The sequence below is a fragment of the Mus caroli genome, unplaced genomic scaffold (assembly GCF_978045245.1).
Source record: "Mus caroli unplaced genomic scaffold, Mus_caroli_1 scaffold_16, whole genome shotgun sequence".
In the NCBI taxonomy this organism is placed as follows: Eukaryota; Metazoa; Chordata; class Mammalia; order Rodentia; family Muridae; genus Mus; species Mus caroli.
This window is the reverse complement of record NW_028227271.1, coordinates 94,778,774-95,049,001: the sequence shown is the minus strand read 5'-3', so window position 1 is coordinate 95,049,001 and position 270,228 is coordinate 94,778,774. Positions and strand designations below refer to the sequence as shown.

At 38.7% G+C, this 270,228-nt stretch overlaps 1 protein-coding gene and 1 pseudogene across 3 annotated transcripts; one reads left to right on the top strand and one right to left on the bottom strand.

The window, feature by feature from the left end:
• Window positions 1–36,875: 36,875 nt before the first annotated feature.
• Window positions 36,876–204,178, bottom strand: Spef2 (sperm flagellar and cilia associated 2). Of its 3 annotated transcripts, XM_021183947.3 has the most exons (37): window positions 204,040–204,178; window positions 195,666–195,768; window positions 185,725–185,977; window positions 183,482–183,652; window positions 181,296–181,436; window positions 179,746–179,810; window positions 173,612–173,798; window positions 172,528–172,716; window positions 169,332–169,519; window positions 158,804–158,972; window positions 142,506–142,725; window positions 139,600–139,751; window positions 138,008–138,065; window positions 136,593–136,645; window positions 134,812–134,915; window positions 131,843–132,099; window positions 124,581–124,692; window positions 122,925–123,082; window positions 120,850–121,002; window positions 117,042–117,092; window positions 110,642–110,790; window positions 106,236–106,363; window positions 106,017–106,155; window positions 98,450–98,587; window positions 94,448–94,599; window positions 89,936–90,116; window positions 79,080–79,233; window positions 77,338–77,466; window positions 74,343–74,481; window positions 72,012–72,241; window positions 62,579–62,685; window positions 61,788–61,970; window positions 51,238–51,330; window positions 48,035–48,214; window positions 42,678–42,917; window positions 42,407–42,529; window positions 36,876–36,972 (listed from the first exon to the last, which is right to left on the bottom strand). In XM_021183947.3, the coding sequence occupies exons 1-37, from the start codon at window positions 204,095–204,097 to the stop codon at window positions 36,883–36,885; spliced, it is 5,397 nt and encodes a 1,798-aa protein (XP_021039606.1). In that variant the 5' UTR covers window positions 204,098–204,178; the 3' UTR covers window positions 36,876–36,882. The 3 variants fall into 3 exon arrangements, with proteins under 3 accessions (XP_021039606.1, XP_085687553.1, XP_021039605.1); XM_085831427.1 differs by lacking the exon at window positions 48,035–48,214; XM_021183946.3 differs by lacking the exons at window positions 36,876–36,972; window positions 42,407–42,529; window positions 42,678–42,917; ... (14 more) ...; window positions 117,042–117,092; window positions 183,482–183,652 and having other exon boundaries at window positions 119,327–121,002.
• A 13,112-nt stretch (window positions 204,179–217,290) lies between these two features.
• On the top strand, window positions 217,291–218,433 carry LOC110310736 (DNA-directed RNA polymerase II subunit GRINL1A pseudogene; annotated as a pseudogene).
• The last annotated feature ends 51,795 nt before the right edge of the window (window positions 218,434–270,228 follow it).

Below are 270,228 nucleotides of genomic sequence, written 5' to 3'. Positions count from 1 at the left end.
TTTTTTTTTTGCCTGCATCTTAGTATTCCCTGAAGCTCCTGAACTTAACTGCTTACTTTTGAGCAAGGTGGTAGACTTCAAGTGATGCTTCAGATGATCTCAGGATCCAATGTAACAGGATCACAAGGCCAAAATCCAAACTTACGATGCTCTTCAGTTGGTTGTTTGGGGATGCTCTTGTTTTAGGATAATGATGCTAGGATAGAGTTGTCCCACTTAGGGCTGAACCCTCAATGGTCATGCCCAGTTCTCTGCTCTCTGAGAGAGAAGTGAGAAAAGAGCTTCTCTAATGAGAGGCAAGGCTGCACTATTCTATGGGTATAAGGACAAATGTCTATAGAGAAGACAGTTTGATAATATGTCTTTTAAACAAACAATAGTAGTGTGTTTCCCCCTATGCTCTAAGACCTCCCTGGCATGGGTTCGTGGTCAGATTTATAGTACCAGCCATGAAACACTCCCCTCAAGAACTCAGCGAACACCATGGAGGAGAGAAGGAAAGATCAGAAGAGCCAGGGGCCAAAGAGAAATACAGTGAAATTATCTATTATAAAAATAATAGGATCTTTGTGTTCAGAATTTCACAGAAGCTGTGGTTGTGACACAAGACTGGCATGAGATCACACAAATTAACATTCCAATATGGACAGAGCACGTGTTGAAGAGGCCCCATCCCTAGCTGAGGCACTCCTGGCAGGTTGAAAAATACCAGGTGATTAAGAGTTAGTTTCTTTAAAAGTGTGTCCCATGGTAGGTTGCTCAAGCTCTAGTGGGCAGTTATACACTCATGAGCACAAGAGCTGAACTAAGTGGGTTCTGTGAATCATTTTCTTAAATCATTTTAAGAATTGATTAAGTTATTTATTTATCCTAAATCCTGACTGCAGCCCCCCCCCCAACCTTTGCTCCCAATCCCTCTTTCTCCCTTCCCTCCACCCTTCTCTAACATTCTTCCATTTCTCCACAGAAAAGGGGAGGCCTCCCTTGGATATCAACCAGCCTTGACATATCAAGCTGCAGTAAGACTAGGCACATCTTCTTTTCTCGAGACTAGACAAGGCAGCCCTGTTAGTGGAAAGGCTTCCAAAGGCAGGCAATGTAATCAGAGACAGCCCTGGCTTTGGTTTTAGGAGTCCCACATGAAGGCCCAGCTGCACAACTGTTACATATGTGCAGAGGGTCAAGGTTTGTCTTGTGCATGCTTTCTGGTTGAAAGTTTAGTATCTATGAAAACCTATGTGCCCAGGTTAGTTGATTCTGTAAGATTTCTCAATGTGACCATGACCCCTCTGGGCATCTTCAATCCTTCCTCACTCTCTTCCATAGGATTCCCCAAGTTCCACTTAATGTTTGGCTGTGGGGTCGCTGCATTTGTTTCCATCAATGCTAGGTGAAACCTCTCAGATGATAGCTATGCGAGGCTCCTGTCTGCATGTATAGCAGAATATCATGAATAGTGTCAGAGTGGGCTCCCTCTCAAGGCATGGGTGTCAAGCTGGGCCAGTCATTGGTTTGCCCTTCTCTCTAATTTTGTTTCATCTTTTATGCCTACACATCTTGTAGGTAGGACAAACTATGGGTTAAAGATTTTGTGAGTGGGTTGGTGTCCCAGTTCCTCCATTGGAAGTCTTTTCTGGTTACAGGAGATGGGCATCTCTGGGACTAGCTAGAAACCTAGGACAATGAAAACTCCCAGGAGTCTATGAGGGTGACCCTAGCTAAGACTCCTAGCAATGGGGATATGGAGTCTGGATAATTAAAGAAATAGAGGACAAGAAACTGAGAAGGAAAGTAGGTGTTGGAATGGGGTAGGTAGGGAAGACAGGAGGGTGGTTATTGTTTCAATATACTCAATACATATATACAACTTCTAAAAACAAATAAATGTACAAAATAAAGATTTCATCTTTCATAAGCTATTAAAAATTCATTTAAAATATTTTTTACACTCAATCTTTCAGTGTACAAATGTAGCCATTTTTCTCCTTTGAGTTCTATATATCTCTAGTATACGCCTGTACTTAACTATTCAGTACAGGCATGGAGAAATTATTAAATGCAAGTGTTGGCAAATTATGACTCAGGAATGGAATTTGATTCTTTACCTTCTTTCATAAGTAATTCGTTGTTGGAGTTCAATGTTACCCATTTGTTGTGTACTATTTGCAGCTGTTCTCATACATATAGTAGAGATGAGTGGGCAAAGAGATGATATATAAATAAATAGACTTACACCATCTGACTTTAGAAAACCTCTGATCTCTAAACAGCTACATAAGTACAATCTCAGAATATTTAAAATAGAGTTTCATCATACTGGTTATCAACTTTTCTGGAACAAAGGCTTCGCATAAACTTTATTGACTCCAAGGCATGTAGGACAGGTGTTGGAGGCAGTCATTATTCAGACTGTGGCTAAACTTGTATGTCAGTCCACTTTGTTTTTAACATGGTCTCAAGGTGAAATGGTGCTTTTTGTTAAGAATGGCTGAGATTTTGATAAAGTTGGATTATTTTCTTTAAGTTCATTATCAGGGTCCTGTCATAACTAGATAGATGGGTGGCCCCTTTTCAGTTTTCAAAGGAATCAAGAAATCTGGATTCAGACCATAGAGTGCAGTTTTTTTTTAATTTTGATTCATAATCACTCTGTTTGTAAAGAAGCAGTAAGAATGATTATAATAGAAGGAGTTCAAAACATCTGAGTGGATAGGATTTTATGAACTTCTGCTATAGCTATATTTCTGGAAGAATCAGTTACTTGGGTCTATAAAATGACTAAGTTAACAGAGATGATCAATGCGACCCAGAGTTTGAATAGCATTAGTACCTGAGAGTTCCAGAGTTTGACTACAACTTGACTTAACTTCCCTCAACATGTCTTATTGAGATGATCTAATAAGAAAAGAAAGGAGATGTATTATTTGTGCTGTTCTCTGAAAATGTCTCCTCAGGTTGAGGGGATCTTAGAAGTGTCATGTGATTTTCATCTGTTATAATATCATGTTCTTGACTACAATCCATAAAGAAATGTTAGAGAAAGAATTCAGTTGGAGGTAGTATATTCTATCTCTGCTATGCATTTTGGGCCTCTTTTGGAGAATTTCAAATTTTCTCCCAACCAACAAAAGAGATGATTTGGGGAATCAGGTAATCATTTACACTCTGGCTTGTAATCTTGCTTTGAAAGCTTCATCAGAAAAACATGCCACAAAATCAGCCTGATTTGCAGCCTGTGCTTTCTAGAAATCTACAATGATAAATTCTCAAAGCTATGTGAAAATGTTTAAGGAGAAATACATATGTATGTATATCTACTAACCCCAACCTCATCAGCTTTTCATGGGCTATCACTCCATGGTGAACAATTGGATCATGTCTCTTTAAATTCTCTTGTTTATCATTTAAGTGGACTATCATTTTGATTGTATCTCTTTCCTTTAGTTGTGAAGATGTAAAAGAACAAAGTCAAGACATAATATTTTTGTACAGCATGTGCTAGTTTGCTCAGGGGATTTCCACTGGTGTGCTTACCCCTTTTGGGTGGGGCAGGAGATGCTGAAAGGACATCAGAGAGAAATCTAAATAGAGTGCGGGAAGCTTAAAGAAAAATGAGAAACATCACTAATACTTCTAGAGATTGTGGGTGAGCAATGGTAACTCTGTTTCTTAACATAGGATCCTTTGAAGCCAAAAGCAGGCAATGAACTTCCCTTTTCTTATCTGTCCTCCCTGACCTCCACATGACAGACATGGATGGCACTGCTTTGTCAGAGTTGTTTGAAAGGAAGATGAAGAAAGAGTCTTTGGGCACCTGAGAAGCCAGGACCCAAGGGTATGGTCCTTGGGTTTATTCCTTGGTTTTGATCCTTAGCAATTTGCTCTGATTGTCAAACTCCTCTCTTCAGTCATCTCTTCCCTTTCTTATTCTTCTTCTATAGTTGTTTTCTCATGAGTTCTTCAAATGTGAATCCCCAGAAAGGATCACATATCTTGTATGGGAGCAGAATTGGAACATTTCATAGATCTTCCAGTACCCCCTGTGCAAGTGTCTGGAATTGTCTTTGCTTTTGTAATCATTTAGGGTGTCTATGAAACAGACAAGACATATAGAAAAGGTTCTTATTTTTGTGTTGTAAACTGTTCTCATATATGAACCTTCCATTGTGGTCCTTGAGAACTGAGCTTTTACTGAGATCCCAGGATGCTAAAACTGGATGAAGAGCTGTGGAAATTCTTTAAGTGAGTACTCCTTGTTTACTGATTCAGAGTGTACCCAGGAAGGCATATATTACTGAGATTCTCCCAGTTAGGAATGTTAACACATCTTCTGGAAAACTCTCAGACTGAGTATCTTTTAAAAATGAGTTCCAATTGTGTTTAGTCATTATATAAATGACTGGGTGTCATGATGACATTTTCATGTGTATTACTTTATGTTGGTGGTACTTACCCTAGTTAATTTCTTGGGCCTCTTATTACCATGTCTATTTACTTTTCACAGTACTCCCCCTTCTTCATGTCATCCATTCATGTGTATCTGTAGGAATTATATATATTCAGATGAGAAAAAACAGGAGACATTGTTTTTCATTTTAAATCATAATTGTACCTTTTTCTTCCTCCTCCTCCTATTCCTTCCCTTCCTTCTGCCCTCGTCGTCTTTCCTCTATTTACAAAACTTAACCACCCCCCTCACACTTAATTTCCCACAAATGTGAGACATTGTGATTTTTTTTTTTTTGAGTCAGGTTTATTTCCGTTTGTCCTGTCTGAAGCTTCATCCATCTTCCTCCAAATAACAAAATTTCATTTTTTCATATTTTATTGCTTATTTTATTTATTTGCATTTCAAATGTTATCCCCCTTCCCTGTCTCCCCTCCACTAACTCCCTACCCCTTCCCCTACCCCCTGCCTCTATGAGGGTGCTCTCCCATCCATTATAGACAGATAAGAGTCCACGTATTCCTTATCCATCCATCTGTTGTCAGTGAAAAAGTACTTGTCTGAATGTTTTTACTTGAAGGCTGTAAACTATTTCTTACACATTTAGTAAGAGTCCCCAAATAAGGACAATTGAGAAGTCACTTACCTTGCTCTTGGGTGTTGATGTGAAAAAACAACCAGATAAGAGGCAGGGAATGCTAATCCTGGGTCCAAATCTCATGTTCCAGGAATACTTAAAATGTAGTCAAATACATTCCATCGGGTCTGTACTAAGTGCACCCCTTCTACCTTCCTTAGTCAGTAGATTCTATAGTTATTTATGAAGGAGGCTTGGGCACCTGCTTTCTTCTGGGGAAGATAATTACATCTGCTTAGCAGAGCAAGTGGTGAGTGAGCTGAAAACTCTCATGGGGATCAGGTAGGCGAGGGTGGTTAAAGGAACTCATGTGCTTCAACTCCAGCTGAACAGAATTGTTTTAGCACTTTATCAGTGGTGCTGACTCAGTCCAAGGGCTCTGAGGGGGAGTCCCAGCATTTTGAAGTTTCATTTCTAGGAGCACAACCTTTTCCTTTTGTGGCCCTTCTTACATTTCTCTTTTCTCCTTACCATACATCTTCAGTTGTGTGTCTTGTTCTTTCTGCTTCTTTTTCTTTCTTTTCTTTCTAGGTATAATATGAAATTCTATTATGCATCCAAAGCCTCCATAAGATTTCTGACTGTATCTTTGGGCATGCCAGACAGAGTCTGTGACTTCTGGTGGTTTACTCCTTGTTAAAGACATTTCTATAAGCAAGTGAGTATTTCAACTTCAGGTTCAATTCAAATTTTGATTAAACTGCTAACAAGAGGGAGAGTTCTTAGAGAAAGCAAGAGGCGTTCTGGAAAGGAAGCTCATAATGCCCTGGTAGGAATCAGAAGCAGGCACGAACATCCCTTCCACTACAGTGGTGATGCCCTAGTCAGGAAAAGCACCCAGAGTAGCTTGAGAAAGAGGCCAGCTAAGAGACTGGTTCTGTCTGTGTTCTGACACAGGCCTGATGAGTCTGTGTTCTGCCTCCATCCCTCCCCATAGTCCTACAAGGCACTTTCTGAGGGACTTCAGCTATTTGCCACCACTCTCCCAGGGATATTGTAACCCAGATGTTCTCTGGAGATTAATTTTTTTCTTGAAACATAGTGGTCAGAAAAAATAGTTGTCATAGTTACTTTAGTTTCAAAAGAAGAAGAGAAATTTGTACCCAACTAAAGCTAGAGATGTATTAGCAAAAGGAAGAACACGAGAAAAGATGAAGGGCACGTTGATGGGGAAGCAAGCACCCTTTGCATGTGTTACACATGTAGCAAAGAACTATACATGTAGTAGTGATGTGAGTATATAGGTCATGAAGCACATAGGTAGTCATCGCTGTTTATACCTGGATGGGGAAAGGGACATTTGACCTAGAAAATAAAGAGTAAAGCAGTAGCTTCATAGTTGGTTGGGCCAAGACTTAGATAAAGTAGATTTTTTTTTCATTTGTCCACCAAGAATATGAAGTTTTAAATTAACTAACAACCATATTCTCTGATACCAGGAAATGTTGAATACAATCAAACTTCTATAGATGGTGTTCCAAATTTGGGTGCTCAGTGAATTTCTTGAACTTCTGAGTAATATGCATCAGCAAAGATTGCATTCTTTTGCTAGAATTTCAAGAGCATCTGTGACCTAGAAGTTTTACTCTCAGTGCACTTAGGAGTTCACTGTACAACAGTCATTTAACAATCACCATAAGACCACTGGCTAAAAGAAAGCCATGTCATTTTGTCTAAGACTAGATTTGAGTTTATGAGTCTTGGGATGGTACACAGTGCTGGGCAGTTTACTCACCTTCATCTTGACAACTGGGTAGAGTCATATGCAATGGCATACTTCTGGCCTTTGCATATGTGCTGCTATCTCTCCTACTAAGAAGCAGATGGAAGAAGACTGCCCACATATAATCTACTCCCAGGCTGGGAAGAAGTTCTGCCTTTCCTATGCAGGTTTCCCAACACTACCTACTTTTCGAGCACTGCTGATCTGTGTTCTAAAGCAATATTCTTCCTCATGGACAAACAGCATGGTGCATCTGCTTCCTTTTCTAACTGTTCTGTCTGTTGCTGGAAACCATGATCAATGGGTACAAATTTATCAGATTTAATTATGATCTGATGAAAAAGCAGGGAGCTTTGGACTTTAAACTAGTGCTAAGTTTGTGCCCATTTTGTCTTGTTCTATTTTTTTTTCTATTGAAAGGATTCACCCTTTCCGATTTATTCATAGGGTTGAATATCAACTGTCTATTTCATTGTTTTACCTCACCAAAAGCAAAATCGTATTTTAAGTACAGCTTCAGGAGAAATTGTACAGTATAATATGATTGCATTCTCAGATAGTCTTAGTCAGTGTTATCTTTCTGTGAAGAGACACCATGACATTGATGCTTATAAGAGAGTGTTTAACTGGGGCTTACTAACATCTTTAGAATTTCAGTTGATTAACACCATGGCAGTAAGCATTGTGGCATGCAGGCAGATGATGGAGCAGTAGCTGAGAACTATTTCCTGATCAGTAGGGAGAGAGAGAGTGAGAAAGAGAGAGGGAGGGAGGGAGGGAGGGAGGGAGGGAGAGAGAGAGAGAGAGAGAGAGAGAGAGAGAGAGAGAGAGAGAGAGAGAGAGAGAGAGAGAGAGAGAGAGAGAGAAAGTTTGGCATTGGCTTTTCAAAGCTTAAAGCCCTGAATGTAGGAAGCACCATTTTATCGGCTGAATTCTCATATTGAATAAATGAATAAAGTGAGATAAGCAAAGAGCAACAACAACTCAAAATACTTCCCCAGTGACAACATCCAATGAGACCAAACCTCTTAATCCTTCTAATCCTTTCAAATAGTGCTGCCCCTTGGTGACTAAGCACTGAAATACATGGGTCTAGGGAGGCCATTATTAATTAAACTACCACAGAGAATGTTTTCTGAAAAGACCATTATTGTAGAGTTATTAATCTCAACCTGCAGCTTCTATCCCACCTTTGACTATTTAGTTCCCAGATAAAACACACACACAACCTCTATATTTATAACAAGCCTTAATTAGTCCTTGTGTTGGGCAGATATCTACCATCTATACTTGTACTGGCTAGTTTTGTGTCAACTTGTCACAGCTGGAGTTATCACAGAGAAAGGAGCTTCAGTTGAGGAAATGCCTCCATGAGATCCAACTGTAAAGCGTTTTCTCAATTAGTGATAGAGGGGGAAAGGCCCCTTGTGGGTGGAACCATCTCTGGGCTGGTAGTCTTTGTTCTATAAGAGAGCATGCTGAGCAAGCCAGGGGAAGCAAGTCAGTAAAGAACATCCCTCCATGGCCTCTGCATCAGCTCCTGCTTTCTGACCTGCTTGAGTTCCAGTCCTGACTTCCTTTGGTGATGAACAGCAGTGTGGAAATGTAAGCTGAATAAACCCTTTCCTCCCCAACTTGCTTCTTGGTCATGTTGTCTGTGCAGGAATAGAAACCCTGACTAAGACAAATTGGTACCAGCATAGTGGGGTATTCCTGTGTCAACCTGACCATGTTTTGGGGAGGACTGTGGAAGGACTTTGGAACTTTGGGCTTGAAGATCCATTCGTTGTTAAGAGCTCTGTCAGATGTTGTGTAGGAGCTTGGAAGATAATGTTGAGAACAGTGCAGAAGATGGAGGTCTGGCTTGTGAAATTTCAGAGGGAAAATTAAAGACTCTTTTCAGGGCCATTGCTATTTGGGAGTTTGATTATTCTGTGATTCTGGTTAGCTGGGGCTGAAGAATCATCTGTGACTAACAAGATACCAGAACTACTAAAGCAAAAACTTTGCATTACTGGGACTATTGATGCTGGTTAGCTGAAGCTAAGAAATTAGCGGTGATTAAGAAGAGACCAGCATCGTTGAGATAACATCTTCTGGGAAGTGTTTTCTGAAAGTGCAAAGAGGCTGTGTTCCAGAGATAGCCAAGGTTGTACTTCTGCTGCAGTGGGGGACTTGGTAATGTGTAAGGATAACCCAGGTGGTACTGGTTTTGAAGGCATGAAGGGGTCACGCAGAGCAGCTGAGGCTCGGCACTGTGAGAGGCCATGGAAGGCCATTGGTGAAGGAGCAGTCTCAGTTGCAATTTTGACGGCCCAGGACTGAAGGGGTCATGCAGTGTTTTGGAGATGCCAGTACCATGAGATGACCAACAAGAGCAGCAGCAGCAGTGGAGTACAGGCATCTGGAGCCTAGCGGAAGATGTGTGTGCTACAAAGGGCATGGCTGGAGAAGTGACCCAAGCCCTTGGATGAACCCAGAAGATCGTGAGTTGGATCCCAGACATTGGACGGTTGGAAATTGATTTTTGCTTTTGATTGTGACTGTTCCCTGATGTTTTCCCTCTTGAAGGAAGAAACTTTTTTAGTGAAGCCCACAGTTAAGAAACTTTTAATTGTAAAGACTTTGGATTTTAAAAGAGATGGATATTTTAAAAAGATTGAAAATTTAAGAATATGTAAAGACTGTGGGATGTTTAAAGTTATTTAGACCTTGGGGATGAATAAGAATGTAAGGGTTGAGGCTTACTAGTGATATGTTTGTGTGTCAAGTTGACAAGGGGTCAATTGTACTGGCTAGTTTTGTGTCAACTTGACACAGCTGGATTTATCACAGAGAAAGGATCTTCAGTTGAGAAAATGCCAACATCCAATGAGACCAAACCTCTTAATCCTTCTAATCCTTTCAAATAGTGCTGCCTCTTGGTGACTAAGCACTGAAATACATGGTCCTAGGGAGGCCATTATTAATTAAACTACTACAGAGAATGTTTTCTGAAAAGGCCATTATTGTAGAATTATTCATCTCAACCTGGAGCTTCTTTCCCACCTTTGATTATTTAGTTCCCAGATAAAACACACACACACACAACCTCTATATTTATAACAAGCCTTAATTAGCCCTTGTGTGTGGCAGATATCTACCCTCTATACTTGTACTGGCTAGTTTTGTGTCAACTTGCTTCTTAGTCATAATGTTTGTGTAGGAATAGAAACCCTGACTAAGACAATACTGTTAAAATCTATTGATAACACTGAATTATTACTTACTATGTTTCCTTTGGGCTGCTCTTAAATCCAATTGACCAGCCCTCAGGGCCATGCTTTCTTGACTCCTAACCCATGATGTCTTTCTTTTCTCCCCAGTTCTCTCTTACTCCTCATGTGTTATCACTTACACACATTTCTATGTTCTGTGTGTTCTTAACTCCAATTGGCCAGCCCACACTGCCATGTTTTTTTATGGTTCAGCTACTCCATTGCTGCTTTCCTTCTCCCTCATGCACATTCTTCCTCTTCCATGGTGACTTCTCTCTGGGGCAACCAGTCCTTGGGGGCCTGCACTTAGCATTATAATACATAGCAACAGACCAAACCTCAACAGGCCATAGGTCACCAAAAGATGTATAGAGAAGAGAAAGAAAGTTGAGTTCATGACCTATGAGCCAAGTTTCAATGCTAGTTTGGAGAAACAAATCACTCCTCCATGTCTTGTTTTAACCATAGGTTTTACTTTCTTTTTTGTTCTTCTCATTATTTTGTATTTATATTTAGTGTCAAACACCTTGAACTTCCATGAAATAGTTAGCTGCCACTTTTAAAATAAACAATGTCTTCTTGGGTTTTATAGGTAGAAAGCCTGATTCTCTAAGCCAGGAAAAGGTAGGATGAAGAGATTAACAAATGAAAGAATCCCTTTGCTCTTAAAATGTCAGTTCTTCCAACCTACAAACACAAGCTTACAGTGGTTCTCAACCTTCCTAATGCTGTGACCCTTTATTACAGTTCTTCATGTTGTAGTGACCCCCAACCATAAAATTTTTTGCTGAGACTTTATAACTGTAATTTTGCTTCTGGTATGAATCATAAAGTAACTATCAAAAAATGCAGGATATCCAGTATATGATTTCAAAGGGGTCTCAAACCACAGGTTGAGAGCTCCTTCAATAGAAGAAGTAATAAGAAAAAGATGGGTACATCCAGGCTAAAGGGTAGTGGAGGATTCAAAGAGAAAGTCCTGAAGTTCAGAACTCTAACCATACACCAATATGTTGGCATTCTTGGAAGTTAGTCTGATCTCTCCTCTTCATTCTAAATATTAATATCACCAGGGTCCCATGGTTCCAAGCAAAGATTTCCCTTCAATAGACTCACCTATTTCCCATTTGGATTCAAAGGAGGAAACATTATTTCAATATTGTTCCTCCCTTTTCATGGCCCAACCATGCCTTTAAAGGGAAATGACTCAGAGCCATGATAACGAAAATCTTGGTTTCATATTGTAAAATATGAAAAAATATGGTAAAATAGGTTTCATATTGTAGTTCTCTATGCAGGATTTTGTTTTAAAATTGATTTCTACTACTTGAAATTCAAAAAGCACTGCAATGAACTACCAGAGATGAGGCATGGACTTGGAATTGTGGCAAGAGTTCAAAACTTCCTTGGGCAGAATCTTTCATATGTACTTTCCCAATTTGCAAAATAGGGGATGGTTCATTCCATGGCCATTCTGCTATCAAAGTATATTATTCAGTGCTGTCACATGTTACTTAGTACAAGAAGTTTTCTTCTCTACCCTCGTTAATCATGAAGATAACAAACACAGCAAACTACACTATAGAACATAAAGCCATATGTCTCTTTTTTCACTCATTTTTACTCCATTGCAGGTCTTTATTGCACCTAGGGAAAGTTGTCATGGCAGCAAAGGCATCCTTTAAATTTCACTTTACACTTACTTCTAAAGCCACGTTCTAGAAGACAGGGAAGAGATCAGCTATCAGGAAAAGCACACTTCCCCTTCCTACACTATTTTAAACTAATTTACTACACACACACACACACACACACACGCAGAGAGAGAGAGAGAGAAAGAGAGAGAGAGAGAGAGAGAGTAAGAGACACAGAGAGAGGCAAAGACACATAGATACAAACAGAAACAGAGAGAGATAGAAACATACAGAAAGACATAGAGATGGAGAGTCAGAGAGACAAACAGAGAGACAAAAAGACTAAGAAAGAGCGACAGAAACAGAGATAGAGAAACTGAGAGAGACGGGAACAGAGAGACACACAGAGAGAGACACAGACAGAGACACAGAGAGAGTGTATATTAACTTCTGAGATGGAAAAGGTGGGTGAATTAAGTCAGACTGGAAGCAAGGTAAACACTGGCAGACCTGCAGCTTGATAGTTCCCTGTGCTGAGAAAACCCCATAGGCTCAGGAGTTGGAAGAAAAGAAGCAAGTTGGCTTCCCTTCTAAACAGTGGGCTGGGTGGTGTCTCTAATCGGGTCCACTGCTTTACTACAGAATTTTCTGAAACCATCAAGGTCACAGAGAGCAGAGGACAGGTTAATTTCTCAGGGTCCCCCTCAAGAAGACTTTAGCTGCTTTCCTCAGTCCCCATGCACTCCACATGCCTCAGAAAGAGTGACCATTTTTATTCATTCCTAAAAACTGAAGACTATGTAATGAAGAAGTTTTAAGATGGAGGAGTTAAGGGAATACAGCCCACATGCACGGAGGGTTTGAAGACAATGTTAAATTGATACCCTGGCAAATACCATGAACAGGAGCACAAAGAATGGAAGAGGTATCCAAATGAAATGCCAATCACACCCAGGAAGAGTGAGGCAAAAAGAAAAAAAAATCCAACTTACTAAAGTCAACAAAAATAGGAATTCCATCCTGAATGAACAGAGCCAAACTTTTCATCGAGGCCAGAATGAAAGACGGAGGTAAAACTGAGTTCTTCACATGTAGAACATGTCATACAGCTTACATACCACAGTGCTCTCCTTACCTAAAAAACTAGTGCACTTTCTAGATGAATCTAGAGAAACAAAAGTCCCAGGAGAAAGTCTGGACCTACAGTGCATGACAGACCTCTGAAGATCTTTTTTTTTTTTTTTTTTTCTCACCCAACCAAACCCACTCTAGGCAGCTTTGTAAGTGACTTGCTTGCTGCAGTTACAGGAACTCCATCAGCAGAGCCGTGGCTTTGTAGGCTCATTCTGTGAATTGTTCTTTTAGTGGCTCTATGTCTCACTGCATGCATTTCTCTGTAGCAAAAAGTCATCCAGGTAATTATGAGGCCCGAGGCCATTTTAAGCAAAGAGTAAGAAGCCAGGTCCACTGCTCCACCATTTACCTTTTTTTATACAATGCAGATTTCTTAGGGAGTATAAAAATACTTTGTCTTAACATTTATTAAACAATGATATATCCAGATACTTTTCCCCCCAACAAGTAAAGAATCCTACACTTGTTTTGAAAACACCGTTGGGCTCCATGCTCACCTGTGACCTTAGCCTCAGTCACTGAAAGCCTCTCAGTGTTGATTGATGCTGGAAATACATTCCTTTAAAATGTGGGTAAACGAAAGGTTCTCTGAGTTTTCCACTGACAAAGAGATAAATGCAAAGATGGGAAGAAGCCAGCCAAACCTGTGAGTTTGTGAGGTGTTTCTGCACAAAGCTGGCAGGACTCTGATTGGCAGTGGGGACAAGACTGGCATGTTTAATTATGCTCTGGTGTTGATCCCACAGACAGAATAAGATTCAGATGAGGAACCATTAACAAAATTGCAATATGTAAAACTTTGCTGTCTACTTTTATAGGAAGGAGATCTATAGTTTCCCCCAAGTTTCCAAGTATCTATAATCTCAAATATGTTAACAAATATTGTCTGCCTATCGTGAAATGGGTGATAGACAGAGAGACACAAAGAACTCTGAACACTTACTGTCTCAGGTCCCATATCTGGTCCCCACATCCCTATTCTGTCATTTTCATTTCTATTGGTTTTCACCCTCACTGAGTCTCTGACTCATTATACAGTATGAAAAGCTTGTCCAGCTTTGTCCTTAACCTGCAGCCTCAGTATGTGTTAGCATGGGCTTTAGGAAGAGGAATGTCTCCTGGATATTTTGCACGTAGGCTACTGGAGAAACTGCTTATTTCTTTCTGCTACTGTGTTGTAGGGTCCTAGAGGCCCTTGCCTATCCACACCTGCTACTGAAAACTCCCTTCCCTTGATTCAGTTTATTTGAACTTTTCCAAACAAGTTTTACATTGAGAATAAAAAGAAATGAGATTAATATATAAATCAAGCACCCTCTGGAGCTCAGATTTCTCTTCCCTATCTGAACACTGAACTGTTGCTACTCATCTTGGATCCCTTTCCTTGTCAACCTTAGACCCAACTGGCAATCTGCTCTTCCCACATCCCAAGCCCACCTTCTATGGTCAAGATTCCTATCTGTTTTCGCAACCTATGTTTGTACTAAAATGTTCTCCTCACTCTGCCATGCATCCATCTGTAGAATGAGTGTTCTTCCTTACTACCTAGAGGACCTGCCCTCCTAGACTGCCTTATGACTCTAGAAAGAAGCCTGTCATAGTCCTATCCCTATCCTGACTGCTATCATGTCCTCCATCCGATGTCACATACACCATCTTGTCACATGTGCTTTATGCCACTCACAGAGTCATTCTTGCCAGCACTGTGTCACAGAACTGTCTGAGACTGGTTCAGTACAGTGGTGAGCAGTACAGTAGCTTCTCCTCTAAGATCTATTTTCAATACCAGGTACAATTTTCTTCCATATTTTTTGGTGATATTATATTTCTTCTCTTTTTTTCTGTTTTTAATTTTATTTATTCTTTAATCCTTTTTTACTGTACAGGCTTTATTCCCCTCCAGGTCCACCGCTGACTGTTCCACATTCCACCACATCCCCTGTCTCCAAGAGGATTCCCCCACACCAACCCCCCCACTAGTCCTCCCCACTTCCTGGGGCTCCAAGTCTCTGGATGATTAGGTGCATCTTCTCTGACTTGGACCAAACCTGGCAATCCTCTATTGTATGTGTGTTGGGGGCCTCATATAAGCTGTTGTGTGCAGCCTGTGTCTGCACAATCAGTGTCTGAGCAATCTCATGGGTCCAGGTTAGTTGAGACTGCTGGTCTTCCTATGGGGTTGCCCTCTTCCTTAAGTTCTTCCAGCTTTTCAACCACAGGAGTCAGTAGCTTCTGTCCATTGGTTAAATGTAAATATCTGCATCTGACTTTTTCAGCTGCTTGTTGGGTCTCTTGGAGGGCAGCCACACTAGCCTCCTGTCTGTAAGCACACCATAGCATCAGTATTAGTGTCAGGTCTTGGGGCCTCCCCCTTAGCTGGATCCTAATTTGGACATGTTATTGGAACTCCTTTTCCTCAGGCTCTTCTCCATTTTTGTCCCTGCAGTTCTTTCAGACAGAAACAATTCTGGGTCAGAATTTTTGATTGTGGCATGGCAACCACATCCTTCCACTTGATGCCCTGTCTTTCTACTGGAGGTGGACTCTATAAATTTCCTCTCCCCATTGTAGGGCATTTTACCTAAGGTCCCTCCCTTTGAGACCTGAGAGTCTCTCATCTCCCAAGTCTCTGGTACATTCCAGAGGGTCCCCCCAATCTCCTACCTCCTGAGGCTGCCAATTTCTATTCTTCTTGCTGGCCCTCGGGGCTTCATTCCTGTTCTCCCCCAATACCTGATCCTGTTTCCCTCTTCCACTCCCTATCCTCTTTCCCAACCAGGTCTGCAAAGCTACTGGTTACTGTTGAGGTGTGTATGCCACTGTTGTACCTTTTTGGATATTGTGCTGTGTTGATTATTGTTGTAGTTCACAAGCATCATAGCTGTATAAGACTATTAGTTGCTTCTCTTCTTCAGAAGCTTGCATCTGGTACCATGGAAACTAGCCCTCAGGGAGAAGGCTTTCAGGTCGGCTAACTCTGTCTGAAGTGTGTGGTATCTCCAGCAATAGGGATTTATGTTCAACCTCTGGAAAGAAATCTTCAAGGGCAGTAGAAAGAGTCTATAATGTTTTGAGATTCTCTTGGACAACCCTGTCTAACAACTATTGACAAAGATATCATACTTTATCATCATGTTGTGAATGACTAAAATCACAGCATTGACCATAGGAAGAGATGAATCAGAGAACAGAGGACGTGATTTAAGAATTACACATGACTCATGACTCATGAGATTCCCATAAAGTTGACCAAGATCTCATATGTCACATGGTGATATGATCATATATGTACATATGAGTCAGAGATAGTTCATCTTTAAAACTGTCCTGCATTTCACAGTGCTATAAAGTGTGATGGTGAGCTTGTCTGACCAAGAGCACACTGCACTAACAGTTTCTTTTTGGGCATTAGAACTTGGGCAGGATTACCATGTGGCTGAGTGAATATTGGTTAGCTCTGTCATACACAGTGTTAAGTGGGTGAATATATGGAGAAAATTCAGGCATGTGTTTAGAGATCTTAAGGGGGGGGGACATAGGGACCAAAGGAGGAAGGATAATGCCATGACCTGAGAGCAAATTGAGTCTTGGGGTACCTTACTATGTGTTTTCATAAATGATAGATAGCTCTGATACCTATTGTAAAGAAACTTGCAGTAAAATCAGCATGATACACATACACATGTATATATATATATATATAATGTATAATATATATACACACACATATATGTATACACACACACACACATATATATATATACATATATATATATATATATATATATTAGAGGGAGGGAGAGAGAGAGAGAGAGAGAGAGAGAGAGAGAGAGAGAGAGAGAGAGTCTGTTTCAACATGATTAGTCTTAAACCAGTTGTATGGCACAAATAAACTACAGAAAGTATGTTCTGGTTTTCATAGAGTTTCAGACTTCTAGAAAATGTCCTTAGAGACACCAAGAATAGGTAGAATTACACTAACTCTGCCTCCTTTACAGTTAGTTTGGGCACCTTGTTGATTTATTTAATTGACTAATCCCTATTCATAAAGACTAGTTATATTTTTGTTAGTTCTCCACCCTGTCACTGTGTAAATTTCAATGTGTTGATACAATCTTGCTTTCCCCTCAGGTCTCTAAAATATAACCCTTGTTATCTGGGTTTTTTTTTTCTTTTTTTTACATTTTACAATTCTTTTCACAATTTTACTTTGAAAATTTCACTCTAAAGAGCCTTTGTCAGAAAATGAAGAGCTCATGTAGTTTCTGCTATAATTTTCAGAGTTATAGAATAAACAGAACTCTGCAAGAATTTGACTCCCTAAGGCATTGTATTCTAACGAGTGGCATTGTTCATTTACCTAAGGCAAATTATGTTCACTCTACAGACTGTTCCGTGGCAGGTGTAATTGTGTTGCAACTAGACATGTTAAATATTATATGAGCGAATGAACTTTCAAAGCAGAACAAAAATAATCATTCAATAAGCCATGTTTGAATTGGTTAATATACTGCATGTAAACGCCATAATGCATATGTGTGACATATGGTTAGTAAAGCTTGCTTCACAAAGCAGCAGGCACATATAATGTGTCATCACTGACTTTCATAGGAATCGTTAGTTAATTATTCCACATCAAAGAAAGAAACAAGAATTTATCACATGAGACTTTTTGACTGTTCTGGGAAAAATATAGCAAACTTTCTGTATTCAGCAAAACTCAGTATTTTTAAGTCAAAAAATTAGAAATGAATATACTTCAAATATAAATATTTAGGTTTTGATTTTTCTTTAATAAATCTGATTATTAATTTTAGTTAACTGATAATCCCTGCTCCTCATAGATTAGGAATTTCAGAGGCAATCAATTTATTGCCATTAATTTGTGCAGGGATTTGTTATTTTATTGATGTATTATCAAAATAATTTTAATAGAATGCATGATTCCCATTTTATAAGTTAAATGTCTAAAAGTAAGTTATGGACTGAAAGTTATATAATTAGAATGCCATAATAAAAAAACAAACAATAAAGAGAATAAAACCCAAAATTCTCTACTACACAAATTTTTAAAAATGTAATCTTCATTCATTAAAAATAAACAAAAGAACAACTAAGGGTAGAAGAATAGCGGATGACTTCTTAAATAAATATGTCTGAAAGCAACATGATTGGATGAAACAATTAAACCAAGTAACCATAGTCCAATATGGAAAACTACTGTGACTATTGGAGGACCATAGATCTAATCAGAGGGCAGTTACCGGGTGGTATCATGAATGTAGCTATGTAAACCATTCCTCTGTTCTCCTCCTCCTCCTCCTCTTCCCCTTCTTCCTCCTTTTTTTGTAAACTATTGTTTTTAAAATTTTTTTCTGTAAATGAAATTACTATTAATGCATATAACCCCATTGTAAAGACAAGTTTTGGTAAGCACAGTTAGTAGGACCTGCTGTATAACTTGCAGGTGTTCTACAAATGGTGACTACTCGTGCTGGCTCAGCTACTCAGCTAGCAGATTTGATGGCTTTGTGTGTACCTGAACTGAAGGTTGGTTCTGCTACTCAGTCCCTTTGGTTTTATGAAAATGTGGGCTTTTAAAATTAAGGCCCATGAATCAATGAAATCAAACTACACCTATGAGATTGGTAATTTTTGGAGATCAAACACCCTGAGTGTTTCTTCTTATACCTTCCTGAGCTGACCCTAGGTCAATACATGAACAACACCTCCCAAGTCAGCATGGGCCTAGGAGGCTGGCAGAGATGGCAGCCAGGGGCCATGAGCAGAGCTATCTGGAGTAATATGAAAACTCATCTAGCTGATCGATGGCAAAGTGAATTCTCCGTATCTGCATTTATGTCTGTGCTTTGTAGGGGGGTAAGATGAATATTTCTTACATATATCTTTTCTTTTTATATCAGTTTTTATTTGTCTCTCTTTCAGCAAAATGAGAGTTTTAAATGTTTTTATTGCCAATTTCCTGGAACTTTAGTATTGTTTTTATTTTTCCCCTTGAGTTCTTATTGATTTTGTTTCACTGTTGCTCAGAATCTTATTCTCCTTTTTGGTCATCAACATATTATTTCACTCCTGTTTGTCACATTTGCAAATGAGCTGAAATATGCAGTCCAAGTGCATTTTCCATCATGTTTAAAGTGACAGTTATTGGGAATTAAAATTTCATCATTTGGAAAAGTGAATTTCTAGAAGTGAGTTGAAGCAACTGAAAAGAAATTTGGAATCCATATTTAATGCTAGCCACAGGCACCCCATCAGCTTGAAGAGTCTCTCTCACTTCTTCAAGCGTGCAGTCCCAAAGCACCACCTTCAGTTCTTCTCTGATTCACATTGAAAACAGAAACCAATTCCCCTTTCCCCTCAACTTTCTAGGTAGATACTTTTGTGATCACAAGAAATGTTTGTTTATGAAGCCACTGGAGAAGTGACTACAATACAAGTTACTCATGCATGCCAACAGTAGCCAGCACCACCATTGCTGCAATCAGGAGCAATTTCTGTAAAGGAAAAAATGTGGAAGCGTTGCATGTAGAGTAAAAGAATCCTAATCAGAAGGGAATGGAGCAGCTCCTGGTGGGTAAGCACACACAGGTCAGAAGGCAGTGCAGTCCCTGTATTGCTTCCCTGTGAGGAGTGTAAGTTCTGGTAGTCCTGAAGTGGTCAGTCCTGAATGAGCTGTGTGAGAAGACACATACGTAGCTGCTGACTTGTAGCTGTTCTTGCTACAGTTCCACCATAGCTAAAGCATTGTCATGACTCACATCCATGACTTTTCAGGTGAGTGCCACTTTCATGGGGAACATTGTGAACTTATAAACACCCTTCCCTTTCCAAGAAGAGCCTCACCACATGAATTCTGGCTACTGCTTCATCCCTCAGCTCTGCCCTTCCTTTCTGATGGGTTCCCAAGCTTTTCTACAGGTCTGCAGATCTGGAGACCACACAGCCAGATTTGCAATGCAATGGTGGTGCATCCTTTTGCAGCCCTGACACCTTCGAGCACACCACCACATTCTCTGCAATCGAAAAATGAACTCTTGTACCTTCCGTGACAGCCAAGGCATGTGTGGGGGCAATTTCAGTGAAACAAACAATGCAAAGCAATATGTTCAGGAATGAACTGTTTTAATACTTAAAAATTTTAAATCTGAAAGTAGGTTACTTCAAGTTTAATGAGTAACAGGTCAATTTTGAGTTAAAAAAAAAAGATTGTGTGTTAATTACCTTTGCCTTACATTATTTTTTTCAGGTTTTTGTTGTTGTTTTGTTGTTGTTGTTTTATTTTTTTAAGACAGGGGTTCTCTGTGTAGCCCTGGGTGTCCTGGAACTCACTTTGTAGACCAGGCTGACCTTGAACTCAGAAATCTGCCTGCCTCTGCCTCCCAAGTGCTGGGATGTATTTACATCCCAAATGCTGCCCAGCATTCATGTCTTTCCTACCAGGGTTCCTCTCTCCACCCCCCGTCCCTTTCACCTGTGAGAGGGTGCTCCTCCACCTAGCATCCTCCAACCCTGGTGCATCTAGTTTCCATAGGATTAGGCACATCCTCTCCCACTTAAGTCAGACAAGGTAGCACTCTGCTATAAATGTGCCTGGGACTCTTGGACCAGCCTGCTTATGCTCTTTGCTTGGTAGCTCAGACTCTGGGAGCCCCCAGGGGTCCAGGTGAGTTGGCAACGTTGGTCTTCCTGTGGGATTGCCATCACCTTCAGAGCCTTCAGTCTTTCCCCTAACTCTTCCATAGGAGTCCCCACCCCTCTGCCCAGTGTTCGGCTGTGGGTCTCTGCAACTCTTGCCTCACATTCTTATTTTAATCCAAGTAAAACTAGTGAAATGAAATGATTTTTTTGTGTATATTTTCTCCTTGTCTCTCTTTAGTGCAGACCACATGTAACTCATGCAGTTCTGTTGCCTACAACCATCTACTCTTTGGCTTTCTTGCAGTGACTATGTCAAAGGATCAGTGTTTTAACTGACTCCCATGGCCCTCAGCCATTCCTCAGTAATGTGCCAACTTGGTTGCTGAGCACCACGACAAGGTGTGCAGGTAGGAAACTCACAGAAGTGGGGTTTTCCTGTTTACACAGTTTAGACAACAGTTCTGTCTTCATGCTCAGCTTGGTTCCTCTCATGTACCAGAAACTTCTTAGCCACTTTGAGGTAATGTCACGGTGCACAACTGAGGTTTCAAATGAGTAGGGTTGAGACTTGCTTCTCAGGCATTAAAAATGCAGACAAATCTTCAGCATTTTTTCTTTTAGCTGAAAGGGAAAACGTTCCTCTTGTCCTTCTGGTTGGTTTGCAAAGTCTACTTTGCTCTTGGCCCATTCTTCTTATGTGGCCTCGTTCCCTTCTGAGCTGTGAGCTAGCACGTAGTCTAAGTCAGCACTTTGCTGTAGATCTTGGTAGGTTTCAGTTTTTGCTTACAGATACAAATTGTTCATCAACAAATGTGGGAACCAAGAACTTTGTGTATTCTGACACCACTCCACTTGTGGTTTCTAGGTGTTAAAAATGTTTTCCCAATAAGACAAACTCAAAATACATGTAATCAGTGCTTTGGTAATTATGTAATTTAAAATATTGGTGGGTATGGGTCGGGAGATAATTTTTCAAACCTTTAAACATGTAGTTCTTCACAAAGTTTCATCTTGTCTCATCTCAAGATGTATAATAAATAGAGAATACTTCAAGTGTAGTGGTATTCAGATTCAAAGATATATAGATGGATTACCTGAGACTTCCAATAGGATAGTGACTATTGACCATGTCTCACAAATAAGTTTTGAGTTCAGAGAATTAAAACAGCTCATTCAAATATGAATCACCATCGATTAGGAGATAGGAGTTAATGAAAGAGGAACTTTAGCTGCCAGTTTAACTTTTCTTCTGCTTTCCTTAGACAGGGTCTTGCTGCATGACCCAGGATTGCCCCAGCTCAGGACAATCCTGCTTCAGCCTTCTGAGTACTGAGATTGTGGATATGATCATACCTATTTCAAGGCTGACATTTTGGTTCTTAAAAATAATACATCATTAGACACACTCAAGGAGAAAAGTAGAAGATAATGGAAAATGATGTCTTTGTCTACAGAGCAGAGAATATGACTTATAACAGGACTTTTCTGTCATTTTATTTCTATCGGATTGAAGAAGCAAGTCCATAATGATTTTAATTTATGTTCCATCTCAACAAGTACTTGGCAGGAGTTTTTTTTAGAACTTGGAGTACGTCACTACAGCCAGAATGGTGAATGATTTGCAGTTGTGCAAAACGTTCCCATGAAAGTCGGTCAAGGCAATGTCCTGCTAAGGACAGCTGTGCTTGTTCAGGACGAAGCCCAGCTCTATCACGGAAGATTTATACAGCATTTGACAGCAAGCAGGAAAGAAATTGGGCTGTACATTCTGCCCTTCAGAATGCTGAACTATGTGTCTCAATGCATTAAAATAGAATTGGGAACTACATTATAGCTAGACAGACTCTCAGCTTGGATAGAAACAGTGTTACTAGTAAAAACAGTCTTTAGAACAAAATGCCTGTCACTGTGATATTAAATATTTCAAGATTTCAGTAAATAAAGTAAACACAAAGGAGGCTTATTTGTGGTATAGTAATAAAAGAAATATTTCCCAGATTAAGATGTAGCTTAAAAATCAAAGGGTCCAAGAAACCAAACTCACATAAGGCAGGATTAAGAGAGCAGCTTACTTTAAAAGCCTTTTAATTACTTGAGCATGAATAGCATTGATTTGTGAATTTGATACTGTTCTTACTAAAATTCCAGAAAATTTGATAACTTTTTATCAATTCCAATTTCAAGGATGTTTATTTGTGAAAAAAATGGAAAAGATATCTATAGAGAAATCTGTTGAGAAGGCAGCTCTTTGTCATGCTAGTCTTGCAAATGTATCTTTGATGCTTAGAAATAATAAAGGTATAGAGTCTTATATTTTCACCAATTTAGAGTAGATGCCCTCTCAAATCATTAAAATCATACTTACTATTGTGTTATGAGCAAGAATCACTTATGTTGCTCAGCACCTTACTTGTGTGTGACACATTTTTGTCTTCTCATGAAATGGTTTTCCAGTGTATAGCTCTCCCTACATCCTCTTCTAATACTATTTGTGTGTATTTTCAGTAATTAGCAAGTATCAAACTTAGAATTTTTAGGTGACATTAGTATTCTGGTGATGCTAAGGAGAAAGAAAGCAGAGTGAAGCTGTATTACCTTGGTGACTTCTCAGCCAAGTTCACGTCTCCTAGGGATGAGTGGGTATCGAGCAACATCTAGCTGTAGGTTAGGATTTGTCTGGAAGAAAAGGGGGCAAATCAGAGGTTGATTATTCTTAGTCGATGGCCCTTACCATTTCAACCAAGTAGGCTTTAGATCTTGTTTGCTTGATCTGTGAAATATGTTTTCCCTAGACAATGGGAATACACACACACACAAATACACACACACAGACACACAGGCATACATGCAAACATAGAGACACACAAATATACAGACAGACACACACACAAACATACACACATTAATTCAAACAATTATATTTGACAAAGGAGATTAAATTCTTTAAACAAGTAAAGACTCCCTTTAACAAATTATCAGTAGTTGTATATCTATAATATTATAACAAGAAAATTAGGAACAAGATTATCTTTGTCTTAATTAGTGCTCAGAACATTTTTTTTTTGCAAAAATAATACTAAGAGCAACAACAATAACTGTAATAACAATAACAACAACAACAAAACAAAAAAATATCAGGAAAGAAGGAGACACATAACAGATGTTTTGATGTCTGGATCCCATTGCACTTCCAAATTGCCCAAAGAAGTAAACCTTTGAGTGAAAGAACATATTTATTTAGACCAAATAGTTTACACTGAAACCCAGCTAAAGTCTGTGCCTAATGCAGCACAGAGAAAGCTCAAGAAAATTGTATTTAGTTATATTCCTGGAGTGGTTAAAAACTTTCCCTGGACTGTGAGACTAGGACTGAGGTTTTGGAAATGATCTTTGATATTATCAGAAAATCTTCAAAGCAAAATGCAAGTGTGGCCATATTTTTTTTCCTTAGTTGATCTGCTATATGTGTATTTTAGGTGATCTCTGAATGTGTTCAGATGTGGGTAAGTAGTGAGGAGGAACAAGTAATACTTCTTAACTTTGAGGATTGGAACAGAAGCCCTTTCAACCTGTGCATGTAGCAGTGAGGAGGAAGAGATAATACTTCTTCACTCTGAGGGCTGAAGATAAAACTTTCAAATGATGTATGCATCTCACGTACTTTGGAAATCTGTCCCACCTTCTGCCCCACAGTGTGGGGCAGATGTGTAGTGCTAGGGACGTGTGTTTCTTCAGAAATGGGTGGGGAAGGAAAGGTGAGAAGAGGCACTGAAGAAGGTTCTACCAACAGATGGTAGGTTTATGAACTACCGGATATAGAATCAGGTAAGGTGCCAAGGAAATTTAATCACTAAAATTGACTGATTTGAAGGGGGTGGGCTCATATCACCTTGGTCATTATTAAGGTGTCAGTCTTCACTGCCATTGCATTGTTTGGAGGAACAATTGATCTGAGATCTCTCTACGTGATAATCAGCTTAGCAAGGCTCTTAAAACAGTAATAATAATGCTATTTTAATAACTTAAAGACAGACCATGTTTTGTTGTCATGGAGCACTATGATTTTTATCATAAAATATATACATATTTTGTTCTCTTAAAATTTTATTATTTGGGAATTTAATACAGGAATATAATGTGTTTGGATCACACCTACCCTTCTATTCCTTCTCCTTAAATGCCTCCCTTCCCCTTCCCCCCATCACATTTTCTATCCAACTTAATGTATTCCATTTTTCTGTATTGAATTCACTTGCTGTTGACAGCTTGCTCATGGCTATAAGGTTATATACTGTACCATGGACAGCCTATTGGAACTACATTCAATGAAAACAGATTGTCTTTCCTCAGCAGTTATCAGTTGACAATAATGGTAGGGATGGGGGCGTTGAGAGTTCCTCCCCTACCCATATTGGAATGTCGCTGGGTCGATCTTAAGAAGCTCTTGAGCAGATTTTGTTCTTGATGTCAATGAGTGTTTTTTTTTTTCAGTGCCAGTATGTGTAAACAGGCTTGTGTACCCATGTATAATTTTATATCAATATAATAGTAAATTCTATTTTTGAATAATTTTTTCTATTTTGTGTTTGCCCTTGTACTCTCAATTTGTTCCTTAAATTTGGGATAATTACTTAGAGTGTATAATACACAGTTACACAGATTTGTTGTGTGTGTGTGCATGTGAGTGTATGTATGTATCTGTGTTCAGTTATGTATACATGAGTGTGGGTATCCAAGGAGGCCAGAGCCCTTGTACCAGGAGTGAGCTGCCTAGCATGCATGCTGAGAACTGAGCTCCAGTACTCTGTAAGAGCACATTCTTTAAAAAAATTATTTATTTATTTACATTCCAAATGTTGCCCCCCTCCCCATTGAACCATCACGGCAGATCTCCTCTATATTTTTATATAGAAACATAGAATAATATGCAGATTCTGTATACATAAACAAATCTATGTATGTAGTGCTAAACTAAGGCCAGTAATTGATGCTTCCCTAATCCTGAGCTTCGTACATACTCAGCAGTGTTATGTGTAAATTTCTCTAAGTAGGCTATTAGTTCTGTAGTTCTATAGCCCTTTTCTGTTTTATTAAAACACTAAACTGCCATGTGTTACAAATATACTACAACTAATTCAATTTTTTTGTAATTTAGCTTTTATTTTCTAGTTACATAATTATATATATAATATATATATACATATACAATTATATATATACAATTATATATATATACAATTATAAATATATACATACACACACACACACATATATATATATATATATATATATATATATATATATATATTTAGTTGGCCTTGGCCTTGGAATTTTCTGGCTTCTGCTTCTCAAGTGCTTGGGATAAGTTGTGAGCCATCACACACACCTTACTATATGTACACACCAAAAGGATCACAATTTAAATATGTAAAACATCAATGCTTATATCTATGTTTTTAAGTCTTCCCCTACATAGCAATACTAAATACAATTTCTGAGTAGATTTTAAGTATTTAATTTTAATAAATTTGTCATTTTGTTATTTTCTTGGTGTTGACTCTCATTTCAATCCTCTATAGGAGCAAATAAAAATATTCTAAATAGCATCCTAAGTGTAGTTTATGGACCAGACAGGCAGACAAGCAGGTTGAAGACAGACTTCTCTGAAACTGGAAACAGAGGTTATGATCCCCGGTGACTCAGATGCACTTAACCCACTGAAAATCTTGTTTTCAATCACTTGCCATCGATTAAACTGGAGGTATCGTCATCTACCATCCATCTCTAGAAGAATAGTTGCGGAACACAGCAGCAGGGGTTGGTACTGTGGTGGAAAGTACCAGTGCTGGCAGACAAGCCTAGGATCAAAACAGCTTTTACATGGAACCCATGCACACATTTTTCTCCTTCAAGAAGAGCTCTGAGGCTGTATATGTAGCAGAAGATGACCTAGTCAGCCATCATTTCGAAGAAAGGCCCCTTGGTCTTGCAAACTTTATATGCCCCAGTACAGGGGAATGCCAGGGCCAAGAAGTGGGAGTGGGGGGTAGGGGAGCAGGGTGGTGGGGTGGGGAGGGTATAGGGAACTTACGGGATAGCATTTGAAATGTAAATAAAGAAAATATCTAATAAAGTAAAATTTAGAAAAGAAGAAGAAGAAGAGCTCTGAAAATAGTTAAGTTTTCCTCTCAAGATTTCCTGGGAACGTGGTCCTCTCACACATTACTACCAATGCCATTACACCATTGTGCACCAATCTAAGAGATGTGGTGCAAGTGGAACCATTTCCCAGCTCTGAATCTTAGTTTTGGGGGCTATGAGAATGCAATGACATCAATGAGGTTTTATTTGACAGGGCAGACTTGGTAAGGCAGACAGTGAGTCAGTGCCATTGGAAACTTTCAAACCCTTCTACGCAGTCCCATGGTTTGAATTATGACCATGAACCCACTGTTAAATGTGCAGTAGTGGGCCTTCTGGAAAAGTAAAAGCTACTAAATTGACTTAGGTGAAGGGAGCTGACCAGTTGATTTGAGACGCCTTGAAGATAGGATATAAAATTAAATTTGTTGAGAGGGTGAGGTTTGATGACGTGAATAAACATCTCTGACATTTTGGTTAGCTTTGGAGCCACTCACCATAATGCTCTTAGGTTGAGAATCCCTTACAGGAACTGAAAATGTGACTCAGAAGCTAGGGATCAGCTCTCCAGTCCAACCTCAGGTCTCAGAAGTGCCTTCAACTACAGTTTCAATGGATCCAACACCCACTTTTCACCTCTGTAGCAACATGCACACATGTTTGGAGGATTCACACACACACACACACACACACACACACACACACACACATACACACACACACGTACACACACACTTAAATCTTAAAATGCTCCTCTGCATCAGGAATGCAGTGTTGACTTCTTCTTTGTTGGCTTTTCATGAAGCCTAGGTTAAAAACATACAGAAATTTAATTGGACTCATATGGTTCAATTCCACAAGTCTTTTAAACCTGGTTGTTCCAAGTGCCACCACTTTAAAACTGTGAATGGTCTTACTTTTAAAAGGAGATTTTCACATCCACCCACTTGCTCATGGGCAATGACCACCTAAAAGTATTACCCAAGTATTTGAGAGTAATAAGATTGTCTTCATCATTTCAAAGCAAGCCCTGCTGTCATGAGAGTACCTACCATTCCTTACTTTTCTTCCAATTTGCTCCTTTCTTCTGGTCACCCTCATTCTTGCTGGTAAAATCTGTCTCTGCTTTCTTCTAGCGGGTCCCTGTCTCTGGTGTGGCTAGAATGTGCAGAGGCATGGTTAGAAAGTAGGTAGTCTTCTTCATGGTAAGGGGGGGAAGGATTCAGTCTCTCTTCCTTATCTGCCCCTCTTTTGTAGAAGTACCAAGCATCAGATGTTAGCGAAATAGCATTTATCATATACTTAAATTTTCTGTTTTTATGATTTTTTTTGAGATTATAACACAATTATGTCAATTTCCTTTCCCTTTCCAAACTCCCCCATATACTCCTCCTAGCTCTCTTTAAATCCATGGACTCTTTGTTACTGATTGTTGTTACATGCACATAAACACAACCTACTCAGTCTGTATAATATTCCATACACACACACACACACACGAATGCACGCACACACACGTGTGTGTTTCAGGGTTGACCATTTGGTACTGGATGATAAACTGCTCTTTTTCCTATGGAAGTCTCTCTCTTCCCCATATCTGCATTTCTTAGTTGCCTGTAGTTCTTTGTGTCAGATTTCTCTTTCCTGAGGTTATGAGCACAAGAAGGTTGTGGCAGAAGACAAACCCAAGTCGAAGAACACAGTGGCTGTAACTCTGCCAACGAACCTGACTGCTGGGTTCTGTCTGCTTTGTCCTGTGCTCAGGATCCATTTTCTATAGGATGTTTGAGTCCCGTTTATGACTTCTGAGCTCCAGAGTAGTGCTAAGGTTATGTTCCATCTACGGCGAAAAATTCAGGTTAGTGACAAACAACAGCTTGTTGTCTAGACAACACTGAACCATGGAACATCTGTGGGCTTCATGACTAAATGTCATCTGCTCATTTCTTAAGGACAATCTAGGAACAGAAAGCTGGGAAGAAAACCCTCCTTGGCTTTGCTTAGGCCACTTCCTCCTGTTGTCTGGGGAGTTGAAAATAGAACTCAGGGCCATCTTGAGTGAAAGGAAGCAACAGTTACATGTCGCAGGCAGATGGAGGAAGAACCATCTTCATTTTCAGTTTCAGTAATCACCATGTGAAACTCAACTCTAAGAGTCTTTGCTGAGGGATGCTGGAGGCTGGGTTGGGAACCAGGTAGAGAACAAGCAGACAGAAGGAGAACAAAGGGAAGTCTATGCACCTGCATTCCACAAAGCACAGTAATGAAGGTTTTCAGAGAATGCATTTTAATTTTGCAAGTCTGATTTTACTTTGCAAAGAACAAAAGGCCATACTGGTGCCTGAAAACAAGGTGATTGCTGGGTATGGGAGTGGAGGTAGGTCACACTTTTGGACCATGCTTTCTAGACTCTAAGAATTTCTTCAAGAGAAAGAGAAGTCTTTATGCTGTGGGGCTGCAGCCTATTTGGAAATGTCTTCCAGCTGTGGTTCCCAGATCAACAGTCTGCTCAGAATTAATATCTAAATACCTATTTATTGTCATTTCAACTCCCTTATGCTATCTGTCATCATAGAAAGGGGACTGACTGCAAAAATCTGAGCTGACTTTTCCATTTCAATTTATTCTTGTGGTTAAAATTGATGGGTAGGTAAAAGTGCATTGCTGAACATCCTCCTTTTGCTACCCACCTTGCAGGCAATTGTGTGATGCATCAAGAGATTGTGAAGTTTGTTTATGTGCTTATTCTCGTAGCCTGTCCTACTTTACCACGTCCAGGTTTCTTCAAGGCTCAACCTCGTCCCACGCAAGAGGTTCAATGTCTTTCTTCTACCATTCTGTGTCTAGCATGTGCAGGCGATTAGGAAGCTAACTATAAGAAGAGTTTTAGATTTATCATTGATCTCGCTGTACATCCTTAGACTTCCTGGGTTCAAATGCCTGGCAGTTGCAGACTAGTTAGTCATCATCTGGAGAAGACAGAAGCCAATTATGTTATTTCTTTATACATGTTGTATATGTGTGCATTACGTATAATATTCCTGCATATATGCAACCAGCCAAAAGGAAAATAGGAGCTGGAGTGTACTAGTTAATCTGCTGAGTTCTGCCTCTGCCAGAGTGCTGCAGTGCACTGATGAAAGAGACAATCTTTTAAATTCAGACTACCAGAGAATGACATGTAAGGGGGCACAGGGCACTAGAGGGGTTAACAGTGATGGGTATTGAGATTCTCAACGTGGAGACCAGTGGTTTGTAACTTACTTAAAATGATGTCCTCTGGGAAGTCTGACCATAGGAAAGTGACAAACTATAAGTTATGTAAAAGTCTCGTACACTATATTTATTTATTTTATACAACATTGGACCACATAGTATTATAAGACATTTGAATGAATTGTTAACACTTAAAACCCAAGGGACTTTGCAAAATGTTCTGAATTTATTTTCAGCTAACATTTGGTAGTTGCCAGTTTATGTGTGGTCTGCCCCTTGACATGCCAATAGCTAGCCTTGTGCTATGGCCCTTTGCCAAGCTCTGTGACCTCCCTAGCTAACCTTGAGCATGAAGCCAATTGCTATTTATCATAAGGCTTGCTCTCCATTTTCAATTAAAGAACTTAAGGAGAGAGTGAACTGTATCCTGTACTCCTTAAAAAAATTGAAACATTAGAAAAATAAAAAGACTAGGAAATCACTTTAAAAATATTTTGGGGGGAGTTATAATTACAATATTTCTCCCTTTTCTTTCTCCCTCCAAACTCTCTTATATATTCCTTCTGCTCTCCTTCAAATCCATGGCCTCCTTTTTTATTGTTATTCCATGTACATATGTAGATAAATATGTTAAATAATGTTACTTGTGTTTTCAGGGCTGACCATTTGGCCATTGGTGTTCTCATTCTTGGGTAAGAACAACTCTCCTGCTCCCGTCCTTCTTTAGTTGCCTATAATTCTCTGTGAAGAGTTAGGCTTTTACATATCCATTCTGTCATGTCCTTGTTCAGCTCACCTTTAGGAGATCATATTGGTAAGACTTTATGGGTATAAGAAATCAATTTCTACATTTCTGGTCTGTTGCATATTTTGAAGAAGACTACCCAGAAATCTGTATTTTCAACCCATGCTCCAAATAGCCTCATAATCACATAATAGAAGAAATCAGAGAAATTTTGCATACTGAATGTGCTTTCATTTGACCATTAGATCAAACTTAGATGTATAAAAGAAACCTTTATTATTATGGCTCCTATGTCGCAGTGGCTTTGCTTGAGAAGTAGAGTCTCAGAACTCAGCTCTTCAGAGGTTTATTGTCTAAAATGTTTCTCAGTCAAAGGAATTAGACTCCATGCGAGTTTCTTCCTGGATAAAAATCCCAGATTCTTGCTAAATATTCATGCCTTGCCTCCTTTTGTTATATCACGAGCATAGTAAAATACACCTTATATAAGTGCTTATAGGCCAACAGTAAGTGAGTGTATCTGTATCAAAAATATATTTTAAAAAAAAACCATTACGTGATAGCTACTTCTACTTCTTTAAGAAAATGTCATCTATTACAACTATGGTCATCAGCTTGAAGGAAGTTGCCTGCTTAAAATATGACAGTGGTCTAGTCTTACATGCCATTTTAAAGGAAGTTTCTAGTCTGTGATCCTGGCAGAATGAATCAAACTCTCAAAGGCAGAAATTCAGAAGAAACATGTAAGGGGTTCTTGTAGCATCTGGAAGCTAAGTGGTGCCTTCCAACCCATGGAGGTAGCATGCCAGCAAGGACTTTAATTTGCAGGGACTTTGGTATGAAATGGACTCAGGCAGTGAAAGTGGAGGGGAAGAAGACGAAGCTCTCCGCCTCCAGAGTACATGGTGAAGCCTGTCATATACTAGAAGGATGTTGTGGTTTCTGCCTGGTTTGAGGGGGCATAGCAAGGTGAGGATGTTTAAGAAATGGTGAACAGAGTAGCTGTCTCCCTGTGGTTAGCCTGAAGTTAGCAAAAGATATAGCAAGTGTTTGAGCTGAAATGCTCAAGGCACATCTTTGAGCCCCCTGGTCCCCTTTGGGGCTTTGAACTGCAGCCACAAGTCTGGGCCAGCATCTCTTTCCAGATTTGTTTTGAAGCAAGCTTGAAAACAAAATTTTCTTTGTACTTATGCCTCGAATCTTAGAGTAAATCTGCTTGTGACTTTGCTTATGTCGGGCTCAACAGGATGCCCAGAGATGCCTCTGTGTATCAAGGCTTTTTTGTGGAACTGACATGAAAACTTTTGGAAGTAGATGGAGTTGCACCTGTAGGCGACATGATGTGTTTTATTAGGCCAAATCTAGTGAAATGTGAAAAGAGGTAGAATGAATTACAAAGGGTGTCAGGAAAGAGTCATGGCAGCTTTGTTTAGAAAGGAGACAAGCAAGAGAAAGTAAGGTTGATGGTGGCTTCATAGCTGGCCTGATTAGGGTAACACCAGGGTCAAGGTCCTAAAAAGAGATAACTGGAATAAACTATGGATCTCACTAGCTTTCATAAATCCTTACTTTCTAGTAATGTATACTCTAATGTGGTTCTATGTATAGATTTAGTATAAACAGAGTGTGAGGTTAGGAGGAAATCTCCTCCCTACCAAGTTAGTTTACATTTCTAGAATTGTGTTGATGGGAGATGTCTTTTGTTCATTAAGTTATTTCATGTTTATTAACAGTAGAAGCCAGAAGCTACCTTCAGTGAAGCTGCTTAGGTGTGGAGTATAAGAAAACCATGACTAAGTTTGAAGTCAGATTCTGAATAATATTCCTGGAGATTTGGAAATGAAACTGGACAGTTAGGCAAAAGCTCTCTAAACAAAGATGTGGCATGATCAGGAAAATGGTGCTGTTTGTACTCAGAGGATAGACTTGGGGAGAATAACAGATCCATGAGAAGATGATCAATAGAACACGATCAACTTAGGGAGGGACATTTCCAGAGTCTAGATGAGAGATTCTGAGTGCCATTGAGACAGGAGTGACCATTGTGAGGGTTATCTATATCTAACCGAGATTTGGGTGTGAGGGAAGAGGCAGAGTTAGCATTGAAAGTTTGAATATGGGAGACTAGGAGAATCTGGGACATTTCCATAACTACAGGACAGGTCAGGAGAACTTTAGAGATGCATGGGGCCACAGTCATCCAAGCAAGTGCTTACCACCTGCACCCACTTTACTTCACTGTAATCTTCCAATAAAAACATCAGGATTGGGTAGAGAAAAAACTTCATGGTGTTATTTTAGTTCTCTGGAAAGGATTTTTCAAGCAAAGAGTACTAAAGAACTGATCCATCCCAAGACTGGCCCATTAGGTGGAGAGTAGCTGAGAAGAGAGTTGAGACAATGGCTCACTAGAGATGGAATGTTAGAAGAGTCAAGGCTGCGAAGTACTAGATGTCTGTCCTCACACACATCCCTGATAGCTGCTACCCTGCCCAATCAGAGCACATATGTTCATCTGGCAAGAGGGGCCTTTATCACTCACCACATCACCAAGAGTGGTTTATCCTTAGGGAAGACAGAAAAGCTACTTCATCTGAACAGCTTGTGTGGTTTATACTTTTATTTCTTGTCAGCACTTGGTAATCACAGCATGACCCAGATATCCTCTGTCTCATCAAATCTTATTGCTGCTTGATTATTGTTTACATTCTTTCTAAACCCAAACGTTCTCTTCTCAAAGCCAAGGACTTCTGGGTTTCCTTACAGATATACTGTGATTCTTTTTGAATAGATAACATGTAAGTATAATGATATATAGTTATTATATAGTGTGTATATTTAAGACCACATGATATAAAGTATGCAAATATACAAAATGCATACATGCACATGACTTATATAGCTAATAAACTATAATTCTATGTAACATATTCTATTTATCTGTGTTTATAGCACAAGATGTAGAACTGTGTGTCCTTGAACTGTGTGGAAAGTTGCTGTTGAGATCTTGCTACAGCAGATCACAGAAAAACTAGTTTATCCCTTATTTTAGCTGTTACATTACCATTAGTATCCCAAGGATATCAACATCCTAAGGATAACATAACACATTATGTTAGGTTAGATTTAGTTTGAATAAAGAACAGCTTTTGGTTTAAGGCACCACTAAGCTATACTTTCTCCACCTTGTGCTTTTGCAGTTGGTGTTTTATACACAAACAAAAACCGAGGTAAGTATGTGGCTTTGGGGTTGAAAAACTGGCTTCTAGTTTCTGTCTATATTTATAGCTCTGTAACTTTGAGCAGTTGCATAAGCCTCCTCTGCATTATTTGTCAGTGGTAATCTTATGAATTAGTGAGATTAAATGAGATAAAGAACTCTGTTTTTATTTGTTGGAATGTTCTTAAGACAGAGTTTCTAGCTGACTGTCCTAAAACTCACTCTGTAGGCCAGGCTGGCCTTGAACTCAGAGATATGCCTGCTTCTGCCTTCTGAATGCTGGAATTAAAGACATAGAAATAAAGAACTATTAACATATTCTTAGCTCACTGAAACATTATAGTATTATCTAATATTGGCTGTTGTGTGTTATTGATATCTCTATCTTGTTAGGTGTAACTCATTTCTTTTTCAGGGAACCACTTGGTCTTTTTTTTTTTTTTTTCATCATTTACTTCAAACATAGTGGCAAGCACAATTATAATTAACATGAACCTGATGTCTATCTGAATGTCTCCATTGATGCTGGATCATAGCAGTGGGTAAGACATATAACTTAAGGGCCACAAGATATGGTAACTAATGCTTAACTCATGAGATGAACATCACATATTTGCTAAATTTACTATAGTATTTGCAAATTCATTTCCCATTGTCTTATATCTGTACTTGTTTATGGATACTCAATATATCCTTTGGAATGAGGTATCATGAATAATTTTGCAAAATGCCTCACTGATGTCCAAATATTCCATATCTAAGGAAGAGATGGGCAGTAACACAGCTTCAGGTCTGGAGATTTATATAGTTAAGGAATGCTGGGTCCTTAAAGTTGGCAACCGATTACTGAAGGTTGTGGAAGTCAGAGAAGAAGAAAAACTATCTACTTTAATTACTCATAGATCAGAGTTAAAGATAAATATGTGGTTACAATAACAAAGAGTTGCCTCTGATGTAAAGAGAAAGAAAATTAATGAACTGAAATAATTAGTTAAGTGAGAGAAATGAAAGCAGAATTCAAAGGAAGATAATTTTAAGAGCAAGGGAGTGATTAATAATATGAATGCAGAGAGGTATCTACTGACATAGATTCTATTCATCGAGGGGAATATGGAGAGTAAAGTAGCCATCTCCTGTAGCCAGGCAGGACTCCCAGTTAAGGGCTGAGCACACCAAACCATCCACAAAACCTTTGATCCAAAAGTGCCTACAAGAAATACTGGGACAAGCCAGGCGTGGTGGCGCATGCCTTTAATCCCAGCACTCGGGAGGCAAAGGCAGGCAGATTTCTGAGTTTGAGGCCAGCCTGGTCTACAAAGTGAGATCCAGGACAGCCAGGGCTATACAGAGAAACCCTCTCTCGAAAACACAAACAAACAAACAAACAAACACCAAAAAGAAAAAGAAAAAAAGAAAGAAATGCTGGGGACAAAGATGGAGCAGTCTAGGGGAATGCCTAACCAGTGACTAGCCCAACTTGAGACCCATCCCATGGGCAAGAACCAGTCCCTGACACAATTAATGATACTCTTTTATGCTTGCAGACAGGAGCCTAAGCATAACTGTCCTCTGAGAAGTTCCACCCAGCAGCCTACTTAAATAGATGCAGAGACCAAGACCTACAGACAAACATTAGATGGAGCTCTGGGGGTCTTGTGGAAGAGTTGGAAAAAGAATTGAAGGAGCTGGAGAGAACTGGAACCTCACAAGAAGACTAGCAGAAAGACTAACTTGGACCCTTGGGGGGTCCCAGAAATTCAACCTTTAACCAAAGAGGGCTGGATCTAGTGCCCCCAAACATATATAGCAGATATGTAGTTCAGTCTTCTTGTGGATCCCCAAAACTAGATAGGGGTTTGTGCCAGACTCTGTTGCCTGCCTTAGATTCTATTCCTCTAACTGGGATGCCTTGTCTGGACTCACTGAGAGACAATGCACCTAGTCTTGTAGTGATTTGATGTGCCAGGGTGGGTAGGAACGCAGGGAAAACCTCCTCCTCCTTTGACGCAGACAGGGAGTGATGCCACAGTGTTCTGATGTAGCCAATGTTGTGTCAGAGTAAATGACCTCGCAATAACTATGACAATTGGTTGGAGATAACACCTCCTTTGAACCTGTGGTAATGACCTCCTAAGGACAGTTGCCTGGACAGCTCTTCTAAGATCTGATTCTTTATTGAAAAGGAAGAGATTGTTCCTTGAAGTGGACATAGCTAGATGTGAGGACCTGTAAGCTTTCACAAAACCTGTAAATTTTATGGAAGTGGAAGAAGCATCCAGAAATCGGCTGTGCATAGATGGCTTATTCCTCGGACCTTCAGAAATACATGCTGTATGAGCAGAGTAGGACCCACTAAGAAATTGTCAGAGAACAGCCACAGGAGGGAAGCAGGGAGGAGGCCATCACTGAAGCTCAGCAGCCCAGGATCGTCGTTGCTCTTTTTTTATGACATTTCCTTGAGATGACAATTATGATCATTGAATTTAGTTTCTGGTTAATCACGTAAACAGTGTAGCTGTCTATGAGGGGAAATCTTGCATTCTGTTAGACACAAATGCAAATAAAAGTGTGACTGGTCTAGCAACTCAGGGATGCACCTTTCTTCTTGGCTACTAAGATGTTCAAAGTTTACAATCCATGAAGTAAGAACTGTAAGATGGAAGAAATGTTCTCTTTGATATATGGAGCTTTGGTGGGACTTTCAACACACCCCCTAATGTGGATATCTCCCATAGGGAGACTTCATGCCTTACTTTGAGTGTATTGTTTCTGGTAATTTCTTTTTCCAGGATCACTTAAAAATTCATTTTTTTGTCTTTAAGGTCTCTCTCTGTCTCTCTGTCTCTCTGTCTCTCTCTCTCTCTGTGTCTCTCTCTCAGCATTTTATGGCTAAAATGTTCTCTAAATTGAGGTTTTTGTTTAAGAGCTTCTCATCAACTGAGTAGTCACACCTACACCCCTCACAACAATGCACACAACAAACGCCATGGTCAATTTGATTATGAATATTTATTCAACAAAATAAAACAAACCAAAAAAAAACCCAAAAAACCAAACCCACAGCCTTCACTTCTTTTCGTCTGTAAGTCTTGATGGTGACCTTTCTCCATCACTGCCTTGTGCATGCTCACTCCTTTGAAGAATCATTTTAATGTCCTAGGAGAGAAAAATCAAAGAGAAGTTACAAATGAAAATTAAGAATTTATGACTGATGGACATCGTAGATGGCAGTTATTAAACAGTTGCATTTTCCTTTAGTCTTTTCTTTTGTTTTCTCCGAGAAAAAATCTTTCCCACTTAGTGTGAATTCCATTCTGAAACCCCAAGTTCTATCCTTGTAATGATAGCTCAGGGTATTAGAAATTCTCCTTTCTAGTCCTGTAAATGGAGTTGTCTTGATAAGTAGTATTTATAAAAGCAATTACTTAACTCTGTCATATAGTGTGTAAACCAAAAGATTATTTTTCTATAAATGAATAAGACAGTATTCACACTCTATTAAAGAAAAATATAATGCCAAGTTAATCATATCTACATAGAAATTTAAATGTAGAAATTTTGAGCAGTAGATTTTTCCCCCTGGGATTTTTCCCATTTCTTCATTTTTTTTCTTACTATCAGAGATGGTAATGTTAAAATACTTTAATTTCTATTTTTTTATTATTTTATTTTATTATTTTATTAGGTATTTTCTTCATTTACATTTCAAATGCTATCCCAAAAGTCCCCCATACCCCCCACTCCCCTACCCACCCACTCCCACTTCTTGGCCCTGGAATTCCCCTGTACTGAGGCATATAAAGTTTGCAAGACCAAGGGGCCTCTCTTCCCAATGATGGCCAACTAGGCCATCTTCTGCTACATATGCAGCTAGAGACATGAGCTCAGGGGGTACTGGTTAGTTCATATTGTTGTTCCACCTATAGGGTTGCAGACCCCTTTAGCTCCTTGGGTACTTTCTCTAGCTCCTCCATTGGGGGCCCTATGTTCCATCCAATAGCTGACTGTGAGCATCCACTTCTGTGTTTTCCAGGCACCAGCATAGCCTCACAAGAGACAGCTATATCAGGGTCCTTTCAGCAAAATCTTGCTGGCATATGCAATGGTGTCAGCATTTGGAGGCTAATTTTGGGATGGATTCCCGGGTGTGGCAGTCTCTAGATAGTCCATCCTTTTGTCTCAGCTCCAAACTTTGTCTCTGTAACTCCTTCCATGGGTGTTTTGTTCCAAATTCTAAGAAGGGGCAAAGTGTCCACATTTTGGTCTTTGTTCTTCTTGAGTGAAATAGCTGGATATAAAATTAACTCAAATAAGTCAATGGCCTTTCTCTACACAAAGGATAAACAGTCTGAGAATGAAATTAGGGAAACAGTACCCTTCACAAGAGTCACAAATAATATAAAATACCTTGGTGTGACTCTAAATATGGAAGTGAAAGATCAATACTTTAATTTCTTAAATCATAATTTTTTTCAACATAAATGTGAACTTATATATGTAGAATGAACATTCTAATATACACAAAGCACAAAAATTGCATAGCTGTAATGTTAATTTTTAATTTTCCCCCAAAGTTTAGGAAAATGCTTTACAAATGTAAATTTCTTTGCTCCAGCGATGACTGCAGAGCTTTCAGATTGTGGTCACCTTACACATGAAGACACAGGCTGCTTCACTCTCTATCTTGTTGGTTTGCTTATGTGTTCCTGCCAGGACCGATACTGACCCCATTTCTTCAAAACATTGACCTCCTTAAAGACAGTGGGCAACCTTGAGTGAGCTATGTGGAAAAGAACAGTGGCTTACACTGATGTCTAGGTCCCGCTTGCTGCAATGCTAGAGGATGGGCATATATGTTGGTAGACCTTAGTTATCTGTGAACTAAGGTATTCATTTTGTGATTGTCTGACACTCTGCAGCATGGGCAACGTGACCTGCATGCTCTAGATACATGCCAACCAGCATTGGAAAATTCAAGATGAAATAGGGGGCTGTTGTCAGCAGATTGGAGAGAGGACTGGAAGTGTCGGATGCTTGTCACAGTCACATATTTGTCGCAGAAAATTGACTTTGTTCCCTGGTTATGATGTTCCCACTCATTTTGTAACCTTTACACAAATCATTTCCTTAATGATTCAAAAATACTTTTGGATATACTTTCTCAGTACAAGGTCTAGAGGAGTAGAAAAAAAAAGTACATGATGTTACTGCAAATCTGTAAAAATTAATAAAAAAAAAATTCCAGCACCAAGTCTGGAGTTTCCGATCGTATTCACCTCTGACTCTTCCTGGGATTTCAGTTTAACACTTGGTCACTGTGGCCGCCTGCCAGGGAAAACTTTGTCTCTCTCTGGAGAGTTTGAGAACTGAGCCATCTGTCTGTCCATCGAGCTGCCACTGCACACGGTCCGTCTCACTTGCGAGCGTGTCTGGTTCTGATGTTTCTGTATCCACCTCAGTGTCAGTATCAGCAGTGGTATCTGCTTTTTATCTGCCGGGAACTGAGCTCAGCGATTTGATGCTTGTGCACTCATTTTATCCATGCCAAAGCCCCACAAGGAAGGCCTAACAGTTATCTCCATGGTACAGTTGTGAAACACAGGATGCTGTGAAATCGGACCACACATTTCCCAGCATCACACACTTCCAAGAATCTAGGACTTGTTCCCATAAGCACTGAGCCTGTCCACTTTGAAACAGGAGCAGAACTAAGGTGTGTCGTTACCATTTCATGTAATCCTCTTTTTTTTTTCAAGTCTGTATTTTTAAATGCTGTGGCTTTTACACCCAGACTTTGTAAACACAGAACTCTGAAGCTGCAACCTTCATTTTCCCACTGTTTATAATAGCAAACAACTTCTTAACCTTGAAAAACCACATTCTAGCTTTGGCTCTGCTTATCTCGAACAATCTTCAAATAACATCACTGTGGTTAAGGTTCATTTAAAAAAAATGTGATCTATTTACTTGTCCATGGATACCTGGCGTAAAGATGAACAGCATCAGCATGAGAAGCCCCTGACAAGTCTGCAATGTTTATTATCTTTCTACTTACTTCCTTCCTTCCTTTCTTCCTTCCTTCCTTCCTTCCTTCCTTCCTTCCTTCCTTCCTTCCTTCCTTCCTTCCTTCCTTCCTTATTTCCTTCCTTCCTTCCTCTCTCCCTCCCTTCTTTCTTCCCCTATTTCATCCTCCCCTTTCCTACTTTTCTTCCTTTTTTGGTTAGCAAAAATAGGAATGAAATGTCTTAGTGGAAAGAGACCCCTCTTTAGGCTTTCCAGGTCTTTGGTACAACTCTTGTTGATATAGTCCTATCAGTGAGAATCAAATAGCTTCCCACCCTGCTTTTTGATTACTGAGGTCAGCATCAGGCAGGAGATACGAAGGGCAAGGAGAATGAAGAGTTTAAGGATCTGATTCACACTTAGCATAAAGAAGTATTCGGTCACTGAGTTAACTCACTAATTCACTAATGGAGAAATAAGCTAGGTTGCTAGTGATTCTGGCTCTAGGGGTCTGGTTAAGTGCAGGATGGTTGGGAGGAGGGGTTCTCAGGACAAAAGTGAATTGAATACATAAGAAGACTGTGGAGATGTACAGAAGAGGTTCTGATGATCAAGGTGTCAAAATTCTCCTGGCATACTGTGTGGCTGGTGGCTTGGCACCTCTGGCATCTGGCTACACTCCTGGCATAAGGAGGAGCTGTGAGAGCCTTGCTTTGGCATCTGCATCTTCTCTGTTTGGCAGCCCTCTCTATCTTTGAGCCACCCAGATTCTATTCAAAAAAAAATCTCTCATGATGTTACCATCACTAGATACTACCCTGTGGGAAGCAAACACTTCCCAAAATGGGAGAAACACATCATTTAGAAGATTTCTGGAGCCTCTGGATTTCCCTGTGGACCTTGCTGTTCTTCAGAGGCTGTCTTTGAAAGCTGCTAATCTCAAGGCTTCTGCTGTCAGGCAGGAACCTGAACAGAATCTTCTCTGGCTAGTGTCAAGGGCTGTTGAGCTGTCCTGGCTTTGTAGGAGGTTTTCTCTCCATTAAGGGAGGAAATAATTGACCTGTCACTTTATGCTCTTACTTATCCTGTGTAGTAGAAAATGAATTCTGTTATACATGATTCCAAGAGATTCAGTAATTATTTGACTAGTTCAAGTGAGGCCTCTCCCCTTATATGTGGAACAGTTTGCATAGCGTGAAAGATGGCATCTAAACAGTCAGGTATTGAACTCACTATATTAAAAATGGCATAGTAACACGATATGATTAGGTGATATGGAAATGTTGAGAAAATTAATAGAATAACATGCTCCCATACTCAAAGCCTATTGATTCCTCAGTTGCCTTTTCAAATTCAATGCAAAACTTGGCTTTCCTTCTTTTCAGCATTAATTAATCTCACTAATCCAGTGGAATCCCCCTATACCCTCTACAGACAGCCTTTCAAGGAAGATCCTGCCCTTCTTCCGTGTGGGGCTGCTTCTATACATTGGCTCGGGCCTGCTTTCCACCCAGGATGTCTCCATTGCCCCATCCTTGTAGGAATATGTATACAGACTTTTCTCCCTCTCCCTTCCCAAACCTCAGTCATTTCTACTTTCCAAGAATCTTGTTTCCTCTATGCTTCTAGTACACACAAGTAACAGCTTGAATATCTGTTGTTTTCTACTTGGGTTATTTACATTATGTCATTTGTCTGCCATTCTTTTTTAAAAGGTTTCTTTTTCTATTTTTAAATTTATTTTTGGTTATATATTTTCTTTATTTAGATTTCAAATGTTATCCCCTTTCCTGGTTTCCCATCTGGAACCCCCCTATCCCATCCCCCTCCCCCTTGTGAAAATTTTATTGGAAACATAAGTATGCACAGAAAAAAATGTTATCATCACTTAATAGACAGGACAACTAGGTACCACCTTGGGGCAGGTGGCCTTGGATTACATAAAAGGGCAAGCCAGATGAGCCACAAGGAATGGATTGGTAAGTAATTTCTTCATTTGCTTCTATTCAGTTCCTGCCTCTAGGTTCCCACCCTGAGTTTATGACTTGGGTTTCAGTGATGATGTTCTGTAATCTTTAAACCATATAAATCTTTTCTTTCCCAAGTTTCTTTTGATCGTGATGCTTTATCTGCAATTGAAAGAAAACTAATGCACTCTCATGTGATACACTGAGCATGTATAGTATGATTTGAAAATAGTGACTAAACCAGCACTTGGATGGAGACTATAGTCTTGGTTAGTTCTTTATAAAGCAGGATGAGTCCTAGTCTCTACACTTTTCTATTGTAGACAAGCATCGTTATTTGCCCAGAACAATTCATATTGCTAATAGTCCACATAACAGCTTTATGTATAACCTACCCACAGCCCTATCCTATAGCCCCAAGGTAGCACTAAATACTAAGGATGTAAATCTATAACACTAAGAATTATCTCAACTGTGCATTAGTGTGCTATCCTTGGGCATTGCAGGCTGGAAGGTATGGGCAAGTCTAGCTTGCGCTCCTTTAATAGCTCACAGTAGAAATGTCAAGTGTACCCTTAGCTGGAACCAAGCAAATTAGGATGATTTTGACTCATACTCACAGGAAATTTATAGTCTACATAATTTGCAATCAGGTCCTGAATGTAAGGATGCTTCAAGAGAATATTAACTTCAATTGGCTCCAGGTTCCTGGCACCCAGGTCCTGAAATGTCTTGATGAAGTTCTTTAAAGAAGAATACAAGCAAAGTTAATTTTTCTTGTGATCTTGAAGTTATTTTCAAGTGGATTCGTATAATAAAGTAATCTACCATAACTTCTCCCCAATACAAAGCACTTTTAAAAAGCAATTCCATGGAAACAGTCTAACCAACCTCTGCATAAATATTCTCTAATTTTAGGTAGCTGGCAAATCTGTTGGCATCCAGTACTTCATTTCCTCCTCCAAACACTTTGAGCAGTGTTTCCAATGAAATCTTTTCGGTGTTTGCATTTTCGGGAATTTCTTCTTCCTTTTGTTCATCTTTCTCCTCCTTCAGTTCCCGGTCCTCTTTTGCACTACTTTCCTCAGGCTCAGGGAATTCCTCAATGGGACTCACAGTGGAGATGGAGGTCTGTAAGATTAGAGGGTGGCAAAATGAGACAGACAGAGATGCTTCGAGCAATGGAGATGCTTTACCAACCGTTCACAAGGACATGCACACAAGGGCCATGTAAAGGAAGGCCAGTGCCTACTGCAAAAACCATTAAGCACTTTATAGAAGGAAATGCACTGGCTACACTCAAAATCAGTGCCAAAGTCCTAACAGCAGTTTAGCGTGTAGTGCAGAAGTCTCCGTGGGGTTGCATCCCTTTCATCTCAACCAACCCTCACGTTTACTATTCTACCAGGTACATAAAATTCCTCTACAGTGGAAGTAAATTAGAGTAAATGGCTCCCAGCATCTGTGTGTGGCAGGATTGCCCTTTGAAATTGACTCCAGTCGAGGTTATTTGAAATCCATAAGACTAATTGTGCCTCTTGATTCCATAAGTATAGATTAGGAATGATCCAGAATAAATGCTTATGGACACAGAAAGTTTCAAACATAGGAGGTAATTCGGTGTTATAATAAAAATAGATGACCTATAATTCCAAAAGAATAGTGACACAAATTATAGTTTTGTGATGGACACAATTCTGTTATGAAAATTATGGTTTGGAAGAATATCCAACCTGACAAAAATGCAGTCATAGAGTAAGTTCATAAAAGTCCCATCAAACTTCTGATTTCCCATTGCCACTAGGAAAGGAGAACTGATAATTTAGGAGAATGCTGATGTCATTAAATATCCAGTTCAGTTGATTTATTAATTGTTAGTTGTCATACATGACAGAATAATAAATTAAGCCTATGGCAGATATGTGTCCCCATGGAGGGACTGTTGTCAGTGTTGAAGAAAGGTACAATTGATTCATCTTGGGAGGTCACCTTGCTTTTGCTGAGAGTTTATATCTTTTGCTAAGTAGGGAATTTAATTCAAAACTTAAAGGGGGCTTATAAGAGTTGAATGATTAGTGATTAACTATATTTACACATTCGTTAAAACATACATTTTCTACTTGTAACAATGAAACGCTCCATGGCAGGAGTAGGAAACAGGTGTTAGCCTCTTCACCTGGGATCTTGGTGATTGCTCCCTTAGTTGCTCACCAGGCCACAAATCATTTGCTACGTGGAACTTGCACCTAACATTTCTTGCAGAGTGGGTGTGGAATTAATGGTTGTGTATGGGGAACAGTGCACGGGCACTGTGGCAACAGTGCAAACACAGAGCCTGTGGGTAAGCAAATCCCTGTCTGGTTTGGTGAGCAGGAACTTTCAAAGTTAGGAAAATCTGGTTTTTATGTTGCTATTTGCATAGTCAGGGCAGTTCATCCCTTTAAAAGACCAGATACATGCATAATGGAATAAATCATTTTTAGTCAAAAATATAACAATTTAAATATGTAACATTTTAGAATAAAGAGTCCTTGGCTTTCTGATGACAGAGGTATTTTTGTTGTTTTGTTGTAGCCTGTTTTGTTTTGTTTTTTAATTCCTATTGCCTTTGCTCTTTGGGACTTGGAATACCCATTATGGATCTAAGGTAAGAGAAGAAGGAATGAAGAAATGGTCTGGTGTTCTGGAAGTGATAAAAGGTATATGCAAGAAAAGAGTTCACTCTAACAGATACTGGAGAGAGAAACCAGTGATTGTAGCCAGAAGAAAAGCCAGTGCTTTGGAAATGTTATCTGTGGCATCAAAGCAGAGAGATCCCTGCCCTTCAAACAGGGAAAATGGTTACACCTTTGAGCACTGTTCTGGCTCTCAGAGACTGATCTCAAACCCACACATGTGTCCTGGAAATGATGCTTGTGCATTTCTGCTACTGATTCAGCTCAGGCCTAATCTCCAAAGACAGAAAATAATGTTGGTTCTGAGAACAAAAGCATCACACAAGATGTGTCCATGCTTTCAACTCCAGGGTCTCCAACATGCTGAAAAGAGGGTTTTAATAAGAATTCAAATATGTGGGAGATGCAAGCTAACAATTTACTAAACTCTAATATCAGAGTCCTGAAAACCCACAGAGGTTTCAAAATTAGCTATTTCCTCAAATTTCACTTACCTAAGGATTACATTCACTAAAACTTATACATTCTTGGTAAAGGTTTTGTTCTCGGGCTTTTAAAAAATTACCTAAGAAAACAATGGCTTTCCACAGAAGGCTGGAGCCACATTGAGTGAAAGCAACATGGTAGCAAAGATACAGAGGGAGGAACAAAATATAAGACAGGGCTTCCAGTTCTCATAATAACATAGGCAGAAGGCAAAGGTTTGATGGAATGCCTTGAGAGTGCATAGAGGTTAGCTGGCGATGTTATTTCTGAGTGAGGTCTTTGCAGACTCCTGGGATGAGGTTGCCCAGGAAACTAGAACACAGTTGGAAAGTCTCAGAAATGGAAGGGTATAATTGTGGAATGAGTGAGGTGGGAAACTCTTGTGTTTCTGAAGTGCTTAGAGTTGATTTTAAGCCTGAACAGTCCCTGAAGGCCAAAGAGAGACATGTCCCAATCTCTGCAGGCATCCTTGGTTTCTGAACAATGTCTTTGTGATTTAAAAGAGTGCTCAAGAACAGCTCTCAAATGGAGCTACTTCCTGTGTGAGGACACTAAAATGATGTCATGAGAAGGCCAGGGACATCAGGGATACAGGCTACCTATTCTAGGTGGCTTGGTGCTACCCACCATAGTGGTTGCTATGGTAATGGCCTCTCTATAACTGGTCTTTCTTTCTCTGGGCAGAATCATTTGTTCCTCTCCTTATCTCCTTGCACCACCACCTCTCTTCTTGTTTTGGCTCTATTCACAAACACTGAGCACTAGCTATGTGCAGCTACTTTAGAGGACATGAGACAACTTGACCTAGACTCCAGATAGGGATAATCTGTCCATAGGAGTCAATGGATAGACAAGGCCCAGCCTAATGGGGTCCCAGAGCTGAGAAGGGAGGTGGATACAAGCCCTCATCCTTAACCCAGAAGTTATCTCCAATTAATAACTGTTCACATATAAAAATTTCGTTTTTGCTAACAGAGTCTCACTGTATATAAAAAACTCTCTTAAGGCCAGGAACCCCATGCCCAGTAATAGATGGCCAACACAAAACAAACTCAATGGTATCTTTGGAGAGCTTTTTGTCATATAATATAATACATTGTCAGGAATTTTTTTTAAACCTTACAGGCCCTTTGCATATATATTTTGAGCTCCAGCTTTGTGTTTTTATGGGCTTTCTCTGTGTGAGGATGTGCATCTCTGCATCTATTTGTGAGGATGTGCATCTCTGCATCTATATGTGAGGATGTGCATCTCTGCATCTATATGTGAGGATGTGCATCTCTGCATCTATATGTTTCTAGAGCTTTTTCTTTCGTTCTTTTTCTTCAGTTTGTCAGTTTGTTTTCTATTCTGTTTTTTAATTTTATTTTTACCTTTTATAATTATGTTTTCAGTTGACCATTTGTATTCTAATGAAAGTGAGAAAGGAAGCAAGTGATTTTGTGTGGGTGGAGCAGTGAGGAGGACCTCGGAGGAGTCGGGGGGAGAGGAACCATAACAGGATATGCTATATTAAAATATATCTTCAATTAAAATATATATCTTTAATTTGTGTTAGCTCCCTGTTTGGTATGCCATCACTTCATTTCCTATGGCTCATTTCCTTGACCAATTAGCCTCCTTTCAGAAGAGAACATTTATCTTTGTATCTGTCACATTCCTGAGGTTAAGCAATGGGCTTGATTTACAAAATTGAAGAATTTCAGTGCACTGTTGTCAAACTCCTTCCCAGATCGTGCCCTAAATTTGAGGATGCTGAGCGAGTCAAGTGCCTATTGTTCACCAACACCCTGACTTCAGTCTGCTGAGTCCAGAGTAGAAGATGACTTCAACGAAGTTGTATTTTTACCATGTGAGCAGTTTGGTATTGCAGGGGACAGGTAAGAGAGAGGAGGGCAGCCATCACCTGAGATCAGGACAATTCTCTGTGCCTGAGAAGTATCACACTGAGTCCTCGGGCAGGCTGTAATTTTGAAGTAGTCATAAATCTAGTATTAGTTTAAAGGACACATAATCTATGTGGGGATATAGAGACATCACTGTGAAAGTGACAAATGTTACCTCAGGATAGCTGGCTGTACTTAAGTTACTTACATAGAAAAATTCTAAAGTGGCTTTCTCGTGTGGAAAATATCAACACTCCTTGCTTGCACATTTGCTGTGATATAAGTATTTGAAAAGCCCCATGCCAGCTTATTGGGCACCAGTCGGCCCTCACCCTGGCCTGGTGCTTATGGTTAAACTTCATGGGCAAATCTAATAGAGCCTATCTCTTCCCACAAGTGAATGTTGTCAAGGGACTCTCCCATTTCTTCCCGATTATCTCTTCTTTCACAAATACATGCAAAAGGGAAATAAATGAGGCTGGGATGCTGAGGGTATGGATATCAGTCCCTCCCACAATGCCCACAAAGAGCTCAGAAAGAATCACCATCAGGATTTCGCCCTTGGGAGAAGAGATTGGCAATCAAAAGCCAGAAATAGTATAAATGCACACCAGGGAACCAGTCACTTTGTACCCAACAGGAGGCCTTTCCATCTAAAAACACAAGGGAATATCCATCACCTGGAAATCACCAGGGAAATGTGTCATGGCTTCCAAATTGCTTAGAAAGTTTCTGTGCCCTTTGAGGAAAATGATGTAAGTGCTGTGGTTTCAGGACTCAAATAAGGTCAAAAGTCAAACATATTTCTGTGGGTAGTGGCCGAGGTCTGAGCTTGCTTCAGGTACGTTCTTTGCATACTCTAAAATGTGTATCAGGTCAACAATCCACTTCCTGCTTGTTTCTTATAATCAGTACTTCTTGCAAAACCCAGTCCCGTCTGCTGCTTTTCGAGCAAACTTCGATCCTATCGAGAGACTTTGAACAGATGTTAATTTTACTACTGAAGTGCTCTGAGTTCCCCGACTTTAGTGCAATTGAAGAAGGTTTACTGGAAGTCCTATTACATGTAAAGCATGGTGTTGAGGACCCAGAAAAATAAGATGAAGAAAGGAAGTGAGTCTCTACTGTTGTAAATTTCTACTCCTTGGCTTCCTCGCTTTCCCTGGAACCCAAAGTTGTCATGTTTGTGCCATGTAGTTACCTTTTCTGCCGTCAGCATCGGAGTTTCAACTTGGCGGAAGATGTGAGTCCCCACAGCCACACTGAGGGCCCTGTAGACTCCTTCCAAAGTGTCTGGGTGGCACGCAAAATACAGCAGCATCTGCGTGTAGTCAAGCTGAGGTGGCTCCTTCTCACAGTCCGCAAACAGCCTAAAGAAGAACTGTCACACACACACACACACACACACACACACACACACACACACACAATTTGTAACTTCAGATAAGAGTGGGTTCACTGTGGCAGTGAGGAGGCAGAGACACCAGGTAAGCCATACCTGGATTTACAGAAGTGTGAGATAGTAATTGGGCAGCACACCAGGTCCCTAATTCTGTGGTCATTGCTCCATGACACAGAAATGAAGACAAATCCATTGCTTTGGTCTTTTGGCAAATGCTTATTGAGTACCATAATGCACTAGTTCGGATTTTTAAAGTATTTAAGATACAATTAATAAGAAGACACCAGCTCTTGAGGAGCTAATTTTGCTATAGAGCAGTGGCTGCTGGACATGGTGCTGACGTGCTCCTGAGCTCATTGCAGCTGTGGTTGTCTGCATAAGACCGGCCACAAGATTGCGCAGGCACCTTTTCCCCATAGACGGAAGGAGGAAAAGTCTGATGAGTCCCTTCTCCTCTCTTAGCGACTCATTAACAGTTAATCACTTAGTTGTGACAAGGGATGTGTGACAGTCTCTTCAGTGGTATAATTATGTAAATTGCCCATGCTCCAGGATGTGTTCAGCCAATCCTTTGTAAATTCAGTGGGTCATGTATTGGAAGAGGGCATACAAACTAGAGGGGAGAGAGTGACTTGTTGGGAAGACAAAGGGTTTCAGTAAGGAGAAGGGAGGAAGATGAGACAGGATAATAAGATCTGAAAGGATTAATACTCATTACAGATATATATGAAATGGTCAATGAGTAAAACATGACTTAAAGAAAACAAAACAAACAACAAAGTCTCATAGTACAGAGTGTATGGGTAATATTGTGGAATCTCACCATTTGGGAACAGCATGAAGTGGACAGTTGCATTTTACAAACACTGAAATGTTCAGAGTGGTGCTGAAATCTCTAAGTGTGTGTATGTGTGTCTCTGTGTGTATGTGAACATAGTATTCTGTTTACCTTTTCTGTTCTTGGACAGGACATAGCATGTGTACATGCGTGTACTCACCTACCCTGCTAGCCATCTTTGCTCATGTGCATGTCTCTTTCTCAGAATCCAGAGACTGTTTCTTTTCCTCCATTTAATTTTATACCAGCAGGTTAGAGGCAGACCTTTCTGTGTACTCAAAGTCATTTTCTTGTTCTACTGCTGAAGAAACAGCTACAAACTCTGCCCTGGATTGAAATATTTTTCATGTGATATGATCACCAGGCAGCAGTTTTCTTCCCAAATATTGAGGAGGATGTTCATATTGTTAGACAATGTGTTTATGAAGTCATGTGGAAACCACCTTCCAAGAGCTGTATATGAAAGCCAAGTGTGGGGACACATGCCTCGAATCTTAGTACTAGGGATAAAGAGGCAGGCAGATGTCTGTGAGTTCAAGGCTACCCTCTTCTACATATTGAGTTCCAGGTCAGCCAGCTCTATAAATTGATACCTTTGTTTCAAAGAAAGAAATACTTTGTGGTACAAGTTATCTCAATCACCTTGTCTCAGATTAAAAATATTAACAAACAATTATTAACCCCAAAATGCTAACTATGTATCTCAGACCCTGTTGGTAACTACACGGCTCTTCCTTTGACCTCTCTTCTGCTAGCATGTTGGAGAAATGCTTAGGAGGAAAGACCATGAAGCTTCAACTTCACACAAAGAACTATAGTCCATTAAGGAATACAGAGAGTGGGAGGAATAGCCTAACCAGGAAAGAGCACACCAACTGATTATCCAATTGCATTGCCAATCCTTAAAACATTTGTATTAGTAGTATTATGCAGAATGAGTAGATTATATTTAGAAATATGTTTGTATTTACATATATGTATATAACAACGATTATTGAAAAAGAGGGCATGATTTCGAAAGAGATCAAAGAGGGGTATATGGGAGGGTTCAGAGGGAGGAATGGAAAGGGACAATGATATAATTGTGATATCAAAAATAAAGTAAAACATCTTAAAATTGAATTTAATTTAACTGTGTGATTGCTTACTTAAATGTTAGAAAGGAGTAATGTCCAATTTTGCATTGCAGTTTTGAGCTAATGATTAACTAGAAACCAAACCATTGATATATATATATATACATATATATATATGTGTGTGTGTGTGTATGTGTGTGTGTGTGTGTACTTGCTTGTATATATATATGTATATATATATATATATACAAGCAAGTACAGCATATATAGAGATATAGATAGATATCGATATCGATATAGATATAGATGATATAGATATAGAGAGAATTTGCTGTGATGTCTAAATTCACAAATTCCGATTTTCTACTATATTACTGAATGTGGCTACATTAGAGTGTACGTGTGTGTACATATATTCAATCATTTATACAGAAGTCAAAGTGACTTCAGATTTTAAGGCTTTACATCTATTGTGTCCTCGGTAATAGCAGTAGACTTAATACTGTTACTGATGCCATACTGAGGACAGCAAGCTACTTATGAACATGAGTACTTATGGATATTACATGCAAATCTTGCTCTGTTTAACAAAATCAAAGGAAGTGCATAAAGTAAATATTGTAAAATGACAGAATCTTATTTTAAAATTGGGATAATGTTGAAGAATTCTATAATTGGAAGAATGGCTTACTAGATAGATGAAAAAACAACAACAAAAGAAACCCTGATATCCAATAATCACCTAGGTAAGAGATCATTTTGACATTTCTCCTCCCCTAGAATTTCTCTATGAGGAATGCTCCCCTGAATGAACAGTCAAGAAAACAACCAAGTATCTAAGAAGCAAGGGTGGAGTAAGAGGAACCTTTTCATCTCAAGTAGAAGTACATAAAGAAAATCACCATTTCCATACACCACATAAAATATTATCCATGGTCAGCACTGATATTATGGCTGCCACATGTAATCTCAGTACTTGAAAGGTTCAAGCTTGGTCAGGATGCTGTACTTGCTGGGCACCCGCCTGAGTTACAGAACAATAACCATCTCAAAAATCAATGATAAGAATAAAAAGAAAGAGTAATTACCTCTATAAGATGCTCCTGTCGATTGAATGGCAAGGGTTCAAGGGGACTTTCTGGAATTTTTATATCTTCATCTCCTGAAAACCATAGACCAGCCTACACACACAGACACACAAAAAATATAATGCATATCTATAACATTTTCTGCAGAGATATTACAGTTTCTTTTAAAACCAGAGATTAAAAATTTGCTCTAATTTCTACCTAGTGATCTCCAAAAGACAGTGTACATGGGAGAGTCTGGATGAAATACTACATTTGCATTTGCATTTGTTTTAATGCCATCATTTTATTATGGTGATTTCCATATGTGATAAAGTACATGTTGGTGCCATCAAATGAGAATGTATTACACAGAAAAAAAAACCCAAACGGGGGTGTTAGCTCTGTTTTAGTGTTTGGAATGTGAAAGACACTTGGAAGTTACAACAGCAGCCTAAGCTCCTGATGGCTACACTTTGGAGGGGTCTGTGTGTTTGTTGGTGGCAGAGTTGCCAGTTCTCATATCCTGGACATTTCTTACTATTCCCATTTGGCAATGCTTCCACCATTTCTTTTTTCTTCCCATTTCCACTGCTAAAACCTGGTTATACAGCCACACGACCTCTCCCATGCACTGGCCACTCAGCAAATTCAAAATTGGTCTTTTTGTTTGTTTGTTTCCAGTCTCCCTCCTACTTGCTTCAGCATTTTTTATGTGACCCTACTAAATTGCTTCAAGGTTGTCATATCATTATCTGTTCAGATCCAGTGTCTGATCTTGGTCGTTAGATCATATTATCCTTGTGTCTAAGGTGACTTCTACACTCTTTGTTTGTTTGTTTGTTTTTGTTTTTCGAGACAGGGATTCTCTGTGTAGCCCTGGCTGTCCTGGAACTCACTCTGTAGACCAGGCTGGCCTCGAACTCAGAAATCCGCCTGCCTCTGCCTCCCGAGTGCTGAGACAAAAGGTGTGTGCCACCACGCCCGGCTGACTTCTACACTCTTTTTTTTTTTTTTTTTTTGTTTTGTTTTTTTGTTTTGTTTTTTTTTTTTTAATATTTTTATTACATATTTTCCTCAATTACATTTCCAATACTATCCCAAAAGTCCCCCATAGCGCCCCCCACTTCCCTACCCACCCATTCCCATTCTTTTGGCCCTGGCATTCCCCTATATTGGGGCATATAAAGTTTGCAAGTCCAATGGGCCTCTCTTTCCATTGATGGCCGACTAGGCCATCTTTCGATACATATGCAGCTAGAGACAAGAGCTCCAGGGTTGTGGTTAGTACATCATGTTGTTCCAACAATAGGGTTGCAGATCCCTTTAGCTCCTTGGGTACTTTCTCTAGCTTCTCCATTGGGAGCCCTGTGATACATCCAATAGCTGACTGTGAACATCCACTCCTGTGTTTGCTAGGCCCCGGCATCGTCTCACAAGAGACAGCTATATTTGGGTCCTTTCAGCAAAATCTTGCTAGTGTATGCAATGGTGTCAGCGTTTAGAAGCTGATTATGGGACGGATCCCTGGATACAGCAGTCTCTAAATGGTCCATCCTTTCATCACAGCTACGAACTTTGTCTCTGTAACTCCTTCCCTGGGTGTTTTGTTCCCAATTCTAAGAAGGTGCACAGTGTCCACACTTTGGTCTTCATTCTTCTTGAGTTTCATGCGTTTATCAAATTGTATCTTATATCTTGGGTATCCTAAGTTTTGGGCTAATATCCACTAATCAATGAATACATATTGTGTGAGTTCTTTTGTGATTGTGTTACTTCACTCAAGATGATGCTCTCCAGGTCCATCCATTTGGCTAGGAATTTCATAAATTCATTCTTTTTAATAGCTGAGTAGTACTCCATTGTGTAAATGTACCATAATTTCTGTATCCATTCCTCTGTTGAGGGACATCTGGGTTCTTTCCAGCTTCTGGCTATTATAAATAGGGCTGCTATGAACATAGTGGAGCATGTGTCCTTTTTACCGGTTGGGACATCTTCTGGATATATGCCCAGGAGAGGTATTGCTGGATCCTCCGGTAGTACTATGTCCAATTTTCTGAGGAACCGCCAGACTGATTTCCAGAGTGGTTGTACAAGCTTGCAATCCCACCAACAATGGAGGAGTGTTCCTCTTTCTCCACATCCTCGCCAGCATCTGCTGTCACCTGAATTTTTGATCTTAGCCATTCTGACTGGTGTGAGGTGGAATCTCAGGGTTGTTTTGATTTGCATTTCCCTGATGATTAAGGATGTTGAACATTTTTTCAGGTGCTTCTCAGCCATTCGGTATTCCTCAGGTGAGAATTCTTTGTTCAGTTCTGAGCCCCATTTTTTAATGGGGTTATTTGACTTTCTGGAGTCCACCTTCTTGAGTTCTTTATATATATTGGATATTAGTCCCTTATCTGATTTAGGATAGGTGAAGATCCTTTCCCAATCTGTTGGTGGTTTTTTTGTCTTATTGATGGTGTCTTTAGCCTTGCAGAAGCTTTGTAGTTTCATGAGGTCCCACTTGTCAATTCTCGATCTTACAGCACAAGCCATTACTGTTCTATTCAGGAATTTTTCCCCTGTGCCCATATCTTCAAGGCTTTTCCCCACTTTCTCCTCTATAAGTTTCAGTGTCTCTGGTTTTATGTGAAGTCCCTTGATCCACTTAGACTTGACCTTAGTACAAGGAGATAGGAATGGATCGATTCGCATTCTTCTACATGTTAACAACCAGTTGTGCCAGCACCATTTGTTGAAAATGCTGTCTTTCTTCCACTGGATGGTTTTAGCTCCCTTGTCGAAGATCAAGTGACCGTAGGTGTGTGGGTTCATTTCTGGGTCTTCAATTCTATTCCATTGGTCTATTTGTCTGTCACTATACCAGTACCATGCAGTTTTTATCACAATTGCTCTGTAGTAGAGCTTTAGGTCCGGCATGGTGATTCCACCAGAGGTTCTTTTATCCTTGAGAAGAGTTTTTGCTATCCTAGGTTTTTTGTTATTCCAGATGAATTTGCAGATTGCACTTTCTAATTCGTTGAAGAATTGATTTGGAATTTTGATGGGGATTGCATTGAATCTGTAGATTGCTTTTGGCAAGATAGCCATTTTTACAATGTTGATCCTGCCAATCCATGAGCATGGGAGATCTTTCCATCTTCTGAGATCTTCTATAATTTCTTTCTTCAGAGACTTGAAGTTTTTATTATACAGATCTTTCACTTCCTTAGTTAGAGTCACGCCAAGATATTTTATATTCTTTGTGACTATTGAGAAGGGTGTTGTTTCCCTAATTTCTTTCTCAGCCTGTTTATTCTTTGTGTAGAGAAAGGCCATTGATTTGTTTGAGTTAATTTTATATCCAGCTACTTCACCGAAGCTGTTTATCAGGCTTAGGAATTCTCTGGTGGAATTTTTAGGGTCACTTATATATACTATCATATCATCTGCAAAAAGTGATATTTTGACTTCATCTTTTCCAATTTGTATCCCTTTGATCTCCTTTTGTTGTCGAATTGCTCTGGCTAGGACTTCAAGTACAATGTTGAATAGGTATGGAGAAAGTGGACAGCCTTGTCTAGTCCCTGATTTTAGAGGGATTGCTTCAAGCTTCTCACCATTTACTTTGATGTTGGCTACTGGTTTGCTGTAGATTGCTTTTATCATGTTTAGGTATGGGCCTTGAATTCCTGATCTTTCCAAGACTTTTATCATGAATGGGTGTTGGATCTTGTCAAATGCTTTTTCTGCATCTAAGGAGATGACCATGTGGTTTTTGTCTTTGAGTTTGTTTATATACTGGATTACGTTGATGGATTTCCGTATATTGAACCATCCCTGCATCCCTGGGATGAAACCTACTTGGTCAGGATGGATGATTGTTTTGATGTGTTCTTGGATTCGGTTAGCAAGAACTTTATTGAGGATTTTTGCATCAATATTCATAAGGGATATTGGTCTGAAGTTTTCTATCTTTGTTGGGTCTTTTTGTGTTTTAGGTATCAGAGTAATTGTGGCTTCATAGAATGAGTTGGGTAGAGTACCTTCTGTTTCTATTTTGTGGAATAGTTTGTGAAGAACTGGGATTAGATCTTCTTTGAAGGTCTGATAGAACTCTGCACTAAACCCATCTGGTCCTGGGCTTTTTTTAGTTGGGAGACTATTAATGACTGCTTCTATTTCTTTGGGGGATATAGGGCTGTTTAGATCATTAACCTGATCTTGATTCAACTTTGGTACCTGGTATCTGTCTAGGAACTTCTCCATTTCATCCAGGTTCTCCAGTTTTGTTGAGTATAGCCTTTGGTAGAAGGATCTGATGGTGTTTTGGATGTCTTCAGGATCTGTTGTTATGTCTCCTTTTTCATTTCTGATTTTGTTAATTAGGATGCTTTCCCTGTGCCCTCTAGTGAGTCTGGCTAAGGGTTTATCTATCTTGTTGATTTTCTCAAAGAACCAGCTCCTTGATTGGTTGATTCTTTGAATAGTTTTTCTTGTTTCCACTTGGTTGATTTCACCCCTGAGTTTGATTATTTCCTGCCGTCTACTCCTCTTGGGTGAATTTGCTTCCTTTTGTTCTAGTGCTTTTAGGTGTGTTGTCAAGCTGCTAATGTGTGCTCTCTCTAGTTTCCTTTTGGAGGCACTCAGAGCTATGAGTTTTCCTCTTAGAAATGCTTTCATTGCGTCCCATAAGTTTGGGTATGTTGTGGCTTCATTTTCATTGAACTCTAAAAAGTCCTTAATTTCTTTCTTTATTCCTTCCTTGACCAAGGTATCATTGAGAAGAGTGTTGTTCAGTTTCCATGTGAAGGTTGGCTTTCTATTATTTATTCTGTTATTGAAGATCAGCCTTAGTCCATGGTGATCTGATAGGATGCATGGGACAATTTCAATATTTTTATATCTGTTGAGGCCTGCTTTGTGACCAATTATGTGGTCAATTTTGGAGAAGGTACCATGAGGTGCTGAGAAGAAGGTATATCCTTTTGTTTTAGGATAGAATGTTCTGTAGATATCTGCCAGCTCCATTTGATTCATAATTTCTCTTAGTTTCACTGTGTCCCTGTTTAGTTTCTGTTTCCATGATCTGTCCATTGGTGAAAGTGGTGTGTTGAAGTCTCCCACTATTATTGTATGAGGTGCAATGTGTGCTTTGAGATTTACTAAAGTTTCTTTAATGAATGTGGCTGCCTTTGTATTTGGAGCATAGATATTCAGGATTGATAGTTCCTCTTGGAGGATTTTACCTTTGATGAGTATGAAGTGTCCCTCCCTGTCTTTTTTAATGACTTTGGGTTGGAAGTCAATCTTATCAGATATTAGAATGGCTACTCCAGCTTGTTTCTTCATGCCATTTGCTTGGAAAATTGTTTTCCAGCCTTTCATTCTGAGGTAGTGTCTATCCTTTTCTCTGAGATGAGTTTCCTGTAAGCAGCAAAATGTTGGGTCTTGTTTGTGTAGCCAGTTTGTTAGTCTATGTCTTTTTATCGGGGAGTTGAGTCCATTGATATTAAGAGATATTAAGGAAAAGTAATTGTTGTTTCCTGTTATTTTTGTTGTTAAAGTTGGCATTTTGTTCTTGTGGCTGTCTTCTTTTAGGTTTGTTGAGGGATTACCTTCTTGTTGTTTCTAGGGCGTGGTTCCTGTCCTTGTATTGGTTTTTTTCTGTTATTATCCTTTGAAGGGCTGGATTCGTGGAGAGATAATGTGTGAATTTGGTTTTGTCGTGGAATACTTTGGTTTCTCCATCTATGTTAATTGAGAGTTTGGCTGGGTATAGTAGCCTGGGCTGGAATTTGTGTTCTTTTAGTGTCTGTATAACATCCGTCCAGGATCTTCTGGCTTTCATAGTCTCTGGTGAAAAATCTGGTGTAATTCTGATAGGCTTGCCTTTATATGTTACTTGGCCTTTTTCTCTTACTGCTTTTAGTATTCTATCTTTATTTAGAGCATTTGTTGCTCTGATTATAATGTGTCGGGAGGTATTTCTTTTCTGGTCCAGTCTATTTGGAGTTCTGTAGGCTTCTTGTATGTTCATGGGCATCTCTTTCTTTAGATTTGGGAAGTTTTCTTCTATAATTTTGTTGAAGATGTTTGCTGGTCCTTTGAGTTGAAAATCTTCATTCTCATCCACTCCTATTATCCGTAGGTTTGGTCTTCTCATTGTGTCCTGTATTTCTTGGATGTTTTGAGTTAGGATCTTTTTGCATTTTACATTTTCCTTGATTGTTGTGCCGATGTTCTCTATGGAGTCTTCTGCACCTGAGATTCTCTCTTCCATCTCTTGTATTCTGTTGCTGATGCTCGTATCTATGGTTCCAGATTTCTTTCCTAGGGTTTCTATCTCCAGTGTTGCCTCATTTTGGGTTTTCTTTATTGTGTCTACTTCCCTTTTTAGGTCTAGTATGGTTTTGTTCATTTCCATCATCTGTTTGGATGTGTTTTCCTGTTTTTCTGTAAGGACTTCTACCTGTTTGATTATGTTATCGTGTTTTTCTTTAAGGATTTGTAACTCTTTAGCAGTGTTCTCCTGAAATTCTTTAAGGGATTTTTGTGCTTCCTCTTTATTGTCTTCTGCCTGTTTAGCAGTGTTCTCCTGCATTTCTTTAAGTGTGTTATTAATGTCCTTCTTGAAGTCCTCTATCATCATCAGGAGATATGCTTTTAAATCCGTGTCTAACTTTTCCGTTGTGTTGGGGTGCCCTGGACTGGGCGAAGTGGGGGTGCTGGGTTCTAATGATGGTGGGTGGTCTTGGTTTCTGTTCGTAAGATTATTACGTTTACCTTTCACCATCTGGTAATCTCTGGGGTTAGTTGTTATCGTTGTCACTGTTTAAAGATTGGAGCAGAAGCTGTGTTCCACTCACCAGCAGTCTCTAAATCCTGCGGTGGGGGTCGTGGGTAGCTGACGGTACCCCGGTGCTGGTCCAGCCGGAAGAGGCCTGTGGTCCTACTCAGGCCGTTTTTCTGCTTCCCTAACTAATGCAGTCTCTGGTCCCGCGTGCAATTGGATTGGAGCAGAAGCTGTGTTCCACTCACCAGAAGTCTTAAGATCCTGTGGTGGGTGTTGTGGGTAGCTGGTGAGTGTCAGCCGACCCTGCGCCCCAGCTGCCCCGGTGCTTTTCTGACCGGAAGAGGGTTGTGGCCCTATGTAGGCCGGATTTCTCTCTCCCCAACCAGAGCAGTCTCAGGTCCCGCGTGATTGGACTGGAGCAGAAGCTGTGTTCCACTCACCAGCAGTCCCAAAATCCTGCGGCGGGGGTCGTGGGTAGCTGGCGGGTGTCAGGCAACCCTGCGCTCCCGCTACCCTGGTGCTGATCCGGCCGGATGAGGCCTGTGGCCCTACTCAGGCCGGTTTCTGCTTCCCTAACTAATGCAGTCTCAGGTCCCGCGCAATTGGATTGGAGCAGAAGCTGTGTTCCACTCACCAGCAGTCCCAAAATCCTGCGGCGGGGGTCGTGGGTAGCTGGCGGGTGTCAGGCAACCCTGCGCTCCCGCTACCCCGGCACTGATCCGGCCGGATGAGGCCTGTGGCCCTACTCAGGCCGGTTTCTGCTTCCCTAGACTTCTACACTCTTATTTTACTCATAAAAGTCAATATTTATTTCTACAGCAGGTTTAGATTTCACTACTGTTCAGAGGCTTCTTTAACCTCTTTCCTTTATGTAGCATCCTAACTGGGTTATAGCAAAACCTTGGCACACCTCGATTTCATATGTGCTGCTAAGCACTTCACATACACATACACACACACGCACACACACACACACACACACACACACACACACACACGCACACACACACACTGAGATAGACAGAGACAGAGAGACAGAGACAAAACAGAGACCAGAGATAGACAGAGAGACAGAGACAGAGATAGAGACAGAGGGAGAAAGGCTTTTATACCTAGCTTGTCTGTCAGAGTGATAACCAGTCCTTAACAGTATCTACTACCAAGATCCACAAGGTTGCCCACATTGACTCAGGCCTATGCTTCCTTCTTTCTTTTCTTCCTTCCAAGGATTATAGCACTTTCAGTAATGGTAACGGTAGCCCTGGGTTTCCGGCAGAAGTGAAGCATGGGATTTTTCTAAAGTGAAAAGGAGAGACTCCACACCTAACAGAAAAGAAAATACTGTATCTGACAGGAAAATATACTTGGTGATATTATTAGCAAGCTACTTGGTGGAGAAGTCCCAATGGCCTTGAAGACATAGCAAACAAAATTATACAAAACAACTCAAGAATCTCATCCATAAAATGTTATTCATGTGAAATGTTGAGTCCACAGCTATGTAGTAATGTGCTTAAGTTAGATGTAGCATTCACTCAACTGAGTATCACCTCACTGGATTCATAGATTATTTCTCTTTGAAACATGAAACTGTTCTTTGCATTCTTAAGCTAAATGTGACCAAAAACTTGTAGACTGTTCATGTTTCCTTAGAGAAGTTGGACCATGCTTATTTTTGTTCTTGAACATCTGAATGATTGCACTTATGGTGACCATGAGTTCTTACAGGTAAATGATGAGTTAGCTGATGCTTCAAAGGTATATAGTTCTACATGCCAGACGTCTCTACATTATACAATTCCATAGTCTGAGTATACCTCTACAGAGGACAGCTTGTCAGAGTGACATCAGGACCAGAAGGCAAAGACAAAGACTTTATGGTCATTACTTAGCCACAGAATAGATTATGAACAACTTAGGAGTGGCAGTAATCAGCATACTTCTAGACGGCTGTTGTGAACTTGCAGTGTAAAAGGGGAGGGACAGAACAACAGAAGACAGAGTAGACATCTCCTTCTTCCCAGAAATCTCTATTTCAGCACCAAAGTTATGCTGCATTACTGATCTAATGTGACATGTTCAATAGGTCATATAAGATCTTCTAAAAATGGTTTTTATTTTTCCCCATTTTATGTATGTATGTATGTATGCATGTATTTGTGAGCTATCAAGGGTTGGAAATCTGAAAAAGGCATGCAGTGGGTCAGTGTCCTAGGGCATCTGGGAGTAGGAAGGAAAGGAAAATGATCAGCTCTTCCCAGAACACAGACAGTGATCATTAAGGACTTGAGTTCTCCTAAGCGCATTTGGTCTATCATTCTCCAAGAAAGTCCTGCTTTTGATAAATGGCTCTTGTTTGGGATTGGCATTTTTGGAAATGCTGCCAGCAACATTTGTTCTTTTGTTTGTAAAAGACGTTCAATGTGATACGTTGTGTCAATCAACAACTTTAAGGTTTGTTCAGTTGCCTAATTCTTAAACATCTTAAGCCACACAGAGCAGAACTCAGCATACATTCTGTTCTGCTGTTCTCAGGTTCAAATGAAGTCATCATAGCAAATTGTAAGCAATGCTAATATTCTTAACACACTGACAAGTGCATACATCAGAGCTCAATTAGCCAAACTAGCATCCTGATCAGCCAGCGAGAGACTCATTAGGATCCACGTGTTTCTTCATTTGTGTGTGAGCACAGGAAGCTCTAGGCTAACTAATCAAAAGTATGTCAGCTACTAATTATAAACAAGGCAAGAAAGGAAGATCTGTCAGCTTTCAGTGATGAAACACTTGGGAGATAAATTGCTACAGGTCATCTCCCTGCTTCTAAGTCTGAGCCCTCTTCTAAGTGATTCCTTCTTCTGTAGTTGTAGTGACGTGGAAGGGTGAGCAAGGCACATTCAGTCAGTAGAGATGAGACCAGTAATCTAGGCACCCTTGTCAGTTAGAGAATTATATCATTAATCCTAACATTTAAATTCTGAAAAAATGTATTAAATGCTCATATACCTGACCAGATGACTAGAATATCTATCTATCTATCTATCTATCTATCTATCTATCTATCTATCTATCTATCTATCTATCTATCTATCATCCTATTGACCAATTAATTTCTTTAATTATTTGGAATCTAGCTTCTGTATTCAAAATTCCCCAATCCTGCTCTACAACAGGCCCCCGGTGACACTCTGCCAAACAACTCCAATGAGCAGGTATTATGTTCTGGGTTACCATCACTTTTCTTAGATGAGCTCCTTCATGCATGTTTCAATATTCAGAACTGCCTGTGAATCTACTATACTATAGCAGATAGACCATTTCTGCCTTAAATATTCATGGACATTTTAAGCTCATTCAGTTAAAACAAGTCACACCATCCACTAACCCAATTCCAAAGGAGCAAAACAGAAGCATCCCGGGGCCACCAAGTTCTTCATTCCTGCCCTTCCCATTCCTTGGGAGTATAGGGTGCCTGGCAGTGGATCATTTAAAGCCCTGCATGTGGTTTTAATATATAGCCATGGGAATAATTACTAGCTGAGAACTCAGGAGAAAAATAATGAAGATTTTTGTGACTTTATTAGGGACCCTTAGTTCTGCAGGAAATTTTTTACTTTAATATATTTTTTTCCTAATGCTTTCCTTGGGTATGGAAGCCAAACTTCTGTCCTGGACTTTGATTCTGTTTGTGCTGCCTATGTATGAGCTTCTTAGGAGCACGAGAGTGGCCAGAAATGTGATGTGTCAGCAGTGAGCTGGGTACTTGTTAAGAGAACTGGTCTACCTGCTTATACTGTTCGAAGGTGATGGTGCCGGTCTGTGCTTCGTCCAGGGCCTTAAACCTCTGCAGGGTATCGAGAAGCTCATCCTCCAGGGGCATGGGCCATGGCATGGCTGTGACCATCAAGAACTTCCTCCAGTCCACGAACTCTGTATTGACTGTTAATAAAGATGTGATCTCCTGCAACTGGAAGAACACAGGGGCTCTCACTGGGAAGTTTGGCCAACTAACTTGAAGCTCCTCCCACTAAGGCTTTCAGAGCTTGGTGCCAAGGGAAGAGCGATTTCACGTTGGCAGCCAGAGCCAGTTCTGATTTGGGTTTACTTTCATTTTCTGTTCTAACAACGGAGCCACACCAGGTAATTGTTTTGACATTTGTGATTTTTGTGTACCCTGCTCATCCAATTCACGCAGGTCAGTTAGCCTGGTGTCTTTTAACCAGTGGAAGGTTAAAGTCTGGGGAAGTAACATACTAACGGGGTAGTGCACTCTAAACATTAAACTTCCTAGGGTGTTGACAATGAAAATATGATGAAAACCAAGCACTCTCACAAATCAGCTCCTGTCCCTTGTTAAGGTTTTTTGTAAACCACTTGTAACTGGGCTGCATCTCCCAGTGTCTGAAAGGTTTAAATGTTAGTCATCAATAGCATGGCTTACTCCCAACTTCATTCACTCATTTAAATGTCATTGGTTTCTTGCTAATGCCGCAAACTGGTTGCCTTAGAACTATTGACTCATCAAGTAAGACCTGCATTAAGGCCTTTTAGATGCCAAACAGAACAGAAACTTACGTCCAGTTGGTTGAGGTGCATCCAGCTGCTAGGGAAGTTATTGGTTCCAAGGTTTAGGGTAACCAAATCAAGCAGAATGTCACTGAAGGCTTTATTTCCGATTATGCCTACAACACAGTGAAACAGTTATTTATTTATTTATTGCCAGTTTTACTGGGATTACAGTTTATTCTGCTAAAACAGAAATAATGCCTAGTAACTCTCTTACTTACTTAGTCTTGTGTTTCTCTAGAGAGAAAGAAGCTACCTTAGAAACATAAAATAAAATAAATAAAAATTCTTTATGTTCTTCTTGTTATCTCTGTAAAATGTCCTCTTTCTTTGGTTCAGGAAAAAAAAGTAACAGTCATTTCTAATTGAGCAAATATTAAAATTGCATAATTCTTAGGTTAAAATCTTATGGCAACATGGTGGTGGTGGTGGTGCACACCTTTAATCTCAGTACTCAGGAGGCAGAGTCAGGAGGATCTCTGAGTTTGAGGCCAGCATGGTCCACAGGATGAGTTCCAGGACAGCCAGGACTTTTACACTGAGAAACCTTGTACTGAAAAAAAAAATCCAACAACAACAAAAACCTTCTTTGATATTTGTTTCACAGATTAAAAAATTTAAAAGCATCACTAAATTTTATTGTATCTAATTGGACACATGAGCAAAACATTTCATATTTCAATTCCAGACATGCAAGATGACAGCCATAACAAAGGTAGCACCTTCTCCCCAGTTTGTCCTCCAGTTAGTGATGGCTTGCTTTTGTAACTGTAGGGAGACTTGGATGGCCAAGTCAATGACATTGACGGTGACAGTTAGCCATATAATGGCACTGTATTTCCCTCTGCCTTGCTATTGTACACTAATATATTTTAACATATCTAAGAGACACAACTACTTAGATTCTTATTCCAAATTGCATGCACATGCACTAGAAATAGAGAAACAAAACTAAAAAAAAAAAAAAAAATTGAAAAAGAAAAAAAAAAACAACGAACAAATAAAAAAACCAGCAGTGGTACCTTTTAGAATTATGGGAGACCACTTATACATATCCAGGTATCTGGGAGGTGCACCGTAGAGAGTCATTCTCTTTTGCAGTTGTTCTTTAAATTAGACCCAGCATTCTAATGTTTCCACTTACATCTGAGTTTTTCCTGTGTCTGAGAGTCCACATGAACCTTACTGTTTATTCTAATCTTCAGAGAAATGCAGCTCTCCCTTTAAAAGTGTCAGTGGTTCAAACCACATGCACAATTCCAGGTTTGTAAGGTAGTGTTGTGAGTAGCAAGTGTCCACCCTTATTCTTTTGATATAATTAACCATCCACAGGTAATTCCATGATGAACTTTATGTTGTTTTAATTTTACTGAAGTATTTGGTATTGGTGAGGGGGAACAATTTCATGGGTAAAAATGTCCCTGTAAATAAAGGCTGAAATAATGCCACACTGGGTTTCAGATATTAGAAGTAAATCAGCTATATTATTCAAGATGGGATCACAAACAAATACATTAAAAGTGCAAAGAGTTACAAAGCACTCAATTACAAATTGAGATATGTGTAAGGTGTGTTCTCCTTGTCTCTAACGGCTACATTAGGAAGCAAACTGATACAAAACGGTATTTTCAGTTTACCTAGGAATTATTTATATGGTCACCTTAGTGTAAAATGGGGGAATCATTTTAATGTTTGACCTTGTTATTCAATGTCTAACGTAATTAAGCATATGACTTTCAGATTCCACAGAATGGCAGTTTCAGTGACAAAGTGTGTTCAAAGATTAATTTTTTAAAAAGAAAATTCTATCAGTTTGGCCCTGTTAGATACTCACTGCAATTAGAATTATGAGTTGTTCAGGAACAAGAGTTGGTTGTATAGCAACTCTAGATAACTACAGTCAACAGTGCGCTCACTCTTAGAGAAAACACACAGAAAGCTGGCATTGAAGTAGAGCCCAGAAGCAACAGCTTCCAGCGAAGTATTGAAGCAAAAGCATTAAGCACGGAAGCAGGTTTAGAGAATTACAGGAAAATGAGCCTGTTTTTCTTTTCTTCTCTTTCTTCTTCTTCTTTTTGCTTTGTGTCTCTTTGTATGTTTGGAAAACACCAAATGTCTTTTGTGTTTGAGGCAAAGACTGGCTGCGAATTTAACTTTTTTCTTTTTTTTGAGTTATTGATTTCTGCTGTGATGAGTAACAAAGTCAACACAAGTCATACTGCTCATCACTTTCATCTTGGCTTTCTGAGTTTGATGAGCTGTCAAGATTAGATCCCCTGTGAGCCATCGGCAATTGCGTCTGCATGTTCCACAAATGGATAGCTTTCCTAGGGTCAAAACTGTTAATGTCTGGAGAGTTTAGCTGAACGGTTAGGATGTCTGTCATGGTTTGAGGCTTGATTCTCTCATCCATGCGTTTCCTCTGACTACACCCACGTTCTGGCTCTGCTGAGCTTGCAGGGAGGGCCAGCACCAAGTCAACAAGCATCAGGACACTTGGATATTTATCGGAATAAATGGAGTTTACAAAATCCCAGGTCAGCTTTCGAATGTTCTGAAATCTAGCAGGGAAGATGAAGGACATGAAAGATTGAGCTACCTAACTTGTATGCAGGTGCAGATGCATGTCAATCAATTCAGTTCACTCCCATACTGACCTGCCATATAATTCTAATTTTAACATGCGCCACTCGGTATCTACCTCATCCGTTTTCACATTGGCAGCCTCGAGAACTGGTTCATAATATGAAATCAGGATGGATATCTCTTTGACTCCAAATTCTGTAACCCATACACATAAACAAAAATGTCACACAGCTAAAATAAATTCACGGCAATCAAAAGGCACTGGCTTATTGGCGCCTATAGGTTACCTTGATTTATCTTTGTAGGCCACAGTCTAAAGCTTCCAATCACAGTTGCTCTCACCACATCAAGGCTGGCATCTCTAAAACAGCCTTGCAATCTCTCGATAAGACGTGTTAAAACCACCTTTCTCACAGAAGAAATGTTTGCTTCCCCCCTGAGGCAGTTACCGTGAAAGTGTGTGGCTGAATCCACCCTGCGTTCTTTTGGCCCTGGTCTGGGAGAAGATCATCCAAGTAAAGAGTTACATGAAAGCATACCTGGAAAACAATTCCCCAAGTCAGATCATCTACCTTGACAGACCCTTAGAAGTCCGCAACTTGTCACCTTGATTGATATATCTGGAGCATTTCCAGGGTTGACTCCAAGGAAGCAAATACATCCGCAATTGAAGAATTTCTGTTCCTACTGGCGTGGGACAGAAGGCTAAGGATACTAATGATGTCTGTCAAGAAATGAGCAAATCTGATGATATCCGCTTGGAGAACGAGATCTAGAAGTCTGTTGGCTTTCTGTTCACTGGTATCATTTTGGCCTTTACCTACCTGTAACACAAGTTGGGAATGATATGGTAGGTAGTTCTCTGTGTCAAAAATCTTCAAAAGAATTCAGTAATTTTTTTCTTGACATTCTGGAAAACATACTTCAAAATTACTTACTGAATGCAGTTGCTGAACAATTGCTGGGTATCCCTTGAGAAAGTTCTGGAGGGATGCTTGTAGTCCATGAAGCCATCGTCTCCCTCCTATTTGAGAAGGCATCACAGGTTGGAGGTGGAGGCCCCTGAAGGCAGTTATCAGAGAACTCTTGAAGAGAGGAGAGTTGTGATAGAAATGGTAAATACTGGTGAGGAGTGCCTCAAGGTCATTGTAGAGAGGGACGCTCTGGAACATCGATTTGTAGGACAGTTCTAGATGATGTGCGAAGCAATACATACTTTGCACACATGGCTGTATTTCTCTCAGAAGCAGAGCCACTCTGTTCTTCCCCTCTATTCCAGGGGAAGCATCACTTCCAAAACCAACCAACTTCTTCGCCCAGTCTTGGCTCGACAGCTTAAGGTGAAGATTTGTCTCTAGAGCTTTCTCAATAGCATTTTTTATTGTCAAAGAGTCCTTTGGTTCTACTGGCTGCAACCCAACAATCTGACATTGCACTTTTCCTGCATGTGCAAATTGAACATAGACCATTTTGGCTTCCTTGCCTAGACAGTCTACAATTCCATCAGTGATGACAGAGAAAAAGTTACTCTTTTCTAGGTTTTCTCTTAGATTTTTCCTCTCCACTTCAGCAATGAAATATGTAAATATTCTTGCTGATTTTTTAGTTCTGAAGACTGGGCCAATATCAACACCCTTCATATCATCCAACTTACACATCCAGATAAAATCTTTGAGGGGATGTCCGGTCTTGACTAGGGCGTGGCATGATCTAAATAAGTTCTCCACTCTTGCAAGGGTCACTTTACTCATGGTCCTTACAGTCAGCTCAGTGGCAGCTCTGTTCACTGGAGAACCACTAGTCGCTTCCATCAGTGATGCCTTGGCATGGGCTTCACTGAGGTGATGCGCACTGAGAAATTCAGCCCTGAAGTTGTCCGTGCCATAGAGAAAACTTACTGTACTTCCCGCTGACGTTACCCCGTGCTTACGACACAGGACACAGAACATAAGGTTTAGTAGCTCATCATATACAAGCCAAGGGTATTTTTTTAGCCAAATTTTCAAGAACTGGTGATTTCTTTCTGGTAGGAAGGAGTCAACTTTTTGTGACTTTTTCTGCTCTTTGGTGACTGGAATCACAGCATCTGAAGAGTCTTTGCCTTTAAAGAAAATTCTACGTGGTTATTTAAGAACTCCTCTTGTCATGTCTCCACCTATCTACATCTGTCTCTAAACTCCATGTGTTCTTCTCATGTAATATATATGTGCACAATATCATATATTAAAAATATGATATATATAATATATGACATGTCTCATATAATGTATGTATACATACACACACACATACACACACATATATGATAAGTGCACTGGGTGTGGTCCATATCCACATGAGTATAGAGCTAATCATTTTTTGCATAAGCGACCTACCTATCAGGGGGCTTGTTCTAAAGAAAACAGGCTTTAATTTTCCGTAGCTGAGAGCTGTAGCTCCTCAGCTGGGTTAGGGGAGCCTTTCTTGCCTTTCTCGAATCTATGCTGTGGTATTGGCTTGTGTGGTCTCCTACAGGCTGTGTTTAGACAATCATACCACTGAGAGTTCATGGGTACAAATTCCCTGTCATATCCAGAAAACACTATTTCACAGCAGTCCTTTCCATCCTCTGACTCTCCCAATGTCTTTTCCCCACACTCAGCAACAGTCCATTTTGATGTTGGAATCATGGAAGCAACTTGAGTAAACATCCAGAGAACTAGAGAACCCCTCTCATCAGTGACTTACCAGGAATTATCAATGAACATTTTCCCAGAACAGAAGTGGAATATGTTTTCAAAATTATAAAAGTTGCTAGTTTTGTGTAGTCTTTTTTATGCCCTACACTGGATTTTTAAATTTTTTTGTACATGTTGATGGACTTATCTACTTCAGACAGTTTTTTTTTTTTTTCCAATTCTATTTCTAGTCAAATGATTGTTACATGGTCTTAGGCAACTTGCTTAATCTCTCTATGGCTCACCTCTTCCTTCGTAACATTAAATTAATGCGCTTTATAAAATTATGATGAGGATTAAAGTTAGTAACATATTTAAAAAATTTAAATGAAAACAAATAATAATTTAAAAGATGAGTAGATATCTAGGAAATACAGTTTAAAATGATACATATGCTAAATTGTCTTTGTTTGTTCACTATACAGTTTGGACATATATCAAATATCACACTTCTCCAGAAATATAAAGTTTTCATGTTTCAATAAAAGAAATGAGATTCCAAACATGCCATTAGTGATGGAACACATATATGTTGTATTGAACCATTTTCCACAATGGAATAGCCTATAGTTTAAATACCAGTCTGTGTAAAATATGGGTCAGTCTCAACAAGAGTAGGGAGTAAAAGAAGCCATATCAAATGTTGATTATTTTTTCATGTTGAATTATTTCATGTATTTATGTGAGAACATGTTGCACGTAAGACTTCATAAAGTCAATAACTGCTGTTAGGCTAGTCATTCATCACCTGGAGGGAGAAGGTGAAGGCAGTCACTTGTGAGCACAAAAAAACTGAGGGATCTGCCCTTCCTATACTGCTGTGGTCAGTTCACATCAACTATTTGTCCCTTTAAAATAGGTATACACTTCTGAATGTACATCATGCTGCAATTAGATTTTTACAAGTTAGGTATTTGGCATAGGAAAAAAATGAACAATATAAATAAGACCTATGTTCCACAGATAGCAAAAATAAATATGATTATGGAAGTAATATTTCAGGAAGTATAAATCAATGGTTGGCCAGGGCACGGAAGATTATAAATCCAGTGTAATCTATGGGTTTAGGCGAGATGAACAAAAGTCAGGCAGTAGTTCTTGATGTACCCCAGGGTGAGCACTGTCAGCATTTATAGCCTGACTCCTGGAGATGGTAAAGAATGCTGTGCTGTAACCCCTAATATGCAGAAAATGGAATGGATATTACATTTTTCTTCTCTTTGAAGCAACAGCAAAAATATGGCAATGAATTTTAACTCAGGTGATAAGACAACAACATGTTTAGCATACATCTAAAAATAAACATACGGAATACATATTCTTTTCCAGTGGGGTGTTGTTTGTTCCTGATATGGTCCAAGTTAGACCCTAATTAACTTTGAATCATCAAAACCCTTGCATTTCATATAAAGCTCTGAACCTTCTATCTAAGTGACAGCAGTTATTCGTGTATGGGTTAGCTCTCCAGCGGAGTATATTGAGGGTGGGGCATCCCTCTGATAAAGAGCCATCATGTATTTCCCTGCAGTCCATACAACTGGAGAAGGAAATGCAGGCCAGTCTTCTGACCATTCCCTCAATCTCCATCCTCCTCTATGCTTTGTTATAAATTTTTAAAGTGTGTTCTTTTAAATTTAAATACCCTCTGTTCCCTTGTCACTAAATCACTCCATGCTTCTTTAGATTTGTTAATATATATTTTTTCTGGACCAGCCTTAATCACTGTATAAAAATTCTCCTTTACTTTGCACTCATGGGCCCTTTCCTAAATTTCCACTGCTTAATATTACACTTTTCATATCATACTCTAAAGGCCTCCACAGCAAACTATTTTCTTTCAATTATCCTTTAAACTTTTTAGCTATTACTTACTTTCCCTCTTCCCTGACAATTCTTGTGGTGGTTTGAATAAAAGTGGCCCTATAATCTCATATATGTGAATGCTTAGTCATCAGGAAGTCACCCTACCTGAGAAGGATCAGAGGAAGTATGTCACTGGGGGTATTCTTTGAGGTTTCAAAAGTCCTAGCCAAGCCCAGTGTCCCTCTCTTCCTTATGCCTGTAGATCCAGATGTAAAACTCTTAGCTACTTCTCTAGCATCATGTCTTCCTGCATGCTGCCATGTTCCCTGCCATGATGCTATTGAACTAAATCTCCAAAACTGTAAGCCAGCCCCAACTAAATGCTTTCCTTTGTAAATGTTGCCATGGTCATGGTGTCTATTTCCAGCAATGGAACAGTGAGCAAGGCATCTCTCTCGTGCTTCATCATTGTCTGCTGATAGTACTTTATTATACTCAGAGAAAAAGTTATATCTGGGTATACTTTTATCCCAACGTTTTTAGAGTTCAAATGCTGATCAACTAAATGTCATATGCTATTGAATTTTAAACTCTTAGCTGGAATGTAATCTTGGAATTTGAGTATATATTGAAGAATGTATCATAATATTCACCAAGGAATTATGAAAGCTTTATAAGTTTCAAGAGTCTGCTTCCATCTACTCACATGCTTCCAAATCCTTTCTGTTAGGCTACTAATTGGACTATGTCCTCTCAGTCATAATTCTGAAGGTTTAACTTAAAGCATGCATTATTTTAGAATGGCACACACATCTTTATATAAAAATATAGCATGGACAAAATGAACATTTATATAAGTTCAAAATGAAATGATGTGGTAAAAGGGACAGTAGGGACTAGGAAGATGGCACTTAGCCTAAGGACCTGGATTCAGTCCCTGGTATTGTACAAGGTGGCTCACAACTGCCTCTGACCCTAGTTCCAAGGCATCTGATACCTGTCTATAGTCTCCATAAGCACTAGTTATGCACATGGTTATATGTATACATTACATGCAGTCACTCATACGTACACATAAAATAAAATAGAAATTTAAAGGGTATTGTAAAATCCATTCAGGGAAAGACGATGAAGTCTGCTTTGCTAGAAGGTAACAGGATCTGTGAATTGCCTTTTGACAAAGTTGGATTTTTGATACCTTTTGGCACCCACATTAATCTTGTCCAAATACTAGCAAAGTAAATCTATCCATAGACACATTGTGTGTTTTTACACATTGGAGGTATAATGACTTCTCAGGCTATTTGATGTGCTCACACATGTCAGTGCATATGTTCACCCAAGGAAACACATGTGCACCTTGCCATCCATTGGCCACAGCAAGGAAGATTTATAGACTATAGAGTGACTTATCACTCGTTATCAACGAGTTTTTTCTATGGATTTCTGAAAATATTGTGACTAATTTTCAAAACGTGAGATTGTATTTATATTAGAGCCTACTGACTATCTCTAGGGGAAAGAGATGATTTCCCAATAATGAGGACATTTGGAGAAATAAAATAAGCCTATTTATAAGAGACAACTTAATTCCTACATAAGATTAACAAACCTTAAACTAGCTGAGTCCAAAATGATCATGGCCACAGACACATTGCTTAATTGCTTTGTGACTGAGTGTACAGCCATGATGATTATAGATGATGGTTCTATACACATCAGTTTGAATGACATAGGACAACAATTGGTGGGAAAGCAGAAGGCATGGAATTGTAATGATAAAATGGGAGGGGATTCAATAATTTGTATGAGGAAAATTATGCACTCATGCGAGCAAATTAATTAGGAAGTACCTACCAGTAACTCATTTGGTTCTACTCAAGATCTATGAAGCAATGAAAGAAAAGGAAGTTCTAAGAGGAATTCCTTTACTTCTTAGTATCCCCTCAGTACCCAGACAGAAACACAAACTTGAGATCCCTAATTCATCTCTACTTAGAAGCATAAAGATTATTTTTCAGTTTTCAGATGGAGTCAAATTTACCAATATTGCCTCCAAGAAAGGAGGAAGACAGAAGAGTCACCAGGGCTGGCCACCGCCACACTACCACACTGCTACACTGCCTGATTATCAGTCACCGTGACACTTCTCTTTGCTTAACTCAGATAATATTGTCCCAAGCAAGTACATAGCAAACAATTTTGGTAGAACAGAGTGACATTTCCTTGTAGTGCCCTGCATTCCAAAAGAACTCAGTTGTCTTCTGGCCAAGTGATGTCCACTGTGGGCAGTTTTAATCATCTTTATAACCCAGCAGCAGCAATTCCTTTCTTACCTTTAGGGGCCATGTCTAAGAACTGATCTCGAAGATTATCAAGCTGTTCGATTGTTAGGGTACCATTTTCTTCCTTTTCTATTGGTGGTGGTCGGGTTGGTAGAGAAGGATCTGGGAAGACTTTTATGTCTCCATTGATATAGAAGTCTTCTTGGCTTAAGTAAATCTCATTTTGAATTTTTGTAGCTGTTTCAATGTGGTAGCGAGCTAATTCGGTCAATTTCTGTATACTGCAAATAGAAAAATGAACAGGGCCATCTCCATTGAAGATATTATTAGATTAATAGTTAATAAAACACAAAAAACCTAACACATTATGGGGGTAAGTGTAATTCTATAGGCATTTAAAACTTTTAAAGTCAGGGTACAAAGTTATAAAGATAAAAAATGAAAATATTCTCTTATTAAGAAGGTATTATAGTTCAATTTTATGCTAAGCTGAATGAGAAAAAAGCCTATTAAATTGAATCAAATTTTAAGTGAATCAAATTTGGTTATTTACCTCTAGAGAAAGCAAAAATTGCTTTGCTCTCTAGCTTTATGTCAAAGGATTTAATGTTACTTAAGACACACCTGGCAGAGTAGTGGCTTCTAGTGTACAAGATCCAAAGCTGGATCATGTGTCTATGAGCATCTACATTTAAGGGCTACAATGGCTAGAGGAAGTAGCAGTGGGTTCTAGGGTCTCATCTAGAGCATATGCTTGACATGGTCCAGGGTGGCTGTGAGTGGTTTATCCTTGAAATTAAGCCACTGACATTTACTTCCTCTTCTAAGATGGTTTTCAGGGCAGCACACAGGTGATGGATACACACACACACACATTTGGGTAAGAGTTAATGGCCTAACTCTAGGCAATTTTAAAGGTGTCTTAGGTATTAGACATAATAAGTATAAACCGATGGAATGAAGACAAACTCTTGTCTTGATCTGATGAAGAAGACATCATGAGGAAACGCAGACTTATTCTCCCTGTATATGATGAGCAACAGATATTTGTGTGCTGATGCTTTCAGGAGTATTATCAGTTCCTGTCCTCGAAAAGGCTCTTGAATTCAACTCCTCAGTGCTCTCTGTGAATTCCCATACAGTGCTTGCTAATTAGTTTGTGGTTTGGAGTGTTCTTGTACATTGGAACCTGAGTTTGTGTGAACGAACGGTGTCTCCACACAGACCGACAAGCAGAACCAGAATGACTGTGCACCACCTAGTGGAAGGTTACTGTGAGTCATTTCCATAAAGAAGAAAGGAAAGGTCAGGGAAATAGATTTGGAGTTCAAAGGGACTTGACAGAAACCCCCAACCCCTCATGAAAAGTTACTTTTTAACTTCATGTTGTGTGATTTCTTGTAGTCAGAGTACATCACATTAAAGATTCAGAAAGTAGAGACAGATACAACATAAATGTGAGACCTTTGCATATATCACACAGAATTAACATCCAACTGTGCTTAATGGACAGACACAAGGAAGGAACCCATAAATCCTAAGAACTCAGATGAAACCCTTTCATTTATAAGTGGCAGGCACAGACTAGGGCTACAAGCTACTTGCAATTGACTTGGCTGCCTAGCAACAATATTTGTTTATACACAGTGGTAGCAAGTTACCAGATGGAAATGAATGTTTTGGATTTTTTTTTTTACTACTTTCAAAGGTGCAATAACAGCACTAAACAATTGGGCTGAAGATTTTTAACAATAAAACTTTCAAGATGAGAGTGGAGAAAGCCAGACAAAATGACTGTTTATAGATAGTAATTATTGCTTCTGTGAACGTTTAGAATTTGATGCCCATTCTCAAACAACTACTAGACTCTTGGCAAATCTACCCTATAATATACATATTGCAGAATCTAGTTCAAGCTGAAACTGGTGGAATAGCCAAGTTGGAGTCCTTTTTGTAGATTAAGCTGATGAATATTGAGCAATTAGATCTAGTAATCATTATAATTTGAAAATCTCCTGGATTAAAATTACATGTAAATTACCATGTAGACTGAACTCCCAGAGTGAAAATGATATTTCGACAGAGCCCACTGACAGGCAGGTTACTGCAGAAAAATACTCTACACAAATGTGATGGTGGTATTCATTTTGAGTGTTTATAACAGGTGCGGGTGGGGTGGCTGGGGCAGAGATACAGACACAGAGATACACAGAGACACATGTGTCTGTACGTGTGTGTGTGTGTGTGTGTGTGTGTATGTGAGTGTGTTTGTGTGTGCGCGCGCATGTTGTAATTTAAATCTGTGGACATCCTAAACACCCTTGTCAATTTTTGCATTTTTTGGCATTTAGTATGATTATTTTTGATTGAGGAAAACCTTACCTGGCCATTTCATTCAAATATCTCTTACCAAGCCATTTATCCATGAACCTGTAGACATCAACCACCTTTGTTACTAAATCTTCCAGGACGGACAAAGCTTTTAGCTTTATTAGTTCCAGTCGAAACTGCGCGGCTTGTTCTATTTAAAAAGAGAAACTGGATGTAAGCTAAGGAAACTGAATTCAGCAGGAGAAACATTGTGCTTTTTATTCATATGCAATTTGTATTTTGCAGATACATGAACGCAGAGTGGGTGATTTAGAAAACAAAGTAAGAGGAAGAGCAAGGGAAGTGAGGCATAGTGATGAGGGAGGGACACAGTCATAGTATGTCACACACATGCATAACATGATCATAATGAACCCTACTGTGTAAAATTAACACAATATATAAATAAAAGACAAAAGGAGATTTTAACACATTATACCTACATTACTCTTACATAAACCAAGTCCACTTTTTATACCAATCACACTTTGGTTTATGAAGCTTTATTTAATTCATGAATATGGCTAAGGTGGCATCCATCGCAGAGCGAAGCTAAATGAATCATGCTGTAAAGACTTTTGTGGATTTAAACTAAGTTCTTCTTGAGCTTTAATAAGTTTGGTACCTGGAAGATCAGATATTGATCCTTTCTAACCCACACTATAGCTTGAACTATGCTTTCTCCCACTTCTGTTGCTCACTTCAGTTCCAAATCTCCTTTCTTCTCAGCAGCACTCTGAGGCACCTGAGTCATCTCTCTTCCTACAGTTTCCAGGGCAACGACACTTCTGCCCAGGCTTCATTACTACTCAGCTTCCACAGGGAAGGGACCTTATCTTTGTTGAGGAGGGGTCTATTGGACAATCCATGATCAGGCTTCTAACTCAAGTCTACTCCCTCCTGGCTTCTCCCCTGAATAGGTTTTATATCTTCTTTGCTTTGGCACACATCTCTGCTCTCTATTCCTGGCCCTGGCTTGCCTCCTGAGCACATTTTTCCATACTTTTCTGGTTCAGGCCACATTAGTTCTGAGAAGGCTTTCTTAATGCCTCCCCACCTTGTCCCATAAGCATGTTTACACCATCACAGAGTATTATAAGTGACTGCTTTCATCTATCTTCTTTTAGCTTTATTATTGTTTTGGTTTGCTTTTATAACGCTTGTGCATATGCATGTGAGTCTCCAGCCACCGTAACAGGATGAAGCCTGCAGTGAAAAACCTGATAACTTTTGTAGCATGAAGAATTAAAATTTATCACACTGAGGATGTTTTTTTTTTTTCATGTGAATTCAAAGATGGGGCTTACTGGAAAACACTAGAAGCAGATGTGAACACAGACAGTGAGGAAAGAAACATGTGTTCTCCTCTCCAGATGCCTCACAGCTCCCTGGCTTCAGGTTACTTCTGATGTTTTTTGCTGGATTAAGGGAATGGTTGGTGGTGGGTAGAGGGGTGAAGGGAGAGAAAGGGAGAGAAGTGAGACTACACCAAGTACCCTCTACCCCACCAAGGGCAGGCCCATTGACTTGGGCTAATATACAATCTTGGCACATCTCAAGCTGGACTATAGGAGGACTGCTGATGGAAAGACAGAAACTTGCTTTCATTGTTCTTCAGGAACCTACTTCCTGTCTGCCAAGAAGAGCCACTTCTCAATTGATGTTTACCACATGCCAAAGGCACAGGTTGTAAGCCCCCTTCTCCACCACCTTAAACTTCCAGGATGGTCCAATTCATTTTCTTTTTAGCCTTGCCTCTGCTCTGGCCCTTGATAGTCTGACCTTATCTTCTTTTGGATGCTTTGGACATCCTCCCAAAGCCTTTGGCTATTATATCTCTCATATATCTAATGAAAATCGTCTTCTCAAGCATGGGTCCTTTGTTTTGGTGGCTTTTCTGTGCCCTTGCTTACATTATGGTTCTGTCAATGAGGATATTGGCAATGATTCCTTTTCCATAGACTATCTTTGGTCTATTCCTAATATTCCAAATTCCATATTGATTTGTACTAATCAGTCTCTTTGGGAGAATGTGGGAGAACAGGCTTTGCAGTCGTCTGAGTACTGGGAAGAAAGCCTTTTTACATTTTGGAGAAAGAGATGTGAAGATTGATCAGTCCTTGTTCCCAACTTCACTCTCATAACTTATGGGTTTTGGCCAGGACTTCTTTTGGTTTACTTTTTAATATGATTTTTTTTGTCTGCATAATATATTTGTACATCACTTTTGTGCCTGGTGCCAGCAGAGATCAGAAGAAGGCATTGGATCCAGTGGAAACTGGAGTTATAGATGGTTGTGAACCACCATGTAGGTGCTAAGAATTGAAACTGAATTCTCTGGAAGAATAACCGTCAGTGCTCTTAACCACTGAATTGTCTCTCCAGCCCAAGGACTTATTTTTTCTTAACAAGAGGAGTAACATTCTCTTTTGTGATATTAAATCATTTGTATTGGACAGCTAACCTGGACAATCATACCAATTGACAATCTATTTTTCTTTCTAGTCTTTGAAATTTGAATTACAGCCTTTGCTTTCTTTTTCTTCTTTTCTAAAGCTTTCTGATGGCCTGCAGATACTTTAAATGAGATTACTTAGGGACCCAGGCCCAGTATTGCACTCCTATATTCTTTGCCCTCAGGGGACAAATACAGGAGAATTGTTAATTCAAGAGCAGAGAGAGCTACATAACAAGTTTGAAGTCAGACTGGGCTACAAAGTTAGACCTTGTCACAATCAAACAACCAGTCAGTCAGTCAGTCAGTCAGTCAGTCAATCAATCAATAAATCAATCAATTTAATTAAGTTTAATTAAATCCAGACTCATCTAACTCATATGACAGCATAGTAGCCAAGGCTGGTTTTATGGACAAAAGAAAAACTATCTGAATGTTGTGTGTTCAGTCCTTCTGCTTGAGTCCTGAGATTCAGTCTGAGGCTACTGACGAGACCTGTGTCGGTTTTTTGACTCCACTGAAAGCATGATCTTACTCTATTTCTCCTCTTACCTTCTGTCTGCAGGGCAGCAAGATGTTCTTCCTTTATCCTGAGCCTCAGTTCATTCCTCTTTTCCATTTCAGCCATTTCCTCAGGTGTGACTGTGACTGGACTGACTTCTGCCACGGGGGATGATTTGCCTGAAACATAACTGAGGTGTGGTGAGTAAATGACCAACATTAGAGTTAATGGACTTGGCTCTTGGAAGACATGGCTATGTGGCAAAATCTGTACAGGCAGAAACTGCTGGAGATCTTGAAACAAGGAACTTTGGGCTCCTTGGGGTGGGCAGGCAATGAAAGATTTAGTATCTTTCATTGAGAATTTTGTGAATTTTCTGAGCAGCATTCATAACAAAATATGGTGTGTTACATCGTAAGAAAAGAACAAGCTGTACAGCACATGCATAAATGATCATAGGAAATAAAAATGTGATAAAAATCAGGGTTTGAAGACAAAAAAGTTCATCATACTCTAGCTGTCAGTAGATACTAGTCCCTTGCAGAATTACCACTTCCTAAGAAATTCCTTAAATTTGAAAGTGGTTCTTAGCTTTTTTTGTTTGTTTTGTTTTTGGTTTCTGGTTTTTTTTTTTTTCTCAAGAAAAGACCAATAAATAACTCCAAAAAGACATGGGTTACATGTAGCAATGATCAAGAATATGCATCTGAATTAATTACCCTTTAATTTCTGCCCACCTACAAGTAGTTCAATGACTACATAAATCGATTGGAAATTAAGAGTCTGTGGACATTTGTTGAGAATCTACCCAAGGCAATGTGATTCTATTTCAGGCCCAGTTTGTGAATTTCTACCCAGTTCAGTAATTATTCTCAAGAGTATGTTCACAAGGGTCTTGAATCATATGGAGGAAAAAGAAGTAGAGTAAGGAACTGTGAGGGGATCGGTATATTTGCTGTACTAAGAGGTATATGTATAGATTGCAAATAAAGGAGAGCTTTAGCCTCTGCATTTGTTTTATCATTAAATAATTGAAGATTGGACTTGGCCACTTAACTCCATTTAACAAATCTTCCCTTTAAATGCTGACACATTTACATGAGATGGACTAAAGTGGCATGTGCTTTAGCAAAGTAACTCTCCTTCCCTTTGCTTCCAGGGTCACCACTACCCCTTTACCGCTTCTCCCTCCCCTATCATATGCTTTTGGTGTCCATCATAGAGTGCTTCCCCACAGTGAGTGTGTAATAAACATGCATTGATAATCTGTCACCTCAAATTATATATATATGTTCCACACAGAAACATTGAGAGGACAATTCAGTGGTGTTGCTTACACTCAGTGGGAGGTTGTATCTCTCTGCCTGTTTCCCTTGTTGCTATCCCTTCATGACTCTGAGGCAAAGATTTTGGTAGGCATGTTCCAGTAGAGAACAATTTGCTTAGATTCGAGTGCCCCTGAGACCTGTAAATGCAGAGCCTTTAACTTCTGCAGCAGGTATTAGCCCCTCTGTACAGACATCCCAGGATATGAGTCTTAATAAGGTTAAAGCTGCCTTGAATACTATTTATTGCTGGTTACATCTACATTTTGCTAAAATGAGTTAGGTCGTGCTGATATGCAATGTGGTTTGCCAACTACAACCACAGCCCCTAGACATTTGGGTCTATTGTTTAAAATAATTACTAGCATTCAAGTGGCTTAGAGGCTAACCTGCCTCATTAATGGCTTATTTTCTACCAAGAAGAGGTTTAAAGTGACCTGTGGACCAGGTCCTAGTGCCGTGAATACCTTTTCCTTTCTTGTCTGTCTTTTTCTTCTTGGGTGCTTCTTTCTCCTTCTTGGCTTTTTTATTTGCACCTGATTGAGGAGACTTTTCTTTGGAATCTAATCGGGGTGGTTCTTTTTCTTCCTCTGTGAGCCTTTGGTGAACTTCAGCAGCCACCTGTATGGTAGTATTTTCAGTTACAGTATTTTCAGTTAGGATGGCATTCAGCAAATATGATGATCACTTAAATTTAGTCACTCAGATTCCACTAGAGCTTCCTTCCACTGTAAACAAGATACCCATCTCTCACCCTTCAAGGAACACACAGTTCTATGATTAGATGATCCAGCCCCCAAGTGCTATCCCCTGCAGCTGTCTGAAAGAAGGCTCCTATCTCCCTAATCCATGATTTCACAGGTTCATTTAGTTTTATCTCCACTGATAAACTAGCCTCTCCATCTTAGGCTTGAAAGCCATCATATAGTAAAAACAAACTTGATTCAATCCTGTTTATGATTAAATCTGTTTCTCAAGGATTGAGCTATGCCTAACCTGTAACCTTAACTACGAATGCTTCTGTACTGCCAATTTCAGGAAATAGGGACCATGTTTTCGTTTTAAAAGGCATTATCACTACCTTGCTATGACCACCATTTTATGACTACTTTGTTATGACTGTCTTGCTATGACCACCTTGTTACTATTTTGTTATGACCATTGTGTTACTAATTTGTTATGACTGCCTTGTTACTACCTTGTTATGACCACCTTGCTATGAGTACTTTGTTATGACCACCTTGTTACTATCTTGTTATAACAACCTAGTTATGACTATCATGTTATGACCACCTTGTTACTACATAGTTATTACCATCTTTTTATGATCACCTTTTTACTACCTTGTTATGACCACCTTGTTATGATGACCTTGTTATGACCACTTGGTTTCAGGAGGATGTTATGACCAAGTTATTGTGCTTATGTTCTGCTCCTGTAACCTGCCTATTTGCCTGCCAAATCCCCTACTTGGAACTGTCTACTCCTGAACTATAAAAATCCTTATGTTCCACATGTCTAAAGCTGATCTTCTGAACCCTGTGTTAGAGAGTGACAGCTCATGTGAACAAATAAAAGGGCTTGCTTTAATTAAGTTGGCTATGATTTGGGTTGGTGGTCTTTCTCCTCACATCTGTCAGATTAACTACCTCTATAATCATAGCAATTGATTTTCTTCTAAATTTCTGTTGTCTCTTGCCTCTAGGACAGTCTTTTCCCCCCTATATATCAATTTATGTTACAGTTCCCTTTCTATTGCTGTGATAAACACCAGGAACAAAAGCAACTTGAAGAATAAAGAGTTTGTTTGGTTTACATCTCCCAGTGGCAGTCCATCAATAATGGAAGTCAAGGTAGAATCTCAATAAGACAGAGTCATGAGCTACAAAGGGACAAAGGGACATGGCTTATTCCTTTGCTTCTCATGGCTTGCTCATCTTGCTTTCTTAATCAAGCCAGGATAATGCCCTCTAATGCCAATTATTACCCAAGAAACTTTCCAACAGAGCTGCCTACAGAACAATCTGATAAATGCAATTCCCCAAATGATGTTGCCTTTTATGAGATGCCTTTAGTTTATATCAAGTTGACAGAAAAACAACCATTAACCCTTAATGGATTTTTTTTTTACATTTTAATCCTGCTTAAATATTATCCTATAAAATTACTATATTATAAAAGCATGCATGTTTACATATTGTGTCTGTGCACTATAGATGACATGAGATACAAATTTCATGTCCACATAGCCAGTTCAGGAGAGTGTAGGTTGAATCACATACACTTTAATGCTGGATTTTCCATTCTAACTCTTGACACCCTCCCATAAGATTCATTGCTTATGGAGATAATATTTGCCACCGGCTAATGTCATAGTGCTAGCTTCTTCTACTCTCTGACTTTCTGTGTGTCTCCATTGTAGTTAGTCCCTCTCTCACTACCACAAATGTTTGGATTATAGTTGTATTATCACTCCATGCTAGTCACAGATGGGGAAATTCTGTCCTCATACTAAGGAGAGATGGAATTTTACAGGGTCCCCCCTCCCCCTTTGCCTCCTGTCTCTTTTAAGATGTTCTATATACTTCAGGTTATAGAAAGCCTTGTCTCAGGGTTACATAGATAAACTCAGAAGATATTATAAACAAGAGAAGGATATTAGATGCTAAATAATCTGACTCTTGTACATATACACATATGTAAAAATATTAAACTTATTAAAGTATAGAGCTGAGTGGTGGCTATCAGGTGTTGAGGGTAGATGGATAGAGTGTAAAGAAAACTGTCAATGAATGGGTAAAATGTCTTACTCAGATGAAAGAAACAAATTCTGATGGCCTATTACATAGCATGGATTCAGTAGTTAATGTATTTTATATTTGAAAATTGCTAGAGGATGGATTTTAAATGTTTACTCTAAAAAATTTGATAAGAAGGTGAAATGATAGATGTGTATTAGTTTGGTTTATCATTTTAAAATGTCTATCACTATCAAAATATCAAAGTATAAGCAAAAAAGATATACAATTACTGTTTGTAAATTTAAAATTTAAGATCTATCTATCTATCTATCTCTATAGAAAATCTCTAAGTCCTATGCCACCAATGTTCTTCTTGTTTCTAGAAATACTAGAACTAAGTACTAAATTCATTTGACTCTGGCAAAAGTGAGGATTATTTATGAGAACTGAAAAAAAAAGATCTCAAAGAAGTATATAAAAAAACCACATGCATTTTGGAAGTCAGAAAATGAGAATCAATAAGATTATATGTATCTATACATGCAAGCACTTGGGTGGTCCAGATCTGATGTGATTTCTGAGACTAATAGAATGAGGAGAATGCAAAAAAGAGTAAGGGAGATACATACATGGACATATAGATAAGGCCTAGCTCCCTCCAAAGCCTTTGCAATTTTGTTTGCTAAAGGCCAGTAAGTTGCTGCCTTTTTTAGATGCCTGACATATATTTCATGCCCCATGGCCCAGCATGTCACACTTGCCAATTTCTCCATGGACATTAAGCCTCATCACTTGCTAATAGGCTTCATATTCTTGGACATATTTGTAAGCCTTATGGAGGACAATGTTTGTAACTGATAGATTTTCCTTTTAAAATTGTAATATGTCACAGAATAATCTGCCAGCAGCACTTAGAGAGCCAGAAAAGCTACATAGAAAAAGCCAGCTTGGTTAAAGGGCCCAAGTGATGACCCCTCAGTCCCACTTGAGAGGGAGAAGAAAGCAATCACAGCACAAGGAGGGAGGGAGGGAAGGACCTAGGAGGGAAAGTGGATGAGGTGGGGGAAAGAGGGGAACCAGATCTGGTATTGGGGGAGAGAAAAGGACTGAAGCCCTGAAAGGCAACAGAAAGAATGGAAACAGGTAACCTCAGAGGAAGGAGGTTAGGGGGACGCTCCAGAATGTATCAGCGACCTGGGAGGTGAAAGATTCTCAGGACCCAAAGGGAGGGACCTTACATGAAATTACCAAAAGTAGGAAAAGGGAACTTATAGAGCCCACTTCAAGCAGAAAGACGGGGCATCAAGTGAGGGAGGGGGTTGCCATCCCACAGTCAAAACTCTGACCCATAATTGTTCCTGTCTGAAACAACTGCAGAAGTGGAAATAGAAAGGAGACTTGAGGCCCAAAGTGGGATCCACCTCAAGGGGAAGTCCCAAGTCTGGACACTATTACTAAGGCTACGGAGTGTTCACAAAAAGGAACCTATCATGACTGCCCTCCGGGAAGACCCAACAATCAGCTTTAAGAGTCAATGCAGATGTTTATCCCCAACCAATGGACAGAAGCTGCTGACCCCTGTGGTTGAATTAGGGAAAAACTGGAAGAAGCTGAGGAGGCGGGTGACCCTGTAGGAGGACTAGCAGTCTGAATTAAACTTGACCCCCAAGATCTCTCAGGCACTGGACCATAAACCAGGCAGTATACACTAGCTGATATGAGGCCCCCAACACATATACAGCAAGGACTGCTGGGTCTGAGTTCAGTCAGAAAGGATGGACCTAACCCCCAAGAGATTGGAGGCCCCAGGGAATTTAGAGGTCTGGTGGGGTGGGGTGGGACATTCTTGTGGAGATAAGGGGTGAGGAGGAGGTATGGGATGTGGACCATCAGAGGGTGAACTGGGAGGGGAATAAAATCTGGAGTGTAAAATAGGTAGGTAGGTAGATAGATAGATAGATAGATAGATAGATAGATAGATAGATAATTACATTAAAAAATTAACCAAAGATTGGATTTTTATTTTTCCCATTTGACTCTTTGTATCACTGTGTTCTATCTCCCTCTACTGAAATTTTCCCACGGTCCCTTTTCCAACTTCCGTGGTATTCAAAATGTAATACACATATCTAAGAAGTTGAAACTATCATCTACAAATGAGATGACACATACCCAACATTTGTCTTTCATTCATTTAGAATGTAGAATTTTATGACTTCATTTTCCTTAAATGAATAGTACTGCACTGTGCACACACACATTTCATTATGGACATCCAGGTTGTTTCTGTTTCCTAGCTATTGTGGATAGAGCAGCAAAGAACACAGATAATAAGAATCTCTCTCCAGTACAAAATAGATCTTCTTGGATAAATGCCCAGGGGTGGAATCACTGGATCACAGGGTACATTTATTTCTAGCCCCTTGAGGAACTTCCATGCTGATTTCCATAGTGGCAAGACCAATTCACATTCTAATAGGACTAAGGGATCCTCTTTCATATCTTCACAACATGTATTGTCATTTGTTTTCTTAATCTTAGTCATTCTGTTTGAAATTTTATCTTATTTCATAAGATAAGATAATAAGATAAAAATAAGATAAAATTTCAAACAGTTTTAATTTAAATATGTCTGATTGCTAAGATATCTAACACTTAAAAATACTTCTTAGCATTCATATTTCTTCCTTTGAGAACTGTATTGGCTACTTTTCATCATCTTGACACAGGCTAGCATCATTTTAGAAGAAGAAACCTCAACTGAGAAAACACCCCAACCAGGTTGAGTCAGTAGGCAAACCTGTGTGATGCATTTTCTAGATTGGTTATGTGGTAGGGCCCAGACCATTGTGGTGGTCCTGAGAAGGTGGTCAAGAGAGTGAGTAAGAAAGCAGGCTGAGCAAGCCATGAGGTGCAAGCCAGTAAGTAGCATCCTTCCATGGTTTCTGCCTCAGATCATGACATCAAGTTCTGCTTTGAGTTCCTTTCCTCACTTCCTAGGATGCGAGACAACACACACGTTGTAAGATGTAATAAACCATTTCCTTAACCAAAAATGAAAGAAAGAAGAAAGAAGGAAGAAGAAAGAAAGAGAGAGAGAGAGAGAGAGAGAGAGAGAGAGAGAGAGAGAGAGAGGGAAAGAAAAGAAAAGAAAAGAAAAGAAAAGAAAAGAAAAGAAAAGAAAAGAAAAAAGAAAAGAAAAGAAAAGAGAAAGCCAGCTTGGTTGGCTTGTTTTTGAATTTTTTTTTTTTCTGCACAGATGACTTTTGATAAAAATGGATTTCATGCTACCTACTGTACTTTCAAGTTCTTGGTAAAGTTGAAAGCTTGATTGTTAAACAACCCCCCTTTAAATTGCAAGCAATTCATTTTTTAAAATTTGTTCTTGCAAAGTAGTATATGTCAGCAATTTCCTCTAAAATTGATTTATCTCCTTGGCAAACGACCTTGTGATGATGATGAAGGCAGTGATTATCATTAGTGATTTCCTTGTCCACATTTCTCAAAGACCTCCAGATCTCTTTCAAAAATCAGCAGAATTTAGAATATATTCTTTAAAGTAGCTTCTAGGATTAGTAAGAACTTTAAAACGTAATGGTTTGACATTGTAGGTGTTAAATATGACTTCTCTGAAATCATTACCTACCTACCAATTAGAAAGCTTTGCTAAAAATTAACATGTCATTCAAAATGAGTAGCTTTTAGTAAAATTGCTCCTTAGGAAAAGCCTGAATCAAAGTGCAGTTCCGTCCAATTGCACCAATCTCACTTGGAACTGTTTGCCGACATCCATTTTCTGAATCATACCTCTCTCGTTTGGAACTAAAAGTTCCTTTAAATGTTTGTTTTCTAACAAGTCACAGTTTAATCATTCAAGGGTCTTGGTGCTAAACTCAAGAGTAATTCTTATTTTTTTGTCTGCTTTTAAATGTATGACATTAGATTTATAGAATTCTATCATAACATAAAATTCTGTTTCACATATTTCATATTTCGCTTAATAATATTAAGTGATCATTTTGCTATGCTTGCGATGAGACATCCCAAAGTACAAAAGAAAGATGTATACTTTTAAATAAATTTCTAGCGAGTACTTGTATTTATATTTTCTAAAGCATTTTCATATACACTCATCACTGAATTTCAATCATTTGAGAATTTTTCTCATGTTTTTGGAGAAGAAATTGAAGACTTAGAGAAGCTACCAGATTTTTCAAAGCTTAAAACAGGCCATGTTTAATTGTGACATATAGCTAATACTCTGGATCTATGTTCCTCTTTAAGAATGCAGTATTTTTCCTAGGTAGTTTTGATAGATTTATGACCCACCCATTATAATTTTGAAGTTCAATTAACAATACAAATAATACATGATCTTTTTAGAAAGTCTGCACCTGCTTCCCATTCCCTGGGACTTGGCACTCGTGGGTTTTGTGCTAGCCATTACTTCCATCACTGCCATCTTTCTACTGGTTTCAGTGTTGTGAGCATGGTGGCAGCTGCAGCAGCATCTCAAGACTGTACTGATAACTCAGGACTGTGTTAGGTGTGGGCATTGTACTAAATTACGGTATATGAACGGTAATAGAACCAAGTTCAGTGTTCAGGAAAACACTAACGAGATAAAATGACAGAGTAGGGATCGGTTGATTGCTTAGTGGACAGGACACTTGCTAAACAAGGATGACGTCCTGAGTTTGAGTCTCCAGAAATGATAAAATACTGGGCCCAGTATTGGCCCTCTGTAGTCTCGGTGCAGCAAGATCGTAAGGGAAACAGGAGAAGGCCCTGAAGACCATGATATGGCTAGCTAGCCTGGCATGCTTGTGTGTAAGAGGAAGGCACAAACAACAAAGAGACTGTTCCAAAGAAAGTAGAAACTGCTGAGACACCCAAGGTTGTCCTCTGACCACTATACGCACACACTGTGACGTGTACATATTCACATTTATACACATAAACATGCACACAAACTTCATACGCACACACACACAGACAGGGAGGGAGGGAGGGAGAGAGGGAGGGAGGGAGGGGGAGAGAGGAGAAAGAGAGAGAGAGAGAGAGAGAGAGAGAGAGAGAGAGAGAGAGAGAGAGAGAAGAGAGAACATGAGTATGATGAACCAAGTCACTGGGAGGAGCATTAGAAACTACAAAGAGAAGAACTCATGAGGTCATGAGCATAGAAGGCATAGAAGTCAGGGGCTTCGGGAAAAAAGGTCAAAATCAAAAGCATAAATTAGCTGTAATGACAAAACCAAACCAAACAAATAAAATCACAGAGGATCTAAGCAAGTACAAGAAGGAGATCCATGTTAGAAGAGGAAAGAATACTAAGATGGCACCATAATGGTACAGAGTAAAGTGAGCAGGCCTGATCCTCTCAGCAGGAAGGTTGCTGAGGTAGTAATGGCATAGCAGGAAAGGCAGAGTCTCTCGGCCTCTAAGTCAACGTTAGAGACTCAAGGATGGCTTTGGGAATGACCATAGCATACTTCTTTTATATCATTAGTTAGAGACCATGTCTGTATCTTACAAACATTGTGTCATTTTAAAATAACACCCTTTTACTAGGCTCAGGAACATCACAGAAGAGAAGGCGCAAAGAGTGGGAGAACTGAAGACATGCAGCAAAAGTGATGTCTCCTGGAAGTGACAGAACCATTGCGTTCACGGTGAGTTACACAGCAGTTGTCCAAGAGTGGGCCAGAGCACTTCATCATGGGAGATATAAGTGTCCACGAGGCTTCTCACAGGAAGGGTGGAACTTTTTTTAGGGTTGCAGCCCCAGACAAGCAGCCCTTGTCCCACTGAGTAACTCCTCACCCACATCCAGGAAGCTAACTTAGACTGGAGAAAAGAATTAGGAGGGAGACTCCTTGAGAGAAAGTGGCTATAAAGAAGGGAACTGGATGATCAAAATAACTGAAATTCTTTATATGAGTATATAAGCCAGATACATTTTTAAAGATGAAAAATACTATATTAAAATTGGTTTGTTTATTTGTTTGCTGTGCATGTGTGTGTGTGAATATGTGTGTGCTGTAGTATGTGTATAAATCAGAAGATGACTTGGAAGGTCAGTTCTCCCTTCTACTAGGCAGGTTCTAAGCATGAAGCCCAGGCTGGTAGGCTTAGCAGTGAAGTGCCTCTACCCTCTGCTACGTCTAGCTAGCCCCTTGCTTATTTGTTTGTTTAAACAATCTAATGATAATTATTTTTAGCTCTATCTTTTAAAAATATTATATAGTTGCAGATATATTTTGGATCTATTATCTTGATATGTGCCTTTTATTGCTTGTCCCAAATATTTTACCTTCTTTTGTATTATATTTGATAATTCAAAGAGAAAACAAATGTAACAAAAGTATTTTTAAAACCCAAGATTTAAAAATTACATATGTGTAGATATAATTTTATACATATTTGAAGCATGAATATTTACTACATAACAAGAGCTGTGCTAAACTACCCATTATGAGAATGAACCTATTCTTCTCTACCTGCATTTTGGTTGATTCTTGTAGTATATATCTTTGAAACTATTAAACCAGACTATTGGGAAGTTTAGGATGAAAAACCTGTCTAGTGAACTGAACATCTTGTTTGGGGATAATCTTTACCTATAATGGACTTTTTATAAATTTTACTTTGAGATTGTTTACATATAGTAAGTTATATAACTTCCATATGAACAATAAGGTAGATGCATACACACACAGACACACTCACATACACACACACAAGCAAATGGTATGTAGATGAGAGCATATAGTCCCAGGTCTGAGGTAAATTTGTATACTCATGGGAACTAAGAGATGCATGTGAGAATGTTCACAACAGCTGTGTCCAATGACAACAAACTGCAAACCAAGTGTGGATTAACAGCAACATCGTTACCCAAATTGTGATGCAGTCATGTTACAGAACACTGCATAACAAAGAAAATTAACAGAATAATTATGAGATGACTTTAATGAATAATGTTCTAAAAATGAACACACACACACACACACAGCAAAGAGTCCATTTCCTGAAAACTCAAAGGCAGGCAGAACTACCATATATTGTATAGGAGTTACAGACTTTGGTTCTGAAAGAATTGACTGAAAAAGCAAGATGGTAGTTCACTTAAGACAGCTAAGATTTGGATGACACCCGAGGAGACCTAGCAGCTGCACACCTGGTTTTTCTAATTCCTGTGTACAGGTGCCATGAGTGCTTACTTTAAAGAGTGTGTGAAGCCAGGCAAATGCATTTTATGCATTTTCTTGATGTGAGCAATATCCACACTTAAAGGTTCTTTGGAACAAATATGACAAGAAAGGAGTTTGAAATTACTCTGTGAGAAACAAAAGAAAGATATGAGTAGACCAAAAGAAAATTGGGGGAGAAAGGAGACCTCTTTGTTCTGTTTGGGATAAAGGCTCACAAATCAGACCCCAAGGGAAGCTAAGGAGGATCTCCTGTAAGATTATGAAGCAGGCTTCTCTTTCACCTCTTTCAAGAGACCTTTGATCGGGTCACTACTCTTTTATGATTAGAGTACTTCAGTGAAATCAAAGAATGCTTAATGCAAACGAAAACTAAAAGGCAAGTGGGGTAGAACAGAATCCAAGCAAAATCTTCCTACATTTCTTTCTTTTTTTTCCCCATATTTTTTTATTGGGTATTTATTTCAATTACATTTCCAATGCTATCCCAAAAGTCCCCCACACGCTCCCCCACCCACTCCCCTACCCACCCACTCCCACTTCTTGGCCCTGGCGTTCCCCTGTATTGAGCCATGTAAAGTTTGCATGACCAATGGGCCTCTCTTTCCACTGATGGCCAACTAGGCCATCTTCTGATTCATATGCAGCTAGAGACAAGAGCTCCAGGGGGGTTATGTTAGTTCTCTACTGCAAAAGGATAATAATGCTAACTCTCTTGTGATTTAGAAACAAACAAACAAACAAACAAACAAACAAAAATCAGACAGGTTGAGGTGGCAAGTCAAATGGCAAATTGGCTAACTGGGCTTTGAGTTTTCTTTCTTGACTTTGTAAGTATTTATTTCTAAGAATTATATTTCATTCTTTAAAACCAAAAGCAGTAGTATCACATTAAAAAATTAAGAACCAAAATCATTTCATTTCTGTTTTTTTTAGTAGGAAATGGAAAAATCTGGCCATGCTGGACCTCATTATTAGATGACCAAGTTGGCCAGCATAGTGTAGCACTGTCACAGTCAACAAGGATATGATTTATACAGGGCCACCATCGTACCCTCCTTAACAATCTCTTGATCTTTAGTCCCCAGCTTTTGCTACCTAGCTTAGCACTGAAATGAATCTAAATATTGCCTCCCTTCTTACATGATTTCAAATACTTGGTGACTATATCTCTTAATTTCCTACTTCTTTCAGGAAAATTAGTCCCTTAATAATCCCTTTAGAAGTAATAATAGTTTCTGAAAGGCATGCATTTTTTTTACACCATGACTGTGAGTATAAATATAAATGTTACACTTGGACAATGTTACCAATCCTGCCACCTAAGTAGTAGGATTGTTAACAAGAAATGCAGCCATAGGCACTGCTTACCATGTGAGAGATGGCTAATGAAGCCTGCTGCCAGGTGTCCAATAAAATCTTCTCATCTATTTCAAAGTTGGCTTCCAGAACTTCTAAAGGGGGATCAGATCTACCCTTCAGAAATGTTCCCACCTTTGGTTTGACGGTAGTATTTTCTGGAGAATTGGATATTCGAGGAACTAGAGGAATTCTTTAGGGGGGAAAAAACAAGTATAAGGGTTTCATTGAAAAGATTTTATTTTTGTGACTGTGTTCTTTTGCTTTGTTTTGTTGCTTTGAATCACATTTCCAAAATTTCCTAGAAGAATTAATTGAAAGGGATATGATTGGAAAATGCTGTATTCACAATTATATGGTCTATAAAAGCTTGCTAATAATAGGAAGCTTACAGCAAGAAACAATAAGACTTTTTTCAGATTTAGTTCTCAATAATTAAAATAGGAGTATTAGATAACAGTGATTATGAAGAGAGACTATTCTCGTCATATCTCCAGGGCACACACTCCCTGTGAGGGTAAATCACTATGGGTAAAGTAAACCTAATGAAACACATTCAAGATGGCCACTATCACTTGGTATCCTGACATGCAAAAGTGGAACTAATACAAATTGGACTGGAGCTGTTAAACAGAGGTGATGACATTGTAATTGGAGTCATCCTCTGGTGACAAAAATATACAAAGGGCCTTAAGTGTAGAGAAGGAATTGAGAAAAAGAAATAAAAAAGAGTAACTCTAAAGATGACTTGGTTGATGTTTTAAACAAAGAGCAACTATCACCAGCCAGAATAGCGTTTGTTTCTATAGAGTGAGGAAGCAGGAGGCTGGAACAGTGGTTTAGAAAGATGATTGTGAACTCCAGAAAACAACTAGCTTGCTTTTGCTTGGAAGCATCAAATGAGATTTCTTGAACTTAACACACTGATTTTTCACAATGTGTGAAAGTTTGAGTGAGACTTCTCAATATAGGTTCATATAATCAAATGCGTAATCCTCAGTTGGTGAACTGTTTGAGAAGGATTAGGAGTTTGGGACATGGTTGTTGGAGTATTTATGGTTTGGTTGTAGGAGGTGTGCCACTGGAGGTGGGCTTTGAGGTTTCCAAAAACACATGTCAGGCCTAGTTGTTTTATCTGCTTGCTTTCTGCAGATCAGGGTATAAATCAGCTACTTCTTCCAACACCATGCTGGTTTGCTTCCTATGAGGATAGTCATGGAATAATCCTCTAAAACTGTAATGAAGCCCCCAATTTAATGCTTTCCTTGTATGCTTTGGTCATTCATGGTATATTCTCAGAGAAGTAGAATAGTATCTAAAACCTAGTACTTGGAACTTTTATGATCTACAATAACTAACTGTAATGCATTGAAAATACATTCACGTATTGAATTATATTTTAATAACAAATTACTGCTAACTCAAAGCCATTCAAGTTCCAATAAAACCATATACGTGATCATCTCCAGACATTTTACATAGCATAACACTTTGCTGTGTGAAACAGTAGTCATGGCATATCATCTAGAAAAAGATTTTGAATTTATGACCCACTGATGTTCAAGCAGAATCATCTATCTGTATGGCCATGGGCTTTGAATTATTCACTTGGAGGAGCTCAGAGCCTTACTTACTGCTTGTCAAAGAGTCTAAGAGAATGACTGTCCCTCCTCCATAATCTATCAATTGCCAATTGCTCAGCAAAAAAGTAAGGCGATATGAGCTCCTCCCCTACCCATGATTGGGTGTGGACAGGCTTTGTCTTGTTCAGACACAGTACAGGCAAATGCAGCTCCTGTGGGCTTGTGTTTGCAATGGTACATCATGTCCTGATGGTAGCATTTTGTAGCTTCTTTATCTCCTGTCTCTTTCATTCTTTCCTCTCAGTCCTTCTGTAGTATTCCCTGGGACTTGGATGGTGTGGTAGAAATGTCATGTGTGGGGTTGAGTGCTCACGTATTGGAAGTACTTTGAGCATCAGTGAGTCCCTGCCTCACGGGCAGGAGGGAGGGATGACTACTGTGTGAGGGCGCCGAGAGATGGATAGTGATAGTAATCAGAGCATGTGACACTGCCTAAAACCAAATTTAATCAATAAAATAGAAAAGGGATGTGTGAACGAGGACAAACGTGGGCACATAGTAGTTGTAGGTAGTTGTTGATGAGTAAGGGCTTAGAATTCATTTCTTGGGGAAAAAAATCCCTGTAGTACTGGTAGTTCTGTCACTATCTTGAGATATGAAATTAGTAATGGTACTTGAATTTCTGAGCCTCACTTGTTGGAATAATACAAAGACATCATTGAGGTTGTCATCATGACTAATTCTTTATCAACAAATACAACTGTTACTATGAAAATATTATATTGCTACCATTATTGGTATTTTAGGGTTGTTGGGTGGAATGAGGTAGAAAACATATGTACAACTGCTTAACACTTTCCCTGTTCCTTTCTACATATTATGGAGTGTGATTGCTTAGGTGGTGGGCTGGTTGGTGTCCTGACTGACTGACTATCTCAGAAGTTTTGTCAAAGCAGTGATTTGAGGTTAAGATCAGAAAAAAAGTTGCTCTGAATAAAAAAAGAAAGAAAAAGGAAAAAAGAAAAAAGAACTGCCTGTTCTTCTATGGGCTTATTGTACAAGCCAGCATTAATAGCTTCCCCATTATGCCTGGTTTGCTTTTATGTACTAAGAACAGAATGCACTGCCACTCCAGACACTGAACTCAGTCTCTTTGGGTGATTCTAATGGTTCCTACTGCCACTGGTCTTCATTATTGGTTTTGATTTCAAAGGTTTTTTTTTTTTTTTTTTTTTTTTTTTTTTTTTTTTTTTTTGCATCTTGCCCAATGCTATTAACTTGGGACAGGAAGAGGGTGCACACTCACCTTTTGTGTATACAGATTATATATGTGTCTGACAGAAATATGATAATATTAGATGGAAGGATATAAGCATGGACAAATGGACTTTAGGTCATTGCATAACCTAATGCAGTAATGACTTCTTAAGTTATTTTTGGAACAAGTGAGGGAAAAACAAAAAATGGAGAACACGTAATACTCACAATTAAAATATTGTATATATGTAAGAGTGGGTGGGCCATTGTATATTATCCAATAACAAAAGAAGCCATCCTTTGTTGAGAGTTTGGGGACTAGATTTTTAAGTGTTCCAATTTCCAGACATGGTCCCAGATACCTTGTTGATTCTATTTTCTGTGATTCTCACATGGAACCCACTTTTACTACAATGGAAATTGAGGCTTACATTGAGTTGCAGTGGCTTGACAGACAAGCAAGTTCTTATCCTACTTATAGAGCTAGTAAGAGTTAGTCAGTGACAGATTCAGTATCTAAACTAGACCTATCTGGTTTCAAAATAAATTCATCATGCTATATTGTGTTTATACAACTCTTACACTTATGCTGATTGAGCAAGGTTCTAGGCAAAGGTCCTTTCATTAAATATAAAATACATAGCTCATATCCTTGGAGATTCAAACATAGCATTCAGTGTCTACATATTGCTTTAGAAATCGAACTTCTGCTAGTACCTTCATCTTGATACTGGACCTTTTCTCTTTTCTCGTGCCGTGCTGACTAATCACCAGGAAATACTATTTTAATTTTTATTATTTTAAAATTTACTTCCAAATAACACATTTACTCCTAAATGATTTTGAATTTTGTTTTCAAGTGTTCTGTCTTAAGTCACATAAGTAAAGTTAAACCAGATCTTAGTGTTTAATCGCTGGAAAACACACCATGGGGATCACAACCGCTTCCCTTGCCCACCCTTTGTGATGCCATCTTCTCTATCTTCTCCAATCTCTCAGAATCTGAGTTATTGTCCTCCCTCCTCTAACCTCAGATGACTTATATGGCTAAAAATGTAATTGGTCTTTATCCTACAAAAAGTTCCCCTTTCTGTTGGCACCAATTTGGTATCTTTCAGTTTCCTGAGTCATGATCATATACTGCTGAGCTTTTACAATTTCTCAGTTTCCTTGCCTGAAAAGAAGAATGGCAATCCTATCTATTTCTGTTTACACAATTCTCCTCTCTCTCTCTCTCTCTCTCTCTCTCTCTCTCTTTCATTCTCTTTTCCTCTCTCCTTCCCTCCCTCCCTCCCTCCTTCCCTCCCCCACATACACACACACACACACACACACACACACACAAATAAACAATCAGGTTCTCTTATTTACATTCCTAATCCCTTACTAGAGATTTTTGGAACTAACTGTATTTCTCAATACAAAACTGATACCCAGAGGGGAATTTTGTGGAAAATGACATAAAACAAACTATACCTTTATAACTAAAGAGTAAATATTAACTACTAACAAGATAAACAATCATATTACCTCAAGTTAATGTCACAGCAAAGTCTTTAGAAAAAGTTCAGTGTTTTAGAATATTTGGGAATTCTCACTATCAGCAGCATGATTTACAATTTAAAATCTCTGTGCTCTATGTTCAAAACAATTCTACTGTAACAAATATAGTGATCTGCATTACCTGAGCTGGCTTTCTGAAATTTCTTTACCATCAAGCTGAACCAATGGGACCCGAGTAAATTTCTTACTGTCTTCCAGAGGGATTTTGGATTCCATTGCTCTGTAATAATCTTGAAGGAGTCTTTTGGTATCTTGAAAACGGTTCACTTCTGCCTTTAATACAGAAAGTGAATATCAATACCCAAAGAACAGACTAATCTGCATGTATTTCCATAATATGTACATGTTGGTTGAAAGGAATTTTCTAGAAAGAGCCATGATTATTTCTTTGTCCATAAAGATTTCATAATTATTAAAGAAAGCAAACAACTTTGCACTTGGTATGTTTACTGAGTGAGATTTCACTTAACCAGGGTTATACATTTTAATTGGTTTTATAGATGCTTCAGTTAACTAACTTCTTTGTCCTAGCAATAATTCAATCATCACGGGGCCCCACACATACAAGACCAAAATAAAAACAACACTAGTTCTAGTCCTCTGGTACAATACAAACTGTTTGTGGAAACATGACAACCAAACCAACCGTACAAAGTGAAACAGTGATTCTCTCAATACAGTTTCTCTTCTTGCTTAATGTGAACAAGATAGACATAACTCCTCCTCTCCTCTGTGGGAGACGCTAGAAGAGACCTTGAAGGAAGTAGAGCAGTGCAGAGGAATGGGTTGTAAAATGATCAGCAGTAATACATGTGTGCTTGTTGTCTTCCAGTCAGTGACGGTTTGCCCTTGTACCACACAGGGGCTGCGCATGGGCTGGGCATGTGTTCTGTGAGTCCCTGCACAGTCCTAATGCTACAAAGGTAGTTCCTCCACTTCCAACCCATTATTTCTCTACTATAGATAGTTCCTTGATTGAAGAAAGAAGGATTATGCAGCATTTTCCAGAGACAATTATGTAATTACCATGTTTTCTAGTGTAGCTTGCATGGAACCCATTTGGGGAGGTAATTATCTAGTTGTTTGTGAGCTAATGTAGGTGACTGAAGATTTTCTGAGGGATCGTTACCTTTAGTCCCTGACAAACACTACAGCTTCTGATTTTGAGCATTCTGGACAAAATACAAGCTGCCCCAGTGATCTACTACTTGATGGATCGTCCCATCACCATGTTCTTTCTTCATGTGATGAACTGAAAGTTATTCTCCAGCATATCCACTCTTGGCTTTGATGAAGTTTATTGCGTAGTACCAAACAAAGCTATATGTGTCATACCCGTGAAGCTGAACTATTAGGACAATATTGTTGAGACGTAGTGTTTCAGAAGGACTATTGACTCTGTGGTCACACCCAGTTTCTTCTTTCACTTACTAGATGAAAGTATTGAGCAAATAGTGCCATCCCAGTTTACCTCAGTTTCCTTATCTATGAAATGAGGATGACGACAGAACCTTTAGCATGAGGCTGTTGTCATCGTTTACTGTGCTCTGGAAATTTCTGAGAGTAGTGGTTGGCATGTACTCTGATGTTTGAGTTTACTTTGTCTTCTGTGGGCATTGCTTCAGGATCTTAGGATAAAAAAACCCAAATCTATATATTAATGAGTGGATACATCCATATCATTCCACAAGAATGGTTTATGTCTCTGACTCATGAAAGTGACTCTTCAGTGTGCTGTGCCTTCATCACTGGATCTCAGCTGCTTCTTCCATAAGCATTTGTTAAGACTGGTTTGCGATATTTTCTTGCTATGCATTCAAACTGATACCCTGAGCTCTTGTCTGATGAGTTTAGGCCAGTAGAGCACTTGACTTAGTAATGTGTAAACTATGTATTATGGAGCTAAGCATACTCCTTAATAGGCTTAATAATGTTCTTAATGATGTCTCAGTATTGTCCTTTGGTTGAAACTCTTTTTAATCAATCTTATCTTTACAATCCATATAACACGACTACATAGTTTTCCTTCTTCTGATATCCCGATTCCTTTAAACCTCCCATGTGGCTATAATATAGTTCTTCACCAACAGGGAGTACACTTCAAGTCATTTATTTATTACAGGAGTAATACTTTTGTTTCTGTGCATTCACACCTATTTGAGAAAGTCTGAATTAGACACACCAAGAGTTAATAATATAATATTGATAACAACATACTATAGTGATACTAATATGAATGTAGATTCTTTGAAAGAATCAGTTGTACTATATTTCAATTTTTTGAATGGGTATAAGGTGAGTGCAATGTCTGTGTCACAAAAGAACACGAACTGAGTTGTTCAGGCATCATGACACACCATTAGACACTGAAGGCCACTTGGACAGAAACTCTTCAGAACAAAAGTATATGATCTGGTAACCTGGATAGCTACTGAGCAGATAATGGACATGGAGAATATACAGTGTTGGCGCAATGAGAAAGGGAAGCATCCTAAGGTGCTTCCTAAGCATCCCCAGTGAGGTCAAACAATATATTGGTGCAAAACGGGACAGTCAAAGATTTACCTCATCATGTCTGACCCAAAACATAGCTTTGTCCTAAAGAATATGAGAGACAGGTTACTCCAAGTCAAGTATGAGTAGACTGTGAGGGACCATGGATTTAAGTTGCTCTAAACTGCATGTTTCATTGTGGAAGAAGCTTAAAAAATCTAAGACAGTAAAAAAATGAATTAATGCATCTGTCAAATAAATTGATGGGCATATTAGTAGCTGTGTTATAGTTTAACAAAGAACAAAACAAGAACAAAAAGTACAGGCAAACACCACACACACACACACACACACACACACACCTGTAGTTTAAAGATGGAAACTGAAACTATGGAAAAAAAATACTAAGGTAGGAGCTACTATAATTCCTGAGGGTTTTCTGTTTTTTTAGGTTTCTGTTGACTTTTTAGACCTGCCCTTGGAGCAGGGACTGTCTCATTTGAGGATGAAACTTCTAGAATTGAAGGGTCATCTGTTTAGAAAAGATTTGCTGAAAACCTACGATGTCTAAGTCATATCACCAGAGATACTTTATCATTTTCTAAAGTATCTTCTAAGTTCATCAGTTATGATGAGAAATGGTTCCCCTTCCATTTCCTCTATGAACCTCTATGTCTGTTAACAAAAATTAAGTAAGTATAGCTTGGCCATGATAGCTTTGATAGTCTCCTAAACATCAATAATTTTAGACAAATTTGGCCATGACTCTTAACCCCTAGCCTCCCTCAGGACATAAGGCAATTGATCCATTGTAAAAATTTTGTGTGTGTGTGTTTGAAATGCACATTTTAAGACAAGCCCTTTTCTTTTTATCAGTTTTTTAATGCAGGAATGCCTTCCTCAAGATCCACAAAACCATCATTTCAAAGTATAGTTATTTCTCAAGGCAGATAGCATTTTAAGGCTCCTATATAAGGGAAGGAAACTAACTTCGTATCTACACAGGCACATAGCAGGTGCACAAAATCATACTCTGACACATATATACATGAAATTCAAAGTTAAAAAACTACAAAGCAAACACAATTGACCCCACGCCTCCATCCTGTATCAATCCTTGAGCTCTCAAATTCTGTGTCTATAGTCATTTTGTCTTGTGACATCTAACAGCTAAAGGCTGATATGTTTTTCTCCCCTGATCACAGCAATGGTACCCATGGTTGTAATGTAGCCCAGAAATTATGGTAGGGCAGATTTCCCTGGCTATTGTGGCCACCTTTAAGTATTTGAGAATCTGATCAGGTAAATACCCCCATTTCAGACAGCGTCTCTGCAATCTCACAGAAACTTCATAGGGATGCAGAGATGTCCAGTAGCTGCTTGAGATGCAATGTCTGTGTGATTGCTTGGCTGGGATAAAACAAACAAACAAACAAACAAAACAATTTTTGTTAGCTAATTTTACTTGGCAAGGCAGAATGCATACCACGCAGAGAATGCATACCACACAAAATAGGCGAAATGAGCAAAAAATGATTTATGCTCAGACCCCTAACATTCCAGATGGACTTGTTCCCTGAGAAATAAGGTTGTAAAGAGGGCCTATGTCACCATGTCCGGCTGTCCCTACCTGCATCAGGGAAAAGAAATGGTTCATTGTGATTCCGATAGAGTCCTGCAGCCAGCTCTCATTAATGATATCAAGCCTCTCCTGTTCCGCCTCTTCCTTCCTCGCTTCGCAGATGTCCCATAGGCGGTCTCGCAGATCCTGAGTGGGAAGAGAAACAGAGCAGCTGTGTTTGAGAATCGTGCCTTGTACAACTTCTGTGCCATGGACCCGAGAGCCGTTGTTTCTGGAGATGTCTCTTTCGAAGACACACCTAACAAGTTTGTGCGTTAGACTCATTTATTTGGAGGATGATCCTCTTGTTCTCTCTGATCAGATGCCCACAGGTCTCACAAATCCACTTCTATCCCATTTCCCATGGAAAGCTCTACTTGTGCGTTAGTTTCTTTGTTAAAGTGGTATCACTTTATGTGAATTTAAAAACAAAACAAAACAAAAGCAAATATTGTTGGTGGGGAAAAATACACTTTTACATTCGAACCAAGACCATGAATTTGTTGCTTATCACAAATACAGCATCCTTTGACAAAAAGTCGTTTGTAAAGGGGATGATCAACAACAGCTAAGCAGCATACCAGGCTGTGGCCAGTAAGGAAGAATGTGAATAGGATAATGTATAACATCATATTTACACATAGCAATAGGCCTATAGTATGGGCATTTGGGAATATTTCATTTGTTTTATAATTTATATATATGTATACCAAAATTATAGTGGTTCTGAGTATTGAGTTCTTCTTAAGTGTATTGTTGACATATCTGATCACCCAGTAAATGCCAGTAAGCATCATTAATTATCTCACTCCTTATCTTTATTTTTATTAAGAGGATACTGGGTCATAGAAAAGGTGTTTTCCTCACGTGAGTAGATGGTAAAGCTAGGATGTGAATCTTTGGGCTCGAGTAATGTGTAGCACTAAGTTATGCTCCAGAAGTGATATTAGATAAGAGTAGAATTTAAGACATCAAGTACTTTAGGGGCTGATGTGGCTACACTGTTTCTAGGAATAGACAGCCCTGCAGGTACACTTTGTCATTCTGTCTTCATGCATTGGGTAATGCTTCCTTGGAGAAGCAGTTTGCTGATGACTTTAGGTGCTTGTACATAGATTCCTATGCTGACACCTAACACATTAACCCATTGGCTATATTTCTATGCCTATAAAATGGGATTGTTCCTGGCAAGTACCTAGGATCACTGCTGTGTGGATAAAATAGGAGAGTGGCAGCAACTGCTGAATGCTGGGTATTTAGAAATGGTGGTTGCCACACTATATAGTCAGTGTGCCAAAATCTGTTGCATTGAAAGAGGATAGAGGTGTCTGAGCTACAGTAGCTTCAATGTTTCATTTTCAAAGATCACCTATGCACAAAACACAAAAATATAAAAGGGTAGAGCTGAGTTTTCAACTAACATTCCCTATATCACTTTTAAAAAATGGATGTGAAGCCTGGTGTGGTGATAAGTCTTTCTTTATGCCCAGCAATCGGGAGGCAGAGGCAGGTGGAACTGAGTTTACAGAGTTCCAGGATAGCCAGGGCTGCACAGAGAAACCCTGTCTCAAAAATAAACAAATGGATGTACTTATCCCAAACCTAACTTTAACCATTCATAGGCATGAAAAGAAGGCACTTTTTGTTTAGACTTCATAATTTTCTGTACTGTGTGATCCTGCTGAAAATCCACTGTTTAAAAGTCTTACAGTATTTTTGATGAGGCTTATTATGTCCAAACATATTGAACCTTTCTCAAGGAGAAACCACACTTCCTTGGAGGAGCAATTTGACGAGGAGTTCCATGTATATATTCTAATAACAAAAGCTTACTCAGAAGAATGTGTGTTGGCTTCTTCCCACTTTGCTCTTCCTGTCAGCAATGTCTTTGTCTATATACAGGTTGATATTTTAATTTTAATATTTAAATTGCTTATTTGCTAATTAATCAAGGTTTGCTTTTTATTCTCATTAATTCTGTTCTCCTTTTCTCAAATTTAACTTCTATCTTCTTTTTGAAATTATATTGATTTATATTCTTTCATGTATACAGAAAAACAACCAAACAAAGTAAATAAATTCACTAAGTACAAACATGTGTATCTATGTAATCTAATGCTGACATCATTCAGGATCACCTTAAAATATCTGCCTACCTTTCTCTAAACACTAAAATGAGATTTCTATCATGGTTTTATATTTTAAATATTAAAAGTAAATTGTGAAGTTGTAAAAAATGGTAAAAATAATGGTGAAGTTATATTTAATACTAGACTGAAGTCTTTTTAAATTGGCCATTACTGACAATATAGTAAAAATTTCTAAATTAATTATGTGAACATTAAAAACTTTCTGCATAAAACTCATTCAATGCCAACATCAAACTTGGAATATATTTATAATATATTATGAATGAATGGTTTTTATTCATAATATATGACTATAAATAAAACGTTAAAATAATTGAGTAAAAGATTGTGTTTGTCTAAGACCTTTGAGACATTGAAAACTTACAAAGATTTATTTTCAATTTAACTTAAAAATTAATAATAGAGAGATCAATTTTACTTTAAACAACAGGTTTAGGAATGAATCTCATATTAGTTATATAGTATAATTTAATTTTTGGTAACTTAATGGGTAAAAATTAAATGTTTTCTTAAAATTATCCCAAGAAAACTGTTAATTAATAATGTTAATCATTATTAATGATGTCAATATGTATATAGCTGGTTGAAATGTTATTATATAATTTTATATTAAATTGACACAAATTTTATATTAAAATTGGCCTATAAAAATTTGTTAGTGAAATATGATTAATAATTGAAACCTCTTCAACAAATTATAATAATGTTAACTAGCCATACCACTTAGTCATAAAATTGTTGCTGTAGATGAATATTTATTCACAAAAAAGCCATTTTGTATTGATGAATAAAAGTGTTGAAAGCTATATATGTGCTGTGTACCATTTTTTGAAAATATTTAGGAATGGTTAAAGTGTATTTGCGTATACCTAGGGAATAACCATAGCAAATATTAAAAGGAATTATGGACTTGGTCATTTTAAGTCTAATTTATACTCATGATTTAATTTATCTACAATAAACATGTGGTGTATTTGGATTTTAAAAAGGCATTAATAATATATCCAGACTACTAAATTTCCCCATTTTCTACCAACAACTATCTATAAGAAAGAGACTTTAAGGCTGGTTCTATGAGAGGTGGGAAAGAGACAAAAGGCAGTTGTAGAATTTACTCGGATACATTATGTTGGGAAATGCTTAAGGACAAGTAATAGGTGAACACTGCTTAGGTGAAAGCTTCTGGCACCACCCTGTCATCCAGGCCACCAGGCTGCCTTGCTGTTTTTTTGAGAGATGGCAACTGGTTTCCCAACTGGCCTTCTTGACCTTTACTTCACTACAGGAGCATTTAAAACCATATATCTACGTTTCCTGTCTTTCCTATAAAGTGACCTAAGACCTTAGGTCATATGGTTCCCTAAAATCTCTCTGTCCTCATCAGTAACCTCTCACCTATATTCACTTTGCTTTCCAGTCCTTGAGATTCTCCCTGCACATCAAGACTTGTGATCTCTATGCCTTTGTTCTCCCTTATGATTGATTAACCTTCCTCTGTGCATGCATGGAGTTCACTCCAGCATTCTGGCTCTCAGTCCATTCAAATATCTTCTAAGTAGGATTTCCACAACAAGCAAATTAGTTACAGAGATGCTTCAACCTCTTGCCTCTTTTCGTAATGCCATCATAGACTTAAAAGACAAACAAACATAATAACGCCAGGGCCAAAAAGTGGGAATGGGTGGGTAGGGGAGTGCGGGGGGGGGAGGGTATGGGGGACTTTTGGGATAGCATTGGAAATGTAATTGAGGAATATATGTAATAAAAAAATTTTTTTTTAAAAAAAGTATTCTTTGGAAGAGTTTGTGGTTAGTATCGTTTCTTTGAATGTTGGATGAAATTCACCTGTGAGGGCATCTTGTCCTAGAATTTAATAAATGGTCTGGTGTTGTTTTACAAATAAAAAAAAAACACACACACTCACATTACATTTCCTGGGTTTTGATTATTCTGTCTAGATAGAGAATCCACAATAGAAGTGAGGATACACAGTCCAGCTTAGTAAACTAATTCGTTTATCGTGGTCACTTAAAGGGGTATGGGGGTTACTTACAGAAGTGAAAATGACTCACAGCTGATCAAGCATGGGTCCTGACTCAAAACACCTGAAAGCCTGGAGCTCACTGCATAACTTGCAAGTAGCTTGATGGATTAAAGAATGTCTCTTCCAGGTGGTTCAAGCACTCTCTGCCTCTTCTAGGCAATTTGGCTTCTCGGAACCTCTTCTCAGAAGCATGGCTAATCTAACTGTCCCATGTTGGGAGTGCCTTTCAATAGTCTTTAGTGCTTATATAAGCTTGGGGATCCAGAGGTCCAATGTATCTGGTCAGTTTTTGGAACTTCTTTTAACCAATATTAATTGTTCTTTGAGAATTTCATACAACATACTTTAATCATATTTACCTCAACTCCTCTCATAAGTCCTTCAGGATTAACCCCCTCACTGCCCTAACTCCCACAACTTCAACTATTCTTTTATTAATTTCAATATGTGTTGTCTAAATGCTTCTGAGTGTGGCTCAGCCCTGGAACATGTTCAAAGTACCAGGAATCGCAGTCCTAAAGAAAAGAGGTTTTCTCTCATCCCAAAGTCATCAACTGTCCCTACAAATTTCCTTGTGATAGGAGCTCTTGAGCCCTAATTCTATGCTAGAATTTTGATTGGCTTGATCATGCAGAGGTCTTGTAGAGTCTACTACAACTGCTGTGAGATTCTGCATGCAGAAGTAGTCATGCCCAGAAAGCACTATTTTTTTCTTGTCCTTCTCAACCTCTTTTTTTTTTTTTTACAGTTTTTCTACAATTTCTTCTGAAATAGAACCCAAGCTATTGGATAATGCTGGGATATAGATGTTCTGCTGATTGTTGAGGACCACAAAGTCCTCATCTGTGCTTGGACCATTTATGGGTTTCCTTTCTAGACAATATTTACTATACAAAGAAATTGACCTGATCTGAGAACACAACAGATAGGTAGAGAGACATGAATTTAGAGAGTGCTTTGATACTATGCCCATTAAGTAACATGATAGTAGTAGGTTTGGTCTTGTCACTTCTGGTTCCCTAACTATGATGTTTTTGTCTAGATTTGTAGTACCAAGCATGCATTCTCTACTGCAGAGTGGGCTTTAACTCTAATCAGAAAGTATCTGGTTACCTATTTGTCTCACTGTTATTATATCCATGTACATTTCTTTCCATACCAAGCACTAATGTAGCTCACATAGTTGACAGCTGGATAAAATTTTTGATGACATTTTTTCCTCCAGTAGTTCCTCCAAAGGGTCTTTTAGTATGATGAAGGATAGCTTGAAGGGAGGAAGCTTCCTAGTCAATACTGACTTGTTTTCTCTAGGTCCTATGACCAGGATAGGTGATGTTTTCAGCAATAGGTTCTTTTTTTTAATTTTTAATATTTTTATTACATATTTTCCTCAGTTACATTTCTAATTCCAGTTCTGCACAAACTATTCCACAAAATAGAAGTAGAAGGAACTCTACCTAACTCATTCTATGAAGCCACAATTACTCTGATACCTAAACCACAAAAAGATCCAACAAAGATAGAGAACTTCAGACCAATTTCCCTTATGAATATAGATGCAAAAATCCTCAATAAAACTCTCGCTAACCGAATCCAAGAACACATTAAAGCAATCATCCATCCTGACCAAGTAGGTTTTATTCCAGGGATGCAGGGATGGTTCAATATACGGAAATCCATCAATGTAATCCAGTATATAAACAAACTCAAAGACAAAAACCACATTGTCATCTCGTTAGATGCGGAAAAAGCATTTGACAAGATCCAACACCCATTCATGATAAAAGCCTTGGAAAGATCAGAAATTCAAGGCCCATACCTAAACATGATAAAAGCAATCTACAGCAAACCAGTAGCCAACATCAAAGTAAATGGTGAGAAGCTTGAAGCAATCCCTCTAAAATCAGAGACTAGACAAGGCTGTCCACTTTCTCCATACCTATTCAACATTGTACTTGAAGTCCTAGCCAGAGCAATTCGACAACAAAAGGAGATCAAAGGGATACAAATTGGAAAAGATGAAGTCAAAATATCACTTTTTGCAGATGATATGATAGTATATATAAGCAATAGGTTCTTATTGACAAATACTGGTGTGTATCTAAGAGCAGTAGCAATAGATTGTGTTGTTTGGAGGGGGTATCTCTAAGACACATTTGTTTGAGGAACTTCTTGAATCTCCTGGGTTGTTTACTTCCTGCATTAAATCAGCCTCCTTCTAGAATTACTGAGTCCTAAGGAGCTTACTTTCTCTATCAGATGGAATATTTCCCCTCCCTTTATAACATCTTGGTTAGGTTTGTTTGTTTGTTTGTTTGTTTGAGGTAAAATATCACTATATAGCCTTAGATGATCACTGTGTAGACTGGGCTGACTTCAAATGTTCATAGGTCTATCTACCTGTGCCTCCCGAGTCCTGGGATTGATTGCACGGGTCACCACACCCAGCCCTGAATACAAATCAGCTGCCTCCAAGATCAACTGTGTCAACTCAGAGGAAGTGTCTATAAAAGATAATCACTATACTAATTTGTGTAACAAATACATTGCCAAGCTCTATCCCAGTGTCCAGTATGTGTTGCGAAAATATTAAGCACTTAATTTGTCCACAGAACTAAGATTTAACAGGTGAACACAAAGTCTGTGACTCCAAAATATTTTCATGCTGGTAGCCAAGAGACAGAATAGATATTTGGTTACATTTCCCTAGAAATAGTGCCCCACAACAAGATCATAACATTTGACTCTCATTATCTAACACATAAAATAGCTTCAAAGTATCCTTCTAACACACAAGGGGGTGTGTTATCAATTTACACAGGGGAGATGAAGTCTGTAAAACTAAATAAGGCTTCTTGTGTACCAGAAGCCCTTACTTAAAACATGTATGTAATAAACTTGATTCATAAACTCGCAAAATCTACCCGACTTCCAACTTCTAAGAATGCATTTGATGGAGATAGGAAAATATGGAGGCTATGTCACTAGACCTCAAAATAAATGGTCGATAGAGACAAGTGTGGGTTGTTCTCATTTTTCTTATTGCTATTAGGCTATATAAGTAGATTCAGGAGGGGGATATAATTACTAGGTATGTCCACAGCTAGGCAGACCAACTGTCATGAAGAGAGTATACAAGGCAAACATCAAGAATTCTCCTGCATGCCTGGTGTCAGCCCTTCTAAGAAGCGTGCCGCAACCCAAAATGCAGAGCATATACTGAAGTTACTAATTTGTGAAGTTACCTATAGCTAGCCCATAGTTCCAGTCATTGTATTTCTAATCTATGCTTCCATCCCTGAAGACAGAAAGGAGATGAAGGGCACAGATAGAGAAATGAAGCCCTGGTGAGCCTGTCCCAGAAGGTCATATCAGTCCTCACATTTACTCTTTGGTGTAGCTCAGCCTTTGTCTCCTCATCTTCCCACAGGTCTTCAGGAACTGAGTTGAAATCAGCCTGCCACTGAGATACAAAATCTTGCTTGTGATCCGGACGCCGGAGAAACTCCTGGAAACTTGTCCTGTAAGTAAGGGAGAGAAGAAGATGCATCTTTGCTCTACCTAAACATGACCAAATACCACCTTTGGGGATTTTACTTACCTAGTCTCATATAAATAAGAGAGCACATTGTGCTGTCTCTCTCTGAGATGTCGGAGTACTGTTTTGATGTGGCTTATGTAGGATTTCTCTATCAGTTCCCAGTAAGGTACCAAAAATGAAGGGAGTTCCTGTTAAATAGTAAATCGCAGAGATCAGTGTTTGAAAATGAAAATTCTTGTGAGTAGCTGAGTCAAAAGAACACAAGTTATCAAGATCATGTCCCAACTGCCACTACCTGGAGCACAGCTTATAGGACGTCTTAGTCCTCATCTGTCTCTAGAAGATAATTCTTGTTCCAAATAATCAATATGTTTCAGAACAGACATTATTCTTCCAGAAATCCTTCCCTGGCTCAGCCAGTTTGCAAGGTTACCCTTAGATCTTCTGAAGTTTTGTCTTAGCATCCTGTACTGCAGTTGTTATGATATGGGTAACACTAATTCTGTTTGTACTTTATTTTATAATAACAGCCCTGTTTAGTCAGGGGTTATAGATGTATTGATCAGTACTTTGATTAAGAAAACGTGATCGGTTTTTCCCTATAGTCACATGAGGTCTGGGACCCAGATGTCCCTCAACAGAGGAATGGATACAGAAAACATGGTACATTTACACAATGGAGTACTAGTCAGCTAGTAAAAAGAATGAATTTATGAAATTCCTAGGCAAATGGATGGACCTGGAGGGCATCATCCTGAGTGAGGTAACACAATCACAAAAGAACTCTCATGATATATACTCACTGATAAGGCGATATTAGCCCAGAAACTTAGAATATCCAAGATACAAGATACAATTTGCAAAACACAGAAACTCAAGAGGAACAAAGAACAAAAAGTGTGGACACTTTGCCCCTTCTTAGAATTGGGAACAAAACACCCATGGAAGGAGTTACAGAGACAAAGTTTGGAGCTGTGACAAAAGGATGGACCATCTAGACACTGCCATATCCGGGGATCCATCCCATAATCAGCTTCCAAAGGACCCAGATATAGCTGTCTCTTGTGAGACAATGCCAGGGCCTAGCAAACACAGAAGTGGATGCTATTGGATGGATCACAGGGCCCCCAATGGAGGAGCTAGAGAAAGTACCCAAGGAGCTAAAGGGATCTGCAACCCTATAGGGGGAACAACAATATGAACTAACCAGTATCCCCCTGGAGCTCATGTCTCTAGCTGCATATGAATCAGAAAATGGCCTAGTCAGGCATCAGTGGAAAGAGAGGCCCATTGGTCGTGCAAACTTTATCTGCCTCAGTACAGGGGAACGCCAGAGCCAAGAAGTGGGAGTGGGTGGGTGTGGGAGTGGGTGGGGGAGCATGTGGGGGACTTTTGGGATAGCATTGGAAATGTAAATGAAATAAATACCTAATAAAAAAATTTACCTGAGGCCCAACTAAAAAACTATGGACTAAATTATTTGTTGGAGGAGATATCAAGACAGCCTAGTACTCACTTGCTGCATGGATATTAGGAATCACTCTTATACAGGTGTACAATGAGAAGAGGCAAGTGAGCCAAAAACAAATACAAAATGTACAGTTTGAAGAGAAAAAGAATGTCATAGCCAAAGTTTGTGCTTGAGATCAGGGTGAGTCCTGATGCTCACTGGGATCGTGGGAAGGGCACCCTCAGGGTAGAACCACCCAGCAAAGCATCTAAGCTGTGGGGGAAAAGAAGGTCTAAGTGATTTTCTGTTTTTAAAATGCAACAAAAAATAAAAACATGCAAATGTGATTCAATGAGGGCGCACTCCATCCCATAAGGGCAGCCAAACTTGGAAGTGTCAATCTCACTCATATGGTTCTGGCTTTAGAGTAATGGAGGACACATAAGGAGTGAAGCTATGGTTAAGTCCAATGACTGACGCTGGACAGTATGCAGGATGGCACTCCATGCATGCAGGTCTTGAGAGGCCATTGCACAAAGCTGTGAAAGTGAAGCTTGAGCTGTGTTAGGGACCACAAAGTGTTAGAGGAGCCAGAGCTACAGAATATCTGTCAAGGAAAGCAGAATACAGGGAATGGAACAAGCCCATAAGAGACCAGTGTATTGAAGGCAATAAACAGAAGGACATGGCTAGCTAAGCCTTTTAATGTCAGATATGGATCTTCAGTATTTAAAGTTTGTCTGCTAGGTTTTGGTATAGACTTGCTACAGCCTGTTCTCATGATTCCCACATTCCTCCATTTTGGAATGGTAATGGATATTATACGCAATTTTATGTTGGAAGCATGTAATTTGCTTTTGCATTTTGCTTTTCCATATCATTAAAGAGATGGCCTCGCGTCTCAGAAGAAACTTTGAACTTTGGACTTTTAAACATTGCTAAGACTGAAAGTCTATAGGGACTTTTGAAGTTGACTGAAGGCGTTTTGCACTGTGACATGGCCACGTTTGTGGAAGCCAGGGAATAGATTGTGGTGGTTTGAAAGCTCGTATGTTTGAAACTTGGCCACCAGTTTTTTAGAGCTGTTTGAGGATGATTAGAATATATAGCCTTGTCAAGGGAGAAGTGTCATTAGGAGAAGGCTTTCTGTCTCAAAGACACCACTCCAGGAATACTCTCTTCTTACAGCATGAGGTTTTTCAGATAAGAGTTCTCAGTTGTACTTGCTGCCATGCCTTTTCTTTGATATCATGGACTTAGAAAACCCTTTGAAACCATAACCCAGTTAAACATTTTCTTTTAGAAGTTGCCTTGATCATAGTGTTTTACCATAGCAATAAAAATTAAGTAATGCAATAGGTATGACACTATACCAGAAGAGATATCTAGTTAAATTGGTTACATGGGCACATCCAAATGGAACTGTCTTCTTCTTTGTCCTTGGCAGGTGAGCTTTACAGCTTATGTGGAGAAGCCTGAGTAGGAAGGGAATAGAGTGGCTTACATAGCCTGGATTGCTCTAAATGACTAGCTTTTACATGGCCTTAGTCAGACCCCTGCAGGTCTTTGCTATATTCCTCCTTGGTCTTTCCTAGTCTTTGTACATTTTCTGATGTGTTGATGTCATACTTGTAAACACTGCTACATGTTCTTTTCTCAGGATTCACTTGCTTCCTACAAAAGTTTATCCCAAGATTTATATATGTGAGATTGTATCATAGCTCAGTATTAATGTTTTCCTTTAATTTTTATCATTTGTATTCTTATTTCTTTTGAGGATTCCTATAGGTAATAAGTGATTGTTTTTGATTCATCTCTCCCCATCCAATACCAATCCAACACCAAATATATTATTTTATACATTATTCCCCTAGAAGTCTTCTATTCTGTTTTTGTCAAAAATTAGAACACTTTGAAAATGTTTGGTGGGTGTGTCTCTCTGAGTGTGTATACATTTAAAGTAGCTTCTGTTTGGTCGAGTGATACCCATAAACATGCAAATATACATAATTATATACAAACATACATACACATATGTTTTTGGACCATCTAAGTGTTTCATATTAAAGTACTTTCCAATTTTATGATAATACTAGTTAATTAATTCACCAGGACGCTATCAAGAATCTATCATATACTGTTGACTGTGTCTGGTTCCTTTAATATACTGACCTATGCTGTATACTCCTACCCCAAAGAACTTACAGCCTATTGTGGGGATACAACAACTCTAGAAGAGTTTAATAACATCTGTAATACAACTCCTGCAGTGAAGGCTTGGCTCTCAAATGTTTGGCACAGATGGACCTTGCTGAGTTTATCAGTGTAAGAAACCGTTGTGGACTGGAATAAAAAGATAGAGCTGATTAAGTGTCTGATTGCTCCAAGATGATTAATTTTGATTTTGGAGCCCCCGGGCCAGGTAGCAACTGCTTTACCTTTGTCATAGGAAAATGGCCTCTTGGGTACTTCCTTGTATAGCATACTTATTACAAGCTCCTGGGTCATGTAGCTGTCTTACATGGCTCAGTAAGCTTTATATATTTTTCCAGTTCTAAAAAGCCAAAGGTTACATTTTGTCTGGGAGTATTATGATAAGGCATTAGGCATGGCGACTGACTCTAAATTTGTAGGGTGTGCATCCAACAGAAGTCACTCTTCTGGGACACTGCACCTCTGCTGTCCTTAGGCAGAACAGGGTCTATTTGCTCTCCTGAGTTCAGTACTCAAGCAGTTTCAAAATCGGACTCAGAAATTCAAATCCAAGGGGCAAATTTAAACGAGGTTCACTGATAAGTCTCTAGATTTTCTTTCAGTTTCCTTCACTTTAATAAGGTTGACTAAATCCCTGATCTTCTGCCCCTCTGCCAGGAAGCTGCCACTCCAGGTTTACCTCAGCCTTTTGATAAATATTTACGTAATCCTGGCACCAGAATGATTTTTAGGTGTTTCTAATGTGGTAACACTCAATGTTCAGGGTAAATGATTCTACTAGTTTGATTCTAAGGTGTCGTACCTCCGGTATAGGCTCATTCACATAAACCCGTTCTTCTGTTCCTGCCTTAGGTGGCGGTGGTGCTGTTGGTGTGGGTGATACTTCTGCTGAGCCAACGGGTGATTTCTTTACTGAAACTTTGCCTCCTTGTGCTTTTCCTTTAGGAGAAACTTAAACATGCATATTAAATCATACTAGGACAAGAAGATAAGCCGGATAGGTATCTGAGGATGACAAAGGATGTGATCGTTTTGGGATTCAGGCCACCTATTACTCTTTTAACTTCTCTAGGCAACTAACTCAAAGATAAAGACAAAATGCCTTGTTTGCTGTAGCTCCTACATTAACCAATACTATCCAATTGTGATGATGACTACTACTATACTAATACTATAACTTATTTTGTAATTTGAAAGAATACAGCAACTTGCATCTGTCTGGCTATTGTTGCAGCTTTGGTACTTTGCTCATGGCTTGCTTCTCTAATCATGTATGGCTCTTATAAAATTTAGGATTTACCAGAAAGTGTGTTTAATTTCCTATTGTAGAAATTGGCAAATTAAATTCCTTATGCCACATGAGAAAGAGGGCATCTAGAACACAAAAGGGTCTTGTTTGTGCCTCTTGGGGCCAAGAGCAGAAGTTAGAGATGGATAGTTTCTAAAGGTTAACCAGAGGAGGGAAGTTATAGATGGGACACATGAGAAAAGAGATGACTGAAGTGTGGGAACCTTCTCATATTCCCTATAGGTTGAAAAGGATTTCTAAAAAATGATGTTATTTCTTGCTCTGGTCAGACGTCAGATTTAAGCCTAGAAAAATCAAGAAGGGAGGGAAAAAGGCATCCAGGTAGATAGAAATAGAAGCAAAAATCTAAAATAAGCAAAAATCTAAAGTAGAGGAGATGGTAAGAAGGTAAGAGGGCAAGGAGGAGGGAGATGGCCTCTATGTCCTACTTTAGAATCTGAATAGGAAATATACTTCTTTTTCAGTGAAGAGGGCCACCCAGACCTGTTGCATGCTTTCCTTATATTATGAGCACAGACATACTGTGAAAGGATCTTTTTTCTTTCTTTCTTTCTTTAAAAGATCACTCAGGCTAAATTGTGGCTTCTTTCAGATTAATTGGTGAAAATTGTGCATGCAGTTTGAAGACGACTTAAATAAAAGGAGCACTTTCTCACAAACATTATTCTAGTGGGGAAAATTTAGTGATTCTCTTTAGATATATTTATTTCTATGCTAATTAAAATGCAAGTTTTTTATTAGATATTTTCTTTATTTACATTTCAAATGTTATCCCCTTTCTTGGTTTCCCCTCCAAAAACCCCCTATTCCATCCCTCCTCTCAGTATTTAAGTAGAGAAGATATTAACAACTATGACTTTTGGGTAGTTCAGGTGATTTCTCCACATATAATTAAGCCAATAACTATATACCTGCAGACTATCAAAAACAGCTTATTATTGGACATCCTTTTTTCTGTACATTTCTTCATTGTTCATTCTGATCTGAGATGATTTTAAGATAGCGTTTTCTAAGCAGAATTTTCAAAACAAAGAAATATAATGATAGATTGAGGACTTGAATAAACTTTTCCCCCTTCTTTTAAAAATATTTTCTTCATTTAGTGAAAATTAGGAGAGATAGTTTTTGGATCATCATGCTTTGAGACTATATTAATGAGATTATATTATATTTAGCAAAGAAAATACTTAGAGAAGGAGATTTAATGGGGAAATAAACATGTCTAAAGCTCAAGTAGTGAAAGAATTCCTTTGAAATAAATATCTTTATTAGCTATTTAAGTTTAATGAAGAAATTCATCTGAAGTCTTCATGGTCTATAGTGAGATCATTAAGTATTTGCTATAGCCATTCTTTATGGGTAAAGGTTTGAAGAAAAATTCATCTTTTGTACATTCTTACACATCAGTTTTAAGAAATTTTTGTTTAATAATGCTAACTTGATAGCCTCCAAACTGGCTATCAAGTGTTTAGCCCTCAAAACTTCCTCATTACATCAAGATAATTACAAATTAAAATGAGTCATAAAGAAAACTTCAATTTTCAGGCAAAGTAGTAGATCAATGTTAAAAGTAAAGACACATTTAGGTAAAAATGAAATGACAGAGTAATATGCTTGAGAACAATAAACAACTAACTAAATAAATTAACAAATAATAACACAAAAGTACAAATAGTGGTGATTTAGTAAAGAGCTGAGCAATTAAAAGTCAGACATTTAAAGCAAAATTTAAAAACAGAATGCAAATAAGTAACTGTAGGAAATGAGTGAATGGCATTGACTGATGGGAAGGGAAAATTTAATCAGAGGACTTTCTAATAAAATAGCATTTCTCAAGGAGGTGGAGCTTAGAGCTGTCATTTGTTGGGAAGAGGCAAACATAGATTCTAATGTATATATTTTGGAGCAAGATATTTATTATAATAATAATAATTATTATTATTTATAACTTTTTAGTTTTAAAATATTCTCTATGGGCATCTCACTTAATTATATTTTTATTAGTTGAAGTAAAAATATTGGTTAACAATGGTTACTTCCATATTTCTTAATTTTATCTGTGTATAGCTAAAGCAACTTTTTGCTAACAGATACATATTGTTAATGGCTGACTGGGCTGCAAAGAACACCTGAATCTCAGGTTGACTAAGCTGAGATGAACATTTTAGATTAGTGGTAGAACAGACTGAGGGAACACAACCAGGAAGAGAGAGTTCCAGTTTTAGATGAAGAGTCAGGGACTGAACAACCACCAACTCTGTGCGGAGAAGGAACTTTGGCAAAGCTCATGAAGAAATGTTTTCATTGTTCAGGATCCTAGGATTTGTACTGTTCATCATGGATTCAGATAGACTTAACTGTAAAGTAGTAAGCCTGATAATCTGAGAACATTAATAAGACCCACCTTTATTGCAATTATGCTTAGAATAAAAAAAAACAAAAACAAAAACAAAACCCTCTGTATCTCAATTCTGCATCTACAGTGAAATCCCTATATGCAAGGCTCAGGAGATATCATGGAAGAGGGGGCAAAAAGATTGTAAGACAAGCTCTAGAAGAACAAGACACAAGGTGTGAGTCTGATGTATACATAGTTCTGGGAAGCTGTGTCCATGAAATCTCAGCAATATGGTAGCCTGAACTAGATCTGAACAGCGATGACACAAGGTGACACATTAATGTGGATGGAGAAATCCCACAAGGATGAAGAGCTATAGACAAGGAATGACTACTCTGAGAGGGAGCGTTAATTTCTTAAGGGAAGAGCCTCCTGACCAGTTCCAAATGGTCAGCCCTAAAACATATACATAAGAGAAATAGGAAATGGACTTTAGAAGTCTTAGGCATATATTTATGTGAATGTATAGTTGTAAAAGTAGCATAAAAAGAAAAAAAACTATCAAAGGTGAGGATATATATACATCAGTAATACTTAAAGCAGAGAAGTTAATGACTGTAAAGAGGAAGAATTCTGGTGAGGACAGAGGGAAGGGTCGAAATGATGTCAATATAGTAATTACCTATGAATTTTTATAAAAATCAAAATTTAAATTGCAAGGTAAATAAAAGTATGGTAACACTTATATTTAAAAAATGAGAGAGGATATGAAATTAGGAGATTGAGAACTGAAGGTAGATATAATATGAGTTAAGGGTGAATAAGAGGAAAATATAAAATTCTCAAAGAATTAGTAAAATATTATTGAAAAAATTAAAGGACATATATTTTGGGAGAGATGTTTTGGGGGCAGGGTGAGTTGGCAGGAAGGAATAAATATGAGTACTATTAAGAATATTATGTATATATGTGAAATATAAAATATGTGTAAAATATAAAAATGCTGTTTAAAAGTAAATATTTTAAGATCAATGTAAGCTTAAATGTTTAAGGTTTCAAAAGAAACTCACAAGGATTTTTCTAATACCCAGAGATTAAGAATGGGTCAGTGATGCTACCAGCAAGAAATAATAAATTTGAATAAAGAAGAAAAGAAGTGATACCACAACTTGTAAGAGAGACTCTAAATATAACTGTGATATAATGGTCTGAGAGATAAAAGATTGTGTCCAGTGTCAATGATACTAATTTCAAATATTAAGAAGTAAAATAGTGTAGCTTTCTATGTGAAATTAACATTCAAATAACAGCATGTCTATACTATTTCAAATAAAAGGACTTGTAAGTCTGACTTAAAATTCGTGTTTTAAAAGATTTCATGTATGTATTTATTTAATCATTTATTCATTCATTTGTTTATTTAAGTAATTTCATGTATATGCTTAATTTGTCTGCATGTATGCAGTGCACTATATTCCTGTAGAGGACAGAAGATTTCCTGAAACCAGAGTTATGGGTGGTTGTGAGTCTCTGTAGTGGTGCTGGGAATAGCACCAAGGTCTTCAGAAGGAAATGCAATCTAATCTCACTAGTCCCTAAAATGCACCTTTTAAGATATCATTTAACCTCATAAACTAGAAAACGAAAAGCTAAAAAAAAATAGAAAGAAAGAAAGAGAGAGAGAGAGAGAGGGAGGGGGGGAGGGGGGAGGGAGGGAGGGAGGGAGGGAGGAAGGAAGGAAGGAAGGAAGGAAGGAAGGAAGGAAGGAAGGAAGGAAGGAAGGAAGGAAGGAAGGAAGGAAAAATCCTTTAGGTTAATTTAACTGAGCTAGTGAATGAATATATTTTAACTGTTTATCTTGCATGGTTGTTTCTGGCTTTTTTAGTGCCTGTGTTTCAAAATAAGGTGCTCTCAGAGTCTCCATTCTAACACATCTAATTTATGATTTGGTAGCAAGTCTCTCCATGTGTACTTAATATGTTTTTATGGTGCTCATACAATAATCTTTCATTTGAGTTTAATTTGGGAACAATTAAGATGCAAGAGATAAGTAATATGAAATGGGAAATTTCTCTGGTGGTAAACAATCAAGAGATGAGTATAAATTACAGCAGTTAAAATTTCAATTAAAATGGTATCTCAGCCTTGTTTCATTAACTACATCTACTAACATAAGTCTACTGTGTCACATAATCATGGCAAGATTGCCTTTGACAGTAATGCTCTAGAATATGATGTTCATCTTAGCTTAAATACTCATATATATATATATATATATATATATATATATATATATATATATCTCATATATAGTGTGATTGTGTGTATCAGAACATTTAAGAGATGATTTCAATATTATTGTAATTGAATGACTTGTAATATAAATAATTGTTTCAGTGTCAATGGTACTGATTTCAAATATTAAGAAATATATCTACACACATACATAAATAATCATGACTGTTAAAAACTCTGTGTGTTTGTGTGTATAGTATTGAGGTATAGAATTGAGATATATATCAAGATATTCATAACATTTAGATTATATTGTGACTATCACTACCCACTTTTAGACTATGACTTGATTGGCAGTTCATGATGAATATTTAAGTAGAAGTACACACCACAAGATGGTAATTCTGGTAACCTATCTGAAAACAAGTCGAGTACATGCATTCATTGCATTTATACCTTTAATTTTTTTTGTTGTTATAGCAACAACATGAATCTAACTAACATGTTTTAGAGCCTGCGTGTTTCCATTATGTACTTCAAAAATAGTATTTACCTTATTTCAAATCAATGGATAAAATAAAATAGGCAAATATAATAAAATTTAAGTTAGATAATAGTGCAACTCAAAACATAAGGTCAAAACCTGAAAATAAGAAGGCAGTCATGGTAGTCCCAGCCTTTGCATAAGCGGAGACTCAGGTGCTACTGTGGCTCTGAAATCACACCCAAGACAAGAAAATGAAAGGGAATACACACTCATTATATAACCACTCGTGCAGTAGCAGCAACTTTGCACACCCCTTCATATCAAGTGAAATTTCTCACATAGGATTACATATATGAGCTATTGAGTGAGAAAATTACATACTTGCATTTCAGAAATTGTAATAGCAGGTCATTACTGGTCCAATGTAGAGTTATAGTTCTACTTCTGTGTTGTAAGGAAAGATGGGGATGTTATGTGCAAGTGTTTATTAGTGAATATGATTTAATGAGAGGCCCAAGAAGGCACAGCAGAGGCTTTATGGGAGCAAAGCTTAATACCTATAATATCCATGATCTATGGATACTCTGCCTATTAAACAACCACTTCATTATCTCTTGCAAGTATCACTTTTTTTTTCTCCATTGCCTTGGAATCTGATGCTGTTTTCTTTAGAATGAACTAAAGATTTACAAATGCCCCCCAAAAGTAGTCACAATATATACTGCCTGCCATCCTTTATGGCTGTTTTTTTCTTAGCTGGTTATAAAACACAGGAATACATGTGACAATAGCTAACTTTATCTGTTGTACCTTTCCTTTGAATACAGTCTCACCTTTCTTTCCTTTTCCTTCAGGTTGAGATTCTTGCTTACCATGCTGGGTTTCTAAATAAAATTCAACATACAAATATCATTGATGGTTTATTTCAATAGCCTAAGCTGTAAAAACTTTAAGCAATCAAATATGTTTGTGAACTGCATCAAATGAATCACTTTTTTTCCCTGTGAGCTGAAGTCTATCTGAAGACAGACTCTGCATTTATTCTTAATGAATGATAGTTCATTAAGAATTACAGTTCTATTCTATGTCTTCATGCAAGGAAATCTAATATTACTTTAATAGTGAAATTTAGTAATGGATTTGTTCATAATCTTTAACGAGATGGTAGGGCTTTTAAAGATAAATCACTAGTCCATTTGAAGCAACACAATTTAATTAAATTTATTGTGACAAAATGACCTTGATTTAATAAGGCAGAGCATCCTAAAGAAAGATGACTCAGGAAGATTGCTAAGCATGTAACAGTGCTTCTCCTAGGTGGAGTAAGCTTCATAATCAAAGTTCTACACTGAGAATCTACATAGAGTTGGGGGAACAGAACTGATTCCAAATTCCCTACCTTATATACCATGCATACACATGGTAATAAATAATAATAATGATAATAATATGATTGGGTCACTAATAAAAATGAAGCACCTTGAGAAAGATCTAAATAACATTGTTCTAACATGATATATCCTTAGTTGGAATTTTTGGGGGGTGCCATGCACTGTATTGCCTACTGACTCCTGTATTTCCAATTGCACTGGCTCTAGTTTACAATATAAAGGATAATGTGAGCATATTTATTTCACATTTCCTAGAACCTAGTGAAAAGTAAATTGCAGAAAGAGGGAAACTAGAAAATGGACAATTTATAGGTTAATACTATGATTCCTAAATAGTGAATAAGAAATAGGTCCTTGAAGGAAAAAACCTTACTACTACATGATGTATTAGTTGTTAAAATGCTCAATTATTTACTTCTCTTGATATTAGTATATGTACTGTCTTCAATGAACAAGTATGACAGCTTAAATTATTATTATGTAGAAATCTAATCATCTCCATTCTCTCTCTCTCTCTCTCTCTCTCTCTCTCTCTCTCTCTCTCTCTCTCTCTCTCTCTCTCTGTGTGTGTGTGTGTGTGTGTGTATGTGTGCATGTGTGTGCTTAGAAGTGATAGTCAAAAATTACATTAGTGCATGTTACTTGCTTTTGAATATTTCTTGTTGACTGCTAAGATTCCTTAGAAACAAACAAATAAAAGACACAGCAGATCATCCTCCTAAAAGGATTATTTTTACCTAAAAGGACTTTTAAACATACATATATTTGACAGCGAATTTCATAAAGTTTTGTATGTTGGAATCAGTTAACTGTTTTACAGAAAAAAGTGTAATAATTAGAAAGCCTTATGATAAAAATATTCTGGGTAGCAAGATAATGTAAGGAGTTTTGCTGTTTAGAACAAGATGGTCATACAGAAATAAAATAAGACACTGGATTTATAAAGTTTTGTGGAAAGATGTTGGAAGTAACATGTACTCTGACCCATTTTAAATATTAGCTCTAAAATATGTTCTGAAATCTAAGTGTGTTTCAGTGAGACAGTCAATGAGAGAGAGAGAGAGAGAGAGAGAGAGAGAGAGAGAGAGAGAGAGAGAGAGTGTTTAACTCCTCATTTGCCTTTTATTTCTGGCAAATGTTGGGGTTTCAGGTTTACAGTACCATGCTTATCCTACAAAGAAACAAACAAATAAAGACAAAAACCACTTAAATAGTACCATGATATTATTATTATTATTATTTTATACTGAGAACTTTAGTTCAAAATTAAATAGACCTTTCAATGGAAGACAAATGTGAAGGTTTTTAGTTGAATCCTAAAGAGGGTGGAAACATATAAAATGGAGACCTGTATTCTAGAATTGTACTTGGACCAAATCTGCTAAGATTAAGTGCACTGTGCCTCCTCCGACCAATTTTCAAGCTAGTGTTTTGATTCTTGTTTAAAAGAAGGAATATTTTTTTCACAGTCACTTTCTCTTTGAAATAGTAAAGAAAAAGCTCTAACTTGCTTGGGCAAACTTTTTTTATCTGAGCTTCTGGGTGGCTCTCTCTGCCCTCCTGCCTTTGATGCCTATGAGCACAAATATCTTCCACCTGTATTGTTATGTGCTTGGATGTAACTAAGCAAGTAGAAATGAATCATAGTATATGCTTATAAGATCTGGGACTAACTCTCCCCTTGTTAGAAAAGAAAGAGACAGGTACAGTCAGTCAGTGAAGCCAAAGCAGATTTATTATTCCTCCAGTGTACACTATTCAAGGTTACAGCTTTAAAATAGAAAATAAATACTCTAGGAACTTAAATATTTAAATTCTGTCAGAATAAGAAAGACTAGAAGTTAGTTTTGGGAAAGGCACAGTTACACTGATATTCTGATTATAAGCAAGCTCAAAAGACCATGGTGGGTAATTCTCCAGCATGTGAAATGTAAATCACATTTCAAAGATTTGACTTTTTCTAATTAAATATTATATATTCTAATTCCTAGTGAGGTTATAGGAAAATGTACTGTGTATTATATATAATTTTGTATTTTACTGTCTTATACTAAAATAAATTATATATATATATACACATATATATGTATATATATATACACTCTGTATTTCGTTAAACCCAGTTTTGTTAAGCACAATGGTTCTTTGTATATTATTATCAAGCTCACCTTAATTGTGTGAAACTAAGTTCTTTGCTTCATCTCTATAATTTTGGTTACTATGATTACATTTAATTTTGTAAAGAACAACAGATTTATGTCAAGTCTCCATGCAGTGAAACTATTATTAGAGACAGTTATGATATACCAAGGATAGGCAATGAGATAGACAGCTAAACAGCCAACCAACTGTGAAGAAGCTATGCCACAGGTCACTTTGATATTGGTGTCATACAAATGTCACTAGCAGAATGCTTAATCATGTACATTTTCTGTCACTTAATGTTAAATTTACAGGCTCCAGTGGCTAAGCATCTAGAACAAATTGAATCTATAATGTATTTTCTACAAGATTGTGTTTTTATAAAACATCATTTAAGTTTACTGGGATGACAGTGTGTGTATGTGTGTATTATGTATATGTGCTTGTGCACACACATGCCATGTTAAGCATGTGGAGTTAGAGAGTAACTTTTGAGATGTGGTTCTTTTCTTTTTTTTTTAACTTCATGAGTCTTGAGGCTATAGCTTAGGTTGTGACTACGCACCTTTACTCACTAAGCTATGTCACTAGCCTCATCTGTATCTATTCTATGACTGTCTAGCTGAATGTTTCTGGCTATACACAAATTCAATTGTCTAATTAATGTTGTTAAGCAGCTATCTTCTCCATATGCCCTAAAACACTTCTTTTTACTCTACATCCCTCCTCTTCCTATCTGAACGTCTAAGCACCTGGCCTGACAGGGTGACTCCACATCTCCCGTGGAACAGGGAAGACATTGAGCTTTTTAAACAAGCATTTTGCTCAGTTGGAGGGCTTTTCCTTGAATTCAAAAGGAATGTAGCTCAGTGGTAGAGCATATTCTCTGTCTGTGAGAGATCCTGATAGAATCTGCAATACCATTAAAACAAACAAACAAACAAAAAGTAAAAAGACTATTCCCACATCTGGACATAAATATTTGTTTCACACGATTGAAGTCTCCACAGTCTAAATCTAGACAAGTAGCCTGCTATTCTAACTTATCATGCTTTTCTATGTGAAAACAAGAAACTGACAAATAGGATTACAGATCTCTGTCAGTCACCTGATTGTGTCTTTCCTTTCCCAGGAGTTTTTGCCTGATGAGGCTCCTTGTCCTTTTCTGCTTCAGAAGAAAGGGAAGGGCTCATAGCGGGAGGCTCAGCTGGGGGAGTTCCTGCCTTTTTCTCAGTTTCCTTTTCTTCCAGTGCCTTTTCAACTTCAGAAGGATGATAAAACAAACCTTCATTAGGGAGTCCGGTTGCCTACTATTTCATTCAACTAACAAATATCAAAATTATTATGTAATTATACTTATCAGTAAAATTACTTCTACATACTCTATTTGCAGCAAAATTAACTATTTCTAACATTCATTCATGTTTTGGGTTCTTCTTTATTCGTTTTCCTCACAGTTATGGTTATGATAATGGTATGAGATGAGGGTGATAATGATGATGTTGATGATGTGTGTGTATGTGTGTGTGTGTGTAGGTGTATATATATATGTGTGTATGTATTATTAGATAATAAAAAAGGCTAACTTCAAATGTCAAAGAAAATATAAGAATGGGAAAACAAAATATTAGGTAAAAAGATCTAGAACATCAAAGTTAGAAATGCATAAAGAAAGGAGAGCAGTCACATGTAGCAGTGAATGCCTGTAATCTCAATTCTGAAGCGGCTGAGTCGGGAGAAGCACAGAAAGTTGAAAGCCACTCTGTCCTATACAGTGCCTTTTACATCATCCTAGTATCTCATGAAATGAAAATAATAAATAAATAAATAATAAATAACTCAAGCAGTATGATATGAGATGTAGGATGCCAGGTGTAAATGGTAAAACTACTGTTAGTCTACCAACTCAAATGGATGATCACACACCTAAGAATATATAGACAGCAATTAAGTGGATTTTGTGAGTTAAAATAACCATGTGCTGGATGGTGGTAGCTCATACCTTTAATCTCAGCACATGGGAGGCAAAGGCAGGCAGATATCTGAGTTCAAAGCCAGCCTGATCTACAGAGTGAGTTCCAAAACAACCAAACCTACTGTACTGGCTGGTTTTGTGTCAACTTGACACAGCTGGAGTTATCACAGAGAAAGGAGCTTCAGTTGAGGAAATGCCTCCATGAGATCCAACTGTAAGGCATTTTCTCAATTAGTGATCAAGGGGGAAAGGCCCCTTGTGGGTAGGACCATCTCTAGGCTGGTAATCTTGGTTCTAAGAGAGCAGGCTGAGCCAGGAGAGGCAAGCCAGTAAAGAAAATCCCTCCATGGCCTCTGCATCAGCTCCTGCTTTCTGACCTGTTTGAGTTCCAGTCCTGACTTCCCTTGGTGATGAACAGCAGTATGGAAGTGTAAATCGAATAAACCCTTTCCTCCTCAACTTGCTTCTTGGTCATGATGTTTGTGCAGGAATAGAAACCCTGACTAAGACACCTACACAGAGAAACCTTGCCTCCAAACATTAAAAAAAAAATAGAAAAAGAGAAAGAAAGGGAGGAAGGAAGGAAGGGAGGGAGGGAGGGAGAGAGAGAGAGAGAGAGAGAGAGAGAGAGAGAGAGAGAGAAGAAAGAAAGAAAGAAAGAAAGAAAGAAGAGAGAGAGAGAAAGAAAGGAAGGAAGGAAGGAAGGGAGGGAGGGAGGGAGAGAGAGAGAGAGAGAGAGAGAGAGGAAAGAAAAGAAAGAAAAGAAAGAAAGAAAGAAAGAAAGAAAGAAAGAAAGAAAAAAGAGAGAGAGAAAGAAAGGGAGGAAGGAAGGAAGGGAGGGAGGGAGGGAGGGAGAGAAAGAGAGAGAGAGAGAGAGAGAGAGAGAGAGAGAGGAAAGAAAAGAAAGAAAAGAAAGAAAGAAGAGAGAGAAAGAAAGAAAGAAAGAAAGAAAGAAAGAAAGAAAGGAAGGAAGGAAGGAAGGAAGGGGAAGAGAAGGAAGGAAAAACGGAAGGAAAGAGAGAAGGAAAGAAAGGGGAGAAAGAGAAGAAAGAAAAGAAAAAAGAAAATACTTGACAAAAAGTTGGGTTGGTATGAAATGCGGGGGTGGGGTGGATCTGTGAGAAGTTGGGAGAGGAAGAATATTATCAGGATACAATGGTTACTTTTAATCATTTAATATGTTCACAAACATATGTACATATGATTACCTTTGATCTTTTTGTTTACTGCTTCAGTAGCAAAAATTTCTTTTACTTTTTGGCATAAGAGCGCTTCATCTATTTCAGCATTGACTTTCGTCAGAATGTTTTTTGGCTCTGTAAACCACTCTTCCAACAATGGCCAGTTGTCCAAGAAGCCAACAATTCTGCGAAATGACGACATTATATGAATATGTGGTACTCATTTAAGTGTTTGCATAAAGAGACATTAAACACGACATCTAGTAGATTGACAGTTCATGATGAAGAAGTAGCCTGGCCATGGAATTCAGTCAACATTTACTTTTATGGAATCTATATGTAATGGAAAAATACTAAATTTAAAGAACTTGTCTGATGGCATCAAGGTTTAAGCTTTAGAATTTTAGAAGTATGGATGGAAAGGTTTGAAAATGCTAAGCATTTGGCAAACACCTGGCTTATGTTCAAATCTCTGTTTGAAGATGAAAGAAAATATCATTCACAGTAATGGCTGACTTCATTTAATGGCTCTTCCAGTGATGCCATAGCCCCAACACTCAGGTCATACTTTTTATTTCCCTTATAGATACAAAGTGAAGAGGTTTTTAGGTAAGGAGAGAGGGCCTAGGCTAGTTAGCTTTGTTTAAAGTGATTCTTGAATCATTCACTCTCCCCACCCCCCCAGAGCATAGACAGCTTCCTATAGCTCAGATTACACTTCCCGCTCATTTATTTTTAGATATCTTGAGTTTTCATGAAATTGCCTAATTTTGTCTAAATTTTCTTTTCCAAAGCAAAGTTACACACAATTCAGAGAAATCCACATAACTTCATTTTGGTAAACTCGAAAAGCTACTATAAACTTTTTCAGTTTTGACTTTCAGTTCTTTGAAATTCTGTGATCCTTCCCTGGTAGAAGTTTTAGCTGAATTCTACAGATATAACTTAAAAGCATTTTCTTTTTCACATTTTTTCTTCTTTTACTTTCTTGGCCTTTTTTTGTCAGGTAATTTTATTAATCATGTTAATGCTAAAGTTGCTTGAATGACAATGACAGGTAAAATGATTATATGTCTCAAGGTCCAAGTTAATCATGCCTAAAATCACAGCCATCAAACCTGAAACTGTTTCATCTACACTAATGCATTTATATACTTTTCATTCTTTTTTTTTTCTTTTTAGACACACACACAATATATTGTTACAATGTATTTCGATACATTATATGTTGGGTAATAGGGTAAGAAAAGGGAGGAGCATAAACATGATTCACTGTCTTAAAAGCAAGCTGTTGATGAATTGGTACTTGACAGATACATTAGCAGGAGTGCTAACCTGACCCAGTGTACAAGCCAATTTTAAGGCACTGAGCATTGTAAAGGTAACCTGATTTTTAAAATTATTTCATTTTTGTGCTAAAGATTTTTTTAAAGATATTTTTTGCTTAAATGCATTTTCTGATTGGCTTGTTTCCCCACACTCTGACAGCTGTGGCTCCAAATATAAATGTTTTTCACATAATATTTCACTCAATGCAGAAACATAGTTTTGATTTACCTGTAGAAGATTCTGTGGTAGGGGATGAATCTCTTTTCTTTTTGTAGATTTTTATCATTTGAAAGTCACCAATTGTCACCTCTTTGAAGGGCAACAAATAGGCAGGGCACAAAGTTGAAAACATACCTGTGCTGTATGTGGTCTCTTAAGTTCCGGTCTTCACTCTTATTATCTTGGCTTGTACCAGTTCCAGGACGGCCAACATTTTCATGAGAAATTTCATGTGAGATTTCTTTAGCTATGGTACGTAAATTACTTAATTAGACAGTGAACCAAACAAATCAAAGTTGCTACTTACTGACAAAACATACTTGTGCAAGATTCCAGGTAGAAATAGCCATAGTTTGGTCTACAAATGCTTCAGTGTTTATATTAACATATACAATATATGCAAATATATTTAAATGGAATATATTTTGATTGGTTCTTCTCATTATCCACCTCCTCACAGATTGTCTACCACCTCTCTACCTACCCAAATTCTTGTTCTTTCTCAAAAACAAAATAAACAAAAACATTGGTCAAAACAAACATGCCATAAGACAAAAACTCCCAAAACAAAATGGAAAGGATGACGTATGCACAAAAGTACACACACACACACATAAAATCTTTGTGCTTCCTCTTCCACATAGATCCCTGAGCCTTTATGGGAGTTGATTGGCTGATTGGTGAAGTTATACATTTAGGAATAAGAGGTTCAAAGCCTCTATTTCTCTGTGCATTGTCCAGCTGTGAGTCTCTTTGTTAACTTCCATCTATTTTAAGGAGCAGCTTCTTTTATAAGGATTGAGTGATGCCTTGATCTACGGATATAGCAATATGTCATTAAGGGTAATTCTATTGCTATATTCCTTTAGAAGCCTTAGTAGTAGGTTTTCCTCTAATTCTGTTGCCCTACTTAGTCTTTGATTCTTGACTATTTAAGAAGTGTCAGGTATAGGTTTCATCTCACGGAGTGGAATTTAAATTTGACTTGTAGAAAGTGGTTCGTTACTCCCATAATGTTTGTACACTATTACACCAATATATATTGTAGGTGAGTCTTTGTAGGTCATAGGGTTTGGTGCTGGGTGTTTCTGATGCTTACTTTTCTCCTTTGGCATTGTGCAAAGTCTCTCTAAGAACCATGACTGATAGTCAATAGGGTGTGAATCTTCTAGTTGGGCAACAGCTCTATTTCCTCATCTGTATATACGTGATATTTTCAGCAAGGATGGTTTTACTATCAGGTTATTGATGGTAACTACTATTCTTGGCAATACCATATGATATTTGGGGTATATTTATGGGGCTGTACGGGTCCATGTCTCAAGACATAACCCATTCCTATCTGGAGGTCAATTTTACTTAGTGGCATAAGAGGTCTATTTAAACTATTACCACCCTTTTTACATGGTGAATCCATTTAAATTCCTTGGGCTTCTATAGTAATAGGTTTCTATTGGGTGCCTGGTAAGAGAAGAAATATGGGGAGGTAAAGCAAACACCCAAGACAACTTGAAAAGCCACACTTTAATACATTTTGAAGGAAGCTTAAGGTCAGAAAAGAGATGACTACTACTGTAATAGGAGTGTTGACTATTATGGGGTAACCAACTGATTCATAATAGAATCTGAAGCCTGGTTCACAGGATGGAGTCTGTGATTACTAATGTATTCCTGGATCAAAAACTCATCACTAGGGAGTTCATAGGCACTATAGAGGTACTCAGTACTGTTACTTAACTCAGTGGTCATACTGTCAAACTGCCTTCTAAATACTAATGTTTATACCAGTTGCTCTAGGATGCTCTCACACATGGTCAGAGAAGTTATTTTTGCAATGATCACCAACCAATGCAGAGGCACATTACAAATTGCAAGAGCAAGCAATTGAAACTGTAAGCTATTTGTCCTGAGTGGGACATTATTAACTATCCCTACTCATAAATCAAGGGTAAAGGAGCCAAGAGTTAGTAGAAAGAATGAAAGGGTTGGAGGATGGCAATGAATGTCGTGAAATGTTGTCTTTAGGATATGAGTAGTGCACTCATGAGCTCACAGCAGCTGTGGTTACCTATAGAAGAGCTTCCCAAGATCATGCCAATCAAAATCCTAGTGTAGAAGAAGAAGATTGCTGGGCCCTACCCCTGGACATTGGAAACTGATAGCTTCTGAGGGAATGAGAATCACTCTTCATTGGGGATGTAGCCACTGCTTGGTGGTCCATGCACCGCTGGATAGTCCCATTGTCATGCATATGTGACCAGCACTAAGTAGATTATGGGTTAATAAAACAAAACAAACAGACAAGAAGTTAAAAAGGGAATGTGTTTGGGTAGAACCTGGAGAGAGTTTGGTGGAGATTATGTATATGTATATGTACATGTACATGTATATACACACATGGAATTCTCAAAGGATAAAATTTTTAAAATAAATTTTAAAATAAAATAAAACATTAATTATAGCAGAGTTCATGGATTTAAGAGGGGGAGAGAATGGCATTGGAGATGGAAATACTGTGTACAAATATATTCAAATTCTCAGATAAATTTAAAAAATTAATTTACTATTATTAAAGAGAAACTCAAACAACCACAAAAATTTAGGTGGCTTTAGAATAAGAATTCACATTTCTCTTGGAATGGGCAAGAAATGAGGTAAAAACACACTGAAGAGAAGCTTGATTGTCAATATGAAATACCTCAGGGCAGATGGTTGGTGAGACAATTCTGAGATGCAATAAGTTAGGTTCCGGGAAGGGAAGATAACAAGAGTTTCTTTGAACTAATGTTGGGTGGGAGAGTACTTCCCATACTGGAAAGTACTTCCGGGATGGGAGAGTACTTCCTGTTCTTACAAACAACCTGAATCCAGTTCCCAGCAGTCACATGGTAGCTTTCAAGAGCTTGTAGCTACGTTTCTAGACGCCCCAATGCTTTTGTCTGATCACTGTGAGCATGTGCACATATATGGTGCATATAGCCACACAAAAACACACAGGGGGGGGGGGAGAGACTGAATAATAAATGAATTAAAAAAAAAACACATAAGCAAAATTAACAAAGGAAAAAAAAAAAGACAAAGCATGCCATACTCCCTTCTCTGTTCACCAAGATCACACCATATTCTGGTTCTCAAACAACCTGGAATCAGCAACATTCCCTTGTATCCCAGGACGCTTCCTAGAGTGTACTGTGCTGTCCCTCTCAGCGGTCACTAAAGTTCAGTGTGAACAGAGGATGATTCCTTCTTTTTGTGCTTCATTATAGAATATTTTGTCTCCCTAGATCCAGTGGAATATTTTTCCAGCTGTTATCAGCTCATGACACTGATACTTTAGATAATTGGTCTCAGGATTGACCAATTTTTCATTTCAGGCTAGACAACGTATACACAGACAGTAAACCCTTTGTTTCAGAGACCTCCCTGTCTAAAGTTTGATGTAAAGATAAGATTATAAAGAATATGTTGTCGTGGATAACAAACTTGGAAAAAGAAAATCAGCACTGGGAAGAAGTAAGAGTAAAATACGGGACCATAAAGTCAAATATACACGAGACTACTTACTAATACCATACTATAATATTGTGAAATATTTATGCCTCTTTCTGGCACTATGAACTCACTTTAGAATAAACACAAAGAAATTGACCATGAGAAATGAAAAATAATTAATAGGAAAAAATTTTCAACAGCTCTCACTGAGTTTCATCCAAAACACAAAGTACTCGTAAACTGGGAATAAACAGAAAATGACAAAGAGAAAAGAAAGCCTTGAGCTAGACTAAAAGGGGTTAGAATTAAAGCAAAACAGCACTGGGGTGTGATTTCACAGCATTCAAGAAAATCAAGGGCCTCAGAAGTATAGTACTCGGTGGTTTCTCTTCATCTACATTAATGATAAAACAAGATGAAATGGATTTGGAATACAAAATCATGGTGGCTTTTGTTTATTTGTTTTGTTTGGGTTTTTGTTGGTTATAAAATTTATGATATCCAAAGCTAAGAAAGAATGCCTGGGAGTAGATTAAAAGGAATGAGAGTTGCTCAGAGAAAGACACACTGAGGAGTGCATTAATAGCATTCGAGTCAGTAAAGGGTCTGGAAGGCTCACAGGGTGCGGTAATCACCCCTTCTACAGAATAGATGATTGAAAAAGAAATGTGGACACTTCAGCTTCTTTTTCTGCCTATCAATTTTGTCTTTCTGTATCTGCCAAGGTTGTTCTTCATCTGTCCTGATTTCACTTCTGAGGTTTGACCAAACACTCTGACCAAAAGCAACTTAGAGGAGAAAAGGCTTTATTCACAATTCCATTACTGTGGGTGGGTCAGGTCAGAAACCCAATACAGCTACCCATGCTGTAGTTGAGAGCCCAGGCAAACGAACGCACACATTTGTAATGCTTAGATTGTTTTGTTTCTGTTCTTAAACAGCCCTTGGATGAAACTTAGGGAAACGCATTTCTTATAATGGGCTGGTTTTTGTTTTTGACATCATTTAATGGAATTAAGAAAATATCCCACAGACATATCCAAAGGCCAATCTTAAGTAGGTAGTCCCTCATTGAGATTCTCTTCCCAGGTGAGTTTATACTGTGGCAAGTTCAACATGTAATCATCTTATCATTTCTTTCCTCACAGTTGAACTAAAGTAGTTATCTTTAAATTTAAAAAAAAATGAGCAAACAAACATCACCACAACAAAAAAAAACAACCTTGTCTTCAAAACTAATTACCAGGAAAATAAATCATATTAACTCCATGCCCCTCTCTATAAAATAGAAGAAGAAAGGAAAAAGAGAACAGGCCCTAAAAGGAAATTGGAAGCACCCTGAACCTATGCTCTCCCCCTTTTCACAAAAATGTTTCTAGAAAGTTACCTTCATCCCCACTCCCTGCCTCTGTGCCTGTCCTTCAGGCTTCCACCTTGGCAATCCATCTTCCCCCTCCCCTGTCTAAGAAGTCACCAAAAATGTCAAAGCCAATGGTTATGTTTCCATCCTTCTCTCAATGTATTTTTCAAGAACATGTATAGGAAGAACTCAGCTTACAGGGCTTCTATTAGTTATTAGGTTGTTTTCATATTCACAACCTATCAAATGAAGTCAGATTGAAATTCTAGAAGCCACCAGATTACACACTGCATTAATGACTGAGAATGGGAGTTCAGCTTCACCATTGTTACTCTAGACTTTGAGCTCTCTTTAAATGTTATACTGTTTATCTTAATTAGATCTCCAAAAGGGAAATTAAACACAAGTGTATAATCTAATGAATTAATAAATGAAAATATGCAGGATACAGATCAACAAATACCAGCCTTAAAAGTCTCTAATGTCCCATTGCAGTTGCTATTAAACTCAGAGGGTGATCACTCATAGCCTGAGCTGGAAATCTTGCAGTGTTTCCTCTCACCTTATGCAAGTCACTGCTCTCTCACAAGCTAAGTCATGCTCTCTCTGAATGGCTAAGACAGGCACTGACTCTTCCACAAGGATGCTGGTCTCCTGCAGTGATTATTCCTTCTCCCCAAGTCTCCCTGACCCCCTCCCTATTATCCTTGAGCACTGGCTGGATTGATATTCAGCCTTTGCTGCCTACCTGCCTTTGGGTGTGGTATGTTTACCTGAGATGTGGCTCATCAGACTTCTCTATGGATTGCAGTCATTATAAGACAGTATGTTGAACCTGTTCCTAGTGACTGTGCTCTAACACGCTGGTTAGACTTCTACTATTTTTGGAGGGAGATTCGACTGCACTTTACTCCTAAATATCAGCTCTTTGGTTATGAAACACAAGATACAAAGACACACAGAAGATTAAGTGTTTGATGCCTTCCTCACCACTATCCCAGGTAGATCTCACTCCAAATGCTGTGTTAGTCATGAGAGATTTAACGAAAGAATAATTCATGCTAGCATTTGGTAAAACATGTATTTTAAGAGTAAATCTGTAACAAAGAACTTATGAAATGAACTGTGCTTTAGAAATAATTCACTCAGTTAGTTCATCAGAGAATTGGTAAAGAGTGACAAGCAATTCAAAACAGGAAGTGCACACCATTATAAGCAACTGGCAATGAAGGGATAGATATTAATAGGTGAAAAAAAAAAGACTGGCTACTACCTATAGGGAAATATATTTTCGGTGATATTTTTGACAGTGTAGAAATTGTATCTCAGTTGAAGAAAATTCACCAGGATGACTGCAAACAGATGAAAGTTGAATTGCTAGCAATTTCCTCTAACTTATGGATTTACAGAATAATCAAGTCAAAGTTACAGCTCATAACAGAACCAGTTATCTTAAGACATCCTGTAGAATATATGCAAGTCTCTACTGAGAAAATACCCAGGAATCTTTCATTCATTTCAAAACCATCCACAAACTTTCCTGACATTTATTACATATTACACCAATCCTCTGCATTAAAACCCAATGTCTTTGAATATCCATGGCAACACCATAGTCTTTTTTATTACATAAGATAGAAAACTGAACTGTAAGGAATTAAATATAATTTGTCCTGGGGTCTCTGATTTCTGGAAGGCTAAGGTGAGAGTATTATTGAGCTTATGAGTTTAAAACCAGCCATAAAATGAGACCTCATCTCATAAAAGAAAAAAAAAGTAGATAATAAAATAAAATTTAAAGCACAACAACAAAAAACCCAATGAATCGAGTTTCTCAAGTACCTTATAAGGGGAAATTAAGGCTTAAGAATATATACTTTTATCTTGGTAAATGTTTAATTTGTAGGATAAAATATTTCCACTTTGATGATAAGAAAAATCAAATCCATCAAGAGTTTTGGCAATAGTACTCAACTTTACCAATGAGCAGTTACAGCCACTGTTTCTAGCCTCCTTAGAGTTAATACATAATCCAAGAAAGAATGTTGCCAGATCCTTACATATAATAGAGTTTTATCAGCATCATTAAGGTACCAGATAGCTACAAATTGCGTCTCTGTGTGTACAAGTCTCAGAGGAAGCTCTGACATGGAGAGCTGTCAATTTGCTGGAAAAGGCCAGTGAAGTGCTTAGAGTTGGCCCAGAATTCTCCCTTAGTCCCAGGATTTGGCTAATACTAAATACTGTCAGTAAAAATAAGAGACAATGAACTCAGCTAGATAACACTTTGAAAAATAGATTAAATGAAACTATTAATTTAGTCAAAGAACATTTTCAATATAATATATTTGACCTTGTTTTCCCTCCTCGCAGATTCTTTCTACCTCCCTATATAGCCAGCTTCATGGTCTCTTTCTCTTCAAAAAACAAAAACAGAAAAATAAAATAAAACCATGGAGTTAATAAGAAAACCCACAGGTTTTTAAATCACGTTTGATTATGAAAAAGAGTGTGACGTTTAAAAAAATCAATGTATTCCTCTTACCTATGATATCATTAGTGCGAGCCAACGATGAGTTATCGGAAATATCTAGCAATATGACAAAATCAAGTGCAGATGGGAGAAGAGAGACCTCTTTGGAAGTTGAGGGGTCTAGGGCCAATGTAGGCATTTGTTCTTTCTTCCTCTTTAACTGTAGGAATTTTTTTTTGTACCCTGTAAGTGCTTCCTCCAGGAGTTTGGCTTGATTTAATGTCATTGGAAATCCATCAAGAACCCAGCTTTGGTCCGCAGGTATCTCCCTAAATTCAAACAGCACAATTCATTAGCATGCTGATAGACACTATGGCCCTTCAAAAGTCAGTGTGATACAATGAACGCCTTTACTTTATGGTAAATTCATCCTGTTGCATAGATGTTGCTATTTTATAGCTAGAGTATGAGGTTTCCTTATGTGTTCTGATTGCTTCCTTGCTTAAAATCCTTCTGTGGGTTCCTGCTGTCATGTAGATGTGTGCTCTGAACTTGTAACTACCTTTTACAATTTTAAATGCTTACGGGCAGATATCCTCACCGCAGTGTGCACATGTGTGGCTCTGTGTACCCTATGCTCAGGCTGTACGTCCTCAAAGTCCTCATCTATACAATGGAGTACTGTAAAATACTTCACTGGGGTTTGTGAAGAGGAACAGAAATGAGACATTTAATAATGTCACACAGGTCCATACTGAACACTCCTGTCACCAATTTGGAGGGCATTTTTATCCCACGCACTCCTTACACTCTTACTAATTCCACAATATCAAAAACATAGTATTGAATTAAAACTTTCCTTTTTGGTTTCGTTTTCTTTTTGTTTGTTTGTTTTGTTGATTTTCGAGACAGGGTTTCTGTGTAACAGGCCAGGCTGTCCTGGAACTCACTCTGTAGACCAGGCTGATCTCAAAATCACAGCCATTCATCTGACTCTGCCCCCTGAGTACTGGGATCAAAGGCATGCACCACCACTAAAAGGGCTTAAGTACCTTCAAATTATGCCAAACTAAAAAGTCTCCTTTATATTTTAAAGGCATTAATTTACTTACTGCCTCTCATATTAAAGAATAGATTCACTTTTCCAGAAGTTTTTAAGTCTTTTGGTGACTGCCTGAAATCTTTCAGATCATGTGGCAGGAAGAATGGGGGCGGGAGGAGCGGGGGTCTGGGGGAGGGGAACAAATTTCAGAAAGATTTCAATTCTTGCTCAAAAGCATAGACTTTCAAATGGCTTCCTGTCTACTGATTCTCAGCATGGCTACCAGCTTCCGTCTGGCATGTCTTTATCTCTCCCACTAGGTTATCAAGAGCAGGAAGAGACTGCATTTTACTTTCCCGACTTCTCCAAAGAAAGACCAACCTTCTTCATAGATTGGGCTTACTAATTCATTTGCCCAAGCCATAGGAGAGAATTCCCTTAAGTACTTGACCTCTTCTGAGACTTGCTGCCTCAGAAGCCACAGCACACAGAGGCAGAGATTAGAGCTGCGCTTCTTCAACGCTAGAGTGAGATGGCAAACAGCCGGCAGACAGCAGGGAGTGGAGGAGCTGGACTTACATCACTACCCAGACACAGCTATGTAACTACAACAACTAATGTTCCTTTTCTCATTAGACTAGACCGAAAGATTGTAAACCAGTGACAGTCCTCGGGAGGTGTCTTAGAGGAAATGGAGATGGTGTTTGGGGTGAGGAGGGTGGTTGTGTGGACCCTCCAGATCTACTAAAACCAAAGTGAAGGGCTGCTTGATGCTTTTGCATATCCATTTGCTTGACGAACAAAGAGCACTGTGGTAAAGTGTACTTTATGTCATTTCTGAGAAATGTGAGGCTAAAAACCTTCCTCGAGTTCCAATTACGAGATACATAAGTGAGAAGCAGCTTAAATCTTTAAAGCAGCCTTTAAGACAACATTAAGGAGGAGCTTATCCCAGATGAACAGTAAAAAAATTCTATAAACTCTCCCTCCTCTTGCCTCTTAATGCTCCCCACATACCACAGTTGAGCAATTCCATTTCCTCTCCAATTCTTTCAACAGAGCCTTTTACTCTTTTTCCCCCATCCTGTGTAGATTATTTCCTTTATTATACAGAACAACTGGCCTCTTGTAATAGACATGTATAACAAAGCAAGGTTGAGGGTAATCCTCTCTCACTAAACGGAGGACAGAGAAAGTATAAAATGACAGATTCTTTGAACTTTTCCTCTTTGTCCCCTGTCACATACCTTCCCCGTGCTATACATATGTGCTTTGTCTACACTGTGTACCACTGCCTGTTGTCTTGGGATTCCTGGACTCCACTCCTGCCCTCTCTGTGAATCACAGCACAAGCAAGTGCAGAAGCCTGTGTGCAGTCAGTTAGGATCTCCTTTCTTACACCATATATCCTTGGTTTTGGGTAGTTGTCCAGTACTCCAAAAGCAGTAGAAGCCGGCCTTCGTTTCCATCAGGTGGAAATCAAGACTAACCAGAGAAAAGTGAAGTATAGGCCTGCAAATCTATGTACTCTCCCTCTATCTTACTTAGGAATTGGTAGATACATTTGGATATTTCATTTCTTTGTTATTCTTCACATATCTTTTTGTAAATAATACATGAAATGGGAGAGGGAGATGGCTCAGTAATTAAAGTACTTGCTACACAAGCATGTGAAATGAAGTTCTGATTCCCAGGACTCATGTAAATAGTGACTGGGTATGGGACCCAACTGTAATTCTATCCTTAGAGGTTAGAGATGAGATGCCTCAGGTGAGTTGACTGGAAGACTAGCTTGTATGTTCAGCAGGGTTTTTCTGAGAGACTCTGACTCAAATGATAAGAAAAAAGATGAGACAATTCCAGATGCCAAACTTAGGCCTCTGTAGCCACTTTCACAATTACATGCACACTCTCACAAACATGCAGGCATACACCTATCCATGCAGGAAAAAAAAAGAATATATTAAATAGGAATGAGAAAAGAAACTGCAATACATACTTTATAGCATTTACCAGGATGCTAACCAGAAGTATGTCTGGAATGCTCTTTCCTCTTCTAAGCATCAGCTCTGATTTTGCACCAAGTTGAGCTCGCACACTAAGCTGTGAAAAGAAATGAAGAATGTTAGGAGGGAGCTGTTTGAAAAGAAATATTCCATTCAGGGTGCTAAGAGTTAATACAACAAGTGGTCATGCTAGCTAATGAAAATACTGAGGACTTACCCCACTTCTGGAGTCAGGGACACATTCAAGGAGGGTCTTATCAATTTTCTGCAGCTCCAACACCCCAAATTCCCCAACTTTCTTTCTAACACTTGCAATGGGAATGTTCCAGCTCCAATCACTCATATCTATGAGAGATTGACCTCTGCAAACACACATACTCATACAGCTCTTGGACATCATTTGGTGATCAGATTCCAAACTTCCAGCTCTATTCTTCTTCCTTGATTCTTAGCCTTTCTTTCTCTATCACAAGTTCACGTTAGTGATTAGCTTTTATTGTTTTGTCCAGAATTAATAACTATGACTTCTGCAGGGGGTTGATTCTGCACAAGTAGTGTGATGTCACTGAATGTGGGCTTCCCCAGAGCCTGATCTTCACTCAGTCACTGGAGTACTTTATAGCAAATGAGATTCTATCTCTACTCAAAACTATTCAACCCAAGCAGAGAACTGCAGCATAGTCTTCTGACAAATGTTATAATTTCTTCTTAGGCTCTGACAGAACAGACTTCTTTCTTTCATCATATCTCTGATCTCAGCCTTTGTTAAACACTTTGGGTTTGTATAGTCCCACCCTATGACTAAGTACCTGTTCATGTTGCAAGAGAGGCTTCCTAAATCCTGTTAGTGAATTCTCTTACCTCTCAGTTTGCTTAAGTCCTGTTTTCTCCAGAAGGGCTACCTTAATTTAATATCAGAATACCCCTTTCTCTACCGAAAATACTGCTTTTACTCTACTTTTCAATTTTCCTGAACCTGATTATCTTTTTCCATGCTTTTCAATTTATCTGTTAGTATTTATGGCCAATTGCCTGCCCGTGTTTATAAGAATGTGGACTTCATAAGAGCAGAGAAGTCTACCAGTTGGGCTGTTGACATGTCTACATAATGTGGCGTGTAGGAAAAGCACCTGCTTCCGAACTGATACGGGTATAGATGAGGGGCTTTCGCCAAACCGCAAATGTAGCTGCATAAACAAAGCTAACCTTTCTGCTAATTCATATTTCAAATGAATAGAGTAAAAGTTCTAACCCTCTACTTATTGCTTTTCTCAACTCACTTCTCTCTAAATAACTCCTCCATCATGCACATTATTGGCTGCAAGTCCAACATGTCTTTATATTTAGTCAGTTTTAAAAGCTGAATGATGAACTTGTTTGGGATGATGATATTCATTGTAAAATAAATCAATTATAATAAAAGGTAAATGAAGCACACATGATTAATTCTGTCATTACTTCCCTCTATACTTAACCAATACTGTTTGTGAAAGTATTAGATTCCTTTAGAAATAATATCAAGTGAATTAAAAAATCTTATTATACCTTTCTAAACTAGTAAAATGGCATAGTGATTTCTACTGTTTTAGACAGAAATATATTAAGAACATAAACAATATGATGGAAACTTTAGTAATCACTCTTTTATCAAGCATAACTGAAAATCAAATAGAAGATCATTGTTTAGTTTGTAACATCTGAATACATATTGAAAAAATACAAATTAGGACACATTTTAGTATATGGGTAGACAAAATTAGATTATAATACTTACTGATAAAAAGCTATCACTTGATCTGAACTGTTCCAATTCATTAATCTTGACACCTGGTAACAGGAAAATAGTAAGGTCAGAGTCCCAGCATTCACAACTACATGTGAATTGCTAGCACTGCATGCCAGTGTGTGGCCCTCTCTAGCTGGGGAATAAGGGTATGACACTCAGCCATGTCTGATACACTTAGCAAGAATATAAAACAAACATTGCAGCACTACATTTATATTGTTCCTGGAATTGTGAAGTTAATAGATGATAAATATTTTGGAAATATTTAGAAATAAGAATGGGCTCTTAGTTAAATTTTATGGACAAATGTTTTCAGACTATATTTATAATGAAAACGTAGTAATAATTAAATAACTAAAATCATGTATTAAGATACAAAATAACTGCCGGGTGTGGTGGCACACGCCTTTAATCCCAGCACTCAGGAGGCAGAGGCAGGCAGATTTCTGAGTTCGAGGCCAGCCTGGTCTACAAAGTGAGTTCCAGGACAGCCAGGGCTACACAGAGAAACCCTGTCTTGGAAATCCCCCCCCCCCAAAAAAAGACACAAAATAACTAGAAAAATAAGCAGAGTATGACTTTCAAAAGAGAGAGAGAAGCCACCATGGAAGAGTTATACAGTTATTGCAAATCTGTGAGTGATTCTAGGGTGACAGAGGATAGCAGTGACCAGACAGAAGACTGAGCTTTAGAGCAGAATGTGAACAAATTGAAATATGCAAAAGCTTCATTAACACAGGTAAAAATGCCATTTAATAGTAAAAATATTTCTCTTCAGTGATTCTACAAATAATCAATCAGCAGGAACTCCCCAGGACTCCAAGAAGAGATCTTACAGTGGGTTAACGTTAGGAAGCTCAGCTCTACTGCTCTTGTCAATAACTAAGAGTCGGAACAATTTAATGACTAGGGAGCCACTGCCCTGCTGGGTGGAGGAGAACATACTCGGATGCTTTTCTCCATGTGCAGACCTCTGATACTACTCTCTCTCACACACACTTATATAGAGAAACGGAAAAGCAATACACCAAAAACAAACCAACCAATGAAAACAAAACAAAAACAAGAAAGCAAGGAGTGAATATGTCCTGTCCTGTTTGCTTTCATAAAGGTAAACTTTAAACAATTACTTCAAGGAATAGGGTGAAAATACTGTAATTTCACCTTTATCCTCAAGTCTCAAGTGTCAGGAATGACTACCTTGTGGTATGTCAATAACCACACAGATAAGTATTGAAATCTCCAATGTTACCATTGCTTCCCCTGAAATCATGTTTGATGAACACATATGCACTCTTTTCATGCATACATACACTCTTTTCATTTCTGTATTATAACCACGTTGCAGTATAAATGATGGGTGACTCGTTTTGACACGTTACTTACTGGTTATATACTTTTACCTTCTTTTTGGGATGCTGTGTCCCCTGGAACTGGACTAACTGCTAACATATTTTTATCCTATGGTAAAACAGACAAGCAAATAAACAAACAAATGGGTTTAATATTATCATTCTTTCATTACATTTCCATAAGTTAGTGTTTGAGAGCAAGCTACTTTATCTACATTAACAATATTAAACTGGGTTGAAATTTCTCTCTTTAATGATTTCCAGAAGCAAGTACAATTTGGTGAGTATGGAATTTATAGAGACACCCAGTTACTTGTGGCATAATCTTTCAAACAGCTTTCAATGTATGCAAAGTATAGAAACCTCTATTTTGGAAATTAAAAAAAAAAGGGAAATGCGCAGTTTATAGAAAATATCTTAAAAGAATAGTTCTAAAGCTGTCAGTCATGTCCACAGATAAATAAGAGGAAAATGTGCACTATCCATTACTCTCTTGACCAAAATAAAAGCTTGCCGTGATATGAAAGAAGAAAGAACCACATTATGAAACAAATTTCCATAACTTGTGATTACTAGTATTTTTCCTGTGAATGGAAATCATTTAGAGTAAACCCTCTGTTAATTGATTCATTACAGAGATGATGTGAGGTAAGAGAAAGAGAAGTGAGCTTCAAATCTGGGGTTTAATAACAAGAAGGCTTCTACAAGCCTTCTGGCCTTGAGAAAACTGATCCATATGTATGGTTTCTACTACAGTCGTTAGAAAACAAAAGAGGTGAGCCACACAGGGGTTCTTAAAGTCACATAATATTCTTCTCCCACCCCCAGCCTGTAGTACTATATCTTTATGAAATACTTATGAAATAATCGAATAAATTGCAATTGTGGATGTTAAAGAATGAAAATGTGATCAATTTAAACCACTTTGCGTGCTCCTCCTGACCTCTAGCACAGTTAAGAAGTATTATCAGTTGGTCTACTCCGTCGGAGGACTAAATTGATCCACCTAGCTGTTTTCATGTGGTTCCTTGAAATCATTCAAGCAGCTTCATACTGTGGGCCTGGAGACCAAGAAATGTGTCCTCTTCTACCCTTAACCCTGTGGGGGTCCAGCACCTGTCTAGTCCACTGCCAAGGTCCATCTGTAGTCTCTAACCACATATTTGGAATCCCACTGTTCTCCACTTCCTGACACTTAGTGGTGGAATGTCAGTCTAGGAATTAGTAAACTTATTGTCTCCTAATCTCCTAATAACTATCTCTCTCTCTCTCTCTCTCTCTCTCTCTCTCTCTCTCTCTCTCTCTCTCTCTCTCTCTCTCTCTCTCTCTCTCACACACACACACACACACACACACACACACACACCAATCCTCTACCAACCCCATTCACCAAACAGCTCCTACCTCTGAGGAATGTCTTCATTTTATTTCCACAGAATTCAAAATAGGCTCACAACTCTGGATAGTTCACCCAGGAAAATCAATGTATGGGGTAGAGTTAAGAGGAGCATACACTCTCTTTTGTCTCTTGGTCTCCAGAACCTCACCTCCTCACTCTGTGGATCTCTATTAGATGAACATTGGTATCTATCCTGATCCATAGCTGTAGTGTACCAGTTGCAGAAGACTGAAGTCGCACTTGCCTGAGTTTTGCTCTTTATTTCCTGGTCCATTACAGGATCTCTTTTATTGTCTTCCTGAGTGGGTGGTGTCTTACCGCTTTTTTGTCTTTCATGAAACGCCTGGATAGCCTCTTGGACAAGAGTATCAATAGAAAGCACATGAACAGGGAAGTCTAAAGTACAAAAGACAACTTGTAAGTATCTGGGCCTCTCAGGAATTGATACCATTGTCTCTATGTTCTCCTTTAACCCTGTAACACTGCTCGCCATAGGGTTTCCTCTTGGATTAAGCTACTCTTTCTTGTAATAAAATGCACATTACATGGAATAAATTAATTTATCTAGTTTAAAGGGTACAGCTCAGTGGCACTGAGAAATCCACTAAGCCAAGTGACCATCATGATTACCCTCTTCCAGGAATGTTGCATTGTCTCAAAAGTAAATCCTCTGTTGAAAGACAACTGGGTTCTTTCCAGCTTCTGGCTATTGTAAATAAGGATGCTATGAACATATTGAACCATGTGTCCTTATTACATGTTAGAGCATCTTCTGGATATATGCCAAGGAATAGTGTAATTAGGTCCTCAGGTTATACTATGTCCAATTTTCTGAGGAACTGCCAGACTGATTTCCAGAGTGGTTGTACCAGCTTGCAATCCCACCAATAGAGGAGTGTTCCTCTTTCTCCACATCCTCATCAGCGTCTGCTGTCACCTAAGATTTTGATCTTAGCCATTCTGACTGGTGTGAGGTGGAATCTCAGGGTTGTTTTGATTTTCATTTCCCTGAATGTTAAAATTTCTTTAGGTGCTTTTTGGCCATTTGATATTCCTCAGTTGGGAATCCTTTCTTAACTTTGTACTCCATTTTTAATAGAGTTATTTGGTTCTCTGGAGTCTAACTTCTTGAGTTCTTGGAATATATTGGATATTAGCCCTCTATCAGATGTAAAGTTGGTAAGACTTTTTCCCAATCTGTTGGTTGCTGTTATGTCCTTATTTACAGTGTCCTTTGCCTTACAGAAGCTTTGCTATTTTATGAGGTCCATTTGTTGATTCTTGATTGTAGAGGATACACCATAGGTTTTCTGTTCAGTAAAATTTCCCCTGTGCCCCTGTGTTCGAAGCTCTTCCCTACTTTCTCTTGTATTAGTTTCAGTGTCTCTGGTTTTATGTAGAGGTCTTTGATTCACTTGACTTGAGCTTTGTACATGGAGATAAGAATGGATCGATGTGCATTCTTCTACATGATAACTGCCAGTTGAACCAGCACCGTTGGTTGAAAATGCTGTCGTTTTTCCACTGGATGGTTTTAGCTCCTTTGTCAAAGATCATGTGACCATAGGTATGTGGGTTCATTTCTGGGTCTTCAATTTTATTCCATTAATCTACCTACCTGTCTCTGCACTAATACCATGCAGTTTTTATCACTATTGCTCTGCAATACAACTTGAGGTCAGGAATGGTTATTCCTCAGAAGTTCTTTTATTACTGAGAATAGTGTTCTCTATCCTGGGATTTTTGTTATTCCAAATGCATTTGCAAATTGCTCTTTCTAGCTCTATTAAGAATTGATTTGGAATTTTGATGGGGATTGCATTGAAACTGTAGATTGCTTTTGGTCATTTACAGAAAATGTGGTACATTTACACAATGGAGTACTACTTAGCTATTAAAAACAATGACTTCATGAAATTCTTAAGTAAATGGTTGGAACTAGAAAATATCATCCTGAGTGAGGTAACCCAGTCATAAAAGAACACATGATATGTGCTCACCTATAAGTGGATATTAGGCCAAAAGCTCAAAATACCCAAAATACATTTCACAGACCACATGAGCTCAAGAAGAAGGAAGGCCAAAATGTAGATGCTTCGGTCCTTCTTAGGAGGAGGAACAAAACACAGGAGGAAATATGGAGACAAAATAAGGAATAGAGACTGAAGGAAAGGCCACCCAGAGACTGCCCCACCAGAGGATTCATCCCCTATACAGTCACCAAACCTAGAAGCTATCATGGATGCCAAGAAGTGCTTTCTGACAGGAGTCTGAAATCTGCCTCCGGAGAGGCTCTGCCAGAGCCTGACAAGTACAGAGGCAAATGCTCACAGCCATCCATTGGACTGAGCATGGGGTCTCCATGGAGGAGATAGAACAAAGACTGAAGGAGCTGAAGGGGTTTGCAGTCCCATAGGAAGAACAACAATATCAACCAACCAGTACCTGCAGAGCTTCCAGTGACTAAACCACTAACCAAAATATACACATGGAAGGACCCATGGCTCCAGGGGCATATGTAGCAGAGATGGCCTTGTCAGCCATCAGTGGGACAGAGAGGCCCTTAGTCCTGTGAAGGCTCAATGCCCAGTGTAGGGGAATGCCAGGACAGGAAAGCAGGAGTGGGTGGGTGGCTGTGGGAGCACCCTCATAAAAGCAGCAGGAGGGGGAATGGGATAGGGAGTTTCCAGGGGGGAAACCAGGAAAGGTGATAGATAATATTTGAAATGTAAAGAAAGAAAATATCTAATTAAAGAAAAGTAAATCCTCACTTATTACAGGGGAACACCTATCCCCTATCCATGGTACCAGAAAACATGAATCATTTTCTATCTGCATAGATTTGTCTCTTTTGAGATACTTTATATAAGTTAGATGATGCACTATATCACCTGAGTCTGGTTTCTATTATTTATCACAATTTTGACAAGACTGAACACATCCCAGTTCCTCTTTCCTGCATTTGGAAGCTCACTCACATGATTCTACTACCATAAAAATTTGATGAGATATTCTCTAAATAAAGCCTCTAGTTTGACTTTTTATGGAGCTAGACATTTGTAGCCATGGTCAGAATGAATAGTCTAATAAGAGAAATCGAGGCAACTTACATAGAGTCTAATAAGGAAAAGAGAAATGGTGGCAACTTACCATTTTGGAGAGACTTTAGAACAGTAGTTTTTCCACTGAGTGTCTTCCCCAGTACACAACCCTTGACCGCAAGTGAAGGTAATTCAGTGTCTTCAGCATTACTTGCAGATGGATCAGCTTTTTCAATTAATCTCAGAAGCACATGACCCAATATGCTATTGTTGGAGGGTGGTGAACTATTAGCCATGTCCTCTGGTAAGGCCCACTCTCCAACCATGTTCTGCAAAAATAACAGCCAAACAAAACAAAACAAAAATGTCTTTGAAAAGGCAGAACTGAAGCATAAACAACAATCAAACACTAAACAAGAGGCGGTCAGAGGAGATGTCGGGAGTGGAGAGGTTGTAGGGAAATGTGGTTGAGAGCTATTATATTCATTTTCAATAAAAGTACAAAAGAGGTGAATCCAGGTTGCAGCAAACTGAATGTAACTAGTATGGTAATTAACTATATTGTAAAAAATCAAAAACAACAATACTACCTTCATATTATAGAATATTAAATGGAATTCCTATACAAAATTTTAGAGAATGTTTAAAAGATTAGATTTAGAAGTAGGTATTTTGAAATAACTGAAAAGTTAATCTAATTTATATTATGAAATTTAAGTTAATTTAAAACACCTTTCTTGAAATTAACACAGAAGATACATAAATTTAATATTAAAATAAGAATGAAAGTAATTATAAAATATTGCATAAAACTAAAATGGAGTAAATTATAGACAATAGAAATTAAATAAAGTAAATCTATGAGCTAATATTTATTAATAAATCTCTGGAACATGAGTTGTTGAAGTCAACTTGCTAATGGTGTTGCACAAAAGTGAAGAAGATTTGTCTATGTCATTATTCAATGGAAGGACATTGGCATCATACTTGAAGCTAGCTTGAATATTATTAATTAATATGTATAATAAAACTTGAAATTAAAGTTAAAGAAGCCAGTAATGGCTTAGTAGATACATTTTATTTTTCTTTATATTTAATTAAATTACTTTATTTCTTTATATTCCAAATGTTGTCTCCCCCATCTTGGTCCTCCCTGCCCTGAGTTCTATACCCCCATCTCCCCTCCCCTTTGCTTCTGAGAGCGTGCTCCCTCACCCACCCACCCACACCTTACCCAGCTTCCAGCATCCCCCTGAGGCATCAAATTTCCACAGGATGAGGCACAGAAGACAGACAAAAAAGTCCTCTGCTACATATGTGTCAGGGGCCAAGGACCAGCCCATGTATGCTCTTTGGTTGGTGGCTTAGTCTCTGGGAGCTCTGAGGGGTCTGGATTAATTGATACTGTTGTTCTTCCTATGGGGTTGCCATCCCCCTCAGTTCTTTCAGTCCTCTCCCTAACTCTTCCATAGGGATTCCCAACCTCAGTCCGAGGGTTGCCTATAAGTATCAGTTTCTGTCTCAGTCAGCTGCTGGTAGAGCCTCTCAGAGGACAGCCATGCTAGGCTCCTGTCTGCAAGCACAAAATGACATCAGTAATTGTGTCAGGGTTTGGTGTCTGTGCATGAGATGGATACCAAGTTAGGCTAGTCACTGGATGGCCTTTCCTTCAGTCTCTGCTCCATTTTGTCCCTGCATTTTCTTTAGACAGGAACAATTCTGAGTCAAGAATTTTGAAGATGTGTGGGTGGTCCCATGCCTCAACTAGGAGACATGTCTATCTACTGAAGATGATCTCTTCAGGTTCCATCTCCCCAGTGTTGGGCATTTCGGCTAAGGTCATCCCCATTGAGTCTGGGATCACCTATATCCCAGGTCTCTGGGACTTTCTAGAAGTGCCCCCCACCCCTACCCCACTGTTTCCTATTTCCATTCATTCTCTTGGCCCTCTGGGCTTCTTTCCTGTCTCCCCCGACCCCCATACCTGATCTTGTCCCTCTTCCCCCTCCCCTCCCATCTCTTGCTCAGGTCCCTTACTCCCTCCTTCTGTCTTCCATGATTATTTTCTATCCCACACTTGGGCTGTCCTTCTTGTTAAGCTTTGTAGATAGACTCTGAGAGTTGTATCGTGAGTATTCTGTACTTTATGGCTAATATCCACTTATCAGTGAGTACATGCAATGCATGTCCTTTTGTGTCTGGGTTACCTCAGCCACGATGATATTTTCTAGTTCCATTCATTTGCCTGCAAAACTCATGATGTTCTCTTTTTTTCATATTTTTGGTTATTTTATTCATTTACATTTCAAATGTTATCCCCTTCCCAGTTTCCCTTCAGAAACCTCTATCCCCTCCCGCACCCCCTACCTCTATGAGGATGCTCCCCCACCTGCCCACTCACTCCAGCCTCAGCCTCACCCTAGCCTTCCCCTATGCTGGGTCATCAAGCCTCCACAGGACCAAGGACCTCCCCTCCCATTGATGCCAGATAAGGCCATCCTCTGCTACATATCCAGCTGGAGTCATGGGTTCCCCCATGTGTACTCTGTGGTTGGTGGTGATGTCCTTGTTTTTAATAGCTAAATAGTATTCCATTGTGTAATTGAATAAAATTTTCTGTATCCATTCGTCTGAGGAACATCTGGGTTGTTTCCAGCTTCTGGCTATCACAAATAAGGCTGCTATGAACATAGTGGAGCACGTGTCCTTGTCATATGGTGGAGCATCTTTTGGGTATAGCTAAAGAGTGGTATAACTGGGTCTTCAGATAGAAATCTTCCCAATTTCACCATTCCTCTAAACACTTTCTTAGCATTTTTTAAATAAAGAAATCTGTATTGACCATGTATTGCTTTATCCTACTTAGGCCATTTGGCAATACTTCTAAAACTTTATGTCATAAATAAACATTTTCTATGTCCTCAACTCTCCTTTTAACAATACTTTTGGTAGACCATGTCTGATAAGAAAACAAATTGTCGTGTTTGATAAGTGCTAAGGGACAGGCTCTAAGTCTGGTGCCAGAATTCCTCGTATGGCAATACTGGAGAAAACAAAATCCTTGAAATGAACAAAATTTATCTCTGAAGCAAAGTATTCCTTAGGATTTTCTTTAAAAATTTAAAGAAATAAATCTATAATTAAAATTAAAAGTTTCTTCTTTCATTTCTACATAGATAACATTTACTTTTAAAAGTATTTTCTTTTAGGACTGGAAATATAGCTCAAAAACAGAGCATTTGACTAGTATGTGTGAGGTCCTAAATTCAATTCCAAGCAACATACACAAAGAAGTAAAAAGAATAATTTTGTCTTAATTTAGTAGCTTTGTTGTTGTTAGTCCTGTGCATGATTGTTTGCACTGCTGACTGTGCACATTTTGCAGCTCAAATGATTACTTGCTTCTGCTTTCAGTCACTTGATTTGTTCTTACGGATAGAGAAATGATAATGATTTGGGGTAAATCATTTGATCAATCATCAAGTACCCAAATATAAAAAACAGGAACAAAGCCTTGAATTGCAAGTTGATGTGATAGGTGCCAAGGTTCTGATCATTTTTGAGCTTTGCTGTCTTTCAATTCTTCACTAAAGGAAACAGCATCACATGTAAATTTGAAATCTTGGGTTCCCGTAATGTTTCGGCTTTTCACTTATCCTGCATCTTTGTCAATCCTCTACCTTGAAGCACAATTTAATCTTTATAAAATTGCTGTGATATGTGTAGCAGAGGACTGCCTTGTCTCTTCTCAGTGGGAGAGGATGTGACTAATCCTGTAGAGATATGATGCCCTGGGGTTGGGGGATACCAGTGAAGTGAGCTCTCTTAGGGGTGGGTGAAGGGAAAGTGGGAGGGGGAGAAGAACTCTGTGAAGGGTTACCAGGAGGGGGGCAACAATTGGGATATAAATAAACAAAATAATTAATTAATAAAAATAATTAATTAATAAAAATAATAAAAATAAAAATAAAATACTATTAGTTGCCTACAAAAAGATGTTGTAAAGAACAAGTAAATGTGTACAAGCCAATGTGACCACTAAAAACAAACATTTAAGAAGCTTAGGGGTACTGCTCTAGGCATTTAACAGTACCATGCATCTATAAACACAAACAACCATCAGCTTTGCTTCAGTCGAAAAGTATGCTTCCTCGCACTGGAGTCAGGACAAAGCCCTTCTGCATCAGAGAGTTAGTTACAGATTATGGCCAAACACAATGGAATAGAACATTAACTATGAAGAGAACAGAATGTTCTGGCTGGGAAAGGAACTGCACTCTGCTCTAAGGAGATAAGCAGGCAGTGACTGGGGGAAGCCTCCTTGACAGAACCACAGGAAAAGGACAGCTTCTTACAAAGGCCAAGGAAAGCAGAACAAGGACACAATGAGTGGAAAGGAGATCAGAAAAACTGAAAGGGGAAAATTTTGACGAAAGCCAAAAACTTGAAGTGCAAGTGACCTAAAGACCTAAGGAAGAACCACAATATTTTAGCACATTTTTTACATTTGTTGTTTATGTATATATGATTAAAATAATTATGTCATTAGATATATAATTCATAGCCTCAGACATCATTATAAATGAGTACATTGGGCTATAGATCTCAAGATGCTGATGCCTGTTGCGGTGAGACTAGGTAAGTTACCACATGATCCAAACCGCTGTTTTAACAGGGTGTGGGTGTGTTCTACATTATTACATTTTAATTATGTAAGTTATCAAACACATACAGTGATTACCTAAGGTATCTTTACCCGATGGTCAGTATTTTTAAATGTCAACATAAATGGAATAAGTATTTTTGAATTGTATGTGCAGAAATCAAGAGCCATCTCTTCCTGTCAATTCATGTCTCCTCAAAAGCAGAGATTATAAAACTTCAACAGAGTAAATAATGGCTTCTCTTGGTGAAAAGACATTAGTTCTCTAGTATAGTTTTTATTAATTGGCCTACGCCAATCTTGCAGAACCTGACTCTCTGGGCGCAGATTGTGCACATACTATTCTGATTATGTAAATCTGCCACTTCGCTATCCATCCTGGATTCAATGTGTTCATGTGCCCCCTCCTTGCATTTTATTGTGGAATTTAAAACGATTTACCTGGACTTCACTTTCTAGTCATTTTCAGTCAGCCAGAACCTTTAACTTTCTGTTGGCTGGTGTTTAAAAATTCCTGGGCATTTATGAGTTATTGTTAGCATTTACAATAGCATCTACTTCATGGGCTGAGGTTCATACTTCAGGAGCAAGAAATTGATTTCCTCCTTGACTGTAATGTGCCCAGGATTACTGGATGCTTCTTCTGTTGAGGTAACATGCTTTTTCAACAGATTATTTATTTTCTTGTATAATAATTGTGACCGACAAAATGAAGATATTATTTTTGAATTTATTATTGTTATTTCTTGAAACTCCTTAAAACTAAAACTGAAATATATGTTCCATATTAACACTTTTTCAGTGAGACATAGTTTATATATAGTTGGAAAAACAGAATCTAGGCCTTGGAAGATGAACATAATTTCATTCACAATAGCCTAAAAGAGAATAAAATATCTAGAAGTGAATCTAACAAAGCTAATAAAGGAAATCTATAATAAAAATTCAAACCTCTGCAGAAAAAAATAAAGACTCTAGAAAATGTAAAGTTATCTGATAAGCATGGGTCAGTAGAGTTAACATCGTGGAAATATCTTACTAAAAGCAAAATATCTTACTTCATTTCCAATCAAAATACTTACCTTACTCACAGAAAACCAAAATGTAACAAAATTATTATAGGACTACAAAAGAGTCAAGATAGCAAAAACAATTTTGAGCAGAAAGAACAATTCTGGAGGGATTATGACTCATAGTAATAAAAACAACATGGCATTGACACAAAACTGAACACGTAGCACAATGGGATAAGATTAAAGACTCATACACGAACACATGTGACTTCAGTCATTAGTATTTGACCAAGATGTCAAAAATGTATGCTGGAAAACAGAAATCATGTTCAACAAATGCTGTTGGAAAAATAAAATTTCTACATGCAGAAGAATGACATTTGACTTGCATCTGTTGCCTTGCATAAAAAGTGACTTCAGACGGATCAAAGACCTAAACCGGAAACACTAAAACTGCTGGAACAAACTATAGGAAGTACCACACATGACTTAGTGTAGGAAAAGACATCCTAAATAGGACTCCATCTGCTCAAAAATCTAGGCTGACAAGTGACAAATGGTACTACATGAAATGAAAGCACTTCCCTACAGCTAAGGCAAAAAAATCAGCTGGGGCAAGAGGGAGAACAAAGAATGGGAAAGAATGTTTCCCAGCTATATATCTGACAGAGGATTAATATCCAGAATATATGAAGAACTCAAAAAACAAAGACTTAAAAAAAATCCTTCCAAAAAATTGGCCTGACACCAGAAGGTAGAGTACTCAAAAGAAGAGAAAAAGCAGAAGGGGGGGGGCAAGAAATACCTCTAAAGGGTTCACCATCTTTAGAAGTTAGGGGAATGTAAATCAGATCAACTTGTACATTGTAGATCAAGTGAACAAGTAGCATGAAATGCTACAAGAGAATGAAGAAGGACCTGCTTACTGCTGGTGGGAGTGCAAACTGACACAGCCACTGTGGAAACTGGTATGGAGAATTCTCAAACAGTTAAAACTAAATCTAGTATATGACCAGGTGACACCAGTCCTCGGGATATGCTTAAAGCACTCTAACACCCTACTCCACACATACTTGCTCGGCCAATTCATTGCTGATCTAGACACAATAGCTAGGAGATGGAAACAATCTAAAAGTCCGGCAACTGACAAATGGATAAGGGAAATACAGTAATATATGCTATCCAGCTGTAAAGAAATCACAAATATTTCATATAAATGGATGGAACTAGAAAGGATCATATTGAGTAAAGTAACTCAGACCCACAAATGTTGTATGCTCTCTCTTAGTGCAGGTCCTACCTCCCAACCTTTAGATGTGAGTGTGTAACCTGAAGTAACTACAGAAAGCAGGGCAACTGCTAGGATAGGAAAGTTAGGGACCAATAAATGGGGGGACTCTCAGGGTACAAGTGATCTGACCACAGAAATGTGGGAAGAGGAATTCCTTAGGAAGGGAGTTGAGTATAGAAAAGGGTGGTGGGGAAGATGATAACACAGAATAGCAGAATACCAGTAATCTAATAGGGGAAATGAAGGAAAGGGCTCCTAGGAAATTTAAATACAGGAGAAGGTGGTAAAATAATATTATGAGCACCTGAAAAAGCCACAAATAATCATATCATAGTATTTACCAAACAAAAACAAAAACTATAACTCTACAACCTACATAACTCCATATATAACTATACATACTTATAATGAATCTGTCTCATCTGGGATGACAGTGCTCTCTTCAAGAACCAAAGACCATGTTTTAAAAAAAAACAAAACAAACAAACAAACAAAAAAACCCAAAACTCAATGCATGAGAAGTCTTCTTTTGAATTGTTCACCAGGACTGTCCAAGAGACTCTCCAAACACCAGCCTACTTCTGTCACTCTTGGTTGTCCACCTTAGGTGTATAGTAAAGAACTATTGCTGAAGGCACCACATAATTCATAAATGGGGCCCAGAGACTCCTGATCCAAAACCCTCGTCCCTGGGGACAAGTTTTCATGGTACTAGAAGATATCATACAAAAGTTTCCAAAACCAAAACTAACAAATGTTTTCCCAACTATGATACTTATGAGCAATGTCAATGACCAGCATGTTCGGATAACCATAAGGGTACAGTCATGGCACACATACCTTGGTGATAACCAACAGCTCTTTAATTGAACTTAAAACCTACTTAACATGAGGGAGACCAAGCCTGGTACTGGAACCCTAGCTAACTACTCAGTGTTAGGAAAGTTGGAGGAGAATCTACAACCACTAATCTACTGAACCAGAATAATACCTAACAACAACCTAAAACATTTGTCCTTATGCTCACGGATAAGTGTAGTCTTAATGTGTTATAAAGGAAACTTCTTCTTGCATTAGATGGCGACTATTACAGAAAACTACAACCAATCAAAATGCAGCTGTGGAGCCCAGTCCAAATGGACACATCCACAAAAGACTCCCACACATAAGGCTCAGAAAACATTGCACAGAGAGGTCTGAAAGATTGTGAGCCAGAGGACCACAGAGTTTACTCTGAAAATGTATCTCCTAGGAATGTCAGAAATGACACCTATGCATAGAGTCTCACCAACCTGACTGCTGAAATGTGTCCTAAACAAGGATAACAGCAATGAACACTCAAAACTGGAAGGAGAAAATCCCACGAGGCCACAATCCATACAAAGAACTGTAGGCAACTAAGGGGAAGTCTGGGAAAGGGAAATGTGGCCCTCCCCAGGGAAGAACACATCAATTGTCTATTGAGTACTAAATGGTCAGCTTAGGAAACAAACATACAGGTAGCATTAGTTATATGGACTGTAAAATTTATATTTAGCAATATGTTCACACATACACATTTATAAATGATTGAAAAATCATTACTAAGAAGTTGAAGGAAGATGATGTGCTCAATAGAAAATAACTATTTCAAATGATAAATTTAACTACAAACTGATGGTGGATGTACAGAGGGTTAGAAAAGTGGGAATCTTCAGAAAACCATAGCTAGTATCTCATTAACACAAATATCAAATATTAGCGTAGTAATCCTTTTGTATAAGTGGGAGTATTGATTTTGGGACTGACTATAAATCATAAAAAGGGAAGCTGGTTTTCCTTATGGAAAAAATTGTTAAGTTTTGCATGTCATTCATGAACATTACCCCATATCCTTTATATCATCGCTGTATTACTTAAAATATCTATTATTGTGTAAATGCCACTGAAATGGGTTATTAAAATGTATTGTTTAGGGAATAACAACAGGACAAAATGGTCTTTATGTGAACCATTATTTGTTGGTTCACCTACAGTGATCAGCTGACCCTGTGGGTGCAGAACCCAAGGATGTAGAAACTGTACTAAAGGTCCTCAATAAGCAGCTGTCAGTAAGGTGTCCATGTAAGATGAGACTGCTGGGGAGGAAGACGAGGAAGAAGAGGACATTTCCCATAAAAACCACACTCTGGGTGTCACTTGGGATTTGGGAAGGTTACAAACACACGATGAGGAATCATGGAACCTTACTGTGCCCAAACTGATGCCTATGCTGGAAAGGTTGGGGGAATCCCTGGTTGAGCTGCTACCACATCTACTAGGTAGCTCTTAAGTTCCTCTTCCACTTTCTTTGTTAAGTGAGTCATTGTTATCACCCCATGGAAACTTCCTGGTAACCCACTGGGGATTACTAGTCATGATGCTGTTGCCTCTTAGCAGATGAATATTGTCTAGAACATTATTTATTGGCTTATTTATTTCATTTATTGCATTTTTTATTTATTCCTTTGCATGTGGCCATTCTACAAATAGAGCACGAGGATCGAAGGTTACCTAGGACAGTATACATTCTTACAAACCTGAGCTCAAATGTGGATGTTGTCAGGTTTTTGGGTTTTTTTTAGGGAAAAAAGGCCCAGACATCAATCAAGTATGTCAGAAACACAAATACTTTTGAAGATCTGCATTTACTTCTAGAAATAGAAATCTTGAGCAAATTTAGCAATAACAAATATGGGCAATTAACTAGTCTATGATCTAAACCAAGATATAGTACCCTCCTGTATTTGTTGTAGACACATATTTTATGAGTGGTAATATTTATTTTTCCCATGTGTTGGAATATTTAGAAGAAGTTCTTCAGAAGAACAAAGTCCTCAAAATAGAGAACAATAACAGAAAAGTCAGTGCATCCAACAATCTGCAGGGGGCCTGTTTTACCATGCAGGTAAAAGAACAAAGCTTTGGGTCAGGGATGGTGATTCCCCCAAAGGTTCTTTTATTGTTGAGAATTGGTTTTGCTATCCTGGGTTTTTTGTTATTCTAAAGTTGAGAAGTGTCTATTTCTTTGAAGAATTGAGTTGGAATTTTGATGGGGATTGCATTGAATCTGTAGATTGTTGCTTTTGGTAAGATAGCCATTTTTCCTATGTTAATCCTACCAATCCATGAGCATGGGAGATCTTTCCAACTTCTGAGGTCTTCTTCAATTTCTTTCTTCAGAGACTTGAAGTTCTTGTAATACAGATCTTTCACTTGCTTGGTTATAGTTACACCTAGATATTTTATGTTATTTGTGACTATTGTGAAGGGTGTTGTTTTCCTAATTTCTTTCTCAGCCCATTTATCCTTTGAGTAGAAGAGAGCTATTGATTTGTTTGAATTAATTTTATAAATAGCCACTTTGGTAAAGTTGGGTGTCAGCTGTAGGAGTTCTCTGTTAGAAATTCTGGGATCTCTGATGTGTACCATTATATCTACAAATAGTGATATCTTGACTTCATCCTTTACAATTTGTATCCCATTGAAGTCTTTTTTTTTTTTTTTTTTTTGTCTAATTGCTTTGGCTAGAACTTCAAGTACTACAAGTAGGGAGAGTGGGCAGCCTTGTCTTGTCCCGGACTTCAGTGGGATTGCTTCCAGTTTCTCCCCATTTAATTTGATGTTGGTGCTGTTGGTTTCCTGTATATTGCTTTTATTATATTTAGGTATGGGCCTTGAATGCCTTATCTTTCCAAGACTTTTAACATGAAGGGGAGTTGTATATTGTCAAAGGCTTTCTTGCCATTGATATTCATAAGGGAGATTGGTCTGAAGTTCTCTTTGTTGGCTCATTGTATGATTTAGGTATCAACATAACTGAGGCTTCATAGAATGAATTAGGTAGTGTTCTTTCTGTTTCTATTTTGCATAATAGTTTAAGAAGTAGTGGTATTAGGTCTTCTGTGAAGGTCTGATAGAATTCTGCATTAAAACCATGTGGCCCTGGCTTTTTATGGTTGGGAGACATTTAATGACTGCTTCTATTTCCTTATGGGTTATGGATTGTTTAGATAGCTTATCTGTTCCTGATATAACTTTGATTTGTTGTATTTGTCTAGAAAGCCATCTATTTCATATAGATTTTTCAGTTTTGTTGAGTATAGGCTTTTGTAGTAGCATCGGACAATTTTTTTCGATTTCCTCAGTTTTAGTTGTTATATCTCCCTTTCCATTTCTGATTTTGCTAATTTGGATACTGTCTCCTTGCCCTTTAGTTAGTTTGGAAAATGGTTTATCTAGCTTGTTGATTTTCTCAAAGAACCAGCTTTTGGTTTTGTTGATTCTTTGTATCATTCTAGTTATTTCTAATTGGTTGATTTCAACCCCGAGTTTGACTATTTCCTGCCCTCTACTCCTCTTTGGTGTGTTTGCTTGTTTCTGTACTAGAGCTTTCAAGTATGATGTTAAGTTGCTACTATTGAATCTCTGGATGAATCACCATCCCTGACCTCAAGCTGTACTACAGAGCAATTGTGACAAAAAACACATGGTATTGGTACAGAAAAAGACAGGTAGATCAATGGAATAGAATTGAAGATGCAGAAATGAAACCCACATACCTATGGTCACTTGATCTTTGACAAAGAAGCAAAAACCATACAGTGGAAAAAAGAAAGCACTTTCAACAAATGGTACTGGCTCAACTGGAGGTCTGCATGTAGAAGAATTCAAATTGATCCATTTGTATCTCCTTGTAAAAAGCTCAAGTTCAAGTGGATCAAGGACCTCCACATAAAACCAGATACACTGAATACAGTACAAGAGAAAGTGGGAAAGAACCTTCAACACATCGATCGGCACAGGGGAAAATTTTCTGAACAGAACACAAATAGCTCAGGCTCTAAGAACAACAATTGACAAATGGGACCCCATGAAACCTAAAAGCTTCTGTAAGGCAAAGGACAATCTCAATAGGACCAAATGGCAACCTAAAGATTGGGAAAAGATCTTTACCAACCCTACATATGATATAAGGTGGATATACAAAATATACAAAGATCTCAAGAAGTTAGACTTCAGAAAATCAAATAACCCAATTAAAAATGGGGTACAGAGTTAAACAGAGAATTTTCAAATGATGGATTTTGAATGGCCAAGAAGCACCTAAAGAAATATTCAACATCCTTAGTCATCAGGGAAATGATAATCAAAATGACCCTGAGATTTACACCAATCAGAATGGCTAAGATAAAAAAACCCAGGCAACAGCAGATGCTGGCACGGATGTGGAGAAAGAGGAACACTCTTCCTTTTTCAGTGAAATTGCAAGCTCGTACAACCACTTTGGAAATAATTCTGGAGGTTCCTCCAAAAATTGGAAATTTTTCTATCTGAAGGTCTAGCTATACCACTATTGGGCATATACCAGAATATGCTCCAATATCTAACAAAGACGTGCTTTACTATGTTCATAGCAGCCTAATTTATAATAGCCAGAATCTGGAAACAACCCAGATGTCCCTCAATGGAAGAATGGATACAGAAAATGTGATACATTTACACAATGGAGTACTGCTCAGCTATTAAAAAGGATGACTTCATGGCTTTTGTAGACAAATGGATGGAACAAGAAAATATCATCCTGAGTGAGATAACCCAAACCCAAAAGGACATACATGGTATGTTCTTACTGATAAGTGGATAGTAGCCTAAAACTCAGAATACCCACTGTACAACTCACAGACTATTTGAAGCTTAATAAGAAGGAAGGTCAAAGTGTGGGTGCTCCAATTTCACTTAGAAGGGGGAACAAAATAATCACAGGAGGCATAGGGAAGGAAGGGCCTGACTGAGGGAGGCAAGGAGGGAAAGGCAGAAGGTTGGGGGAGGGGAGGGAAGGAAGGATGATCATGTATGGGGAATAAAAATGGGAGAAAAGTCCAGAGGGTCAGGATAATAAATAGAAATATGTAGCAGGGGAGGGGGCACCGACCACTAGAAAATCCCAGATGCCAGGGATGCAAGAGGCTCCCAGGACCCAATGGGGTTGACATTAGTTGAATTAACCAACAGTGGGGAGATAGAATCTTAAGAGAACACCTCCAATAGATAGACATGGCCCCCAGTTGAAAGATGGGGCCATCTACTCATTTCAAAATCATTTACCCAGAATTGTCGCTGTCTAAAGGAAACACAGGGAAAAAAAGTGGAGCAGAGACTGAAGGAAAGGCCATCCAGTGACTACCCCACCTTGGGATCTATCCCATCTGCAGACACTAAACCCTAACACTATTGCTGATGTCAAGAAGTACTTGCAGACAGAAGCCTGGTATAGCTGTCCTCTGAGAGGTTCTATCAGCATCTGACCAATACAGATGCAGATACTCACAGCCAATTATCAGACTGAGCACAGGAACCCCAGTAGAGGAGTTGGGGGAAGGACTGAAGGAACTGAAGAGGATTACAGCCCCATAGGAAGAACAACAATATCAACTAACTAGACCTCCCAGAGCTCACATGGACGAAACCCACCAACCAAACAGTAAACATGAGTGGGTCCATGGCTCCCATTACATATGTAGCAAAGGATAGCCTTGTCTGGCATCAGTGGGAGGAGAGGAGCTTGGTCCTGAGGAGGATTGATGACCCACAAAGGGGGATATTAGATGGTTGAGGTGGGAGTGGGTGGGTGGGTGGGTGGGGGAGCACCCTCTTAGAGGCAAAGTGGAGGAGGGATGGAGTTTGCAAAAGGGAGACTGGGAAGGGGAACAATATTTGAAATGTAAATAAATTAAATAAATTTAAAAAAGAACCATACACATGCATAAGGAAATTGTAAGGAATTTTTTATTTCTAACAAACAAACATCAATAACAACAAAACCAAGGGAAAACAGCAAACAAAACTCAGCAAAGATGCTGCACAAAAAGAAGTGCACTGGGCTGACAGACAGTAACAAACTTCTAACAAAAGTTGACAATTTCCTGCCAAAGAAGTATGCCATGGGCCCCAGGATGTGGGTAAGACAAGTATGTTCCTGTGGTAATCATTTCCCAAACAAGAAATATAGTTAGAAACACAGAGCTTGGTTCAGTTGTGGCCTAACAAGTCTCCTGATTTATGAGAAAAAGAACAGAGTAGACTAAACTGTTTTGAGGAACAAATACTGAGTTGTGAATCAGCTAAAGCTGTCAGTTGGTTCAGCTTTAATCAGACAGCAATGATTTCTTAATTGATGATGGAAAGAAATAGCTTAACGTAGTTTGATATTTATCCAAAGCATCTTTTCTCACTGGACATTACTACACACACACACACACACACACACACACACACACACACACTAGTTGTGGTGAGGGTAGTAGTATTCCACAGCCACACTAAATAAAAATCTATATGTAGCTCTTAAGTTTTTAGTCAGTCCAAAAATAAATAATAATCCTATCAAGGATATAAATACAGTCATTTCATTAGAACAAGATGTAGGTTGGGCGTGGTCATGCGTGCCTTTAATTCCAGCACTTGGGAGGCAGAGGCAGGTGAATTTCTGAGTTCCAGGCCAGCCTGGTCTACAGAGTGAGCTACAGGACAGCCAGGGCTACAGAGAGAAACCCTGTCTCAAAAAACAAACAAACACCTATAGGGTTGCAGACCCCTTTAGCTCCTCCATTGGGGGCCCTGTGATCCATCCAATAGCTGACTGTGAGCATCCACTTCTGTGTTTGCTAGGCCCTGGAATAGCCTCACAAGAGACAGCTATATCTGGGTCCTTTCAGCAAAATCTTGCTAGTGTATGCAATGGTTTCAGCGTTTGGAGGCTGATTAGGGGAGTGGGGGGAGTATGGGGGATTTTTGGGATAGCATTGGAAATGTAAATGAAGAAAATACCTAATTAAAAAAGGAAAAAAAAACAAACAAAAACAAAACAACAAAACAGAAAGAAAAAAAGAAAGAAAGAAAGAAAGAAAGAAAGAAAGAAAGAAAGAAAGAAAGAAAGAAAGGAAGAAGGGAAGAAAGGAAGGAAGGAAGAAGGGAAGAAAGGAAGAAAGGAAGGAAGAAAGAGAAAGAAAGAAAGAAAGAAAGAAAGAAAGAAAGAAAGAAAGAAAGAAAGAAAGAAAGAAAGAAAGAAAGAAAGAGGGAAAGGAAGAAAGGAAGGAAGGAAGGAAGGAAGGAAGGAAGGAAGGAAGGAAGGAAGGAAGGAAGGAAGGAAAAAAGGACAAGATGTACCCATTTGGTTCCCCATAAGCGTGTATAGTTTTCTTAACTTTACTGCAGTCTTAAATTCCTTGGATATCTACACATCAGTGCTGTTTTGCCCACTGCCCTGGTCATTGCCATGAACTCCTTTTATGTGTCCATCCTCATAATTAATGCCTATCATCTATTCAATGACTGTCAGTGATGCACTAATCCCCTTTCATTCATTCCTGTTTTCATCTTGTATTTGCTAACCTAGAAGCCAGCGATACTTGAAACCATAAGTGTTCCCATTCTGCACTCCATGGCTGTACCATTTTACCCAGAATCTGCATTCAAGAACACTGCTTTTATATCTTCAATTCTAAGGATGAAATGAAGTGTGACGGGGAGAGTTGGGGGATAAAATTAGTATGTATTGCTTTAATCTAATGCATAGTCCACTTGGCTACATATTTAACCTTTACCATCTAAAATGAACTTAATAAAGACAAAATAAGTATATCAGCAGCAGCAGCATCATTACTTCATAAATTGAGGTATCAAATGTCTCCAGTGCTTAGAGATTAGAGACCAGAGGTCTACAGTTAGTTGTGAATAAAGTCCACTGTTTAATCCCAAAGGTTTCTGAATAGCTTTCTAACAGGGAGGTGGTATTTCCATTTCCTTAAAACATTAGTGATTTCTTTGTTCTGAACTCTTAATAGAAATATATCATAAAGTGTTATAAACCACATGTATTGTATACTTATTTCAAATTATCATATTTATTTCATAAATATGTATAATTTAAATGTAAAATAACATTGAACTGAAAAAGTATACAGACTATGCAATTTGCATCCAAAACTTTTATTATTTGAATAAAATATTATATGAATTTATGCCACTCTAGACCATAACCGCTTTCTTTTCCATTTTTCCTATGAAACAATATACAATTGAGCTAACTTGCTTTGAAAATTATCTTTTAACAATTGTTTTTGAAACAAAGGTAGACAGCTCATGAAAGAAAAATTCTAGCGAGGCATTGTTCTGACACCTGCTTGCTCAATATAGCAGACTTAATTACTTTTAGACTGATCTAATATTACCATGAGCAACAGATAATACTGATGAGTACTCTAAGCAGGCAAAACTCAGTCATAGACATGAATTAACACAGGAAAGAATGTAAAGGTCTATTTTCATTCATAGGAATTAAATAAAATGCCACAAATTAGCATTAAGAAAAAGAATTTATTATGATTTGTTCACCCAAATTATTACATGTTAGTATGTACCTTATAATCTTCATAATCTTTGCTATCGAGCAAGTTCCTTTTCCTCACTTCTACACGGTGTTCCTCAGTGGGTTCTGTTTGTCCATGTGTAAGAGAAGTCTGTTCATATATAGGAATTCCACTAAAAAACAGTTCTTTCCAATCGTGCATCATCTTATGTGGAATAAGACTATTGAGACAAAAAGAATAAAGGAAGTGATCAATGAATGGTTCAGTGAAATACACACCTTACCTTAATCATTGGTCTTATGCTATATTTATATAAGTGATTGCCCTTAATTTGACTTAAATAGAAATGATTATTTCAAACAATTTTAAAAATCATCATGTATACAATGCCAGAATTACCAATATACATTAAACTTTTCTGTTACAATGATAGGCACATAAGTAAACTGTTATCTTAAAGGAGCCTTGGTATCTATTTACTCTAGTCATTGCTTACAGGAGTAGAATGTTTGGCCATTTAAACCATGACTTATGGTTGCAGTCATTTGCTACCAAAGTTGGGAATTAAGCCTTGGTTTTTGGGTCATGCTCATTGCTTTAGATAAACTGTTCTCTTAAAGCATGGATGACAAGAATGGTTTGAAGAGCCATTGATACTAAGCCACATTTAATTCCAGATATTTTATGAGATACAAGAGTGATTGCAATTCCTAGCCTCCGATAGCCAGCTCTGGGAAAAAGGAATTACATAAATAAGAGGTTCAGCTGAGAATTATACAATGGGGGAAAGTAACAGTTTGACTTGACCCAATTTGTTGGTTTGAGAGAAGCCTCATTGAAGAAAAGTCTGCTGGGCTGAAGCCTAGAGAAGGTACTCAGGACAGAGTGACTAGAAAACACCTTGGAGGGAACAAAATGGGTGAGAGAGAGAGGCTGGCATGACTCCGACTGTGTTGCTAAAAGAAAAACAAGCAAACAAACAAAATAGCTCATCTAGAGTTTGAAATCACAATTCAAAAATAAATGTATTTACCACATGGATGGATCTTGAAAAAATGCTACGTAAACAACCTTGATACAAAAGCACATGTACTTTATGCTTCCGTGAGTAGAATTTGCCTAGAAATGGTCTATTAGACGATGTAAGTTAAAATAGAGACACTCAGGGACTGGTAGAAGGGTTGTGAGGATCTGTTGATCATTGAGAACAGATGTAGAAACCTTTCTCGTTTAAAAGGCATGCGGTCGGTCAGTCAAGGGTCTTGAAGAATCAGCTCTCATCCGATGCAGGCTTTGATTCTCTTTTCTCACTCCCTCACTTACCAGAGTGGAAAGCTAAAATCACCTGAGTTCCTTCTTGCAGTATTTTAACACTTTTCCTGATGATTTCAGTATGACATCTGTGGATGTTCTCTGGCTTTGTAATCACAATCCATTAAATTCCTCCACGTATTTCACTCACAGAAAGACAAGACAAAAGAAAAAGAAAAGAAAAGAAAAAAGCCACACACAGCTATCTGGCCTTACTGTTATTTTTCTCACACTCAAGGATGCAATGACAACACCAGACGAAATGACTAAGGCAGAGATGCTTCATAAAGCTGCTTCTCTAGTCTCCAAGAATATGGATAACCTCTCAAGACTCCAGCCTCACACTCTTCCTTCCCCACTAGATCTGCTGAGGCTCCCGAGAACAAAAACCACTCGCAGTGGCTTCTGACCTGAATGTTCTTCTTTTCTCTTAACTGTAATATTTCTCTCTCTCTCCTCTCTCTCTCTCTCTCTCTCTCTCTCTCTCTCTCTCTCTCTCTCTCTCTCTCTCTCTCTCTCTCTCTCTCTCTCTCTCTCCCCCCCTCTGTCAAGAAAAATATATTTTAGTAATCATTAGAGAATTTCATACAATATACTGATCATTGTTACACCCCATATCTCTCCTGTTATATTTCTCCTACCACCCCTTCTCTAGACCAGCACTCCCCATCTTATCTTAGCTACCATCCCTCATCAAAGAAGCTCCTCTTTATAGCAGGTGGAAACCATCACAGAATACCATACTAAAGGCAATACCAAGTTAAAAGCCCAACAGATATTTCTTCATCACGACTCAGGCATCCTCAGGGAATGTCCCAGAAGATGGGGCAGAAATATAAGAGCCAGGCTATCAGGAAATCTGCTATGAAACAGTCTCTCCTAGAAATGCCTGCTTGAATAAGACCTGAATCATCATCATCACCATCATCAATCAGTGGACATGCTAACATGGAAGGGAGAAATTTTTGTTAGACTCCATTCCTAGACAGAGATACAAGTAGCTTCAGAGCTGGCTCAGTGGTAAGGAGAACATGTTTTCCTCTTAGAGAGTCTGAGTTCAGTTTCCAGAAGCCACATCAGGCCGCTCACAAGTGTCTAACTCTAGCTCCAAGGGATTTGATACCCTCGTAGAGGTTCTGAGGGCACTAGCATACTCTTAATACATACATACATACATACATACATACATACATACATACATGCAAGCATTAAAATTATTTGTTTTAAATGCATGTGTCCATTTGTACTAGCTATTCAACCTTCTCAAATGATTCATGTTTATCCTCTTACCTTATATAAGTAAAACTATACATTGCTATTAGTCATGATATAGTATTGATGTAGTTTAAACACAGACCACTTATGACCACAGAATTACTAATGGGATATTTCTATAGCTTTGTTCTCTTCTTTCCCCACAATCCATTCTTTAGTCCCCTGATAACTGCTAAGTTCAAATTCCAGGACCAACCAACCCCACTGTTCCCCACCCCAACACACACAAAGACTGGTGTAATAATAGCACACTGTTGTATTTACAGCACTGGGAAGGCAGAAATAGGTAGATTCAAGTGGACAGTTCTGCTTTTGTCATGTGATGTTTTCCTGAAGCAGACTCATGTGATATTTTGCTGCTGCAGATCCATGAAAGGACAGGTGAGGTTTGGAGAGAGTATAAGTAGGAACCAATAGATAGTGACGGGTCGCTGCACTTGCTTAGCTAGCTTTGCAACATTTCATTGGTCTCTAGTCTTTGCTGATCTTTACTTTGTTGAGGGAGACTCAGCAAAGAACTTCTCAAGGCATTCTGGCTTGTCCTGATCATTCCTGCTGAATCATGCCCATTTGGTGGAGGCCGGGTTGTTTTTGCTGGGTCGTGCTTCTGCTGTGGATTTGTGTTTTGGTGACACTTTTGAACTGGATTATTGGTATCCCGACACTACTGAACTAGACTGCTGCTATCCTGACAACAGAGATATACAGGACAGTGGGCTATAATGGGGTGGGGGAGTGGGGGTCAAAGTATTTGAGAACCTTTATTAAAGTAGGTCTTGAAAAAGCTGAGCCAACAGTAGATCCCTGATGTGACGGGCAGTCAGACTAGCCTACTGCTAAGCCCCCAAAGTGTTGGTAGCCAGAGATCTCCCAAAGCCTTATCTTATAACTTGTGCTCATTCTACAGTAACTGTTGCAGAAGAGAATTAACTCCTGCAAGTTGTCCTCTGGCCTTCCCCCACCCATTCTGCTGTACCTACACACATGAACCTGAACACACACACGCACACTCACTCACATGCACACACATCTGAGCATGGTGGTACATGTCTATAATCTCCACAATCAGTAGGCTGAGGCAGGGGGTTTAGAGTTGCTAGCTAAGACCCAGGCTACACAGCTATAGATGGAATAATTTAGGGATTGGCTTTTCACTTAGTGTAATTATTGGGATGTGTCATGTTCCAATAGCTTATTCTTTTAATTGCTCAATATATTTCATGGTATGGATGTACCACAATTGAACCATCACTTCCTGAGTGACATATGGGTAGCTATCCATTTTAAACTATTACTGTATGGATTCTTGGAAGCACATATGCATAGGCTTCTGTGTCAGTATACATCTGAAGAGTTTTAGGAGAAATATCTGTATGGAAGTTGTACATTATGCTTTTTAAGAAACTGCCCTGCTCTTTTCCACATGGGCTCCCCCAGATTTTACCCTTACTAATAGTGAGCAAGTGATTTTCTACATGTCAGTGACAGAGGCATTTGCTGTCATTTTCCCTCATTTCAGACGTTCTGATAATGACCTCTCACTGTGAGCTGTGTTGAAATTGTTCTAATGTCTAATGAGGTTGTACATTTTGTATGTATTGTTCAATATTATGTTTTTTTTCTTTCTTTGATGTATATTTTAGTTTGGATTGACATTGTTTTATTTCTTTTCTGGTAAAGTTTTTGTGTATTTCTTTCAGTTTTTAAAAATTATCTATTCTTTCATGTTTTGTTATATGAATACAGTGTATGTAGCTCAAAACCAACTCACCCCATACTCCAACTCATCGTGAATCTCTGCCCTCAAATTGTCCTCCCAAGTTCATTTCCTCCTCCTCTTCCTCCTCCTCTTCTTTCTCCTCCTCTTCTTCCTCCTCATCTTCCTCTTCTTTCTCCTCCTCTTCCTCTTCTTCCTCCTCCTCTTCCTCTTCTTCCTCCTCCTCTTCTTCCACTCTTGTTTTTCTTTTTCTCCTTCATAATCCACTGTCCTTATGCACACGGATAAAGGTTCAGCAGCTAGAGCATGGACAACCTACCCATGGCGTTGCTACTGAAACACCCTGCCTGAGGTTTCATCACTAAATGAGGTGCTTCTTCCCATATGGTGTCTGCTATAGGCTAAGAAGCCAGTAGTTTTTCTTCTGGTCAATTTAGGGAACACACATGTGAGCTGCCATTCCTCTGCTCACACTGCACTCTGATTCTTATAGTCTTTTTCAACGGGGTTGTTTAATTTTGTAAGAGTCCATTTTTTGACTTCTATCTTTTGTACAGAAAATGGTTTTTATTGTAATGGAGTACAGGTTGTCATGGTTTTCTCTTACAAATCATGATTTTGGTATCAAGTCTAAGGCTTTTTTGTCTATATATAGGTCAACTGAACATTTCTCTCACATGAAATATTTTATACTCTTTTACATTTCCACCTAGGACTTATTTTCATTGAATTTGTATATATTATGTGATAAGAAGTTCGCCTGCCTGTGATTATCCAGTTGAATTAGTATTATTTCCTACCACGGCTGTCTTTCTCTCATCAAATTACTTCAGAAAATCACATGAGTGGTTTTGTAGTAATCTGTATTTGGGCTTCTCTATTCTGATCAATTGATCTGTGTGTGAGCCCTTCTATCGACAGCTCATATTCCTCATGACTTCATTATTCTGTACAATTCTTTCTTCTTTTCTGGTAACTTTATCTCCATATGAATGGAATAATAGTTCAGCTATATTTACAAAAAAGGAGGCAAGAGTGGCTTCATAAGGTGAATTGGAATTGTGGTCATTTTTTCTTCTCTGCAAGGCATGTGTATAATTGTTTTGGAAATGAAGTTTAACTGTTATTTCTTCAAATGTTTGGGAGAAATCTTCAAGAGTAATATCTGAAGCTGAAAAGTCTTTTTGAAGATTTTTAAAATTACTAATTCAATTTCCTTAAGCGTTAAAGGCTTATATAAATTCAAGTACTTATTGAGCCTGCCAAATTTCATATAGGTGCTTTGTGGCATTTCTGTTGCTGAGAAATTATCTCATGTCTTCAGATAGCAAGTGAAGTGAGCTCAGTCATACACACCATTGTCAATTATCCTTCTGGTCCTTGATGGCTCAGAGTTTGTTTGTTTGTTTGTTTTATTTTCAAGACAGGGTTTCTCTGTGTAGCCCTGGCTGTCCTGGAACTCACTCTGCAGACCAGGCTGGCCTTAAACTCAGAAATCTGCCTGCCTCTGCCTCCCGAGCACCAACACGCCTGGCCAGAGTTTATTTATTGCTACGTTCCTCTTCGCTGTTTATTTATCCCTTCTTAGTTTAGATTCCTCAGGTGGCAGTGGTAATGATGTGAAACTTATTATTCTTTTGAAAGAATGGTGCTTTTTACTGTAAATTTTTGCCAACACTGTTCTTTCTGTATCCCACAAGATTTCCTGTGTTGTATTTTCATTTCATCTTTTTCAATACATATTTGTATTTCCCGTAAGTCTTCCTGTTAGATCTGAGGGTTATTTATTTAGAAGTGAGTTTTTAATTTCCAAGGGTTTGGAGTTTTTCTTCTCATCTTTTATTTGTTGATAATGTCATACAAAGAGTTTTAACCACATTTACCCTATCCCTAACACCTCTCAGCCTACCCAACATTTACATTCTCTTTGATTTTCACCCTTATGTACAGTTTGTGCTGCCTGTACATATTCACTGGCATGTGGCCGTCTGCTAACACAGGAGTGACCTACACTGGTTTCTTTTTCGATTCCACTCCTCAAGGACCACACTCCATAAGTGTTTTAAAGTTGTTGAGGTTTGTTCCTGGTCAGGGTTCTCTGGGGAAACATAACTGATGTTATTTCTGGTGATTTCCCTTGCTCTAAAGTCTATTTAGTCTGATACTAATATAAAATCTTCTGCTTTATCTTGATTAATATGTCCAGCTTATATATCTTTATTTTTTTTTTACCTCTAATGAGCCTATATCATTGTATTAGAAATTATTTTCTTATAGATTAAAAGTTTGGTAATATTTTTATTCCCCCATCACTGTTTTTAATTAGCATATTTAGAGATGAAATTATTATATGAATGTGAAGTCTATTAATTCGTATTTCATAGGGTTCTAATTCTTCGCTTGTTTCTTTCCCCCATTTATTATGGATTAAATGATTATGTTTGCAGATCATTTTTAATCTGTCTGTAACATATCCTGTACAGGTTACTTAGTATGTGTAACAGACATTATACTGTTCATATACAATTCATACATCTACTAGCATCATTTCACTGCTGACAAAACCAACCAACCGAACAAACGAACAAACACCAAATCAAAGAAGCATGACCTTTTTCTGTTTCTTTATGCTCATCAGCTTGTAATGACAGGCATCCTGTGTGCACATTGAGAAGTATACTTCACAGTGGTACAGTGACCTTCAGATCCCCAGGGAACATGCCTTCTAAGGAAGAGAAGGGAATCCTATTCTCACCTGTCTGTTGTTTATGGGTTCTTTCTTCACTTTGCCTAGTACTAATTTTCTTTTATAAAAGGGTCTTCTTCCTAGTATGAAAACATCTTTTAGCCACCCACTGGAGAGGAGGCACGCTGCCAGCAAATGCTCTTGGTAACCATGACTTAACACTGCCTATTTCTCCCTTTGATATGAGAGGCTTCTTTAAAGCACTTATACATTTACTTTCAATTTTATTTTGGAGCAGTTTGTCTGCATGTATGTTTGTTCACCACATGTGTGGCTGGATACTACAGAGGTTAGGAAAGGACACACAATTTCATAGAACTGGTGCAATAGATAGTATGACTCACTCTTTGGATGCAAGGGTTTGACCTGGGTCCTCTGTAAGAGCAAACAATGATTTTACATTGTGAGCCATGGCTCCAGGCTCCCTCAGTGGGTATTTTCACTGAGTATATGATGCTGGGTTGAGAGTTCATTGCTCTGACACTTCTGGATTCTCTGGTTTATGGGAAGAAATCATCAGTCTTTTGAAATACTTTGCTCCTGAGGTGTTTCTCTGGGGGCTTTCATGGTGCCCTCTTTCCAAAAATTTCACAAATTTAATTATGATATGCCTTTCTATGAACTTATTTGGGTTTATCTTATCAGGAGTTTGTTTAATTTTTGAATCTGTAGATTGGTGAGTCTTGGTGAGTTAAATAAATTTTCAGATATTATTGTTTTGAGCACTATCCCACTCCATTTATTTTCCATTTCCAGGACTGAAATACTATGTGTAATAGCTTGCATCTTGCGTTATCTTAATATCCTATGGCTTGAGAGCTTGGTTATCAAATTGTGGCAGTATTCTCATGGAGTGGAAAGGAACACTTAGGTGGTAGGGGCCTGGTAGGAAGTTAGGTCTTGAGGGAACACTGGAACCCTAGCATCTCTCTTTCAGTTCCTTGTTGCCAGCAGACAATGGGCTTCTCTACCACATACTTCCCTTTCTACCTTGCACAGCCTAAAAGGAACAAGGTCAAACAATCATAAAATAAAACTTTTGAAACATGGGTCAAAAGTAGAGATTTCACCCTCATAAGATATTTTGTCTCAATATTTTGAGCAGTGATAGAAGACAGATATGACAGTGGTAACTATCTCCAGGACTGGACTCTTTATTCTTAAACCTACAGTCTCTGTTATTCACCTTGGGCAATTTACATTAGTCTGTCTCTTATTCACTGTGCCTTCTTTCTGTCCATGTTATCCTGCTCTCGTGCTCAACCACTGAGCTCTTATTTTGGGTACTGTACTTTTAAATTATAAAATTTCTATTTATTAGTAATTTTTATTGCATCTCCATTCTGGGACTACATTTTCACATTTGTTTCAAGCAGCTTATAATTGTTCACTGAGGCCCTTTGCCATGGCTGCTTAAAAACCTTAATTAGATAATTTCAAGACCTCTGTCATCTAAGTGTTGACATCTGCACTCATTTTCGAGGGTTGTTATAACAATCTACCACAAACTGGATGGGGAAAAAGAATAGTAATTGGTTGTTCAACACAGTGTTGAAAGCTGGAATTTTTAATTCAAGATGTTGCTTAGCCCAGGTATCTTCTGCAAACCATGTTAAATCCCTTTACCTTTTCTATTTCTTTGATGATATACTGGAAATATCACATGCTGCCTCTGTGGTAACATAGTGTTTTGCTGTGTATCTCAACTCTCTCTTACAATGATACCAGTTACACTGAATCATATATCTCACCATAATCTATCATATCTGTAATATCTCTGCTTCCAAACAAGATCACATTTATGGAGAATGCAGTTCAGTATACAACAGCATTACCCATTGTCTTTTCACTTTCTGTTTATGCTCTTTCTGGTTCTTGACATGAAGGCCAACAATGACTTCTTTTTTGTCATAGCTTAGAATATTTTGCATCTCAATTTTGTTTGATTATTTTTGACAATGTTCTGGCAAAGGAGAGTGGAAATACTGTCTTGTTACTGGCAAGTAACAAGCCCCTAAGTGCCTCCCATGAGACATAAGGAATGGATCACATTGCCACTTTTGGGAGGAGGTAGGAATTTTGCTTTCACGGAGTCTTCATCAGATCTACTGTAGAGACATTTGTATGTCTGGGGAATGTTTCTACTAGGTCTCCTCCAACAATGTCACAGAAGACTGCAAAAGTTTTCTGCCATGCTCAGCTGGGGACAAAAATCCATGCCTCCTGCTGGACCTCCCTGCCATCATTGTGATGAAAGATGTTACACTGCAAGGGTAGATGAGGGTTCCTACCCTTGTTAGCATGAGGAGAGGTGAGGCTACAATTTTGCCTATGGAATTTAGGTTGAAAACAGCCATTATTACTTAAAAAGTTTTATTCTGCTAGCTTATTTCTTTATTGTAGAATCAGTACCATTAATGTGCCTGAAATAAAAAAAAAAAAGTCCAGGTCTTGTTTAGGAAATTTGAAGCCAAAATAAAATTCACGAGGGTCATTACTGCACAATCTGTTAGACCTGAGTGATCAGCCATCTCACTTTTCTCCATGTTTTCCTACCCTTCCCATGTGTGATTAAAAAGTAGGTGGTCTAAGTGTACTTAGTGGGAGGAGTAGGGATAAGTATATTTATTCTGCTATTCCCAAATTGAACTCAATTTGCAGTTGTGTCATAAAATGATGAACCTTTATTTGCTTATGGAGCTCCATGTCCAATTATTTGTATTTCTCCTTTCACATCTGATTTATATCACTGTCTAATATTAAATTTTTTTGGTCCTTATAATCCATTATTAACTACTCCAATTGGATTATGTCAATTTTCTCTTTATTTCATTGATCACTTCTGCATACCTTTCATTGATGTTCTGCTTGAAATGTCAGAACATTTGAATTTATAACTTATAACATATATAGTTCTATTACATAAAATACAATTTATAATATAACTTATAAGTGTATTATATTAAAACATTGCTTTTAAATTCCTTTGTTTTTGAGTCAGTATAATTTATTTTCAGTTCAGTAGGTGTGTAACATATTTCTAACTTCAAAACGATGTCACTACGTGATTACATTTAATAAATGATAATTGTTACCTTGACAAGTGACAATTTAGACACTACCTGTGAATAGATGAAGATGTCTTTACTCCAAATAATGCCAGAATGTAATGCTTTCAACCCTCCGCTTCCGATTCTCTATTCATACAATCTGCTCTGCCTATCTGATTGTGTCTGCTTTCCCTATCAATTCTGTCTCCTTTGCTTATCGATTGTGTCTGCTCTGTCTATCGATTGTGTCTGCTATGCCTATAGATTGTGTCTCCTTTGCCTGTCAATTGTGTCTGCTCTGCCTATCGATTGTGTGTTTGCTTTGACTATCGATTGTGTCTGCTTTGCCTATCAATTGTGTCTGCTGTGCCTATAAGTTGTGTCTGCTGTGCCTTTCCAGTATGTGTTTCTGCTTTGCACTTACACCACTCTCACTCCTGCAGTGACAATGTTGAGTTAATCATGCAAAGTGATACTCACTTATTTGTCAGCAACCTATAGTCTGCCACCTTCGTGCACAAATCAAGCATTTGATCCAAAATCTCTGCACATATCCCATAATGCTTCTCATAACGCTGTTGGGCTCTTTCCACAGAGATCTTTTCATGAATTTCCTTCTCCCTCAAGGTTTGTTCTGCAAAATCAATCTTGGCTTGTTTGGCAAGAGCCTAAGAAAGCAAGAATGAACTTTAAGTCACTATTGTTATGCCATTATTCATATGAAGATAATAGCATGCCAAAAATATTTAAATAGAATAAAATCCCCCTTTATATCAGGATTTAATTAATTAAGAATCAGTTCTCACTCCTTAATACTCTAAGTATTGCGTATGACAGCAAAGGCAGTGCTAGAGAGACTCCAACAAAACACTATAGTGGAAAGTGGTATAGATGGTAAAAGATCACAGAGAAATATGTTAGTCTGGGTCAGAGGGCAAGCATAGCTGACTGATGCTTAAACACTCGGTGACCAGGGCCCCTCCACCAGGAACATGTGCTATGACCACTGGATTTCCTGTTTCAGTATTAACTTATGAACTGACTATATATGTGATTGGTAGTTACTTGGTTATAGTGCTTTGAGATAACACACTTAACACATTCAAGTATGCTAAACTCCTTACTGCCTTAGCCTTTATAAAAGGATGACATTCATTCATAGAAATGTCTATTCATAGAAACAGAAAGTAGTTAAATATGTAAATATCTTATTACCACTATCTAGTGGATTGCAATCACTTTGTTTAACTTGTTCTTCACACAACACAAGGGCTAGCCAAACTGAGAGTAACACGACGCTTAGTTGAAGGGATTCCTCTCAGAAAAGTCTACCAGCTGCTTCAGAAATCAGGTCAGGTGCTAAGCTGCCTCACAGATACCATCTAACTCCTGTAACTTAACTCCTGTAACTTAGAAATAAGTGTACGTTTTGCAGGAACTGTCTTCAAATTCAAGCCCCAACTTGTGTGCAGAATTAAAGTTCAAGTATTTAAGGATAGCAACAAATTATTTATTCCATGCCCAGTTTCATTTTCTTCAAAGGAGGGATGTTAACAATTTTATTATACCCAGAAAAAAATAACTGAACAATTTCATCTGAATAAGTTATAATAAATTATAAGACTGAAGAAAATGGATTGTGATGTGAAGTCCACCATTTGTCTTACAGTGGCTGTCTTATTTTGCATGTTTGCTTTTAATTTCCTTGGGTTGGATGACCTCTAAGATCAGTCCAGTGTATTCGGACGATTCAGGAATGACACTAGCCTCTTTCATTGCTGCCTTGTTTCACTTGGTAACCCTGCCGAGTGAGTAGAGGTGAGACAAGGAGCATTATGTCATGGTTTCATGATATCAAGAGGAGCTCAGACATGGAAGAAACTTGGCAGATGAGAATTTATGGTGACAATGACACCAAAATTGCTGAAGCTGGTTTGCCACAGGAACCAAAACTCTGAAGGAAATGATGCAAGCTCCCTAGCAGCAACAGAACAGTTTCCACCCTGAGCTGCTGGTGGTGCTGGTGCTGACTCCTGACTCCCTTGTCCTCCTTCATGCTTGCCTGCCTAGCTGCCTTCTCTCCTCCCTCCCTCTCCTCCTTCTCTCCCTGCATCCATCCATTGATCCCCCCTCGCTCTGATCCTTCCTGTCTTCCCTCTCTCATCTGGCTTCCTCTGTATCTCTCTTCCTCTCTTCCATCTGCCTACTTGGCCTCCCTAATATATTTTAACTCTGCTGTTAGCTCTGTGCTAGTCACTGTGCAGTCTTATCTCATCACATCAACATATGTAGCAGCCCTAAAGGAAGAAAGGGGAAATATAAAAGAAGTCTGTGGATATTGTAATTCTTAATAGTGATGAGATTAGGCTACAGAGACCTACAGGAAGGCTCTGATCCTAACACTTTTGACTTTTAAACTATTGGTTTCTCTTTACATATGTGTAAGACTTACAGATAGTGTTCCTCTGTGGTTTTTGTAATAGTTTTCTATGCATATAATGAGAATAGTGCAATTGTGCTTTGAAGCAAATGCTCAAAATTTTGTGATTAATTATTATTCATAGCAGTAGGTGGCACCAAAATTTAAAATCAAGAACTACTGGTCTGGACGAAATGTGCTTTATCATGGTGTATCATAGAAGGAGCCAACAAGTGCTGGCAAATGCCCTTATTTACCGAAAGAGCTCCTCTCCTGTCCAGGCTCATTTAAGAGGGTTTTTTTTTTTTAATGACAGCACATGCAAGCTACCTAAAATGTTGAGCTCCATGTCTCTGTAATCAAGTTTAATAAACTGATAAGTATGAGTTCCCCAATGGGAAAGAGCCAAAAATCGAGTCAAGAAATCCACTGATAAACAAACCTATTTTGTTACAAGAACGCATACGCAGGAAATTCAGGAGAAATATGATATAGTAAATGAGTAACACATTGGATATTTTGTTTTTTGTGTTTCAAAATAATATCCTAGTAGCATAGAACATACCCAGGAGACAGATCTTGGCTTCTAGGCACCGTTCTCATTGACAATAAACTACAATATCCCTGCCTTTCCATGGATTATTATAGTTTAGAGAAAGGAGCATTGCAATATAGTATAGGCCTGCGAAGTTGTATTATACCAAAGAGTAATGAATTGTTTATTTAAAACTAATTCTTTCTTATTAAAAGAAAGCTTCTTCAAAGGTCTTGTTCTGCCTCAGAATAATCTCCTACAATAGCTCACACTAGTAACTTTAGAGATAGGCAAGTCCATTGGGTGTCTGAGGTAAAAACATATTAATTTCAGGACATGAAAATTAGATGATCGTCATCAGCCTTCTGTCAGCAAAACTATATCTGAAGAAATTGAAGAGATGTATTTTAGGTATTTAAAGAAAATAGAGATGAACCAAGTATTTCAAACTGACAAGCACGAACAGAGACACACACTATCATCAATATCTGAGAACTCCGTGAATATTAATACTGAAGAGTGTTTCCTGAGGAGTCATTTGGAATTAGAACTAAAAAAGCAAGCAAAAGTGGTGGGCAACAAGTGAACACAGAACTGGTTGCAAACATTCAATGCTTAGAATCAAGGCAGCTCATGGAGTGTACACTATGCAGGGGCTGCCTCCTACCCTGCCAGTTAGAAACTGATGACCAAATAGGATTTTTAATGGAGATTTTATTTACCGCTTCTCTATCAAGAGCATCCTGGAAATCCTTAAGTCGTCTTTCTTCAAATTGTTTCTCTCGGAAAATTCTATTTTGCCACAAAACTTCCTTCTCGTGGCGAACGTGCATGAGCTGAACAGCAATCCTGCGCTCCTGCTGGGACTGGCGCATGAGCCGGTGAATGAGCTGTTCTTCCCGATAGGCCTCCTGTGAACATCAGCACAAGGGCCAATGACATGCCAAAGTCAAGTTCATATTACCCAGTGGCTCAGAAGTCAGCTTGCAAATGTGTGGAAGACATGATCGTCATTTAAGTCTACTTTTGCCCTTTGGTTTAACTTTGAACAGAACACACACACACACACACACACACACACACACACAATTTAACCATAGAGACTTAATAATAGATCTTTCTAGAAACTTTATCATATAGAAACTTGCAATTGCTTCAAATAAGTTGTTAATTCCTCTAAAATTTAATGAAAACAAATTATGTGAGGTTTCAAAAAAGCAATGCAATTCTCAATTTATAAGTATGTTTTCGGAAGTTTGGAAATTAGGTATATGCACGTCATTGTAACTACCTTTAGAAAGATGATGTGGGTAAATAAGGAACTGGTGTCTTTCTTGGGCAATAAATCAACACCTAATTTGGAACAGTGGGATGGCTGGGTAAAGGCTTTGTTTAGTTTCAGTTTGAAGAACTATAAGAACCTTCACATGAAAGCTTAAGTGGGAAAGATTTTGTTGTTGTTGTTGTTCTATTATAAAAGTAACTCATGCCTCAGAAACTAAGACACAGGCTTTCCCACTTGCTCAGGTAACTTTTAACCAGTTCCATAACTAACCATTTTGGAGGGAAGGGCCACAGTACGATTTAAGAATAACTGAGTAGCTCAGGGTCTTTGAGCTACTAATGAGGGTGCTTTGAAAATTGATAAGTAGGGATTTGGGTTTTTGTGATGTGAGAATTTATCTATGAGATCTGATGCAGAGTGACAAATGACAGGTATATAAAATACTTGCTTGTATAAACACAGGGCCATGTATTCTGAAGTTGTAGGCAATGTTCATGTAGAACCAACATCACATAGCTCACCTCCTGTGCTTCATGGGCCATTAGCTGATCCATCAACAATCTCCGTCGTCTTTTTTCCCTTTGCTCGCGTGCGAAAGCATCTTCTTCTAGGCGTTTCTGGATCTTTTTAATGTAGTCATCATCTGAATAAGTGTTGAGCAGTTCTGCAGTTGTCTGGTCTGTTGTTTCTAAAGAAGTCTTGGATGCACTAAAGGTAACAGATTCTTGTTAGATTTTAACACAGTGTGATCACATGTCCCTTCTTTGAAATATTAAAGACTCCTGAGAAAGCTGCTCTGAATTCTTTGTTAATTTGTGAGTACAAGCATTGGATAAATGTGGAAGCTGTAGCCTACTGCTGAGTCCAGTTTCTTTATATCACTTTTAGATCTGTCCCTCTGAGATCCTTAGCATAGCTTTTTTTTTTTCCCTTAAGCTTATCTCTTCTCAGATCTTATGCTCTGCTAACTAGAGACTGGCTTCTCTCCTGCATCTTTCCACTGGCCTCTAGTTTCTTCTGTTTTAAGTCAACAGGAGGTAAACTGTAGATAATCTAATGTCAGGGCAGATGCCTCAATGACAATATACTAGATATGGAGAACACAGTTCCTCTGTGGATGGTCCCATTTACAGCTACTCTGTTCTCCCTCACAGTGGTGCTGGCTACTCTTAAGTCCTCCCAAATGGGCATATGGCTTCCTAGGGCAGTGGCCCAGTCTTTGCTAGGAACTTAGCAGCTGAAAGTTGGCCCTACCTTCCATGACTCAGCAGAGGTCTGACCTTGTATAAGGACAGGTCTTCCCAAAAGATGAGCACCAAAGTTCAGTGAAATAAATGGTCCCTCAGCATGAAATTCATAGCCCTTTGAAATTTATCATTAAAAATGAAAGAAACATTTTGTGTGTGTAGTAACTGAGTAATCAATTCTCATCTGCATATGTCTTTAAGAAGCCATTAGAATGGCACAGTAGAGCTGTATAAAATATATAATAATGCTACTTGCCAAGGGATAATGAGTTTATGTTATGAATTATCATTTTTACATTTTCACTAGTACATTTAATTTAGACTATAAGAGAATTTATTTCAAAAAACAAAAACGCATGTTACTAATGTGTCATAACTAAACAGTCATCAATGTTTACATAGGCAGAAATCCTCCTACAAAAGCAAGTTTTGTGTGAGATTAATACATAGTTGTTACATAGATCCTATGAGATTCTAGATCATAATTTGTAGATTTGTTGCTCCCAGATAAATTTTGAACTCATGAGACATTCTTTTCTTGTTCTCCACACAAACAGTTGGTGGGCTAAATTTCAATAATATTTTCAATAACAAGAACATTATTAAATTTATATCAATATTTTATTTATTAAATAATATATTAAATGCTCATTTTAATTAATTTTATTTTAAATAATAAATGTTAATCTTTATCAAATACCAAAGTTATTAAATATTAAAATATCATTTATTTTTTATTGGTTATTTTATTTATTTATATTTCAAATGTTATCCCCATCCCAGTTTCTCCTCCACAATCCCCCTTATCCTCCCTCCCCCTGCCTCTATGAGAGTCCTACGTCACCTGCCTACCTGCTCCTGCCTCAGCGCCCTAGTGTTCCCCTATCCTCAATCATCAAGTCTCCACAGGATCAAGGGGCTCCCTTCTCAGGGATGCCAGATAATCCTCTGCTACATATCTAGCTGGAGCTATGGGTATCCCTGTGTACTCTTGGTGGTTTAGTCCCTGGGAGCTTGGGGGGGGGGGTCTCGTTGGCTGATATTGTGGTCTTCCTATGAAGTTACAAACCCCTACAACTCCTACATTCTTTCCTCTAACTTCTCCATTGTGGTCACCACACTCAGTTCAATGTTTGACTATGTATATCTGCATCTGTTTTGACCTGGCTCTGGCAGAACCTCTCAGGGGACAGCTATACCAGGCTTTTGTCAGCAATCAATTTTTGGCATCAGCAATAATGTCTGGGTTTGGTGTCAGCAGATGGGATGGATGCCTAGGTGGGGCAGGCCCTGGATGGCCTTTCCTTCAGTTTCTGCTCCACTCTTTGTCACTGAGTTTCCTTTTGACAAGAGGAATTCTGGATTAATATTTTTAAGGTGGGTGGGTGGCACCATCCCTCAACCGGGGACCGTGCCTATCCATTGAATATGGTCTCTAGAGGTTCTATACCCTTTGTTGGTATTTCAGCTAATGTCTTCCCTATTGGGTCCTGGGAAACTCTTGGGTCCCTAGCATCAAGGTGGGGGAGGGTGTAGTTCAGATACTGGAGGAGATGGGGGAAAAGTACAGAGGGTCGGGAATTTGTAGGTGTGTAGCAGTGGGGGTAGCCATATTATTATATCTATAACAAAACTGAATCATAATAATACTTTCAAATGCTAGTATAAAACACTAAGATTCTAAGTATTTTATCCACAGGCACCCCAGGCCTGGTTGCAATCTGTCACTTGGAGGAATTAAGGATAAACTGTGTTACAATTCAATACACTGAAGGTCAAAAGCAGAGCTGATTTTAGCTTATTGAGATTTAATACAATCATGGTGGCCCAGAACTGTAATCTCAGCAATTGGGAGGTATAGGTAGACTAATTTCAGTGAGAACATTTCCATCCTGGTTAACATTAGTGAATTTCATGCCATTCAGTCCTACATAGTGGACTCCCATCTCCAAAAGTAAATAAGCAAACCATTTGGGACAGTTACAAAAACATTTTTAAAAGGTTAGTATAATTACACACCTGTGGAAATTCAGGTGATCATTCAGTAAAATTCTTATTATTCTTTCATCTAAATGTGTTATTACAAAGGTTCTATCCTAGATTAAATATAGGCTAGCAGCTTCCTAAACACTGTGTATATGCTGCCAATAATCTAGTTCATGGATTTTGTGTTATTAATGAGTCAACCTATTCACTCCTTCATCCACCCACCCGTGCACCCATCAACCTGATAGCTATCAAAGACTCCCAGTCGAAGGCAAAAATGAGATGGAAATGTGGCATGCCCCAGTTCAAGCATCGTGTTGTAACCTATAAATACATATTAATCAAAATACTTTAATCAAAACTTAAAATTATATTGGATGGCATAAAAATGCTGGGTCTTGTGATTAGATTGTTTGATTAATGTCCATGCATCAAGTTATCACAACATATTAAATTATAAAGCTAAAATGGTTTTAAAAATACATTATTAAAAATAAATTTCTATGGTAATTCAATTCAAGATACATTCATTTTATTATATGTGTGTGTCTTGAAAACAGTGGTTGTATTTTATTGATAGCTGATTGTTTACCAAACACTTGTAGGGACTAATAAGTTTTATGCTGTAATTAGCAGTGTAGAAATGTTGTCAAATATGTATTTAGAGAATTATGTGGTAAATGTTTTTAACCAAATACCAAAAATAGAGCATCCAATGAAGCTCAGCTAAGTAAACAGATGGATGATAATATTTATTATTTGCTTTGTTGTTTGTTTGTTTGTTTGTTTTAAACACCAAATGGACAGCATACATGTTAGGGGGCAACCATGGGGCTTTCACATTGCTAGAAGTAAAACTTTTCATTTTTTCCACAAAAGGAAAAGAATGTGCTTTGCTGTGACATCCTTGTCTTTGAAGGACTTTTCAGGTCTGGGCAGTGAAAGAGGAGGCTACTAAAACTGTTGTTTGGGTTCATGCTGTCTGTACATAGAAATTCATTCTCTTTCTCTTTCTCTCTCTCTCTCTCTCTCTCTCTCTCTCTCTCTCTCTCTCTCTCTCTCTCTCTTTCATACACACACACATACACACATACACCACATACACCACACACACACACACACACACACACACACACACACACAGTGGCTATCAATTTGAGAGTGAGGGAAATGGGAGGAAGTAGAGGTAGGGTACCTGGGAAGGGCTGGAGGGAAAAATAGGAAAGAAGAAAGTGGTGTAATTCAACAATAATTTTAAAATATATTACAAAACTTTTAACACTGTAACAAGCTAGTATTAAATTTCTAGATGATTCCAGAACATTCTCACCTAAAAATTCAAAGTGAATTTTAAAAGCAGTTACTTATAGAAAGGCTTTAAAAGGTCCATCATCTAATAACTTTTCTCTGGATTGAGCCTCCAGCCCCCTGACATCCTATACTGCCACTCTGAGATGTTGGACTCTCCATTCTATGCCCACTTCCAAGTTTCCTTGGAAATTTCTGGAGAGATTAAATTGAACCTTCTGGGGAAACATCAACAACACTAAAACCAAAACCAAAATCAAAACAAAACAAAACAGAAAGGAATAAAAAAAAAAAAAAAGAAATGGCCCACACAAAGGACCTCCCATACTTGTGGATCAGCAGAATCAATACATGAGAGTGGTTACATTACATTATCAAAAGCAACATACAGTTTCTGGATGGTTACCACCAAAGTTCCAGTGGCGTTCTTCATAGAACTAGGAAAGATTACAATGTTCATGAAGATTCAAGATACCCAAAGCAATCTGATAAAAGGGGGAAATTCTGACAGTATTTTAATACCTGATCTCAAATTACAAGTCAGAGATACAGTAACAGATCCACCATGATAAGGCACATAAACAAATAAGCATAGTGGGATAAAATATAGTATTCAGAAATGGATGCATGCAGCTACAACCACTTGGGTTTTGATGAAGGCACAAAGCTTGTGCTGGAGGAAAGATGGTCTCTTCTGCAAATACTGCAGCTCATGTAAATATCCACAGGGAAAGAGTCAGACTTTAAAAATAGATCAAAGAGTGTAATCTAAGACTCAAAATGTGAAATTACCAGGGAACAAGTAAAGGTAAGAATTCATTTTCAAGGATTCAATAGTCCAGGAAAGAGTGCCAATAACCGACAAATGGGAATGAATGAGTTTCAAAAGCTCCTGTGTGGTGGGAGAGACAATAAACGATGAAGAGACAAGGACAGCGTTGCTGATCTTCCTTGTCACCTATGTACTTTGGAGTATTCTGCTTTTACAGGACAGAGACAAAGATGATAAAGGGCATGCAGATCAAGGTAGGGCATCTGGAATTTGTGCAGAGGGTAGGAGAAGGAAAATATGAATATTTTCCATTTTATTGAAAATTTTCAATACCTGACCATTTTACTACTTGTTTTCTGATTTTTCACCCCTCCCTGGGCTCTGAATTCCCTCACTGAGAACCATTGAACTGGAGCTGAAGTCTGTTGTTAACTTGGCGGAAGTCTCCCTTCATATGGAATTCTTTCACATTCTGGAAGACGTTTTTTTTTTTTTTTTTTTTTTTTCTCTTTTTTATTGGATATTTTATTTATTTACATTTCAAATGTTTTCTCCTTTCTAGGTCTCCCCTTCAGAACCCCCTATGCCATCCCCTCTCCCTCTGTCTCTATGAAGGTGCTCCCCCACCCACCTATTCATTCACGTCTCCTGACCCTGGCATTCCCTACACTGGGACATCGAACACCCTCAGGCTCAAAGACATCTACTCCCACTGATGTCCAACAAGGCCATCCTCTGCCACATATGTGGATGAAGCTATGGGTCCCTCCATGTGTACTCTTGGGTTAGTGGTTTAGTCCCCAAGAGCTCTGGGGTGGGGTCAGGCAGGGTGTCTAGAAAACCCTACACTGCATCTAGAGTAGTAGTATTTAATAGGCTATATTCAAGGACCTACAATAAGAAATAAAGGGGTATGGAATATATTCATATTTCGGTAAATGAAACTATTAAAGGGCATAATTTATAGAAGAAACAAAATTGCATAACAATTGATGAGAAACCATATTCAATAACACTTTATTGCTATAATCTGTAATAAACACAGAGAACCTGACATGAAAGAAACCAAACTAAAGTCCAACCAAGGCTTTCTCAGGGCACTTTTAAATTAGTGGAACACTTTTAGTAAATGTTTAAAAAAATGGATGTGAACTCAACAAAATAAACAGCCCAGAAAAATAAACTGACTTTTCATTTCATGATACCCACATTTGCATGGCAGATCAAAGTTGTTAATGGATAAATAATCTGCATTTTAAGTCATGTTACATAAACCATTCATAAATATTCAGAGGTTCTTCATAGCACTGACTATGTGTTTGAGAAGGAAAACATACCCTACCTTTCCTTAATTTGGAGATCCTTTTTAATTAGTGCTTCAAATTTCTTAATCTCATTGGCCACGTCCTTTAAAGAAAATTCACCATCAGTTTTCTGCCTTGAAAAGCCACTGAGAAATTTCATCATGTTCAATCAGTTTTAAAAGGTGACTCATAGTACTAATTCAAAATAATTAAGTGCCAAGATAAGACAAGCTGAAATACTTTTATAACTGTGATTTGTTCTTTTAGATGAGGTTACCCTAAAGCAATATAGAAATTGTCTCACCCAAATCACTTATTTCATGATTCTCTCCTGTTGTTTCAAAAATGTGTGTGTGTGTGTGTGTGTGTGTGTGTGTGTGTGTGTGTGTATGCGCGAGTGTGTAGGAGGACAACCTCCCATTTCACTTCTTTCTTCAATCTTGTTTTATTCGAGGTCACTTGTTTTCTGCTGGGAATTATACTGTCTCTGGTCCTCTCTCAAAACATGTGTACTGGATTACATACACAGACATGTTTGCTTATTGGTGCAGTTAGTTTAACCATAGAGCCATCTCTGGAGAAGGAAGAGTCTTATTTTAATAGTGCACCAAAGGATGCGAATGTAATTGACACTGATCAGCGTCCAGGCACATGTTTTTAAAATATAAATATTTCTTACAGGTGTATGTGTTGCCTGTTTTAAACACTTCCCATGCAACCTAACTTACTCTATAACCTTTTTCTCTAAATAATTTCAGCTTGTGCTTATGTAACTATAAAAACTTTATTATAAATCTTCAAAAACTCAGGGAAATTTAGTTGCTTAATACAAAAATGGAGGTAGAAAAGTATGTGGATAATATGCTTTAAAATCCAAATCTAAAATATTTTATTCGAGTTTCATAAATGGTACATAGATCAATACAAAATGCCATGGGCTTAGGGATGAGAGATCTTGGTCAATGTCTCCTTAAGCGGCACCCATCGCTACAGTAAAATGGATCAGCATCTAGACTTCAGTTCACTTTACATTTATAAAGGAAGGCATTAACACAGAACCGAGAGGACACAGTCAATAAGAAGTGAAGTGACAGTCCAGATCTTGAGTGATGGTAATTATTGTTACCTTTCTTAGGTCAACAAAGAATGGAAGCAATCAGTAGTTATTACCACAACATAGTATTACTTTCCCATGACATAATTAGATTTTATCCTATTGGAATGTTGACAATCGGTGTGGTCTAGTAAACTATATCTCCAGTGCAGGTATTTTAATTTAAAATGTTTTAACAGCAACAAGACAATTAACATTTCTGGGATTTATAAGAAGCCACATTGCATGGTAAAGGAGAAAGGTGTGTTCCCGACAATTACCTAATTTAGCAGACTAACTATAAACACAGGAGTCCAAGTAGAAACCCCAACATTGGGAACTTTATCTCCCTTGGGCTCAAGCTACACCCTGCTACTAAGCAAACAAGAGTTTTGAAAAAAAAAAAAATAAGAACCTTTGGAAGATCTCTCCTGCTCATTGCAGAGAGGGCATTTCCCTATTAAGAGAAACACAAGACAAGAGACCATCACTTACCTCTGCCTCCTTTTTCTTTTTCATCAGTTTTTGAGCCTCAATAGCTTTCAAAGTACGGTTGGATTCAGGCTTGGGGATCTGTATAATGGCTGCCTGGATTTTGGCCATTATCTCATTTTGTCGTCTTCTGTTTAAGCGTTGCTGAGTATGGCATACACATTAATTTATTCATTCAGCTTGTCAAAATAATAAGAATGTAACATATATACAGATACACAAATATGTAAGTTATCTGTTGAAAATTTCAGAACTTAGCAATTAACAAATGCACAAGGTGTCACAATTGTGTACTATTAGAAAGACAATCGGCGCTATTTACATTGAAAATTATGATGCTAAACACAACATTGATAAACTAAAATTATGACTAAATAATGTATGTATTGCTATTATGTGCATTGGTACAAGAATAGTCATGTGCTTTAAATATAAAAATATTATAGTTCATTATCCATGCACATTCATGACCAGCCCAAATATGAGAATTCTTTCTCTGAGGAAGCCCCCAAGGACTCTATAGACCCAATAGCTGCCACTAGCAAAGTCAACTTCTCCAGACCAATCTACCTATACACATGAGTTCAGGAGAAACCTCAACTACTGGCCTGACACCAAAACACAAAGCATGGTGGGATTATATCTCAAGACAGGCAGTACTGAGTTTAAGGACAATATAAAAAGAATGGTGTGATTGAAAGAGAAATGTCTAAAATATATATTATTAAATATTTTAAAACTAAACATCTAATTGGATGTGGTGGCTCACGCCTTTAATCCCAGCACTCGGGAGGCAGAGGCAGGCGGATTTCTGAGTTTGAGGTCAGCCTGGTCTACAAAGTGAGTTCCAGGACGGCAAAGGCTACACAGAGAAACCCTGTCTGGAAAAAAACAAAAACCAAAAACCAAAAAACAAAAACAAAAAAACTAAACATCTTATGAAAATGATAAATGTTTTTATTACTAAAGCATTGCATTAGAACTGAATTCCTTAATTTCTATATCCAAGGAAAATTACATTAAAAAGCAGAAGTTATCATTTTATCATTTCTATTTCACTTTCTGAAGATGTGAATTTCTACTGCATTGCCATATGTTTATTTCATGTGGATTTCTATTTCATCACCCTATGTTTATTTTCTTTTTCTTAAGAAAATAGGGAGACCACAGGCAGGCTTCGTCACTTGTCTTGTTTATTTCCTATGGCCATGTTTCACAATCTCTCTTCCATATAATTCACAATATCCTACAGTCCTTGACTTTTCTTTTTTTGAGGTTTCCTGCATTATACTTGGCTTTCCACACCTGAACTAGCTGGTTCAATGCACATGAGTCCCAGTTCTTGACCTCAACATAGACATTGCACTTAGAATCCCCTGTCTCTGCTACGCAGAAGCACTGAAGAGTGATTCTGTCCTCTGGAAACTAACAGAAGAAGAAGCTCAGTCCATCCAGGATATATTACCTTCTTGACATACTAATCAATTTAAAAAGCAAGTTTCAAATATAACAGGGAGAGCAATAATTCCATTGCCTGTAGTTAGCACACTCTCTGCATCTGGCCATTTGAAATTCTCTTAAAAGTCTTTAATGATTTGATGATGTTTTCCCTCTCATGTCTTTAAAGACATAGATCATTAAAGACTTTTTTTTTTCAAAGAGGTCTTTAGAATCAGCAGCAACTTACACAAAGCAATAGCTAAGGACAGTGAAGATAAGATGTTTCACATAGTTGGATAGGGAAGCAATCAGAGAAGTAACCCCCTATAATAAATGTAGCAGGATATAGAGACAGGGGCATTGCAGAGAATAGGATAGAATGGGGCATGGGGGAAATGTCCCTCCTGTCTTCCACAGGGATGTAAGGATTGAGCTCCTTCGGCCAGTAGGGTAGCTAGTAGCAAATTCTTTCCCAAAGGAACTGAGGACAGATTTCATTCAGTGAAGAAAGTTGTCCTATTAGGTAGTTGATAGCTCTCAGCCACAGGGGCAGGGAGAGTGAGTGGGAAACAAGACGGGAGGGAGGGAGGGAGGGAGGGTGTGGTGAGGCAACGCAAGGTCATGCATCATGCCATGCAAACTATCCATGCTGCTGCGTATGCAATGTGTGCTTACTACAGGCAGAAATAACCACCAGGTATACTAGGTGTTAATGAATTTTCAGGAAGAAAATAAATGATCTATGGAACCTTTTCGATATTAAAGTGTCTTTGCTCTTCCTCAAGTTTTTGAATTTTTTCAAACTTCTCAAAATTCATTCGGGCAAGATCTTCTTTCATTTGTTTACACTTTTCTTGAAACCTGCATGTAACCCGCATCAGATTGAAATCGGTTTGCCGTGGTATCAGGTTTTTAAGTCTCTAGATGAAGAAAGCATTTCAAAGGTTTTGGTTACTGGAGACTAAAAGGTGTGCTGGCATAGCAATCATATATATTTTGTATTGAAATGAAGTTTATACACATCATCACTTTTGATAATTAAATTAAAAACTATGTCATTTATGTTAACCACTAAAATCTTTAATTGTGCGTTGACAACAAAATGATATTTATATTCATTCTTACAAAATGGTGTCATATATATTTACATTTTGCCTGCTCTTGACTTCCTTCCTTTTTCCTTAATCAAAGACCTCTTTCCTTTTGGTCCTCATACCACATCCCGTTCTTCTCCACTCTTTTCCTCCACTAACTGTTGTCTCTCTTTCTATAATATGTGTGTTATACCTCCCTTAAACTCCTATTCCCCAGCTACTGCTTGACTGTCATATCTCCATGTGTCATGAGAAGCTATTCTGTGCTCTCTTTCACCCCATCTTTAAATCACTATGATATATACCACAATACAGAAACATTTTTTCCTTCCTAGCATGCAAACGTGAAGTTCATGGAGGCTTTCTCAACGTCATCTCTGTGCAAGCACTTGGGATAAAATCGGGACTCAATAAATGTCTATACATTGTATAACTGACTCTGGAAGGCCTCACAGCTCATTGCACACTGTCTTCAATAGGCTACATAAAAGTCCAGTGTCATAGCAGGCAGAAAAATAAATCATCCTCATCTGTACAGCTGGGAGAAGAAAGGGAGGCGTTTCTCAGTGATTGACTGGAGTCAACCAAGCTGGGACATTGAAGAAGAATCCAGCACCGAGCTGCTTAGCTTAACGCCTAATCTGCCTGCCTGTGATTTCTCATTTTACTTTGCTCCCAGACTAGTGCAGGTATCCAATTAAAGTAGAGCAGTTTGAAATTGGAGCTAGCAAACTAAAAAGTGCTAACAATTCATCAAAACACATTTTCCTGAATATTTACAATGCTCAAGTATTTTCCTAGGCATTAGAGGCACCCACATCTTAAGAACAAAGGGCAAACTCATGAGGAATGGGTAGCACCAGGAGATTAACACCAAGGCTTCACTTATTTCAAGGAAGAGTCTATGCGAGCTGGGTAGACAGCAGAGGTGAGAAAGATGTTTGGGAAGGAGGAGATATGAGATTGGGATGTTTGGGTGGGAGAAAGGACAAGAATAGTCTAAACATAGTCAAAGACACCCAGTCAATAGACACAAGAAATTGCCATTGTGCTGAGCAGTACAAAGAAGTAATTTTGAAACTGTTTGGTGACTGTGGAGTTTGCCATCAGATGGGGATACAATGTATATAAAGCTGAAGAAGTCTGTGCTGAAGAGCCCTACGATCTAGCAGAAGGCCTGATGTTCTAGCAAGTTGCTGCAGTGGCCCCCTGGGGAAATCTTAGGCAACATAGTAGCAGGAAAACATGCAGAGGAAAAGAGCAGTTATGAAAACTAATGGTATATATAAAGACTAAGGCAGTTATATTTACAGATAATTTATGAAATTATCTACTGGACAATAAAAGGCATGCTGACATTGACACAGATAATTTAGAAGATAATTTATGAAAGAGTAAAAGGTATGCTAACATTGCAATCATACAAATTTCTGTATTAAATATAACACACAATAATGGTGTATACACACCATCACTGTTGGTAATTAAAATAAATTAAAAACTACGTCATTCATGTTGATCACTAAAATCTTTAATTGTGTGTGGACAAAAAAATTAATGAAAAAGGGCATGCATTTAGAAGAGAACAAGGGAGTATATTGAATAGTTTGGAGTGAGAAAAAAGAATGGAGAAATTATGTAATTTCAAAAATAGAAGAGGAAAAAGTTCTGGGAAAGAGGGGCAGACTTGGATAAGTTATCTGTAGTGTGACTAGGAAGCAGGGAGATGGCAAGGGTAGATGAACAAATTAAAGACATTAGCATAAAATAACACCCAGAAGGGCCAGTAACACAAATAGCCTCAACTGAGCATCTCCAAGACTACAATCTCACAGCCAGTCTGCAGCAACACCAGCTTTTCTCCTGGGAATGCCTATTCCGTGTCTTTTTCTACCTACCTCTCGAAAAGCCTCACTTTTGAGGGTCTGAAGCCTCAAGTTTGTCTGGGGTTGCATGGTTTGTATCTCTAGTCCAGTCAGCCCTGTTTTCTTCTTTTTCTGAAGAGCAATGTACAACTGATACAGAAGTTTAGTTGCTGCCCCAGGCTTCTCTGTGATGATGCTTTGAGCCACATTCTGATCAAACTGCACACCCAGCAGGTGAAGTGTTGGTTGCAAGCGGGAGAAATTATTAAGTTTGGCTGTTGAACCCCTAAAGGTGACAATACGTTCATAATTACACATTAACGGCAAATGAAAAGCAAATACCCAATGTCAGAAGTATTATGATACGATACTCTGAATTATCCCAACTGCCCTTAGATGCTTCCTTTTTCTTAAACGACTCTGTAATGAAAATGCCTGGGGATATTTTTCCCCATTGGCTATGTTTATCTAAACTTTATTTTTCTTGAAATAATTTAAAACTTATTAATTTTATATAGTTCATGCTGTAAATTGACAATAAAATTTAGTATAGGAGATAAGTACTAAGACAGACAAATATATGCTGCTCAGTGGATAAAAAGACAATAGCTTTAAAAACTACATTTTATTCCAAGGCAAACTTGCAATACAAATTTCCATTGTATTAAGTTATCATTTATTATTGCTAATATCTTAAGTTAATCCTAAATTTTAACTTGACAATAGTTCTTTCATAAACTCTCAACATTATTTAACTGAATCATGTTATCTATGGAAATCATTCTGTTACCCTTCAATATGTAGTTTGTAGTAATTCTTTGATATGAAGAAAATCTAAAATTGGAAATTTTATTATTTTTCATTATTTAATTTCAACATGGCCTCAAAATTTAAGAATCTAATTAATTAATTAACTTTCTCCATCGATTAATATTCTATTAAATAAGCATATTATTAAGGGTATACATGATAATTAAGTCTAATTAATTTCAAAATTTTATTGATATGTGGGGCTAGAGAGACAACCTAAAGTAGCTTGCTGCACTTGCAGAGAACATGCATTTGATTCTCCACACATGCATGTCAGCCCACAGCTATCTCTAAATCCAGTTTCAGGATATCTGCATGTCATTATGTGGCCTTCATAGACACCAGGCATTCATGTGATACACATACATGCATTCAGGTAAAACCTCATGCACAGAAAGTAACTAAATGGCAATCACTGAAGTGTTAAAAAACGAACAAAATGTAGTTATTACTTTTAGGTGTTCATAGTTAATAAGAAACATATTTGAATAAAAGGCAATAAGGATTAGATGTTGCTTCAGAGATCTCAAAAGGTCTGTAACTACTAGTAATTAAAATAGGCATTCATGTCATTTTCAACTCTTGTGACTATTATCAACTCAGACCCATAAACAAGTTTTAGGCTTAGGCCTAAAACTAGTTGGGTTGGATTCTTTCAACTTTAAAAAAAAAAAAATTATACACACACACGCGCACACACACACACATACACAGTATATATACACTCTTACTCTCTTCAGACAGACAGGAGGAGGGCACTGGATCTCATTACAGATGATTGTGAGCCACCACGTGGCTGCTGAGCATTGAACTCAGGACCTCTGGAAGAGCAGTCAGTGCTCTTAACCACTGAGCCATCTCTCCAAACTTGGCCTGGATTCTTATCTTCCAACATTTAAATCCACTCTTTAATACAAAACCATTCTGAGTATACTTGAATGTAATCAAAGTGCACCCCTAAAGTTCTTCCTCTGAATTGAGAGTTGTCATGTATCTGAGTGACTGTGAAATAAAAGGATGCATAGAATCTGGTGTATATCACCCACCATGCATATTCTGAAAGATGGTAACTGAGAGTTATCTATTCAAGCTTAGGTTTGCTCATATGTTGGCTGCAGTGTTTATGGACATCATAATTCAGAAGGGAGAATACAAAGGCAATCGTGTATCAATCTCATGTCTTTCAAAGCTTAGCCCTTACCCCTACAGACAAAAGACCTGGCGCCCTCTTCTCACTTGTAGTGCGTTGCTTCCTGAATAGAGTATTTGTTATAGTCTGGTTTCCAGTTTGGTTTTAAGATGGCATTAATGAACTAAACCAACTATCAAAGGTAAAACAAGAGTTCTCCCTGGAAGATAAAATGGATGTTGTAAATTCCCAACCAGCCAAACTGTGAAGAACACAACTTAAGGAATCTCAGGAAATCCCTGATTGTTAAGATGTGTGCTCAGTCAGCACAGTAGAATAATCAGCTCTTGTTTTTGGAAACAGAAAAACAGCTGGGATGTCTTTACTCTGGAGACAGCGCATATGATGTAAACGATGACCTCTGAGGGAATAAGCATCTTGCACTGGGAAATGTTTCCTTGCCCTCTGCTTACCGTCTTTGTTTGCTAAGGGACTTAGGTCTCCTCTCCTGCTTGCCATCAGGTCACAGAATACACCTTCTCTCAGCAAAAGAAATGTGACCCTCTGGAAGATATTTCCCTCTTCACTATTTTTTTTTCCTTTTAATTGATCTGCTTCAGTGAAACTAACAGTTTTAAAGTGAATAATCCTCTCAGAGTTAGACAAGTTATTCTTAAAATTAAGTCATTTCTAAGACATGTAACTATGTCATTAGCACTGTATAAAGTACAATTTTCCTTTCAGATTAGGATAAAGATATAAAAAGTATGAGGTGATGATCATGCACCTTATCTTCGGGTTTCTACTGCTCTGATAAAAACAATGATCAAAAGCAACTTGAGGAGGGAAGGGTTTATTTTCATTTTTAAACTCCCAAATAATCGTCCATCACTGGAGGAAGTCAGGGCAGGACCTCCAGCTGGGCAGGCACCAGGAGTAACAGTAACGTAGTTTCCAGAGACAAGTGCTGCTTCCTGCCTTGCTTTTCACAGCTTGCTGGTTTCGAGCTAACATACTTCACTATCCACTGAGCATTGCTTCCAGGAACCCTGCACATGTTAAAATCTACTAAAATGGCAATACTACTATCACATAATTTAAGTAAATACTCTTTTATAGTTTAAGTCTTCTCTAGATTACAGCATAACTTCCTTGGCTATTTTCAGCGCATGCTTAAATCCATGAATAAAGTATGTTGATGTGGAAGAATCACTGTGCACCTGAAATACTGATACTGCATTAAAAATGAGACTGGAATAGTTCTTTAAAATTTCTACGGCTAATTAGGTGTAGATTTTGATACTGATATCTTGATTATAGGAATGATATTGTGATTTTACCATGGGTGAGGGACAACTTTAAGGATATTTGCAATTTGCATGTCCTAAGTTACTTTGGTTGCTATGAGAAAAATCATGACCAAAGCCACCTGCAGTGGAACATGTTTATTTGCCTTACACTTTTCAATCATAGGACATCACTGAGAAATTCAAGATAGGAGCATGAAGGTAAGAACTGGGCTGTGTTGCTTATTACTGGCTTGCTCTCTATGAAATGCTTGGCTTGCTTGCTTATTTTACCTGGGTGTCCAAAAGTGGAACCAGCTATAGTGGGCTTGGTCCTCCTGCACATCAATCAATAATAATAATAATAATAATAATAATAATAATAATAATAATAAAATGTTAAGTAAAGTTCTTGTTTCCCAGGTAACTCTACTTTATGTCAAGTTGAAAAAAAAAAACCTAACAAGAAGCTAACTTTTGTTAAACCATTTTCTAATAATTTTGGACACCTGGGTTTTGTCATTATTCTAATAAAAAATGACACAAACAAATAATCCCAACAATATTATAAGGAAAAGTATCACCCATGTATCACTGGGACAGAGAGATGGCAAGAGCGAAGTCTGCAGAAGAGAGTAAGAGGTTTCAAGAAGGCTGGAAATGCTGATGGCCCTGAAGAGGTTTTTCAAAGCGATAGTGAAAGAGAAATAACATGCAAAGCTTCATGTCTGGGTTTAAACGAGGTTGGCCCCCAGATGCTCACGTATTTGAGTGCTTGGTCCCCAGTTGTTAGAACTATTTGGAATGGATTTTTGAGTTTTGGCTTTGTTGGAGGAGGTCCGTCACTAAGGATAAGCTTTGAAGTTTCAAAAGCCCACGCATGTTCTCTGTCAAGCCATAATGACTATACACTTTAACCCTCCAGAGAAATTCTGTGAGCCCAGTAAAGTGTCAAGTTGCCTTGATCCTGGTGTCTCTTTATAGGATAGAAGAGTGATTAAGGCAGTACATGATAAAACAAAAATAGATGGTGTATGTGTAGACCAGACAAGTTTTAGTTAGAGTTCTATTAGTAGGTAAGACGCTTGAAACGTGTAACCTTTCAGAATTTACCTAAAGACTTACAAGTTCATTAATCCTCCCTCCCCCCAAAAAAAATTACTGAAATTTCACTAAACCTGCATTTGGACCTATTAGATCCTCAAGAGGTTAAAATAAACAATAACAACAACATTAACAACAACAGTAATAATTAATAACAGGGCATCCTTAACTTAAAGGACTTTGAATATGCAGTGTTGGAAACACCAAGAAACAAGCACCAAGGAGAATTCTGCAGAAACATGCAACTGTGAAATATGAGTTTCTAGTGTGCACAAAACGATAAACAGAAGTACTGGAAATCTGATTCCATGCACGTAACCACAGAGTAGTCTATGTGTTTGAGAGTATCTGAGAGCACGAATGTGAAAGAAAAAGAGTGTTTGTTACCTACCCTGGAAATCTTACACCTGGCAGCCTAATCTCCCATCTATTAGTGGTTGTAAAGGTTGTAACAAAAGGGACACGGGGACCAGCAGGTTAGGCAGAGGAAACAGCTGAGGAAAGCTGTGAAAAAGTTGTACAACAGGCCACGAGGGAGTGTGTGTGTGTGTGTGTGTGTGTGTGTGTGTGTGTGTGTGAGACAATCTCAACTCTCCTTTCAATCCTCAGGAATGGAAGGTTTGTAACACAGCGGGTTTTGTATGGATTAAAATATCCCTGTGTCCTAGAAGCTTCATAAACAAGCTTGGAGGGAAAACTACAAAGACTTTAATAGTATGAAAATATATTTACAATCTATAGCTTCTACTATGTCATAGAATCTTCCCTGTGCAGCTTGTATAGTTTATATGCATGAAGAAATGAATCACCTATGAAGAGGAGGTATCATACATTATTTGGCCCAGGGAAATTTTATCATAGGAATGTTTGCATGGGAAGTGTCAGGTTAACAGTGATTTGTGCTAAGAATGGGAGAAGAGATAGATGGAGAAGTGTTTGCTGTGTGAGTTTTACCCTCAGAATTCAAGTAAATATGCTGAGAGTACCGCACACTTGTAATTCTAGGGCTGGGAGAATGGAGACAGGAGGAATCCGGGTGCTCAACAGCCAATCACTCCAGCTTACTTGGTGAGACCCAACCTAATGAGAGACTCCATCTCAAACAAACAACAAACAAACAAGCAAAATCAATGTGGGTTGTTCCTGAGGAGTAGAAGGAGAATTGAGATTGTCCTCAGGCCTAATACACACACACACACACACACACACACACACACACACACACACACTCACATCTTTTCAGAATTTTTAAAAATGAGAAGTCAGATAGGGGCTTGTAATAATTCAAATACAGCTATTAAAGGATGTTCCCATAGATATACCTACTGACAAAATAGCAACACAAATATTAAAAGCATTACCCCCCCCCACACACACACATACTCTATTTTTTTTTTTTTTTTTTGGTGTATGTGGTAAGCTAGCATCCACATGTGACACAATTAATGAGGAAAGAACTTGAGACTAGTTAGGTCATGAGCCTCAGGGGAAACCTACTACTATTATTCTGTTAAATGGGCATAGTAATAAAAAAAACTCCTAGTGACATATTTCTATACCCATTGGCCAGTCTATCACTTAACCCTCATGAGAGAAAGTTCATGCTGTAGAGAGAAGCTTATACAGAGATCTACAGACAGACAGTATGAAGAGACTAATAACGTTTGAAGCACTCAGCCTCGCGCTGAGCATATCACACAGTGCCTTTCAACGTTTAGGGATCCATGCATAGAGTGGGAGAGCCAGAGATTGAGGACAATGTCAAGGCATCCAAGATACTGATAGGGTTTACATATGAAGTCACAGAGACATAGGGGACAGAAATAAGACTTGTACCAAGCAAGAGAAAATCCCAGCACAGAGAGCAGGGAGTGGGCACAAAGTCCTAATTTAACTAGAAGCTACTAGTGGTGCTGAGAGAGTAAAATCAGTTTGCTTCAGTGTCGGGACACAGGCTGGATCAAACACTTCAGGGCAGGCCTCAGCAGTAACTGGCTAACAAAAAAATGGACAAAATCTTCTTTAGTATGTGTTCTTTTTGTTCTTATTTTTAAGAGGGAGAAAGAAATCAAAGTTGAGTTGGTGGGAGGGTCTGGGAAAAGGATGGGCGAGGAAAGAATAGACTCAAAATATATAAAGTTTTTTTTTTTTTTAATAAAAAAGAACTTACTGCTTGGTCTGAAGAATAGATTTTTTTCTGCCTTTTTACCCCATTTTATTTCCACTCCTTTTTTTTTCTACTTCAAAGGCAGTCTCCAAATAGAGCAGCAGTAGCTATAAAATCCAGTAATCAACATGGAAGGCTGTCTGAAACCCCTCAGAAAAGATCCTATGGTCCGAGCCTACCACCACTTGACCTGCCTGACAGTCTGTGAAAAAAGTCATGTGTGTGTGTGTGTGCGTGTGTCCTTTTCATTGTTCACTGGATAAAGCCAAGTTTCAAGGATATTTGTACAAAGTAGTCAATCGCTCATGTTCAAGATTCTAGCTGCCTGTTTTGGTGCTATCAGCTGCTCCACACAAGAGCCTTCTCAAAACTAGACAGCTCTAAGAATGAGATGTGTGTGGAGGGGTCTGAAGCTCTCATAGTTTCTGGGCGTCAATCTATAAATTAACATAGATTATTTTTATAGATTAAGCTAATCTATAATTGTGCAAGTATGTGGGTTTCCGAAAAGATTTGAGGATTCAAAACACGTCATGTCTTTAGCCAGGTTAAAGTATTGCTACCAGGGGAGGCAGTGAGGAAGAAAGAACTAGAAATTTCCAAAGCAAACTTTGTTTCAACACTCTCACAGAATCGCTCAGCAAATGACAACTTGTCAAAATGTACACTAACTGATAACTAAGCTGTCAGATAGAGGATATAGGTACTAAACCTGGCAAAGAACAGAGACTACAGAATCCATCCCAGTAAATCATAATGGAAACCAAAGAGCAGCTGAAATTGCATGCACAGCAGATAGCAAGGATAGCCAAAAATGTGGACATTCGAGTTTGCACATGTGGTGCTTTGAGTGAGATCTTCCTCATTAGACTGGGGCATTTGAATTCCTGGTCCCCAGGTGCTGGCTCTTTGCAGTGGATTAAGAGATGTAGTCACTGGGATCCAGCTTTGAGGTTTCAAAAGACTTACTCTATTTTGAGTTAGGTCTCCCTGCTCCTTGCTTGTGGATCAAGATGTGACTCTCAGCAGCTGCTCTAGCACCATGCCTGCCTGCCTGCCTACCTGCCTGCCTGCCTGTCTGCTGCAGCGCTCCCCACTCTGGTAATGATGGACTCATCCACCTGGAATTATAATCCTAAAATAAACTCCTTTAAAAGTTGCCTCAACCATGGTGTTTTTAAAACAGCAATAGATAAATAACTAAACAACATATTATATTATTTTCCATATCTAATAATAATTCCCACACATTCAGACAAAATAGTATCCATACATAAGAAGACCCAGTAGAAGCTCTCTGATGAAGCAAGCAAAAGACTTTAGAATGGATATTAAAATATTTTAAAAGCTAAAAGAAACAATTTTTAATTAGAGTGAGACAAAAGCCTCAGCAATAAAGAAATAAAAATTATAAAAATAGGAACCAAAAAGAACATTGGAGTTAAGATTTACTAATCAAAGTTGCCCAGCTAGTGAGGTTAATGGAGATCAAGACTCAAGAGTTATGCTGGAATGAAATGTTCACTATGAAAGAGTTCAACTATAGGTTTAAGTGGACAGAAAAAAAAAAGAATAAAAAACCTCAAAGGTATATCCACTGAAATTATTCAGGAATAAAACAATAAGAAGAGAAGTGAGCACAAATTCAAAATACCAAACTCACAAGTAATCAAAAAATAATTAAATTGGAATGAAACAAAATGAAAAAAAAAATGTGCCTCAAGATCAGACATAACAAAGTTATAATTCAAATTACACAATAGGAAAAATATTTGCAAATCATTCGTCTGACAAGGAACATGTCTTAGAATTTGAAAATAACATAAAACAATAAAAATACAAGCTGATTTAAAAATGTACAATATCAAAGTAGGCATTACATTAATGAAGATGAATGAATAATAAGCAGATGTAAAGATATTTAACAACATTAGAGATCGAAGAAATGCAGTTTAAACTGATAATGCAACACAAGTTCACCTGTTAAGGTGGCTATAACTGGAGGATACGTAAAGAAAAACTGAGGAGGAGAAAGGAGAGGGAAATCATAGTCAGAATATTTTGTATGAAAAAAATCTGTGTTCAATAAAAATAATATGAAAAAGATAATCAAAGATGTTCATGAAAATATAGTGAAATTAAAACCTTCATATAGTGCTGCTGTAGACAGGAAAGTGTGATTGCTCTAGAAAACAGCTTTGTGTGCTTTCACATATATAGTAATTTATGATACACACACACGTATATATATTCACAGCAATGTGTCTCCTAAGCACATAGTCACGAGAAATAGACTCAAGAGGTAAGAGCATAAGTATGCACAGTACAACATCCACAATAAATAATAACCCCAGTGGAAAAACTCAAATATTCTTCTACTGATAAACAAATTATGGCATGTCATACCCATGAATTTGAAAATTTCCAGCAAGTAAATAATAATGAACAGAAGGCTCATGAATGAGACTCAAAACTTTATCCTAGGTGGGAAAAGCCAAACAAATGTGCCCCTTTTCTGACATGGTACACATACAAGTGTTGAATATATTTACTCAATACATAGTAAGCAGCGGGTATAACAAGTAAACTGGGAGAGAGGAAGCATTCAGGCAGCATGGCCTCAGTATCACAAATAAGAATGTATGCTAAAACCAAGCAAATTGTGCCATAAACTTTCAAATGAAGGGTTACAACCTGAACTTATACTTCAATATTATTTCTAAGACAAAACTCTGTATCTTTAATGATAGACTTAAAGATATTGTATATTTTTACAACAACAATAATAACAACAACAATAATAATTTTTAACTAAGAAAACTATGTTACATTATGCTTCTTCTCCGTAATGAAGGAAGAATTAGGGCGGGAGAGATGGCTGAAATGTTAAGAGTGTGCCACTCTTACAGAGGTCCTGGGTTGGAGTCCCAGTACACAGAGGCAGGTCACAGTCATCTGTAACTCCAATCTCAGGGCATTTGACACCTCTTGCCTCTGTGAGCATTGCATGGATGTAGTTCACAGGCATTCAGGCAAATAGTAATAAATGCAAAATAACAATCAATAAAAATTACGAGGGAAAAAAAAGAGGAAAAAGAAGAAGTGGAAAAGGAAGCAGAAGAGGAAGAGAAAGAAGGAGGAGGAGAAGGACACGATGTGGAAGAGGAAGAAGGAAGAGGAGGAGAAGGAGTAGGAGGAGGAGAAGGAGCAGGAGAAGGAGAGGAGGAGAGGAGAGGAGGAGGAGGAAGAGGAGGAGGAAGAGGAGGAGGAGGAGACTGAATTAACAAGAAGGGAAAACCCTAGCAGAAAACTTCAGAGGTATGGATGGAATTAAAATGTGACTTTCTTCAGAAGCAGTCTCATTGTAAACACATTCATTCCTCTCCTTTGGATTCTTGAGACAACAAAGTATTGACTAAATGCCAAAAGTACTGAATCTATTTTTTTTTTTTTTGAAGGATTGAGTAACTTTACTAACCTGCTCTCTGAAAATTCTGCAAAATCACTCTGAAGTTCAAACTTGAACAGAACTTCTCCAATTAGATAGCCATTAGAAAATGCCTTTGCAAATGACTTGGGACCTGAATTTGAAAACATTGAATTAAAAGTAAATACAACGTTATTGTGTGATGTATATAATCAAACCAGCACAAGCAAACATGACCATACAATGTCTTGAACGTATTTGTAGAAACATCTTTTAATAACCAAAGTAAAAGATTTAAAAATAGATACTAGTATTCCCAAAAGGTAAACCAGTAGTTGATAAACAAAATTTTAAAATAAGTAGAAAGTCGTTTCCAACTACCATTAAACAAAGCACAATACAGTTAATGAGTAACCTTAGCATATAAATAACCATCAAGATATTCCATAAAACTATGTTCTAAATACTTTAGCTATGTCTCCAACCTACAGGGGTGCATATTCTGTCCAGTAGAAAATCAGTCTGATTTTTTTAAATACAGATTTAATTTTGACCTCTAAAGTAGTGGAGATTTTACTAAGATCATCAGAACGTTTCAAAACAATCCTTCTTGAACACAGTGCGATCTTATTTCACCACTGCCCTGTTTATATGCAATGGAATGATAGTAATATCACAGAACAGAGAGTTCTCAATGGAAATAAAAACAGCTAAGAAATAACCTTAAACGTGTTAAACATCTGTAGCAGTTAGTATAACACAAATGAAAAGGACTTGAGATTTCATCTTTCCGCAGTCAGAATGGTTACAACAACGACACAGCTCACAACAAGTACTGTTGCTGGTGCTGGTGCTGGTAGGGCAAGACCCAAGTCACTGTTGCGGAGACTGCAGACTGGGGCAGCCAAGAGACCCAAGTCACTGCTGTGAGGCAGCAGACTAGGGCAGCCACTATATAAAACGGTGTGGAGGCTCCTCAAAGATCTAATCATATGTCTACCATACGACCTCCCTGGCGTACTCCAGAAGGACTCCACACTCTAGTCCACAGACCCTTGCTCATCAGCTGTATTCATCCTCATGCTGTTCACAATGGGCAAGGAAATGGGAGACCTTCATCTTATGAACGGATGCTGAAATGTGGTGCACACAGATAACATTCTATTCATCGGTAAAGAGAACAGAAACCATTGGGATTTGCAGGTAAGTGGATGAAACTAGGAACTACTACACTGAGGTAAGCTGGATTTGTTCTCTCTTACTCTTTCCTTAAAAATGTCCTCAAGTGTGGATGCAAAGAGGACAGTAATAGGGGAATGAGGCTCACAAGGCATGTTTTCCCATCTGACTCCAGCACACAATTTTACATAAAGATTGATATTTGTTTCTCATAGTACTTAATATTACAAATTTTTAGAGTGATTCAATGTGATAGCGTTTTTTATTTAAGGCGATTTCATCAAAAGTTACAAGATTTGTGCTCATCAGTGGCTTTGAGTAAGCTTTCCCTTGAGAGATCAGCTTGATCCTTCCTTTACAGCTAATTCATACAGAACATGCTCACAGAAACTTGATGGGTTACCCTAATCAGTCAGACCTGTCCCTATGACAGTGTCCTTAAGGAGTGGACACCTTTCCTCTCGGGGGACAATTCAGAATTCGCAGTACATATTACCTCCATGAAATAAGCTTCTACTGCCCAGTCAAGGTACCCAACACGACACCTCTTGAACAGCCAAGAACTGTGTGATCATTGGCATGAGCTTTCATTAAACGGGTGCCATCTGATAGGATTCTTCCAGATCAAAAGCTAGTAATATCTGGAAGGCTCCATCCATTCTCCACAGGACAGAACCATGCCATTGTCTTCTCCTAACTGCTGTGACTTTCTATGTCCCTAGAGGTTACCCAATGCACATCAGAGCTGTTCTCCCTGTCTTGCTTCCCTGCCACTACTATGTTCACTGAGTCATTGAAGGTGTGCCACCACTATCCTCAGTGGGTCATTCTATCTCTACTGTCAATCACATCTTTGTTTCTGTTTTCTCCCTACTCAATTCTCTAAGTCATCCCTATCCTCCTAGTGTCCTAGCCAGTCATTTGATCTAGAACCACCGTCTGACTGTAGATATGTCTTTCTTCCAGGTCTTAGATTTTTGGGGGTTGGGTTCAATTTTTAAGCACACTGCTTTCGTTTTTCTTTATCTTTTTCCTTGAGACATTATTTTTTATGGTTATTTTATTGATTTACATTTCAAATGTTAATTCCCTCCCCGGTTTCTCCTCCAAAAACCCCCTATCCCCTCCTGGCCTCCTTCTACCTTTCTTCTATGAGAGTGCTCCCCTACCCACCCACTCCCATCTCACAGCCACATTCATCTCACATTCCACTGGGGGCATTGAGCCTTTATAGGACCAAGGGCCTCCACTCCCATTGATGCTAGATAAGGCCAGCCCCCTGCTACATATGCAGCTGGAGCCATGGCTGCACACCATTTTCCTTTTTAGAAGCTATTGCTCCATCTCCTTCCTTGATGCTTTCCTCTGTGGCTTGCATTGTATTTGTTTATTTCAATCCAAAGCATGGGGTTCATCCCATAGATAACTAGGATACAGATTAATACTGTTCTGACACCCTTAATGTAGCAGGTAATGGTCAGTAGCAAAGGATTTGCTACAAAAAGTATTTACTTAAAAATAAACTCATGTCACTTGATCATTGACAAAAGAGCTAAAACCATCCAGTGGAAAAAAGACAGCATTTTCAACAAATGGTGCTGGCTCAACTGGTGGTTATCATGTAGAAGAATGCAAATTGATTCATTCTCATCTCCTCATTCAAATCTCAAGTCTAAGTGGATCAAGGACCTCCACATAAAACCAGAGGCACTGAAACTTACAGAGGAGAAAGTGGGGAGAAGCCTCAAAGATATGGGCACAGGGGGAAAATTCCTGAACAGAATAGCAACAGCTTGTGCTGTAAGATCAAGAATTGTCAAATGGGACCTCATAAAGTTGCAAAGCTTCTGTAAGGCAAAAGACACTGTCAATAAGACAAAAAGCAACCAACAGATTGGGAAAAGATCTTTACCAATCCTACATCAGATAGAGGGCTAAATTTCAATATATACAAAGAACTCAAGAAGTTGGACTCCAGAAAAATCAAATAACCCTATTAAAAATGGGGTACAGAGCTAAACAAAGAATTCTCAACTGAGGAATACCGAATGGCTGGAAAGCACCTGAAAAAATGTTCAACATCCATAGTCATCAGGGAAATGCAAATCAAAACAACCTTGTGATTCCACCTCACACCAGTCAGAATGGCTAAGATCAAAAACTCAGGTGACAGCAGATATGGTGAGGATGTGAAGAAAGTGGAACACTTCTCCATTGCTGGTGGGATTGCAAGCTGGTACAACCACTCTGGAAATCAGTTTGTCAGTTCTTCAGAAAATTGGACATAGGATTACCTGAGGAACAAGTAATATCACTCCTGGGCATACACCCAGAAGATGCTCCAACATGTAATAAGAACACATGCTCCACTATGTTCATAGCAGTCTTATTTATAATATCCAGAAGTGGGAAAAAACCCAGATGTCCCTCAGTATAGGAATGGATACAGAAAATGTGTACATTTACAAAATGGAGTACTACTCAGCTATTAAAAACAATGAATTCATTAAATTCTTAGGCAAATGGATGGATCTGGAGGATATCATCCTGAGTGAAGTAACCAAGTCACGAAAGAACACACATGATATGCACTCACTGGTAAATGGATATTAGCCCAGAAGCTCGAAATATCCAAGATACAATTTGCAAAACACATGAAACTCAAGAAGAAGGAAAACCAAAGTGTGGATACTTCGATCCTTCTTAGAAGGAGGAGCAAAATACCCATGGAGGAGTTACAGAGACAAATTGTGGAACAGAGACTGAAGGAATGACCATTCAGCCACTCATTTTTTATTATAAAATTTATTCTTGTAGATGGCAATTCACGGAGAGCTAGACTTACAACTAGACAATATGCAGAGTGAGAGCCTTTGGAGCCCTTGGTCCTAAATGATGCATCTTTATTAGATTCCTTTCCTTTTCTTAAGGCTCAGGGGTAGATGCTGAAACGAAGGTGGAAAATTTGAAGAGCCAGAAATGGTGGGAAGACTCTAAGGGAGTAACATTTACCAGACACAAGAGGACTGAGGCTCATATGAACATACAGAAACTGTGGCAGCGTGTACAAGACCAGACAAAACTCTCAGCATGGATAAGGAAAAGTGGGTACCAATTTCACCCTTATCCAAGAAGCTGATTGTGACTGACAGCTACTGGAACAGGGAAGCCAAGTCTTCCATTATGAAATGACACTGGTTATATTGATAACAAGCCAAAAGCCTCATGTTAAGTTACAGCTGGCCACACTAAAAAGATTCCATGATATGTGTATGCACATGTGTGTGAACTCACACCTGCATGCATTTTGTTTTGTTTTGTTTTGTTTTGTTTTGTTTTGTTTTAAGAAATAACATGAAGTAGGACTGGAAACAGATATGGGAGAAATTGGGGAAGGGGAGAAAATATATATAACTGTCTCTTGTGAGACTACGCCGGGGCCTAGCAAATACATAAGTGGATGCTCACAGTCAGCTATTGGATGGATCACAGGGCCCCCAATGGAGGAGCTAGAGAAAATACCCAAGGAGCTAAAGGGATCTGCAACCCTATAGATGGAACAACATTATGAACTAACCAGTACCCCGGAGCTCTTGCCTCTAGCTGCATATGTATCAAAAGATGGCCTAGTCGGACATCACTGTAAAGAGAGGCCCATTGGACTTGCAAACTTTATATGCCCCAGTACAGGGGAACGCCAGGGCCAAAAAGTGGGAGTGGGTGGGTAGGGGAGTTGGGGGGAGGGTATGGGGGACTTTTGGGATAGCATTGGAAATGTAAATGAGGAAAATACCTAATAAAAATAATTTTCATAATAAAAATTAAAATAAAAATATTAAAATTTAAAACATACTAATACATTTCCATACATCATAACAAAACTAATTCTTGTATCCCAGTTATCACTTTGGATAATACATTGCATTGTAGTTTAATACATCTCATTAAGTTATACAGTTAAGTATTATTTTCAGGGAAATGACTGAATTAAATATCTTATTGAAGGCCATTAGGTTTCATTGGCTAGATTGGAATCTTCCTCTACTAAATTATCAGCTGTCTAGGGATTCCCAAGTACACACACCTGCCCAAGTAGAAGATGACTATTATAGATGGAGATTATTGGAATACCCTTGCTCTGCTGTTGATAAGCAAGGTAGTTCAGGACCTAGCTTCCAAGTTAGTCTAGACATCAATTGACGCTTACTGTCTCTCGAATAAATAGAGAGTGTTTACTCTTATCAAGGCATTTACATGGCCACGTCATCTTATTTCATTGTTCCACAACAAATGGACTGAATGACTCTTAATCAAACATTAATAATCAATCCCACCTTTGCTGGGAGGCTAAATGGTTGAAGTTCAATACCAAACAAAACAAAGCAAAAAAATCCTAAACAACCAACCAACCAACAACAACAACAGCAACAACAACAACAAAACACCCAGCTGGATGATAACCCTTAAAAGTGAGTTTAAATGGATGCTTAAAAGGAAGATGGATTGGTTAATGGATATTAATATATAGACATACTTAATTGTAAACTCTAATATAGAATCTAGTACCTAAAGCAAAAGTCAGAGTCCTAGGCTCACATGTTAGCTTTATGCTCTATTAAGTGTCTATCTATGACTAATTTTCAGGCATTCTCATTATTATTTTTATTTGGAGATGTTAATTTTATGCTTGTTTTTAATACCAAATAAGAAAACTAGTGTAAAAGTCTATATTATACATATATTAGTGTTTAATGGACTATAATTATTAATTTTATGTTAATTAGATATTTTATGTATTATATTATGTAATTATATATAATTACATATTATATTTATATGTTAATTTGAGAAAATAACTCTTCAACGAGTCCATAAAATACTTCAATACAAAAGCACACATGTTTTAACTAGAGATTCCTTTCTCTTATTTTTCATGAAGTTTGACTTCCACTTTTGAATTTCTTATTTCAGTACTATGTAGAATTTTCCTATTAAACTCTAAAAGCAACACAAGCTCAATCCAAATAATGAAAAAGCATCAAGTATATAAACATATATGTATATATATATATATATATATATATATATATATATATATATATATATAATGTGTGTGTGTGTGTGCCTGATTCCCCAGGGTAACCAGCATTGACATACTTGCTGGTTCATGTTTGTATAAATCACAGTATGAAGATTTACAGACATATTAACAATACAGTACACCACTGTATATGCATTTCTATTCTCTATACCTGTGAATATATCTGTATATGTATTTTATACTTAATAAAACTATAATAATACTAGTTATAGTAAGCTACAATATTTTTACTCAAAAATACACAAAAAAGTTACTGTATTCCATGATATAAAAGAAAAAAGTTTGTGCAACCATTTCTATATTTTTAAGGCTGTTTACTGTAAGTGGTAAATAGGAAGTTTAAGACCTGGCAGTATGCTCGCCAATCCCTTCTTCTTACACAGCTCTTATCAAGAAGGCCCCAAATTATTTTCTTCAATTTACATTTTTTATATCATAAATTTTACAAATTATTGAATATCTTCCATCATACCCACAGAACAGCTTATCTAATGAGATGATATCTACAAGAGTCAGTGTGTTCTATTAAGTACACAGGAATTCTATCTTGATGAAATATATTCCCTGTACTCTGGATAGCCCTTTACATGCACAATTTGGCCACATCAGAGTCTGTGTACTTCGTCTTCTTGTAGCAATTGGGTTTCAGAAATGGCTGCCTTGCTAGTGTTTAAAATGAAATTAGCATGGAGTGTCTCTGCTAACGAGTTCCACATTTATACTGCAGGAAAAGACAATCTGGGAATTTTCCATTCATAGCTTGTGGTGTTATAATTTTTATTTAAAATGTCTCCAAGCTTTTAATCTTCACAGAATGAAGTCATACTTTCTTTCCAAACCATATTTCTCAAACTTATTAGTATTAGAACAGCATGTAATGTTTTCATGTGTGTGGTTAACTCTATTTGCTTGTCCCCAAAGTGTCTTACTCTGCAAGGGTCCTGTGGACTTGAGGAAATGGTGTGGATCTTATTATCAAATAAATGAACCAACTTAAGCTAAGAAATGTGTAACTGCTGCCTCAGAGTAGTGCAAGCTTGGGTGTGATACTGCATTTTGTGGATAGTACTGTGAGAGAGAAAGAGGAAATGATACATGATAAATACTGTCCTGAGTTTAGCATCCTATTTGAGCTGAGAAAGTCTCAGAGAACCAAGGAGACAGGACAGGGAAAAAGAATCTATCATTGCTCAAAGCAGGGTGGAGAAGCCTTGGGATATAATAAGTCTAATGTTTATGCCTCACGTAATGCAACTTGGAATAGTCCTCACTGAAGATCCTTAGACATCTCACACCTGCACAAATACTACTGCCCTAGCAACTTGGATGACCCAAGGCTGAACGGGCACCGCTGCTCCCGTTGGTAGCAACTGGTAGAGAGGCAAGAGAACCTCTGGGAGGTCATGTTGAAATGATTCATTCTGAAAGCATCTTGCCTGAAGGAAAATCCATAGCAATTGAAAATGAGCTCCCAATAAAGAAACAATAATTCCTCCCGCAGCGAGGAGAAGAGGAAGTGTCTGGTTGCCACTAAATCTGACTTGTTTGTAACTTCCTGGGCCATAAGAATTTAGGAACTTCATGTACAACTTTATGCCTCTGTTAAAATCAAGTAAAGTTAGCTTAGAAAAGGTACCTAAAATGGCCAAAGTTGATAAAGTAAGCTTAAAGTTTCTAAAATTGACAAATGTTAACAGATCTACATTTGTTGTTAAACAGGGAGAGTGCGATTGGATCTAATTTATACTGGAGGAAACACAGAAAAAAAAGTTGTAACTGTTGAAAGCACTTCCTGCATGGATTCGTCTTGCACATTTTGATGCAGATGACATGAAAGCAAAGCAACAGTCAGACTACAGACAGGAACAACTTTTACTCCACACAGGAACGGACCAGTACCTAGAACTTAGCGTCTCTTAGTAATAGAGAGTAGATCAGAAAATCTGAGGGCTAAGACCACGTGATGAAGTCTAATGTCAGAGGCAGGATGAGATAAGAAAGCCCCAGTGTGGCTAGGTAGCACTGAGGAGGGCAGGCCAGCACTGCCAGGCACTGCTAGCCACTCTGGAGCTACTTTCTATCAGCACCCCCACCCCACCACCCCGTGCTTGCTTCAACTGCTTGCCCTTGGCTGAGCTCACTCACTCACGGTCCGGGACACCCTCAACTCCTGGTTGAGCCACTGGCACAGGATCTCCGACATAGCTCACTGGTGAATTTGACTGCGTGCAGGTGCTAGGAACTTTCCAGGAACTCAGTCAGCTGGACTGCGTCTTCCCGTCGCCCAGGGCAACCAGTTGCTAAGGAAGCTCATCCAGGCTGGAGCTAGGTCACCGACTCAGAGAGGAGGAGGCCCCACTGCGTAGCCGTAGTATCAGAAATTGTTGTCTGCCCCCTACTGGCTCGTAAGACCTGAACCTGTGCTAGTGCAAAAAGAAGGCCTCAAGAGTGTGAGCAGCAATTATAATAATAAGAGGTTTCTTTAAAAAAAAAGTCATTGCCAGATGAATTATAAACCTTGATTTCTCTTCTGTAAATAACTAAGGATAGACTATATAGAGTTGTTTTTTTTTTTTTTTGAAATCATAAGCTGGTTTGAAAAGTGCACTGAACTGCAACTTGTTCTATAAAAGCATCTATTCTCTAAATTATTCATTGTAACACTTTTATAATTTATTTTTTTACTATCAATAAGGCCCAAGTTTCACAATGAGGTTTGTGTGAGCCATCCTGTCTGGCTTTGATTTCACAAGTTCTTTGCCCTGGAAATAATGACTTAATGTCTTTGAACCTCACCATTCTTTCCTTTAGATGCAGACACAGTGCTTGCTTTACAAGTTTAGAAAGTTAAATGAAAACTCACATACTCTGATGACTTGCTCCTGGTAGAAGCCCAGCACATGCTTCAAAATTCCTTTTTTCTTGTAAGGCAATGAGAGGGCTTGCATCTCATCCATGCTTCAAGTAGATCGAAGCTGCTTGTGTTTCAGAAGGCAATTATTTCACATAGCTGGTTTGAATTTATTCATGAATGTCCATTGTCACATAGAGACTCAGAGACTCATGCCCAGTTTCTAAATCTCAGTTGGCCTCTGAGCTTTCATTCATTTCTTCACCTTCCCTCTCAACCACCCTCTAGTTTCCTCTCCTCTGCCTGTTTTAGAGTGACCTCACTCAGTTGACATCCACTTATGCAAACGCTGTCTGCCTTCAGGACCAAAATAACCACGTGGTTGACTGTTCTCTTTAATCTGTCCTGTATGACAGGCACAATTCCTAAAGGCCTACTATACCTCTTTATTTAGACACTAACATGAATTCCACTACGATGTATTTATTGATGACTAGACTCCTCAATGAGCCAATAAAATAACCTTAAAGGGAACTGTACATAATTGACTTGGGTAGAAAAATAAAAAGGCATTGAATGTAATAAGACAAAAATACGTATATATTCATAAGGAATATTTTTGCTTTATATATGTATCTGTGTGTACACTAAGTGTGTGTATTTGCATAAAGAGTAAAGGATATTTCTTACCATTCTCCAATAGACAGTTACAAACTCATGATTGCACAGACAACCTCGGTAAAAAAAAAAAAAAATCTGTGGGTTATAAAATCATAACACAAAGTTATAAATGTGAGGTAGGCAAATGTAGGGGAAGGTGGTGGTCAGAAATCAAAGAAATCAAAGAAAGTGTAATGAGAGTATATGTAATGAATATTGTGTAGAAGTGTGCATGCTTACACACGCCAGCAAACAAATAAACTTTTGAAAGCAGTATAGCACATGATAAAGACCCACTGAAAACTCTTTAAGCTCTAGCTTCAACTCAAACCTATTTGTAAGCCACAAACTTTAACGTAGCCCCAGGGAGTCAGTAACTTCCATACTTCTTTCTACTCTTGATAAGATTTTTATTGTGATTTAAATATCACTGTGTATCAAGTTAACCAGCATTTCTGAACACTTATGACATGCTAATCTGGTTTAATCCTATTTCTTCTACTTTACAAAATCTTAGCAGTTTTTGCGTTGCAATTGAAATTAAATGACAGGCTTTCCCAGTAACTCTCTAATGAAGGTTGTCTGATTCATTGACTGTTTAATTCCACATTACAGCCCATTTAATTCCACCATGAGCAATACATTGCCATGCAAAATCCTAAATTTTTAATCACTGTATCAAATCCTGTTCTTTAACTAACATCATAATTCCTCCCAAAGTTACTTCATATCAGTCAGTGACAGCCTTTTCCTCTCAGGTCCAGTAGGCTCCAATGCTCCAGTAGAATCTGAATGGACACATTTGTTCTCTATTTTGCAAGCCCAGAACTGTTGAAATTCTGTGGTGTGAATCAATGTGTGCCAAAAGGCCTTTTAACACACATCACTTATTTTATAATATATGAATTAAGTTGTGCAATTTATTGTTCCTTTGTGCTATGGGCTGGCTGCAATCCCTCTGGGCAAACATGGTAATCACAAAAGGATGTGTGAACATGGGAAATGACTTTTCCCATGTTTTGCCTTTAGTTGTGACTATAATGGAAATCAATGTGGAAGTTTTTCAAAAGCTAGAAATAGGTCTACTATAACACCCAGCTATATCACTTCTGAGGATGCATCCAATGGGCACTATGTACTACTATAAAGACACTTGCCTGCCTATGTTCACTGGCACTGTATTTGAAATAGCTAGCAAATGGAAATAGCCTTAACGTCTATGAGCTGAAGAAAATATAGTGAAAAGGAATGATGCACACACAGGTATTTTGTTGAGCCATTAAGACAAATAAAATTATTATAAGTAAATAAATATAACTGGAAAAAATTAATGCTCCTTCATAGTGCCAGATGTGGAATATCTCCTGTCTAGTTCTTAGCCATGAGGGTGCCTCTTATAATCCCCCCAAATGATACATTTTATTGTAACTTCCCTTGGCTATTTGCTATAACTTCATAGTAAGACCCAACAGCTGAAGACATCATTGACTTGAGTCATAAGATGAAACAAACAAAAAGGAAAGAAAGGAAAAAAAAGCAAGCAACCTACAAGCTTGCTTCTGTGTGGCTTCCATAGTGAGGAAAGTACTCTGTAGGATTCTGGGATAGAAAAGTCATCAACAGCGCTATCCCACTGTGAACTTTGTGAGCTACAGTGGTGGTCAGCCTTCATATATATGACTGCTATTGCAACGGTGCCATAGATGTTACACAGGTAACCAAAAACTTTCGTGACGGACTAAGCCTGGCCAAGGACCCATGGCTGAAGAGGTCATAGACAGGGGAGAGTGTGTATTATTTTTCTGAATAGACATGTTGTCTTCCTAATATTTATTTTCACCCATGGATCCATTCTGGTCTCAGCGCTTAGCAGAGAAACTTCATTTTGCAATTGACAGTACTTCATACAGAGGTTCATGACAGGTCAATAGCATGGAATGGTAGGGTGATTGCCTAACAGCAATCAACATCTATGTCACATCCCCTCCCTTAAAGGCTCAGAGAACGTTAAAAGAAGGACTAGAAATAAGATGCAAAGATCAGAGAATACTCTACACAAAACAATTGTGTCTTCTGGACATGACAGGGTCATTGTACTTAGGAACTCATAGCAGATGTGATTTCTGCACAAGATTTGTTAGCACAAGGCAAAACTAGTCAAATGCCCAGGATGGATGGGGGGAGGTACCAACAAGCCTCCACCTCTGAGGTGCTATTGGTAATTGAGGGCTCCTGGTGTGTTGCTGATTCTCTAGTTCATAATTTTACACCATGCATGGGGGTGAGGAAAGTGCTAATTGCTCTTTGTGAGTTATAAAAATTGAAGTAAACATAATGTTTAGAAGGAGGTAAGGTGGAGACTCTGAGAGAAGTTGGAGGAGGTATGGGGTGTATATATCTAATCAAAATGTGTTGTAGACATGCATGAAATTATCAGTAGATAAATAAACATGTTTAAAAATATCATTTATATCTTATCTCTTAACCTCATCCCCTAATGTTATAAACTCAGGTTAGCACGATGATAGAGAGGTTAATGATCAGAGCTCAATCCCACATTTAGGGTGTAAAGAAGAATTCCACAAAGTTGCCCTTTAGCCTTCAAATACACTCTGTAGAATGTGCACACCACTACACACACACACACACACACACACACACAAATATAAAAATCTTTTTAAAAACATTACAAACTACCAAAGCTAGGTCCACACACAGTCAAGACAGTGTCCCTTTATATATTATTTTATGCTCTCTCACATTCTCCTGGAGTCTTTTGATACCATGTATCTTTCTTCATTTAAGATAATCAGTTCTAATCAGGTGTTGGTGGCATACACCTTTAATCCCAGCACTCTGGAGACAGAGACAGACAGATTTAGAGGCCAGCCTGGTCTACAGAGCAAGTTGTAGGATAGCCAGGGCTACACAGAGAAACCTTGTCTCAAAAAACAGAACAACATGAAACAACAACAGCAAAAAAATAGAATCAGTTCTGTGATAAAGTACCTATAAACTCCTCAGTAATTATGATTGTTTGCTTTCAAAACAAGGCTGACAACAGTTCATGTGATTTCTCCCACAATATGCATGTGTCATTCACTGAATGGTCCTAACAATTAATAGTTTAGTATCTTGTTAACTCCAGAACAGGATTAGCTGACAACCTTTCCAGGTACTTGAGAAATAACCTCAGAAAAACTAAGATCTCGATAGCTTAGTTTTTCCTTGTCTTTACTTCCTTTATTTCAAATTACAATTTCTTCTTCTTCTTCTTCTTCTTCTTCTTCTTCTTCTTCTTCTTCTTCTTCTTCTTCTTCTTCTTCTTCTTCTTCTTCTTCATATTATTATTATTATTATTACTACTACTACTACTATTATTATTATATAAGGGAGAGATGTGTGTATATGAGCCACAGTGAGCACGTAGAAGATAGAGGGCAAATTGAAAAAGTTTATTCTTTTGTTTCACCATGCTGGTCCCAGGGATGGATCTCAGGTCATTGGACTTGGCCTACCCACTGAGAAACCCTGCCAACTTCATATACATGGTCATACTGCACATCACAGGAAAGAAGGGATTGGTTGGATGAGAGCTCTCTAGGCATGTTAAAATAATTGATTCAACCTCTGTGACACTCACTAAGAGTGACAGCCTGTGGTATCTGATTATTTTAATAACAATACAAGTGACAGAATATATTTAAAACACTACATTTACTCTTTGATAGCCTTTGAAACAGTAAGGTAAGAATTATGTTTATTTTCATCCCTGTATGAGGTTATACAGTAGACTATTCAAATGTGTATTCTAAAATGGAAAATAATCTGAAGGATTAAAATTTCTGAATATTGTTTGATTAAAGAAAATCTCACTGAATGTAAAAACTTACAGAAAAATACATATACATATATATATATACATACATATATAACATGTCAATATTGACTACATGAAGTTAGTATAGGCTTTGTTTTCTTTTATGATGAAATTTATAAAATTACTGTTTTGAAGTTAGCACAACTGGCAAGCACACTGCTGTGTTTATCTGTGGCTCTGTGTAATTCTCCAGTGAACACTATTATTTCATCATTTCTTTTTAGAGTTTTACACTGTTCCTCCTGTTGCTATCCGAGTTTCTTCCCTTCACACAAAAGTAGTTGCTTATTTCTCAGGCTGATGGAATCAAAGGAGCCGCACTGCTGGACAGTGTTACAGAAAAGGAATGGACTTTTTGATACATTGGGTTTTGCTCAGCAAAGTTGCCATTCCTATTTTTTTTTTAAGTTCTTCTATTCCTACTTGAATTTGTTACATTTTCAAGTAGACCATCAGAACATTTGCAACTTCCCACAAACTTTGTCTGTCCACACTGTTCTAAAGGCTCAAGAAACTATATCAAACTTTACCGGAAAGATGTGCACATACTTAATTAAAGCTAACGTCAGTTTTTCTGCTTAGTTATCTTTTATTCTTTCCCATCAAGGTAAAAAGAGCCATACAGAAATTTAATTTATTCTAATCTACCCCAGATGTGGGAAAGACAAAGTGTGATGAAATTATAATGAAAATGCATGTTTTAAAAACATTCATTTGTTTATGCCTAATTAGTTTTTAAAAAGTGGAACTCAGTGTTCAAATTCTATTAACTCAATCGACCTTCCAACTAGATCCCTTTTTAATTTTCTACCAAGCTCAAAAAAATTATTGTTATTTAGGATACTTATGACACTCTTCAAAGATAAAGCAACAGTTTAATAACAACTAGAAAATTAATGATTATTATGTACACACAAAAAGAGACAGAGATAGAGAGACAGAGAGAGAAATGAATAAATGTAATTTATTTTTATTTTTTCACTTTTTAAGGTTTAATTTTTATTATTGTTGTTGTAAGTGAGTGCATATGTGTGTGTGTATGTGTGTGTGTGTATGTATGTATGTTTGTGTGTGTGTGTATGTGTGTGTGTGTGCGTGTGTCTGTGTGCATGTGTAAGGAATAGGCTTCAGATCCTTCTGGTCTTGAGTTATAGGCAGTTGTGAACTGTCTAATATTTGTTCTAGAAAACAAACTCTGAACCTCTGGCCCAGCACTGAGTGTTCCTGAACACTAAGCCATCTTTCTAGACTCCCAGGAATAGAAATTTCAAACAACAAATAAACCCTAAAGGTAGTCTGGCCAAACTAATGTGGAAGTCTGTAAGACCTAGGTGCATGTTAATCGCCATAACAGTTGGCAGGAGAGCCACTGCTTGTTCTACTTGTGTTGGTTGCAGGTGGTGGCCTTCCAAGTCCTCTGGAACCCTCGGTTTTGCGTCTTCTTTACATCACCTCTTCTCTGTGGCTTTCACAACTTTAACCTATTATTATATTGGAGCTATGTCAATGTGACAGTAAAATGTCTGAAAGGCAAACAGAATCATATGGGTGAAATCCCATTATCTTGGTGAGATTGTTCCTGGGTGAGAGCTTACTGAAGTCTTTTTTAGATTTTTTTTTCTTTAGGCAGGTTAGAAGGCCCAAAATGTTCAGAAAAAATCTTTCTCCATGTGAAGAAAAGATCTTACCAAATATCTCATTTTTTGAAGAGGAAGCCTTTGCTATAAAGGATGTTCTGTCAGCGTTATAAGAGGAGAGGTAATGACTCCTCAGAATGAGGACAGTGGCTAGGCGCCTGAAAGTAAAACCAGTGTAAATGTATACATTACTCTACATGACTTCATCTCAACTCTAGGTTTTGTGTGTTTTTCTCACTTATTAAGTTTTCAAAGGTGCTATTTAAATATCTTTAATGCTTACTGGCTTTTGCATTTCCATTTCAGATGAGCTGGCCTATGATTATTTACATCTGCCAGTTTCTACATCTTAGCATTGCAATTTGCCTTCAGTTTTCTGATATGACCTATAAATGTCAAAGTATTTCCATTTGTTTCCTGTTCTTATGAGAGTGACTATTTCTAAGCCCTCTTAATGTGAGTGGTATAAAATTTGAGAGAGAATGAGAGGGAGGGAGAGAGGAGGAGGGGGGAGAGGTGGGGAGAGGGACAGGGACAGGGAGAGGAGAGAGGGAGAGGGGGAGAGAGGGAGAGAGGGAGAGGGGCAAAGAGGGAGAGAGGGAGAGAGGGAGAGAGGGAGAGAGGGAGAGAGGGAGAGAGGGAGAGAGGGAGAGAGGGAGAGAGGGAGAGGGGCAGAGAGGGAGAGGGGCAGAGAGGGAGAGAGGGAGGGAGAGAGGGAGAGAGAGAGGGAGAGAGGGAGAGAGGGAGAGAGGGAGAGAGGGAGAGAGGGAGAGGGGCAGAGAGGGAGAGGGGCAGAGAGGGAGAGAGGGAGGGAGAGAGGGAGAGAGAGAGGGAGAGAGGGAGAGAGGGAGAGAGGGAGAGAGGGAGAGAGGGAGAGAGGGAGAGAGGGAGAGGGGCAGAGAGGGAGAGGGGCAGAGAGGGAGAGAGGGAGAGAGAGAGGGAGAGAGGGAGGGAGGGAGAGAGGGAGAGAGAGAGGGAGAGAGGGAGAGAGGGAGAGAGGGAGATCTGTCCACGTCACCATCATGCTTTAGCCCAGGGTAATTGTTTATACCTAAAACAATAAACATATTTTATAGAATGGCATCAGAGACCTAAGGGGATTGGTTTGCCACTGGCATATAGTCGCCATGACACCTCTTGCTATCTAGAAGAGTGCCTTATTCATGTCTTCTGTGGACATGATACTGGCATCACACTTATATTTCTTCAATGTCAGATCACATGTCCACACTTCTGTATTTCTTCCCACTTCTTCACTCCATTCAACTTTTCTTGACACTATATTTTTAGATTGTTTATTTGTGTGCCTTTGTTTATTAAAGCAGGCCATCACATATGAGTACTTAATTGTGGTCCTGATACTCTTGTTATACTATAAGACTTAAAAGTGAAGACTTTGTGATGCCCATAAGGACTTCCACTAGTCACATAAGAAACCTGAAGAAATATCAATAAATTTAATGACTTATTAATTGAATGGTGTAGGTAGAAAGAATATTTTAAAAGATACTGAAGTTAATTTCTGCATTTATAATTTCCATAACAACCTAACTAAAATAACCCTAGAATTAACTTCCTGTCTTCAGCAGTAATATTTTTAATGAAATTCCATTTTTCTATTTCAAAATGGAAGAGTACGCTTTGAAGCAAGGTTCAGTGAGTAAAATTAATATTACAAAACACAATTCTTAGTGGTAAGAACATTTGGTGCTAACACATAAGAATCTACTCCCAGCACCCACACAGTATCAGTGCTTGTCTGTGTATTCCTCCAATTCCAGCAACCATGAATCTGAGAAAAGTAGAACCTGGGCACTTGCTGCCAGCCAACAGAACGAACCAAAACATAAACTTGGAGTTCAGTGGGAGATCTCATCTCAAGGTCACATGGCAGAGAATGATGGGGAAGAACCTCAGCATCCTCTTCTGGCATCTGCGTACATGCACATAGAAGTATGCATATGTACATGCATATACCACACATGCACGCCCATGCACGCGAGCACACACACACACAGGCTCACACATTTAAGAAGTGAAACCACTAGTCACAATTATGTGCAATTCTAACACCTGCTGTTTGATTTAAGTTAATTAGTTCCAGGCAGAGTAAACCTTATGCCAGCAACATTGTAGTATTTATGCTTCTCATTTCTATAGCTAATACCTCGCAAAACAACTTAAGATAGGACAGATTTTAGTCCATGGTTTGGGGAGCACTGTCATTATGGCTGTGACCAGGTCCTGTGAATGGTTGGAAAAGGATAATTGTTCAAATCTTGGGAGATCAGACAGGCAGAGAATTGTTTTCTCTTCGTTGCATTCAGGGTGGAATCCCAGCACAAGAGATGGTTCCACCCACTCTCAAAGCATGCTTTGCCCCTTAGTTAATTCTCCATAAGGACCTCACAGAAGCATCACAAGCTTGTACCTTCTTAATGTTCCTTATGTTTCTTAATTTATTCACATCAACATGCATGATTAGCTACTACAGATACTCATACTCAGGCTGCAAGTGTGAAGCAGATCTTTAATTATATAGATGCTGCTCTGTCCCTATTCACAGCACTCAGTTAGGAGGTTTTGCCAGAAAATTATGTGAAGTTCACCTTCGGCCAGCTAGTGCTAAAGTGTCCAAATCTAACTCATTCTTTTGGTTGTAAACTGTGAACAACTCCATCAGGTCACTTTCCTCAGAGATCAGGAAACTGTGGTGGAGGGTGATTGTAGAATTCTGAGGGGGTTGAGAATGTCAGGAGAACATGGCACACCAAACCAACTAAGCAGGGCTCACATAGCCTCACAGAGATGGAAGCCAAAAGCATGGTACCTGCATAGGTCTACACAAGGTTCTCTGCATATATGTTATTTCTGTTAGCTCCTCAGTTTGGTGAGACTCCTAACAGAGTCTATAAATTTCTGACCCTTTTGCCTGTTCTTGCGATTCTTTTCCTCCTATTGTGTTGCCTTGTCCTACCTTGCTTTGTCCTGTTTGGCTGTCATCTCTTGGAAGCTTGCTTCATTTTTTTGAAGAGGAAATGAAAGAGGAGTGTAACTGAGGGAGAAGCCAGGTAGAGGAGAGCTGGGAGGGCTGGAGGAGAGGAAAAATTGTGATTGTGATGTATTGTATGTGAGAAGAATCTATTTTCAAAAAAGTTTAAATAAATAAATAAATAAATAAAACTTCTGTCAGATTAAGAAGAGAGAAATATTTATTGCAAATTCATTGTAAATGTTGTTGCATCTGGTCACATAATGATTTTGGGGTCCTCTACTTGCACATATAGTGACTTTACTGTACTGGGGGGCTCCCAAACCATGAGTCTAATTTAAAATCAGGAGCATCATGAAGATGTCTCATCAGGAGGTGAAGGAAAATCCCACTGAACTGTAACTTGAACTAGGAGCCCCTCCACTCAGTACAGATGGACAGGCAGTCTGTCGATGAATACTAAAATTATTTGCTAAGGCTGACTTGAACTTGCTAGTAGTACCCCATTATGTAAAACCTAATTGAGTATAACTTACAGATCTTAGTGGCTTGCTGAACATCCAACAGTAAGAAACCATGGAAGTCACTAGCATTCTTAATGTGAACTTCATGCACCACCAGTCGAGTTCACAAAAGAAGCAAGGAGTTCAGAAGTCTCGTTCAGGAAGCATTTAAAGCAAGAGTGAAAATGATGACATTTTCCTAGCTCCCAAGGGTGGTAATTCTTTCTTTTTCTCATTAGAACTAAAACTTGATTCATACAAACCATCATAAAGTCTACACTGCATTAGAAAAAAGTTTCTCTTATCATTCATCACTCAAAAGTCAGAATGACCCTGCAAAGCTAGTATGTCATCAACATATGCTTAAATAACTGGTAGAAAGGCCGTGGATGATAAAGATATAACAAACTAATCAAGAACAGAAATGTAGCTTCCACGCATTTTTAAAGTATCTGGTATGCCTTTCAAATACAAATATAAACTGCCTTTAAAATATTTGTATATTGCCTCTAGAGAACCCGCAGTTGTTTTTTTAAAGGATTTGTATATTTGTGTTTGTTCAGCTATCCTGTTAGAGCTTGTCCTCATGAGAAGTCTTACAAGAAAGGCAGTACACCTTTAAGAATTATTTGACCTCTCTCCTAATGGCACTATTCAATTTTCTAACTCAATGAATGCATTCCCCACCTGTCTAGTTCCTTTACACAGAAACAGACACTCAGAAAATCCCATTTCTTTTTTATAATTAGATATTTTCTTTATTTACATTACAAATTTTATCCCCTTTCCTCATTTCTCCTCCAAAACCACTCCTACCTCTACTACCGCTGCTCACTAACCCACCTACTCCCTCTTCCCTGTCCTGGCATCCTCATACATTAGGGCATAGAGACTTCACAAGACCAAGGGCCTCTTTCTCCTCTCATTGGTGTCCCACAAGGCCATACTGTGATACATATGTGGCTGGAGCCTTGAGTCTCTCCATGTATACTCTTTGGTTGGTAGTTTAGTCCCTGGGAGCTCTGGTTGGTTAATATTATTGTTTCTTCTATGAGGTTACAAACTCCATCAACTGCTTGGGTTCTTTCTCTAGCTCCTTCAGTGGGGTCCATATGCTAGGTCCAATAGATGGCTGTGAGTATCTATCCACTTCTGTATTTTCCAGGCACTGGAAAGCCTCTCAGGAGACAGCTATATCAGGCTCCTTTCAGCAAGCTCTTGTTTGCATCCACAATAGTGTCTGAGTTTGGGAACTGTTTATGAGATGGATTTACAGGTGGGACAGTCACTGGATGGCCTTTCCTTCAATTTCTGCTCCAAACTTTGCCTCTGTCTTTCCTCCCATGGGTATTTTGATGACCCTTTTAAGAAGGACCGAAGTATCCATATTGTGTTCTTCCTTCTTCTTGACTTTCATATGGTCTGTGAGTTGTATCTTTGGTATTCTGAGCTTCTGGGCTATTATCCATTTATCAGTGATTATATACCATGGATGTTCTTTTGTGCTTGGGATATGTCACTCAGGATGATGTTTTCTAGATCCATCCATTTGCCAAAGGAATTCATGAATTCAACGTTTTTAATAGCCGATTAGTACTCCATTGTATAAATGTACCACGTTTTCTGTATTCATTTCTCTGTTGAGGGACATCTGGGTTTTGTCCAGCTTCTGATTATTATAAAGAAGGGTGCTATGAACATAGTGGAGCATGTGTTCTTATTACATGTTGGAGCATCTTCTAGGTATATCCCCAGGAGTGGTATTGCTGGATCCTCTGGTAGTACTATGTCCAATTTTCTGAGGAACCAACAAACTGATTTCCAGAGTGGTTGTACCAGCTTGCAATTCCACCAGTAATGGAGGAATGTTCCTCTTTCTCCACATCCTCGCCAGCATCTGCTGTCACCTGAGTTTTTGATCTTAGGCATTCTGACTGGTGTGAGGTGGAATCACAAGGTTGTTTTGATTTGCATTTCCCTGATGACTAAGGATGTTGAACATTTTTAGGTGCTTTTCAGCCATTTGGTATTCCTCAATTGAGAATTCTTTGTTCAGCTCTGTATTCCATTTTAATAAGGTTATTTGCTTCTTCTTGAGTTCTTTGTATATGTTAGATATTAGCCCTCTATCATATTTAGGGTTGGTAATGATCTTTTCACAATCTTTGGTTGCCTTTTTGTCTTATTGACAGTCTCCGTTGCCTTACAGAAGCTTTGTGATTTTTTGAAGTCCCATTTGTCAATTCTTGATCTTAGAGCCTAAGTTATTGGTGTTCTTTTCAGGAAAATTTCCCTGTGCCCATGCGCTCCAGGCTCTTCCCCACTTTCTTTTCTATTAGTTTCACTTTATCTGGTTTCATGTGGAGGTCTTTGATTCACTTGGACTTGAGCTTTGTACAAGGGGATAAGAATGGATCAATTCACATTCTTCTACATGCTGCCAGTTGAGCCAGCACCTTTTGTTGAAAATGCTGTCTTTTTTCCACTGGATGGTTTTAGCTCCTTTGTCAAAGATCAAACCATAGGTGTGTGGGTTCATTTCTGGGTCTTCAATTCTATTCCATTGATCTACCTGCCTGTCACTGTACCAATACCATGTAGATTTTATCACAACTGCTCTGTAGTACAACTTGAGGTCAGGCATGGTGCTTCCACCAGAAGTTCTTATATTGTTGAGAAGAGTTTTAGCTATCCTGGGATTTTTATTACTCCAGATGAATTTGGAAATTGCTCTTTCTAACTCTATAAAGAATTGGTTTGGGCTCTTCCGGGAAAATGGCGACTCCCAGCTCCTGCTCCAGAGTCACCGCAGGTCAGGGAGCCAGCTCCCGTCAGGGAGCCCTGCCCGCTGCGCCAGCCGCAGCCCGTGCATAATGTTCTCGCTGCCCCGTGGCTTCGAGCCCCCAGCTCCCGAGGACTTGGGGTGGCAGAGTTCGGCGGAGCTGCGGGAGAGGTTGAGTCGCCAGGAGAGACTTTTGCGCAATGAAAAAATCATTTGCAAATTGCCGGACAAAGGTAAAAAGATCTCAGACACCGTTGCCAAACTGAAAGCTGCCATTTCAGAAGGTGAAGAGGTTAGAGGAAGAAGTGAACGGTTTCATCCTGTTAGTGTCAATTGTAAGCTAAGGCAAAAAGCAACCACAAGAGTTGACACCGATGTAGACAAGGCCCAGAGTTCTGACCTGATGCTTCATACTTCATCATTAGTTCCTGAATGTTCCTCAATAGACATTACGTCATCTACATCAACCTCAGAAACACAGGGACCTGCACATCTCACTCACGGAGGCAATGAAGAGACTTTGGAGGCTGGCTACACAGTAAACAGCAGCCCAGCTGCCCACATCCGAGCCCGGGCACCCTCACCTGAAGTTAAGGAGCATCTCCCCCAGCACTCTGTTTCAAGTCAAGAGGAAGAGATCTCCAGCACCATCGACAGTCTCTTCATCAGTAAATTGCAAAAAATCACAATTGCAGACCAGAGTGAATCCTCAGAAGAAAACACCAGCACTGAGAACTTTCCAGAACTGCAGAGTGAGACTCCTAAGAAGCCTCATTCCATGAAAGTGCTAGAATTGCGAGCCAGAAACCCCGTGCCCCCTCCTCATAAGTTTAAGACCAATGTGTTACCCACACAACAGAGTGACTCACCAAGTCATTGTCAGAGGGGCCAATCTCCTGCTTCCTCAGAAGAGCGGCAACGCAGGGCTAGGCAGCATCTTGATGGTATCAGCCTCCTTCAGCTCCACCACCTGCCTGCACAGCTGCTTTCCATAGAAGAGTCACTAGCCCTGCAGAGGGAGCAGAAGCAGAATTATGAGGAGATGCAGGCAAAGCTCGCAGCACAGAAACTGGCCGAGAGGCTGAATATTAAAATGCAGAGCTACAATCCAGAAGGGGAGTCTTCAGGGAGATACCGAGAAGTGAGGGACGAAGCCTATGTGAATATAATATGTGAATTTGGCCGTATTGTGTTACAGTTTTGCAGTATGTTGTGCATTGGTCTGATATTTTAGTGTGAGTAGAGCACACGTTTTCTTTAAGATAACTGCTTTTTCCTTATCTGTACTCTTATCAGATAGCACTGCTTACACCCCTTCTGGTGAAATACTTTGTTACCCCAGGCACTTAAAGTGAATTGGGAAGGCCTGGTTCCCTCGCTCAAGAAATGAAGGGAGCAGTCAGTGTAAAGAATGGTCCGCATGCGTGCATGGACATGTTCCTGAGATGCTGGACGTGAAACACTGTGGAAGACACTCAGAAATGTTACAGCAAGTGCATTGGCTGCTCCTGTCTCTCTGGGGTGACTGCTGTCTTCCTAGGATGAGGACAAGGAGCACTTTGAAGAGGTGCTGGGCGGGGGAGGATCTTCTGAGCTGGTGTGGGGAGCTGCTCCTGGCCTCCCTTGACTTGAACTCATTGCTGTCTCGGATGATAGGACCCTGTACAGGGCGTTCACGTTTGGTAAGGAAACCGATGTTTTTCTAAGAGTTACAGTTGACTTGTCAGTATATTCCTTTTTTCATTTTTAAACCCAAAGAGGTGTTTATAGGCTGCAGAAACTTCAGTCATGTATGTACACATTCGTGTTGTTTAAAATGATTATATGATCATTTTGAACAAAGATAACAGTATGTTATCCAAAAACCTTTGTCTATTATGTGGAACTTGTAAAGGAGAAATAAAATACCAATCAAAGCAGAAAAAAAAGAATTGGTTTGGAATTTTGATGGGGATTGCATTGAATCTGTAGATTGCTTTCAGCAAGATGGCCATTTTTTTTTAAGATGGCCATTTTTACTATATTAATCCTGCCAATCCATGAGCAGGGCAGATCTTTCCATCTTCTGTGATCTTCTTCGATTTCTTTCTTCAGAGAATGAAGTTCTTGTCATATAGATCTTTTACTTGTTTGATTAGAGTCACAGCAAGATATTTTATATTATTTGTGACTATTGTGAAAGGAATTTTTGCCCTAATTTCTTTCTTGGCCTTTTTATCCTTTGACTAGAGGGAGGCCACTGATGTGTTTAATTTTATATCCAGCCACTCGGCTGAAGTTGTTTATCAGGTTTAGTTCTCTGGTGGAATTTTTAGGGTCACTTATATATACTATCATTTCATCTGCAAATAGTGATATTTTAACTTCTTCCTTTCCAAATTGTATCCTTTGACCTCCTTTTTGTTGTCTACTTGCTCTGGCTCAGACTTTGAGTACTATATTGGACAGGTAGGGAGAGAGTGGACAGCCTTGTCTAGTCCCTGATTTTTGTGGAATTGCTTCAAGTTTCTCTCTATTTAGTTTTATGTTGGCTACTGGTTTGCTGAATATTGCTTTTGCTATGTTTAGGTATGGGCCTTGTATTCCTGATCTTCCCAAGAATTTTATCACGAAGGGGTATTGGATTTTGTCAAATGCTTTCTCAGCATTTAATGAAATGATCATGTGTTCTTTTTCTTTTGCGTTTGATTATATAGTGAATTACGCTGATGTATTTCCATATGTTGAACCAACCCTGCATCCCTGAGATGATGCCTACTACATCATGTTGCATGATAATTTTGATGTGTTCTTGGATACTGTCTGTGAGAATTTTATTGAGAATTTTGTACATTGATATTCATAAGAGTAATTGGTCTGAAGTTCTCTCTCATTGTTGGGTCTTTGTGTGGTTTAGGTATCAGAGTAATTGTGGCTTCATAGAACAAATTTAGTAGTGTTCGTTTTGTTTCTATTTTGTGGAATTATTTGAAGAGTATTAGTATTAAGTCTTCTTTGAAGGTCTGATAGAACTCTGCACTAAACCCATCTGGTCCTGATTTTTTTTTTTTTTAGAAGACTTAATTACTGCTTCTATATCTTTAGGGATTATGAGACTGTTCAGATCATTTATCTGATCCTGATTTAACTTTGGTACCTGGTATCTGTCTAGAAAATTGTTTATTTCATTCAGATTTTCCAGGTTTGTTGAGTATAGGTTTTTGTAGTAGGATCTGATGAATTTTTTGGATTTCCTCAGTTTCTGTTGTTATGTCTCCCTTTTCATTTCTGATTTTGTTGATTTGGATTCTCTCTCTGTGCCCTTTTATTAGTTTGGCTAAGGGTTTATCTATCTTGAAATACCCTACAGTAGGGAGAGGGAACTTTTAAAGCCTACCTCCAGCAAGAAGACAGGACATCAAGTGAGGGATAGGGTGCCATCCCACAGTCACAACTCTGATACATAATTGTTCCTGCCTGAAAGAATTACAGTGATGGAAATGGAGAGGAGACTGAGGAAAAGAAGGTCCAGTGACAGGCACAAAGTGGGATCTAGCTCAAGGGGAGGCCCCAAGGTTTGACACTATTACGGAGGCTATGGTGAACTCACAAAAGGGACCTATCATGACTGCCCTCCAGAAAACACAACAAGCAACTGAAAGAGTCAGATACAGATATTTCCACCCAAACAATGGACAGAAGCAGTTGACCCCTGTGGTGAATTAGGGAAAAGCTGGAAGAAGCTGAGGAGGAGGCCAACCCTATAGGAGGACCAGCAGTCTCAATTAACTTGGCCCCCCTAGATCTCTCAGACACTGGATCACCAACCAGGCAGCATACACCAGCTGATATGAGGCCCCCAACACATATACAGCAGAGGACTGTGGGGTCTGGGTTCAGCTAGAGAAGATGCACCTAACCCTCAAGAGACTGGTGCTCCCAGGAAGTTTAGAGGTCTGGTGGGGTGGGGGTGAGGTGCGGACATCCTAGTGGAGATAGGGATGTGGAGCAGGTATTGGATGTGGAACAGTCGGAGGGTGGCCTGTGTGAAGGGGAATAAAATATGGAGTGTAAAAATAAAGAATAAAAAAGATGATGATGATGATGATAATAATAACAATCACTTGAAGTTATTGTCATTTTTAAAACAGATACAATAAGAAAAATTATATTTCTAGTGACTGGTTTTATAGGAGGAGAGAACTATTGTTCAGATTGTATTCTGACATCTTCATATTCTCCACAGGACATATATGTGCAAACACACACAAATACACACACACACAGGTGTGTAAAATTTGATGCATATTTTGGTATAATGCACAAATTCTATTTATGGAGGCTATTGCTATAGCCGTACAAGAGCCACCTGGAATACTATCCTAAACTTCTGGAATCTGTAGTGAAATTCTTTGTGAATGATGTGTTTCCTGTGATGAGTTTTATCGATGAGTTTCAATTAAAAATCAAATACTTTGTGTAAGGCAAATATCTCATGGACCAGGAAAGGAGGATGGAGAAGCACAAAAGTTTGACAATATTCTAAATCTCTAATGAAGAAGTAACAAACGAGATGCATTAATATTATTATACATCTTAAGAACAGATAAGGTGCCTGAGCTGAGGCAGTGGTAGAATTACGTTAAAACCATATACAAGATAAATGAATGTAGATTAAAGTCAGCCAAGGTTATATGCATGGTCGGCAGAGTCCTGGGAAGAACTAGGACTGAAAGATTCTGGTATTTTTGTTTGTTTTGTTTTGTCTGTGTTGTAATCAAGATATGTTGCTTCCCTTGTGTATGTGTGCGATATGTCCCACGTCCTGGCGATGGTAAAGATCACTAAACCCTGAAGTTCAGAGTTGTCCTGCGTTTCTATTGCAGAGGTATGATTGAGTCATTAATTTATTGTCAACATGGTTTGTCAGATGGTGCATTTTAATTCTACCCTGTGTAAAATAAGGCACTGGTAAACAAAGCACTCTTACCAGGCATGAAGTTATCCCCCGTGCCCCCACACACACATCCTACACCATACTTTTTTGAATCAAGGTTAATTTTTTAAATCAAACAAGTGGCTGGTTAATACTAAAGAATGCTACTGTATTTGAAATAATTAACTAGTAACTGAGTATTTAGAAGAGATAAAATAAATATTATAACTTTATAATAATATTATAATATTATTTAGACCATGAGGTACAGATGAATGGCCTGAAAGCAGACCAGGTCTGAAACCAAAGTCAGGTCTTCTGTGGTCCTGGTATGTTTAGTTAGAGTTGTTCTAAGAACACTTTGCTTACAAATAACTGCTAAGTTACATAGAGAAATTAAGCAGGGCATTTTATCTGTTTATGACTATGCATGGGCAGAAGGCCAACTAATTAATATTGTTTGGGGCAGTTACAAACCTGCATCTGTTTTCAGTGTCAATGGGAGACTAATTGTGCTAGAAAATTAGTAATCAATATACATGCGTGAAGGCTTTATGTTATGTGTTTCCAACTTAAAATTTAAGGGCATCCCAGCACTCGGGAGGCAGAGGCAGGTGGATTTCTGTGTTCGAGGCCACCCTGGTCTACAAAGTGAATTCCAGAACAGCCAGGGCTATACAGAGAAACCCTGTCTCAAACCCCCCCCAAAAAATTAAGGACATTAAAATTACTTAAATAAATGAAAATACTTTTTCTCAAGAAAGCAGAGAGTGGTGTAAGGTGTGAAAGAATGCACCACTGTACAAAGCTACTGAATTTGTCTTTGTCTCCACTAAGTTTCTTTTCACACTTTCTTCTTTCTCTTACTCCAGAGTGCTTTCAAATTGCTTATTCAATCAGCTGTTTCTACTTCTTCCATTTTGACTTGCACTTATCAGATGCTTCAGTTATGTTCAAAAAATATGCTGAGTAATGCTAATTGCTATTAATAATATAAAAGTCATAAAAATCCAGCCATGGAGTGCTTTGAGAATATCTCCTAGAAGTAAAGCAGAAATGAATTCCTTGAGTTATTTGAGGAACAGATATTTATAAACGTTCCATGATAACCACAGCCATTGTGAAACCAAAGTTTCACAATTTATTCAAGATGGTACTTTTTAATTTTATTTTATTGCTTTTATGTGACTGAGAGTTTTCATGCATGCATGTTGATGTATCATATGTAGGCTTGGTGCTCATAGGCCCCAATAGATGGTGTCAGGTGTCATGGAACTATAGTTACAGACAGTTTTAAGCTTCTGTGTAGGTGCTGGGATGCAAACATGGTTCCTCTGGAAAAGCATGCTTTTAACTACTGAGCCATCTCTCCAGCCCCACGAGTTGCTGCTTTTAATTTACAGTTTTGTTTTGTTTGAAGGTACAGCGTGAAATAACTTAGTATTTTTGAACTATGATATAAATCCTAATGTTCCAAAGTGTGTACTTCGGCAAAATTTTAAGACAGTAATATAAACAAATGTGTTACCCATCACTGCCAAGATTTATAGCTTTAGTAGCAGATGCATTTGTTATCTCACAGCTCCTGTGTGAGGAGCCAAGTAAGAATTAGTTGGCTTGCCTGCTTCAGGATCTCTCGTGAATCTACAATCCAAGCATGAAGAGGTTGTGTTGTCATTTCAGAACTGGCCTGTGGAAAGGTCCATTTTCAAGCTTACTGACAGGGCTAAAGACTAAATTTAGTTCCTTTAAGACCACCAGATTAGTGGTCACTTGCAAGTGACAGAGTTCACCCTCAGTTTACTGCTATCAGAATAAGCTCTTGGAATAAACTCAGAAAACTGCATATTATGGTTAAAAGAGAGACAGGAAAATAGCATATTCTATTCTGATTTATAAAATGCTATTTGAACAGTTAATTCATGTACTGGAGACAAGATTATAGGCTCAAACATGTGAAAGTAGAGAAGATTGAAAGTGTACGCATAAGGTTTTGGTGTTCACTGGAAATTGTGTTAGCAGCTCTCTACCATAGCACAAGGATAATGGGCAAGATCCCCACAAAATGTTAGTTATGATTGGCACATACTTGCTAGAAAGTCTATAGCCCTCCTGGATACCAGTTTTCTGCTTCTGTGAGATGTGTGTGTTTTCCAATAGATCAGATATCAAATGGCATCTGTAGAATGCCCATGCCAGATGGACGGTTAACCCTCTACAGCTTGGGTGAGAGCCACACAGGCTGCAATCAGTGTTTCTCCTGAGTGCTTTCAGTGGGAGGGCTTGTTATCACTCACTGAAGTGCTTGACTGACCCACTAGAGTACAGAATCATATCTAACAGATGTTTCCAGCATTCCTTTTTTATTGATTGACTGATGATTGGTATCCACACATTGACGTGATCAGTTAAAGTGAAGGTTAAAAGCAGAAATCCAGAAAATGTCTACAAAAGTGACATTTTAAAGGAGTAGGGCGTAGACATGGTTGAGCAATGTGTTCCACATTGTTTTACGATGTGATGAGACCCAGAGTCTGTCCCTGATGACCCAGTGCCTTCCAGCTGTCAGCCTCCTCGGTATGATACAGCCACTCATGATCAGCAGTAGAGAACTGAACAACTTGTTCACAGTAAATTTTTACTTTATCTTCTAATCTACTTCCAATTTTCTTGTTTACAACATTTTTCTAATTCATCGTTTTCCAAATCCTTTGACCCTTAATTTATTTTTTTCACTGTAGCCTTGGAAAGCCTATCAATTCTGATTGATAGGACAAAGATTATACATGTGATTTATGACTTTTAAAAGTATACATCAACTTATTTTTAGGGATTACATAAAACAAGCAGGGTATCACATGTCTGTAAGCCTGAGAGATTGAGGCAGGGTTATGGCAAGTTCAAGGCCTACCTGGGAAAAGTAGTAAGACCTTGTCACAAAATAAAGTAGATAGGATGCAGATAGAACTCCTTGGCAGAGCACTTTCCTAGCAGACATGGGGATACACATTGAATCTCTAGCACAGTGGAAAAAGTTTCTTTATAAGCCTCATAAATATATAGATGATTGATATAGATGAATCATAGATATTTATATTAATAGGCAGATTTATTTTCTGTTTTATATTCCTTAACAAATATACAATTTACTTTCAATTAAAATGCAGGGTTTGTCAATAGAGTACTTCTTATTTTTAGACCAAAATATGTCTAGGTTTAGATTGAAATTATAAGGAAGATATAGATACAGATGCTACAGAGACAGCAGAAACAGACGAAAACACAAAGACAGACACAGACACACAGACACAGACACACAGACACAGACACACAGACACATAGACACAGACACATAGACACACAGACACAGACACACAGACACAGACACAGACACACAGACACAGACACACAGACACAGACACACCTCTCTACCTGTAGATTAGTGCAACTCTCAGACACCATTAGAGAAGTTTCATTCTGCAGTGGATGGTGGTTAACAAAGAAATTCAAAACTGGTCAAAGTGTGAGAGTACGTGATTGCAGACTACCCTGCTATAATTAGGACATCTGTGTGAGACTTCCTTCCCAAGGCTCAGGGGTTATCAAAGAAGAGCAGCTGGAAATTTTCTGAAGAGCAGAGGTTGGGGGAAGATCGGAGAAAATGTCTTCTGTATATGACAGGACTGCTGGACTCATGAGCATACAGCAGCTCTACACAAATCAAGCCAGTCAACATTCTGTAATGGGTTCATGAGCTTCAATGTCTAATAGAGGGGCTATGGACAGCTGATAGATTCTGAGGGAAAGAGAGTTGATATTCCTTAAAGTTGTAGCTCCCAGTGGGATAACCAAGCTTGAGCGGATGTTGCCACACCCATACACCACACGTTGGAAGCAGTGATTTATTATCTTAAAGTGAGTACATGGAGTTGGAGTATGGAACTAGGAGGAATCTGGGAAAAGTTAAGGAGAGGATTGTGGGTGAATGTGATCAAAATAGGTTCCTCGAAATTTTCAAATAATTAATAATAATATTCTTGAATCTAGGATCAAGTTACATTTGTCAAAAGTTTTTCTAAAAGTTATTCTGAAAACAACAAACACCAACAGATCTCATGCAAATGGATACAGTCATTACAGTCTAAGGTCCACTAAATTCAATGAATAACTAATTTAAATATTGTTCTTAAGTTATAACCAAAATGTAGGTTAAAGAGATAGGAGATATGGGAAAACCACTGACATAAATATAAACTGCTTTTAAATGTATAATATTTGTATTTTCTCCACTTGATTGAACAGGTTTGAAAAGGTAAAACAAGCTTTACATTGACCACAGAATTTTTTATCCTTTATTAGCCAATTATTACTACACTTTCAATAAATGTTGCTTGGCAGAGGCAAGTGGAGAAGAATCAGCGAGTAGTTCCTGTAAATTATCTAGCTATGCCTCCTGCCTGCAAATTTACTTTTGTATTATAAACATCGAGATACCAATTTTATTCATACTGTCTGTTCTTTTAGTGAGAGAATATTATTTACGGTCATTTGTTGTGCTTCCTTTGTCCTTTACCTCCGTTCTTGTTCTCTTCCTGTTTAATCATATTTTTATTTCCAATGTTTTTGTTCTTTCTATGTGCAAGTTATAGAGCCTAACTCCATGATTCTGTGTCGTATACATCCCTTTCACATGCCCAAGTATATGTATACAAATAGATTATTCATTGGTCATGGAACAGGTTTCAGGAAATAGAAAAGATAAGGCTGCCACTACAAGTCAAATACTTAGTGGGACAGAAAGGAAACAATTCAGAAAGGAAAAAGATTATAAAGATGAGCCTACTTCCATTACACAATGTGTCTCACCTCTTAATGTGATAGACTATGTTAAATGATTTTAAATATTATATAAGACTTACAAACTTGTGACTAATTATGGGTGTGGGTGTAATTATTTTAACACATTGTAACATCCAATTTGCTCTTGTTCCATTGAAAACTTGCTGCTGTGTTCATGACTAGTATTGTTTGGTATGCTTGTGCTTTTTTGCTAATTTATTCTATTTCTAATGTGATTTTATTAATGGACCAAAAAGAAAAATCTACTTGAATAGAGAATCTTTTGACTGACAGTGACTTTCAATATATTTGATGAAACTTAAAACTATTTTTAAAGTGCCTTTCAGAATGAACAGTTGGTTGGCATTTTGAGATATGTTACAATATATATTTATTTCTTTAAGAATTCACAATTCTTCAGCTTGTTGACCTTTTCGAGTTCTGTGGACCATATAGTGGGTATTCTGTACTTTTTTTTTTTTGGCTAATATCCACTTATTAGAGAGTAAATACCATGTATGCCCTTTTGTGTCTGAGTTACCTCACTAAGGATGATATTTTCTAGTTCCATTCCATTTGCCTGCAAAACTCAGGATGTCCTCGTTCTTAAGAGCTGAGTAGTATTCCATTGTGTAAATGAACCACATTTTCTGAATCAATTCTTCTGTCATGGGACATCTAGGTTGTTTCCAGCTTTTGGCTATCACAAATAAGGCCTTTATGAACATAGATGAACACATGCCCTGGTGGCATGGTAGGGCACCTTTTGGGTATATTCCCAAGAGTGGTATAGTTGGCTTTTCAGGCAGATCTATTTCCAATTTTTTTGAGGAACCTCCAGATTGATTTCCAGAGTGGTTGTACCAGTTTGCAATCTCACCAGCAATGGAGGAGTGTTCCTCTTTCTCCACATCCTCTCCAACATGTGTTGTCACCTGAGGTTTTGATTTTAGCCTTTCTGGTTGGTGTAAGGTGGAATCTCAGGGTCGTTTTGATTTGCATTTCTCTGATCACTAAGAACTCTGAACATTTCTTTAGGTGCTTCTCAGCCATTTGAGATTTCTCAGTTGTGAATTCTTGGTTTAGTTCTATACCCCATTTTTGATTGAGTCGTTTAGGTTTTTGGTGATTAACTTCTCGAATTCTGTATATATTGTGGATATTAGACATCTATCAGATGTAGGGTTAGTGAAGATTTTTTTCCCAATCTATATGTTGTTGATTTGTCTTATTGACTATGTCCTTTGCCTTATAGAAGTTTTCCAGTTTCATGAGGTCCCATTTATCAATTTTTATCTTAGATCATAAGATATCAGAGCAATCACAAGTGGGGAGGGAGGAAGAGATCTGGGTGGGAAAGTGGATGGGGGAGGGGAAGTTGAGGGGAGATGGGAGCCTGATCTGGTATTAGATGAGGGAAAAGGACTGAAGCTCTAAGGGCTAGCAGAAGGAATTAAAAAAAGGCAATATCAGGAAATAGGATGTTAGTAGAACCCTCCATGCAGGAAGCAGGTGCGACCACATGGGCCAAGATGGTGCCCTGGCCCATTGCTAGGCCCTATGAACCCCACAAGTTTACTGCCTTGCCCGAACATGCGCAGTGAAACTGTATGCGTAAGCTGCCTGCCAAATTAGATTATTCCTCATGATCCATATCTGTCAGCCTATCTGTGACCGACCTGAGCTCGTGCCTGATTCATGCATGGAGCATGTGTGATTCTGATTGGATGAGGTGGTGTGGAGCAAGATGAGGTCAGTTGCTGTGAGTGTATAACAATAGACCTTGCCCCAAGTAAAGTGGAAGCTGCGTGAACCCGTCTTTGTGTCCGTGTCTTTCTTGTCTCTGTGGGTTGGAGACTGCAGCAAGTGGTGGCCTATATGAGGAACTCATCATGTTGGTAAGCAACAGTAAGTAAAGAAAGCACAGGCCTGTCAGGTTCCCGGAAAAAAGGGGACGAAGCATTAAGGATCTCAGATATAGAGACGGAGGGAATTTAAACAATATGGGTTCAACTGCATCTAAAGTGAAAGTAAAAATGGTGTTGGCCCAGCTTCTTAAAAGAAGCAGCATTAACATGAAAGCAGAGACGGTGGACAGATTTCTGGACACCCTCTCCAAGGAAGCCCCATGGTTTTTAGAGGAAGGGTATATTAATCAACAGTGCTGGGAGCGTTTGGGAAGGGATGTCCAAGCTTTCGATATGAAGAACCCTCTACCTGTAGGGATGTTAGCCATCTGGAGCTTGGTCAGGGAGTGCTTGAGGGACACCAGTGAAAAGTACAATGCTGAAATAGAGGAAGGAGCAGCAGCACTTGAGGAGGCTTAAGGAGATTGCTTCTCAGGCTAGCAGCCAAAAACCTAAGCAGCTTAGACAACAAACCAAAGATAAGAAAGAGAAGAAGTAATCTAGCTTTGAAGGGTCTACTAGTGACAGTGATGGGACTGATAGCAACAGTGACGTCTGTAGTCGGATGTCCCGCTTGAGTTTGAGGCACAGTAGGACGCCCAAACCATCAGCCCCTCCGTTGCCTTCTCCTCCGCCCATAAAGATGAGGGAGACAAAAGGGGAAAGCATAGTCTTCATTTAGAAGTCTGGAAAAATGTGCCCACCATTGCAGGGGCCTTCCCAGTATTTCAGGATCAACAAGGGCAATGGTATCATGAACCTCTGGGTTGGAAGGTTGTACAAAGATTGAAGGAATCAGTTTCGACTTATGGGGTCCAGGCTGCCCTTACTATAACTCAGGTTGAGTCCCTATAGCAGTACTGTATGACGCCTTTTGATTGGCAGAACCTCTGCAAGGCAGTTCTTTTGGGAGGAGGTTATTTAACATGGAAGGCTGCTTATATTGAGCATGCCGTTGAGCAGGCTGTGGCTAATGCTGCCACTGGACTCCCCAATGCAGCCTGGAATATAGACATGTTAATGGGGCAAGGGAATTTTGCCAACAGTCAAACCGGTTATCCTATACAGGTTTATGAGCAGATTAATAACTGTGCTCTTAGAGCTTGGAAGATGCTATCAGGCACTGGAGACCTTGGGGCTAGCTTGTCTAAGGTGATACAGGGTCCCAATGAGAAGTATGCAGACTTCCTAGCACGACTAGTGGAGACAGCCTGGAGAGTATTTCCAGATGTTGATGCTGCAATGCCATTGGTCAAGCAATTAGCCTATGAGTAGGCCAATAAACCCTGCAGAGATGCCATATGCCCTTATAAGAGCAAATGCTGGATGTATGGGTAAAGGTTTTCCTAGATGTGGTGGACACTCCACTGACCAACCAGGCGTTAGCTGCAGCCATAGTTCAAGAAGGCAGACTCCTCTTCAGGGTGGACAGCAGGGGGAAATCCAGGGGGAATGCTTCTCTTGCCGGCAGCCAGGTCATTTCAAGCGAGACTGTCCTAATAAAGGAAGACAGGAGATTCAGACAGGCGTGTGGCAGCCCAAGTTATGTTCTCGCTGTCGCAAAGGAAATCATTGGGCCAGAGAATATCAATCCCAGTGGGATGTAGATGGTCGCCCCTAACTTCTCACTCCACAGCCGCTAGGCCAAAAAACGGAGTGTGGGGCCCCCAGCCTCAGGGCGATGCAGCAGACTCCCACACCGTGGCCGAACCTTCAACACATCCCCCAGCGGCGCAATCAACTACAGGTGTCCCCAGAAGGAAGTGCAGGACTGGACATCTGCACCACCGCCAGACTTGTATTAAGTCCAGAAATGGGTATGCAAATGATTGCTTCAGACGTTAAGGGTCCTTTGCCTAAAAACACAGTTGGCCTCTTATTAGGACATAGTTCAGCAGCCATTAAAGGATTAATTATCCATCCTGGTGTCATCGATCCTGACTATGGGGGAGAGGTTAAGATCATGGTTTCCTCCCCCAGAGGGGTGTCTGCCATTTCCCCTGGAGATAGAATTGCTCAAATTTTGCTTTTGCCTAGTCACCATGCTAGCTTCCTTTCAAGGGGACTGAAAAGAGGAAATAGGGGCTTCAGCTCCACTGGAAACACTGGGGTGTGGTTTTCTATGACTATGGAGGATTGTCCTATGTATAAACTTGAAATTCAGGGAGACTCTATATGGGGCTTACTTGATTCAGGGGACAATCACAGCACTATAAAAGAAGCAGATTGGCCAAAAAGTTAGCCCCTTCAAACCTCTGCTCAAACTCTTTGAGGCCTTGGATTTGCACAAGACCCCAGCTGCAGTGCCAGCGTACTCCATTGGAAGGATGAGGAGGGGCATGGGGCAGTTTTCAGCCATTTGTTCTTCAAATCCCCGTTTCATTATGAGGAAGAGATGTTATGACCAAGATGGGTGTAAAAATAGTTTCAGAAAAGACTTATAGTTTGCAGAGTCAAGCTATCATGGACGGGATGAACTATCAGAAGGGTAAGGTTCTTGGCAAAAATGAGGATGGACGACTCTCACCTATCTCTCCTAGAGGCCAATGTGGCAGGGAGGGATTGGGTTTTTCCTAGGGGCCACTGAGCAAATATCTATTAATTGGAAATCTGATCAGCCAGTGTGGGTGCCTCAGTGACCCTTACCCAAGGAAAAGCTGGAAGCTGGCCACATGTTGGTTAAAGAACAACTTGATGCAGGACATGTTAGAGAATCTATTTCACCATGGAATTCACCTATTTTTGTTATAAAAAAGATATCAGGGAAATGGAGGTTACTCCATGGTTTACATGCAGACAATGCCCAGATGGAAATCATGGGGTCAGTGCAATTAGGGTTACCAATGACGTCAGCGCTACCAATAAATTGGACCTCAATAGTGATAGATTTGAAAGATTGCTTTTCACCATCCTGCATCCGGCTGATACACATAAATTTGCCTTTACCTTGCCATCAATTAATCATTCTGCCCCTGATTTGTGATATGAGTGAGTGGTTCTACCCAAAGGTATGGCAAATAGCCCTACACTGTGCCAGCTTTATGCAGATAAGGCATTGCGACCTATCGGACAACAGTATCCGAGAGTATATTTATACCACTATATGGATGATATTTTGACTTGTGGATCCTCTAATGTGGAAGTGGAAGAAGTATTTGGGACCCTAACTAAACAGTTGGAGAAGTGGAATTTGGTGATAGCCCCAGAAAAGGTTCAAAAGACAGAAGTAAAACAATATTTCGGCACTAAATTGAGAGATGCTGTTGTTGAGCCACTAAAGCTGGAATTAAGGATGGATAAATTGCATACCTTGAATGATTTTCAGAAATTGTTAGGAGATATCAATTGGATTCGGCCCTATTGTTATCTTCCCAATGCAGAGTTAAACCCTTTATTCGATATTTTAAAAGGAGATTCTGATTTACAATCTCCTCAACAATTAACACCCTAAGCCAGAGCTTGTTTGCAAAAAGTAGAACAAAGTTTAGCCAAGGCTCAAGTTGATTGGGTTGATACCACCTTGCCTATTAGTTTTTGTGTTATTGCTACTGATTTGTCTCCCACGGGAGTATTTTGGCAAAAAAAGGGCCTTTATGTTGGGTATATTTACATCACTCCCCAGCCAAGGTACTACCATGGTACCCTGAAAGCCTAGCCCAGCTAATTCTTAAGGGTATAAAGGTTGGGCTAGGAGCTTTTGGTAAACAACCTGATGTAATAATCACGCCATATACTCCTAAACAGATTGAGGTACTTGCCTCCACTAATAATGATTGGGCCATTCTTTGCACCAGCATGACTGGGAGCATCAAGAATCATTATCCCTTCAGGTGATAGCAGATGCTGGCGAGGATGTGGAGAAAGAGGAACACTCCTCCATTGTTGGTGGGATTGCAAGCTTGTACAACCACTCTGGAAATCAGTCTGGCGGTTCCTCAGAAAATTGGACATAGTACTACCGGAGGATCCAGCAATACCTCTCCTGGGCATATATCCAGAAGATGTCCCAACCGGTAAGAAGGACACATGCTCCACTATGTTCATAGCAGCCCTATTTATAATAGCCAGAAGCTGGAAAGAACCCAGATGTCCCTCAACAGAGGAATGGATACAGAAATTATGGTACATTTACACAATGGAGTACTACTCAGCTATTAAAAAGAATGAATTTATGAAATTCCTAGCCAAATGGATGGACCTGGAGGGCATCATCTTGAGTGAGGTAACACAATCACAAAGGAACTCACACAATATGTATTCACTGATAAGTGGATATTAGCCCAAAACTTAGGATACCCAAGATATAAGATACAATTTGCTAAACGCATGAAACTCAAGAAGAATGAAGACCAAAGTGTGGACACTGTGCTCCTTCTTAGAATTGGGAACAAAACACCCATGGAAGGAGTTACAGAGACAAAGTTTGGAGCTGTGATGAAAGGATGGACCATCTAGAGACTGCCATACCCAGGGATCCATCCCACAATCAGCTTCTAAACGCTGACACCATTGCATACACTAGCAAGATTTTGCTGAAAGGACCCAAATATAGCTGTCTCTTGTGAGACGATGCCAGGGCCTAGCAAACACAGGAGTGGATCCTCACTCAGCTATTGGATGTATCACAGGGCTCCCAATGGAGAAGCTAGAGAAAGTACCCAAGGAGCTAAAGGGATCTGCAACCCTATAGTTGGAACAACATGATGAACTAACCAGTACCTCGGAGCTCTTGTCTCTAGCTGCATATGTATCGAAAGATGGCCTAGTCGGCCATCACTGGAAAGAGAGGCCCATTGGACTTGCAAACTTTATATGCCCCAATATAGGGGAATGCCAGGGCCAAAAGAATGGGAATGGGTGGGTAGGGAAGTGGGGGGCGCTATGGGGGACTTTTGGGATAGCATTGGAAATGTAATTGAGGAAAATATGTAATAAAAATATTAAAAATTAAAAAAAATCATTATCCCACCAGTCCTTGGCTTTCGTTTGTCATGAGAAATCCTATGATATATCCCAGAATTACCCAGACTGAGCCAATCCCAGGTGCTGTTAATGTATTTACTGATGGATCCAAAGGCAGCATGAGAGTAGTTTATGTTGAAGGAAATCAACCCCAAGCTCATGTATTTCCCTATCAATCTGCACAAGCTATTGAATTCTGTGCTGTCCTGCAAGAGTTTCAAGAGGTTGAGGAAGCTTTTAATCTAGTTTCAGATAGTCAGTATGTAGTCCAAGCAGTGCAGCAATTAGAAACCATGGGGGTAATTAAAGCTGCCTTTACTGTATGTACCCTACTCTCCTCCTTGCAAAAAAATGATTTGGGAAAGGAAACATCCTTTTTGCATTGTACATGTTAGAGCTCATTCAGGATTGCCCTGGCCTATAGCCAGGGGAAATTCTGTTGCAGATGAATATACTTGTTCCCTGTTTGTTTTTATGAGTGCCACTCCAGTGCAGCTTGCTGCAGACTTTCATAGAAACTTTCATGTTAATGCAGGCTCCTTGAAACAAAAGTTTAGGATTTTAGAAATCCTAATTTAAAATTAGGGTTTAAATTTAAAATTTAAAAATTTTAGGATTTAGAACAGACTTGAGAGATTGTGTTACAATGTGCCCATTGTGTGTCCTTGTTGCCTCAAAGGCCAATTGGAGTTAATCCCTGAGGTCTTAAGCCTCTTCATGTTTGGCAGATGAATGTTACCCACATCCCCGAATTTGGTAATCTTAAATATGTTCATGTCAGCATAGATACATATTCAGGCATTAATTTGCTACTGCCCAAACAGGAGAAAAAGCCCCTAATGTTATATCTCATTGCCTTCAGGTATTTGCAGCCTGGGGGATGCCTAGACAGATAAAAACTGATAATGGACCTGCTTATACCTCCCAGAGATTTTTACATTTTTGTAATGCATTAGGTATAAAAGTTATCCATGGCCTACCCTATAACCCCCAAGGACAAGAAATTGTAAAAAGAGCCAATGCCACATTGAAGAACACATTAATAAAACAAAAAGGGGGAAGAGGGATGCAGTTTAAATCCCCTAGGGATAAATTAAATATAAGCCTCTTTATTCTTAATTTTTAAAATTTGGATAAGAATGGAAAATCAGCTGCAGAACGGCATTGTACCCCTCAGCAGGGTGCGGCCATGTCTGTGCTATGGAAGGATGTCCTCACGGAACAATGGAAAGGTCCAGATCAGGTGTTGGTATGGTCCCAAGGAGCTGTCTGTGTGTTTCCACAGGATCAGGAAAACCGAGTCTGGGTTCCAGAAAGACTGACAAGGCCGTGGAGAGAAAGCAAAGTGGAAGAAGATGAAACACCTGACAACCCTCTGCCTGAACCTGATGCACCTGCAAGGGGTATCATAGCAAGAAAGATTGTTATGGGGAATAGTGAAAGCACTCCCTCTGCCAGTGCCACTTAGTGTGGAGACAGATGTATACTAATTCAGTGGGAACTGCTTCAGTTCTTAATGATCTATCCTCTAATACTGCCAGTGCTTTGGCGGTACAAGAGGGAATTAATACAAATTTGAAAGCTGGTATCCTTATGGTTAACCAAAGAGTGGATTGGTTGCAGGAACAGATGAATATTTTGGAGCAGTTAGTATTTGCTTCCTGCATTACTCATATGTCAGGAATGTGTGTAACCTCTGTTCAGTATCAGAATTTTTCCAGAGCTGCAAATCTGTAGCGTGCAATTGGTGCGATGCTGCTAGGAAATTGGAGTCATGATCTTGACACAAAGATGAAGGAATTGCGAACATCGATTGTTGCCGTGAACAACACCCGTGTGGAAATTGCAAATGCAAAGCAATGGCTGTAGATCATACAGGGAACTGTGGGATTCTTAAAAAATTGAGGAGGGATGGCCTTTTGGGCACTCCTGCTGACTGTTGTGTGTGGAGGAATGCTTTGGTGGATGGCACGTATGCAAAGGTGGCACAGGGCTGATAAGTAAGCCTTAGTGCAGGCTATGGCAGCCTTGGAAGCAGGAACATCCCCCCAATGTTGGCTCAACATGCTGGATCAGTAATCAATGATGGTTAAGACCCTCACGTGTGCATACCAACCTAAGACGGATGGCAAAAGTGAGTTCCTCACTCCTATGATGGGTAAGGACGTGACACGGTTGGGGTGACCTAAGACAGATGTTGATCCCAGAGCTACTAATAAAACAAAAAGGGGGAGATGTGGGAAGCGAGTGCAGCTGCATGAGCCAAGATGGCACCCTGGCCCATTGCCAGGCCCCATGAACCCCACATGTTTACTGCCTTGCCCAAACATGCGCAATGAAACTGCATGCATAAGCTGCCTGTCAAGTTAGATTATTCCTCGTGATCTGGATCTGTCAGCCTATCTGTGACAGACCTGAGCTCGTGCCCAATTCATGCATGGAGCATGTGTGATTCTGATTGGATGAGGTGGTGTGAATCAAGATGAGGTCAGTTGCTGTGAGTGTATAAGAATAGCCCTTGCCCCAAGTAAAGTGGAAGCTTCGTGAACCCATCTTGGTGTCCATGTCATTCTTGTCTCTGCGGGTTGGAGACTGTGGCACCTCCAGAATGCACCAGAGACCTGGAAGGTGAAAGACTCTCAGGAATCAAAGGGAGGAACCTTAGATGAAATGCCTGACAGTATGGAGAGGGAACTTATAGAGCCCACCTCCAGCAGGAAAACAGGACATCAAGTGAGGGATGGGGTTATCATCCCACAGTCACATCTCTGACCCATAATTGTTCCTGCCTGAAATAATTACAGGGATGGAAATGGAGAGGAGCCTGAGGAAAAGAAGATCCAGTGACAGGCCCAAAGTGGGATGCAGGGGGAGGCCCCAAGGCCTGACACTATTACTGAGGCTATGGAGTGCTCACAAAAATGAAGCTATCATGACTGACCTCTGGAACGCCCAACAAGCAGCTGAAAGAGTCAGATACAGATGTTTGCACCTAATCAATGATCAGAAGCAGCTGACCCCTGTTGTTGAGTTAGGGAAGACTGAAAGAAGCTGAGGAGAAGGGTGATCCTATAGGAGGACCAGCAGTCTAAATTAATCTGGACCCCCCATGATCTCTCAAATACTGGACCACCAAATAGACAGCATACACCAGCTGATATGAGGCTCCCAACACATGTACAGTAGAGGACTTCCAGGTCTGTGTTCATTCAGAGATGATACACCTAACCCTCCATAGACTGGAGGCTCCAGGGAATTTAGAGGTCAAGTGATATGGGGGATGGGGATATCCATGTGGAGACAGGTGGGTGGGCGAGGAGGTGTGGGATGTGGAACAGTTGGAGGGTGAATGTGGGTGGCAGGGAATATAACATGGAGTGTAACAAATACATTAATTTAAAAAAAAACAGAATTCACAATACTGGGAGAAAGAAGAAGTGAAGGAAGAAAAAAAAATCACATCTCAATATTCATAGAAAACAATATGAGCTAACCAGTAACCCCAGAGCTCCCTGGGACTAAACCACCAATCAAAGAAAACAAACGGAGGGACTCATGGCTCTAGCTGCAAATATGTAGCAGAGGATGGCTAGTTGGTCATCAATAAGAGGAGAGGCCCTTGGTTCTATGAAGGTTTTATGTCCCATTATAGGGGAATGCCAGGACCAGGAAGCAGGAGTGGGTGGGGAGGGGAGCAAGGGAAGGGGAAGAGGATAGGGGATTTTTGGAGGGGAAACTAGGAAAGGAGATAACCTTTCCTATTTGAAACGTAAATAAAAAAGAGAAAAGCATAAAATTATTTTACTGCTATTTCATAACTGTAATTTTGCCCCTTTTAGGAGTTATAATGTAGATATCTGTGTTTTCTGATGCTCTTAGGTGACCTCTGTGTAAGCGTTGTTTGATTCTTAAAAAGTGTCACGGTCCACAAGTTGAAAATTGCTGCTCTAGTAGAAAGGGCACAATGTCACTACAGCAGGTCAGACATGCTGCACTTTCTCTGGACCTTGATCTAATTAAGATGTTAAAGTTTAGAATCTGGGAAAAAGTTGTGCTCAACTTTCTTGTTATGAGATATTATTTTTTAAGTGTTCTTCTTGTGGCAACTATTTGCCTGCAACTTTTGGATTCCTGTTGTGATTTCGCTCACCACTGACAGCTTACAAACTATGAATCTTGACTTAACAATGGCACGGTGCATAAAATTATTGTTGTTATTGTTTCTGCTACTTTGAGAAAAGCTCAATTTATAATAGAGTGGTAATTTCACTACTATAATTTTCTTTCAGGGTGGCGACAATTAATTTGTTAATAAACTATCACCATTAAAATAAGAAATTTTAATGTTTTTGGAATTCTTACAGGAGATTTTTGTAGCCCTCCTTCAAGGTATTTTATACAAGTGGCAATTTTCTGTTTAGCATCTTACAGCAAACTGGGTAGTGGGAAACTTGTCAAATCAATATCTTGTCTTCTTCATGAAGATTCTGAACTGAGAGAAAGAGAACACCTATTTGTTATCCAACATCAAATGATCAGGCCGGCAAATCTTCATGCAAGTCACATTGTACAGACTGAGCAACTTATACTTATAAATATACAGCATATGTATGTATAGATATATTAATACATGTGTGTGTGCATGCAATAACAATTGATAAAATCATGGATTTGAAAGACAGCAAGGATGGGAATATTGGAGGGTTTAGAGAGAAAGAAAGGAAATGTGGCAAGTATATTATAATCTCAAGAATAGTAGAACACACCCTCCTTTTTCTTATAAATAAGATATTGGGAGAGAAAACACATTTTGTGTTTCATGGGCAGATTAAGATGGTCCCAGTGTATCTCTACTTATAATAGAAAAGTTCTTCTTTAACCATCTCTTTCTGTTTCTCTCCTTATTTCATTGGGAGGAAGATGAAGTGTGGTTGAAGCCAGAGTATAAAGGGACTTAGCCTTTTCTCCACTTGCTCATTTTAAACCAGTGCTTCTCAAAGTCATGGGCACCTTTTCTAAGAATGGATATAATGAAAAGTATCTTTCTTAAATAAATAAAAAAAAAACTAAGGTGTTTCTTTTTTTAATCTACTTTCTCCATGAGTGTGTGCAGGTGTTGTCCTGATTCTAAAAGGCAGGGGTTATTACCACACACAGTATACAAAGCAGAGAACCTAGTCATATTCTATTAAGTCAAATCTTAAAGGCCTTTGCAAAACAGGGAAAAAGCCAATCTTCTTACAAAATACTTTTCTTCACGAAGATATAATTATATAAAAATACTTTTTATGTTAAAATATAATGAGTTATATAAAATTTATTTATGATACATATTTAACATTTTATCTAATTTTTTCATTTTTTAAATATATTTTGAACATATTCTTTTCTTTCCCCAAATTTCTCCAAGATTCTCCCTACATTCCTATCTATCAAGCTATATGTTCCTTTTTGTGGTAGAAGTTACAATAATAATCCATTTATCCCCACAGATTTTGCACAGCAGAAAAGGCAGAAAATTGCCATAATGGACATGAACATTTGTTAAATGTTTACGGTATATAAATGATCACTTATAAAATCAATTAATTTATACAAGGAAAAAAAATATTTTTTCTTCTCCACTTCCTGATTGGCTAATTTTACTTATGCCCTCTCCCCTTTATGAACTGTCCCGAGCTATTGTTCTCACCGACAAGAACACACTCGGACGACCGGATTCTTCTGCAGCAAAAGCTTTATTGCTTCTTCAGGAGTGAAGACCCAGAACCTGGAAAATGGTGCTGCTTATATAGCCCTCAGTGTGGCATGTCAGCACCTGATTTGTTGCTCGCCCATCACCTCATTACTATGCTCACGGCACGGCTCTCCACATCTCCCCCTTTTTGTTTTATTAAAATGAGGCTGGACTAGGTCTGTGTAACTATGTCCATCTGCTGTGGCTCCTGTCTTAGGTCGTTCCTCTAATGTCACAGCCTTTCCTGTCATAGGGTAACCTTATCGCCACCGGGCCCCGTGTCTTAGGTTGATCTGTGCATGAGGAAAGTTGCCCGTCCCTGGATACCGCAGTGCTATGTGACATTAACTACTAAATGACCTAGGGCAAACTCTGCAAAAGAGGCCAGCCAAAAAATGAAGAACTCAAATGCCGACTAATCCTTGAGCATAGATATCCAGATTTCGGGGGAGGCCCCTTGTTCAATGGCCACAAGTGCTTGAGCAATGACGACCTTATCACGGGTTTGTTGGGCTCTGGGCTTGCAAACCAACCAGAGCATGAACACAAGTCCACAGCAGATGGCAGTACCAAATAAACCTACCCCCACCCATTCCTTAAAATAAGAAAATGCAGATGAAATCCAGGAGAAGAGGCCCTCTGTCAATGACAGGTCCACTTGCGTTGAGTTGATCCTTAAAACTGCCGTCCTCAGGGCCTCAAGAGTCTCATCGAACTCCTCAGACCAATTTCCTGCAAGATACAAGGAGAGCTGTCTAGACAGATTAGCTGCACAAGTAAAATTTTCATATTGGACACTGGTAATACACAGAGTGCCCAATTTTCTTTCACAACCCAACTGGGCCAACTGGTATAGGATGCCTATCTGTTCCTCAACCAGGTCGAGGCGCTGATTCAAAATCATCAGCCCTCCCTTCAACTGGGCACTAGCAGAAGTTTGGACATTGATGGCATCAGTCAGATCGACTGAAAGCTGATTTAATTTTGTGCCTGTTTGGACTGTACTAGCCATAGTGTACCCTGCAGCTGTAGCAGCAGCTGCACTGGCTGAAATTGCTATGATCATGGCAGCAGTAATGCCAAAATCTCTTTTTTGTCGAAACAGGGATAAGGTAGAGGGTGTTTCCACCGGAACAGGGATCCAATGTGGGATCCGGGCCACCATGGCGCAGGTGTCCTTTGTTACATCCCAACATTGAGAAATCCAATAGGAATTATTTACACAGCTTTCAAATGAATCATTAGACAAAATAAACAAAAAGGGAGGATAGACACATACTGGAGTCGATATAGAGCTGGTTGGATTAATCTGTGTCTTATTTAAACCAGAGAATTCTTCAGTATGAATTATATATTTTTTGTTGGTCCATATGCCCCAATCAGGGTATAATTGGAGAGACCAGTGTAAATGGCCTTTCCTACAGCACCTCCTTTTAAGAAAACAAGAGGATTAAGATCTGTACAGCTTCCATTAATCCCACAAAGTAGCCATTTGTGGTAAGGGCTCATTCTGCGGTCCTGCAAGAAGAGGTCCGTTCTCATTACAAACTCTTCTTCAGGCCCAAACAACATCTTGGGGGAGAAGGTAAAATATTTGTGCTCATCAATCCATCTGGATACAGATGACTGGCAGTCTGACCATGGTGGCAACTCCCCTACATCCTCTCTACCACAATGAGGAGCAATCCTGGGTTGACGAGGACGCTCTGTCTCATTCCAATTGGAAGACGGGAATGTACCGTTTAGCCAGACTGTCGATTGCCACCAAAACCATGTAACATGAATAATATCATTGTTTCCTTTTCCTCGGGTTTGGGTGAAATTTACAGTCCCACTATCCAAAAATGATCCTAACATACGGATACTGAGCTGAATACAGTCCCCCTTTTGCGATAATTGAAAACATAGGGAACCCTGTTCTTGGAGGGAGCGATTTTCTCCTAATGGGACCCATAAATGGTCAAATGGTAAATATGGTAAGTCCAGTTTTTTATTAGTAGTAAAGAATTTTGGAAAAACTATAGCATCATGGCGAACTGGCATTGGTTTAGGGAAAGTCGAGAGAATGGCCCATCTCTGTTCGCCCATCATACTAGGAACCTGAGACAAGTTCAGCATTGTCAGAATCAGGAGCAGTCTTCGGGAGGTCAGCATCTTCCACACCATCCTTGATTAATATCTTGTGGGTGAGTCGTTCCAGCAGCCAAAATGGGTTGTCTTCACTCTGTAGAAAAACACAGACAGCTCCCCTGGATCTTATTAAAATAGGATCCGGGCCTTTCCACAGACCAGATAAGACATCCTTCCATTTCACCATTTCCTTTGGTCTATCAGGGTCTATGTCGATCAGCTGCAGAGTGACCTTGCTCATCAAGATTCAAAAAATTAAGTGAAGAGTGCCATGGATACAGCTACTCTTGGCACTGAGGGCAGAGTCTCATCAACTCCCCCCTTTTGTTTTATAAAATAAGACTTGAGTGTACAATGGGCACGTTCCACAATGCCTTGTCCTTGAGGATTATAAGGAAGGCCAGTCAGGTGAGTGACATCCATTTGATGACAAAATTGCTGAAATTTAGTACAGGTATATGCTGGCCCATTATCAGTTTTAAGGATTGTGGGCTTGCTTCAAGCACTCCAAGCTTCTAAACAGTGTTGTATAACATGAGAAGCTTTCTCACCTGTTAAAGGTGTAGCAAACATAACACCAGAGCAGGTGTCAATGGAAACATGTAAATATTGATTTCTTCCAAAGGAGGAAATAGGAGTGACATCCATTTGGTGCTGCTTATATAGCCCTCAGCGTAGCGTGTCAGCACCTGATTTGTTGCTCGCCCATCACCTCATTACTACGCCCCGATATGGGCAGTGACTTGGCGTGAATTCACTCTCACACCTGCGCACAAGGCTTGTTTACTAGTTAGGCACAGTGGAAGCCAGCGCCATCTTGTAATGGCGATTGCTCACGGCTCTCCACAATGAACCATGGATTCTTTCCTCATTTAATATAGCCTGCATACAGCTTCCTCTTCTCCTCTTCCTCCAAATTCTTTCCCACCTTCTCTCACATCCAGATTCACCTTCTTTTTGTCTCTCATTAGAAAAACAAAAACATGCTTCTAAGAAATAACAACAAACATAGTAAAATAAAATATAATAAGATGGAACAACAACAACAAAAAAAACCATCACATTGATGTTGGACAAGAACAGCCAAATAGAAAAATAAAAGAGCCCATGAGAAGGCACAAGAATCAGAGACTCATTCATTCCACATTCAGGAGTCCCATAGAGGTACTAACTGAAAGCTATAGTATGTATGCAGGGGACTTGGCACAAACCTGTGCAGGCCCAGTGATTGCTACTTCAGTCTTTGTGAATTCACATGAGCTCTGCTCAGTTTTATTATTTATATTTGTTTATATTTTACATTCCAAATGCTGACCACTTTAAGCCCACTTGCCCCATTGCCCCTCCTCTTCTCCTCTGAGAGAGTGCCCCTGCCTTGCTATTCCCCTACCCTGGCACATTGAGTTTCTGCAGGACTAGGTGCATCTTCTCACACTGAGGTCAGACAAGGCAGTCCTGTTGGGAAACAGATACCACAGTCAGTCTACAGCTTTCGGGAGAACTTCTCCTCCAGTAGTTGGGGCACCCATATGGAGACCGAGTTACATGTCTACTAAATATGTACAGGGGGCCTCATTCTACCCTGTGTGTTTTGGGCTTTGTTCTTTTTCTTTCCTTTGTCCTGTATCCTCCATTCCTCTGTCTCCTCTTCTGCAGGGTTCCCTAAGCTCTGAAGGGAATTGATGGAGACAGGTCATTTATAGCTGTGTGCTCCTAGATCTCCCCAAATTCCTCTCTGTCTCTCTGTCTCTGTCTCTGTCTCTCTCTCTCTCTCTCTCTCTCTCTCATAACTGGCTGTGGGTCTCCATATTTCTTATGTTCCCAACTGATACAAGAATGAAGCCTCTTATCTTCTAATATACTAAATGATGTAGGTAGTAATTTTTAAAAGTTCTCTGGAAAGTTTGTGGATCCAGTGAGTCTGTGGGACCAGAAACATTAGAACAATTCTTTTCAGTACACCTTCCTACAGTTACAGGATAAAATAGGAAAAAGGAGTGATTAAAATACAGAGAAGACCAGCAGATAATTCAAATGCTAGCCTAGCCAAAAGGAATATAGCACACTTAGAAAATCTGAGTTCCATGGGCTAGACTATTTATTGTAGTAGCAAATAACAGTTTAACTGAAAAGCATGGGTTAGATCTGTAAGAATTAAAACAAACAAGTATTGTCATTTGAATATAAAACTCTTCTCTAAAGATCCATGTATAGAAAATTTAGTCCCAAGTCCAGCAATGTTCTGAAAAGGAGATTTGATGAGGTGATTGGATAGGGAGCCTCTGACTTCATCAATGGATAATCCACTAGTTGATTCATAATATTTGGCTTTGTTGCTTAGAAGATGATTGAAATTAGAAGGTCAGGTCCATTGGAGGATACAGGTCACTGGAGACGTACATTTCAGAGCATATTGTATGCCTGGCCCTTCTGCTTGCACTTTTTCCTTCCTGAACACTGTGAGGTGAGTATGCTCTAGCTTCTGAACCTGTGGAATTTGGCTTCTTGACAATCCCAAAGCAAGGGATCCAACAGACACTGACCTGACAACTTTGAAATTGTGAGCCAACCATTCCTCTGTATAAATTTCTCATTTGTGGTATTTTCCCACAGTGGTAAAAAGCTAAGTAACACAAAAGGTATTTTATAATGTGCTTAAAATTCAATATTTATAGGTATTAAACATCAATTAAACATTAAACGTGCATAGGGTACACATGCAGTCTCTAATTATGGCACATGTTTCATTATGCAGACCATGTCCTGACATTCTGATCTGAGATGACAGGGTGAACTGTGAAGGTTTAAAACAGATTTCAGAGTCAGACTGCCCAATTAAAACTCAGTTTCTCAATCATTTTACACTCCTATGGGTATGTTGGGATTTATCACAAGTGCAACTGACTACTTCATGGCTCTCAGTGCCTAGATTGAGTCACCTTAGATGCCACAGAACAAGAAAGTTTTCAGCTGGGAAACATACATTTCATTGCAAGTATATCAGAGTCAGTTGCTGAATATGAAAAATAGGAAGAGACACAGGACTCAAGACTGTTGAGACTGTGTCCACAGACAAGCTTCACAGAGTACTCGAGGGTCAACAAGTAGGAAGCTCAGAAATAAGGAAAGTAGACTTCAAATAACCTCTCAAAAGAAATGTTTCTGTAGGCTTAGATTTTTCAAAGCCTACTTTTAATAAGGATTCTCCAACACTTTGAACCCCTTTTAAGCCCACTGTCCAAAGGTAGGATAGAAAAGATGGTAATTAGGACACGGCAATCTGCACCTGTTTATAAGTAGTTCTTTGGGGGTGATTCCAATCTCCATTTGTCAGGACACCAGCAGACCAGTTCAGTAGTGTCAGGATATCAAACTCGAATCAGCAGTAGTGGCACAATCCAACAGATACAGCCAGGCCTCTGCCAAATTGATAGAAGTCAGTGGCAATGACCAGAACCAGCAGGTACTCCGGGAGAAGTTCTTTGCGTGCCTCTCTCAATGAAGTGAAGAGCAGCAAAGACATGAGACCAACAAAGAAAGGCACAACTAGCTCTGCAAGCACCCCATCACTGTCCTTTGAGTCCTATTTATAATCTCTCCAAATATCAAATGTCCTCCCATGGGTCTGGCCTCTGCAAAACGCCATGTGAGTCTGCATTATGACACAACCAGATACTTCCGTTTCATGTTTCTGTCTTTCAAACTTTATAGAAAGCTTTTGCTGAAAAGCCAGCTTGTACCAGATTGAAAACAGAGCCCTCTGAACCCAATATTTACCCTGACTCCCAGCTTTGAAAAAGGACCACAACTTCTTGGCTGAAGGATGTTCTAATAGAATAAATAACTTATAACCATTTTACACAACCAGGTTCTTCCCAGAGGCCACCTAAATAATTCATATTGAAAAACAAGTTTGAAATGAGAAGAAGAGAAGAAATTTAAAACATGTGATGTCATATTTTCCTGTAGAGAATTCAATTAATATTTAAATAAAAGAAATTTTATTTCCTTTGGCATTTATATTAATCTGTTATAATCACATTAAGCAACTCAAAATGCTTTTGAAAACACCATGCTAAGTACTTTATAATATTTAAATTCTAATTAAATGTTCTATTTATTTACTAATCTTATTCAAAAATAGGGCCTGTTAACACATGTTAAAATTATAGCTCAAAATTAGGATATATGATTGTATACTTTTTAAACAACGAAGACTTTGTCAGTTATGTATTTAGGAATAAATAATGGATTTAGTATTTTAAAGAAAGATAATTTAGTTTGTTATAATTATCTCACAACCGCTAAACACCATAGATGCAATAGAAATAGCTTTGTTTCTATGCAGCTCGAGATTATTTAGTTAGGAAAAAAATATTTCCTGGCCTCATTGTTTGTTCCACCTAAATGGAAGTCTGAATCGTCACTTTTAGAATTTCATTATGCAACTTCAGAATGATTGGAGGAAGATTAATCATTTAGTATTGTGAAGTCCACACACTAAGAATCCAATAGATACACAGATAATGACCACAATGGAGCCAATTCTATTAGGAAAGTGAAGCAGGCTACTCTTTAAAATGTATCAAATGAATTCTCTCTCTCAATATGCCATATAAGTGAGAGCTTTGAACCTCAGTGTCCAGGGTAGTTTTTCTCCCTTCTGTCCCATAAGAACAATGGGAAAGACTACATTGATGGGCTTTTGTTGAGAGACTGACTTGACTTGAACACTTGTATTTTTAATGTGGTGCCTCTACTAAGAGCTTGTGAATCATCTTGTATATATGTACGTTTTTAAGCAACCTCTATTATGAACCATGGAAATAAAGATTACTGAAGTCATTGATATGTCCCTTGGTTCTTTTAAATGAAAACATTTTACAGAGAGAATAGTGATAGATTCATAGGACCTGAGTGGAAAGTTAAAGGGATTCTGGCTTGTTAAAGTTTCAGATGAGACCCTAGAAAGTTTCCTGCCTGTCAATGGACAAAAGTAAAGACAGAAAGAGTATATAGATCAGTGGTCATAACTTCCAGAAGTTAGAAAAGAATTTGTATGGACCTACAGAACAAGTGCACAGCACATGGTAACCATGGAGAGGTGGGAAGTGGAACTCGAAGCTTCTTGCTTTGCCAAATATCTTTTCACTAATTCTTTCTCTGCTCAGATAATATTATTTCATTTATACAAGCCATCTTTGCTGGATGCCCTTTCTAGAGCACACTCTCCAGGTTCTAGACAACAGTATTGAATTTTACTTGAGCCCATGATCCTGAAAAAAAAAAAGGAAGGATGGAATAATTATCCAGTCATTACGGTTGCCATGAAGACTTTTCTGTAAAGAACTATCCTAGCACAAATATCAAGGATGGCCTTTCTGTAAGTAAACAGAAAGGCCAGAAATAGACCCTCTGAGATCCCATTGTCTGGTCTCTGATGATAACAAACAGTATGAACTGCTTTCCCTCATTATCTAATATGGGGAAAATGGGTTTGCAGTAAACATAACATTTAAAAATCCCTGCCCCTCTAACATTAACATTCAATGGAAAGTTAGGCAGATGATTAGAAAACAAAACAAAAGCAACAAGAATCCAAAACCACATCATTTCTTTGGTAATGACTTAGGAGAAAGAATTACAGTTCTGAATTATTTGATATGTACAGTATGTTAGCATGTTTCTACTGAGATTAAATTATTTATAAAGAGAAGAAATTCATTTCTCACAGATATGGGATTAAGACATCTAAGACCACCATGCTAGTAGGACCAATGTATGGTACCTTGTAAGTAGACTTACCTGCACAGGAAAACACAGAGTAACATGTTGGAGGACAGGTAGGCTCCTCATTTCATTCTCATGGGCTTATTTGTAAAGAAGTAAGTGCTGCCTTCCTACTCAGTTTCTTAGATTCTTCCCTTCTTAATTGGACACAATAAGAAGAAAGTTTTAACACGAATTTAGGAGGGTGTGCAATTAAACCATAGCATATGGGTGGTTACAACATTATACAGTTTCTCTCAACATAACCTATGAGTGGTATGGCCAAGACTTATGGGAATGGTTTTTGAGAGATGTCTGAGGAAAATGAAGAACCAGATATGTGAGAAAAATCACTTCAGGGCTCAAGAAGAAATAATGAAGGTGGTAATCAGGCAAGAATAAGAAGGATTCTGGGGTCCTCACTAGATTCCTTTTGATAGAGGCATGGGATCATTCAGGAATGTGAGCTTCACTTGAGGCCAAATGGCACCTTTTAGTACCCTGCTAAGTAGCATTTATTTGAAGGGAGTCGTATTCTACATTCCCCCTGTCTCTATTGAAGACAATTAATTGAAGGTAAGGCATGTATTAATTCAGTAATAACTGAGAGATCAAATTCTTGAATATAAGCTTAACAGCTTTCAAAGATGAGGACTTCCATTTGCATGGCTCTGGTGCAATAACCAGCTACAAATAGGAGATTCAAAGAATGGGTGAAATACTAGGTGTTCTTCTCAGCAAAGACTAAATGCATGTCTTTCCAGCTCAAGGATGAATGGAGGAAGGAAAAGTTGTATCTTATGCTTTTATTTCTTACCTAGACTAAATCTCTGTGATTGAATGGAAATGATGAAAGCTTTTGATCTTTTTTGGGAATGTGAAGCCAGTTCCCACCTAGCTTTGTTCCTTTCTCCTTGAGGTGCAGTGTAACAGAAATGATAGCATCATACGTTTAGAGAGGGCAGTGAATTGCTCCCCCAATGCCACCCTAACATAATGTACAGTTAAGAGTACAACTGTACTTACATTCCAGTAAGAATAAGAATGAATCCTGAAGCTCTGGTGGATTGAGATGTAGCTGAGTGGACCACAGTTTGAGCATCTTCTCCAGTGTCTTGAGAGGATACAGATAGTATTAGGCTTGAGAGAAGAGCAGACAAGGCAGAGATATACATGCATAGTGAGACTCAGTGTACAGGGAAAGCAGAGCCAGTGACAGAGAGCATGCATCAGAAGTCTCTCTAGCCAATAATATTAGAACCATGCCTACATGTAAAGTTGTCCTTGGAGAGAAATGCCAACAGAGTGGGCAGAAATCCTTACTTCACTGTATCAACACTAGAGACAGATAAGACAAATTCTGTTTGTCATCCATTCTCTACTGAGAGGTAAAACATGAACTTCAAAATTTCACCCCTGAGCATGTGGTCTGAAGGACCTAATGTTCTACTATTTCATTTTAATTATGTTGCTAAGTCATGAAACAAGCCCAATGTGTAGCTCTGTTTATTTCTTTTTTTATATTTTGTTCCTCTGTTTCTGGGAGAAGCCTTTTGATCCTAGTGTTTGGCCTTGTAACTTTGGCTGCTCAGTAAGCAATCCGTATTTTATTCTTGACTTCCCAGTGAGAATCTCCCTTGGGCATTCCTTCACATTACACAGAGGGACCATATATCCTTCAGTCAAAACCAATGAAGCTTCAGTTATTTCCTGAGGGCTGTCATGCTGAACAACCCCAGGTGATGATGGTCTCACAATATTCATTGCAATTGATGCTTTCTTCAGTGGGGGATGTGAGATTCTCCTGTGACACACGTCCACTCTTTAACAATCTGTATTTATTTAGTACCCCCCCATTATTTTTGTAAACTGATTTTATATTCATAAATGTTTCTTTAATCTTTAACTAATAAATTTAGCAGATAAGGCATAATTTATGCAACTTTTATCTGTGGCTTTAGACAGTATGTTTACATAATTTTGGTGCTAAAAATGTAATGGGATGAACCTTTTAGAGTACAATGATTTCATCACGTGTTGAGTAGTTGTTGCCTTAGGATACGTTCCCAGGAATAGGTCAAAGGGTATAGTCGTTCTTGAGGCTCTTCATGCTCAGCTAAAAATTGTTTTCCAAGAATATTGCTGTGATTCACGTTCTCATTAGCTGCATGAGAGTGGCCTTTTTTCCTGCAGTATTGCCAGTATTGAGAATCCTCATTTGTGAAATGGAAAATTGAAAGAGACAAAGATAGTGATTGAGCTACAGGAAGTGACATTTTATACATTTTAGAAGGAACAATTTGTCATTTGACTTTCTGAAACAACACTAGAAACATGCACAATATTTGAGCTGAAATTGCTGTTTAAAAATGTCCATAGTAATAAATGAACTGCATATGCAAAATTGAGTTTTGAAGAATGTTTTAATATTACAAAATAGTGAAAATTATGAACAACTTAAATGTCTAGGAAATTCTGATGAATAGCTTAAATGCTTATATGTTTAAACATTAATTAACTGCTCATAATATCATAAAATGATTTTAACATGAATATCAGTGAGATGTTAAAGTAAAAACACACTATGATATCAATAAATTTTAAAAATTATTATTAAATGGTATCTTTAATTATTTTCTTGACATAAAGAAAGATATGCCAAAACATTCCCATTACCTGTGGAAGCATTTTTGTTTTATTTGCTATGTTCCTATATTTTAGAATTATTAACATATTGCTATATTTGTTATTACATGATATTTTATACTTTTTAATAATTATCTCACTAAAAATTTCAACCAGATTCTATTTGTATCTGACTATTTTTGTTTGATTAATCTTATTCATGTGTTGCTTTGTGGCTATGCTTAGAAATATTTATGTATATTTCAGTTTCTCACTCATATGGAAACAAATCTTGGCTCTTATTTTCTGGGAACATATCTTGCATTCATATTTATCCTTATCTTTCATGACTCTAGGTAGTAGTCATATTTTTACTCACATTAGTCATTTATGTTTATGCTATTTCTTGTTTCAGAATTATGATGTCTTTTTCCTTTAAAATCTCCTCCTTCCATACTTGACCTAATTGTATTCCCATTCATTATTTTAGTTTGTAATAATTTTAGATTTTTTTTAGGGATATGATTTGTAAGATAGTTTCATTTCTCTCTGGTCTTCACTCCGTGTTTCTCTTTCTCATCTGTTGACATTGTCTATAACACTTTGGCTAATGCTCCTGCAGCGCTCAGTGACAGTTATTTCAGTTCTATGGTATGTAGAGACAATGTCATTGGATCACAAGAAATATGCCAAATTTTATATTTTAAAATTCTTATAATTTCATTTCATTCTTATAATAATTGTTTGTTACATTTTTATTGGATTTTTTTTTTACTGTACTTACATTTCAAATGTTATTCCCTTTCCTGGTTTCCCCTCTGGAACCCCCTTCTCCCATCCCACCTCCTCCTGTCTCTATAAGGGTGCTCCCCCGCCCACCCACCCACCCACTCCCACTTCACTGTCCTGGCATTCCCCTATACTGGGGCATAGAGCCTTCATAGGACTAAGGGCCTCTCCTCCCACTGATGACCGACTAGGTCATCCTCTGCTACATATGCAGCTATAGCCATGAGTCCCTCCATCTGTACTCTTTGGTTGGTGGGTTAGTCCCAGGGAGCTCTGGAGATACTGGTTAGTTCATATTGCTGTTCCTCCTATGGGGCTGTAAACCCCTTTAGCTCCCTGGGTCCTTTCTCTAGCTCCTTCATTGGGGACCTTGTGCTCCATCCAATGGACGACTGTGAGCGTCCACTCCTGTATTTGTCAGGCACTGGCAGAGCCTCTCAGAAGACAACTATATCAGGCTTCTGTCAGCAAGCTCTTGTTAGAATCCACAATAGTGTCTGGGTTTGGTGATTGTATATCGGATGGATCCACAGGTGAGGCAGTCTCTTTGTTTGGTTGTTTAGGCCCTGGGAGCTCTAGTCTTGTTGGTTGATATTGTTGTTCTTCCTTTGGGGTTGCAAACTCCTTCAGCCTCTTCAGTCCTTTCTCTAACTCCTCCATTGGGGATGACTAATACATAAAAATTATTATTCATATTATTATAAAATTATTTTTTAAAAGAGGAAACAACAAAATCCTTACATTGGGTTCCATAATTATTTGTCTAGAAATTTTTTTAAAAAATCAGTACAGGTAATATCACCAACTTAAATATGTTGTAAGTTTTAGTTATAACTCTTCATGATAATCAACTTTGTTTGATAAAATCAGTCACAGGTATCTCTGGGACAAGCCAGAGACCTAGGATGGAGGAGGTTCCTGAGATGCTATCAAGGTGACCCTAACTGAGACTCCTAGCAGCAGGAGATATGGAGACTGAAGTGGCCACTTCCTGTAGATAGCTAACAGTGGAGGAAGGGGGGATCATCAACCCACCCACAAAGCCTTTGACCCAAAATGTGTCATGCCTACAAGATGTGCAGGGATAAAAACGAAGCATTGGTGGAGGGAATGGCCAACCAACAACCCAACTTGAGTCTCACCCCATGGGAGAGAGCCAACCTCTGACACTATTAATGATTCTCTGCTATGCTTGCAGATAGGAGCCTTGCCAGGCTTCATCCTGCAGCTGATGGACATAGATGTAGAGACCAACAGCCAAACATCAGGCACAGGGTTTGTGGAAGTGTGTGAGAGCAGATTGAGCAAACCAGAAAGGTCAAGGACACTACAGCCTTTTCATTTTTATATTATTCTACATTTAAAAGATGCTGAAGCTATCATTAACATGCATCAGTCTTAATAAACTGCTACAGATTAGTGAAAAGAGAAGAAAGTACATTCATGATATTCTGGATGTATTAGGCTGGTGACTGTAACAGCTTAGGGATGTTACTATAAACACAGCTGTGAGCTCACATTCATAAAAGAAAACATTGCATGGCCTAAAATGATCGCTAGTATGAAGACTGAGAAATTCTGCTGTAAATAAAGATATAAACTGAACAAACAACCTGAAGCTTAATTCACAAACATCCACTACTGTGAATGGTTTAGTAAATAGCATAGAGCAAGGATACCACACACTTGGTGGCTCCAGGAGTGTCTATTTATTATCTCAGAAAGCACATGGGGTTAGAATTCAGGCACAGCTTAAGTGGGTTGTCTACAAGGCATTAAACTTTCATCTGACATCCTAGCTTGAAAAGAATCTTTCAAAACTTATGCTGTCGGCATTCAGTTTCTTGCCCTCCAGTTCCTTGTTGGAGGATGTTATTAGACACATGTCCCAGCATTCTCTATTAAACAGCTTGTAACATGGAAAATTACTTCTTCAAAGCTTATAAAGAAAAAAACATGTTATTAATTAAAAGTTAGTAGAAATCAGTCAGAAAGCCTGCTTGCAAGTGATTCATTTTATCATTTAATGTCAGGAGAAAGAGAACCCACATCCTCTATAACAGAGAGGCCTTTGCTAACTACTTTTGACTTTTTCTCTGGAATACGAGCAAGGTCTCTTCATAGACTAAACAGAATTGCTTTTATGTCTTCTCTTTTGTCTGTAGACCTGAGATACACTGTTGCTTGCTGACCCACTCTTCTTTCTCTCTAACTTTTTTTTCTTTGTTAAAGAACGTTTGCAGCATTTATAGGCTAGTGGATGGAGCTATGGAAATTTCAGCTCTAGTTCTTTCTTCTTTCAGCTGGCACGTAGAGATTCCTACAGTTCTTTCTGTCCCTTTACCCTCTGTCTGGGTAATGACACAAAACACCATCACCTCCCAGCAAGAATGAAATCTTGAAACATTTTCTGAATTCACTACTGTGAGAGTAACAATTTATAAATCGGGAATATTTGTTTGGTTCAGTTTCTAGGGGTTCAGATTTTTATTAGAGGACCCATTAATTTGGGATGTTATGGGCCTCTGAGGGGGAGAAGGGGCTCACTTTCCAGAGATTGGGATGGCAAAGAGACCTAAACATTTTATTTTGATTCAGAAAAGCCTGTTTTGACTGCCTCTACAGCAGTGTAGTATGTTTTGTTATTGTGAACTCATCCAGCATCATGGTGAATTACTTAGGCTTCCCATACTTTGTCTCGTGAAAATTGACTGTAAAATAAAACATGATAGTATTTTTGTCCTGGATTATTCCATATATTTTAGCATTAATACTTATGGCCTTTTTAAAAAACCAAAACGTGTAAGAAAATTTTAGAGCTATTAGAATGTCTTAGTCTTGGAAGTCCTCTAAGCATATAGCAACTTACTAACAGTTCTTTCTCCCAGCTCACTTTTCAGTTAAGTCCAATTATATCTTTAGCTGATGAAAATCCATAAAATATATTTTGATCATATTTTTAACTCACCCCTAATGCATGCCCCACACTCAGCTTCACATTTGCTTTTTCTTTCTCTTCAAAAAGGAAAAAGGAAAAATTATTTCCTCCCCACACACATGCACATACAAATCACACACACTCACACACACACACACACACACACACAAATGCATGCACGCATGTGCACATGTCCATTTATGTTGGACAACTACTTATGAGCATGAGTTCTTTCCCTGAGTTCAGTTGATCAACAGGATGAAGATTTCTCGAAAAAGTCAATATATATCTACCACAAGATCCAGATATACTACTCTCGGGCATATTCCTAAAGGAAGAAATTAGAAATTCCTAAATGTCTATCAACTGGTAAATGGATAAGGAAAGGTGGTTCATTTACACAATAGAATATCATTCCACTTTTTAAAAACTTGAAATTATTAAATTTGGTGGTAGAGAGGTGGGTCTAGAAACAATCATTGTAAGGTAACCCAGACCTGGAAAGACAAATGTTACACGCTAACGTTTAAGCTTTAGATCTGTACATAGTAGAAAATATTTAAAATCTCTAGCCTGGAACTTCTTGCTCATTTATGTTCCTGGATGAAAGACATACATGCATATATATACATGTGTGACTTACATATTCTCTCTCTCTCATACATATGAGACAGAGAAAGACCATGGTTGCTGGGAATTAAACACAGGAGCTCTGGAAGAGAAGACAGTGCTCTTAATCACTGAGCTATCTGTCCAGCCCCAAGCCTTTGTATGTCTAGTGTGCCTTTGGCAGCACAATAGCTGGGCAGCTGCTTACCCTCCACTCCATGCTGTTAGAATCAGGAGTGATAACAATGTACAATGTAGCATTTTCTTCCATGAATGAACTCTTGGTGGCATGTTGCTTAAACTGCCCATTCAAGTAAACAACTGTCACAATTGAATCAAGTGTTCCTTCTCTTTGTAATCAAGAGAATTCTAGTTCACTACTGCTGTAGGACTTTCAGAAGTATGGAAGAAGTACCAAGCAGATGGCACCTTGCCTGTGGGAGCCTGAAGTATATGGTTTCTTCATTAGAATGCCCTCTGAGAGTTGAGTGGTGCCTTGTGAATTTCTAGCTACAAAAAGAACAACCAAGTGCTTTTACACGGCTGAGAGCCACAGCTTTGTGAGTCTTCAGTGGATTAGAGCCTTACCTAACATCTGCCTACAAGGCTTCCAGAGATAGCAAGGGAGAACTCCCAACTGAACTTCTCTTGAATTCCTGACCACAACATGATAAGTATAATTAAATGCTTACTTTAAGATGCTTGATTTTGACATGATTTTTATAATAATCAGTGTAGCATTTAGTCATGGGATTCGTGTTGTCCAGTTCTTGCTCCATGCTTCCCATTGTACCGACTTTTTATTTCACATTGTAAATCACATTTGTCTAATCATGAATAACGTAATGACCTCAACTTTCTCAAGTGCCATTTGCTGATTGCACTTTGTTTTCCAAGTTGAATAGCACAATTGAGGTGAATGGCAGTGAAGATGAATTTAGGCAATATTGTTGCTGTTGGCAGGTTTGCACATGTGGAATTAAAGACAATAGCTTCAAGTGTCTGAACCCACAAAAAGCTTAGGTACAAGCTGACCAGAAAGGATTATCTGAATCAAACAAAATGTGATGAAATGAGAGCGTAAGAGCATTGCTGACTATTTCTGCAGAAAGCATTTCTGAATTTGACATTGCTCCACAATTTCTTTCAAAGCAAATGAGTTTTTTCCCGAAACATAACAAAAATTCATATTTTTATGAAAGTAGCCAAAGTGTCCTTAGCTACTAAAATCTTTGGATATCTACCCGGGGTGGCTTTATTAAAGTTGGGAGTGCCTGTGAGTATTTAAGTTATAGAGAAGAGTTTTTTGTTATTAAAAAGTATTAATTCAGGGGTAAGGCCCTGTATTGGCTGGTTTTGTGTGTCAACTTGACACATCTGGAGTTATCACAGAGAAAGGAGCTCCAGATGAGGAAATGCCTCCATGAGATCCAACTGTAAGGCATTTTCTCAATTAGTGATCAAGGGAGAAAGGCCCCTTGTGGGTGGGACCATCTCTGTGCTGGTAGTCTTGGTTCTATAAGAGAGCAGGCTAACCAAGCCAGAAGAAGCAAGCCAATAAAGAACATCCCTCCATGGCCTCTGCATCAGCTCCTGCTCCCTGACCTGCTTGCGCTCCAGTCCTGACTTCCTTTGGGGAGGAACAGCAATGTGGAAGTGTAAGCTGAATAAACCCTTTCCTCCCCAACTTGCTTCTTGGTCATGATGTTTGCTCAGGAATAGAAACCCTGACTAAGACAGGCCCCAATCACACCTTTAAAAAGAAAGGTTACAGATGCTCATTTTTAAGGAGACAAGTAATCTCCTTGGAGATGAACAATCATCTTGATTATATACTGATCAGATGGCTGGTGTTCTCAAGGACATATGATGTGCCTCTGCCTCAGTTATGGGCTTCACTTGTCTAATATTTTTAATTTTGCAACTACAGGTGCTTGTTATTGTTGATTTTATTTTTTTCATCAATATTTTTTATCCTTCATGACTTACATATAAGATAAAAATGGTAAACTACAAAGAAATTTTATTAATTAGATCTTTGTTTAACTCTGAGAGTGATCATCACTAAACTTTAAAATTGTTTTTTTCCTGTTTCATGCATGACATATTTGGAGAGAGCTTCTTGGAAATTTCCAGCTTGGATCTTTCATCAAAATGAAAATTAAGAGATAACCATTAACAAACTGTTTCATGATGCTTTAAGTAGACACTCTGAGGCTGGTCTGGTGTTGAGTAGGGAGACTACATTTATCTACATTTATCTTTGGTACTCTACTTGGTATCAACATTCAAACAGGACCACACATCTTTTTAAATTCTATCAGGGAAGAATTTAAATATAATGGATGGTAGCATTTTTGGTCTGTTTTATAGTTGAACACAATTTTCTTGAGGTTTAACATATCTATATTATTTTCTGAGTAGAATAAACTTATTATTCTACTTACTTACTCATTATATTAACACACTTAAAAAGGTTTTTATAATTTTGGAAGCAAGATTAACAATGACATGAAAGGTAGAAGTCAGAAAGATAGAGCAGAAATGACACAGGTAAGAAACTGTGGACACTTGAGGTAACCAACCTATTACAGTCAACTAATCTCAGTGGAAACATTTCGACTCTGGTGCAGGTTTTTGTAGGAAATAGCCTTGATTTTTCATTTCATAGAGTTAATGGGAGAAGTTTCCTCTGTCCCCTCATGGTTCATTGTGTCCACTTATACAATGTTTTCCTCTGTACTGAAGAAGTTCATTCCTGGACTTTGTCATTTAAGGGCAATTATTCCATTTGTGCACAATATTCTATGCAATACTTTCATCCAGTGAAGGATTGTGTTCCAGTACATTTCATTTGTCTCTTAATCACTGCGTTATTCTTATCATACAAATGCTCTGTAACCATTTAATTAAAAAGCAAAATGAGAAAGGAGTATGCACGTGCGTGTGCATACATACACACATCATTATTTTGACCTTTTAACCCATCCCATATCCTCTCACTGACTTTCTATCTGTTAGAGCAAAGCTTATTAAAAGTGTTACCGAGAGTGCTGTGTTGAGATTTGAAGTGACTAGTAACTGAAGGCTGCTTTCTGATTAGGGTTGAGATGCTGTCTTGTTTAAAGTTTCTAATTCTAGGATGAACCACCATGACTAAATAAATGCTTAAATTACACATATGATCAAACTTATATTAAAATAAAGTTCTTTATGAATTATAACTAGTGAATGTTCAATTTATATACCGGTTCTCCTTATGTACATACCTGACATCATGCAAACTATTTGCAGGCAAACTGCAAGTCAGCATTCTTGCTGGTGGGATGACGACTCCAGTTACAGATACAATAGGACACATACATATATATGTACGTTGTCAGGAAAACAGCTCCTTTGCTACAAGAAAACCTAGTACAGTAGATTGAGTGTACTATGCCAGCAGACTTGTGTTCAGGGAGGAGGCAGCAACTGTTCTAAGATTCCCATCCACTCAGGTCTCTCCACGATTTCTTACAGATCAGAGCCTTTTTCTTCTTTAAAAAGAGTGAGGAAGGAAGAGGTCACGACTCTGTTTTAGAAGAAAGCTCCCACAAAAAGGACAAAAAGGTTGGAAGAAAAAAAAGGCTCCACTAATGATTCAGTGAGTTCACTTATCCTGAGTTCTCAAATCCATCTAAGTAGGCTTTCAGACAGCATCCTGGGGAGAAAGCAAGGGGCAACTTCTGCACACACAGAGAAATGATTCTTCAAAGGAATTTGGACATTGAATAAACTAAATAAATTTACATGAAAAAGTGACTTCAAACTAGCAGAAAATGGATTATGACCATATTCAAGTTTATTGTCTAGTAGCTTATACAACCATTGCTTTAATAAAATTATTACATTTATATTTAAGTTTAACATGAGCATATAAAGGTTTATCCCCGAGAGTTCTTAATAGTAGTCAACTCATTGACGTGAAAGACACACACTTTACTATATATTCTTATCAGTAGTTCTGAGCCCTCTATAATTGTATAAACCTCTGAAGTGGATGGCAAGCTGCTGTTTTGTTTCAGATAACACACCGTGGTTTGCTGATTGCACTGCTTTGTTTCTATACCTATCAGTGTCAGCTGAGTGAGACGATCAGTAGCTGAAACATGATCATAGGTCCAGATAGTGAAGAAGTCCATCTGGGGTATATAATCATTAACAGTAACCAAGTTATTTCTGGAAGTGTTGTAGTTTTCGAGTCATTGTACATATGGTACCATTAGCCACAAGGCACAGTTCTATATTGAGGAAGACAGGTAGTAATTTTGAGTATGTGTGTATTCTCATCATGAATTAAGAGAATGAAAGCATATCTGTTTTTGTAAGTCATATTCTTCATCATCACCATCACTATCATCTCCTCTTCCTCCTCCTCCTCCTCCTCATCATCATCATCATCATTATCATCATCATCAACTATCACCATCACCACCATCTCTACTTCATGTGTGTGGCTACTTGGTCTAGTCTACATGTATGCTGTATACCACATGCATACAGTGTCTCTGGAGATCATAAGGCAACGTCAAATGCCCTAGAGCTGGAGTTACAGATGGTCATGGACCACAATGTGGATGTTGAAAATGAGCTGCCATATGGGTGTTGGTAATCAAGCCCAGGTAGCTGATGCTCTCAACTACTAAGTCATTTCTCCAGCACCAAGTCTTACTTCCCACACAACAGATATTGGGCTTATATGGAACAGAAAGAGCTGATGACAACCCTACCCTCTGATATACTATTGCTCTTAGCTCAGTACTTGTGTTGATTTTTCTCCTGTTTCAGTTGCCTAGGAAACTTCTCCTGCCACATTCCTTCCCATTAGTAGCCTGAGGAATAAATATTTCAGCTGCATGCTGAAGACTTAGGTCTTAGGGTAAAGTGTTTCCCTATTGGGAGTTGAGCTACACAGAAGAAAAACAAATTCTAAGAAGCATAGCACAAATGAACTATACTCACTAATGTCTGAGAAAAAGATAAAAAAAATTAACTCAAATGTGCCCCATATTTTCTTCATATCAAAGAATTGTGGTCAGAGTAGGATGGGAAAAATAAAAATGTCTGATATGCATTTTCAAAATATATGTTTTACTTCCTAATAAGTATCATAAAAACACTTTTTCAATGTCCTATGTGTGGGCCCTGTATTTCCAACTGAAACTTTAATGTGTGGTGCAGTGGTCTAGTGTGAAAAGGTGTTAATGGGAAAGAACCCATGCTCTAAAAAAATAGGAAAGATGTGTTTTATTTCTGCTCTTTTTGAAGCAAGTATACACTAACGACCTAGGATCACCCAGAGACCCATTCTGCTTCTGAAATAAAATTGCTTCTTTGATAATATAATGCATTTTGTTTCTTGAGATATCTTCTTTGAATACAGCTCCTGTATTCAAATGTTCTATTGCTAAGAAGAGACACCATAACCAAGCTAAATATTATAAAAGAGATTGCTGCTGGAGAGATGGTTCAGAGGATAACAAGAGAACATACATGGTACCCAAGCCAAAAAAGCCCAGGACCAGATGGATTTAGTGCAGAGTTCTATCAGACCTTCAAAGAAGACCTAATTCCATCTCTTCACAAATTAATCCACAAAATAGAAACAGAAGGTACCCTACCAAATTCCTTCTATGAAGCCACAATTACTCTGATAGCTAAACCACACAAAGAACCAACAAAGAAAGAGAACTTCAGACCAATTTCCCTTATGAATATCGATGCAAAAATACTCAATAAAATCCTTGCAAGCAGAATCCAAGAACACATCAAAACTATCATCCATCATGATCAAGTAGGCTTCATCCCAGGGATGCAGGGATGGTTTAATATACAGAAATCCATCAACGTATTCCACTATATAAACAAAGTCAAAGACAAAAACCACATGATCATCTCATTAGATGCTGAGAAGACATTTGAGAAATACAACACCACTTCATGATAAAAGTTTTGGAAAGATCAGGAATTCAAGACCCATACCTAAACATAAAAAAAGAAATCTACAGCAAACCAGTAGCCAATATCAAACTAAATGGAGAGAAACTCGAAGCAATCCCACTAAAATCAGGGACTAGACAAGGATGCCCCCTTTCTCCCTATCTATTCAACATAGTACTTGAAGTTCTAGCCAGAGCAATTTGACAACAAAAGGAAATCAAGGGGATACAAATTGGAAAGGAAGAAGTCAAAATATCACTATTTCCAGATAATATGATAGTGTATATATAAGTGACCCCAAAAATTCCACCAGAGAACTCTTAAACCTGATAAACAGCTTCAGTACAGTAGCTGGATATAAAATTAACTCAAATAAATCAATGGCCTTTCTCTACACAAAGGATAAATGGACTGAGAAAGAAATTAGGAAAACAACCCTTCATATTAGTCACAAATGATATAAAATACCTTGGTGTGACTCTAACTAAGGAAGTGAAATATCTGTATGATAAGAACTTCAAGCCTCTGAAGAAAGAAATTGAAGAAGATCTCAGAAGATGGAAAGATCTCCCATGTTCATGAATAGGCAGGATTAATATAGTCAAAATGGCTGTCCTGCTGAAAGCAATCTACAGATTCAATGCAATCCCCATCAAAATTCCAACTCAATTCTTCACTGAGATAGAAAGGGCAATTTGCAAATTCATCTGGAAAAATAAAAAACCTAGGAGAGCAAAAACTATTCTCAACAATAAAAGAACCTCTGGTGGAATCACCATGCCTGACATTAAACTGTACTAAAGAGCAATTGTGATAAAAACTGCATGGTACTGGTACAGTAACAGACAGGTAGATCAATGCAATAGAATTGAAGACCCACACCTCTGGTCACTTGATCTTTGACAAGGGAGCTAAAACCATCCAGTGGGAAAAAGACAGCATTTTTGACAAATGGTGCTGGCACAACTGGCAGTTATCATGTAGTGATTCATCCATCAGGTCCAGTTATTTGAGGGTCTCAAGGGGACCTTCTCCTAAGAACCAAATGGGGGGAGAGAAAGACGGACACCAAGTGCAGGAACGACACGAGAAGCAGTCTGAGTAGCATCAAGATGTCTCTGTATTCAGCAAGGCTCAAGGCTTAAATGCACAAGCAAAAGGGGAAGTACTTCTCAGCAGGAGGAATGGGGCAGCAGAAATTTTTCTTTTGGCGACTACAGGGGGAAGCAGGAACTTGGTGGTATCAGGGTACATCTTGTGTTCAGGACATCCGGCGCTGACTTAGGGCTGGAACATTCTGTGGTTGTTCTCAGAATGGTGCATCGGTGGCCCGCTTTTGACCCCCTTTTCTTCTCTAGGGGGAGAGGCCCAATTCAGAGATCAGGACAATTGTGTTGTCTTAATAGCTCCCAAAAATGTAGAAGAATGTGAATTAATCCATTCTTATCTCTTTGTACAAAGCTCAAGTCTAAGTGGATCAAAGACCTCCATATAAGACCAGGGACATGAAATTAATAGAGAAGAAAGTAGGGAAAAGCCTTGAAGATATGGGCACAGGGGAAAAATTCCTAAACAGAACAGCAATGGCTTGCACTGTAAGATCAGGAATTGACAAATGGGACCTCATAAAATTGCAAAGCTTCTGTAAGGCAAAAGACACTGTCAATAAGACAAAAAGGCCACCAACAGATTGGGAAAGGATTTTTACCAATCCTAAATCTGATAGGGGACTAATATCCAATATATACAAAGAGATCAAGAAGCTGGACTCCAGAAATTCAAATAACCCATTTAAAAATGGGTTTCAGAGCTAAACAAAGAATTCTCAACTGAGGAATACCTAATGACTGAGAAACACCTGAAAAAAAAATGTTCAACATCCTAAATCATCAGGGAAATGCAAATCAAAACAACCCTGAGATTCCACCTCATACCAGTCAGAATGGCTAAGATCAAAAATTCAGGTGACAGCAGATGCTGGCGAGGATGTGGAGAAAGAGGAACACTCCTCCATTGTTGGTGGGATTTCAAGCTTGTACAACCACTCTGGAAATCAGTCTGGAGGATCCTCAGAAAATTGCACATAATACTACCAGAAGATCCACCAATACCTCCCCTTGTCATATACCCAAAAGAAGTTCCAACTGGTAATAAGAACACATGCTCTACTATGTTCATAGCAGCCTTATTTATAATAGCCAGAAGCTGGAAAGAACCCAGATGTCCTTCAACAGAAGTATGGATACAGAAAATGTGGTACATTTACACAATGGAGTACTACTCAGAGATTAAAAACAATGGATTTATGAAATTCTTGGACAAATGGATGTATCTGGAGGATATCATCCTTAGTGAGGTAACCCAATCACAAAAGAAGTCATTAGATATGCACTTACTGATAAGTGGATATAGCCCAGAAACATAGAACACCCAAGATATAATTTGCAAATCACAAGAAACTCAAGAAGAGGAAAGACCAATGGGTGGATACTTCATTCCTCCTTAGAATAGGGAACAAAATGTCCATGAAAGGAGTTACAGATACAAAGTTTGGAGCTAAGACAAAAGGATGGACTATCCAGAGACCACCCCAACTGGGGATCCATCCCATAATCAGCCACCAAACCCAGACACTATTGCATATGCCAGAAAGATTTTGCTGAAGGGACCCTGTTATAGCTGTCTCGTATGAGGCAATGACCTTGCCTGGCAAATACAGAAGTGGATGCTCACAGTCATCTATAAGATGGAGCACAGGGCCCCCAATGGAGAAGCTAGAGAAAGCACCCAAGGAGCTGAAGGGATCTGCAACCTTATAGGTAGAACAACAATATGAACTAACCAATACTCCCAGAGCTCATATCTCTAGCTGCATATGTAGCAGAAGATGGCCTAGTTGGCCATCACTGGGAAGAGAGGCCCCTTGGTATTACAAACCTTATATGCCCCAATGCAGGGGAATGCCAGGGCCAAGAAGCAGGAGTGGGTGGGTAGTGGAGGAGGGAGGAGGGAGGGTATAGGGAACTTTTGGGATAGCATTTGAAATGTATATATATATATATATATATATATATATATATATATATATATATATACATATAAATATCTAATAAAATAAAGAAAAGAAAAGAAAGAACATATGTGGTATATACTCACTGATAAGTGGATATTAGCCCAGAAGCTCAGAATACCCAAGATACAATTCACAGACCAAATGAAACTCAAGAAGAAGGAAGACCAAAGTATAGATTACTTTGGACCTTCTTAGAAGGGGGAACAAAATGCCCATGGGATGAGATACAGTGACAAAGTGTGGAGCAGAGACTGAAGGAAAGACCATCCAGAAACTGCCCCACCTGGGAATCCTTCCCATATACAGTCAGCAAACCAAGACATAATTGTGGATGCCAACAAGTGCTTGCTGATTGGAGTCTCACATTGCTGTTTCTTGAGAGGCTCTGCCAATCCCTAACAATTACATAGGTGGATGTTCTTGGCCAATCATTGGACTGAGAACAAGGTCCCCAATGAAGGAGCTAGAGAAAGGAACCAAGTAGCTGAAGTGGCTTGCAGCCCCGTAGAAGGAACAATAATATGAACCAACCAGTACCCCCAACCCTCCCAGGGACTAGATCACCATCCAAAGAGTACACATAGGGGGACCCATGGCTCCAGCTGCACATGTAGCATAGGATGACCTTGTGGGAGATCAATGGGAGGAGAGGTCCTTGGTCCTGAGAAGGCTTGATGCCCCAGTGTAGGGGAATGCCAGGACAGGGAAGTGGGAGTGGGTGGATTGGGGAGCAGGGGGGTGGGGAGATGGGATAGGGGGTTTTTTGAGGGTAAAAGAGGAAAGGGAATAACATTTGAAATATAAATGTAGAAAAAAAATCTAATAAAATAAGTAAATAAAAGTAAATAAATAAATAAATAAATAAATAAATAAATGAGATTGCTTATAGTTCAAGGGCATTAAACCATGATTTGATAACTTTACAACTACAAGTAGGAGAGAGGAAGAGAGAGAGAGATAGAGCCAGAAACAGAGAAACAGAGAAAGACTGGGTTGTTTGAGCCTGGACTTTTGAAACCTCAAAATTCCTTATCAATACCTCCTCCAATAAGGCCATGCATCCTAATCCTTCCTAAAATTTAACATTTTCCTAAACAGGGACCATGAATTTAAATATATGAGCCTGCAGGGGAAGAGGACGTTCCCATTTAAACCACAACTCCAAATTTCTGGATCCCTCTTATGAGTTGTGTGCCAATATGCAGCCTACAGTGACAACAACCTATCTATCTCTAAAGGGTTATCATAGCTCTGCCTTTTCCACAATAAGAAAGAAGAAGAGTGGGTTTTAATTAACCTTCTGTGTTAGAAAGATTGGTTTCCTACTCAGCCATCCTGAGATCGTCTCCCCTAGAAGTAGTAAACCAACCAAAGATCGAAGGACTCCAGTTTAAGATCTGGAAGACTAAATGCAGAAGTCATACACATTTGTTTTGCCACTCAGTGTGCTTTATCTTCAACAAATAACGTATTTTAAGTTCATGACTGTCCACTTAGTTTTTCCCTTTTTCTTACAATGAGCAACATAAAATGGGGATCTGGAGCAGAGGTGGAGTATGTCGGGGATCTGGAGCAGAGGTGGAGTACGTCGGGGGTCTGGAGCAGAGGTGGAGTACGTCGGGGGTCTGGAGCAGAGGTGGAGTACGTCGGGGGTCTGGAGCAGAGGTGGAGTACGTCGGGGGTCTGGAGCAGAGGTGGAGTACGTCGGGGGTCTGGAACAGAGGTGGAGTACGTCGGGGGTCTGGAGCAGAGGTGGAGTACGTCGGGGGTCTGGAGCAGAGGTGGAGCATGTAGGGGATCTGGAGCAGAGGTGGAGTATGTCGGGGATCTGGAGCAGAGGTGGAGTATGTCGGGGATCTGGAGCAGAGGTGGAGTACGTCGGGGGTCTGGAGCAGAGGTGGAGTACGTCGGGGGTCTGGAGCAGAGGTGGAGTACGTCGGGGGTCTGGAGCAGAGGTGGAGTACGTCGGGGGTCTGGAGCAGAGGTGGAGTACGTCGGGGGTCTGGAGCAGAGGTGGAGTACGTCGGGGGTCTGGAGCAGAGGTGGAGTACGTCGGGGGTCTGGAGCAGAGGTGGAGTACGTCGGGGGTCTGGAACAGAGGTGGAGTACGTCGGGGGTCTGGAGCAGAGGTGGAGTACGTCGGGGGTCTGGAGCAGAGGTGGAGTACGTCGGGGGTCTGGAGCAGAGGTGGAGTACGTCGGGGGTCTGGAGCAGAGGTGGAGTACGTCGGGGGTCTGGAACAGAGGTGGAGTACGTCGGGGGTCTGGAGCAGAGGTGGAGTACGTCGGGGGTCTGGAGCAGAGGTGGAGTACGTCGGGGGTCTGGAGCAGAGGTGGAGTATGTCGGGGGTCTGGAGCAGAGGTGGAGTACGTCGGGGATCTGGAGTCGTGGAAAGAAAATTAGAGAGGAAAGTGCTTCATGCTTTTAATAGTTTCACAAATCAAAACAGCTCATAATTTTCTGGCTTCTTGTGATGTCATAGATGCCCAGAAAAGTTTATTTCACTCAAGCATGTTTATAACAGATTGAGCTGCTTAGATTTTTAGGTTTTGTTGTGACCTTTTGGCTCCATGACAAGATTTTAAGTCTCACAGCACAATTTCCTAGCATTGTACTGGAAAAACAAAACAAAAACAAACAACAACAACAAAAAAAAAAACCCAGAAGCTTCTTTGTCAGCTTTAACTATGCGCCGCTGTGCAGTAAAGGTCACGAATTGTAGCAGTATTCTTTTGTAGAGCCATCACTCTCAAAGAAGTAATGGTCTCCCATTAAAGTTTCAAAAATTACTTTAGAGACTTTGGACATTAGGACTGCTTGAGAATTGAAACACTGGAAAAACACTGCTTCTCTCGAGTTATAAAAACCTTACATAGTGATTAAATTAATCCACTGCAACCTTATTTCACTTCCCTATGCATTCTGGTTCATGCTGGTAACACTAATGCAAGACATACTTGTATTCCATGTCAAAATTATAGAAATAATAATGGTCAAATGAGCAGATCCCATCCATTAGTGATTGCTTCCTTCAGGATCTGCTCCATTCCAGATACATAGCATGAAATCTAGGCAGAATTGTGCATGTGATACAGTCCCAGCCAATGAGGTAGGAATGAGTAAATGACACTCTGAGATGAATGAGACACAGGTATAGTATCATAGGATGAGTTTATTAAAGAACAAAACATAGATTTTAGTGGAAAGGGTTTAGGGAAAGAGTGTATACTCTTTGGCAAAGAATACTGAGAGAAGAATGGAACAAGGAAAAGAACAATGAAGAACGTGTTTTCAATTAGACAAAGGCTTCTGCTTGGTCCCATAGGACAATTGTACCTTGGAGTTGGTCCCATTATAAGGCAAATGGCAGATGTCTGGCAACCATGCTATTCACTGAGCATTGGATGTCTCGTTCCCTTACACAAAGAACAAAGGATGATGTCTTTCTTTCAAGGAGGCTTCAGTTTGAACCATCAGAATTTTTATAGCATCTTGGAAACATTCACTTTGGTCCAGTGAAGGGTATCAAACAATAGCATCAATAATAAAGTACCTTACTGATATTGTCTCTATACCTACCATAAATGTAAGGATGCTGCCCAAATACAAGAAAAAGGTCAAACTAAGTACATGAGAATACAGTTTGAGCCCTGCCACCCAGTCTGTTCTACTTATATTTTGAGATAAATTGTAGAAGCTACCAAGATTCAAAATTTTATTTTACTTTATCTTTCTTCCTTTCTTTCTTTCTTTCTTTCTTTCTTTCTTTCTTTCTTTCTTTCTTTCTTTCTTTCTTTCTTTCTTTCTTTCTTTCTTTCCTTAGTTTTTTGTTTTGTTTTGTTTTGTTTTTTCTAGGACAGGGCTTCTCTGTGTAGACCTGGCTGTCCTGGAACTCACTGTATAGACCAGACTGGTCTCAAACTCAGAAATCTCCCAAGTGGTGGAATTAAAGTCATGTGCCACCACTGATTTTTATTATTATAAAATAATAATGTTAATTATCATATTATTGTTAACAACAAATTATTTTACTTTACTAAAACTATCATTTCACCTTCACCACCATTCTCTCCTCTATTTAACTGCTTTCATGCCCCCCACTCAAATTAATGGAATCTTTTTCTTTAATTATTATTATAGCATACATGTACACACACACGCACAAACGTGTGTGCGCGTGTGTGTGTGTGCGCGTGTGTGTGCGTGTGCGTGTGTGTACGTGTGCTTGTATTGATATGCTTTTACAACTGACTACTTGGTATTAGAAGAGTTATTAAGGGATTCACCCTGGAAAAGACTAATTCTTGCTTTCTTTACAGATATTAATTCACTGTAGCTCTTTGTTTGGTGGTATAGTCTCTTGAGATTCCCCCACTCACATTGACAGGTCAAATGCTGCTTTTGTCCTTCTAGATGATGACAAAAATAATTAAGTGCCTTGATGCCATGATGTATTTGTGTAATTTTGAATTAGAAATGTTTTAGCTGTCTTTCTTTGTTGTGCTTTTAAAGAAGTGTTTAATGGGCATGGTGGCAGTAACAACTGAAAGACAACATCTCCAAACACAAGCAGGAGGCACAGAGGTCCACTGGAAGTGGCATTTTTGGAAACCTCAAAGCCCACCCACCACCAGTTGCACACCTCTCCCAATAAGGTCATGTCTTCTAATTCTTTCCAAACAGTTCCACTAACTAGGGACCAAGTATTCAAACTCACAAGACAGTAGGGGTCATTTTCCTTCAAACCATCACAAGCTACTTAAAAACAATATAAAATGGTCTCTATTTAATTTTTCTTTGAGATTTATATATATGGACATGTAATATGTTCTGATTACTGTCCCACTTCCTACTCTTCCTTATTACCCAGTTCTTATTAGCGTTACTCCAAAGTCCATTTATTTCCCCACCTCCCTTCAAACCCTAACCACTCTCTCTTTAAAACCTTTTGTTTTGTTTTGTTTTGCTTTGTTTTGTGAGCTACTAAGATATTTTAATTGGAATAAATTTCATAAATAGATTATTCTTTATGTAGCATGCTGGAAAACTAGTATAATCAACAACAAAAAGTAACATTTTATAGCTTATTAAGATAACAATAATTCATTCTACTTATTCTTATTGTTTAAATGATAAGATCTTCCAAGTGTGACCCTCCAAATATATAATCTGGAAGAGAAAATAATACCTCATATTAAGAGCAATTAGGAAATCAGAGGTTTCAATCCACAGTGGCAGCTTCCCAAGATACCTTGAGATTAGCTATCCTCCTTTAGAAGGTACTCCTGGCTTCAAAATGCTGCCTGTTCAATAAATCTTGGACACAGTCTTAGAGACTCTGTCAAGAGTTACAATTTTGGTGATGAATTCTCTACTGCTGCCTCTTAACATTTCTGAGATACCTCCATCTTTTCCTGCCCCCACGGCTCCCTAGGCACTCCATACACAATCCTCTCTTCAGCCCCTCTACTACATTTGCAATGATTTCTTTCTCTTTCTTCCTTCCACCAGTCTTTTCCTTTCTAAAACTCTACATATTGATGTGTAATGTGACACAATAGGCATCCAGCACATAGTTTGGGGAAAACAGCATAATCTAGATTCTTTTCTCTTACACAGGTTCATTACCAATTTCCTATTCCAGTTGGAATCACTGGAACAAACTATTTCAAGTTTAGTGGCTTAAATCAACACATATTTTACAGTTCCAAAGTTAAGAAATAATTTTAAAAAGCAGTCTCATAGGGCATGTAGGTTTGGGGGGATAATTTGTTTCCTTGCTTTACTGAACATCTAAAGACTCCTGTGTGGCTTGTACTGTTTGCTGCTCTGTCTTTGTCAGACCAAGCAATGCAGCCTCCTCCAACAGCTTCCTCTCTTCCTTCTCACATTTACTGTGAGAGATTCTTCCTGGACTCTAACTTTCCCATCATCTTTCATAAAGCCTGAGTAATTTCATTCTCTTCCCATGAATTATATAGAATAGCCTTCCCATCCCAGTGGAGGTGATATTTACCTAGGGAGGAAAAAACATGGGTTATAGAGAAGGAGTGTTAGAAAAGGCAGGTAAACAACAAGAATGATTTTTGAAAACGTGATAGGAAAACATTATTTTAGAAACTTACTGGTACATACATATCACAAACACACACACACACACACACACACACACACACACACACACACACCACTTTAAATGAAGTCATGCCACATGGAATGACAGCCCTTCCTAATAATCACACATTATCTAACAAGCAACCAACATTGGATAGGAAAACCTTTCTTACTGTTGTTGGCAGGGGTTGTTTTCAGAATGTCTTAGGTACCAAACGGTCATAACTTATTGCCCTTGTTAGCGTCCCAGGGCTGGTGAGATCCTATTACTGAAGACACAATATTCTTTGGGTAGAGGACACGAACTGGAATTGACTTGAAAGTCTGTTTCCTAAGGGTTATCTCTCATGGTACTTTTAGGGTCCATACTGATGATCTTCAGTAACTTCCTCATCTCCAAATTCAAAAATCACATCTGTAATATCTTATTTTTTCCTATGTAAGGGCATACACATTTTATTGGTTCCAAGAGTTAGTACATGATGACTTTGGGACTTTCAGCCTACACTTTCTAATTCTGGCAAAATTAAAATCTATTGTACAATGATAATATTCATGAAAGGCATTCAATCTTACTTAATATCATCAATAGTAAGTCATGCAGGCTCACATATGACTTTGAGAAGATGATTTAATAGATCTA

Coding starts and splice junctions, on each gene's coding strand:
- Spef2 (XM_021183947.3), bottom strand. CDS start 204,097: ATGTCGGAGATCCTGTGCCAGTGGCTCAACCAGGAGTTGAGGGTGTCC. Junction 138,066..139,599: donor AAATAAAGAGCAAAACTCAG/GCAAGTGCGACT, acceptor GTTTTACCATAG/GATAAAAATATGTTAGCAGT. Junction 42,530..42,677: donor TAGAGAATATTTATGCAGAG/GTTGGTTAGACT, acceptor TCTTCTTTAAAG/AACTTCATCAAGACATTTCA.